Consider the following 288,358-nt stretch of genomic DNA (forward strand, 5'->3'; position numbering starts at 1 on the left):
GTTTCACATCCTGGTTCTTTGTTTTGTTTAAATGGAGTCTGGCCAAGGCCTCAAATAGAAATACTTGAAGAAATGAGGCTTTCCTTACTCTGAATGAAATGCAAGCATGGCCCCATCTAAAAGCTCCTGCCATCACTGAGCTCCCAAAGCTCAACACTCCCAGCCATGTGTCTTTGGTTAAGACACGATACTTCTGTCCAGGTAGGTACCCCCTGCCTGTGACCCTGCAGTTTGGTTTGGTGCCACCCACTCAATACTCACTCTTTCCTGATCCACATCTAGAGAAGGTGTTTTCTAATGCAAATCCAGAAGCAGTGATTTATTTGGAACAAGCTAGTGAATCCTGGCAAGGCTTTCCCTGTCTGACTACAGCCTAATATCATCTTGGTCTAATTACTTCTTTAAGAGTTTCTCAACAAAAAAAAAAACCCATCAAAAAACATCTTAATTGAAAAATTCTCCAAGAGCATCTTCCAGATCTGTTCCCATTTGTTCTTCTTCCCACCAGAAATTATCAACACATTTGTACATTTTCTAAAGAAAGTAATGAGAGCAGCTGTTGATTGCTGGTGCTGGCTGCAGAGACACGAGCAGTGGGGGCTGCTGAATGTTGCACATCAGCCTCACAACTTCTACTGTTCTGCAGCTTTCTGAAACAGACATTTCCATTCTTGGCTCTGCTCAGAAAGGAGGCTGTCTCCACATCGTGGGATGCTTTCGTGGCAGCTGCTAAGGCTGGGGGATATTTGAGGGGAGAAGAGGGAGGAAAGGTGGAGATGCAATTAAGCAACTGCTAGGGATATGGAGCTTTGGCAGGGAACTGTAAGGAGTGGCTGGAAGCAGTTGCATTTTACCTATAACACAGTTGGTAATGAGAAAAGGTTCTGCTCCATCATCACCTCCCCAAAAGGCAAGATGCTCAATCCACCAGAAGTGCCACCAGCACGGGCAATGTTCTAGCAGTGGGAGAGCATCAGACTGAAGTTGCCAAGTGCACACCTGCCACCCTGTAATAAATGTCTTCTAACCCCAAGTTCTGTCTAGATTTCCACTTGCCCATAATGAGCTGGCTTTAGCATAAGTTGCCAAAAATAGTTCACCATATAAAGACAACAGCTGAAATAATCCCAGGACTGTTCATGTGTCTACAGGCAGAAATTGAATGCCAAAGTGTAAGCATGAGGCCATTAGCATGATGTAGATGGGGCAGGCAAGCAAATATAGTGTCCTGTGGCTGCTCAGAGACAGGGCTGCAAAACTGCTCAAGGAGCAGTGTCTCCTACCTCTGCTTCAGGCAAGAAAAATCACATCCAGCAGCATTCCCTTAAAGGCTTGCTGATGGTGGAGTACCTCTGGGCCTGAGCTTCAAACAGCCAAATAGAGAAAGGGCTCTAAGAGAACCATCTGAAGTTGTGCAAAAGATCCAGCTCCTCTTTCTCAACATCACAGGTTCAGCTTCTGTCCTCCTGAAGCCATCAGGCTGGATCCTGAAGGTCCTGCTTCCCTGGAGATGCCAGACAAACACCCTCCAAGGGTACGAACAGGCCTCACGTGGCTGCTTTCCACACACCAATGTTTACCACATCATAGAGAAGCTGTTTTCTGCAGGGCTGAATTGCCCCCCCCAAATCCTACTGCTAACCCCTGTCACTCTGGGGGTGTCCTGCAGGCAGGGACACCTCCCCATAGCTAGTGGTGAGGCAGGCGAGGCCTGGCCACCATATCAACTGTGAGTATGGCCACGAGCACAAAGCAGAGCCCTCAGAGGCATCTCGGTCCTGAGGAGGGAATGACCATGTTCCAGCTTGAAGAGTATTTTACAGAAAGCATTAAAATCTCCTGAAGTGAAGGGTTTCGAAAGCAGGGGCTGAGAGCCCCCAGTGTGAGCAGTACCACTGGAACAAGGGTAATCACTGCATGTTGTACGAAAGAACCCTCTCAAGTGATTGCTGTTTGCAGAGGCTGATTAAATAGGAATTAAACTCATCTGCATGTTCAGCAAGATATGTGAATCAAACAGCAAGAGCACTCTGGCCATTGGCTGCATGGAGCCTTTGGGGAGCTCAGCCTATGGCCTGGCATGTCCACACACACAGGCTGGGCTGTTCTGCACCTTCCAGGCCAGCACCAGCACCCTTGGCTTTTGCATGTTACTGAAAGAACATGGTTCACTTACATAGAGATCATTCCAAATAGAGCATGAACAAGCAATTTATTAGCCTCAAGTTGTTAATGGGGGAAGAATGCAGTTCCCTGTGTTGCCACTGCCATGTAACCAGTTACTGGTGTTTGTCTTAATTTGGTTTGATCTCTTAATTTGATGCTGAGAGGATTGGAACATCTCTCTGAGGAGGAAAGGCTGCAGGACCTGGGGCTGTTTAGGCTGGAGAAGAAAGGGCTGAGGGGGGGATCTCATTAACACCTCTAAGTACTTAAAGCTGGCTGGTGGGAGGATGAGGTGACACTTTTTTCTATGGTGGCAGGACAAGGGATAAATTGAAACACAAAAAGTTCCACTTAAACACAAGGAGAAACTCCTTTGGTGCTGAGCTGAGGGAGCCCTGGCCCAGGCTGCCCAGGGAGGGTGTGGAGGCTCCTTCTCAGGAGGTTTCCAAACCCACCTGGACACGTTCCTGTGCCCCCTGAGCAAGGGAAACCTGCTTTAGCAGGGGCTGGGTCTGGATGAGCTCTGCAGGGCCCTTCCAATCCCCTGCATTCAGGGATTCTGTGATTCTCTAAGTGCCTCACCATCTTGTGCACCTGGGGGAGGGAAGGGGAGAGGAGAAGAGAGTTTCAGTTGCAGGAGACCTACAACAAGTGTCTAATCCAACTGCCTGACCACCTCAGGGATGACCAAAGCTTAAAACCTGTTATTAAAGCCAATTCTCAAATGCCTCTTAAGCACTGACATGTGTGGGGCATCAACCACCTCTCCAGGAAGCTGTTCCAGTGTTTGACTATACTCTCAGTAAAGAAATATTATTGCACTTAGTGCCCTGTGAGCCTTTAAGTAACCAAACCAGAACTGATGAAGGGGCCAATTCTGCAGTGCCAAGCATCCTGGCTAGGATTAAAAAGAGATTTCTTAGGAGAGGGAGAGCACCTTATCTCTAAATCTGAATTTCCATCCAGAGACACTGGGACTGGTGCAATCTCCAGCTGGGGAGCAGCATGGACCTCCCTGGTACAGAAGAGATGGGACTGAGCATCCTGCACATGGGAAGTGTTTGGGAAGCCTGTGGATTTTTCCTACTGCCATCAAGCTGAGTCTGTTGACCCTGGGCTGAAGGCAAATGAAAGCAAGGGAGAATAGTTTTTGTGACTGATATGGTCAGAAATGGCAATCATCCACCCCAAAACAGGTCATTTTTTCCCTCCTGTTTCTAAGAAAGCCTTTCTGCATTCAAGAAGCAGCATCAAGGCTTTGAGAACAGATGGATCAAGGAAGATGCTTGAAGAAGCTAATGACCAAAGCTATAAGATCTGAGGGAGAGGGGATGTTCCTTCTTACCATGTTGTGTTAGCTCCTGCTGTGCTGGCACCAATTTTAGTGTCTTCTCTCAGTTCAAACCAGAGAGAACTGAAAAAGCCTGAAAAATACTGAAAATGGGAATGGCTTCTTATGGTGAAAGAAAGCTCCAAGTACCAGGAAACAGGCTCCAGATTAGGACCTGTCCACACAGTCCTGCCAAAATTAAACAAGAGCACACACTTGAATCCTGAAGACCTTCAACCACCTACTTTGAATATTTGTTATTTCTTAAACTCAGTTTCAGAGAGCATTTTTAACATCAATTACCTACTGTCCTTTTCATTTGGAAACTGACCACAACAGTCACTGCCTCTTGGACAAACCAAACCAGCAAGTACTTTAAAATATTTGTCCCCTATAAAGAGGGAAAGCAAGCATTGATTCAGGGGGCAGAAGGGAAGAAATAACTTGAGGGATAACAGTATGCCAAAACTGTAGAAAGATGTGGAGTTGCTGATCATGTAATAGAATCACAGCACAGAATGGTGGGGGTTGGAAGGGACCTTTAGAGCTCATCCAGTCCAACTCCGCTGCAGAAGCAGCTCCCACTTAGATGAGGTCACACAGGAATGTGTCCAGGTAGGTCTTGAAGCTCTCCAAGGAAGGAGCCTGCACACCTCCCTGGGCAGCCTGGGCCAGGGCTCCCTCACCTCAGCATTGAAAGAGTTTTTGCTTATGTTTAAATGGAACTTTCTCTGTGTTCCAGCTTCTTCCCATCACCCCTTGTCCTGTCACTGGGTACAACAGAAAGAAGTGCTGCCCTAACCTCCTGACACCCACCATTTAGACATTTGTAACTATTAATGAGCTCCCCCCTCAGTCTCCTCCAGACTGAACAGCCCCAGGTCCCACAGCCTTTCTTCATAAGGAAGATGCTCCATCCCCTCAGCATCTTGGTGTCCCTGCACTGGTCTCTCTCCAGCAGTTCCCTGTCCCTCTGGAGCTGAGGAGCCCAGAACTGGCCACAGGACTCCAGATGAGGCCCCAGCAGGGCAGAGCAGAGGGGCAGCAGAACCTCCCTTGATCTGCTGCCCATACTCTTGATGTCCCCAGAATCAAGGGATAACACTGTGCCAAAACTGAAGATGGTGCACGTGGATTGCTGATGCTGGTCTGGGTAACAGGCTCAAAGAAAGTGATAGGTAGCACATTAGAGATGCTGTGAATAACTGTTATTTTGAGAGAAGGCAGTTGCTTCTAGGAATGCAGGGCAGGGGCTGCTGCCACGTGCCAGGCGGGAAGCTGGAGCTCACATCCCAGCTGCAACCGCTGCCGTGTTCTTAACCCAATCAAAGGGGGAATAAAAAGACTCCTTTATGGAGAAGCTGGCAAAGTTAAAACCCTTTCTGGCTTTCAAGAAACCCAGAGCAACCTCCAGCAGCTTAGGTAAACACAGTGCTTGTTTAACAGACTTGCTGAACTCCTCACCCGGCCCGGCCGCGAGGCCTGCGCCAGCGAGGCCTGCACCAGCGCACAGGCTGGCAGCAATGCCAAGGCCACACTCCCCAAGAGGGATTAACAGTTAACTCTTTCTAAATGTGCTTTATGACATATTGATGTGCCTTTGCAGTGAGCTATAAAGACATCTCCTACATGGTGTGCAGTGGGAGCTCGGTGATGTTTGTCTGCTTCCCCCTTTGGCTAGGTTTGGCTCTGAACACCCGCACTGAAGTTGTTAGTGACTGCCCCAGGCTGAGCTGAGCAGAGAGCAGCAGGTAGAACTAACAACCAGTGTTAATGAAAAGCAATGAAGCATTCTTACAAGGCAAACTGTTATCCCTTTACAGCTCACAGTCTCCTCACTCTGACACACAAGATGATGATCAACAGATGTGGAAGCATCAGCTAGGGGCAGCTCCACCAAGCTGTCTCTCCAGCTCGTCCTTTTACAGCCCCAGCCATCTGATTTATATATTCACAGGCAGCTTTTTTAATACTTTTGGGACACCTTATCTCATTGGCTAAACAAATCCACTTCTGCCTGCATCATTTCTAAGTGTGAAACAATGTGTTATTAAAGTTATTGCGACCCTGGTGATACCAAAACCATTCCAGTCACAGCGACCTCGTTAGTGGAAATCCTTTGTATTGAAACAGGCCAGCTTTGTAAAGGCCTGACTGCATGACAATGAAGTCTTGGGCTAACAGCATCCTCCTGGCCTTCCAAACATGCTCCAGTCCAAGACATGACCTCAGCACAAGGCTTTATTGCCTGCTGCAGGAACAATGCTGCTTTCTGTATCCCAGGGAAGTAGTTCACTCCTCTGGTATGCAGAGGTAGGGTTCAGGAGCAGAGCTTGTGGCTCACACCTCTGCACTAATCCAAACCAGGAGCCTCTGCAGAGCAACTGGAAAAACATAACTGAAGTAGTAATCTGCTTTCTTGCTGTCTCTCTGAACAGGATGAGGAATTATTTTCATTGGCATTGTATTGGATCTGACTGGGGTGGAGCTGATTTCCCATAGCAGCCCTCATTAGTGCTGTGCTTTGTATTGCTAGCTAGAAACATGCTGATAACACACTAGTGTCTGCCCAATCTTTACCCCCACACCTACACCAGGAAGCTGGAGGTGGACAAGATCCTGGGAGCAGACACAGCCAGAACAGCTCACCCAAACTTACCAAAGAGATAGGACATGAGGAAACGGGCCCCAGTTGCCCCAGGGGAGGTTGAGATTGGAGCTGAGGCAGAACTGTTTCCCTGAGAGGGGTGTCAGCCCCTGTGCCAGGCTGCCCAGGGAGCTGGGGGAGTGCCCAGCCCTGGAGGGATCCCAAAGCCGTGGGGCTGAGGGCCAGGGGTTAGTGCTGGGCTGGGCAGGGTGAGGGGAGGGCTGGGACTCCAGGAGCTTCAAGGGCTTTTCCAACCAAAAGGATTCTATGATCCCCTGATTTATCCCTCCTGCAGCACAAAACATCTTTGTCTCTGGGTGTTTATCTTCACCACTCTCAGCTGGGTTATGCCATAGAGGTTCAGTGGTTATTAGGGAAGGCCACAGGGACAGGGCAGATGCAGGCAATTTTAGTAAGCAGTTTAATGAGCCGTTCATCCAAATGGTGCCCTAGATTCCACTGAGCCACAGCTGCTCATCCAGGAAGACAAGCTCAGGTGTAGGCATTTAAGCTGTAGACATCCACATTGAAGCACCTGAACCATGTCCTTCTTTAGCCATGATGTAAAAATGACAGGCAAACTCTTACGTGTTCTCCTCAGCCTCTGTGAATCCCTGAGTGTCCTAAAGCCCCAAAAGGAACTCTCCTGTTTAAAAAAAGCTCAATTTTCTCTTCTCCCCACTTAACCTTACCCCTCCAGCCAGTTGGAGCTGACTTTAATAGTGAACATGAGACAGAGATTGGACCAAGAGCAACCTGAAGTCTCTATTTTGGGGGAGGAGATCCCCATTTATGTTCCATTATATGCAAACACTTCATTTTTCAGACCCTGATCCATAACCTGACGAGACACTATTGACCCAGGTTCCTATTTTCACAAAGCTTTCACTGAAGTCAGAGGTGACCTAAGCAGCAGAGAGAGCAAATGTGGTCACTCTGAAGACAGATTCTCAGTTGTCTCTTTCCTTTGTAAGAGTAAATGAGTACAAACAGCACAGTCTACATCTCTTCTGGAGAAAGACACAAGCACATTCTTTGCACTTGGTTTGGTTTACCTCTTGCTCTCTGCATATGGAAGAGCAACCTTAATGAATGCAAGCTTATTATGAAATTAGAGCACCAATATAATTAAAGCATTGATTAAAAAGCCAATAAAACAACCAGCTAAACCTCTTTTGAAAGAGGAGCAATATGAATCCTACTTGATTAAATATTCCAGTTCAGTCAATATTTAACCATTCAATTGTATTAATTTCTCCATCGAGCTGGGAATGAGCATCTCTTGGGACCTAATTATGTTAAGTTTTGCTTCCCTTGTTGTTCCCTGGAGTTGGTGTGTTTGTTTGTTTGGTTTGATGTTTCCTAAACTTCTGACAGAGCAGCATTTCCATCCCAGGGAGTCAGACTCCATGAAGATAATTTATGGATAATGGAGGGTTCTGGTAATTGTGTTTATCTTTGGAGATGAAGAAATCCATCACATCTATGAAAAGAAGTCATCTCTCCTTCAGAAAACCTCCATAATGAGCTCGTTAATGAACTTAGCAGCTAGCTCAAATCAATAGCCCTACCCCAAATTTACTGAAGACATTTTCTTTCCTCCTTTCTACATTCATCTAGAGAAATGTTGCCACACACCCAGAGCAACCTCCAGCTCCTCAATGACAGACAAGGAAGCCACATCATCAGAGTCACCTCTAGTGCAGGAAGGAAGCACTAGAGAAGGAAGCTCAGAGATGTCAACCCATATCAGCCATCCCCATCTCCTCCCTCTTGGAGATGAGCAAAGCCCCCCATCATCAAAGCAAGCCCAGCTGTGGAGCTCCTCAGCCCCATATGCCATGCCCATCTCTATCTACTCCTTGCAACTGCTCTCCACACCTGGGGCCTCCTGATCAGCCCAAGCTGCTCCCAGGCCCAGAGCCAGATGCCCCAGTTGCCTCCTGACTTCTCCTTCACCCCCTGAGGACACTATTGCAGTCATCTCACATATGACTCTTTCCAGCTCTTGCACAGGCCTCTCCATGGGTTCCCCTCTGTGATTCTGGTCTTGAAGTTGTCAAGATCTTTCTCAATGCTTTCCAGTGCTCACTGAGCACCTGCCTGCAAGATAGATGGACACTTTGGGAAGAAACAAGGTTGTGTTCCAGGTTCTTTGCAGACTGTTTTCTCTGAAGAAGTAACAGGACTGTGTTTGCTTGTTCCTTTTCCCTCTGATATTTGCCAGATCTTTTTCCTGAGGGGAACTATGAAGTAAGCCCCAAAGAAGAGCAGATTAAAGAGAAGAAAAGGAGCAGGTTTTCTAGCACACCTTTGCATTTGATAACTTGATTGAGTCTGCAGCAATGCCTGATCTCTCCCAAGCATGCAGCTTGCTCTTTGCATGCTCACAGGCCAGGCTACCCTTCCCAAAGCAAAGCTGCCCTTGCATGCAAACACGAGTGGTTTTCAGCAGGAAGGTGTCTTGTGATCCTCTGGGGCAATCAGAGAGCAGCTGGGGATCAGACACCACACAAATGTAGTCTTGTCCATCCTCTGTGCCTGACATGGCACAGCTCAGAGCAGAGATTTTACCATTCCTGGCTTCAAATAACACCAGGGTGAAGTGGGAAGAAAAGCTGGTTTGATCTACTAAGTGCAACTCCTCTAGCTCGAGAAAGGCTGGTGCACTCCAATTTTCCTGTCAGGAGGCAAAAACCATTAGTCAGCCTCCAGCAGGAGGGTTGGGTTGGTTTTGTTTTGCTTTGTTTTGTAACCTCCAGGCTCACCACAGAGCAGACACAAAGCAAGCTCTCAGCTGGATGAAGAAAACCTCAAACTCTTGCCATGTTTTGCTCACATAGGAGCCCATTGATGTCACCACTGCTGTCAGGAAGGATGCTGAAGCAGTTTAAACATGCAAATGAAAGCCCAAGTGAGCTTTGAGTACAGCAGACATGCTGTACTGTGTCATTTGTAGCATGGAAGAAGTGAGGTGCTTATAAAGGGTATTGCATGGCAGATTCCAGTCCTAGGCAGAGTTTAAACACCAAACAGCCCACGACCCAAAAAGGGAAGCTTATGCAGGGATTATCAACGTGACTGTCTCCACCAAGTGATGTCTCAGACACTGAAAGCAACTTCTGAAAATGAGGGGGAAAAAAACCACAACAGTTTGTGACATCTAGTGGCAAAAGCAGATGTGAACACAAGCACTGGAACCGCACGGACCAGGCTCGAGTGCCAGGCAGGGGACTCAGGCTATTTTCAGCAGCAAGGTCCCTGTACTTATCTCTGCACTTCCTGACAATAATCTCTGTGCCAAGTGTAAACTCTTTTCTTTGCAGGTCTATCAAAAGGCAAGGTGCTCCATGCAATGGATGAGTGCTTTCAATTGCAGCACCAGCTCTGCTGCCCGTGGGAACACAGCCCTTGGCGTGGGCAGACAGCACACTGACAATACCAGACAGCTCCAGCTCAAGCCCTGAGAGCTGGCAGCTTTGATTGGAAACCTTGTGGCTGGTTTCTCAGAAGTGATGACTGTATCCTGTGCTGGTTCAGAAAATGTCCATGCCAGTGGAAGGAAAAAGCTATTGAAACTGCACCTGGGATCCCTGAAGGGAGCAGGTACCAGTCACTGCTCTGAGGATGGGAGCACACCAGTGACACTCCAGAGCACACACACAGAGTCACTAGTGTAGCTTTGCTTCTATTGCAGCACTAAGAGATGGCACCTGTGTGCAAAACCATCTCCTTCATGTCCTTTATATCCACCTTGCCAGTTACTAGTGTTTCTTCTAGACATCTTTGTGTGAAGGGGATCATAGCAAGTCGCTGCTTTGGGATGCAGGACACACACAGGTTTGTCAGGTCAGTGCTGCCCTCCCTCATGAAGAGCTGCCTCAGGCCTGCAGGAGACCACAGCTGAAAGAAGCCCTTCTCTATAGCAAAGCATCTGCCACAGCATCACTCCCTGCCACCAGAAGGAATTCAGGAACACAGCACTCTCAGTGCACCTTCCTCCAGAAAGCTAGTGCAGAGCTGATCTTTTGTTTAGTAACCACCAGCAAAGCTGAGGCTCTCAACTCTTCTCTGCACCAAGGGCTCCTGGTGCCTGCAGGCCAGCTGAGCACCACTGCCCACAGCCCTCAGCTCTGCTCTGGTCCCAGCACCCACCAGGGATGTGCAGAAGCCTGGAGGGTCTGGGAATGACAACACCTGCTCAGCATCACCTCCAGTCCATGGCAGCTGACTTTCCAGCTTGGACATGGGTTCAGTTTGGTCTTCCTGTGATGTACACTGAAGATCAGCAAGTGGAAGAAGCATGAGGGCTGGTGCTAGTGCTCAGAGTAGGTGAATCAAGGTCCCTTGAACCCAAGGGAAAACCTTGGGAGGGGAGAAAAAGTTAGATATGCCTTTGGAAGGGGGAAAGCAAACACTGCAATGTATGCTTACCAACTGCACAGCTTGATAGTGCTGCTGAAATGCACACTGCTCTGCTAATATCCCCATCCAAATAACACCCCACTGAACTAAGATTTGTCCACAGTGAATTAGTGAGGATTGATTTAGAGGAATACTAATGTTTACATAGATTAAGCTGTGTCCCTGGCTGCCTTTTAAAGCAATTCTTTACACTAGAAAAAGTCCCAATTAGAAAGGTCTGAACCATTTACCTTTTTACTGCCAGAAACCCTTTGTCTGAAGAGCTGCCACACTCTAAGATCAGTAAAAACCTTCCACTTTCTACTTTAGGCTCACAACAACATCTTTTTAAGCCCAGGAGACTGTCCAGACACCAGAGACAGGACAAGGTGACTGATCCAGGGCACTTGGCATAGAGGGATGACAAGGCAATGGATACTAATGCTGCTCCCTGGGACCTCACTGATATCTAAAGCTATTGCAAGGGACTGAGCTGCATAAAAGAAGGCAAATCAGATAAAAAGCAGGTTCTTCTGTGTTCCTGCCACTTCTGGAGAAGGAGACCAAGCTCTCTCACCATAGGATGCCCTGGGAGACAAGGCAGCACTATTTGGCAGCACAGCTTTTTGGTTTGTATTGCAAGTCCTTCAGCAGAGATGGTGGCAAACAACTTTTGGTTATCCCTTAGAATCACAGAATAGAATCATTCTGGTTGGAAAAGGCCTTTTGAGATCATCAGGTCCAACCACTCTGCATCAAGAAGTAATCAGAGAAATCAGTGCATGAGCTCAGAGAGACCATGCAGAGGCAGTCACAGAGTGCTTGTTGGAGATGGGCTCTCCTGCCTGTGCTTTTCAGTGAGAAATGCCTTCTCTGTTGCACATGGTGGGGACAGAAGTCACAAATCACAGAATGGAAGAGGTTAGAAGCCTTGAAAGCCAGTGTATTTATCCAGAAGGAGAAAGGGGAAGTGAAAGAGTGGGACAAAGTACCCCTGTGCCCTGCCCATAGATTGGGTGAGATTACTAATGAATTCTGAGGGGAAAAGCCCAAGGTATGGGAGTGATAATGCCACCTACAGATACCAGCTGAACCTCATCACCAACAATGTAGTCATACCATAAGCTGGCAGTACTCAGCACAACCAAATCATGGTCCTCATCACTCTCCCCAAGCTAATAAACAGCCCTGCAGGGAACACACAGAGCAGGTAAGAGTTTGCACAGCACCAGCACACAAACAGCTGAGCCAGCATTGTGAGCAGCTGCCTCCTTTCACTAATACAACAAACCTGTGTAACCAATCTGCTCCAGCACACTCTGCTCAGATCTCACACACTTGGAGCCCCATGTTGAGGGCCAGAAAGTTCTGTGGTGGTTTAAACCCAGCTGACAATAACCAAACCATACAGCTGCTCACTCCTCCCCACCTGGGCACACGCAGCCCCCACAGTGACCCCACTGCCCTCACATCAGCCTTCCCTGCCTCCAGCCCTTCTGCAGCCTCCACAACATCACATTGCAGGAGGCATTGAGCTGCCTTCAAACCAACCTCCAAAGCACAATTACTTGCTTCTGTCTTTGCTGCCCACTCCCACACCATCTGTGGGGAAGGGGAGAGGGTGCTGCAAGGGCACAGGGACCCCTTCTGGCAGCCTGTGCTGAGTGATGTGTGCTGCAGCCTGCCTGGCAGTAGGGTTTGGCCCTAAATCTCCTGTTGTAACCATAGCAGCCCTGTAGCTGACCTGTGTTCAGCTCTGCACTGAGATGTATTTCAAGAGAGCTTTGTTTACTGGGAGGCACAGATGAGCCTGCACCACTCCTAAAGCCTCAGAGCATCATGGCTCGTGCTTCCTCGACTAACAACCCCTCCTCACACTCCCCACCAAATGCTGACTGGAGGGTATTTAGCCTTGTCAGAGTGCTGCATGATAGGAATATGTTCCCCTTAGCTGGGGAAAGGGGAGAAAGGCTGAAATTTAGACACCTGATTGCAGCCACTCGCTGAGAGCACAACTGAGGAGGCAGCGACCTCCCCCCAGCCTCCAGCCCTTCAGTCTGCGTCCCTTGGGTGAAAACTTGTCCCTTCCCTTGCTCCCAGACTGTCCTGGGAGCAGCTCAGCTCTCCAACCAGCTCCCACGCCTGCTGGAGTTGGAAATCCAAGCATCCAAACCCATCAGGCAGAGTTGTGTTGGAAGCATCAGGCCTGGGAGAAGGAGCATCCCGGCTGGATGCTCCCTGCATTTTTGGCCTCGGGATCCTGAGGACCTCGTGTGGTGGAGAGTGAAAATGCATTTATTTGAGAAGAGTAAGAAAAGGAGTGAATGAATGGTCCAGGCTGCAGAGCTTCTTTAGAGAAGCTTTACAAACAGAAAACAGAGGAGGCAAGATGCTCCCAGGCAGGAGCAACTCAACAAACAGCTGTGTGCAGCAAGGTCCCTGCAGCCTTTGTAGGGATGCAGGGAGTGACTCCTGGGTTTACAGCACAAACTACACAGCCCTGAAACTAGGGACCTGCAGTGATGCCAAGCCAGTTGTCTCCATCCTCAGATGTCCTCATGAAGCCCCCTGGGAACTGGACTTTCATTATCAGTCTCTCCCTTGCAGGACCCTGCCTCTCTTTATGCACAGTCAGGCTTCATTCTCTGCTCCCTGTTGATGTTTCAGCTGGCTTTGCTGGCTGTTTAATTTGACACTTTTAGTAGGGAAAAAATCATCAGAGGAAGATCTGAGCTGCTGGGTGTAGAGAGCAAGGGCTGTCCCCACGTGCAGTCCCTCACATCAGCGCTCCTACAGCTGCAGCTCTCGGGGCTGAAGGCCTGTGCTGGGGATGAGATCAGGACTGAGACCTCAGATAAGGCACATCACTGCTGTGTTCACCACAGGCACCCAGGGGAGAATCTGCTACGATGACCTGTAGCTCATCATTGGGCTACCTGTTTTAAGACTATGCTGGTCAAAGTGTAGGGAAACCAAAGAAGGGACAAGTAGCTCAAGAAAGATTGTCCCTCTCCAAAATGCCTGTGGCTGGCTAAGGAAAGATGGGTGATTTAGGCTCTTTGAAGGCTTTGATGTCCCCTCCAGGCAGACTTTCTGCCTGGAAAGACACCATCAGCCCCCAGATGATGATCATCAGCCCCCTCCCACCCAACCTTGCTGTCTACAAGATATGTCAGTAGAGGAGATCCACCCAAAGGTGAAGGGAGCTGGGAAGCCTGTGAGGAAGACAGGCCATTTGCTGTGCTGATCTGCAGGGCATTTGTTCTTACTGTGAAAAAACACCTTGTAACTCTCAAAGGCTTTTTTTCTCCTCAAAGGATGCAGCTGGGAGCCCTCAGGTTGGCTGCTTCACATGCACAACCTCCTGCAACAGCCCACACTGTCACAAGCAGCTCACACCAGAGGCCCAGCACAGAGCATGAGCACAGGGCAGCGCTGCTGAAGGCAAAGCCACCTCGACACCAGCCCATGCAAGACCCTCTCCCTCCTCTAAGCAGCATTAAGACCCCTCCCTGACAGGTCAAAGCTTTCTAAGGTGAAGCTACAATTGCACAGCCCTTCAGCTAACAATAGCACAACCACCCATCTCTCTCTTGTCTCCAATAATGGACCTGCTGCTGATTGACAGCCGTGCTTCAACCAGCAGCCCTGGGCTTTGCTTGGGGGCACAGAGCAGAGCCCAGCTGTAGGAGATGCCATCCTTCAGCCCACCCCCACCAGCGCACAGGGCCCTGGCATGAGCCTGCTGCCTTCTCTGCACAGCAAATGCATAGTTCCTGGGATTTGTTCTAATGCCCAGGGACATTGTCTGGGCTTCTGGGTGTTTTAGAGATGGAGAGTTTGTTGTGGCCCCAGAACTGACCCCTGTGGGACCCCACTGCCCACAGCCTGTGCATGGGACAGCCCCCACCTGCCTCTCTTTTTGCCCCTATCCTGGGCTGCTCACATCCATCCCCCTGTGCTCTCTGAGCCTGCAGAGCTGCTGTGTTTGCAGGCACAAGGTGGCACTGGGGGAGCAGCTTTCCTCTGCTGGCACCGAATGCTCGCTGCTGCCGCTCGCTGTTAAACCTTCTGCTGCAAACACCGACTCTGAGCTGCACCCTCCCTGGGGGTGAGAGTTGGCTCTGTGAGCCCTGGGGCGTTCAGAGGCCGCAGGAGCACAGAATCCAGCATGGTAGGGGCTGGAAGGGACCTTTAGAGATCACCCAGTGCAACCCCCTGCAGAAGCAGCTCCCACCTAGATCAGGTCACACAGGAACATGTCCAGGTGGGTTTGCAAACCTCCTGAGAGGAGCCTGCACACCCTCCCTGGGCAGCCTGGGCCAGGGCTCCCTCACTGAAACACTGAAGGAGTTTTTCCTTATGTTTAAATGGAACTTTCTCTGTGTTCCAGTTTCTTCCCATCACCCCTTGTCCTGTCACTGGGTACAAGAGAAACAAGTGCTGCCCCAACCTCCTGACACCCACCATTTAGACATTTGTAACTATTAATGAGATCCCCCCTCAGCCTTCTCTTCTCCAGGCTGAACAGCCCCAGGTCCCACAGCCTTTCCTCAGAAGGAAGATGCTCCATCCCCTGACCATCTTGGTGTCCCTGCTCTGGCCTCTCTCCAGCACTTCCCTGTCCCTCTGGAGCTGGGGAGCCCAGAACTGGCCACAGGACTCCAGGTGAGGCCTCAGCAGGGCAGAGCAGAGGGGCAGCAGAACCTCCCTTGACCTGCTGCCCACACTCTGCTTGATGCCCCCAAGCTGCCCTTGGCCTTGCCCACGAGGGCACGTTGCTGGCTCATGCTTAGTGTATTACCAACTGTCACTGGCCACCACAGAACAAACACTGTCCTTTAGGGATTGATCAGCATTGATAAGGGCCTTTCTCAGCCTTCTCCAGCCTAAACAGCCCCAGGTTGTGCAGCCTTTCCTCAGCAAAAAGACATTCCATCCTCCTGATCATTCTGGCAGCCCTGTGAAGAGTGCAGCAGAAACATGAAGCACCTGAAACCTCTCTCTGTGATATCTGGAGAGCCCTGTGGCTCAAGGAGATGGCAGAGCAAGAGAGAGGAACCTCAAGCTGGCAATGATGAAGCCCTTTGCCTGCTCTGTGCCCCTTGGGGTGGGCACACTGCCCACAGCCTCAAAGCACAAACAGCTCTGCTCTGTGCTAGGACTGTGCCCCAGTGCTCCTGCCTGTCTCCATCCTTCCCCTCAGGTGCTGCAGCCAAACCTTGCACTGTGCAGCTCCCAGCAAGGGGACACTGCTCAGGGACACTGTTAACAAACACCTGGAGCACGTTGCAAACAGCCAAGCTGAAAAATAACAGCCCTGAAACGTTAAACACTGCATGGAGGAGCAAATACCTCCCAGGTAGCTTTTCCAGGCCAATGGTTCCAACAATCTTTCTGTGTGTTTATACACAAACCACAACAATTAAAGCAAAGCCCAACACAAGTGCAGGCACTCCTCACCACATCAAAACCAAGTGGAAAACTCTCCTTGGAAAACAATCCCACCCTTTCAGTGCTGCTGAGCTCTGCAGGATCTCACCAGAGTCCAGCCTTTGAATGAGACACATTAAAGGATGCAATTGCACTGCTTAAAGCTCCAGGTATCCAGGGAAAACACCATGTCCCTGCACCACAGGATGGGATGGAGGGGGGAAGAGCTTTGTGCTGCAGGGCCCTTGGCATGGCTGGCTTCTTGCAAGGAACAGCATTAGCATTATTGACTGGCTTGTGTGTCTCATTGCAGGTTAATAGCAACATTGCAGTGAAATGGATGAGCTTATTACCCCTCATGACTTCACACACAACGCTGCAGCGTGGGGGAAATGGCTCATTACAAGATGAAAAGCAGCCTGCTGGATGTGAAGGTTTTAAAGGGCTCTGGTTCAAAGGACTGAGTTAAAAAATACATGTTTTACCTGCCACCTCATTCCAGGAAGGATCCAAATACTACAGGGCCTTCATTTTGTATGCAATCAAATATTAAGGAACACTTTAACTGGCATTTTTCACTCCCCACCTTGCAGCTCCAGCTGGTAAATAATTCATGCAGGACTAAGGGTGAAATCCCCCCTCCTCTGGCTGCAACAGGCAGACACCTTCACATCCCTTTGCCTGCAGTGAGGGGAAATTGGTGCTAACCAGGATCAGCCAGGGCTGGGAGCAACGTTTCCAGCTGCATTTCCAGCTCCCAGGCTCTGGTTCCCAGGCCCTGGCAGCCCCCAGCCCTTGGGCTCACTCCTTGCACAGCAGCAGCTTTTGCTAGATGTGCCTCAGAAAAACCCTGTTTCTGCCATTGTCAGTGATGACTTGCCTCCCAGCAGTCAAGAGATAGCAGCTGATTAATATCAAATCTCTGGGAGCTGTTAGATATCCATCAAAGGCCTGAAGAGTGTGTCTTTTGCCTATTGAAACAGTTTAACCACTGATGGGATTATAATTATCTTGCTATCAACTGCAACAAAGCAGCTCAGCAGGACCTGTTACACTTAAACAGAGGAGGTCAACTAAATTATCCCAGTGGGAAAGGAAATGTTGAGGCTGTGACCTTGCTCCAGAGATTGCCTGTAATTAATTGGGCTTATTATTTATCTTGGGGCCAAGCCAGGGCAGTAGGTCAGGCACTCAGCAGCTGGATGGGCCCTTGCTGTTGCCTCCCACATGGGATCTGGGATATGTGAAGCCTCTCTGCACCAAGCATGGAGTGATTCCTGGCTCCAGCAGTCATGGATGAGCAAAAGCAAACAGCTGGGTTTGGGCTGAGAGGTATGAAAGAGCCACAGTTTGCTCTTCTCTGGCCCAAGGGAAACAAGACACAGGGGATAGGAGCAGAAGTTAAAAACCCATCCAGCTTCCCAGGCCAGGTAGAAAGGTTCAGGCTCACCACTCAAGCAGGAAAATTCTGCCTAGGCATATGAAAACCACCCCTGACAGCAAGGGGAGTGATGCCTGAGGAAACACTGATGAAGCAGCAGTGGCGATTCAGGACCAGATGGGATGAACATCTGCCAGGTAGGGCCATGGGTACAGCTGCCCTGGGGGACAGAGAGGATGCTCAGTGCCTCCCAGTGTGCTGGGCCTGGGGGTGCCCCTTGTGCTGGGGCATTGGTGCCAGGCACAGCAGGGCTGGCCCTTCCTGGGACTTTGTGCTGCCTCGGGCACCTTGCTCAGAGTTAAAGTCAGGCCCATCCTGGAGAAGCAGCCCCAGGATCTGTCCATTGCTCATCTCAATGAATCTAATCTCCCTAACCTCCCACCTCTCTTTCTTGAGTCTTCCTTTGTGCTCACAGCTCCTGGGTTTTCCCCTCAGTGCCATGTGCTTATGGTCCCACCACTGACCCCACCATAGGGCACTCACACAGGAGGCTCTGGGCACTTCTACTCTCATTCAGCTCACCTAGAGTTGCAAAAGGACTAATGGAGTGTTTGTGGTTTACTCTTTACTAGCAAACAAGACATTCTTGGCCTACAGCAACCCAGGTCCCTGAGACACACATCCCCCCATCGACCCTAATCCCTTTCCCCCTTCCCAGGAAGGAATGATCTGGGCCCTCTCAGTGGAGGACCACAGGCTCACTCCATCACCTTGGAGAGACATTTTCCCCACACAGCATGGGGTTTCTGCTGCTTGAAAGTGGGATCTCCCCATCACCTGCACCTTTTCCCAGCAGGGAGGTCTCAGAGCCTGAGGAACCAAGGCTTTAGCCATGCAACCAGCACCACTCAGCCTGTGGCACAGCAGTGCAGTGCTGGCAGGGGCAGGATGGGTACCAGCTGCTGTTACAAGCTGTGCTGATGTCTATTTATTAGCCATGAAAGAAAAGAGGATTTGGATTATAGGCACTATGATTAAAATTTAAAGAAAGAAGCAACTGGATTGGTTTCCAACCCAAAGAGGAAAGTGGCAGAGGGGGAATCTAAACAGCAAAATGGTGATGTACAAAGAACAAAACAACTAGGAGAGAGAACAAGAATATGGGGAAAACAAAGCAAGAGGAAAAAAAGGAGAGAGATGAAACAGGAAAGAATGAAAAAGTCAGAACTGGAAATAAGAAATCAAAAGAAACAGCAAAGGAAAGAGAGCAAACAAAATACATGGAGAATAAAGGAATGAGAGAGGACAGAGATGGAGCAAACTCATGCAGAGAACAAAAGGGAATGTGAGGCAGCTCCAGATACAGAAACTAAGACAAGACAGCACTAAAGACAAGGGGAAGTGGAACAAAAATAGCACTAAAGCAGGAAACATGAAGAGAGTGAAGGCAACACTGGGATGAGACTGGAGTGGAGGGGCAGAGCGGGGCAGAGGACAGTGTGGGAGGGCAGTGCTGGGGCAGACACGGCTCCTGTGGCATGAGGAAGGGGCCTGGGGAGGGTGGGCAGAGGGAGCAGGTCAGGGCAGAGCCCCAGGGCTGGTGCTGGAAGGGTCAGTTCCACATCACCTGCATCCCCACTGAGCCTCCCCAGCCTCAGGCAACAGTGCCCAGCTCTGCCCAGAGAAACTCCTCCAAAGGTGTAACTGCTCCTCAGGTGCCCTGAGTCACTGCAAAGGTGCCAGTGGCAAAGGGCAGCACTCCATTCCCTCATAACCCATCCCTCCCTCCCACAGCCAGAGCTGTCTTGTCCCTTGCTCCACTCCAGGAGTCCTGCTGGGCAGTAGGCACAGGGCAGAGCGAGCTCAAACCCAGGGTCCAGCTGGCTCCAGGACCTGCTGCTGGCCAAAGCTGAGGCCAGCACTCAAGCTGGTGGCACCTCTGGGGCAAGAGATTTGAAGAAATCAGAGTTAAAACCACTGCACAGCTGCTGAGAGAGAGAGGAGTGAGAAAAACGTGCAAGAAACAGCCCTGCAGACACTGAGGTCAGTGAAGGAGCAGGGGAAGGAGGTGCCCTGGGTCCCATCACACCAGCAGAGACCAGGCTGGGGCTGACACTGCAGCCCATGGACACTGGCCATGAAGGGGGCTGTGGAAGGCCCATGGAGGACCCAGACTGGAGCAGTCTGTGGACTCCACAATGGCACAGAGCAAAGGTGTCAGGAAGGACTGACACAAAGTGTTACAGACCAGTGTCACCCCTTTCCCCAGCCCCCTGCAGCACCTGGGAGTGCAGAGGGGCAGCAGGAAGAGTTAGGAATGACAGAATGAAGCCTGAAACATGAGGCTGTTGGACAGAAGCTGGGTTTAGTCTTGTTTTTTGTTCCTCACCATCCCACTCCACTTTTACTGGTGTTACACATTATTTTTCCCCCAAGTCAGGTCTCTTTGGCCCCTGATGGTGACTGGTGCACAACCCTTGATGATGGGTGGGCAGCCAGCATTCAGCCAAGCTTGGGTCCACCTCCACCTCCCCTCCTGAGCTCAGCACCTCTCTGCTCCATCCACCACACTGCAGAGCTGGGTCCTTTCCCAGGATGAGGCTTCCAGGACATTCTCAGCCCTCAGGAGCAGTGCTGGAAATAACCCAGACTCTGCTGGGGGAGCTTGCAAAGCTGAAAGGGTCCTCATGGTGGCTGTTGTGCTCTCGGAGTGCCAGGAGCTGCCACTGGTCTAGTGCTGGGTGCCAGCTCTGTGCTATCAGCACAGCAAATCACCTCCTTCTCCCCTCTGCTGTTATTTTCCTCCTGGCTGTGATTTCTGAAGAGCACAATAAGAAATTAGTTCCTGCATGGGTTCTTGCCTAACTATGAAACACTTGCCTATAACAATAAAAGCCTGAATTATAATAGCCAGGAAAGACATTTGCAGAGCTATTACCCATCACATCTCAGAGCCACCAGATGGGAATAAAACAAGAAGCTCCTCCCCTGGAAAGCTCTCTGGGTTATACAGCCCTTCTCCTTGTTATTTGCCTTCTGCCAGAGGAACATCACAAGACACAGAGGATCAGGATGGCTGGTTTAGGCAGTGACTCCTGCATGCCTTTAAATGTTTGGGAGACCCTGCAGCTGATGTCCAGGGTATTGTTTCTCCAGCATTGCCTTGAGCACAAGCTGCGTGTGGCTTAGCTCAGCTCCAAACATGACCCGATGCACTTGGGCCAAATTCTCACCTGAGGCTTGCACACAAGGAACTCAAACTCTCAGTCCTGTAAATTGGAACTAAGTCTTTTCCTTTTCCTGCTACAAATCCCTACCTCAGCCCACAGGAGAGCCCTGCCCAGGGTGAGGGGCCACAGACAGCACCAGCGGAGATGTCAGCAGGGATTTACCACAGAAACCCTCCTGGGCTGTGGCACTGGAGCCACTCACTCTTGATAAGGTATCTTGGGTAACTGGTGACTGCTAAGCTGGGATTTCAAGCTTGTCACCTCTGCTCTGTGACTCCAAGGTATGAGCAGGATGCTGTCACTCGGCTCCTGGCAGCTGAGACCCCTGTCCCACACGTGCTGACTTCACTGGTAACCTGAAGGAGCTGAGCAGCTTCACTGTCTCCAGCATGTCCTGTGGCTCCTGCCTGTGGGAAGATTGAAAGACATTCATGATTTGGGGAATTTCTTTGGTTTAAAGACCCCCTCCCAACACACAGGACCAGCCTACCTACATCACCTTGGCTTTCAGTGAAAACACAGAGGGCTCAGCCCCTCACCTTCCAACCTAGGCTGGAAGGGTTTATGTCCTTCAAGTTATTCTGATGCCCAGCTTTGGTTCAGCAGTGACAGGGAAGGGCCCTTAATACTTCATCCCAATGTCCTTGGAAGTGCAGCTTGAGATTCCTAATGGTCACAGGTGCTTCTCCTGCTCCCCAGCCCAATGCAGGATGGTTTCTCAGCTGCAAAGACAAGCTGCAGAGATTTCAAATGCCTCAGCTCCCTCTGCATAGTGAAGTGCTGAAATCTGTATCAATTAGCAGTGGATGAGTGCCCAAACTGCTCAGTGATCAGTCACAGAGGGTTTTTCTATCAGGAGTGAAACTTCAGGCTTGGAAATGCCAACAGTTTGACTTCATTTGTGGGCTTAGAGGGAATGTTCTGAAAGTTCATCTCTCTGCCATGAGCAGCACAAAGGTCCTGCTAAGGACATGGGCAGAGAAGGAGCTCACTGCTGACTCCAGGCTGCTGGGACACACATCAGATCACACCATTTTCTAACTCAGGCTTGGAAAGTCTTGAGTGTGTAAAATACACATGAGGAGGGCACAAGACTTTATCCCATGTGACCCTTCAAGAGAGCTGTGGCTGCAAATGGGACACTCCACAATGGAGCTCTACTTAGCAGGCTCTGCCCAAACAAGCCTAAGGGTGAAGGCTACACCAGCCTGGTCTGATCATGGAATCATAGAATGGTAGAGGTTGGAAGAGGCCTTTAGAGATCATCCAGTCCAACCACCCTGCAGAAGCAGCTTCACCTAGATCAGGTCACACAGGAACGTGTCCAGGTGGGTCTTGAAGCCCTCCAAGGAAGGAGCCTCCACACCCTCCCTGGGCAGCCTGGGCCAGGGCTCCCTCACTGAAACACTGAAAGAGTTTTTTCTGATGCCAACAGCTTGTGTGTCCTCAGCTCAGCTCAGCTCAGCCAGGAGAGCTGCTGCTCCATTGTTAGAGCTGTGTGCTCACACGTCCCTCCTGCATGGAATACACCTGCCCATACCTCACTGTCCTTCCAGGGACACCACACCACTGGCCCATCTGCCTGCCAGGAGACTGTGGATGTCCCACAGTGGAGGTCAGGAGTTCCCCAAGCCTCAGGTGGCACTCAGAAACGCCCACCTGGCTTCAGGAAGGCTTTTGTGGGTGATGCCTTTTCATCATGTAACATCTTTCTTCTGCTTCTGGGCTGGAACTGCTTTGTGCTGGTGAGTGGCAGCTGGAGGGGATGGATGAAACAGGAGGTTAATCTGCATTGGCCATCTCTCTCAATTTCTCCTTCATTTCCATCCCTTTTTAAAATGGAAGTTCCATTAAAACAGCAGCACTTTTCTATTAACTAAGGACCAGAGAAGAATGACTGCCTCTGTATCTCATCAGCACTGAATCTGTTTAAAATCACTCAAGAGGCAAGGCTCAAACCATATATTTAATAAGAACCACTTTGATATCACTTTTTAGAGCAATTAACATATTATTAGAGATAAACACAAGGTGCAACATTTAGACTCAGATTTCTAAGACAGGTTTCTAGGGTTTGGGAGGGTGCAGACCTGGGGCTGTCACCTCAGCAATCATCTGCCTGTCACCAACCAACATCAGAACAGAGCTTCAGCTACATGGACACAGCACATTCAATTCTCACTTTTAATCCTGGTTTTAGTCATGCTGCTCCTTTCCACTCACTCAAAAGCACTCTGTGCACACCAGTGAGAACGAGTAAGCCACCTCCATGGGCTCTGGGAGCAAAGTGTTCCTTTCCACCATTCCCCTTCTGTTTGGATATTCAGGCATTTGTTTTCCTTATGGAGCAGGAAGGAAAGGCCCCTCTGAACCTGAAAGGATCAAAGAGCCCCTCACCAAGAGGTTCCTTGTGCCCAGGTCATCTTGTCAGCGATGCTGCCAGGCCCATCCTTCTGCAGGCAGCTGGAGATGCTCAGCACTGCGCCCCACATCCATGGCAAAGCCAGGGGAGGGCCTGGAGTCACCCTGGTGACAATTCCCTGTGTTAAATGCAGCAAGTCCCTCCTGCCTGGGGAGCTGAAGCACGTCCTGCTGCTTCCAGTAGCTGAGGTGTAGCCACTCGTTCACTCCTGCTGCTGGTGACAGGGCCAGAGACCTCCAGCAGCTGAGGCAGATGGAAGGCTGAGGGTGGTGACACCTTCTACCACCATGATTAAGTGTGACAAAGCCCATCCATTGGCACCTTGAGCACTGGCAGGACTAGAACTGAACTGGGAACCATGAACTACAGGACAGGCAACATCCAAGGGCTTTTTGGTTGTTCATCTTGAAGCATGCAGGCTTTTGCCAACACTAGTAAACATGTGGCTTCCACTGAGGACTGACAGCAAACTGACTGCTCAGCTCTAAGGGCATTGTACCATTTTCACCATTAGCTGTGGAGTCTCACATCCCCCCAGCCTTTCCTGGAGTCCACTCCATCAGCAGATTGCAGCAGCCAATGCAAAGGGGTGACACATCATGCACCTAAAGACATTGTGACCATATTGGTTTGGTAAGTGCTAGAATTTATTACACAAGAGGTGATGCAACAGCGAAGGAGAGAGCAAACTTCTGCATTGACTGCCTCACTTTGCAATTCAGGACAACCAAGAGGCTTTACTTCATCAAGCAAGGGAACAATATCAAGAGACAACCCCAATGGGTGAGGAAGTCTTGTCAAGCCTAAACGAACCATCAGTCCTATGTGGTGCTCGTTGCTGCAGAAGGAACAAGGAGATACAGCTGCTTCTGTTCAATAAATTACTAAGACATCAGTTAGAAACCTGCTGCATGGCACTGGCAATCAGACTCATTAAACATCCAGGTAGCTTCATCCTGATGCAAATGGAAGACAGGCATGAGTGCTCTGCAGCAAACAACTCTGTGCACATCCCATCTTTGGGAAACATATTTACATGTACATGTCATATATTCATATATTTTAGTGCACCCTAGCCAGAGGGCAACCAGAAAGAGTATCATTCTGTGAGAAGGACAGGAGATGGGCTGGTTTCTCCTCTCCACTGAGCAAAGCCTGTGTCCACCCATTAGTCTGGCACCCTTGCAAAGCAACTTTGCAAGACTGCATTTCCCTTTTGCAGGTAACCAGCCATCAGGGCTCCAAAGCAATGGTCTCCCACGATGGCTGGGTAGATCTGGGAGCCAACAATACTGTGGGCCACAAAAAAAAGCAGGTGAGATCACCCCACCATATTAACAGGCCTTTCAAGGTCAAGGAATATCAGCCAAACTGCCATTTGTTGGTCTCTTGCCCTCCCTCTCCTTTCCTTACCTCCCTGTAGCTCACAAAGGTCTGCAGGGACATGCTCTGCTTGGGGTGGACCTTGACCACAGCCACACACTGACCAGGGAAGGTGTGCTCGAGCCTCGGGAGAACACCCCTACAAAGTTAGGGAGAGCACCACTATTGCTGCCTTTGTTCAGAGCAAGGATGCCCTAAAACAAACCCTACAGCCCCCAGGAAGGGCAGCCCTGGCAGAGCAGGACTCTCAAGTGTTACCTGCTCACACCATCCTGTACAAGAGCAACAAAAGGGTAAAGGTGAGTCTCCAAGGAGACAGGCCAGGGAGGGCAAGGTAGATCTGCAGCACCCCCAAAGCCTTACTCACCATGAGCCAGTCTGACTGACACCCAAAAGGGCAGACAACCACCCAACCAGGCAGGCAACCAAGGTCTGTTCCAAGGGGAACCCATCTGGGGTCTCCCTGGGAGGGGCTGGTGCTGCATGGGGCTGGCTTAGCCAAGAGCAGCACGAGAGGGGACAATGGGAAATGGGGGGTTTCTTCAACAGGATTTTATCTGATGACACCTTTCATTAAGGGTTGGAAAGAACCATGAGAGTAAGTGGGATGAGCTTTGTCCCTCTCAGACTCAAGGGGCTGCTGGATGCAGGGCCAAGAAAGGGAAAAGAGAGAGAGCACCTAGTAAAACACTACATCTTTCAAACTCAGCTCATCTGGGGCTTGGTGACCTTTTCCTCTCACAAGCACACAAGTCTTTATGTACCAGGCAGCTATATCCAGGGTCTCTCACCTCTGATGGGGGTACAAACCTACCTGGCCCCTTGGGAGAGCTTGGAGTCATCTGGGAAAGCAACAATTCCCTGTCAGTAAAATGCTCACAAGGCTGCAGGAGCTTATTACAGTCATTCCAGCAGGAATAAGTGGTACCTTTTAGAGTGCTTGCCAGAAGCAAATAGCAGTTCTGACCCAATTTGACACAGTTGGAATCAGCTGCTGGAGACTAATGTACAATAAAAATTAAAGAGCCACACAAATGCCCATTTACCCCATGGCCTCTCCTAATAACATGAATAAAGCTCTGTTTTGATATTTTGTCCTTTCCAAAGGAGTCCAGTCGGATCAGTCCATGTCAGCCACGTTTCCAGTCCAACTCCTTTGACTCTTCCACCCTTTACTTGATGAAGTTTTTAATTGTCCACCTCTGTCCTGTGCAGCTGCGAAGGATCAGGTCAATGCCAGCCAGGCCCTTGTTCTCCACTTCCAAGCATCTCCCCGTGCCCTTGTTGAGGATGGCACCGTTCTAAGATGAAAGGATATGGAGAAAACATTACAAACAATGAAGAGGAGGGGTGAAGTGAGGCAGGACTGTGCTGCCTGGGAGTGCAGCTGGGTCCCTGTGTGCCTCTGGAAAGTGCACAGCACGCTGCTGGGCAACAATGCAAGGCAAACAGAACAGGTCTTCAAATCATCAATGAGAACTGAATGAGCAACTTTGAGCACTGCTAGCATGGCCCTCTAACATGTCAGCAACCAAATGCCATCTGTAATCTTTACATGGTGTAGCTGCACCCCTGCAACCAAATGCCATTTGTAATCTTTACATGGTGTAGCTGCACCCCTGCAACCAAATGCCATCTGTAATCTTTACATAGTGTAGCTGCACCCCTGCAACCAAATGCCACCTGTAATCTTTACATAGTGTAGCTGCACCCCTGCAACCAAATGCCATCTGTAATCTTTACATGGTGTAGCTGCACCCTTGCAACCAAATGCCATCTGTAATCTTTACATGGTGTAGCTGCACCCCTGCAACCAAATGCCATCTGTAATCTTTACATGGTGTAGCTGCACCCCTGCAACCAAATGCCATCTGTAATCTTTACATGGTGTAGCTGCACCCTTGCAACCAAATGCCATCTGTAATCTTTACATGGTGTAGCTGCACCCCTGCAACCAAATGCCATCTGTAATCTTTACATGGTGTAGCTGCACCCTTGCAACCAAATGCCATCTGTAATCTTTACATGGTGTAGCTGCACCCCTGCAACCAAATGCCATCTGTAATCTTTACATGGTGTAGCTGCACCCCTGCAACCAAATGCCATCTGTAATCTTTACATGGTGTAGCTGCACCCCTGCAACCAAATGCCATCTGTAATCTTTACATGGTGTAGCTGCACCCCTGCAACCAAATGCCATCTGTAATCTTTACATGCTGTAGCTGCACCCCTGCAACCAAATGCCATCTGTAATCTTTACATGCTGTAGCTGCACCCCTGCCTTAGGGAGGTGTGGCACTTCTGTGCAATGGGTATTACTGACACTGTGCTTTGGGACACAAGTACCATGTTTTCCTGTGTTTCACTACAGGTGAAACAAAGAAATCTGGAAGTTTTCAGGGCAGGTCACATACACCTGAGGGTATCAAACACTTCTACTGGAAATTGTCCTAAAATACTGTCCCTGATCACAGAATCACACACAGAGTCTTGGAATGGTGGGGTTGGAAGGGCCCTGCAGAGCTCATCCAGCCCAAAGCAGCTCCACTTCGATCAGGGGGCACAGGAATGTGTCCAGGAGGGTTTGGAAACCTCCTGAGAAGGAGCCTCCACACCCTCCCTGGGCAGCCTGGGCCAGGGCTCCCTCACCTCAGCACTGAAAGAGTTTTCCCTTATGTTTCAATGGAACTGTTTGTGTTCCAGCTTCTTCCCATCACCCCTTGTCCTGTCACTGGATACAACAGCAAAAAGTGCTGCCCCAACCTCCTGACACCCACCATTAGATATTGGTAACTATTAATGAGCTCCCCCCTCAGTCTTCTCTTCTCCAGACTGAACAGCCCCAGGTCCCACAGCCTTTAATCATAAGGAAGATGCTCCAGTCCCCTCAGCATCTTGGTGTCCCTGCACTGGCCTCTCTCCAGCAGTTCCCTGTCCCTCTGGAGCTGGGGAGCCCAGGACAGGACATTTTGTCTTTGTCCAACTGTCCCACAGCCAAGGCAATGCCCAGGGGGTGGGGAGCAGAGCAGCAGCATCCCTGGCAAAGCTCTAACAGACCTGGATGAAACTCCAGCGCTTATGGAGGCTGCTCTTGACCTTCTCACAGTCGAGGAGCTGAGGGAAGCGGCTCTTCACGTTGTCCACCAGGCAGCGGGTGTCAGGCAGCAGAGTCGTGGTCCCCAGCGCACCCAGGTGAAGGAATCCCTCCTTGGTGTAGCGAGCAAGCTGCCACAGGGAAGGAGAGGAGGAACACCATCAGTATCTTTGGAGCATCATTACAAAGCAAGAGAGGAAAGGAAAGCTTGCAGAGGCTGAGGAAAGAAGCTGAGGGTGGTGCAGGGAAAACAGGGGGCAAAAACAAAGGTCTTCAGCCTTTATTTCTTGTCATTTGGGGGTTTTTGCTGGGACACAGGGAAGGGATAAGAATAACTCTGAGCCCTAAAGCCATCACAGGGCAGATCCCTCCAGCCTCCTTTGGGCCTGAACACTCTGCAGGCTGATGGATGATGTGCCCTGGTTTGCAGCTGGAGCTGGCTGGTCATGCTGGCCCAACCTGTGGCTTGTGGCATGCTTGGTGAGCCAGCTCTGCCCTGGCTGGTGTAGGATGCTGCTGAGGTGTCTGGCACTCCAGCAACTCCAACAGCAGCCAGGCAGCAACATCAGCCAAATGGGGCTGGTTGGCCCCATTCCCCAGGGATGCAAAGTCCAAACCTGCCCTGTGGTTCAGCACTGAAGCAAAGGCTGAGGATGGCAGCTGACCCAAACAACACCCCCTGCATCCCACTGCCCAGAGCTCCCACAGACTCCTCTCTGCTGCCAAGGAGATGCAAGCTGGGAGCATGGGGCAGTGCCCATGGCTTTTGGGAATGGGGAGGCTGCCTCCACCACACACAAAGGGCTCCTCCATTTAAGGAATCCCACCAAAATATTTCCCTAAATGTATTTAAATTGAGGGCTGCAGAGAGATGAATGACAGTGGCCTTTTGTCATTCAAGGGAAAGATATACACAGCTGCTTATTTAAATTATGAATCAATCCATTATCTAGCAGGCAAATAAGGAGTATTCAACACATTAATTAACTGAGCAGATCTGTGACCCAGATGCTTAAAGAGACAGTAAATCACACTGGGAGTTTGGGTTATCTCAGTTAGAATAATTAAACACTGAAAATCAAGTACAAACAATGTAACAGGGTCTGACTCCAGTCAGTAGCCACAGACAAAGCCATGGTGCTGGAAGCCAGTGCTGCCTTCCCTCTGTGCTGCTTGTGCAGGGTGGCAGTGCTGGATCCTCTGCCCAGGGACTGGTGCCTGGTGTGCTTTGCTCCCAGCTGCTGCTGGAGTGACACTTGCAGCCAACATGTTGTGTATCAAAGCAGGACTTCATATCTCACCAAGGTCCATCTGCCAATGGTATCACCCCCAGAGGTGGATTCAGCTGTGAGAGGGATGTAGAGGGTACATGTGTGCATGGAGGGCTGCCCACACCATACAGCAACACTGTCCTGGGGCAAAGCACAGCACTGCAGGGCAGCATCTGCTCCTCAGCCCCCTACTTTCTTCTGCAAGCTGGTGCAGAAGAGTACACACCTCTTTAGCTTTACAGTAATTCCCCCTCCAGAGCACTGTGCTGGCACAGCAGAGATGGAAAGGAGACCTTAAAGCCATAACCATCACCCCCTTCTCCTCCCACTCATTTGCAGCCCATCCCAGGATGGGGACTCCCTCCAGCACCAAGCACAGCTCACACTGTGCCAGGCTCCCAGCAAGGGGGCTGCCCTGCACACGAGGCTGGAGCAACCTGGGACTCCCTGGGCATCTCCAGCCCAGCTGAAGGCTCAGACTCACATTATTTACTCCAGCAGTTTGGTGAAGCCTCGAGCGAGACGGTGCCCTCAGCCTGACGGTGTGTTTTCAACCACACATCTCATCTGAATTAGTCTTTGGGCACCAACACAGAGAATGAGGCCACTTGTCTTACAAAAAAGAAAAAAGATAGCTCAAGAAAAAGACAAAACCCCACAAACCCTCTCCATGCCAGATGGAAGAACTCGTTCAGAGGTCCCAAACCGACAGTACAAGCTACTCTCCTTCTCCTGCTTCTGCAATGTTTCCTACCATGTGCATAATTAGTGTGCTAGACACTCTTTTTTTTTGATGATGTTTGGCAGCTTGTCTTCAGACAGTTGGCCTAATGCCCACAAGGCAACATGATTTCTGCTCTTACATGTTATCGCCTAATGTGGTGGGGAAAATAAGTAGAGCAAAAATCAAACCTTTCCCCAGGAAGGGAGGAGGGGAGGGACTGCAGGGAGAGAGCAAACGAGCTGAAAAACACACATGGTGTTATGAAAAATGCATTAAGTGCATCTATTAGATGTGTCATCTCCTGTGTGTAAGAGCCAGATAAATAAAGCCCCCAACAGCCAGCACTGCCCAAAGCCTGGGCTGCTCCACCCAGCACAGCAACAGGCTGGGGCAGGACTGGGGAGTGCTGGTGGGCAAGCAAGGATGTGGGCAGTGTGGTTGAGAGAGGTTCTGCTCCCCCTCTGCTCTGCCCTGCTGAGGCCTCATCTGGAGCCCTGTGTCTAGTTCTGGGCTCCCCAGCTCAAGAGGGACAGGGAACTGCTGGAGAGAGGCCAGGGCAGGGACCCCAGGGTGACTGGAGCATCATCCTTGTGAGGAAAGGCTGTGGGACCTGGGGCTGTTCAGGCTGGAGAAGAGAAGGCTGAGAGGGATCCTTCTCAATGCTTATCAGTCACTTAAGAGTAGGTGTCAAGAGGATGGGGCCAGTCTTTCTTCTGTGGTGCCCAGTGGCAGGACAAGGGGTAACAGGCACAAGCTGCAACACAGCAAGTTCCACTGCAACAGGAGGAGAAACTCCTTTGGTGTTGAGGTGAGGGAGCCCTGCAACAGGCTGTCCACAGCCTCTTACCTCTTTACCTTCCCAGGTAAAACAGCATCTTGCAAAGTCCCCCACCTCCAGGTAGCACTCTGGGGGCTGCTTTGCCCTAGGGGGACCCTGGAGGGACCCTGGCAGAGCAGAGGGGCCCACAGCCAGTGCATTACTCAGGCTGAGCTCCCATCCTCACACTGGCACCACCAATACATCATCTCTGATTATTGTTTCTGGCTGGCTGCATCTCAGGGATGGGAGAAAGTTAATTAGACGTCTTAGCACGGGGGAAATAAAAGCCTTGATGACCTTCATTGACTCTATTGAAAAAGAATTTAGGGTTGTTTAGCTTCCTTTCTGCATTAAGCAGATCATCAATTAGCAGCCATAAGCAAAGAGTACAGTTATTTTCTTTTGGACACAATTTAATCTGATGTGCTATTCTGTCACCCTTGGTACTGCCATGTCCCAGATGATCCCAGTATTGATGGGTTTGTCCTCAAGTTCTGATGTTTAAATGGGCAAAACATATTTTATCCTATAATTAAATGAAATGCTCTGCTGGGTGAACATTATCTTAAGTTTTACAGTATTATAGTGCTTTCTATCACCTTAATATATCACCATAGTCCTGTCACTCCAATGAGGTATTACTTCATTATTAGTGTAATACATCATTACAGCAAGGTGTTTGCATGATGTATTGCTTCAAAGATGAAGCCATCAGGAGGATGAGCAGGCTCAATATAATTACAGGGTAAAGGAATACTCTGTCATGAAATCAGGTAATGATTTGACCTGGAAGTGAATGAAAGCAGGGAGAATGGAAAACAAGAGAAAGAAACTAAAGCCTTCCCTCAGTGACAGATGCTACAACAGAGGGGCTGTGAGCAAAAGCCAAGATCTCATCTGCATTTGGTGCTAGATACAGGATCCACTGGGCATAGCTGCATCCCTTGGAAAGCTACACACTGAGCTTCAGCTGATCTGCATCAGCAGAGAGAGCAGAAAGTCAAGATGCAATACAGGCTGTCCTGCCTTGAACAGGACAAGAGAGCTCCTGTCTGGCCTCAGCCTCCTCTTCTCCAGGCTCAACACCCCCATTCCCTCAGCCACTCCCCAGCCCCTTGTGCTCCAGCCCCTTCCCCAGCTCTGTGCCCGGCTCTGGCCACGCTGCAGCCCCTCAGTGTCCCTGTGGCAGTGAGTGAGGGGCCCAGCACTGACACAGCCCTGGAGCTGCAGCCTCCCCAGGGCCCAGCACAGGGGACAATCCCTGCCCTGCTCCTGCTGCCACCCCACTGCTGAGCCCAGCCAGGCTGCCCTTGGCCTTCTTGCCCCCCTGGGCACGCTGCTGGCTGCTGTTCAGCCGCTGGCACCAACCCCCCCAGGCCCTTTCCCTGCAGCAGTTTCCAGCCCCTCTGCCCCAGCCTGGAGCTGCCTGGCCTTGGGGTGCCCCAGGGGCAGGATCTGGCCCTTGCCCTTGTAGAACCTCATCCCCTTGCCCTCATCCCGTGGCTCCAGCCTGCCAGGGCCCTCTGCAGAGCCTTGCTGCCCCCTAGCAGATCTACACACCCACCCAGTTTCATGTTACCAGCCAATTTACTGAGGGTGCCTTTGATTCCCTCACCCAGATCATTGATAAGAGATGTTGAACAGAACAGGCCCCAGCACTGAGCCCTGGGGAACACACTGGTGCCAAGGGGATTAAACTCCATTCCCCAGCGCTGTCTGGGCCTGGCCATCCAGCCAGGGCATTGCTGGATGCCAGGAGGGAGCCCACAGCTCACCCTTGCTTGCTGCAGCCCAGGAACATGCTCCTTCAGTGTGAAATGCACTTCAGTGAGTACAGCTAGGCCACAGCATCAACAAGGGAAGCAGAGATTTTGGGAGACTACATGAACACTGAGCACAGGCCCCACTGTGTGTGCTTTCAGATGCTGAGAAAAACCCAACAGGAATCACAACTCCTCGTGCTTTAAATATTTATATGTATAAAACAAGTGAGCTATTTGGACAAAGTGTTTACATTCCTTCTAATGATATTCCCAGCAATAAATTACAACATGCAGCCCATTAATTAAACAGGAGCAGCAGATTTCCTTGGTGCAGCACACGTACTTCTGCGACAGGCTCATTTCAAAGCTGCTGCACTCACTGATAGCTACTTTTAAAAAAGCACTTTCAAGGACTTCAACTAATTGCTTGTATTACAAAACAAAAGAACTGCCAAGAACTGGCTTTCAGTTGGAGAGGGAAGGGACAATGTGGAGGTGGAAGATGGGGATAAGCTTGTGTGAGAGGCGAGCTGAAGGGAGCCAGCAGCACGGCCACGTTTCACTCGAGAACGTCAGGGAGGGAAAAAGAGAACCTTGGTAAGTTTAATCACAAAAACAGCTGAGGAAAAAATAAATAACCTGCCTTTGGCCATTCATCTTAAAGCCCAGGGTTAGCAGACAATGTCAGGATCATTCAGTTTCTCGTACTACAATGCACTTAGAGGTTTAAGTTTCCATCCAGAAAGTCCAAAAGGCAGTTTGTGCCATTTCAGGAGAAAAACCCCTGTGTGCATTTAAGCAACAGCTGAGTTATATTTAGCAGTGACCCCATCAGCCACAGCTGACTGATTTTTGTTTAAAGGCAAGGATAAACTGAAGTGAGAGCTGTCTCTACCCCAAAGGACTCCTGTAGCTGGTTCCCAGGCTGAGGTGGCTCCTGAAGTTTGCAGTTCAGGCTGAGATGAGCTTTGAGACTACTTAGTCCTGGTAAGCCTAGAAAGTCCAGTTAGTGGGGAAGTAGGGAAATTATCCCTGAAGCTGCAGACCCTGAAAGTGCAGCTTAGTCTGCTGTTGGTGTAACAGACACCAGCAGTGACAGTAGTAGTGTTTTACCCTGTTTTGTTCCAACTCCATGACGAGGGAACCAACAGCATTGCCCTGCTGCTTTCTTCTAAGCATGGTAAGAGCTAAAACTCCAGAGGAGGCTGAAGTAGTTCATCATCTCTAACTTCCAGTATTGGATACATCCACTAACCCTCTAAAAAGACATGAGATCTAGAGTGAGTCTTGGTGGGGTGACTTTTTAATCTGGAATACGCTTAAAATTAGGATGAGAAGCCTTTGGCTTGCTCCAGAACTTTTCAAGAGGGATAAAGAGTGCTAGAGAATGAATGCCATGGTAAAACCCAGCCAGGCTGAAAAGGCTCATTGCCATCCTCTTAAAAAGCACTGTTTGTTTTCTTTACCCAGTTGGTATGTTTTTACTCAGGTGGATGAATGAGAAAGGAAACATCTTCAAATGCTCTGCTCATTGGCTGCTTGCTTTCAGCATTACTTACCCTTGGCAGGAAGGGTTTTTTCAGATTATACTTTTACTTGCAGCTCTGGCATGATTATGGTGATCCAGAAAATAGATGCTCTAAGAGGAGCTGGGAAAGGGCTCTGTTATATCTCAGAATGGTTTCAGCTGGAAGAGATCTTTAAGCTCATGGAGTGCAGCCTGTGTCCCAGCCCTGTCACCCACCAGCCCATTGCCCTCAGTGCAACACCCATCCAGCTCTGAAACCCCCCCAGGGACTCCAGCAGCTCCCTGGGCAGCCGTTCCAATGCCTGACAGCCCTGGCAGCAAAGAAATCCCTCCTTAGACCCAGGTTGAACCTCCCCTGGTGCAACCTTGAGGCTGTTTCCTTTTGCTCTATTGCTTGTTACTGGGGAGAACAGACCGACCCCTGCCTCACTGCAGCTTCTTTGAGGTAGTTGTAGAGAGCAATAAGGTCTCCCCTGAGTCTTCTTTTCTCCAGGCTAAACAGCCCCAGATCCCTCAGCTATTCCTCATATGAGACTTGCTTCAAATCCTTTCCTAGCTTGGTAGCCCACCTCTGGATCCTCTCCAGTACCTCAATATATCTGAGGTATTCTTAACAAGAACCTGGGTCTTATATATCTGAAAGATAAGCCAACAGACAAGTTGCACATCCAGCCTCTGCCCTCTGTCCATCCAGCCTCTGCTAGGTACTACTGCTCCCAGCAGAAGCCCTCACCTGTGGTCCCCAGCCGTGGCACGGGTACAGTATTGCTGTGTGGTTCTCCTGTGGGCCCTGGTCAAGGCAGACATCTTTTGCCTTGTTGTTTCGAAGCTGTAAGAAATAACAAAATGCAGTTATATGGCCCTGTGTCTTTGGAGATAAGCAATAAACTGATGTGCAGCAATGCCTCTGGCCTCTCTCGCTACAGGAGGGATCCACGGTGCTATATCACCAGGCACAATCAGGCAGAGAAAGGTTTAGAGTGCTGTATGTTTTCTTTAAACACAGGGCCTAATGATGCCTGCTTTTATATAATAATCACCATTCCAAGGAGCCAACTTCCTTGAACACAGTTTTCTTTGTATTTGGTCATGTGTGGTGGTAACAAACATATTTTTAGCCTGCTGTCAGCACGTTGCCAGGAGCCTGAAATCGATGCAGAATCACTTGGATTTCATCAAAACCTCAACATGCTCAACAAGACAGGGAAAAAGAGGAGTCCAGCTAGCACCAGAAACCCCTCTGAATCACAGCAGCGATGCAGGAGGAGACACAGTGATGGCAAACCAGCCATCAAGCACTGAGGGACACACTTCGGAGGGAGCATGGAAGCGCTGAGTTCATGCTACAAAGCCAACTGAACCCCAGACACTGGGCCTGCTAAAGCAGAGCTCTGCCCTCTCTCCAGGCTCCCCAGGCAGAGCAGCTGCAATGATGCCTTTGAAAGCACTACTTTTTGAAAGGTTTTAGCCTGAAGGCATTAAGTAACTTTTCATAACAGATCTTTCTCCAAACGAATGCCCATGTGGGCTGCTCAGGCTGTGCTTCCAGAAGCCTTCTCCAACTGCCACTGCTCCATGAGATCTCTTGTAACAGAGCATTTATTATTAGTTCCCATAAATGCCTGTTATTATATTCCCAGTACAGGATAAAGCCAGCAGAGATTGAATTAAGTCTCCTTACTTTATCTCGTCCTTAAGCTGTTGTGACAACACACTGTATCCTACAGAGACCTGGTAAGGAATTAGACTGAGTTTAAGTCAAATGGGTTTATAAGACAACCATGTATTAAAAATATACATAGAGCTACTTAATCCCCAGAGCCAATGGGTAATGGAGACAACTTTCTGTCAGCTCCATAAAGGAAGCATTAAAATATTTGACTGCATATGGTCTCTGACATCAGCAATAAATCCCCAAACAGGGTTTAAGAAGAGACTGTGAGCAGATTGACACAACTTCCTATAATTATACACAAGCAGTAGGTTTGTACTCACATTCCTCTCCTTTGAGGAGGGTTCTCAGCAGAGACTCACCAGCTGTAACTGTTACCAGCCTGATGTAAGGGATTGCTCAGCCTTACTCACCTCACCATACGCCACGGTGTTGTTGTATCTTCTCATCTCTGGATAAACATGGTCCAGGTACCACTGGAAATTTTTACATTTCAGGCTCTTTCTTAAAGCTTTTCTCTCAGAAACATCCCCAATGTCAATACCTGGATTCTGAAATATAAAGACACAGCACGTGAGTGAGTTACTCTCACCTGAGAATAAAACTGAGCGTACTTCGCTGGTACAGTGAATGTATTTCACTTCCAAACCACCTGGAAGCTGCCAACAGCTGAGCAATTCCCTGCAGAGGCCATGCCAGGGAATTGTGGCACGTGTGTCCAAGGCTGAATCACCCTCACAGAAGGCAGAAGGATGAGTTGAGTTTCAGAGCCACGGGGAGAAGGAGACGCTCCTCTCGTGGGTTTGGAAGGCATCCTCACGGTGGCCACCAGACTGATGCTGGACATGTTTTGGTTCATTTAGGAAAGAGAATCCAGATGGAAAAGGTTTTGAAGGAAACAGGAGAAGTGCAGCATAAACAGAGGTGAATCTTTTCACTGATTGCCCTGGGCTTTGGATCCATCTGAGAAAGACTGAATCTGTCAATGGGCACAACAACAAAGGATTTTTAAAGGATCTCACCTCCCTTCTAGCTACTGATGTCCAGGACCTCCAGGAGAGCTTAACAGCAAATGTACATTGTGGTTTAAAAGACAGTTGTGTGCTCAATCCTGGAAATGCAAATCCCTGACTGTGCACTGAACACTACAACATCCCCCTTACACACCAAGGCTGTGTGACCCTACTGAGAGCAGCACAGGGAACAGCACAGCTAAAAGGTGTAAAATAAGGGGAGGAAAGAAAAGAAGAAGGTTTAAGATTCATATATAATAGAGGCAGATAGCTAGGAGTAATGGGTAAAAACTACAGAAGTTGAGGCTGAACCTCTGAAAAGCCTCTAGACAATTTGGACAATTACACAGTGAAACAGTCTCCCTGGAGACACAGAAGAACCCCACTGCTCGAGCTGATTTAAGAGCAGACAGATCTACAATATGTGTCCCTGGAGGAATAATGTTAGAGGAGCCAGGAGCAGGGCCTGAAGAGTTACCCCTCTTAAACCTTTTATTCCACTACAGAGTGTGGGGAACTAATGCAGCAGCCAGGTGAGGGAAAACAAAGGTACACCACAGCCTCTTTTACTCCTTCCTATAGGTGTCTGGGTTTCTGCTCTATTTTAGCTCCTGCTCTTGTCTTTTGCAGTGATCACTAAATACAGCAGGGAAAGCAATTTTCCATTACAATGCTTGTAATGATCTTCTAATGAATTATTCACTCTGCTTCGGAGGAGACACCATTTTAATGTGCCAGTGGTAACTCAGAGGTAAAAATAAAGATGATTCAGTGTAGACAGGTAGGACAGGCTGAAATCTAAGTGGGTGAGACGGGATGCAGAGCAAAATGAGACCACAAACCAGTCAGCACCTGGAATATTCAGCACATGGGGTTTGGATTGGCTTTGCATATAGTGGTGATGCAAAGTAACTTGATGTATATCCATAACCCCCTGCACAATGTCAACTGCCAGACAAGGCTTCTCTGAAATGAAACACTGACTTTACCACTAAGACTGACATAAAAATCTCCAATTGGTTTTTGATTACTTCAGATCTATTTCATAGAATCCCAGCATGGTGGGGGCTGGAAGGGCCCTGCAGAGCTCATCCAGCCCAACCCCCTGCTAAAGCAGGTTCCCCTGGCTCAGGGGGCACAGGAATGTGTCCAGCTGGGGTTGGAAACCTCCTGAGAAGGAGCCTCCACCCTCCCTGGGCAGCTTGGGCCAGGGCTCCCTCACCTCAGCACCAAAGGAGTTTCTCCTCCTGTTTCAGTGGAACCTCCAGTGTTCCAGCCTGTGCCTGTCACCCCTTGTCCTGTCACTGGCACCACAGAACAAAGGCTGGTCCAATCCTCTCAACACCCACCCTTTAGGTATTTCTCAGCACTGGTAAGGTCACCCCTCAGCCTTCTCTTCTCCAGACTGAACAGCCCCAGGTCCCGCAGCCCTTCCTCATAAGGAAGATGCTCCAGTCCCCTGATCATCTTGGTAGCCCTGTGCTGGCCTCTCTCCAGCAGTTCCCTGTCCCTCTGGAGCTGGGGAGCCCAGAACTGGCCACAGGACTCACATTACAATAAAGGTTTAATCTTTAGAAGTGCAAAGGCTGATGTGAGCGGTGGCAACTCCTCCAAAGTCTGCAGGTTCTGCAGCATCTCCACCAAAGCCGAGGAAGCTCTGCTGACTTCCAGAGCTGAGGATGCAACCCAGGCTCTCCTTCCCCTAAGAGCACTAGATGTTCTACAATTGGAGTTTTTAACCCAATGAAGTGAAGCCTTGGGCCAGGGTGCAGCAGCTGTACCTCCAGAGGCAGGTTCCATGCGATGTAGACGTGCCACTTGTAGTCGTCCATCCAGACCTCGGCCACCCGCAGCGCGTTGCGCTTGGTGTAGAACCCGATGTTGTTGTTGTAGGGCTTCTTCTTGCGCTCGATGTGAGCCACCCTGGAGCAGGGCAGCACCTCCATGCTGCCACCACACAGCCACACCTGCAACACAACCACACACCTCCCTCAGCAAAGGGCTCTGCCCAAGGGCCACGGGGAGAGGAAGAGACAGAAGCGGGGGGTTTAAGGCAAAAGCACAGAGCATCACGTCATCTAGTTGGCAAGTGGAAACCCACAGCCAGGTTTGGTCTTTGCCCAATGGTGAGACACATGAGCAGAGACAGGAGCACTCCCCACAGCTACCTGACAGGATGTTGTAGTGAGGTGGGAGTCGGTCTCTGCTCCCCACTAATGAATGAATGGACAAGAGGAAACGGCCTCAAGCTGCCCCAGGGGAGGTTGAGATTGGAGCTGAGGCAGAACTGTTGTCAGCCCCTGTGCCAGGCTGCCCAGGGAGCTGGGGGAGTGCCCAGCCCTGGAGGGATCCCAAAGCTGTGGAGCTGAGGTGCTGAGGGCCAGGGGTTAGTGCTGGGCTGGGCAGGGTGAGGGGAGGGATGGGACTGCAGCAGCTTCAAGGGCTTTTCCAACCAAAATGATTCTATGACTTCTAATTTAACTTGTGCCCAGAGCAAAGCACGTGTCAGCTTTCGAGAGCTCATGTCTGTATGCAGCACGTGGCACCAGAGCTCTGCAGGATTGGGTGCTGAGTTTACAGTGATGTTGCTACTAAACAAAAAAAGCATTAGTGCCTGGAACAGTTGAAACAATTGCACAATCTCCTCCTGCAGAAGGGATGACTCAGTGAAACATATGGCAGGGACAGATTTCTCCCACTTGAAAACATTTGTTCATTATTTTCCTTACACATGATGTTTAAAACCCCTTTAAATCACAGTTTGCAAGTTAATACAATCTTTAGAGATCATCTTTTTATCACATGGAAAGGCAATTCACAGAAAGACTTGCCATACCTCGGTTCTTCCCTCCCTGTTTGTCTTCACCAAGAAGTTCTCTCTCTTAAATTAAAGCCACACCTCCAGGACAGCAGGCACTGGGCACTCATTACAAACACATATGCCAAACAGGCCTAATCATCCCAGCTTTGCCTATTTTGCAATCTGCTCTGCATTATCATTTTGCACAGTTGTTCTAACACCCATTGTTTCTGGGATCTCTTCCAGGCTCACCACCTTTTATCCCATCTGCCACCCCTCAGTGTTACTGACCCTTCTCCCAGCACCACGAGGAGCCTCCTGGGCTGCACCAGCAGCTCAGTTTCACCTGGAAACAGCAGCTCTGCCCCCTACAACGTGGGCACGAGCACTCCCCAGCCCCAGGGACAGGAGCAAGGGGCAGCAGGGCAGGGAGATGTCTTCCCTTGGGGTAATCCTGCTGTTCACACTGCTCTCGCTTGGATTGCTGCAGAATATAGGAGCCCACATCAGAAAAACAGAGCCCCATGTTATTAGCTGGGACATAAAGGTGTAGCAAAAAGATGCCACTGTTCTCCTGTTCTGCTGTTTGACCTTTCTGAACACTTTGAAATACAATTTCATGGCTGTAGAGTGAATTCAGAGCTGATCTCTGAGACAAGGGGTGTGCCCATCCCTTCTATCCAGCCACAGACACGCTTGTCTCTGGCCAGAAAAGGTCTGATTAAAGTTTTCAACAAGCCACGTGCTGGCAAAGCAAGTGAACAAGGTAGTTCTGAACAAGAAAAATCATCATTAAAGGAATATCCCCAAGGCAACAGTTTGACAGAAACTGCCTGTGTTTATCTCCTGCTCAGCTCTTTGGTTCCTCAATGTCTCACTGAACTAGGAGCATCAAGCTCTGTCCTTGGGTGCTCCCAAAGCTGCTGGGTTCAACTCCAATGCTGAACAGGACTGGAAGCTCCCCAGCACGCCCTGTGTCTGTAGTTTTGGGGAGATGTTAGCTTTTGTCCTGATTGGACATCAGAATAACTATCTAAAAAATGTAAAAGTTGGGGCAGAATGAACCTGTCATTTTGCAGCAAGCTTGTCTCCAGCAGGAAAGGTGCACAGTTGTCCTTCATGCTTTAGTTGATTCCTATGGCTTTATGCTAGACAGCTTTCCTAGGTTTCTGGAACATCCATACAAACTACCTTTAAATGCAGGGAGTGTAATAACCTGAGACAGTGTTGGGCACTGTACAAGGGGCACTGGTTGCAGTCATATCCACAAGCCAGTTCCAGAGAGATCAATACAAACTTAGTTCAAAAAGAGCACTTATGCAAGGAAAGACTGTCATTCTGCTTCCTAAAAAAAACCCCTCAATTATCAATTAAAAAATCTGTTTCTACAAGTCATTTATAAACATTGCTGCTGGTAACAACAGGAGCAGAGAGACCTAGAACATGGGAAATGGCCAGGTCACACCAGGCACCGCTGTGCTCAGTGTACAGAGGAGTAAAGCATGGCCTAGGAAGATGCTGCTTCTTCCCATGTGACCTGGAAAGGACTTTTTGTTCCTGCTGACATCCAAAAAGGCATGTGAACAGGTCCACAGTTGACAATGCCTGGCTGCAATCCAAGGGACACCATCTATGGCCTACAAGCTCAGTGTGATGCTTTATCCTTTCAATACCCATGACTGTGGAGTGATGAACAGCCCAGAGAAATGCCCAAGACTTCGTTCTCTTGTTGCCACTGTGAGATGAGGTGTGAGACGCCCCAAGCAAAAGGGCTCAGCAGCCTCCATCCTCCCAGCAAGGCTGGAAGCCATCACCTCGATGATGCCTTGACGTCCCAACCTGCTGCAACTTCACCCTGTGGCACTCAGACCCCAAGGGCAGAAGGTTCTTTGAGAACCTTCATCTATGTCCCTCCTGAGCAACCATTTGTCCTACCAAAGACCTTTAACAAATAGATGACCTTCCTATTATGTATATTTTTCATGTTCATAGCAAATAAACCTACAACCCCTTCAGATACTCTCAGTACAGCATTAATAGATCAATCAGACCATCAGCCTGTTTCTGCCAAGAGCTTTCTCTTAGCAGATAGGTAATTAAGGACCAGCACAACATTAAGACCAGCCAGAAAAATAAGGTACTGGCAAATTAATTCATGCTCACCCTATTTAACAGAGGAGATTGTTTGATATTGCTTCCTACAAAGGATGAAATCATCACCACTTTATCAAATATGCATGTATGGCATGGAAAAGCATGTTTAAAGACTCAAGATAGAGTGTGTAACACAGCACATTAAATATGATGAGCAAGGCTCAAGTTTTCCCTTGTTTTCTGACATTCAAATTTCAACACAACTATTAGCTTGCCATTCATCCACCCGTAAAGAGGCACAGAACTAAAAATAGAAGCTTTCCCCTCCAGTAAATGACAGTGACTCAATAACTTCTCCATCAGGCTACACACAGGAGTAATCAAACATGCAGAGAGATGCTTGGATTTATAAATAACGAGTTAACACTCAATTCCAGTGAAGAAATCCCAGAGAAACAAACAGCAAGAAACCCACCACCCTGAGATTTGTGATGTGCTTTTCAGAAAGCTGGTGGGCAATACTCTGAGCAATTGTCTCCCAAGCAGAATGTGACTATGCTAAGGATCAGCATGGAAAGGCAAAGCTTCCTCTCCAGTAGTGAAATGGCAGAGTTCAGCTGAAACTGCATCAAGCATCTCCATTCAACAAGCTTTTGCACGGGTGGGAGGCAAAGCTGGGTTTGCACGAGACCTCATGGCCGTGCTGCAATGGTGGGGGTGACCCAACTTGGTTCTCTAATGACCCTTCAGAATCATGAAGTGCAAAAGCATCTCTGAAACAGCTGGCATGTCAGTGCCCTGCTCTGGGGATAACCCAAAATGGGGAGCACATCTGGAATGATGCAATACAGCAGGAGAGTTTTAAGGGATGCCCAGGCACCTGTCTGGTGGATGTGTAACTTCCAACCAAGACATCAGCATCAGCCTTTGGGTCTCCATTCACAAAGTCAAAGCTGTTTTTACACTCTATACATCCTCATTCCCAGGACATGTCCTTCATTCAGAGAGGACATGAGCCAGCACAGTGCTTGGGAGCATCCTGGACAGCAATGGTGTGAGATGGGACTGTAAGGGAGCCCAAGGAGGAGGTACCCTGGCCTTGCCCAGGGAGTGCACACCCCCTGCAGCCACTGCACTCTTGGTAAGGGAGGGAGAGTGGATGGCTGCTCACAAAGCACAGCATACTGATGGGCCTTTGTGCATGTAATAGAGACAGCAAGAAATTGCCAGTTTCACTTGAGTGGCTCATTGCAGAAGCTGCAGAAACAATTTTCCAAGTGTTAATGCAGTTAAGAACAATTACTGTCCATGATTCCCTTTGCCCTCAAAAATATACTGCAGCTATCAGTTTGCTTTGCTCCTGTCTGCCAGAGCCAGCAATGAATCCCAAGGAGTGTTATTTAAACAAAAGGGCTTTTGGCAATCTGCCTAATGTCAAAGGAGCCAGCCAGGAACAAAAAGGTGACCCAGAGGAGGGTTCTGGAAGCCCAGCCTGTGCTACACCAGGCTCAAGGCATCGAGTGGGGCTGGAAATACGTGTTGGAGGAGATTGCCAAGCTCATGCCTGGAGGCTGCTGGTGCTGTTAGTGCTTTGCAGGTCTGGTTTGCTTGGAGAGAGCAACTCAGAAGATGAGTCTGGATGTCTCTCCTGTTTTTTTGCCAGGACAGAGTTAGTTTTCCTCCCAATAGCTGCTACAGGGCTTCATTTTGGGCTTATGCTGAAGAGACTGTTGATAGCAGGGGGATGTTTTGGGTGTTGCTGAGCAGTGCTGCACAACATTGAGGCTGTTTCTGCTCTTCACCCTATCCTAATAGTGAGTGGGCTTGGAGAGGAGGCCAGTGTGTGCACCAGAGCTGGGAAGGAACATTGCTAGGACAGCTGATCCCAACTAGCCCAAGGGCTATTCCATAGCACAGGCCATCATGCCCAGTACAGACACTGGGGGGGTTGGTGGGGAGGGGCAGATGGCTGCTGGGGCATCGCTCAGCAGGTGGGGAGCAATGGCACTGGCATCACTGGTCTTTGCTTGGGTTTTGTCTCTCTCAATTACTATTACCATTCTTCATTTTTCTTACTGTTCTTCTATTTTAGTTTAGCTGTTTTCCTCCTCCTTATCTCAGCCCACAAGTTCTGATTTTCCCTTCTGGTTCCCCTGCCCATCCCACAGGAGCTGTGTGTGAGGCAGAGCAGCTGGGGGTTCCTTGGCTGGGCTGGAACCATGACAGAGCTGCTCAGGCCAAGCAGCAGGATGCTGCTGAGCATGGGAGGCTGCTGCCTTCTCCCATCCATCCTCTATAGCAGGTCAGAGCTGTGTCCTTCTCTGTATGCTGTCCCCCAACGCTCGCCCCACGGAGTGAGCGCCCTCAGGCTCCCTCCCCAGGGTGTGGGTGCAGCACCCACTGTGCAGGGAAGGACACACACAGAAAGGCACAGCCACAGTGCTGGTGAGACAACTGGTGAGAACATGAACTTTAAACCCAGAGGTTTAATGCATATAGATTAAGAAAACCTTGTCCCCCTCCCCAGCCTTCTGCCAGCAGGCCTTGCTGTGCCACAGTGCCCACTGGCAGGGACGCAGAAGATGAAATGATTAACTCCAGGAGACTGTTTTCAGGGGGCTGCTCCCCCTTGCATGTGAGAACACCTCCCACATCCCACTGCTCTGCACACAGCTGGGAGCTGCACAAGGAACATGGGCTCACCATCTGCTTTTGCACAAGTAAACCAACATCAGAAGAGAGAAGGACTTCTGTGAGATCTGAGGACCAACTGGGGCTGGTCCCTCAGCCCTTGGGGCCAGGGGAGTACCCAGTGGCCAGCAGAACACCTCTTCTCTTAACCATCAGCATCTCCAGATGAGAAACCACTGGTGCCCTTGGGCTGCTGCCTTGCTGTGCTCCCTCCTCATCCCTGGGATATCATGAATAATGCTAATACAATACAAGAAGGGACAGTGACTACTTTGGGTCCTGAATGCAACGTTCTAGCTGGAGTGCACTGTGACATCTATGATGAGCACTGACAGCTCCTATTAAAGGATCCAAACTTTAGCTGCTTCTAACTTTGCTGAATTTTAACTATTGAGACTGAAATATATCCCAGAACAGCTCGAGCCTGCCTGCAGTTAATGCAAAGAGACATCATGTCTAAGGGTGTCAGGATGAGTCTGCGAGGTAAACTTTTAATCTCTGAATGTATTGTGACAGAAGGAAACAAGGGAGAAAAAAACCCCTGCTCCTAACTTTCATTACACAAACCCCAAGCTTTTTTTAAGCTGATAACTTTATTTCTAAGGTGATTAGCAAAACCATGTCTTAATTAGCACTGGATTTCCCATTTAACAGCTTTGCCTTATCTTTGCCCCCCCCTCCTTTCTTTTAAAAGAGACTCCTTAAGTTAAGGGAAAACCACAATTACCCAGGGCAGCTAAAAAACATCCAGAATGTATCACAACAATGACCTAAATAATACAATTGAGGAACAGAAAAAAAAGGCAAAGCAGCAAATCATTTCTCCACATGCTTCCCAGAGCTCTGAGAGATGCTATCTCTCCAAATTATTCCCTTTGTCAGAAGAAACACCACTCACAGACACAATTCCACCTACGTAGCTGAAGCGGTTTCTATCCTTTCTGTTCCCACTCTGGTGATGCTCCATCCCACATCCCCACATGACACCCCTGGAGGATATCCCCAGGGCCAAGCTCACGCTGCCCCATCCTGCTGCCTGAGGTACCAGTGCAGCAAAGGGCTCAGGAAGGGGGTCAAGCCACACAAACCTCTGTAAGCCCCCATGGTGGCTGCTCTCCAGTGGCTGTGGGTGTGCTAGGATGACAGGGGCAAGACTCCAGCAGGCAATGCCAACACTGGGGCAATGTCAATGCCATATGGGGCAATGCCACGTGGGGTAGGGCAGCCAAAGCCAATCCCTCACCCCACAGACAGAGGAGTCAGAGATCCCCACAGCAAGAGCTTCTGCAAGGACACCGCTTCTCAAACACATGGCATTTCTGGAGCAAACACCCCTTATGCTTAAAATCCCTCTGGAAGAGAGAGATGCTGCAGCACCTGTCTGTTACTTAGACATCCTCAGCATGGAGCAAAGCTGTTGGCCTTTCTTCCTCTAGAAAGCCTTAGGGTTTGCTGCTTACAAGCTGTGAGTACAAGCAGCAGCGTGGCCCCAAGCAGCCACTCACTCCCCTCCCCTGCTGTGGGATAGGGAGGGGAATCAGAAACCAAAGTTGGAAGAACAAATGCAATAACTAAATGAGACTAAAAGATGGTAACAGCAAGGAGAAAAACTGCCTGGAGGGATCCCAAAGCCGTGGAGCTGAGGTGCTGAGGGCCGTGGGTTAGTGGTGGGCTGGGCAGGGTGAGAGGAGAGCTGGGACTCCAGGAGCTTCAAAGGCTTTTCCAACCAAAACCATTCTATGACTCTATTGTTATACTGATATATATGTTACATCCTGTATCATCACTGAAGTGCTGGTTCAAGCCATTGTGAATGTCACTGTCTCATGTAAGAACCACAGCAGGAACTTCAGGAGAAACGTTCTGCTGAATCCCATCAGGTGAGCTACGAAGCCACATACACAGGGGGGAAAAAAGAAGGGAAATCATCTCTCTTTAGGAACTTTTTACTTCCACCACAGTGGAAAACAGAATTCACAATCTCTGCAGGTGGATAGGCACAAACACTGCTTGAAGAGGACTGCTCTTTAATTTGGATATGTGGGGTTTCACACAGCACATCAAGGAAGGACCAGTGGTGTGGGAATTTATACAAAGCAGTGCATGTACCACCTTTGAGGCCATTCTGACATAGATCCAGCAAAGGTACAGTGCTGTATCTATAGCCAAAACCAAAGACAGACCAGCCAGATAGTGAAGTGCTTCTGAGCATTAGCAGGGACAAAGAAGAAGGCAACACCACACAGGATCACAGAATGGTAGGGGTTGGAAAGGACCTCTAAAAGTCATCTAGTCCAACCCTCCTGCACCAACAGACCCCACAGAGACCACTGTTGAAAATCTCAACACAACGTCATTCTCAATAGCTAACAAACTATCTTGGAAACCTCTATGAAGAGGCAAGAGAGACTCAGCATCCTGCAGCTGAAGTGGGAAAAGGAATTTCCTTGGTAAACCTGCAGATTTCTCTGTCTCAAGGCCACAGAAAAACCTTTCTGAGAGGCCCAGGCCCAAGGAGCCAGATCATGTGTGGTATCCATATGCCATCTCCTCAAAGCACAACTTTTGAATGGACCACGTCCTAACCTGACCATCTCAGCATCTAAACAGCCCCAGGTCCTGCAGCCTTTCCTCATAAGGAAGATGTTCCAGTCCCCTGATTATCTTGGTGTCCCTGCACTGGACTCTCTCCAGCAGTTCCCTGTCCCTCTTGAACTGGAGAGCCCAGAACTGGCCACGGGACTCCAGATGAGGCCTCAGCAGGGCAGAGGAGAGGGGGAGCAGAACCTCCCTCAACCTGCTGCCCATGCTCTTCTTGATGCATTCTACTGGCTTCTTGCCCATGAGGGCACGTTGCTGGCTCATGGTTAATTTATTGTCAGTCAGCACTGCCAGGTCTCTCTCCTGGAGCTGCTCTCCAGCAGGTCAATCCCCAGCCTGTCCTGGTGCAGGGGGTTGTTCCTTCCCAGATGCAGGACTCTGCACTTGTCCTTGTTGAACCTCATGAGGTTTCTCTCTGCCCAACTGTCAGCTGGTCAAGATCCCAATGAATGGCAGCACAGCCTCTGGTCAATCAGCCAGTGCTCCCAGTTTGGTGCCAGCAGGGAACTTGCTGAGGGTCCCTCTGTCCCCTCATCCAGGTGGTTGATGAAGATGTTGCACAAGACTGGCCCCAGAACCCATCCCTGTGGAACTCCACCGGCCACAGGCCTCACACTCCATTCTGTGCCATTGATCCCCACCCTCTGGGCTCTGTCATTCAGCCAGCTCTCCAACCACCTCACTGTCCACTCATCCCACACTGCCTGAGCTTTTCAATGAGGATGTTGCAATGACACCACTTTGGACAGTTTCCTATCTATCTCATGCCAAATCAATAACAGAAATGTCCACATTTGTCCAGCATCCAAATGCCTCACCTTTCCTGCTGAGACAACTAAATTCATTGCTTTTATAACAGCCACTTCAAAATGCCAAATAAGAGTGGAACTCAGGTGCACAACTCACTCCACAAATCCTAACCTACAGCAATACTGGGTAATAGCCATGGCTTTCACCCTCTTAACTCGGCAAGGAACATAAATACTTTAACATCTGACATATTGGAGAGGTGAGAATAAAGCAAGCTCCACGTCAATGCAAAGCACTGATTTCTCTGTGCTGCCACAGTTCAAAGGGAATGATACATACACACTGCAATTGTGTTTGCTCAAACTGGAGGCTTTGCCAATGAAAAATTTATGCTGTGCTTCTCCAACAAATGCAACACAACCTGTTCTAAATAGTGCATCCTTCCTGGCTACAATAGGTATTGATTTGGCTTTTATCAGCAGATAAGATACATAAGAATGGGCTTGGTGGGAACCTACATTCAAAAGGCTCTGATCACAAAGCACAGCACAGGGAGGATTTGCTGTACTGACAAGTGTCTGCATCCTCTTGGCTTGGAAAAACTGCTGAAAAGCAGCACTTGGCTTCTCAGTGCGTCAGGACTGGTATTTGAATTGCTGCAGAATTAAATGACAGCAAGCAGAGCAAATGGAGCTTCCTCATTTCACCACTTTCTAAAGTTATATAAAGAAAATAAAACCAGGAAGGAGGAACTGGCTATTTTTAAATGCATGTCTCACAGATGCCTGGTGAAACTGGAGAGAGGCTCTCACACCTGAACTCCTAGTCTTGGCTGGAGCTGGAGCCAAAAATCTCTATCAGCAGCTCCCATATGGCTAAGACACGTATTCCTGCAGAGCACAGAGCTCCACTTACACGCTGAAGTGGATTGCAACTATCATGGTACAAATCTGAGTCTCTCCTAATAAGTCTAGTACTAAAACTTCTCAGTGCTTTGATGTTATCTGATCAGTCTTGGCAGCACGACAAGGACCTGATTATGTTGTAATAGTATAATGCAAAGACTATTACAGACTCATAAAAGACAACTGCCTTAAACACAGCATCAACAATACCTGCAAGCCCTTTCAGAGGGAGAGGAACATGCTGGGCTTTATATGCTCATAGTACAGAAACTACCTGCAGGATCTGCCCCTCAGCTGCTTGGAGGTTGCTCTTTTTTAATGCATTTATTTCCTTGCCAGCAATGTACCAAAAGCATCTTGATCTCAGTTTCCCATTACCATTTCTGTCAAGGCTGTCAAAATAAAAGTCACATAAATAGTGCCACAGAATTGTCATCTATTTTTCATACAAAACTGCCTCGAGAGACAATCCTCCACAGAAGGTGCTTTGGACTAACAGGATTCCCTGTGGGGAGCAGCAGGAGCAGGGGGAAAGGTGCCATGGATCGTTTGAACCATAACAGGCACTTCTGAAACAGAATTATTTATGCAGAGAGAGGCAGGCGCGTGATGGAGCAGCTCCTGAGCTGACAGCACCCCAGCTCCACAGAGCTGCTTCCAGCCCTCTTAACTCCAGCACATCACAACTGCAGCTTCTGTGATCTGTAATTATAGATATCCTCTCATCAGCTGCTGATAGGGAGGGTGCTGGGAGGGAGTTGAGCTCCTCTGTAGATGTTCATAGATGGATATGACTGAATGTGACCCAGCCTGTCCTCGTTGCAGAACAGTGCTCCAGCAACTCATCAAAAAGAGCAGCTAATGAGTATAAACTAGAGCATGCAAATATAGGAGGAGGAGATGTATGCAGTGTCTGTGTGTCTGTTCCTTGGTGTGCCTATGTGTACGTACACATGTGAGGGATTTGATGCCTTGTCAGTGCTCCAAGCCAGGCTGGCAATGTTTTTTAAGCTCTTCACTGGTTTTGCCAGTCTTTCTCATTCATTAGGCTTGGGAAGGATTCTGAATGACAGTATTGAAATGAACTGTTGGGTTTATCTAAGGCTCTCTACCTTAGTTTTAGATCTTGTTCTTAGGATGGGCTTGAAGGGGCCCTGTCCATCCCCAGTGATGGAGCCTGCTCTGCCACCCAGCTGCCACTGAGGCAGAGGGATGTGCCTGAACCACAGCTACGTTTCCTCTGAGAAATGCTCTGTTCTGGATTTTCCTGCTGTATTTGGGTTGACTGTGAGTTAGGAGGAAAGGCTGTGAACTGATGTCCAGAAGAATCAGAGGGACAGTGTAAAACCTGTTTTCATGGTCCTGCCAAAACCAAGAGTGATGCTGCATTGCCACAGACACCTGACTGTCACTTCAGTGGTGACCTGCGGGCAGCTCGGGCAGGGCAAGTGAAACCTGGAACCTTGTTGGCATCTGGAGCTTGTTGTAGAGGGGAAAAAGTATCTGCTCATTTTACTGAGGCCAGATCCTCATCTGTGGGCTGTTGCATGCTCCTACCCAACACACTCCCCCTCCCAGCACCAAGTCTGGACTGAGTGTGCAAGATTGAAATGTTAAACTCAGGTCCAAACCAGATGGTGAGAGACCAGGGCAGCTCTGTCTGCTCTTCACTCTGCCATCTGCTTATTTTCTCTGGCAGTGTTGAAATCCCCTCTTCAGTGGAGCCATCTCCTACACTGAAATAATGAATACTTTGCAACTCAAAGCAAGTAGGAAAGTTTAAAGCCTCAGCACTCACTGTAGCTCTCTGGAGCTATCATCAGCAAACCCACTGATCACTGATTGTCACAGCCAGTCTTCACCCTCTGCTACAGCACAATGTCAGCATTCTGGTAAATGTGCAGGTAAAGCACTGTGCAAGGGCTCTCTAAGACTAATAACCTACTACACCTCAATATGGTGGGGATCATCATCTGATGAACACCACCTCTTCAAATCTGGCCAGCTCCTGAAACATTTCCCATCAGGACAGAAGAGCTGCTGAGCTGGACCTGCGATTTTCAGTTTGGAAGCTCTGTCTCTGAGGGCACCATTTAGGGTGCCAGCTGTGGCACAGCTGCTTGAGCTATCCAGGAAACACTCCAAGGTCACTGAATTACCTTGGTGGCCATCCATCTGGACTCTCTTTCATCTTCAAAAGTTTCCAGAGCAAGCTGCCAGAACTCATACTGGCTGTTAGATGTTAGTTTAATGAAGACCATAGGATTTTCTTGATGTAGACATATGTTAGGTTCATGGCCACTGACTTCAGAGGACTTGAATTTGCTCACAGCAGCCAGAAGCTCAACCCTTCAACTAGTGCACAAAACCATAGGCAAGGAGACCAAGGATGCAGTGAATGGGGGCAGATTTGGAAGGGATGGAAGCAAAAATGTGTCTGATGCAAAATGGGGTTTTTCCTCCTCTTATGCACAGCACTGTTCAAAAACAGAGCTGCATTCTTATTAATAACAGTATTAACATTGCTCCTGGACATTCTGACCTTGAGTAAAGCCTTGTTTGGATTTTACATCCAGCTGTAAAACAACTCCCCCTGCCATTCCCAGAGCCAGGGTTTCAGGTGTTCTCTAACTAGCAACAGCATTAGCTGTGAGTCACACTCAGAAAGGATTCCTCTGCTTTTGGATAGATCTGCACACCCAGGTGTGCATTACAAGGACTTTGTTTTGGTGGCATGAAACAGGCAAATACATCTTGCTTAACCCACACTCTTCCCTATCTACCGTGAACTTCCATGTCTGGATTATCTTTAATAATTAAAGAGTCATGAGGTATCTTAAGGAAATGCTCCAGGTCTGCTGGCAAAGCTGGCTGCATGAGCCCTCCCTAAACCCAACACAACCAAAACCAACAAAGGCAGAACAAACTCACTATTGCACTGTTTAGGGGGACCCAACACACAGGTACAACAGCACCTTTGGTTTCAGCTCCATTGGCAGATCTGAGATGCATCCAGAAAAGCAGCAGTAGCCCTTCCCCAGCACAGACACATCCACCTCTGCCTACCACCAGCCAGGCATCAGTCCTGCTCCTGTATCCCACTGGCTGGGTGTGTGGCTGTGAGCACCTAGGGCTGTGGTCCCCTCTCCTACATACACCTTACAGCAAGCTCTGGTTCTGTAACTATTTGGATTTCAAACTATCCATACTAATGTGAAAAGGAAAACATGCCTCCTCTCTGCTCAACTCCCACAGCCAGGATGCACAAGTGCATCCAGCACTGGGTCCTCAAGAGGTTGTAGAGCTTTTGTTCTCTATCTTTGACTGTGCAAGTTCCTGGGAAAGCTGAGCTGACTGCAGCTGGGCCAGCTTTGAGCTGGAAGTAAGACTGCAGCCCTTCAAAAAGTCCCTTCCAGCCTGAACTGTTCTGCAATTCCTGTGCAGAGGCACTTAAGACAGATGTTTGGAGGTCAGAGTGACAGCAAACAATTCACAAGGCCAGACTGTTCTCAGTTGTTTTGGTTTGAGCAACTGAGAAAGATGTGTCCTCCTGATGTAACTGCCTCTGAACTAATTTCTTCTGCCACATTTACTGCCATGTATATGAAGTATTTCCCAAGCCATTTATCTACTTACAATCAACTCATGTTGTTACAAAGAAATAAGTGTGTGGTGGCTACCCAGCCACATTCCAAATTCTGCCTCATCTAAAGAAGAGATTAAGCTTGCTTTGGAGCCCACTTCAAGCTTTACTCCTGCCTCTCCCAAGCACTCACAGACACTCACACATCTCAAGCTTTCATTAAATTGAGATTAAAAGGACTTTTCTCCACAGACAAAACCATCAAATGGAAAATGTCTCATTTCAGCTTTTGCCTCCAACTATGAGGTTTGCCATTCAAGGGCACAACAGCACTAATAACTTTTCTGCTGAAGCAGCTACTTCGATTTGATTCCTTTCAAATGCCTGACAGAGGCTACAAAACCCAGAGCAGCAGCACAGGACACGTTTTCCTGAAGAGCTCTAATGCACAAGTGCACTATGTTTTGCTCTGCATCAGCAACACAAAGGACATTGACTTGCAGAAACAGACTCTATAACTCAAAAGAGTTATAAAGAAGGTATGTTTGTTCGGCACAGGGCACACGGGGATCGCTCCACCACAAACATGAGCATCCCACTGGCAACTTGCTTGACTTATATTTGTTACAAAATCATATGATGACATTATCAGCCTAGACAATGACACAACCTGTCCCCGATTTGGCATGTAAATTAGGTCTTTCCTTCCTTTCATGCCCCTCACAGAACTGGTTTTTGCCCTCAAGGAAGTTGGAGGACCCCGGAGGTATTGTGTGAGGAGACAAACACGACCTTTTTACAGCTTGCGTGTGAATTTTGTCTGAAAAATAAGCTTTATACTACTGCAATAAGTTGGTATAAGGTTTATTAGTACATGTTAGTATAAAGCTCTACGTCACATGAGTGTGAGTTGCCCCACTCTGTTCTTTCACCTTGCAGGTATTTGCTGTGAATTTGGCATCTGAAGGCCTGGCTGTGTCTGAAAGCAGAGATGAGTCAAAAGCATTTCTTCACCAATTTAGAATGCAGTGATTTCAATGAAATTCTGACAAAGAGAAATCTAGCATTTGAGGATAATGGATTGTCGTGGTTTAGGCCCATCAGGGAACAAAAGACCACGATTAGCCTCAAGTACCAAAGAGGCTGAGGATTGCCAAGGGCAGGGAGAGCTTAATTGCTGCTGAAGGTTCAGGACCAAAGAGAGCAGGCTGCTGGGCTTGGGGAAGGAAACAGAGAATAATTTAATGCAACACCAACTAAAACATAACCTTAAACCCACAAATAACCAAAATAAAACAACACAGAGTGGTACAACAATGAAGAGTTCAACCAGCCCTTTAAGAACACCTTCTTGCCACACCTCCCCTCTTTGCGGGCTCAGAGCCCTGATCCGGGGGTTTTTACCTCCTCCCCCCCCCGAACGGTTTAGGGGGCAGGGAGTGGGGGTTTCAGTCTATTCCCACACCCATCCTCCCTGCAGGTCCCTGGGGTCCCTCACACACACACAGCCCTGCCCGGGCTGCTCCCACGCGCCCTGAGCCCAAAGGCCGCAGCTCCTCTCTGCCTCTCGTGTGGGGCTGCTCTGGGCGCGCAGGCTCCAGCACGGCCTGGGCCATGGCCCCTCCTCACACAGTCTCTGCCCGTCCGGGCTCACTCACGGAGCTGCTGGGAACTCTCAGCCCTGCCATGGGTCTCCATGGGCTGCAGGGGCACGGCTGCATTCTCACCACGGCTTGCAGAGGGGTCTCTGCTCTGGTGCTCCTCCTTCCTCCTTCTCTGGCTGAAGGGTTGGAGTGGTCGCCTCCATCTTGTATCACTCCTACACCTCCTGCCAGCACTTCATATTCCCGTCCCTAAATAGTGTTGGCAGAGGCACCAGATTGGCCCAGCCAGGCTGGAGGTGGCTGTGAACCCAGGAGCCAGGGGAGAGGCCACAAACTCTTTACTGAGTCTTCACTGCAGCCCCCTCCCCCTGTTACCAAGCAAAAGCTGCTCCTTGCTAAACCAGGACATGGATCAAGGCTCATGTAGAGCTCCTCGGAACGCAGCACGTCTCTGCTTTGGGCTTCATTAAGTTCAAAATTCCTAATAAATGATAATAAAAAAAGGCAGCTGTGAATGGAACAAGATTTCAGATTCAGTCAAACAAAACAGCCTCATCAACCAGAGCATTTTTTAACTTCAGTTTTGGAAACTTTTCAGGTTTTTCTGAGACGCGTTTCAAAACTCGAAGGGAAAGAATGAGTTTTGGAAAGCAGAATGTATAAAAGGAACAACACAGAAGAAAAGAGACAACGAGCAGTAGGGTGTCTTGAGGTCATGACGACATTGTGACTCACTTCTCATTTGTTTGTTTAGGTTTCAACATCAATTGTTATTAGTGTCTAATTCATCAGCATTCCTGGATCTGGTATTTCAAATGACAAATATAGCAATTCCCTGTAAACACATGAAACCACAAGAGATGAGGGGAAAAAAAGCATAAAAATCAGAAGATCCCACCTTGATTGCTTCCAGATTCCTATCACCAAATCTTTCTCAACCACCTGCTGGAAAAAATTGCCTTTGTGCAGCCTGGGAGGCTGAGCAGGGGATGCCCTTCCCGTGTCCCTCTGCTCCAGCAGGGTCATGCAGGAGAAGGGCTGCTCCAATGCTGTTCATGCTTCTGCAAGTCATACCAGTATGGTAAGGGTTTTATTTTATTGTATCTGTAAGTCACTTGGTGGTACTTTACCTGCTCTCTGCACTGGGGAGGCTGCAGCTCCAGGGCTGTTTCCAGTGCTGGGCCCCTCACTCACTGCCACAGGGACACTGAGGGGCTGCAGCGTGGCCAGAGCCGGGCACAGAGCTGGGGAAGGGGCTGGAGCACAAGGGGCTGGGCAGGGGCTGAGGGAATGGGGGTGTTGAGCCTGGAGAAGAGGAGCCTGAGGGGACACAGCAGCACTCTCTGACACTCCCTGCCAGGAGGCTGCAGGGAGCTGGGGGTCTCCTCTCATGTAACAAGAGGAAAGGGGCTGGAGTTGTCCCCGGGGAGGTTGAGATTGGAGCTGAGGCAGAACTGTTTCCTTGAGAGGGGTGTCAGCCCCTGTGCCAGGCTGCCCAGGGAGCTGGGGGAGTGCCCAGCCCTGGAGGGATCCCAAAGCCATGGAGCTGAGGTGCTGAGGGCCGTGGGTGAGTGGTGGGCTGGGCAGGGTGAGGGGAGGGCTGAGACTGCAGGAGCTTAAAGGGCTTTTCCAACCAAAACCTTTCTATGAAACTCCTTCTAAAATGAAGCCTCAGCCATGTTTTGGCTCCACTTCAAATCCCACTTGTAAAACGTGAGCCAGGTCCCTGAAGGAAAATGGAAACCCTTCCATGCACTGTGACAGGCTTCGGAGCAGCCCGACCGCAGCCCCAGGCACAGCACAGCGGGTGCTGGGGAGCTGCCAAGGCCATCCCTGCCTACCAGGGCTCAGATTGCAACCAGAACACTCTGGAAAAAAGAAATGTAATTTAAAAGATGGGTTCAGGTGAAAAAGAATCTGCCCCTTTGAGGCTCTGGGTCTGAGAAGAGTCTCTCAGCTCTGCTTCGTTAATTTAACTAGGAGCTGCTCATTGATCTTTCCTGTGCTTAACCTAGTACACTGTTAAGCACAGTTATGCACGGCATGCTGGAGGCAGAGGAAAAGCCTGCTTGCATGCTTCCACCTTCCTCACTGCCATGGACAGCCCAGACAGGGAAAGGTTGGGGTTCTCCTCCTGCCTTTTTGGCACTTCTGTGTCTTTTTAGCTATGTATTGTAGCAAATGGTCCCCTGTATTTTTGAATATGCAGTTTCCTGCTGAAAGCACCGTGATGGAGGAGCTGTACATCTACTGCCATCACTACCTGACCCAGCTCAGAGTTGACAAGGCTGCCTAAGCCTTCAGCAGTGCTGGTGAAAGAAAGGATCAGGCTTGGTGTCACCAAACCCAACCCACAGCAGAGAGGCACGTTAGAGGCACACACATACAATGATAACGTGTATCAGTGTACTAGTGATAATGGGGCTTTGTATATGCTCACAAAGCATATAATAACTTACCTTGTTCTCATTTGCTATGTTCTGTCTGTCATGGTTTGGGTGCTTTTAAATGTCTTTAGAGCTATTTAGAATTACTCATCCTTCTGTGGCATGAAATGAGAATCTAAACTTAAACTGCTGCTACAGAGCTTGTCGCTGACTGTTTCCATCTCGGTATAATTACTTTTGAGACAGATAGAGACCAGAGAGAGATGACTCAGCTTTCCCAGAGACCATCACTCTCTCTAGTTCTGCAATACCCTCTTGCTGAAGGTGTTTGGGGCTGCCTATAACCCCAGCCTTGCCCCAGGCTTTCTGCCAGCCAGGAATCCAATCCCAGCCTGGCTTTAGGGAGGATGAGGCTGGCACAGAGGTCCCCAGCAGAAACCCCATGGAGGAGCCACAGCCCAGTCAGAGTGGGCTTGCTAGGTACCAAGATTTCCATTTCCATGACAAATACTACAATTGGCAAGTTCCTTTTCATCCTCACCCATCCCAGATAAGGACATAAGAGCAGAACAGAAACACACACCCTAATGTTGTGGAGCTTCTCAGGTCTGACCTGCTACTGCACCCATTTACTGGGAGCACTGGGAAAATACACACACAATGTTTAGTTATGGATGCTCCCCACCAAGCCCATACAACCATGCCAATCATTAACCCCTCAGCCAGCAGTGTGGAAAGTCAGTCTAGCACCAGCTGCTTCTTATTTCTCTTGAGCTCAGTTCACACAGGAGAGAGACAGGATTTAATTTCATCTACATTGAGATCATATATTACTGGGTCACACACGTGCTGCACAAAGCACAGCCGCGGCCTTGATGCTGCCAATGGCATCTTGTGATGATGGCAGAGGGACTTGGTTTTAGTCCCAGATCTGTAAAACCTCTTAAAATGATCTAATAACAGCTGTTAAGAAAATGTACAGTTTAAAGGTAGCAATTAATTTATGTGTTGTCAGGGGTTGCACCCCACACTATCTGTGGATCAACAATTAAGTGGTATTTAACTCCTTCCAGAAGGCAGCAACAATTACTTGGGACAATGGTATTGTAGTTGCTGTTTTTCTTGAAAGTGCTTTGCTTTGACCCAAACCTATTGTTGTATTTCATTTCACACTGGCAGCATTTCCCCTTTTTTTTTGCATTTTCTAAGTGAAAACCAAAGCCCAAGGTTTCCACACACCAAAAAAGGAAAAGCAGGCTGAAAACCATTCTGTTTCTGCTCTTCCCTTCCTGCTTCCTGCTTGAAAAGCTTCTGATGAGTCAAATACTTTCATCACCACTTCACAGCATTCTTATCTTTCTTTTGGCATCTGCAAGAATAACACTGTTGGTCTTCCCAAGGTAGAAGATGAGGATGCAGTGGAGGTTTGCATCCTGTGCAGCCACAGCACAGCCTGCCTGAGGCAGCAGAGGACTGAGGGACGGGACGTCTCCACACAGGAGCTGCAAAGCCCCACAGCTGTGGAGCAGAGGCACATCTTGCTCCATCACAGCAGCTGTAGGAGCACTAACTGTTGCCACAACTTTCATCTACTACTGTACTTTAGTCAACAGCCTGAACTGGGAGCCTCAACCCTGCAGTCACAGCTGTGTCAAGTCTGAAGCAGCCATTGAACCAACCAGGCTGCACATGGTGTCCCCACTGCTGGCAGATCCTGAAACTCAAGGCCAGTCTATGCTACTCATATGTGCCTCCAGTTTTTGTCCTGTTTTGTACTCAGGTAAAGCAGGAAAAAGATTTTAGCAGGGAGAATACCATTCCCCTCACAGGTTTATAATAGCAAGATCTCTAACCCAAGCTTAACACCTATGTTTCTCCCAAATCCATGCAGAAAGAGAAGCTCCACCACAAAGAGCTGTACCCACTGAGGCTGGGGTGGGATGAATCCTCCCTCAAAAGGCACATGTCTCCCTCTCATCTGCAGAGACAGCCCAGATGTGAGGCCAGGCACAGAAAGACAGGTGAGATGGATCTTATACAGCTCATCCACACATAAGAGTATTTAGGAAGAGCTTTGGTTGGAGGTGGTACCCCCATGCTCTTGGCTCTCTGGAGATCAGTGCACTGCCAGTTGTGTCTGGTTGGAGCAGCACATTTTACACTTGTCAATGTCCATCAAAGTCAACAAAAAATTCCTACCAACCTCACCAGGAATTGAATAAGGCCTGAACTATTAAGTCACCGGAAGGAAGCTCCAGTTGTTATTAGGTCCTTATTAAGCAGAAGAAAAAGACTAGTTTAACAACAACAAAAAAAGAGGTGTTATGGGTTTGTTTGGAGCCACTTCTGGTACTAGGGAAGGGGCTGCAATGGGGCTCCTGTAAGAAGCTGCCAACTGGGCCGAAGCCAACACCACACAGTGCCAGGCTGCCCAGGGAGGTGGGGGAGACTCCATCCCTAGAGCTATTGCAAAGCTGTGGAGCTGAGGGCTGTGGGTTAGTGGTGGGCTTGGCAGGGTGAGGGGAGGGCTGGGACTCCATCAGCTTAAAGGTCTTTTTCAACCATAAATGATTCTATGGTTCTGTGACTTGCATCCACAGGAGCATCTAGATCTTCCCATGAGCTGGTCAGGATAATTAGGACTAATTATCTAATTTTTAGCACGCTCTGTTTCAGTGCCACAAACCCACTCACAGTGTCACTGTGCCACAGAAAACTTCTGCTTGCCTAAGAGTGAGAAACAGAGCTGCAAAGGCTGTTTGGCACACACAGCCCGAGGGCTGTTGCATACATATAATGATACATACAGTAACTCCAGGAACAAAACCACACACTGCACAAACACAGTCACCATGAGATTCCCACTACCATCATCACTGCTGGCCAAATGATTACAGCTTTCTGAGCTCTTCTATGCAGTAAAATCCAATCAAATCTATAAACCAGCAGGCAACATGCAAGCTACCACTGGAAGGAAACATCTCTGAGAAGTGAAGCAGTGACTCAAATGCTAGAACTGGTAGGAAATGGGATAATCAGAGGATTAAGACTTGGAGTTTGTTATTCTGGTTTTTAAAAGCATGAACTGTTAATCCATGACTCATGTTACTGGGTAGTTTCCCTCAGGTATCACCCCGCTGAAGTCCCCTTGCTGAGGTCTGCAGCAGAGAAGGGCAAATTCAGGGGCAGGCTGGGCACTTCTGAGCCTCTCTTGTGACAGGAGCTCACCAAAGCAAAGGAGCTGGAGCAAATTGTGTCTGGCAGCCTCTGCCTGGCCTCGTGATTTCACTCTGAGTCTTTACTGGCTTCAAACCATGGTAAAAGGCATATTCAAAATGAAAGACACATTCTTAGAGGGTTCTTCTGCTGCCATCTGCAAATCATTAGTTCTCCATCACAAAAATAATTAAGTCCACATGGCTGTAAGAAGGGGGAGAAAGCCCTCAGCTCCTTCCAGCAGGATTCTTTACCAACCCCTCAAAAAGGAGGAGAAAAGACCAGTGTCCAGCAAGTGTCCACGTATCCTTTCCATGGGGTACGCTCCAGAGGGGAAAGGGGAGCAAATACCTCCTGTACCCTGCTGCAGAAACAGTCTGCACCAACACAACCCACACAACACCCACCCAAAGCACCAGTTGCTGACACACAGCCCCAGTCACACCTGGAGAGCAGCCAGAAAGGCTTCAGGTCTAAAGCCAACTCCTAAGATTAACACATACCACTGCAAGAGGCAGCAATGTGGCAAAACTGTGCCCCTGCCAGTAACCCCATCCCATGCCTGGCAAGGCATTGGCTGCACTAACAAGGAACAACGGGGCTGCTCCACAGACAAAACAAAGCAGCAAGAAATCATCTGGGAGGATGTCTGACCTACAGGCACAGCTTACAGACTGCAGCGCTTGGGGCTGGCGTGACAACCCGCCTCTGGCTTCACTCAGTCCTGGGAATGAGGAGAAGCTTGGCCCAAAGCAAGCACCTCTTTGGTGCCTATCTCATATCATCTTCTAGACAGGATTTTTTTTTCCTTTCCAATGTGAGTCACAAGACTGGAACAAGTGAGATTGTAAGATTAAACAAGTTATCAGCTCTCCATCACTGGAAACATAAAACTCATTTTTCTCTCCAATGGCAATTAACAGGGAGCAAAAAGAGATAAAACCAGAGCCAGCTGCTTGCCATCTCTGCTTAATCTTCAGATAACTATTCCCTTACACCTCCTGGACTGGCTGCTCTGCACCCTCTGCTCAGTGCTCCCTGCAGATGAGGCTGCCTCAAGAAGGAGGATAAGGACATAAAGGAAACAAAGAAGATAAAGAGATAGTGGAAATGCTTGGCATGCTAAAAAAGGCGAAGCCCTACAAAGCCATTGCTTGGAATCAACACGGGAACAGAGATGAAACGGAAGAGATTAACTTCTGTTGTTCCAGTTTATGAGGGCACCACACACAGCCAGCCTTCACAGGGCTTCTTGCTGAAAATCTTGCAGAATTAGTTTTGGCTAAAGCAAATGGGGGATTTGAAGATCAAATCTCAGTGCTAGTGAACGCTCGTTTGCTGGTGTGTTGCCACGTTGTTCTGAAGTCTATTGTTGCAACTCCATCCAGCTGAGCTGGGCAGTGTTGTCTGTCTGCCTTGCCTGAGGTACCTTCAGGGAACATGAAAGCTGCTGCTGAGCAGGGATGTACCATGGATGGGACACAGCCAAGGCAGTGACTGAGCCCACTTTCCCCTCCAGTTCCATGTGTTTGCTCTCAGAAAGCTCAGCACAAAAAACTCCAATCTGTCTTGTGACATATGTCATGACATTTACATTCTTCAAGCCCTCAGGCATCTTTCCCAGTTGCCACAACCTTTCCAAGATAATCAAGTGGTCTCACAACGATACCAGACAGCTCCCTCAGCACTTAGGGGTGCATCCCTCAGGCCCCATGGACTTGTGTACTTCCAGTTCATATGTTCCCTACCAAATATGATCCTTCTGGTCTCAGGAGTCTGGTGTTTTTCAGGGCCAGCTTGACCAAGCTGAAGATCTCAACCTTTTCCAAGCTCCCTGCCTCACTTTTCAGCAGACCCACATTTTCCCTAGTCATCCTCACTGCAGATACAGCTACACAAGTTTCTGTTGTCATCCTCCACATCCTTCACCAGATTCAACTGCAGGTAGGCTTTGTCTTTCCCAGTCCCTTCAGCACACACTTGGATAGTACCTGTGTTCTGGGTGACCCCACTCTGCTTTCACTCATGGCAATATTTCTGGCTTAATACTTGAGCTCTGAGCTCCTTGCTCACACATATGGGCCTCCTGCCACCTCTGTTTGACTTCCTGCATGTTACAATGAACCATGGGCAGATGATCCTTGAAAATCCACTCATCTGACTAGACCTCTCTTTAATTTTCTTCTTTTTTTATAATGAGAGGTCAATATAAAACAACTCAGAATATGTTCCAGAATTCTTGGATCTGAGCTAAGAAATCTCAGCAAGCTCTACCAAAGCTACACTTAGATACCACCCTGATAAAAATATTATAGATAAGGCATCACAAGAGCATGATTTTGGCTTTGTTTTTCTCGAGTATAAAAGTGCTGGAAGCAATTTTCCTCTCTTTTATCCAAACCTGAAACATATTATTGAGCTCTCTAGATTCCATTAAAGCATCAAAGCTGTGTTCCACACCATGGTTCTTTTTAAAGACAAAAAAAATGAGTGTACTAAGAAAGAAGTCCAAACTCCAAAGCCTGCTTTCAGTTTGAACTGTCAAAATATTTTCCATATGCAGTGCAGGTACACACTTCAGACTGCCACTCATTCCAAATATCATCCCTGGGAAGGAGAATTTTCTTTTCTTACTTGCTAACTTTTTTTTTTAATCCATTTTGTGGACACACTTCATTCTAATTGTCTATAAAAGGCAAGAAAACAAGATGTGGTTTCCAGTAGGACACCCACGTAACACATGTGAGAGACTACACAGCAGACACATCAACCAGGAGTGCTGCTTTGACAGAAGCAAGCAGCAGAATTTGGATAAACACACACATCATTATGGATATGGGTTCTCAGCAGTGCTCCAGGTATTAAGACCATTTAAAATATTGGCTAGTATACCTTTTGAGACAAAAAAAACACCCCAAATTTGCTGTAATGAGGTTAAGCAGTTACCGAGAGTGTTTCCTGCACAAGAGCTTCTGTGAACACCTCCATCCCAGCTGCCACCTTTCCCTTCTTCTTGGCTGGTCCCCTGCCATTTCACCCCAAACACCATCAGATGAACAGACTAAACCAACTAGAAGGGATGTTTTTGATAAGCCAGCCAAACTTTTGTGACTTGTTGGCAATTTCATACCCTTCATGCTATCTCCTGCCTTTCAGATGAAGGCTTTGAGTGAGACTCAGACCACTTGTGACCTGTTCCATCTCTTTGAAAAGTTTTTATATGAAAAAGCATGTTGAGACATGACATCTCAGACCCTCTGAAATCCATCTGAAGCCAAGAAACCCAAGCTCAGCTCACTGGGACAAAGTTTCAGGGTTACTACAGCTGCTTCACATCGGAGAGGCCTGCGCTGCTTATTGAAGCCTCGTCATCAGCATCGCATTTCATCACTCAGAGCTGGCAGCTTCCAGGATGGAAGGTACCACATGACTTTGAAAATAAGTATTCCCCCTTGCCCTCAAAGGTACTCTAGATGAGTTAAAAGCTATTATCTGAAACATGATCAGGACAGCCATGCTGCTGCCAGTGCCACAGGGACAGTGGGACTCACGACAGTCGCCTGCCCAAAACAAAACACTGCATTGTGCTCTTTAAACAAATGCCCTGTATCCAATTCCTTTAGGCCTCTTTTGCAAATGAAGCTGCTTAATTAGTCCATGATGAGTTGTTGCATATATTAATAGGAAGCCCATGAAAAAGCACTGTATGGCTGCCTGGCTCAGCACAGGGCATCCCACAGCTGCTGTGCACACTGACTGGGGCGTGTGGGCCCTGCAAATTAACATTGATCAGAAAATCTGATCTTCATGGGCTTGATTTTTTTATCTTGCTTCTCATTCATAGAATCATAGAATGGTAGGGGTTGGAAGGGACCTTTAGAGATCATCTAGTCCAACCCCCCTGCAGAAGCAGGTCAACGTAGATCAGGTCGCACAGGAACGTGTCCAGGTGGATCTTGAAGACCTGCCAAGGAAGGAGCCTCCACATCATCCCTGGGCAGCCTGGGTCAGGGCTCCCTCACTCTCACAGTGAAAACACTGTGTAACAGCTTCCCAGTCCCTGACAGCCTCTTGACCACCACAGCATTTCAAGCTTATTTTGTCTTATTTCCTTTCACATCAGTCTGATAAGTGCATGACTATTCAAAAGTAGATCACAAACAGGCCAAAATACCCCTAAATGTGCTGCACACACAGTCATGTTGGTGAGGTACCAAAGCTACACAGCCATCAGCTCTGATGGCCCACAATGGCTTTTGGGGCAGTCCTGGCTATGGCTGAGCACTTCAAAAAACCCTCATTCTCAACTGACCTGAAAGATCAGAGTCATGAAAGTAAATCCAAGGTCCCCCTGAAAGAGATGCTGCTCATACTGCACATACAACACACCCAGGAGCTTATTGCCTAAGACAGCACTCACAGCCCCTTGGCAGTAGATAGCCCAGGTAGTGCCACTGACAGGGCTGAGGCAGGAGATGTGCACAGCCCTGATCACCCCATGGCAGCCCTGAGGGCCCATGAACATGCTCTTGATGTCCCTTTGCTGTTGCAGGTGCCACCAAAGACTCAAGTGAGGGTCATTCTCAGGAAGTATGACTTACAGAGGAGCAAAGGAAGAATTAAGGGCTTGGCAGCCAGGAGCAGCATTTAGCTTGGCAAAAAGGCAATCCACACCCATGGTGGCCTTCAGCCAAGATCATGGTCTGGGCAGCTCACTGGATCCTCCACACTGACAGCAACACTAATGCTAACAAGCCTGTAGGAATTACACAGTGTTAGAATAACCTCACACATCCTCAACTGATAGAGCCTGTGTCCAGAGCCAGGCAACAGAGCTGGGGAAGGGGCTGGAGCACAAGGGTGATGAGGAGGGGCTGGGGGAATGGGGGTGTTGAGCCTGGAGAAGAGGAGGATGGGGGGAGACAGGAGCACTCTCTGACACTCCCTGACTGGAGCCTGCAGGGAGCTGGGGTCGGTCTCTGCTCCCCAGTAACAAATGACAGGACAAGAGGAAAGGGCCTCAGATGGCACCACAGGATATTGAGATTGGAGCTGAGGCAGAACTGTTTCCCTGAGAGGGGTGTCAGCCCCTGTGCCAGGCTGCCCAGGGAGCTGGGGGAGTGCCCAGCCCTGGAGGGATCCCAAAGCCGTGGAGCTGAGACGCTGAGGGCCCTGGGTTAGTGCTGGGCTGGGCAGGGTGAGGGGAGGGCTGGGACTGCAGGAGCTTGAAGGGCTTTTCCAACTCAAACTTTTGTATGATTCTGTAAGATGTTCAGGACAATGTGGGCTTTTTATTCTTTGAGTTACTGGCAATGAGCTGGAAGCTGGTTTGCCGAGCACTTTCCCCAGCTATACTCTCTGCTGCTCACATGCTGCACACAAAGGCACGGTAAAAAGTTTCTCACTCCCAATTTACAGATGGGAAACCAAAGTACAGAACAGTTGCATTACTGAAAATGGCAGAAGGAATCTGAACCAAAACTCAAGTGAAATAGGTGAAATGTTACATTTAATGCAGAGATTAAACAAAGATGGGAGTAATTAGGGGTAAAAGAGGGAAAAAATGATGTTTTCTGCTTATTTATAGCCCTTGTCTGTGCTGCAGGAGCTTGTGTGCCTGCTCACACCCAGGAGGCTGTACAGAACTGAAGCCACACAGCCAAATTCCCCACAAAAAGGCTCACAAGGGACATAGACATGGATGTTTTTTTCTTTTTTTTCCCTGATCTGGAGCCTCACATTGGCATCCCCTGGCTGGGATGTTAAACTGTCTGGACTATCATCAGGAAGGAGGAAAGCCTCCAGTTCCAATGCATCCTCTGAATATATTACAGCTGTGAAGAGGAAGAAAACAGAAACAATAAGCCATGCTGGCTCAGTGTTTCTGGCTTCAGACTCCCAAATCTCCACATTTTCAGCTGGTGCAAGACTTGGTCCAAGGAATCACTCATCTTCAAAGCAATGCACAGTATTTATTTCGTCCTTGTACTGATCACTAACACTGCTCCAGTTTCCCTCTCCCCCAAACAAAGCAGCCTCGACTTCTATAACGTTAAGCTCTAACATCTAATCCCATATTACAACTCTAAGTGCAGTGGTGGCAGCCAGGAGAGTGGATGCTGGGCAGAACCAGGGCTGTGAGGAGCAGACTGAGAGTCACTGGTGCAGGGATGCTCAGTTGTGCATTGATACAATCAGGCTCTGCATTCGCAGCAGCCCGGAAGGTTTCTTACACACAGGAATTCAATTAAAGACCTGAAAGGCAGCCTCTTGTACCACTTTCCCTGGACAGGCACATCAATTTCTGCCCACAATAAACTAGGGTGAAAAAAACCCAAAATGAAACCTGAGAGCAACCCTCATTCTCTATTGACTAGAATTCATACTTTGCTTTCAGATAAAGGCCACTGCAGATCTACCACCTTTGTCCAAAGAGGTCTGGGTAAGTGTCACAAGGAGGAAATGCTGAAGCTGGTATTCAAAACCAGGGAAAACTTCAAAGTGACAAGAGAGAGAAATGAAAAAGACTGTGGGGATGCTGAGTGATGGGAGGTTACACAACTGCTGAGAGGGAATGGGATTATTTAAACAGCCTTGAAGACAAATACTCTTCCTTGTGATGGGCTGCATCTTGACTTTATTTCCTTGCTTTTTAAAAAACAGAAAACATTTCTTCAGCTATTTAAATTCACTTTCTTGTTCTATTCTTCAAGCACTCCCCTTCTCAAATCATTTTGACTTCAATACAGGCTTTGGAAACACTGATAAAAGTGAGAGGTCTGTGGTATTCGCTACTGCAGTGCTGCTGCTGTGACAAACCCTCTTCTTTCCTCTCTTTTAACTGCCTGTACTTAAAACTTACTAAGTGTGGTACTAACAGAAAAGGTAAAGCAAGAGACAGGGCTCATTGATGCTTCTTGTTACTTCACTTATGAGACATCACCAGAGCAAGGTTGGACTAGATGATCTTTCAAGGTGCCTTCCAACCCTTAAGATTCCGTGATACTGATCAAATGTCCTTTTAGATACCTGGTGGCTTTTTAAAATGATGAATGTTGATTAAAGATTTAATAAAACTGATTTCATTTAGTCTTTCCAGAAAGTTTTTCTGTTTGTTGAGCCCCTCCTTCCTGTTTTCAATATTTGCTGATAGGTGAGTGTCCCAAAGAGCCCTGAAGCAAACTCCATCCCAGGGATGATGTGTCCTGCAGAATAGGCAGCTTCTGGTGATACTGAAGAATTCAACATTTTAAATTGTTTGAATTCAAAGGAGCAACAACTATGCTCGTGAAAAAAACATTCACAAAGGTAGCTATTGAAAAATTCATTTCCCTCTTGGGATTGTAACATCAGAATGATATTATCTTTACTTTTTGGTATCATTTTGCAATCATCTCACGCACTGAAGTGGTTTACTGAAAAGTAAACATGAGAGAGTGTGCTCTGGACATGAAGGTGTCTTAGTATTAGCCACAGGAATACTCCTATAGCTTAGAATGAAAGAGAAAAGCAGAAAGTAGAATACAAGAAAGTAGAGTTTCACTGTAAGGCAACACTGCAATGTTCGCTTTGAAAGTTGTCTGCGGTGACTTCCACGACCATGTACGAACCATAAATACAAATCCATTAAACCGACACAATTCAACTGGAAACCAGATTCTGAAGCATCCACAGTTTAAAGCTCATCCTTTAAACACATAAAATCTGCTACCACGTGGATCTTCATTCAGATGTATGAAACTGCATGAAAATACAGATGTTGAAATGGGTATTTGCAGCAAACACCAGCTCAGACCACAATTCTTTCTCACCCTACTGCTGCAGGAACCACTGCTGAGACCTTGGCAGACCCCAGTATCTTAAAATTATATATATGATATAAAACACAGATGTGCACAGCCTCCCTGCTCCTGTCAGGCTTCACAGAGATTTCAACATCTTCCTGTGCCTTCAACATAACAAGGAATAATTTAGTCTTTCTTGTTGGCCTCTTTGCAGTGAAAAAGCAGCACTGAAAGTTTTACTTGAAGAAGCTGCATCAGGGGTAGAATATTTTTGTCACAGTGATGTGATGAAACACATGCTGAAATGGGTGTCATCTATCCAACAACTTTCCTTTTTGAACAGCCATCCCAAGGTTTCTCTTGAGCAATTAAAGAGATCATGAGATGTTGAGGGCACTCTTAGAAGATGACAAAAGCATGGGCAAGTCCTTAGAGTGTCAATTTGTTAAAAATCCACACTAATATCATGTCTAAGCAAAATTCAACCAAAAAAACCCAAAACACCACAATACATTCCCTTCCTGTCATCCTGGAACCAGTCATAATAAAAAAATACTCCATTCAGATGTGGTTTCACCCAACATGGTGAAACCCTTAAGACATGTTGGCTTGAGGAGGACAACGTCAGTCTGGGGCTACAGCACTGACCTAGCTTTTATTTACTAAGGAACAAAATCTGAAGACTGTGGGCTCTGTCCTGCTCTGTGACACACTGGTGAAAAGAAGCAAGAAGATGAGGATGGGGAATGAAGCACTTTGTTCCTCTGAACATCCAACTCCATTCCTGCAGCCCCATCTGAGGGGTGAGGGGCAGATATGGTTTTAAGGACATTACTCTATCAGGACTTGAATCACTAAAATCTGAGCTGTGTGATCTAAACTACCATCCTTGGTCACACTTCAAGGGTGTCAGCACCCTCCTGCAATTGTAGAGATAATGAAAACTCAGGGGAATAAGGAAAGTCAAGTTGGTCATGACTGGGAGTCCCACATGTCCTCTCTCCACCCAGTGTCCCTATGAGCAGCTCAGCCAGGACATTAACTGGTGGCTTTCCAGATGGCTCAGACCTTAGCAGGACTGTGTTGGGCTGTAGGACTTGTATGCAATGTCAAACCCAATGATTTACACCAGATACGAGAGCAGTGAGCTGGCTGCATCACAGAATCACAGAAGCTTAAGGGCTGGAAGGGATCCTGAAAGCTCATCCAGTGCAACTCCCCTGCCAGAGCAGCACCACCTGGAGCAGGGCACACAGGAGCTCATCCAGGTGGGTTGGAACGTCTCCAGAGAAGGAGACTCCACAGCCCATCTGGGCAGCCCCTGCCAGTGCTCCCTCACCTCAACAGGGAAGAAATTCTTCCTTGTGTTTCTTTGCAACTTCTTCTGTTCCAGCTTGTGCCCATTGCCCCTTGTCCTACCACTAGTCATCACTGAGCACAGCCTGGCTCCATCCTCCTCACACCCACCCTTTATGGATTTGTAACCATGAATGAGCTCACCCATCAGCCTCCTCCAAGCTGAAGAGCCCCAGCTCACTCAGCCCTTCATCACAAGGGAGATGCTCCACTCCATCATCTTTGTAGCCCTGTGCTGAACTCTCTCAAGCAGCTTCCATCTCTTCTGTGGCAGCTTGCATCCATCCAAGAACCCACATTTAGGCCAGATCTTTTCTCTTTGCTGACCACTCTCTGTACCAGCTCAGTTGCTCAATAGGATGTGCTCGCTTTGCTGGCAAAAAATAAGCCTAAGAGTCAATGGGAGTTCAGATCCATAACAACAAAATGATGGGAAAAGCTTACTTCTTGGCTGCTGGATGGTAAGAGATAAATCTGTGAGCTAGCTCAGCGTAAGAAAGCAGTATTTTCCCCCACTATTTTAAACTTCATGAGGACAGTGAGGTGTAATCACACTGCACAAACATCTTGGCTCTTTGCATGGATTATTTCACATGAGGACAAAAAGTTGCTTCAATGGAAGTTTTAAAGGGAAACTAACTTGGAAAATCTGGGCACTAGCAGCCAGTTAATGACACCTTTTGTTTTTGCTGGGCAAGGTGCCCGGAATGCCTACAACTCCCTTTATTTTCCCTGATCAAGCAAGGCAGCCATTCAAGTGCCCCAAAAGCTCAACTGCAGGGGTTGGGAAGTGATTAATACTACACCAGCTGACCCACTGCAGTCCTTAATGTGTTTTCCAAGATAAAATTAGAAAATACTTCATCTTCCCTTTAATTTGCATGATATTCACCTGCATTTTCAACACATTCCTGTGCTCCCAACAGAATAACTAGGCTAAAGACTGGATGGGAAATTAAGTTCCATTTCCCAGACCATGTATTATATTTTAATTAATTCCAATAAGTGCTAATAGCTATTAGCACAGTGCCAAGTTAGGACCTTGTGTGCATGTGTGTGTGTATATATATATGTGAAATCCCATGAAAGCTGTTTCTGCAAGGGTATATTTGCACAGGACTAGTTTTCCAAGTCCCTGGTTTCATTTGGGATTTGGGGACAGGACTTTCATCTTGGTTGGCTGATTGCAAAGCCAGTCCCACCTCAGCTGAAGGCAAAGTGTGGCAGAGGGTCTCCCATTTACTGCTTCTTGAGAAGAAAAGGGAACAGTCAGGATTCACACACTTCCACATGCAGGAGATGTTTGCAGTAAGTGTTCAAAAGCCTTTGCTCCCACAAATCCCAGCTCAGTCTGGTCCTGGTGCCTACAGAAGCAAGGTGACACCTTCAGTGATGAAGACAGACCTTGGTCCATAACAGTAACTTATTAGCCACTTGCATCCAAATAATCCATCTCCACATGGCTGTTTGGGGCTGTTATGCAGAAGGAGGGTATCTCATTAAGCTTAGAGCTGATGGAAACTGTTTGACACTTGGAAAGGAAAAGGTAGATGGATCAGGCCCCCAACTCTGTTGGTGGTGTGAAGCAGGGAAGGACCTCTGAGAAATCCCAGTGTCCCCTGAGCTACGGAACCACCACACAACCTTCAAACAAAACAGAGTTTAAGGTGCTATAAAAATTCTGCACTATGTTTTCTTTTGAGGCAAGCAATCATTATCAGCAGTTTTGCATCACCCAAGAGGCCTCGTGAAAGCAACATTTCCACATGGAGAAAGATTCAGTGGTCCCTTCCCACTGCAGCCAACTGAGTGAAACACACACAGCTTGCCCAGGAACAGGCCTGCAGTCCAGCAGGCACAGAACTGGGCTCTTCTGCTTTTTAAGTAGGAAAACCAGTCTCTTTTCTAAAAATGGTTTCCATTTCATAGTCAGGAAAATACTATTGCAAGTGTCCTCTCTCCTCACTGAAACTATTTCACACGATTCCTGCCGTATCTGGTTTTCTCTCAGGAATTTTACATCTGGCTTTGCCAAGCAACTGTTGCAATTGAGACAAGGGATGTGAACTAAAACAGGGATAAGAATTTTCAGTGTGTTTCTTCTGACTGCTGAAAAGCTTCATTAAGGCCCAGACTGTCCTTTTGGACAGGGGTATACGATTTCTGCTTCCAGCGCTTTCCTCCTGAATTCAGCCCAAAGACAGAAATACACACAGAAACTAAGAGCTTTATGTTCTTTTTTAATCAAGCCTTAAATAATTAGGCCTTTCTCTGCATGGTACAATCTATATTTGTGCAAGACAAGTGGGAAAGCACATGAAATCCAGTGATTTGTAACTGGAGTCTAAGAAAAAACAGATCTTTTCTGTGAGGTTTTAGGTTTTCACTGGGGAGGCAGCAGGGGAAAAAGTTCCAGGGAATTTCTAAGCATGATCTTTCTTTAAATCCTTTCCAAAGAACCAGGAAATAATCAAGTCTGGGCAAAGTTTTGATAAACAGCTTTCCTGTGTGCAAATACTATATTTTGTGATGATGTTGGCCAGTGGCTGTTTGGGGCACTTCACTGCTATGAGGATACAAAACCCCTTCTAGCAGGATCTGCCTAGAAAGCTTCACCCAATGCCCACTACCTGCAATACCCTGAAGCCGTCCACCCCTTTTACTCCAAATTCCTGGTACAATACCTTCAGGGACACTGAGGATTTGGTTCATCCTGATGATGAGACTTTCCCTGATCCCCAGATTATGAGCATTTCTGTAACAGCAGGCTGATGGAGCTTCACCTGGAGGAGACGACTCTGATGTCTCCTGTTTCCAAAAAGACATCTCTCTTTAGTACTTGTGCTTGCTAGTGTTGTTATCATGGCATTTTTTTAGCCTCTGGTATTTCCTTTCCTAGCTGTGTCAGGAGTAGTTGCACACTCTTCCCTACCAGGGGAAAGATCAGTTTCTTCACTCTTAAACTTGCAGGATGGCATTGCTCTCATTCCAACCTTTCAGAGGAAAACACGACCCCCTTTGAGAAGTTTCCTTTAGCTCTCTAATTTCCCAGTATGCTAATTCCTAGTTTTCATAATCACTTGCTGCATCTGCTTGCCTGTGCAGCACTTGCCACTTAAAAGGATTTCACATGTATCAGAACACGCTTAACTCTGGCAAAGCACTTGATCTGGAGCAACGTGTGGTGCCCCAAATTGCATCAAGCCAGACTGCATTAGCTCTCAGGGGCTTAGGCTGAGTATATTGTAAATATGTAGCTTTAAACTTATTCACTTCTGATCTCAAATCAGAAGAAGAAGAATAAAATAATCCACTAAAGATGGGAGCTCGGGAAGATGCAGTGACTAAGAGCATCCTTTGTTTTGAGGCTAAGCTGGCTCTGAACCAGAGCTCTCCTACTAGAGATGGAGAAAGCAGTTAATTTGTTCTGCTACTAAAAAACAGATTAAAGTACAAGGCTAAAGCACAGTAAATAACATCATGTTCCTTCTGAAAGCCAATCAAATGATTGTATAAAACAAACAGAAACATTTTATAATTCAAATGGAGAAGGAAAGGAGGCTGAATTTGCACAAGGCAGATCAGGCACAGGGGTTTTTTTCAGAGTATTTTTCTCTCCAGGAGAAAAGCAGCAGCAACCTGTCTTCCATTCAGGAAACACTCAGCATGCTGGCAAGTAATCCATCATTTCAAGCCCTTTTTCCCTTCAAGTAATTATTTAGAGTTCACAGTGTATTAATTTAACGATAGATCTCCTCTACGTAGTATACTAAAAGCTCACATTTAATCACAAATCAGCCTCACGCACCACCTCTCCCTCCTTTGCTTGATTTGCCTGATGAAGGACAAGGGTCGTTTATTCACATACACAGGCAGCACAAGTTCCCCAGAGCCCAGTAACTCATCTTGAATGACATGGTGGCCAGTTCAGGGCTGGGCCAACAACTCACACGGAGCAATTTACCCACTTGAGACAACAATTTCAACCACCTTCTCTGCTTCTGAAGTGCCAAAAGACTTTGATGTTTTGTAAGTGCATAAAACACAGCTGTAGGATGAGGACATCAATAAAAACATCTTGCAAGGCTAGAGGATCCAGCTGTAACTCTAACTGGCACTGTGCAAAGACTACACCATGTCCCAACAAAGGTAGAGAAGCTAGTGCTGTTCCTGAGAGACTGTGGGGGACAGCAGAGCTGGTTCCAGCTCATACTCACGCTGTCCATGTGGCAAACAAGCAGAGGGTATTACAGGAACCTCATCAGTTGCTGTAATGCAACTGATAATAACAACTGATGTCACACACAGAGAGAAGCTAGAGAGTGATCAGGGGATACAGCTATGAACGGCAGGGTCTATCAGCATGTATTAATCCTCCACATCCCTTTCACAAAAGGATGGCTCTGTAACAAATGACCCCCTCCTCTTCCCTCCCAGACTAATGCAAATCCAAATCTGCCACTTTGCATTTCATTCGAATCACAAGAGACACTTCAGGAGGCAACAAATTGAAGTGATTCTTGTCCTATATATTTTCCCAACAATAATTTGCTTTACTTTATGCAAAGATGTCATGAATATGTATTCCAATAGCAGCACACATAAATCAGCACTGGGGTGAATACACAACATGCAGCTCCTCAATTAGAAACCTGCCTTCCCTGGGGATTAAGCAGACTGTAGAAAAAATTCAGGAGCCACTTTGTCCATGGCTGCAGTATGTTTAAGCAATGGCTTACCCCAGGATACACACTCTCTGTGCACAGGCTGCAGCTGCCTGTCTTGGTGCCCAGTTTCCTGCACTCCCTTCTCAGCCCTGTTCTATCATGTGCAATGTTTGCTGGACCACTCAGTCCTGGATACTCAGTCTGTGATATATCAGCTATGCTAATCCTTTGAAACAGTCTGGCATTGCTCTCCATGACATCTGGCTCAACCACAGGATGTGGTGCAGAGGTACCAAGTCTCCCGTTTTCCTTTAGGCTTTCCCAGGTTGGAGCAATGCCAAGGAGGGAGGGGATTTTTTCAAGGCACTTTTATACCAACAAGCAATATTCATTAATGCAGCATATTTCATCCAGAGACCAGACAGAAATGGTGACATGATGCTGGTGCAAGCCAAGGTCACACAAGGAGGATTTGGTGCTGTGGTTATTTGCAGTGACCCACACTAGCTAACCTTCTGTGCTGGAGATTGAGCAAAACCCTGCCTGAGGACTCAGCCTGGCTGATACGGGACTCACACACAGCCTCTGGAAATGAAAATTGCTTCTGACTGACACGTGTGGCTCTTCCCCTGAGATAACCCTCTCTGCCTGCATGGGGAAGCTCAGTGGCCTTTTTTTTTTTTCTTGCAGAAATAATTATAGTTTTATCTTCTGCTCTGAGGACAGTTGTCCAGGCTGTGCTCCTGCCCTCCTCCTGCTGCTCTGGCTGCTCTCCTCAGGGCGCTCTGGGAAGAGCCACATTGGGCTGCTCAGAGCTGAGATGCACCTTCACCTTCACAGAATCATAGAATTGTTTCAGCTGGAACCAAGACCTTTAAGTTGAGTCCAACCCCTCCCCTCACACTGCCAAGCCCACCACTGCCCATGGCCCCCAGCACCTCAGCTATGGGGACTCCGCCATCCTCCTGGACAGCCACTCAAACACTGTGCTGCGGTCCCAGGGGCTGACATGGGGCACTGCATTCAAATCCTCTCTGCAAAATAATCTAAGGGTGCCTGAAGATCTTCACTAGCTTCTGGTCAAAAGCACAGAACCTGGGTGCTCCAGGAGCATAGTGAGTCTGGAGCAGAGGAGCTGTGTGTGCCAGGGGTGCTCCCGGACATCAGCAGCATCACACTTCTGCACAGCCCAGGTCCTGTGAGACCTCAGCAAGTGCTCAGCCTGACCTCATCCCCTTATCATATCCAGATCACAGGTTTGGAAAAGACTGCAAATCTCCTAAGGAAAATCTGACCTAAGTGCCAAGTGTTCTTACTCTCATCATCAATCCCAGAGTCAAAAGGAAAGTTCAGTTCCACCGGGACTGATGCTTTGACTCGGTTGTCATCCAGGAGCATTACAGGAGCAGCAGTAATTATCAGCACAGAAAACTGGTGAAATGCTGAGGGAAATACATTGTTAAATACTCTATTAAAACATCCTCAACCAGGGGGATTATTTTCTGCACCGTGAGTGGGCAGGATCACACATCTTCCAAAGACCTTGAGAGCAAGGCCGATGTCACAGGACTCAACATATTGGAAGCATTTAAGGCCAGGACAACTCTCATGAGAATGAGCCAACTGGATCATAAAGGAAATCCACATGCCTGTCATCTCATTCTGCTGTCTGTCAAAGGCATCTAGAGAGGAGAACAGCAAAGCAACATGAAGATGCTGCTGTTGGATGCAAGTCCCTGCCTGTGACCCTCAAAAGACTTCTTGAACGGTGTGAGGACTTGCATTTCCATGCCTAGGAATTCAGCATGCTTATCATCACTTTTTCATCACCTCATCAAACAGGGCCTCAGCAATAAACTTGGGTTCTACGGTGCCTTAAATTCAGCAACACTCTGCCTTGAGGACGTGCCAATAAACAGCAATGATTCCACAGATGCAGATATCACAGGCACTGCCACATCCCATTTCAACAGAAAATTTCCACCTGCTGTGATGATAACTGAGAGAAACAGAAAAGTGTCTGAATAAAGACTGTCTTTTTACATTTGCAAAACTCCTGAAGCCAGGTGGGTTTACTAGGTTTCATGTTTTCACATTTCCCCTTGGCTAACACCAAGGAGATGCCATTTCTCTGCCTACAGGGAACTGGTTGTGTATCAGCTCAAAAAAGCATGAGAGCAGAAAAATGGGCATTTTATAGTAACTTTAGTTATTACCTGCTGCCCTGCACATGTTTATGGGGAAATAAGTTAGCTCACTTCTTAAAGCTATGATGATGCCACTTCCAGCACATCACTATAACTTAAACAGTATTTCTTCTGCAACGTGCAGCAGCCACAAGGCAAGACGCCCTGAAATAGGTTTTGTATGTGTATGCTGCTGTGGTCTTTTAATAGCATTGCCTTCCAAACAAACTGATACAGGAAAGAAAAAGCAGATAGTGACAGGGTGGGAATGAGACTTTTCCAGGAAAGTCCTCCCTGTGCAGAGCCCTGCATGGGGCTATCCCAAAACACTCGCTGCCAGATCAGGGCAGCCGGTTACCTGAAACTGGTGATGGGACGCTGGCATGGCACAGGATGGTCCTGCACTGGGTGGGCATTAGGAAGTCAAACTTATACTTGAGATGACAAACAAGGAAGAAGCAGCAATTCATTTTCTTAGGCATGAAGTGCCTGGCCCTTATACAGGGTGTTAGTAAGTCTTTAAGATAAGTGGATTGAGTGTCACGTTGTTGGCTGGAAGGCAGGAACCGGTTCACATTGATAGCTCAGGCTCACGGTGTCATGTTTGCTGCCTTCAGACTTTTCATGTTAAGGCCGTTGAGACCTGTCTTGCCTTGACCCAGCCCCAGGACTGTTAGATATCAGCTGTTTCACCACACTTCAAGCATCCTCAACATGCTTCCTTTTCCTTTTTTTAAAGCAACATTTCAATCACTCTTAGAAGACAAATATCTTTCTGAAGGTGGGGACAATTTCTCAAAGCTGCTCTCCCTGACAGTGTGAATATCTCCTGCAGTGATTTTATTTTTCCACCTAAGCTCCACTGATGCATTGATTCTGTTCATCTTCTAACTGTTCCTATGAAAAAGCAAATTTTGGCAATAACAGCAGCGCCTGAAAATGCATCTGAGATATCTACTCTGTCAGCTGAACCTCCACAACTCACCGATGCCAGCCTGCATGTCCCTGCTACCTGTACATCAGCTTTCAGATTAGCACACATTTTATGGCCCATCTAAACCTCCCTGAAGTGGTTTAAAATGAAAGCCCTGACGCATCAGCCCTTGCTGCAGAGCAAGAATGCCAAATGCAGTATCCGAACAGAAGGAAACAGATACAATCTTTGAGCACCTCTACTAGTGATGTGCAAGGAAGGGTCAAACAAGGAGCAACAGCAGGGAAAAAAATCAAATAGAGAAAGCTGTGATATCTGCCAATGTTGACTTTTAACTGTCTGAGAGTGGCTGGCAAGCACAGCACTGATGAGGAGGATGAAGTCAGGCACACTAATCTGATTAACAGGTGATTAAAGGACAGGGATTGAGAGAGGAAGGGAGTAAAGGGTTAACAATGACCACTCTCCTAACAGCAGAAGAGAGGGAACTGTGGGCTTTGATGATGAAATGAATGTGGTTTTGACAGATCTGGGTCTGCTGTGCTTAACCTCTCCTGCCAGGAGATTTTGAGCTGATTTGCTCTGTCAGAAGAAATCCTTCCCGCTGCCGAGCGCTTCCCCACATATTATCATTTGGCTCACGGCAGAGCACAGAAACAACTTGGAAATCACTTGCTGTAAACTTGTGTGTATCTTCTGTGCTTTATGGCTTTCCTAGAGTTGTCCTATAAACATACACGAGTCGTGAAGCAAGGCCACACAAACAGAGGTGAAATAAGGACTGTAAAGATGCATCTCAGCCATCCCAAAATGCAGGCAGCCAGCCTAAGGCATTTATCCAAACTCCCACTGCAGGAGTTAAAATTAACAGAATGAATCACTCCAAGTGCCCAACTCCTTCTTCTCATTATTAAGGACACATACTCCCCTCCAGGATTTTTCATGGAGAGATGGAAGAGGAGATCCTTCTATGAGGAAGCCCAGAGCTGTGGCAGCACGAGCAGCAGCACCAGAGAGCCACAACCAGCTATATCTGAGGTGGCATCACTTTGGCATGCACAGTAAAAGGAGATGGAAATGGGTGGGATGGAAAAGACTCTGATAAACTGAGCAGACATAACATTCAGGAGTCCTCTCCTTGCCTTCAGCCAAATTCAGGCCTAGGTTTTTGAGAGGGAAGTAAAGCTGGACATGGTTGACAGCCAGAGCCAAGAAGAGGAGAAACATGTAGTGCTGCTGCCCCAGAGCTTGCTGCCAGTCTTAGGCAGAAATGGGGAAGGTATTTAGAGCCAGAGGCCATCTCTCAAGATGTAATAGCCCCCAGTGGACTTCTCATCCATTAATTAATCTAGAAACTTGCTCAACAAGTGAAAGTTTAGCAGTAGCCAAGTGTCCATACACACTGTGGACAAGTGTGCTTTTTGGTTTGCCCAAGTGAGTTAAAGTGCCTTGATACTCCCTTTGGTATGTGTCCCAAAGAAAAGGACCAAGAAAACACAACTCTCCATTTGCTTGCCCTGTGTCACTTCTGATTTTGCAGCTTTCCCACATCCTCCTCCCTTGTCTATCCAGGCTCCAGGGGACCCTCTCTGCTGAGCACTTCCCCATGCAGGAGTCCTTTTGTACCCTCCATTACTCCCACTGTCCTCCTCTGAACTGCTTCCAACTCAAAATCACTTCTGAGACTGAGGTCTCAAAGCTACAGAGGATAGTCAGGGTACAGCCAGTCACAGCAATGGCCTCACTTTTCTCCTCAGCTCCTTTCCTGGTAAAACCCCACGTTTTTATTGCCACTGACACAGAGATGACATTACCAGGAGCTGCCCATAAAGAGCCACTGTAACACCAAGCCCCAGGAAGAGGACAGTTTCATAAAGGATGGACATGGGCACATATGACCCTACATCAAACATGGGTCAACCACAACAACACTTCCAACTTTTCAAGTACCAAGTGCATCTGAAGCAATGCTAACACAGAAACTGACCTGTAGGCCTGTGTACTTCTGACAGCCACAGATACATCCAGGTGATTATCAAAAGCATTTGTACAACGAGCTTTTCATGCTCTGACATGATCAGATATTCTTTACAGCCTGTTCTATTTACATGATACACATTTGCCAAGAGCTAAATGCTTTCAGTGAGAATAAACTACTACAAGACGCTCATTTAGAATCAAGTTTCCCTTTTTTTTCCTTTACAAAGATGCTTTGCAGTAATGAAAGCAGCCCAAAATGCCCCAGGACTTACTCTTAACTGGAATTGAAATGTGGAAATCCAGAGGAACAAAAAAATCTCATTTGCACTTCTTGAGATGTGCTCTTAAGCCAGAAAAAGTCAGCAGAAGCAATATCATTCCCTCAGTGCCATGCCCAGAGATTTTCAGCCTTGGGCCAGGTCTCCTGTAGCTATAACATGATATTGCTCTTCTCCCTCCATAAACCTCCATGAATTTACACCAGCAGAATAAGCATCAAGTGAACATAAGCTCTACCAGATGTAACTATTCCCTTACCTACAGTTCAAACAGTGTACCTAAGGTGTGTGTATCCATGTGAGGAGCACGTACTAGGTGCTACTTCAAATGTTGCTATAAAACAAAGAGGTTTATGAGTACCTGTTGCTTAGTGAATCATCGATTTCTTTGTGGAAGCTGCATGCTAGAAGTCAGATCAACTTCAGGAGAAAAAGGAAGAGAGATACAACATTATAAGATAAAAAAAGAGGTTTCTTGTACATTACCATTACAGTTCCTCCTTCAGATGCTTCAATGTCTAAAGAAATTTAAAGCTTTCTCTGTGTTTTCCTCCCTTCTCTATAGTGGTGATTGCCTTGAGATATACACACCAGTTACAGCAACATAACCAAAAATGATTACATGCTATAGGTAGTTTATTATGCATTCAGCTTTTTAGGACTTGGGATTGTAGCTGCATTGCAGAAGTCTGGTCACTAAAGCTGAGAGAACTTCTGCAAAGACAGCAAAACTACCTTCCATTTCATATCACATCTTCAAAAGCACTGGATCTATGTCCCTCTTAAACATTACTGGTCTTCTAAATCTGATGCAAATAAACACACAACAAGAGCAAAGCAAATCCATTAAACACACAGAGAGCTACACCATGAATGAGGCCTTTCCCCAGACCACACGAAATCAAGGCAGCCCAGCACATGCTTCCCCAGGGTACAGAGTTTTTAGGCAGAGAGTTCTCAATTTTAGTGTTCAGAAAGATCACAGAATCACAGAATCTCAAAGGCTGGAGGGGAACTTGAAAGAGCATCCATTCCAACCCCGCTGCCAGAGCAGGAAGAGTGTTGTTGAGGGGTGATCCCATGTCTAGGTGTCCCTTGCAACACAGGAACACACAGTTTGAATACAACAGGTATTTTAGAACTGAGGCACCTTCCAGCTGAAATACAGCCAAGCTCCCTGGCCTGAAGTGCAAATCTCTACCAAGAGCAGCAGCTTTTGGAGGTGTGGGAGACGTGAATGTGATGGGTGCACCCACTCCATCTTCCACCCCAGCGATACGTGTTTTGTCAGAAGCATTTCCCACTCAACTGAGTTGGGGACTTGCCCACACAGTTCACATGGGACATCCCCTAACCTTCCTCCAGAGCAGGTGGCTCCTGTCCCCTCCAGTCATTGCAGGGCCACTTCTCCACGTTACCAGGTCATTAAACCAACCACACACCAGAACAGCAAAACCTGTTCCACAAAGAGGCTTCAAAACACACTAAGCCCACACCTGCCTCTGGTCCCTCACGTCACTTGGGCAAACCAAAAAGCACACTTTGCTCACCAGAAATCCTCCTCCACGAGCTCCTCCTTGCACTGGGGACCACAGTCAACACTGCATGCAGTCTGAGTTACTGTTAAGCTTACACATCAGTAGAAGAAATGTATTTAATGGCAGTTTCAGCTGAGGTGACCATCCTGTTCTTGTTCTTGCACGTTCTCTTTGTATCATATCAACGATAATCCCTGAACAACTGTTTGCTCCTGTAATATAATCTGAGTAGACAGTATCCCTCTTGTAAAAATGAGACAAAAGACATGACAAGACACTTTTCTGTGTATTTGACAAAAGCAGCAGATGATGTAAATGAACAGTTTTGAAAGGCTTTTAAAATGGTTCACTTGGCTGATTTTTGACTGTCAGCAAAAATTAGCATTAAGATGCCCTGCTTAAAAAGGACTGTGTGCTGCTCCTGCAGCTCATACAAATCTGAGTCACTGAGACCTCTGAGGCAGTGATCAAACACATTTGTTATCTTAATAATTTATAAGCCTCCATGGCCTCAGAAGTTCATGGAGATGCATCTTCAGGTGACACAGGGGCCCTGCAAGGAGAGATGGGGGTTCAGCAAACCCTTGGCCAAGAGGACAAGTCCATGTAAAGCTGATCTGCTCAGAAAGAGAGGCTATTCATGCTTGCTATTGAAGTAAAGCAGTAGGGAAGCAATGCAGCCACTGTGCCAGGATGGTGTGGGATGGATGATGGAGTGGGTAGGCAAGGGGTGACCTATCACCACGGCATGGCAATGGACCCCATACTGACAGCAGCTCCTCCCAGAGAACTCAGCAGAAATGCAAGAAAAGTACCAAGGACTCTGTGGCTGTGGTGAGCAAGGGCTGGAAATGTGGCTGCAACCCTCTGACAATGTAGGCAGCAAGAGCTGTGAAAGGGACTGCAATGGACAATGTGTCTGGTCATACTTTAGGGTGCTCTGACAAAATGTGAGGGTCTCTTCAGGACTCATGGCCACACACTGGCCCTTGCCTGGGTAGGGCTGCAGGGGGGCCTTGGTGGGAACAGAAGGGCTTGGGGGCTGGCACATAGCTCAGGGCAAGAGCTGGCTGGAAGAGCAGAAAGATGCATTTTTTTCCAGTTCTGGGTTTTTCAGATTGTGTTGAATGAGGACATCTGTGCTGGCCAATAAAGCAGGAGACAGAGAGGAACCTCTGGGGCAGCCAGCATGTGTCATCTCCTGACTCACTGCCTCTGAGCACCCATTGGAACAAGCACAGATAAGGAGAAAATAAAGCTTGCCAAAATCAGAGTTCACCAGGATGGTGAGATGTTACAGGATCTGGAGCTGGCTGAGCAGAAACCAAAGCTGTAGGAATGGTTATTTTTCATGTTCACAGCCAAAGCCCACACAAATCCAACAAGGAACACGAGCTCTTTGCAGACCCACACCATATTCCAAGTACAAATGGCCAAAGCTAAAACTCTGAAAACAGATGCAATTCTGTACATTTCTATGGTTTTAAACCTAAAATCTCAAGGAGAGAGGAAACATTTTACTTCTGGATGCAGACTTTCTTTGTACCTCTACAGCTGCAAAGCAAACCAAATTAGAGCAAACAGAGGGGCAAAGCTAAGCCTCAGGTGTGGGTTTAGATTTACTCTCCTGGAGTTCATGGCTGCTTGGAGGATACTGGGAAGAGAGGGAGGTGTCCTGTTAGCACAGAGGACCCAAGCAAAATCACAGAGAGATGTTTCAACCTGGGGGTTTGGACCAATTCTCTCCATCCAGAGCTCCAGGTACAAAACAGGCAGGCACAGGGGGCACAGAGAGTGCTTGGGGTTAACACAGACACATCTGTGCCATAGGAGCCCATAAGCAAAAGGAGAATGTGGACAGTCACCTGCCCTTGGTGGGTGGATCAACATCTCTGGGTGGAAAATATCATATAGTAAGGAGTGTTGTTACCCCTCACAATGTCTTTGCCAGCAATGTTAATGCTAAATATGTAATGCTTCTCCAACATTAAAGGCTACAGCACCTACCCACAGCCTTGGCTCATCATTTAATATCCAGCTTAGCCCCTTCCATCTGGAAAGCAAACAAAATGCATCCTCAGAAGCAATTACAACAACACTGATATGCCCTTGGCACAATCAATACTTGAATGACGCCAGAGCAACAAATAAGATAAAAGAGATACTGGAAGGAGGCTGCTGAGCTGAACAGGTCAGCAACGAGGCTACTTATTACCTGCCTTCTCCTGCAGAGAGGTGCCCACCTCCTGTGGTCTGGCAGATGTGCAGGACAGAGGTGTGCAAAATGCTGAGCAAACACCAGAAGTATTTAAGAGTGGACACACCAGGGGCATTCCCAGTGCTTCTGCCCAGGAGAGAGGCAGCTGGGAGGTGCTGCCTGACCTGGTGGCCTGGACACTGGGCCCCAGGGAGCGGGGACGGGTCATAACGTGGAGGATCATCTTCCTCTGAGAGCCCAAGTCTCTTGTTACCTATTGCTATGGCTATTGCTGTCACCCTGTGCCTTGGAAAAGCAGAGCACAGACTGAACACTGCTATTTTACATACTACATTAGATGTATTTAGTCCAAATGTGAGTTAATATCTAATTGTCTCTCTCCATTTAACTCTGTTGCTTTGACAGAATGAAGTACTTCCTACAAAAATAAACTTGGCTCCTCTGTGCCTGAGGCAGATCTAGACAGTTATCTCCTCTAAGGGATTACATATGAATTCCTCATTATAAGCTGTATTATTTGCAGCAGTTTCTGCAGCATTAGGAAATTCTGACTCCCTCTCTCAGTTCTAGCACTGAGCTTCAAGGCACAGATGTGATATTAAGGAACTGCACTGAGCACAAAGCAGTATGTCTTAATAAATTAAAAATGCCCCCCAAAAAAAGGTGATCTTGGCTTGATTGATGCCACTTCATTTGCATATGCCCACTAGCAGTACTTTGGTTAATTAATACATATTTTGTGTCTGTAGATGAATATGAAACAATGGGTTTGTTATTGAAGCTTTTAGGTATAAATTAACTGCTCAGCTGACTTCCTGGTGTATTCTCCCAGTATCTCCTGTGCAAATAAGACATCATAACTCTCTAGAAGGTGGTGACATATGGCAAAATCCAAGAGGGATGCACTTGTATTTTAAAGTTAGATGAGTTAATTAGCTCATAAAATGGAAGAACTGTTTGGAGGGGGCAAGTGGGGAAGGGTGAGAAACAACATCTTCTTCGAGTGAAAAACTGTCTTTTGCAAATATTAACCCTTATAGCTCAAATTTCAGCTCCTGAGAACTCAATCTAGAAATGCACTTAAGAAGCACTTAGATTTAAGCAAGTGCCAGAGAGCCACAGAAATTAAGAGACCGTCCAGGTGCTTGACAGTTAAGTGCTCTGCTGGATGGCAGCCTGGGCACTCAAAGGTGGAATTTCATTTCCTTCTCTCATCTGCCTCACCAGCTTCCTGCAGGAGCTGCTTCCAACCAGCTCAGGGACAGACAGGATGCTGAAAATACTGCTCAAATCCTGAGTGCAGAAAAGCCCCTAAGGCATGTGTTAGTCCCAGAGTATCTAATACCTTAATGACCGAGTTTTTAGGCAAAGCAAGGAAGTTTTGGTCAACAACTTGAACTCTTGACAGAATTTGAGGATGGGATTTGGCTGTCAGCTTAATGCCAGCATGAGGAGGCTGCTGAGGAGGCAGCTCACAGAGTGGAGGTCAAGCTGCCACATTTTCCCTTGGTGTGGGACTCCTGAAGTCAGGGGGATGAATGAGAGTTGTGTGCAGTGTTACTGGGGTTAACTACCTGTTGTGTGCTACAGCAGAAGTGCATCACAGCCATTAGATCATCTATGAGGCAATATTCTTGCTATGAATAATAAATGCACCACAGGGAAGCCAGAAAGTTCACTGCTGTGATAGCATTCACTTTACAGGGAGCTCTGACTGTGAATGCTGTTCAAAATGAGGCCCATAGAGCACCACCTCTGCAGTCTCCACTGAGTATCACAAGGACACACCACACTGAAGGGTAAATACACTGGGAGACAGAAATCATGTCTGATTATTTCCACTGTTATTCTCAATGATGCACAGGGCAAGTCTCTAGTGATGTCACATCAAGGGACAGGCATTCAGGGCCAGGATCTTGTTATCCAGAAAAGGAAAGAGGAGATTTTCCAGAGTGGCTGAAGGAGATGGACAAATTATCAGTTCCCACTGAATTTTGTTGGGAATTGTCTCCTGTCACACTCAAATCTGCCAGTACTGAAAAAGCCATGACAGGAGTAAGCCAGGTCATCTGAGAAGACAACTGAGTAAGCTGATACTGCTCACCACTGTCATTAATGTTGGCAGAGCCCAAAGGTGCCAACAACTTTTCTAAACACACAAGATGATGCAAGACCTACCCCAATCAAGCTTCATGTACACAAAAGCTATCAGAGTATGGAAAACCAGGCAAAGTGAGCTAAATAGGGATTTGTTTAGATCAATGTAAGCCATGGGCTGGACACAGCATGATCTGCCAGGTGCAGGGATTTTCCAGAGCCTTCTGCAAAGCTTCAGAGCCGGGCATGACTGTGTGCCAAAGCGTTAAAATCCCTATTAAGTGGTTTACATCTGCTTTGTTCTCACTGCACGCTGGAGCTTGTGACAGCACAAAGGCAAATCATGCCCAGTAACACTGAAAAGCAAAATGTCAGGAGGCAGGTGATTGGCACACGAACACACTGGACTGAATTTCTTGGAGGAATGGGTGAGTGTAACATGGCACTATCCATCAAACCTGGCCGTGTGCTGAAATAAAGTGCTACAAAGCAATCCCAAGGAGTAGGACACTGGTCTAAAAAGGATTTGGATATTCAGGAAGAGGAGATGCAGGGTCCTCCAGCAAGACCAGGAGGCAGGAGAGAAAGGCCATCTGTATTGTGGGAGCAGGGCTGGCCTCACGACAGTGTGGAGCAATTACTGTCATGGTATCTTTGTGCTGACTTGGCAGAGCCAAGACGAAGCTATGCAGGGAAATGCAGTCAGTCTGTTTCCTGCCATCACCATGAGGCTGTCAGCTGCTTTTAACTGTGTTCTGTGAAGAGTTCAGCTGAACACGAAATACTCCTTGAACAGCTCTCTGAGCCCAGGTTGCAATTGCAGGGGAGGCTCTTGGAAACAGTGGGTTTTTTATTTGTACAAATGAACAGGTTTGACCTGAAAGTCCTTGAGACAGGATGAGTGCAAAGCCTTACAGACACACTGAACACACTAAAAACTGGTTGGGAATTTCTAACTACAAGGGTTTTGGTTGGAAAAATCACAGGGCTGTAACAGCACTGATTGCATTTTCACCAGGAACAATCCTCAAGCCTAAGAGAAATCTGTAGGCAGTGCAGAGAGCATAATCCTTAAAAACCCCACTCTCCATGATTTCAAGAGGACTGTTCCTAGGTCTGAGGCTCCTGCCCCTGTCACCAGAGGCTGACAGGAGTGACAAAATCAACTTTGTGGCTCTGGATGAGGTAAGGAAGAGATCTGTGTGTCCCACAGCTCCAGCAAATGCACCACAAGTTAGTTTTCTCATAAGAAAGGACAGATGATAAGACAAAAAAAGAAATAACCTTGCCTTTGCAGTCATGAGGAACAGGGAACCTTCTGAAAGCTTTATGAACATAATGGGATGAAAACCCTCTCATTCCTCATTTCAGTTTATTATCAGCCTCATTTACTGGTGTGTAATTTCACGTCAATTTTTCTCTTGGCATTTCCAAAGTGTTCTGTTTTAAGAAGACAAAGTTGAGTTAGGCTTGGAGCTGGTTTTTCATGAAGGCATAAGCCTGGTTTTTGTTTTATACAGTAATTTATATCCCAGACATTGTAGGCACGTGCATGGAGTAACTGCTGCCGCTCACCTTGTACAGTGAAGAATGGAAGGAGAATGCATGTTCCAGAGAATTATGGTTTCAGGCATCCAGACATGTGTTAAAGGACAGTTGTTCTCCAGAGAGTGATGCTGTAAAACCAGCTTTCAGGAGGCCTAACTTTGCAGCAATTCCTGACTGAACTGCAGCTGCAGCACTGCTCCAGCTCACATCTTACCCCCACATTAACAAGTGCTCAACGCTGGAAATATGACCAGAGCCTCAGTAACGTGGGGACAGGAAGGGGTGTCCCAGGGCTGCTTCCACTCAGCAGGGCCCAGAGGGCTAATAAAGAAGGAAACTAATGTGCTTTGCAGTGCAGAGGCAAATATGTCAGTCGAAACAATATGTGAATCCTTCTGCAGCTGCTCATGCCCATTGCTGCTGTTTAAGGGGCTTCAGTCACTTGTTTCCCTGCAACAATGGAGGGGAGAGCCCATACACGGCTGTGCTCGGCCTGCTGGCGTCACCCCTGCCATATCCTCTGCCTCCCACACACACCAGTCTCACCAGCCCATGTCAGTGTGATCCAAACCCTGTAGCAGTGGAAATGCAAATTCACATTTCCACAAGACTCAGTGGAAAGAGCAACATGGGATGGGCCTGTTCAGCAGGAGGAGCAGAGTCAGACCAAGATGAGCACTGCAGACTCTCCTCAGGGTTTAGGCCTTGTTTCTATAATCCATTGGTGAACAGCATAAATAAAGCAAACTTTGCCATGTTTCTATGAACCTGTATGGCCACTTGCCCTTGCTCTCCACAGCCCCTTTAGCTATAGAGACACTCTGTTGCTCTCTATATCTGGCTTTCCCCACCCGGGCCCTGAGCCCAGGATGACCTTCCAACCTTCCTGTTAACCCATCACAGATATCTCACCACCACTTGCCAGAGGGACCTGTTATATGAAAAATCAGTAAAAATCTGACACCTGCCAGAGTTTCCAGTGAAGATAGAGCACAACTGAGTCCTAAAATGGATTTCTTCATCCACCACTGCAACACACAGCCTGTTGCACAGGAAGAGTTATGTTTCCCAGCAAAGATGATCAGTGTCTTCTCGGCATAAAAATCAACTGTCAGTAAAAACACTAGAATCATCTGGGGTGAAAATAGCAGCCCCTTCCCCCCCAGTCTGTCCCCATCTGTCAGCAGGTAACAGGCAGGGATGACAAATCACTTTCTATCAGGAGGAACGAGAGAGGGGGGAATGTCTGCTGTCACTTGCCCTCGAGGGGGGACAGCCAGGACCTGCTGCAGGGGGAGGGCAGAGCTGCTTCTGGCTCCTGATGCAGAGCTTACAGACTGCTTAGAAATTACCCAAACACAGCTCCATTTCCATGGAGGTGGCTCTGATGAAAAGCATTTTACCAGTTTGGAAAACTACACCGTAGCCTCTTATACAGTTATTTTCAAGCACCTACAGTAAATACTGAGCTGACAACTAAAATGCCAAACATAGGATCTGAATTCATACTTGTACTGATTCCTGCTCTTAAAATAACTGCAGGCAGTGATTGGGTATTGTTGAGTGGTGGAAATATTTCAGCAGTCACTCTGAAGAGCAAAATCAGCTTCTCTAACAGAGATACAGGTACAAATAAACAGACTGTGGCTGTGCACCAAGGCAATGTATTACCAGTGTATCACTTCTTCTAAAGCTGTAGTTCTAAGACCTTTTTCAAGGTCAGTCCTACTCTGCCTCTTATTTTGTTCCAAGCTAACTTGATTTTTATTTGGAAACAGCCTTAAGCCCCAACTTCTAAGTGGATTTTGGTGCCTGACTGATAAAATACTTCTGAAAAGCTGGTCTTGAGCTTATACTGTTATTAAGTATAGGTTGTGGGGCTTTTTGTTTTGTCGTTGGGGCTGGGGGGGGAGTGAGTTTGGTTTTGTGCTTTTTAAAAATGTTTTCTAAACAGCAGGAGTGTCTGAGGTGTTGGCAAGCCATAGGCAGCCCTGTGACAGCCTGCATCAATACTGTGGGGCTTTTTGTGCCTGGAGATAGAGGAGGGAGGTATGATCCACCCCACGCAGCTTCATCCTGCAGATCAGGATGGGCTACTTCTAACTCCTGTTTCTGTTACATAAAACTTGCCCAGGATTCAGTGGTTCCCCTGTGCCTTTTACCACAGTTTAGCCCCCGACTTTTCAAACTGGGTCTTGCTCTAACTCCAGAGAGCCTAGAGTTTCATCTCCTTCCTCTCCTGTCAACAGCCCCACTTGAGCATCCCCCATCACCAGCACTGACTTCTGCACTATCTGCATTTGAACAACTTTGTTCCTCGGTATAAATTCTCAAAAATGCCAAAAGAGTGGACATTTGAACAGTACAGAATCACAGAATTGTTTTGGCTAGAAAAGCCCTTTAAGCTCATGCAGTCCCAGCCCTCCTCTCACCCTGCCAAGCCCACCACTAACCCTCAGCACCTCGGCCCCACGGCTTTGGGATCCCTCCAGGGCTGGGCACTCCCCCAGCTCCCTGGGCAGCCTGGCACAGGGGCTGACACCCCTCTCAGGGAAAAAGTTCTGCCTCAGCTCCAATCTCAACCTCTCCTGGGGGAACTTGAGGCCATTTCTTCTTGTCCTACATACTCCTACATCATATACACAGTCATACTCCCCAGATAACCAATTCACATCTGGTAATTCTACCCCAAAGCCTTCAAAACCACTCAAAGGCATGTTCTCTCCTTCCTTATCACCACACAGCCCCACACCTTCTGTAACCAACCACAAGATAAAGCCTAGGAGACAAACCCTATCTGTGCTCCTCAAAGTCCTTCGCTCAGAAGTTCAGGCTGCTTCAACTCCCACATTTCCCAAACAACCCCTTTATTTCATGACTAATTCAGACTCAGCAAAGCTAGGTGGAGATGGAGAAAAACCCAAGAAACCCGACTCAACCCTGAGCACTGCATCTCAGCACATCCCCACACAACTAATAAAGCCTTATGAATAAATTACATGCTTTTCAGCTTCCTCTTTTTCAAAGTGGTAAAAAAGAAATGCAACAAGGCATGGTGGCACATCTCCCAGATCCCAGAGCTCCCTGCAGCCCACACGCCTCACGCAGCAGACGCGACGGTCACGGGGGGAACGCTGATGGACAGGGTGGGTAAAAAGGGATTTCAGGTGCTGCCTACCCTCAGCTCTCTCTGCCTGCTCACAGACTTTAATATATTAATCAGAAGAAGGGAGAGGGAGGCAGGGAGAGACATTTGAAGACGATCAAACAAAAAGCCCAGGCAAAACAACCCATCAGATGACAGCAGTAACACACATCGCGGAGTCAAAACGTGACACCTGATATTCGCTGTCTGCGCATTTGTTTGACATTAGAAAAGTAAATTCCACCCTAACCAGGGATATTTTTACATTCTGATGACAGGCACTAACTATTTAGGTATTCATGCAAGTAGAAACCAACCCAAACACTCATACAGCAGTGGTATTTCTGCACTCTCCTTTCAGCTCATGTCTGTCGCTCTCCCTCTCAGAGAAAGGAAAAACGTCACAGGGAGCCAGGGCCTGTGGGATCAGGGCCTGCTCCCAGCTGGGCTGGCCTATCAAGCCTGGGCTATCTTATTTGTATACTTATTTTACAAAAAGAGAGGAAAAAAAATATCCAAAGATCTTCCTCCTGACACACAGCCCACCCAGCACCCCATGGGGAGCATTTTCTGCCTCCCACAGGGCTGGATACAGGCTGCCCGTCCTCACCTCAGCCCCAACAAAGCCATGGATGCCAAAAGAACTGCAAGCTCCAAGTATCCTATTTTCTCATTAACAAAAAGGTATAGCCATATTTTTATGGAAAACATATGCAGGAAGAGGAGGATTTGATTCTCTGAATGCAGAAAGAGCCAAGCTCTCCTGTGGAATTAAAACATACCATTTGATGGCTTTTCCTTTCTGGTTTTCCTTTTGCCCGACCCTCTGAACACTTCAGCATATGAATAATTGTAGTAACATCAACAAAATGGGTTCCTTCATGGGTGAAACCATTGGTTTAATGGTTCCTACCATTAAAATGCTATTTAATCTATTTTAGGGGTTCCTGAAAGAATTAAGGTACACGGGCATGATACACTCCGAGACAAGATCAATGGCACTGCCAGTGCAATGAGGTTATTTCTCTGCCTCAGTGGCTGCAGGATAACAGTGAGATTATTAAAGAAATCACCACTATCAACAATATGTTCACTGCCCTCCTTGTTCCTATTTGATTTTCAAAGCTCCATCTTCCCAGCCCTTACAGCTATGCACATGAGTGTAACTCTGCCTGCTCCATGCACCCAACTGCTGGCTTGGCAGCACCAGAAAGGTGGCTTGTTGAATATAGGTGACAGATCTAGGGAAAAAAAATCCAGGACATTAAGAGGACATGCTGTGCTTTTCCTCTGGAAATAGTTTAAAAAGATCCAACCCATACTTAGGTAATTTAACATTCACTGTATAAAGTAGCTGAAATCAGTCATTAAACCTCGAAGGGACCCCTGAATTGTGCTTTTCTTAATGGATTCAATAATCGATTCTTCCTACACAAATAAGGTGTAGGTTGGATCAGCTAATAAGCATTCTCAGTTAATTGCTTTCTTCAAGTGACAATTTGTACAAATGATACCATCAAAGTAGTAATAATATCCTTATTGATTAAATTAATCACTAAGAGACAACTCACATAAGTTTAATTAGCAATGCATGACAGAAGCACAAAATACCCTGAAAACAACCTTGTAACCCAACCCAGACTTTGAAATCATGGCCTCAGTCATGAGATAGACTTTGGTATCTTCATTCACATAGACACCTGCAATTTTATGGAGCATCTTTGGTCTGTCACTAACCATGAAACTACATGAAACCCTCCCTGCAGAGAAAAAGCGAGATATGCAGCAAGAGCAGTTTTCCCACTTTAGTCACACAGCCACTAAAAGACAGGGCTAGTCTTAGAATAAAAGACTTCAGCAGAAAGAGCAGAGATGGTCAGAGAAGTCATGGAGCTCGTGGGGACCCACAGCAGCATCATCACATTCAAGCCATGGAAACTGGACACCAGGTTTATAAAATCAGGGCAGAAATTTGTTCAGTACAGCAAAGAATTGGTGCATAGCTTGTTCAGAGAGAGCAGTTTATTCCTTCTGGGACCAAAAGCAGGAGCTGGGCCTGGGAAAGTGGCCAGGCTATGACCCAGAGCAGCCCAGGATGAAGAGTGGGGCTTTGGAGCGATCCTTGCTTCCCCTGTTCCTACAGCAGACCAAGAGCAGGTACAGACAAGGCACTCGTGCCAGCTCCAGCAGCTTCACCACATCTCCAAAGCACCCACTGGGCACAAGGGTGAGACTTCCACAAACAGGCTGCTGAGGGCAGTTATTAACACAGCAACAGAGGAATGTTTGGTCCTTGTGGCTGTCAGAGAATCATTATGGTTGGAAAAGACCTCTAAGCTCATTGAGTCCAATTCCTCACCTCACCCTGCCAAGCACATCACTAACCCATGGCCCTCAGCACCTCAGCTATGTGTATTTTAAATATCTCCAGGGATTGTGGCTCCCCCACCTCCCTGGGCAGCCTGTTCCAATGCTTAATAACCCACTTGGTAAAAAACTCTTCCTCAACTCCAATCTCAACCTCCCCTGGGGCAACTTGAGCTCTTGTCCTGTCACTCATTACTACAGAGACCGACCCCACCTCACTGCAGCCTCCTGTCAGGGAGTTGCAGAGAATGATCATGTCTCTCCTCAGCCTCTCCTTCTTTAGGCTAAACAACTCCAGCTCTCTCAGCTGCCCCTCATAAGACCTGTTTGTTCTCCAGACCCCTCAGCAGCTTTGTTGCCCGCTTCTGGTCACATTCCAGCATGCAGTAAGGAAGACGACAGACCTGGATGTACTATAATTTGATTGCACTGCACTCTTGAGGGTGGGGCAGGAGGGAAAAGAGCACATGGAAAACCACTCAGTTGAAATATTAGTTTGAATTGCGTTGCTTAGCAAACACTTCTCTGCTTTCTGCCAAAAAAAAAGGGGGAATTAGACTCAGTTCTGCCTCGGATAGTGAAGCAGTGGACATCAGGGACAAAAGGAGTGAATAAGCACAACCTTCTGGAAACACTCCAGCATGATAAAGGAAAGTACAGTAATTCAGACAACAGCATGTTCCCCTTGTCACGGCCAAAGCTACCCCCAAGCAGAACAGGAACTTGCCTGGGGCAGCAACATGCTGAACAGCTTTATTACCATGATCTGAGCAATCTGAGGATGTTTCCCAGCACGTACAGGACTGCAGCGAGCCCAGAGCCACCTCTGGGAATGTCAGTAGCAGGGGGTTATTTTGTTAAGCTTTCTCATTTGGCTAACTGAATTCAGCAAGTGAAGGAAACGTATGGCCCATGTACTCACCACACACATGCACAGCACAGCATGTTTCAGAACATTTGAGGTCTATGGACAAGACTCTAGTACAGGATTTGGCCTTGACCCTTTATTCCATTTTGATATTCAGATGACTTGCATTTAATTTTCCCATACTGCAGTCAGCTGGTGCTTTTGCCTGAAACACTGTAGTCTTTTTCATGGCCTACTTGTAGCCTCCATGGCCTTATGGCCTCAGTTTTGTTTCCTGAGCTTTTTTGATAACATAAAGATGTAACACTTTAAAAAATAGCACACATTTCTCAGAAAGAACGCAGAATTCCATCAAAAAGAATGTATGATGTATTCGTTTTCTGTCTTCATTGGAATGTTTTCCACTATTTCTCTATCTATTTTCATCCAAGAATCATCAAAACAAACAAGGAACCACCAAATTTACTTTTCCAACTACAGGCAATCGCTAACCAAGCAAAACACTCACAAAAAACCCTAATCATTCTGTGTTTAAAATGATCTCACTAATAGATTCCTGCATGACTGGCACTGTGATACAGCTGCTACCGACCACAGGTAACAAAGGGCTGGCAACCTTTGTACATCAGGACTGTTAGATACAGCCATCTGAGACCTGACACCTGCTTGAATACATAACCCCCTCCTTCTACACACATACGACGAGCTGGGAGTGAGATATTTATACCTGAAATCTCACTACAAAGTGGTACTCAACCTGCATCCAGGTCACTGAGACACTGGCACAGAGACTGATTTTTGGAGCTCAGGAATCTTTGAACATCTACTTTCTACATATTCTTACAAGGTGAATTTATTAAATCTTTTGTCCCTTGAAACCAACAATGATTATAAAACCTTGACCAAACCACACAGCTTACACGTGTGCAAATGGCTCAGGAAAGTCACTTGGGGAAGAGGGTGAATATTTTTTCTCCAGAATAAGTTTATCAGACAGGTGAAAAAGAGGAGGACATAAGCTCATCACTTGTCTCTAAGACATCCACCTTACTTTTCCAGTTAAGAAGCCAATCTTCCATGAAATCCCCCAAAACCCCAGCAGATGGGTTGAGTTACTAATTGTGAGAAGACTGGTTCCACAATGATATTATTAACAAAACCCACAAACAATGATAGCCATGAGAGAAGCCTGGTTTAGAGCAGCATCTCTCTAGACCCAAGAAGAGAGCTGCATGATGATGTGCAATAATTACTTCATATGGAGAAGAGCTATGTGGCATATTTAAAGCCTTTAATTTCTTTTCCCTTGTTTAAGTGAGATTATTGCTCCCTGTAGCCAATAACAATAGATTTCTGAAGTTTCTTCTGATTTACCAGCAAAGCAAATATCCTCTGGTAAATCTATGAACTGAACAATGATTTTTCATTTTTACAACAGCACAGCCAATTCAATTTTCCAGTTATAAGTCTCAAACCTCTCCCTACCAGCTTGTTAATGTACAAGTGCTGCGCTCTCAAACATGCCTGGAAGAATCTCCACAGACTCTGTCATCTCAAGTTGCTTCTGAACATTGAATTCACTGCTTATGAATCACTTTGCTGTATGTAAACACTTGAATCACTAAGCTACATCTAATATTGTACATAGTAATCAAGTGATGTTGTCACAGTGGATTCTGTTAACGACGAACTTCTGCGTGGATGCACCGAGGCAGCCTTAAAAAGATGGCTTTAGTGATTCACTTTTAAAAGCAGGCTTTGTCTGTTTGTGAACTTATTTGCAGATGCTAAATGACTGTAAAGCATTCAAGGCCCTGTGTCTTGAGATACTCAAGCAGCCCCCAAAAGACCATTCACACGACAAAAACGGCACTGTATTTTTCCTGGTACTTAAATACCCATAACTTAAAGCAGCAGCATGATAATGGGACCAGGACGTGTTTTTGTTGGCATGCTGTAGCACTTCAGTGGCTTTTTGCATGAGGTAAGTCAGATAAGAATTCAAGGAAAAAAAACCCCTACACTCACCTTTGGAAGCAAGTTATTCCCCACCCCACCTCCCTTTAAACTTTTCCCCTGAAACATTCATAGAGTCATAGAATAGTAGGGTTGGAAGGGACCTTTAGAGGTCATCCAGTCCAACCCCCTGCAGAAGCAGCTTCACCTAGATCAGGTCACACAGGAATGTGTCCAGATGGGTCTTGAAGCTCTCCAAGGAAGGAGCCTCCACACCATCCCTGGGCAGCTTGGGCCAGGGCTCCCTCACTGAAACAGTAAAACAATCTTTTCTTATGTTTAAATGGAACTTTCTATGTTCCAGCTTCATCCCATCACCCCTTGTCCTGTTGCTAGATACCAGTACCCCTTTGTGCTAACTTACTGAAGCGTTACTTTGGGTTCCTGACACACTGCTAGGTACAATTTTTCTCATAAACATGTCACATACCTTGATGCCAAGCTCTATGTTCTCCCCTCCATACACATCCATCCCAGGATCCAGAAGCCCAATCTCTCCAAAGAATTTTCTGTGCACAACGAAGGAGCAGCCGATCATGGCCGGCGTCCTGCACGAAGAGACAAACAACAGAATGCACAATTACTGCCATTTTCCAGATGTTAATGGACCCTGAGCTAATTCCTGCAAAGCTCCTGTTGGTTGCAGATTGCTTCCTGCAGCCAGAGACCTTGCAGCAAGAATTGTGTGTTGTGAAGACGTTATTTTACTACTGCAGTGAAGTTCTCCAAAATCCAAGTTTGTTTCACTGTGTACAGGCTGGAGAAAGAGTTCTCCTGGGATTAAATTACTGCAAAGCTTTCAGGTCTTGTTGCAAACATCCTGGTGTGACTATGGGCAAGGGCACAACTTGTTTGGCTTTCCATTCCCTGGGAGTAAAGGAAATGTAATAATGGTGTTTCCTTTCTCTTACTTTCTTCTAGCATCTCCAGTAGCAGATTAGACTGCAGGACAGACACCAGTTTTCATGGCACCCTGTGAGATGGGATTGCTGATTTGGATCTTTACATCACACAGGAATCATCACCAGCCAGTGACAACAAGCTAAATTGCAAATTTACAGAAGCAAATCCTTTACAAACTCAAGACAACTGTTGGCAGAAACATCTGCTGTATCATTTGCCCAGTTCCACCAACATCAACGGGGCTCTGAGTTAATCAAGTTGTCATGTTCATCCTGCCACAGCTCGTGTTCTCCAGCTAACAATGCTGCTTGGCTCCACCTCTGCAAGAGCAGTCAGGCACAGTGGCCAGTCAGGGAAAATAATAAGACATAAATGAGAGCAGTAGTAGCAATACTGACATCAACAGAATAGCAGTAAGACTGAGGAAAAACTCTGTGTCAAGGGTTAATATATAATAAGGATGCAATTTCAAGGACATAATAGATGGTTGTGTTTACTAACGACCCTGCCTGCCACATGCACATGCACCATCCCTCCCTCATTATCTTGCAAAACACTGCACCAGATCTCCATCTGATATAGCTGCCCTGAGATGAAGATGCTGTCCTGTTTTGAGCAAGCTGAGATCACGTTTGGGGGTACTTTTAGAGTGGTTAAACACTTGTGACTCTCTCCATAAAATTGCACTTTGCCACAGAGCATGGCACTAAACAAACCCTTATCATCATGCTCTTGCTGCTTGGGGACATCCTGATCTGTTGCAGTTATGGTATGTGGAAAGTTTACACCTTGGGATACTTTCTGTACTAAAACAGAAATATAAAAACAGTTCTCTCCTTTAAGTTGCTTTCATTTGAATCCATGCTGTAAAGAAATCAACCAAGGAGCCACTTACAGAGATCAGCAGGGAGAAGACAATGAATTTTACAGCTAAGCCACATCACAGTACTGCCAGAGTCTGCTCTTTTGGGGAGCTGTGTGTCCCTCCCCACTCACCCTGAACTCAAAGCTTTGAGCAGGGGGAAACTCCTCCTCAGTCTCTTCTCCAGACTAAACAGCTCCAGTTCCTGCAGCCTTTTTCCTCATAAGGAAGATGCTCCAGTCCCCTGATCATCTTGGTGTCCCTGCACTGGCCTCTCTCCAGCAGTTCCCTGTCCCTCTGGAGCTGAGGAGCCCAGAACTGACACAGATGAGGCCTCAGCAGGGCAGAGTAGAGGGGGAGCAGAACCTCCTTTGACCTGCTACCCACATTCTTCTTAATGCTCCCCAGGATGCCACTGGCTTCTTGCCCACGAGGGCAAGTTGCTGGCTTATATTTAGTTTAATATCAACCAGCACTCCCAGGTCTCTCTCTGCAAAGCTGCTCTCCAGCAGGTCAGCCCCAGCCTGTGCTGCTGCATGGGGTTGTTCCTCCCCAGATGCAGGACACTGCACTTGTCCTTGTGACATGAGGTTACTCATGAGGTTCCTCTCTGCCCAACTCTCAGCCTGTCCAGATCTCACTGAATGGCAGCACAGCCTCTGGGGAATTAGCCATGCTGTGGAGCATGTTTAAAGAAAGCATCCTTGAATATAACCAGGCAATCTTACAGAGAGCAAGAATCAGGACCACATCAGCTTTCCCATCCACAGCACACAAAATGCTCACATCTGCCAGAGGAACATCTGTGGGTTCCCCACACACCCCAGGCAGCTGCAGGGCTCACTAATCCCCAGGGACCCACAATTCAGCTCCTGCCAAATTAATCTCTGTGAAATCCTTGAGCTCCCTAGATGAAAGGTTCTAGCCACTTCATTATTATTATTTATAGACATTTTAATACATTTAATAGAGTTGTAGAGCAGCTGAACGCTGCTGCCATATGAAATTAGTTACAATTGGGCTTTTTCAATGGATTTCTTCCCTGACAGTAAGCTCAGCCTTCCTTCCAATAAGCAGCACAGTGCTTCATGGTTTGCTGCCACTCTGGTACTTATGATTTCCAATCTATTGCTTTATTTGTAGCAACTCGACTGCCATGAGCAGAAACAATTCTTTCTGAAATGATAACTGTGTTACAGATACCAAATCTAGATCACCTCTTGCAATTCAACAGAAGGGGAAGTTGCTCTGGTTTTACATGGAGCCTGAACAATCCTCTGTTCATCCCCTCCATTGGGAATAGGTGTGTTGGAGCATGGGAACCTTTGACTTCTCCAGCCAAAACCTGTTAGGTCTGTTAAAGGCGCTCAGAGAACAATCAAAGCTAGAAAAAAACAATCAAGGTGAAAGCTTCAGACAACTGAAAGTGCATTTCTGAGCCAATAATGTGGATCATTGAGAACTCACTGCCAGATGAAGAAAGTTTTCTGAGCTGGAAGCCTCCCAACAGCCACGCACAGGAGCTGTACCCCAGGAAAGCGTTTCTCATTGTTATTTTGCAACATGACTTCACTTTCTAGACCAAAGAATAGCCAATCCTTCCCAAACTGCTCATGGAAACAGCCTGATTGAGACTATGTGGCTTCACCTTCACAGTTCCTCTTCCTCTCCATGGAGCATGCAAAGCAGAGCATGCACAGCAGAGCTCCCAAGCACATCTGAGCTCCCTCCAGCAATACAAATTAAGCACTGCATTCTTCTTTGTAACAATGCCTCCATAGTAAATAAATGAGGAATCAAGCAGGGCTCAACAATTTAAATAAAAACACCATTTGATTTCGTAGTAAATCCTTCAAAAAGGTGGACGTTTACAATAACAGATAGCCCATCCACAATGGAATAATGGCCTGCAGACAAAGAGCTGATAAAGCCTCTTGTTCCTCTGCCCCTTAATTAAAAGCATTAACACAGTTTGTTTTTAAAAATCACACAGCTCAGCTCAGCTGAATGCATTTTTATTTGTCCCCATAGCGATTCTGTCTCTAATGGGAAAGGAAAAGGGGAATTTGGCAGGAAAGGATGAACAGAGATGTCTACCAGAATTACTGGGTTTGTATCCAGAGATCCACAGTGTTACTTCCTTGCCACTGTTTTGGTTGGCTCCTCTATGCAGTAAGTAACAAAAGGTCAAGAAGAGCAGCTTCTGTGAAACATCCTCAGCGTGAATTTCTAAATAAAGATGAAGCAGATACAGGGAAAAACGTTTATCCCAGTCTATTAAGTTACTTGAATGGTCTTCCTTTCTTTAGAGCTCAGTTATCATCTAATGATTAAAAAGTCTCAAGAAGATTGCTTCTTCAATTCAAGGAAATTAATTTTCCTACACAATTGGATTTTGCTTCCAATTTTATACCAAAGCTCAAGTGATAAAATATGCAGAAAAAAAAGAGATTGAAAAAATCATTAGTGGTCACAGCACTGAGTGCAAGAAGGCTGAGAAGACACTTCAGGAACTGCTGGAGTGTCCAGTTTCCATTAATCAGCTGTTGTTTCTAATCAGCTTCAATCATGGAGCTGCTCATAGAATCATAGAATGGTAGGGCTTGGAGGGAACCTGGAAAGCTCATCCAGTGCAACCCCCTGCCAGAGCAGCACCACCTAGAGCAGGGCACACAGGGACTCATCCAGCTGGGTTGGAATGTCCCCAGAGAAGGAGCCTCCACAGCCCATCTGGGCAGCCCCTGCCAGTGCTCCCTCACCTCAACAGGGAACAAATTCTTCCTTGTGTTGCTTTGGAACCTCTTCTGTTGCAGCTTGTGCCCATTGCCCCTTGTCCTATCATTGGCCATCACTGAGCACAGCCTGGCTCCAGCCTCCTGTCACCCACCCTTCATGGATTTGTAACCATGACTGAGCTCACCCATCAGTCTCCTCCAAGCTGAAGAGCCCCAGCTCCCTCAGCCTTTCATCACCTTCAACAACACGATCCCGCTGCTTGAGGAGTCATGGTACTGCCTTTAGCCACATTTGAGCAGTCCTTTGGCCCTCTTCCAAACCTGTTATTCCTTATCTAACATGCCAAATTCAACATCTTCTTTTCTATTTTGAGATTTCAGACTTGTGCAAAACATGTGCCATTTCCAGAGCCTGCTGCCTGTCTGCACCTCCACGTTTCAGGTGGGGGTCACTGGCAGGAGCCAGGGTGGCAGGAGCAAACACTGGGAGATGCTGAGCCCTGTGGCTTAAATCTGTCTGTATTTGTACATACCAAAACACTGGATTTTCCTTTGACCATAGAAAAAATTAAAGATCTCAAAGTGCAAAGAGAAACAACTCAGTGCTATCACAGAATCACTATAGTTGGAAAAGCCCTTTAAAAGCTCCTGCAGTCCCAGCCCTGCCCTCACCCTGCCCAGCCCAGCACTACCCCACGGCCCTCAGCACCCCAGCTCCAGGGCTTTGGGATCCCTCCAGGGCTGGGCACTCCCCCAGCTCCCTGGGCAGCCTGGCACAGGGGCTGACACCCCTCTCAGGGAAACAGTTCTACCTCAGCTCCAATCTCAACCTCCCCTGGGGCAACTTGAGGCCATTTTCTTGATTACCTTTTCCAACCAAAATGATTCCATGATTCTATGGGGCAGTGTTTGCTTTAGAAGCAAACTTCAGCTCATGAAGACCTCTGCAGCAACTGAGGAGAGTGTGAGCAGCAGGGCAGCCAGGAGGCAGCCAACGGCCACACACGAGCACAAGGGCAAGGTGCTGATTGCAAAAGTCCAAAGACTGATGTCACTCACAAAGCCCATCTCCAGAGGAGAAACAGATATTGCTTCTGCCTCCTACAGCAGGATATCTACATGCAGATGTGAAGCCAGGCAGGAGCCACGCTCTCAGCTTCCCTTCACTGCCTGCAAAATGGCTTGGGCAGATAAAAGCTGGATGTCTTTCAGGAGAAGGTAATAAAATTTCTATGAAGGAACAGCATTTTAGCCCACAGCAGCATACCTCACTTAGTATTATCCCCAGGATGGCATCTGCAATAGTTGTTTCTTGAATAATTCTAGCTTTCCTGCCCCAGTGACCTTGGTTAATTGTCTGTTTCAAATGGGTTTATTTTCCCGCTGTTGCAAAGCACCACAGACTCTGCGAAACAAATTAGAAATGGGAGATACCACATAAAAGAGATGCTAGATTGAATGCCTTTTCTGAATTTACTGGAGATTAATATGACTGAAACTTTTAATGGCAAAGAAGCTGTGAAAATGATGTCTTTTTTTAAATACCTATTATGTCTACCCATGGCTGTGACCTTGCTCAAGATTGATTTGACTTTGTTGCTGTTGTGGGCCTGCTTCCATTTCCATGTCAAGAAAGGGCTCACTTTGGGACCTCAAGCAAAACATTTACCTTCTTTACTCTTCTGTTTCCTCATCTATTAGATGAGTTTAATATGTAGATGCTATTCAGAAAAGGCATTTATTAATCAGTTTAGTGGCTTCCACATTGGAGCTGCTGAATTAACACTGGGTATCCGTATGTATGTCTGATGCTGCCCCTGATTTAAGTCATCTGTGGTGAGGAGAACACGGGTAGTTAATAACCTTCTACACACAGTTTGCTGTTTCTGGCCTTGCTTTAAGCCACCAGCACCAACAAAAGCTGTGTGCACACCCTTATGGTGCCCACAGTGTGCTAAGATACAGCCTAAAGCAAATTCCTATTTACACGTCCAAGATTCGGGACTGTAACTCGACTGTAAAATTCCCCCTCCAGGGTAAGAACTGCTGCTGAGGTCATTGCCTAAAGGCATTTTCCTTCCTTGTATCTCCTACAGAATCCAGGGATGTCCCAGCTCTAGAAATCACTGTATGTCTCAGCACCTACCTCCATTTCCTCATCACTTCCAGCAGGAGCTTTTGTACAGATGTGTGCTGCCAAAGCCTGTCAAAATACGCCTGTGCAGGCACTAATCATCCCCACCTCTATGTATTTTGTCAGCTGAAGAAAAACCCCAGCCCCAAAGATCCCCATTACATGGATCAGGGCTTACCCCACTCCCACAGCTGCTTGGAAGCAGAAGACATTCAGGCCATGTGCCACGATACTCATCTCTCATGGTCATCTCGTTGGGACCTCTGCAGAAGACACAACCCTTAGGGAACCCTTACAGACCAACAGCCTTGCTTAGGGTTAGGGGAATTTGCAGAAGGTGTTTTGGGCTGTTGCCCATCATTCACATGAGCACTGGCAGTAGTGCAAGGTGCTAACTCTGAGGGCTCTGAGGGGCAGCAGTGCTGCATCGCAGCCCCAAAGAGCTCACCTTGGAGAAAGCAGATTTGATAATTTCCCCTTAAACGGGACTCAGTCTCTGCTCAGGAATGGTTCTGAGGAAACAGTTGCAACAACAGCATTCTCTCTTGGGATATCCTTAAAAGATGCTCTTTGGTTTACCTTATTTAATGGCAGTTGCAGAGCTATTCCTGGAGGCAGTGCAGAGATGGGCACTTGAGGAAACCCAATCTTTCACACTGGGCATGAACCCTTTGCCTCCCTAGAGCACAAGGGAAAGAGGCTCCTTGCCACAAGTCACTGTAGCACAGCTGCACGTTTGCAAACATCAGCACCCCAGGGGGTTGTCCCTTAATGGTGTGTCATTTATTCACAAAGGCAGAATTGGAGGAAATAACAGCAATCTCTCATAGTGATTTATTAAGGACAGCCCTACAGGAGAGGCAACACAGAGTCTCAGGTTTGGAGGCTGAGGAAAACCAGCATGATTTTCATATATGCACTGGCTCAGTGGAAACCACTGAGAAATGCTTAACAAAGACAGCAAGCAAAATACATTCCCTCTCTGGAAACCCATTACACATTGAGAAAGAATACAAAAGGGAGCAAAGATTAGCATGCATGAAGAGTCAGAAAGGCTCAGTATTTAGTTAACCTGGTTTTACTTCTCCTATATGACTGCTTCCCTAAAGGTCTTAGAGTAGATCTGGAAATGTCTGTAACATTTCACTTGCACTGAAATTATCCATCCAGAGCACATCTTGTAATCAAACCCAGCAGCTAAGCCACAAAGCTTTGGCTCCACTAGGAAAAGAGATGTTTTCTTGTATCTTGTTAGCTAAAACATGTTAACCTACAAGAGATAAAATTCTAGCAAAACAAGGTAGTTTGCAATTTTCACCTGAGCCAGAAGGTGAGAGTAAATGGAGTGTCTTGCCCAGGCTGTGTCACCAGGCCTGGCACAGGGAAGCTGCTGGTACTTAACAGGGTAGGTGAGGAGAGCACACACCTTTAAAGATTAATCAACAGCAGGTCATGGTCTCTTCCTACTATCAACTACCACTTACTGCCTCGATGCGAGTGGCAATCACCCTCCTGAACAGCTTATTCAGGGCTTTTCAATCCCACAGGAACCTTTCATTAAAACGGTAGTATTTGCCTGTGAAAATCAGACCTCTTTATTCCATGTTAGAGATGCAGAGCTCCCCAGGGCAATGGCAGGGACTGGGTTCCAAGTTTTGCCAGAAGTCATTTACAGCCTTATTTCAGCTAATTGGCAGTGACTGAAATCCACCTCACTGGCAGCACTGAGCAGAGCAGGAGGTGCTTTCTCCTTTATCCTCAGATTTACAGGCAGCCAACACCTTTAAACCATTTCCTCAAGAAGACAATGCTTTTATATAGTCCTACTTTTAAGGATCTGCACTTGCACCACTTCAAAAATGCCAGTGACAGCGAGCAGGCAAATGCTGGGATTTCCCCTCTAGGAAGGTGAAAGGCTTCTCATAATTTATTTCCTCTAATGAGTGATTTTTGTGGCACTTCTGACCTCTGATTTGTAACAGAATGTTTGGTGCAGGACACAGAAAGACACACAAAGACCAAATGTTTATCCTTAGAAATACCTAGGATGGAGACCAGAGTTTGGGTGTCAAAGACTGCAGGTGCTCACTTAATCAGATATCCAATGCTAATCCCACTGGGAGCATCTGACTCCTTACAGACAAAGCAGGTATCACTCACAGAAACCCTGCAGCGGGCACACTTGGGTTCCTCCCCACCAGGGCTCTGCCTGTTGTGGCCCCCAGCCCCAGGGCTCAGCTCTGTGGGGCTGCTCACACTCACCCAAGGGCTGCTCCAAATTGCTTCTGCAGGAATTGCTTCATCAGGGATATGACCCTCCATTTGCTATGAGTAATAAATGCAATGTTACTGTAACTTCCATCTCCCTCTGCTGTTGCTAGACTGCTAATTAAACCCTAATTACTTTTAGATGTAATATGTATAACTAACAGGCACTTCACAGGAACATGTTATTTACTTTTTCTTTTTTTAAAGTGAATATATTCTTCCAAGGGCAGCAAGGTGACTGACTTTCAGTCATGTTCTTCCTCTCCACCCAGCATAAAAACCACAGCAAAGAAATTTCACAGGTAAATAAAACTTCTCTTGGCCTCAGATACAACTCTCAGCCCAACACAGCAACAAGCTGTGCTGGAGCTGAAGGATCAGGATTCACCCTCCCTGACCCCTCACTCTGGTCCAAGCTGACAAAGACTCCTCAGCACCCAAAATGAGACTTGGGTGCTGTGTTATGTCCTAGAACTGGAAAAAAACAGTGTCCTCATTCTATTTGCTGTGTACCCACGTCTTTGTGAGCACTCCCCATGGGCTCTGCTCTCTGCTGCTCTTCATGTGATAAGGACTGAGCTCAGTGCAGACACATGAGCCACAACTGCCTTCCTCCAAAACCCCAGCTGGAGAAGGCTGTGCCACCACCCCATCTATTACACAGAGCACATGTCCACTTAGACACAGCTCTGCAGACCAGTCCAAGTGGTGTCTGGGTCCCATCCCAGCTGCATGGCTCCATCCTTTCCTGGATGAATACACATGGCATTAAGGAAGATATTCATGATTAAACTCCAAAAGCATTTCTCCAATTCAGCACTTGCATCAAAATGATCTCTAAAGGTCCCTTCCAACCCCTAACATTCTATTATTCCATGATTCTAAGCTTGCTTCAAGAGCCTATCAAATGCAAAGTGAAACAACCTGCAGTATTCCAGATAAATGGACTTCTTAAAGGTGTTGATATGAAGATGGGCTCTGAGGGGCATGCATGTGAGCACCACTCTACAACAAACCTGCTCTGTTATGGCTAAAATGGCACTTTTATACTCTGAACACTCAAGCCAAACCCAGAAATCAAGAAACAAACCTCTCCTGGAGAATCATTCCCTGTAACAAAGACACTGCAAGCCAAAACCACACATCTGAGTTCAAACACACAACTGAAGCTGTGGGCTGTCATAAAGTGCAGTTTAAAAATCTACCCTTGACAGGTAGAAACAGAGCACAGCTCCCTGGCAGCTCAGCTGGCCCCTAAGAAACAACAGGAATGAAAGCAGAGGAAGATGAGTGCCATCATGATGCCCAGCTGTGCTTGTGAATGCAGTCACACAGCACCTCTTCCTTGAAAGGGTCATTTTGCACAGCCACTTTCAAACCCACAGTGGAACCACAACTCCCCAACTGCTCCTCATTACCTTCAAACACTCTGAAGTACCTCCTCAACCTCAATGCCTCCTGAACACTAAATTCAAGGCACTATCAGAAATACCCCTTGGGTGATGACTGAGCTCGTCAGTAGTTTCACACAGATCTGAGGAGTTGCTTCCTGATCCATCACTGTAATGGGTGTTGAAGTTAAAGATTCAGGAGGCTCAAGTTCCTGGGAATTTTGTGGGTATTTCTGCCAACAGAATTTAGGGGCAGCTTGTTTACTTTCACAATAGCTGGTGCTAAGAATAGGGACGTGAGTAATGGTTATTGACAGATGGAGCAGTTTCACTTTGTGGGTAAATGAGAGTGCACTGAAATAGCCCTGTAAGCACCTTGAGGAAGCTGAGTAATGCATTTACTTTGACAACTACTATATAGGATCCCATTTGTAGGGAGGGCAGCTCTCAGGTTTATCTTACCCTTCACACATCCACAGTGCAGAAGCACAATCCCTGAGAAATGTAACAGATACATTTTGTGCCTCCAGTGTTTAATAGTAAATGTCACTCTCATTTCTCAGGGTTTGGGGTTTATTTTATTTTAAAGACCCAGCAAAGCAGATAGAAAAATGAATATGGGAAGAGCTGAATGGAAATGTAAACACAAGCTTGGTAAAGATGGTTGCTAGGTAAGGAAACTCTGAGGTGGAAAGGACGTTTTGGATTCACCTCCATCTGTCCTAGAGCAGATTTACCCAACCACAAATCAGCTGTCCCAATATTTGCAAAGGGATTTAACCAAACTGCCTGTTTCAGGGTCAGACAACTTAGAGCCAACCACTTCAAAAGCAGAAATCCCATCCCATGGAAATTTATCACACCAAAAGACCTATGAAAACATTAAGGCTTGGAGTGTTTCCTCCCACAGATGCACACAGGCTGGAAAGACGAGTCCCTGTGTGCCCTGCTCTAGGTGGTGCTGCTCTGGCAGGGGGTTGCACTGGATGAGCTTTCCAGGTCCCTTCCAGCCCTTAAGATTCTGTGATGCAAGAGCTCTTTGAAAAGGTGGCATGAAGCAATACTGATCACAGTGCAAGCAATGAAATGGCTGTAGATGATCTGTTGACTTCAAGCTCTGACCAACTGACAAGGCTCAAAGCCTGAGCACAACAGGCTGTGACTGGCTTCTGCTCAACATGAACCCATTCAGAGGGCTGTGGGGTTTGTAATATATAATTTTGTTGCATTTGGGGTTTCTTGGTTGTTTGGTGGTTTGTATGGTATTTTTTAAACCCCCAGAAAACAGATGAATTGATTTTCTAAATGGAGAACTTGGACTCAAGGCCCTCTTGAAGTTGTTGCAAAACTCTCAGCCAGCTCCTTGCCAGTAAGAGTTCACCTTCAGTGCTTGGAGGGGAGGGAAAGGTGTTTGAATGAGAAGTTGCTCACCTAAGCAGCCAGTGTCCATCACCAGCCAGCCTGTGTGTATGGCACCTGGTAATGAGGCAACTGCACAGGCTGGGGTGAATGGGCCTTAGCCATGTGTAAAGGCAGCATCAGCCCAGGAAGAATTGTACCTGATGCACAGCCAGGATTTCACTTGTACATTTAATAGGAGCTTGTCTGAAGTTAGCATTCAGGGAGCAAAAGAAGTGTGGCAAATAGGTCCTTTTTCCCTTTCAAATTGTCATCCCAAAGACCAGAATGTCATTCACTGACTAAGCACAGTCACACTGGAGAAGTCAGCACAAACATTCATTTTGCCTTGTTTGCAGGTGCTTTCTAGCAACTCACAACCAACTTGGCAACAAGGTTCCAGGACTGAAAGGGCAAATGCTGGTTCCTGCTGCTCAGCTTGGCATGGGCACGGGCTCCAGGAGGCCAAGGGGGCTGCCTGTCACCCACCATGGTGCAGGTTGTGTGGAGAGCTGTTGGAGATGGTTGGGTCTTTCAGCTCTGCAACACAGTTCTGTAGTTTGATGCATAAAAATGTAGCTGGGAGTAGAGAGGGAGCTGCTCCAATTTCCTAAAGAAAGGTGGCATTTCTACCCAGAGAATCCCAAGTGCTTTGCCATTCTCATTTTGTTAATGAAGCATCTGTCCCTGCTATAATATGTTTGTGGCCAAAGGGCTTACTCTTCTATTTGTGCTTTGCCTAAAAGTTAAGCAACAGCAGGTTCCTTGGAGGGAAGGATCTGCAGTTTGTCCTGGCAGACCTCCAATACACTGCAGGCTTTAAACAAATCAAGACTTTGTGATCGAATCCATGGTCTGGAAGACACTGAAGGCAGTGGATGTCAGTGTCTGAACTAGCAAAGAAGCTGGATTAGTGAGCAATCCTTTATCAGCAGATCATCTGTGGAGCCCTGCAAAGACAAAGACTTTTGAAGCAAACCAAGAGCTGCAATGAGTTCATCCTGTCAGGATTTGCTTCGTGCTTTCTAATCCAAACTGCTTTCTGATTCCTGGACAAATGAGTATTAATTTAAATTGCAATTTTAAAGGGTCTTTGCAGAGGCTTTTTGCTTGTGCAAAATTAGCAGTGGGAAGAAAAGACAAAAGATGAAGGCATGGGCTAGGAATCACTGCCAGTTTTACTACATGGAGTAACAATTATGCTCTCTTTCTACAAAGCACCAGATGCCAAGAGCCCAAACAGTCTAAGGACAGATCACAGAATAGCCAAGGAAGCAAGCAAAGCCATAACCTCTTGGTTGCCAGCACCAGGGGTAGAAGGAAGTTGCTTTTTAACAGTAGACTGCAACACTGAGGAGTCAATTGGAAATGGGGAGCAAACAGCACAAACAAACTCTTCTGCTGTGGGGTGAACCTGTACATAACCCACACAAGTGCTGTGAGCAAAAGGCTCATGATCTGCACGTGAAACACATCTGAACACTTCAGCATTAATATTATGCTGAAAAACCTCTTTATTGAGGTCCCACTTTACCATCCTTTAATTGAGAGGTGAGGATCTGACATTTTAACAGCTGAGATGGAGGATGGCATGCTCTCACTGAAGAATTCACTCTGAATTAAGAAAACCACTTTAACCCAGGATTGATGGCTTTTAGATACATTTCAGAGATTTTTTTGCCTGGCAATTCTCAACAAGCAGAAGCATCCTGCCATCCAAAATGCAGCACAGCACACAGGCTTTCACAAAGTGCTGCTTTATGCCTGCAGATGTGGAGCATGAACAGGGGAAGTAGGGCACAGCAAAAGACACTGTGGGAACAGCATGTCTTGCTGACAGGATCTCCAAAAATGGGAGAAAAATAACATCAAATCTTTGCTCTCATAATATCCATCCATTCATCCATCCATCACCACTTAGAAATATTGGTTGTCAAATTGTGGTCTTCACCTTGCAAATAGTCCCTACTTTAAGAACATGTTTTCAATTATAAGATGACTAAGTGAAAGAAGCTCCAAATAAGCCTTTTCCATCAGATCAGTGCTCACTCCTGACCTTCACATAGGCTCCAACTCAGCAGATGTTCTTGGCATTGACCACGAGAAACTCCAACGGCTTCAGATCCCCAACGTCACACATTTCACTCTCACCCTGATCCAGTTCATTGGAATTAATACTGATGAAGCTGCTTCCATTCACATGAAGGTTTGTGAAACCCCCTCCACCCTCCACCAGTTTAAGGAGAAAAGGCAAATCTACACACAGAGCTTCACTTATGCAAAACTCCTCACAACACCATGAGATTCCTGGAGTGTGAGAGAGCATCCTCTGCAACCCTGTCACCTGGGTAACAAGAAAAGGAAAGAAAGTGCTGAAAGAGGACTATGATAGCAGAGCATATGCTATCAGAGAGATACAACCATGGCAGGAGAAGGTCTGAGCTGCCTACAGAGCCAAATCAAAGCCAGTTACACAGGCTGATCTGGGTTCTTAGATATGGTTAAAGCCAAAAGCTTATTTTACTCTCCTCTTGGCTCTTCTCTGTACTTGAAAATACAGTGAAGAAGGAGGCAGGTGACTGGTGCCATGCTGCAACTGTCACAATCTTTGCCTCAATTATTCTCCTGCACAAAAACCCCATCTGTGTCCACAGGACATGATGGTCCTGCCCTTGAGAGGCTGCACCAGCTCAGGCCAGTGCATTTGTGATGGGGATCTGGAGTGTTCCCCAGGTCTTGTGCTGGCTGCAAAGAGTCACAAGGCAGACAGAAGGCTTCAAGTAATCTTGGGAAAAGCAAATTTTCCCCCAAAAAGTCAAATCACCAAAGCACACACGTGCTGCTCTGTGCAAGCAGATGTTCCCATCACTGGCTCTCCCAGGGGGTTTGCTGGAATCAGAGAGCTGCAGATGGGTGAGACACTTCTCCCACACTCACAGAAGCTTCCTCAAAGTTTTTTATACAACTAGTTTAGCAAGAAAGGCTCATCTGGCCAATGCAGCTGGTGAAAACTTCCTGTGCATTGCCCACAGCAAGTTAGTCCCATCACACTTGAACAGGTATGCAGGAAAACAGCACAGACACACCCAGGATTTGATTCCACATCTCACCTTCCAGAACTGAGTAAAACATTCAGCTCTCAATTTAGACACAAAGAATTGTTGCTCTTTTGCCTACATGAGTGCCCTGAGTGCCTTCAGAGTTGCTTTTGAACCACACTGAGATTCAGATGCAAGAGCCAGAACTCTGCAGTATTAGCCTGGGATTTAGAGCATCTGTGTGGTTGTTTTTCCTCCCCATTAATTTAATTTGACAGAAAAGAGCAGAAAGGCTTCTGGCTCCCATGTGGGCAAAGTGGATAAACAGCAGGAATTTTAAGGCAAGCTGAAAGGAAACAGAAAAGAAAGAGGTTGGTGCCCTGGCTAAGAGCCTTTTGTGCTTCCTTTTCCCCCCACCCCATTCCCCATGCCCTGCATGTTATAATGAGGCTATTTTATGCTTACCACTTGCCTGTTCCAATTTAGCCTTTGCATTTAATTTGGATCATTTTGTTTGGAAAAAAAAGTAACAGACAGTGCACTTCAATGAAGATCTCTCCAAGGATGCAGGAGGAGAGGCACTGCCTCCCCAACATCCACAGGGTTTGGATTTGAGAGCAGCAAATCCTAATCCTGCTGCTCCAGAAAGACCTGAAAGAGTAATTCCTTAATGGGAAAAACTTTGTGTAGCTCTGCAGTCACAGCTGCATGTATTTCTTAGCATCACAACTGCTCTTACAGAGGAGATCTTAAAACCTTGCTTGGTTTTGTTATTCTCCTGCATACTTTTTGGTGTGGGCAGACAGGCTGGATCTGCCACAAGCTGTAGCAGCCAACAAGGTAGAGCATCTTACACTGCACCTTCTCTTGGGCAGAGTCAGGTCTGTTTAAGCAGCAATTGCTGACATGGCTGATTTACACCCTGTGCAGCAGCAATGGGTTCAACCCGAACCTCTCTGACCTCTCAGCAGGTTGTTCCAAACCACAACGTTCCTTTAGTTCTTTGCAGATGTCTCAGCCAAACTGAAATGCATCCAGACTTGAAGGAGGCTTGGGGTCTTAATGTCAGTCCTGGGTTTGGAAGCTCACTGCTTCCAAGTGGGGAAGGGACTCAGTGACTGTCTCAGCCAACTGAAGCAGCGAGTAGGAGTTGCAGCTTGGGTACATGCAAAGGAAAACAGGCAAGTCAAGCTCTTCCTTCTGTAAAGCACACTCCATAGTGGAGCTTCCACAACAACAAATATCACCAGGCTGAAATCTTACTCCTTCCCTCCTCAATAAATGGAAAATGTTGTCTCAACGGGAGAAAGAGTTTTGCAAGCAGCTGCAGTAACAAGGGCTTTAGCTACAATCTTCAGGGTTTTGACAGAGTAGCCTGGTGCAAAGCTAAGCCCTCTGTGTCTGCCCCACCTCTTCTAGCAACTGCAGCCTTTAATTAAAGCAGAAACACATGACACTAATTCATGCTCTCAGTTATGCAACCCCACCAAACATCCACACAACCAACTGAACAACTCTGGGCTGAGCCTCATCACAGTGAGATGCAAGTGTGGCCAATCAGCTATATCAGGAACACACTAATTAAACACCAGCTGCTTCACAACTTTCTATAGATGTCACCCACCCACTTCAACAACATAAACAATCATTGAGACACTGCTATGAGAGAGAGACAGCAAATGGTCTGGGGCTGAAAGAGGATGATGCCAATGCAAACCTCTTTGTAAGGGACTAACCACACAAACAGAGCCATGCACATAGCCCCCAGTGCCTGAGGTTACACTGTGCTCTCTGGTGGCTTTATGTGAAGGCAGAATGTGGAGTTACACTACCAAACCCTCAAGCAGCTGTGTATTGAGCTTGGTTTTATTGTACCCACTGCAGTACAACCACTGTGACTGTGACTCCTTGCCTGTTACTGTGCTATTGCACTACCTCTCCAACTCCCCACCACCTGGTAGCAAACACCACCTGAAGTCAACAGCAAGAGGCAAGTACCAGGTGGACTTCACAGCCAGAGATGGACAATCATTTTCACCTCAACCAAAATTTAATGCAAACAAATACAGTTCAACCAAAAGACTCAACTTCTTCAGCTTTTCAATTAAAGAAGGGCCACCCACAGCCTCCTGATTGGTTTTCTCACACATGAGAACTCTGATTTTAGGTTAGATTAACCACTCAAAATCCACAAAGTGAAGTTTTTGTTTCACCTGACAGCATGATCTTTACTCAGCTGCACTCACACGAAGGCATGGGCAGGTCCTTCCCATCAGGTGGCAGAAACAAAAATCTCTGACAAACAAAAGTCACTGAGAACTTAACACCAGGCTTAGAAAATGATGCAGGCTTCAAAACTACCATTTCCTGAGCTGCCAGCAGCAGTTATCCTGCCCTCAGCAATCTACACAGCCAGGGAAAGCCAAACTGCACTTTTGCAAAGCAGGAAACCTGTCCCGAGCCTCCTGTGTCACCCACAGCAAGGGTTCCCTGCTAGAGCCTCTCTCACACCCATCATCCAATGGCTTAGCACCAATTAAAAATAAAGCAAGGCTGGGACTGCCTTTGGGTTGCATTCTCCCCTGACTCAGAGGGTAAGTTCACTATGGGAATGAGCTGCACAGAGCCTCCAGTAACTCTGTACCTCTCTCTCCTGTAGACAGAACTTTAAAAGGACCAGCGTGGACTTGATTATAGAATGGTTTTGGTTGGCAAAGCCCTTTAAGCTCCTGGAGTCCCAGCCCTCCCCTCACCCTGCCAAGCCCAGCACTAACCCCATGGCCCTCAGCACCTCACCTCCACAGTTTTGGGATCCTTCCAGGAATAGGGACTCCCCCACCTGCTGTGCAGCCTGGCACAGGGGCTGACAACCTTGGTGCAAGTTGAGCCCATTTACTCTTGTCCCGTCATTCACTCATGGGGAGAACAGATTGACCCCCAGCTCCCTGCAGGCTCCTGTCAGGGAGTGTCAGAGAGTGCTCCTGTCTGCCCTCAGCCTCCTCTTCTCCAGGCTCAGCACCCCCATTCCCTCAGCCCCTCCCCAGCACCCTTGTGCTCCAGCCCCTTCCCCAGCTCCGTGCCCAGCTCAGTGGCAGCCCCTCAATGTCTTTCTTGGAGTGAGGAGCCCAAAACTGCACAAACCAACATGCTGTTGGTGGAGCTCAGAGGATGGGGACTGCAAGCCATCTTCACAGGAGCTATTGAGGAGCTGGTCTCAGCTTTACACATGTCCTGCTAACACCCAACCCCTTGCAGCCACTCAGCCCAGATGTGGCCACGCTGGGGATTCGGCTCTCACAGCACAGGCAAAGACCCAGCTACAGCAATGTGCACATCAGGCCAACCCTCAGACCTGCAGTAAATGGCTTCAGGTAAAACAAATGATGAAGCAAAGCCTCCAGAAAAGTTTCATTTTGTACTTTGAGTATCCTTCTTTTAAAAAGATCTTAATGTCATGCAGCAATGCCTGTGAGCTCCACACAGATCCCAGGCTGCAGGACAACTACACACAGTCCAAAGTTTAAAAAGAAGAGATTTTCATACATATAAACATGGAACACATTCCTACAGTAATAAGGGAAACAAAGAGTCATATCAGAGTTCTTTCCATCAGCCAAAGAGGAGAATTTATAACACCTTTACAAGTAAAACTTACATGGGATACACCTGATGGTTTCACATGGAAGGAATGACACTGGTGCTTTCACAAAACAACATTCTGCAGAACACCAGTGCACTCCCTTCACTTCACTGTTTAACTTCTCTGCACTGCATCTCCTGTGCCCAGGAAAGGCATTTAAGATTACTTGGAATTTTTTATGGAACATGAGAGCTGCCAGCAACTTCCATCACCTCAGTTCTGTACTCCTGAGCAACAAAGAAAGGAGGAAAAAATAGCAGGTCAAGTGCAATACTGCAAAGTGACCTGGAAGATTAAAAGGCTCAGTAGGGAACAGTTTATCTGGCATTTCTTACAGAGAAGGTGTGGAACCTACCACAGGGAATTACAGAGAGAAAAGGTTATTGGAAATGTAAGTGATGCTGGAGATGCACTGCCACAGAGCACAGGGAAAAGCTCAATACTCAGGGTTTCTGAGGGTAGGTCCACTGGCACACTTTCAATGCCCAGGTCCAGGCACAAAAGGATGCCAAGTCCATTGTCATTCATCACACAAGGCACAAGGAAACAGGGTACCTTGGGCTTACCTCACTCCTTCCCAGTACCCCATCAGCTGCTCACAGAGGCTGGACACTAAGCTGCAAGGGGCTTCCATTACATTAAATATAGTTATTCTTATAAAACTTCATGATTAAATTATTTCTTTATCTATATTTAAATGTAAGGTTTCACACAGTATCCTCAATGCCCCAACAATCAATACTTTCAACATTATGGCAGGCCATAAAAAGCCAGAAGCAGCATATTTCCCAACAGTTTTCTTGCAAAGGACCCTGCCTTCCCTCTCCATGAAAGGCAACATTTCAGCAAAAACCTGGCATCAAAACTCTGACTTGTGACATTTCCAAGCAGCACAAGAGCTCTGGGCTGCTCCATGCACGACTGAACTGAGCAGAAAGCACGTTTCAGATGAACCAGCAATCTGCACAAGGAATTTCAGCAACACTCATGAGACTAATCCCACAGAGTAATGCTGTCCCAGTCACACATCCCTTCTGCTTTCCTTCGATACCATTTCCATCACATGAGCATCAGCACTGCAGCAACAGCTCCACTCTGCCAATGAATAGCTATGTGTGATCAGGACCTTGAGAATAGAGGCAACACTTTCAAGAGGATTCAGTGTTGCTGAAAGCCCCCAACTCAAGCAGGCTGGACCCTGCCTCACCTATGCACAGGCAACACATTCACACCACCTTTGGCAAACACAGTCCCCTCCCATTTCCCTGGGCATCACAGAATCACACACAGACAATCCAGACCCCTGTCCCCAGATGAACAGAAAACATTGTTCCATGAATGGGCAGCTGCCAACATGACTGTATAAAGCTGCTCACTCCAGACACTTGACCTAAAAATCACATCTGCCTTCTTAACAAATCCATACAGTACACTGCACTTGTGTGACCACAGATCTCATGCCTGCCACATTGTGCTTGAAACAGATGCTTGACAAAACTCCAGGGATATAAATAGGGCAATCATTTACTAAGGCCATATGTTGGAAGCATGTTAAGATGGACTTGCTTAGCTGAAGAGCCTTCAAAAAACAGTAATGACAGTAATAGGACTTGAACAGATCTCAGATCTAATATTCTTTGGAGCTTTTTGGTTTGGGGCATTGTTCACAAGAAACTGAAATGACCTTTAAATAGCTTTCCTTTGCCCTGTCTGACAAACCTCTCTGGTATTGATGGCCAGCTACAAGGGCTGATTGAGCAGGTCACAGGCCCCTGTGGAGAATGGAGCTTGGCTCAGCAGCCACGGCAGCAGCCAGAACACACTCCTCGTGTGATGCTGCATTGCAGCACAGACACCTGCACTGCCAAGTGCTCTCAGAGTACTTGAAGACCCTGCAAATACAACAGCACACATCTCTGGCTGCCCATCCCAAAATGTCTTGCTTGCTTAACACCAAGGTGATTTCTCCAGCAACCACTCCAGGAGCAGGTTTGCTCCATTCAGAAGGACCTAGATGGGAAGAAGATGAGCTTCAGGATATTCAGTAAGGACAAATGCCAAGTCCTGCAGCAGGAGCAGATGAAGCCTTGGCAGGAAGGCAGGCTGGGGGCAGTGGAGCTGAGGACAGGGGTGTCCCTGGGGACAGCAGGCTGAGCTCCAGCCAGCACACCCCAACAGCAGCCAGCAGGCTGCAGCAACACCCAGCACACAAGGGGACTGCTCCCCTTCACTTGGCACTTTTTAGGCCACATCTGAAGATCATCCAGTGCTGAGTTCCAGAGGGTATGAGAAAGAAAAGCTCAGGGAGGAATGAGTTCAGCTGAGGGCTCTAACATGGTTGGAACGGGGCAGCTCAGCCTGGGGAGGAGAAAGCTTTGGGGGAACACACCTGCTAATTGTCTCACATACCTGCAAGGCATTTACCAAGACAATAGAGCCAGGATGTTTCACTGCCTCTCCCAAAGCCAGATGTTCCACATTACCATGACTAAATACACAGCTCTTCAAAGAGCTCCATCCAGATACAGCTCCCCAATGCAACAGGACACGTTACAGACAGATCTCTTGGTTATTTCCTGGGTAGAAACCCCTTCCCTTTCAGTAGCCTTCATATTTTGATGTTTCTAATTTCACTGTCATATTTTCTGGAACATTAAATATTTCCTGGCTTTGGTTTTTAATATGCAGGAAATTATGCAGGCCATATGTGAGGGGGAGCAGAACATGCTGACTGCACAAGTGGGTGGAAGAGTCCAGGGGGAACAGCAGTAGAAGGAAGGGAAGACATTGCATGAAATATTAGTGTTTCAAAGCTGCTGAGATTGTGGTAGCCAGGTTTGAAACACACCCTTGGCTCCATCACTCCAGTCCCCACCAGCAAAGGAGAGAGAGTGCAAAGCCTGATGCCCAAATATGAAACATATGGTGAGTAACTCAGAGCTCATCCATTTTTCTGATGAACTCTCAGGAAGGAGAGAAATATGCCTGTAACTGTCTGATAATTATTACTGAATAAAAAGACAAATCCTGCAACGTGCTGATCATCATCAGTCTTTGAAAGACAGATTCACAGAGCTGAATCTCCTGGGCAATGAGGATGCTCAGGGTCTCTTTTCCATCAGCATCCCAGCTCGACTCCTGGGAGAGTTTAGTTCTCCCTGTTCTTGTCAAGCTGTGTTTTCAACTTCACTGCCTCACTCACTTCCCCCTCTCTTGTTTCACAGAGTCACTGAATCATTTTGTTTGGAAAAGATTCTCAAACTCCTGGAGTCCCAGCCCTCCCCTAACCCAGGGCCCTCAGCACCTTTGGGATCCCTCCAGGGCTGGGCACTCCCCCAGCCCCCTGGGCAGCCTGGCACAGGGGCTGACACCCCTCTCAGGGAAAAAAGCTCCTCCCAATCTCCAATCTCAACCTTCTCTTGTGCAACGTGAGGCTGTTCCTCTTATCCTAAATATTCAGAGGCTTAATATTCAGCAGCACTCAGAAAAGTCTGTGATGTTGGATGAGAACATATTCATCTCTGTAAGAAAACCAAGGGATATGCCTTAAAGTTTAGGGGCAGGAGTAGTTGTCTATAGAGAAGCTCATTTTCCATAATGTTCTATCTACAGTGACTGACAGTTTACAACAGTTCACAAAGTTTTGGCTCAATATGAATGGTAATTGCATCCTAAAACCTCAACTGCTTCACAGAAGCAAATCACTTAACAGTGCTCAGAGAACCAAAGTTCCATTTTCAAAGGTGTCTTGGATGCCTCTTTGATTTGGAGCTGATCCTGCTCTTTTCTCTTACTGCTATGAGAAATGAGGAAAACAGTTCTGCAGTCCCACTGGCTTTCCTAATTCAGGAGAGCTGCAGTGTTAACAGTGAGGTGTTACCACTATAAAGTGACTTAGCTGGTCAGCTGTTCATTCCCAGCAATGCAGGAGGCTTTTTCAGTGAAACACCTGGAGAGGTTATCAGTAGCAACCTGAATCTTCAGGTTTCTTCCCTGTTGCTTGTGCATTTGGGACTGAGCCCTCATAGAAGACATTCAGTAGCCACCCTGACCAGCTCTGCAGCCAGGCAATAAGACCACCATGTGCTGAAGAGCTCCCACTGGTGACAGCAAGGCCACCCAGGCCTCCCTTGTCCAGAGACATCCTTCAACACATCCTCCTCATGTTCATCCCACTCTCACAAGCCCTTCCAAAGCCACTTTCAACTCCCAAAGACGTGTTCAATCATTCCATAGCCACGGCAACCTAGGGGCAACCAACCCTTTGTCTTTTAGCCATTATGGCATACACCACCACAACCCTCCTGTCAGTAACTGTACATTTCTTCCAGAGCCTTCCCAAAGGCAGAGGTTTTCTGGAAGAGAGGGCTGGTGTTTTCCTTCTTTCTGAAGCCATTTGTGGCCATCCCAGTAGGCTCTGAATTGGATTGGAATTGCTACAAACTCACCACACTTCGCCTCAAATCTCTCTGCTCCACAACTTGCCTCCCTTGATGTCCCAGGGCAACAAGGTGTGAAACCCCAGCTTCCCTGGATGCATCTACAAGTGCTTTGCAGCTTATTGCTACCAGATGAGAAAATTGCCCCATCCATTACCTTTGCAGCTTCTCTTTTACCAGCAGTGTAGAGTTTAGCCCTGCAAAACCAGGTCTGTGTCTCCCTGGAGCTGACTCACAACATGACAGCCCCAGGGCTCTGGCTCTGGAGTGACAGAGATGTCCTTCAAACTGTCAGGAAACAATTCTCATGAATTATACGCACAGAGGGGCTTGGCAGCTCGGAATTCATCACCCTGCTGCTGTCAGCACTCTGACATGAGAAGCAGCATCGTGCCATGGCATCATGTGGGTGCTTATCTGCCAAGTCACACCAGCACTACAGCTCTGCCCAGGGGACTGCCACCATTTACTTGCAACACTGAGGCAATTCTGGACTCTGCAGCACGTCCATCACTCCTCAGGACTGATGCAGGATTTAGAATGTTAAAGGTGATGGTCTCAGATGTGGTAGGAAGATGCAGCTTTATCATGGGACAGCATATAATACAATGCACTTTTCTCAGCAAGATCATTTGTTTTCTGCTTTGTACTGTGCAAAACAGAGTGCACAGACCACCTTACAAAAGAGCTTAGCTTAAAAGAGACAGGTATAGTAAAGACATGTGCAGAGAGAAGACATGAATTAGTGGTTTGCCCTCAGGGTGCAGGCCTGTGGCTCTATTCCTGTCCTCCTTACAGCTTGATGTGTGGCCTTGGGTGAGCCATTCACACTTCCTAAGCTCCATCCCACCTGTAAACACCTTTTTCTCACACTATTCAGAATCCAAGGCCTTTGCAACATTGAGTGCTTCTGCTCTGTATTTGATTCACGTCTATTAGATCCTTAATCTTGTCTGAGAACTCTATGGGAAGCACTGCAATACAGAGAAGAAACACTCACCATAGTGCCAACAGGTCAAGAAAGGAACAACCAGGGCATGTATTACACATGAAAGTGAATGCTGAATGTCCCTCCTTCCTCCCAGTGTAAAAAAAAAGAGAAAGGAGGAGGAGATGGGTCTTATTGACCAAAATAAGATTCAGTCAGTCAAGCTGATGACAAAGTCTTGCAATTCCCACTGGTAAATTCCACTGTGACCATTTATACAGCTGATGTGATGCTTTTAGGAACCATCTGCTGCTGCCTTCCCTTTGCTGGTAGATGTAGTTAATGTTTGCCGTTGTTAAACTTTATCATTTGCAGGCAGTTGCACATTTTCATAAATTAATTGTAGCTTGGATGACTCATGCTGCTGTCAGCAGGATGCTCCTTCTTCCAGACAGAAAAGGTAGCCCAGACAACCCTGTTGCATCCTTCTGCCTTCTTCCTGTCCCACCTTGCTCCCCATTACCTCTAACAGGCAGCAAATGGGTTTTGACATCTGCTGGTTACACCTGATAAGGCAGACCCTGCAGTGGAAAACCCCAGATCTAACACACAAAGATTGTTTCCAGTGGGTAACACTTTGCATGAACTCTGGAAGCAGCAAGTAATCAGCATTCCTTTGCCTTTTTTCTTCCCACCCAGAACCAGGCAAACAAAAAAATTCTCCTTCATAAACTGCAGTACAGAAGCCAAGCAGGACATTGAATGGGCCACTGTGTTTCTATGCAGGGAGGATTCCCCTTTTCCTTAATGTTGGATGCTGGTGAGAGAAAACCTGTCAGAGCAGAAAGAGTCTTTAGAGATTTTAAATCTATTTCCTAGGATTTCAGAACTCAACATTTCACGTCTACAAGGGATAAAAGAGCTCATGGGAGCTCTGCAGTCCACCTTCCCACTCCTGGGCCCTATCCTCTTAGAAAGATTTCTGTAAGGCAACCACAGTGGCCAAATGCAGGTGGTGTCACAGTTCTGAACACAAACTCTCAATTGCTCATTATCAACACAATCTCTTAGCAGTCCCAAGGGCTGCCACGTTCCTTGACTGCCCCTTCTATGTGCAACAGCATACAGTGGGGCAATGCAGAATCCTTCACCTTCATCACCTGGGCAGAAGAGAGAACTGAATGACCATTCCATTTTCAGGCTGCAGAATGAAGATGATGACCATCCTGTTGAGTTACTAGAAAGCTGAAATATTCATTCTGCAGGGGTAGTTAATCAGCTGTTCAGTAATGCATGTTCATCAGGCATTAAGCTGGGCATAGAGAAGACCTTTGGGATTAGTTTTTGAAGATAATCTGGAGTATAAGACTACAACACTCTCCCCCATGTTTTGCAGGGAACAAAGGCAGATCTGTTAAGAGTCCAGATTGTAAGGTGGAAGTGTAGGGAAGGGGAAAGGCTGAAGAGGAGAGAAAAGGGTTTAACAAAGAGACAAGGGGACAGAGGAAACTCTAGAGGTTTTGTTGTCCTGACACAGGCCATAAGTCAGGGTTCAGACAGCAATTCTCCCTTTCCATTTAACTTAATTTTCTGATGAATTCCAAGGGAAGCTCTGCCCTACCTGCCAGCCCCTCAGCATGGGCACACACCTTCTCCACCATGAATCTGAACCTGCACAGTCTTGGACTTACTCCAGATTGTCTCTCTGCTTAAAAAACCAGGGCAAGCAATCCCCTGCACCTCCAGGTAACACCAAGGCAACGCAGGAGTTTCATACAGCACCTCACAAGCTGCCTGTGCACGCCTAGGCTTCTTTTTAGTCTCTATTTTTAACTCATTTAAAGAGAAGTACAAGGCTGCAGGAAGAGCTGCTGCACACAAGGTGTGCCTCCATCATTTACCACAGGGACACATGTGTCTGCTCCGTCCCAGCCCTGAGCTCAGCTCACACACCTCACTGCTCACCCTGGAGCTGGTAAGCCTGTGCACAGCCCCACTTCACTCACTGGGCAGCTTTTATGGTTGGCTCTAAGTAGAACACCATCAAACTTTCCTCTGCTCACCATCTCAACTAAACCAGTGGGCAGCCAAACCCTGCCACAGTGTATCACCAGCCAAGGGGTAAAGGCAAACCAAAAGGCTAAGCAGACTGACACTACTCCTTGTCCTCAGAGGCCAAGTGTGCAGCTCCTCACAGTCATATCCTGAGCTCTCTTTCATTCTAAGCCACAAATCACAAAAGGTTGTCTGGGGGTAAATAAATAAATAAAGGAAATGAAGGTTATTTTCTGTTTGCTTGTACACAGCAAGAAAGATAATGCAGGTTTGCTTTGGAATAAAAATGCCACTAGTTATTTATCCAGGTGAAGAATTAGGCATACTGCATTAGCCAGCAAAGCTCGATGAAAAAGTAAATCCTTAGATGGAGTGCACAGGGGAGAAAAAGATTAATTGATTTGTGACTACAAGGAGGTTTATTCAGAACCATATTTATCACTACAGTGTTTCTGAATTCAGTAGAAACTCTACTCAATTTTCTTCTGCAGCCTTTCTTTGCTGTTAAAGGAAATACATCACCAAGGAAAGAGAAATGACACTTAATTTTAAGGAGCATCACCTACTTTAGAAAATGCACAAGGCTTGGAGGCACAGCGCTGGGATGTGTGCCCACTGCTCACACCCAGGTGGGATCTGGCACCAGTCCTCAGCTGACAAAAACAAGGGCATCCTCCTGCACTGGAGGAACCCAAGGTTTGCATTTGGATTGTACTCACTTTTCACCTCAAGGTGCTGATGTTGACAAGTTGCTTGGAGCAGATGATAGGTCAGGGAGTGAGGACACGTATCTTTCCAGTTCCAGAGCGTGAGCACCCATGGTCTACTCCCAGCTGGCTCTACAGCCTGCAACTCAATGGCAGAGTTTGGCCACGTCTAAAATGCACTGCCTGGGGCTGTGCATGACATGGGGGCTCATGCAGATGAGAATTTACTCATATTTTCATAAACTAGACCAATCCACCCCCTGCCTGAGGTTTGCACACATCTGCAAGTGCCGCTGCCTTCCACACCAAGGGAAGGACCTGCCAGCTCCTTCATTTCTCTGTTTAGAAACTGCTCTGCAGAACAAACAAGCTCTTTAGGAAACTTCCAGCAGGTGCAACCTCTGTGCATGCTCTGAAAGTCACTTTGCTAACAGAGGTGAAGCCCAACCATGACAGGGCTGTTACACCCATGCCGCCCGAAACAGCGATAACCGACCCACCACAGGGCCCCAGGCAGGTCCTGAGCTGTTAAACCTTCGTGGATTCTGGCAGCAAATCCTCTGCTTCTCCTGCCATTCCCAAAATGCACATTCAAATATGCATCTGCTGATATTTACCCACTAAGGCAAATGGGACTGTGTTAAAATACAGAGAGCTTTCAATGCCATAACGACAGGTTAATCTTTTATTTATTGTTCGCTTCTTATTCCAGAGCCCTGAATTACACCATAATTATTTGAAGAGAGGCTATAAAGACCCAAGCTGTTTGTCTAGCAGCCTCATTTATTTTTGCATGGCAAAGAAATTATTCCCCCCAAATCAGAAAAATAAGAAAAATACCCTTGAGTGCTTCATCCAATTTTAAAGGAAGCGATGTGTTAGTTCACACAACAGTGAGCAATTTAATTCCCAATTAAAGGATTAGATCAAACAATAACTCTGGACCATTTGGCATCTTGCAAGCAACTTGGAAAGGAACAGGCACATTTTTGCAACTGTAGGAAACTCTTTTCTGACACAAACCTACCACAGACAACTGAGGTTTCCCCTCACAGGATGAAAGGGAACAGAGAGTGAGGAAAGAAAAGGGAAGGAACTGGGCTGCCAAAGACCTGGAATGCTCAAAGTGAAGTGTCCTGAGCAGAAGCAGTTTCCCAAGAGGGAGGGAAGGTTTGTCTGAGGCCATCACGAGCTGCCCAGAGGGAATCAGCCCTGGAAAGCAGGAGGAGGGAGGAGAATGGATCAGGCAGTGTGTGAAAGCTGCATAGCTCCCTTACAGATGGACTTTCAGCTTCCTTCTCCCAACAAAGTCCTTACAACTTGCCACGTTTGCCTATGAAGCCATCCCCGCACAGTCCCAGCCGTGTCTTGCTGCAAAACGTTTACAGACGTTTTCCCCTTAATTCCCACTCTTCTCCTCTTCTTCTGGAAAATGAGCCATGACACCAGGCACTTGCAACACGCTGCAACTATGACACTGGGTGTATTTCCATGGCAACTCTCCCCCCTCCCCAACTCTCCCCAAGTTATAGATATGCATTCCCGGCAGAGTTGGGCTGCAGGCACAGATCGTTACATTTCCTCTGAAGGAGTGTGTACCTGAGTTGACTTTATTTCAGGAAACTGCATAAGGAATTACATTTCCCTCCCTATTTCCTTCTCTCCTGTCCCTGTGTCACTCCTTGCAGTGCCATTACGTGCTGGCATTTTGCATCAGTACGTAACGATCCAATATCGGGTAATGTTAAGATGCAGAAACCACTCAAAACACCAGACAGCAATTTTCTGCTCAGTTTCCCAGTTTAACCTGAATTGATACTACATTGTAAATTTGGATGAGGTTCAGGGACTATTCTAATCATAACAGCATCTTGGGCAGCTGCAGTCACTTGCATCCTGCCTTTTTGATACTGGCCTTGATAGTGCAATTAAGAGGCAAAAGAGAGAACTTCTTTTCCCAGATTTGTCCTAATGAACACTAAGAGGCCCTGATGTTAAACCTCTTCCTTTGATCAGCCTGCTGCTTCCAGCTCAACCTAGCCCTCAACTCTAATGAATTTCATTATCTTTTATAAATACCCAGTTGAAATGTACATGTTTCACATCCTCTTCCAAGAGTAAAGCACTGTGATGATAAGCACACGAGGCAGGATGCTACACTCGCTGTCTCTGCAGCCCCTGCCGTGACAATTCTTCAGCTTACAAGTTGAAAAGTGGGTTTTCCTCTGCTCCTGACCACTAGCACTGCAAATCTCCTATGGAGAAGATTTCCTCTGGTCTTTTCTGTTCCAGAAGCCACTGAAAGAGACACTCAGCAAGCCACCTGTGATGGCACCAGCCCAGCACGAGTTGGGGTATTTACCTGCTGCCTTAGGAATGACATTAAGGCACAGAAAGGTGACCATGGGAAGTTTTGTCCTGCTGTCACAGAATCACAAGGGTTGGAAGGGACCTGGAAAGCTCATCCAGTGCAACCCCCCTGCCAGAGCAGGATCACCTGGAGTAGGGCACACAGGAACTCATCCAGCTGGGTTGGAATGTCTCCAGAGAAGGAGCCTCCACAGCCCATCTGGGCAGCCCCTGCCAGTGCTCCCTCACCTCAACAAGGAAGAAATGCACTGTTCCCCCCTAAGGTACCCCCCTTATCCATGGCAGCTCTGTACAGCACATGCTGAGCCCACAGGGACTGATGGCAGAGCTGCTCCAAGGAGAAATCCTTCTTCCACAAACATCAGTAGAGATCCACCCAAAGAGCAGCAGACAGCTGTGGTTAGCTAGTAAAATACCTTCCCTTCACTCCCTGTTACCCTTTCCCTCCCCAAAAACCTGGGCATGAGCTCAGAAAACAGCATTGTGCTATAGTGAAAACCCATGTTCCCATGTGCTGAGCATGGACACAGCCCTGCTGCTTACAGGGGGCTGGACTGGAACCTGAGGCATTTACACCAACAACTCCCGTGGTGTGTGATAAACATCCAAACACTGGGGAGAAACTTCCTAAAGGAAAGCTGGAAGAATTGTTCCCTGTTGGAAAGCCACTGGCAGGAGCTGCCTTATGTGCAGCTTCATGGCCAAGTGAAAGAAGCAAGCAGATGCTGCCTTCATCTGAACTCAACTGGTGGCAACACTGCATCCTTACCAACCCACTCTATTTGATACCTGTAGATAGCTGTTTCTGCATTTTTAGCCAAGGCTAAAAAACCCCAAACCACCACATGTGGGTAGAGGAGCTCCATCTGCAGAAATGGAGCCTCATCAAGACAAAGACAGGATGAGATGAAAACAAAATAAAAGCAGGATTTGCTAGCCTAAGATATGTTGCTTCTTTGATGCTATCAGAGATGCATCTTACACTTTTCCTCAGAGATGGTTCTCTGTGTTCACAGAAGATGTTCAATGACAGACATCCCCTTTGGAAAACATCTAAGTTGAAGGTGATGTATTAAAACAAAAGCCACAACTATTTTGTCACAAATCTTATGTGCTCAAGTGAGACAACACGTGGCTATGCCATGACTGGGACCATTGCCCACGTAGACATGATGCTGTTGTACAATTATTTATCAGATATGAGGTAATCTGAGAATCTGAAACATCAATGTCCCCAGCACAAGCACAGCCAAGTGCCAAACCTCAACCAGCACAAGAGACCAGGTCTAGATTTTAAGCAGCCACCTCCCACCACACACCCCATATCACCAATTCCTTGGGGTGGCCAAGAAGCAGAACTCTTGTTTCAAAAGATGAGAAAACAGAAAGCTTTCAGTATTTGGGGTTTTCTCTGTACTGGATGCAATAGGATTTTTTTTCCCTTGAGGAAGGGGGAAAGATGACCCAAGGACAACACTGAACCAGAGCAAACATGTTGAATAGGTTGTTGTTCAGGATATTCTGCCAGGACATCAAAAAGGGAAAGGAGCAACTGAACCCAGAACAAGCCCTGTGCATCCTCACCACAGCATCAGAGTTGCTGCTTTTTTCTTTCAACCCCTTCTCCTGTTTATCTGACAGATGATACAAATTGGAAGAGCTCTAACCAAAAGGCCTGGAAGTATATCCCAAAATGAACACTGCCCTGGGACTACACAAGCTCTGGTTTCCCATGTTTCAGCTCTGAACTGAACCTTGCTGCCAGTTACATGGTTTCACACAGCTCAGACCAAACCCAGAAGCCTTAGGTAGGTTTGGCTGCCACTGCTACAGTGCCACTGGAATGTCACTGTTGAAAAAAAAGCAAAAAGAAGGAATTTAACCCAAAGTTTACCAGAGGAGACCCCTCAGGTGCTACTGCTTGAGTGGTGGGTAAGAGGATCACCAGCTCCTTCCTGGGCCACCAAACCTGGGCTTCCAACTTCAACTCCCTTTTTGTTTCATCTCTGTAGTTCGACTTTAAATAATAACCTTTTCTTTTTCTTTACAATAAACTGCTCCAGTGCAGTGTTTGCTCAAGCACAGGAAATTAAACTGTGTTCTAGAACTAATTTAAGTGTCCTGCTGGCCACAGCACCCATGGGATGCTCCTCCCTGAGCACACACACACTCGGGAAGCATCTGCACGTGCCTGAGCTGAGTTTTGCTGAACAGTGTTTGAAAGAGCTGAGGAGTTTTTAACTTCTTTTTTTTCACAGAATCACAGACTGGTGGGGGTTGGAAGGGACCTTTAGACATCATCCACAGTCCAACCCCCCTGCCAAAGCAGCTCCACCTAGATCAGGTCACATAGGAACATGTGTAGGTGGGTTTGGAAACCTCCTGAGAGGAGCCTGCACACCCTCCCTGGGCAGCCTGGGCCAGGGCTCCCTCACCTCAGCATTGAAAGAGTTTTTCCTTATGTCTAAATGGAACTTTCTCTGTGTTCCAGCTTCTTTCCATCACCCCTTGTCCTGTCACTGGAAACAACAGCAAAAAGTGCTGCCCCAACCTCCTGATGCCCACCATTCAGATATTTGTAACTATTGATGAGATCCCCCAAATGAAATACTTCACCAACACACAGCTGGGGCAGGCAGGGGAGCTACCAGTAGATATTGCATCCCTGGAGAATCTTATTAATTTCATTTCTTGACACTGAGGGTGCAAATCAGCCCAGTCTCTTTTGGTTAGCACTGGTTATGTTGTTCTTGCTTTCTCTGAGAAATTTCACTCGAGAAAAAGAATTCCCAACAAGCTTTAATTTGGATCAATTCATATTCAATCCAATGAGGTCATACATGTCTAATTATCATCAGCCTTATTACAGATGGAAAATCAACTTGCTCTGATGTGGCTATGCTAATTATCATCTCATTTGTTTAGCAATGGCATCTAGACAATTGATACAGATTAGGGCAAACAAACAGCAAAATGACCTGTGCAGTTACAAACAGTGCCCAGGATTCAGCAAAGTACTTTGCCATGTATCACATGTAGCACCATTTAAACATTCCTATTTTAGCCCTTCAAGTTCAGAATATGCTTGAGTATTTTGCCACATTGCACTTTCAGTAGAAGAGGAACAGCAGGAAGAAAAAATCATCATGTTCATTGAACTGATGGGAATGGAGGGGCAGAGTAATTAAAGGTGAGCCTCTGAAAGGGACAAAATGTGAAGCTGTTAGAAACACCAGCTCAAGTCTCTTGGTTTAGACTGTGAGGGATAAAACATACACTGAGCAGATTTGTATAAATCACCCCCCAACCCCAGTAAATCATCAGGCACCTCCATTCCTTTGCCAGTTTGTCCCTTAAGGCTGTTAGGTGCCAGGTTGCCTGTTAGAGGTGGCAAATTTCCCTCCTAATGACGTTGTCAATTGAAGGCTCTTTAAAAAAGTGAGACAAGGGACAGATTGAGGAATAAACCAAAATCAATCCAAAAACTGCCAATAGACTGAAAAAGCTTCCTTTTCTTCTTTTGCTTTACAGAGAGGATAAGTAAACTTGATGTTAATCTCTGCTCCAAGCAAGCTTAATTGCATCCAAATAAATCGTGGCATCTAGAAGTACAGTTATAGCACATTAGTGCAATGATGCATGTGACCCAAAATAAGAACACGAGGGCCAGGAGACTGCTCTTCAAAGCAGCTGGGTGTACATATCTTTGAAATGGTTATTAAGTTCATTTAAGTACCAAATTAAGCAAAGAGTGGGAGGAAAGACTGATGAAACTATAATCTGATCTCCTGATCCAAGTTTAACCTTGGCTTGGCAGCACTGTCTGGGTTTTATACTTATTTTTAATTTAGTAATGCCCTGATGATTTATTTCTATATTAAAGTCTCTTTCACAAAAGCACAAAAAAGAAACTACTGCATAAAAAGAAAATGGTCCCTCGCAGTTACAAATGAACCCATTTTACTAGGCACGCAGGAATTTCTTGTCTAAGCGAGCCATAAATCAGTGAGAGAAGGATTGCTCACTGGAAAAACAGCACTCACACCACACTGTCTTTCTGCAAGGCTGTTCCTTGCTAAAATAGAAAATGTGCCTCTATTGTACAGCCCTGGTAAATAGTAGGTCTGCAAAACAACCTGTTTACATCAAGATTTCCCTCAACTGTAAGTATTTTACTGCATGGAGCGTTCAGAGCCCCTTCTCATCGCTGCTTCACTGTCCTGGGTGTGAAGAGGTGATCATCCTGGTGCCACAGCCTAGGAAAAACTTTAATCCTTTACTATCCTTGTCCTCATGAACATCCAGAGTGATTTTCCTTGGCAGTAAGTACAAGTCTCCATCTCCAAATCAGCTGGAACGATCCACCATGGAGAGCAGCACGTCAGCCATCTGCTTCCCCCATCTCCTCATTTCTGTTCCAAAAGTAACTGTAATCTCTCCTCTTCTTCCATTTCCCACTTTATTTTTAGAGCACCCTTCAGTCAGAGCTCAGTTCCCCCTCAGTAAGTGATATTGCATATTGTGTGCTTCTCTCTCCTTACAATCACACGTTCCTCCAGCAGAAATACTGGAAGGGAATCATTGCATTTGCTGACCAGGGGACAGAGAGCTTTACAGTGCCAAGGACACACAACATCATGTAAGCTGGACAGACCTAGATCCTGAAATTCACACAGAGTAAGGTGAAATACCTTCATCAAACCTTGTCATTGAAAAGAAGATTTAGGTCTTGATTTTTCTCTCAGTGGCAGTGAGCAAACTCATGGCCGCCCACATACAGTGCAGATGCCCATGGGTGAAGGGGAAAGACAAACCCAGTGCTTGTGCAGTTTGTTTCTTCTCTGTGTGTTCAACCTGCCTCTCAGATGATACCCACAGAGCTGTCAACTGAAGCAAAAAGATAAGCCCAAACACTGGGTTGATGCATCACTCGTTAGGGAGTGTTCACGTCCCTTTTCCAAAAAAAGAAGGAAACTCAATGAGACACCTCAAGTCATCAAGAAAGTTGCAGCTACACTGAGAATCACAGAATCTCAAGGGTTGCAAGGGACTTGGAAAGCTCATCCAGTGCAACCCCCCTGCCAAAGCAGCACCACCTAGAGTAGGTCACACAGGGACTCATCCAGCTGGGTTTGGAATGTCTCCAGAGAAGGAGCCTTCACAGCCCATCTGGGCAGCCCCTGCCAGTGCTCCCTCACCTCAACAGGGAACAAATTCTTCCTTGTGTTTCTTTGGAACCTCTTCTGTTCCAGCTTACACCCATTGCCCCTTGTCCTGTCATTGGTCATCACTGAGCACGGCCTGGCTCCAGCCTCCTCACACCCACCCTTTATGCATTTGTAAACATTAATGATGTCGCCCCCCAGTCTTCTCCAAGCTGCAGAGCCCCAGCTCCCTCAGCCTTTCATCACAAGGGAGATGCTCTACTCCCTTTATCATCTTGGTGACCCTCCTCTCTCCAGCAACTCCCTGTGCATCTGGAACTGAGGGGCCCAGAACTGGACACAATATTCCAGATGTGGTCTCACCAGGGCAGAGCAGAGGGGCAGCAGAATCTCTCTCCACCTACTGCCCACAGCCCTTCTGATCCACTCCAGGATGCCATTGGCCTTCTTGTCCATGAGGGCACATTGCTGGCTCATGCTCATCCTGCTGTCACCAGGACCCTCAGGTCCCTTTCCCCTACACTGCTCTCTAAGAGTTCATTCCCTAACCTATACAGGAGAACTATTCTCAGACACGTCACACTCCATTTTAAATCAAATTAACACCCACTTTTCAAGCTGATGTAATTACCACTGTAATGGCAGCAGTCATTCTTATGACCAAGAGTTTGCTCTTGCTGTGAAATGCAAAGAGCTGCAGATAAGAGCAGCATTTAATGCACCCATTTTGCTGCATTAATTGTTCTGTCTGAAAAGCTTTGTATCAGAAATGTGCCTCATTTTCTCTTCCAGTGTGTGCAGTGCACTGAGTACCAGGGAACTGCCCAATTCCCTCTAAACTTGGAGAAAAACATTAACAGTCCATATCCTCAAGCTCTTTCTTGGTGCCAGCCTTTGCATCTGCCTCTGTGCTGACCACAAACATTCTCGACGTGTTCAATGGTTCAACTCCAGTCCCACTCAGGACTGGCAGCAGTTTCAGGGTCCTCAGTGGCAGCTCTCTGGAGCCAGCACTTCTCCAGCTCTTGGTTTTCTGCCTGCACAAGTTTTGTGCTGTGAGGATTTCACGGTCCTGCTTCCTGGCACCCTGCCTCACCAGACTTCCTACACCTAAAGGGAAATCTCCCTCATTGTCACAGCAAAATAAACTCCCATTTTCTTTACCCTAAAAAAAAAAGCCAGAAACACAAACCCATGTGGTCATTAAATCCCACATGGAAGCTGTGTATGTGCAGAGTCTCTGCCCAGCTCTGGGATACCTGTCAGATGCTCTTTTTCCCCGGGGCTTGACAAGAACCTGCCAACCAGGGAGTGTGTGAAGGCAATTATGAGGGGCACATTTGTGAAAATGATTGATGGCTTTTCTAATTGCAAAGAAAAATACAGCAGTGGTGGGCACAGAACGCACTGTTGCCTTTGCAGGCATCAACCTAATGCTTAGCAGAGGAAAGAGCTCTTTCAAAACACCTCCAAGCAGGGATTTGAGAAGAATTTACAGATCTGCAAACCTGAGCCTCCCTCTCTCTGGAGGGAAATGAATCCCTGCAGAAGCTGATCTGGATGCAGGGTGCCAGCACTGAAGAGCCCACTCCTCTGTGCCCCATCTGTGCTGAGTCAGGATGCCCACATTGGTCTAACTCTCCCATTCAGACAGACCAGTTTGATGCAAATACAACACCTGGACCCTGTAAAGCCCCTGGCAGCTGTTCTCTTCAATACTTCATGGCATCTTTTTTTTTTCCCCCTCCCAAACTACTTTTTACCCACAGAGAGAGACAGAAAAGAGAAGGAAGGAGAAGGACATGCTATGCTGGTGTTTGAGCAGCAATGCTGTGCTGCAGGCTGAGTTAATAGACACACTACATCAGACTATTACTACTGGCTCCATGCTTGGAAATGTAAAGATAGGACAAAAGAAGGGAGAGGACAAGCTGCAGGGCAGGCTGAAGGGCTGCTCCTCCCAGCATAGGCAAGCCTGGTGTCAAGCTCAGCTGCCAGCCCCCCTTACAGACAGATGCCTTCTTTGCTTCAACGTGGCTGGCTTGAAGCAGCTCCCTCTCCCCTCAAAGAGGTGAGTTTGCACAGGCAAACATCAGGGCAAAGCGAGTGCTAGTCAGATCAAGCTAAGAACAACCTCAACCTGACTGCTCATTAGCAAGTACCTGCTCATCTCCTAAGGAGCAGAACAGCTACAAGGCAACTGGGATCTGAGAAAGGTGCTCATTAAACACTACAGTGCCCAGCACAGAAAAAACAGGCTCATCTGTCATGCCGAGGCTGAGACTCATCTCCCAGCCTCCCATTTCCCTGGAACAGTCTTTTTTTCTGCACAGATCCTCTTGGGACTGGAATCACAGACGGTTTCTGATTTGGGGACCTCAAAAATCTTAACGAGCTGTGAGGAATCCTCCCCACCTCATACTCCCTCTGAGCTCATGGTGGGGAAGGGGGAACAAGTGATGATCCAGCACCTCACCAAATCCTTTAGGATCAGCACAGCTGCTGCTTTTCCAAAAAGCTCCTACAAATCCTGTTGGGCAGCAGGGCCTCACAAGCCAGTGCTTCTGCAGGGGAAGCCTCTCCATCCTCTCCCATGCAATGAAGCTGGTGAAGGGTCTAGAAAGGAGCAGGTGAGGGGGCTGTTGTACAAGTGCTGTTGAAGTGATCCCTCAGCCTTGCCTCTTCTCTCTTCTCTTCTCTTCTCTTCTCTTCTCTTCTCTTCTCTTCTCTTCTCTTCTCTTCTCTTCTCTTCTCTTCTCTTCTCTTCTCTTCTCTTCTCTTCTCTTCTCTTCTCTTCTCTTCTCTTCTCTTCTCTTCTCTTCTCTTCTCTTCTCTTGCCCCAGGTCCCACAGACTTTCCTCCTCACACACATGCTCCATCCCCTGATCATCTTGGTGTCCCTGCACTGGCCTCTCTCCAGCAGTTCCCTGTCCCTCTGGAGCTGGGGAGCCCAGAACTGGACACAAATGCCTCACCAGGGCAGAGTAGAGGGGGAGCAGAATCTCCCTCAACCTGCTGCCCACACTCTTGATGCCCCCAGGCTACCATTGGCCTCCTTGCCCACGAGGGCACGTGAGGAGGGGTGGCTATGGCTGGTCAGGCCAGGCACTGGCCCTGCCACAGATGGCTGCAGCCTCCTGCTCTGTACCTGCCAAGCGCGGGCCTACAGACAGGCCTCAAGATGGGCTCTGCCCATTAACCACGTGCTGTGCCAGCCTGCTGCTCACACCCCTGTGTTTTACAAGCACCCTGAAGAGATTTAAGCTGGAGAAGATTTCAGTTTGACTCTCCAACGCAGCAGCCAGCGGTGCTCTGGGCAGGGAGAGAGCAGGGCAGTTTATAAAAGCCTGCCGTGCTCCCGAGCAGAGGCGAGCTGGGGGCTCCTGGGCATCAACCACTTAACTGCTTCAGCCGATGGATTTGATAATAAGGATCTATTCTTCCTGTAATTTAAACTATGCCTATTTATGCACCACTGACTGAAAAGGACAGTGAATTAAAGTGCACACGAAAGAAAATCATAGCCCTCAGCACTCGCTTTCAAACACTCTTTTAAGTCTGTTTGATGAAGGGCTGCTGGATTTTGTCACTGAGCGCAATCGGCTCGATTATCACTTCTTTGGTTTAAATACCCACCTCCAAAAGTCATTAAATACTTGCTTCTTAATGAGAATAGATTGGTTTTGGCCAATAAATCACTTAAATGTCTTCTGTTGAAGAAAAAAATAAATTGAAAGGGCCAAATCCCCCCAATTCCTTTCTGCATATTTCCCCCTTGGTTTGGGATTTAGAGAGAAAAGACATTTGTATAATCCATCAACAGCAGCCTTCTCCTAGGAGAAGTGTGAACAGACCACAGAAAAGGCTCCACTTGGCTTTGACTTGCAAAACCACTTCACAGACTACTTTGAGACAATTCAGTCAGAGGGATTTGGGCTCCGTATATTGGTGTTGTCCCAGATTGTTTTGTTTTTATTCATAAGATTATTTTGGTGAAAACAGGCTGACTGAAGCTTAATTTTACTAGCAATTGTTAAATAATTCAATACCCATCTTTTCTGTCTCTTTAATGCCTCTGAAAAATCAAAACCCTTCACAAATTAAAGGCCAAATCCTGTTTACTCTTTCCTTTCCTAAGCAACTTTGACATCAATAAAGGCTGTTTTTGTAACTTGGGCTCAGATTAAAAGTTCTGTCAGTGTATTGCTTTTTTTTTTTTAATCAGGAGTGTGTTTTTTTTCTTTTTTAATCAAAATACTTCTCTTATGTAAAGCTTCAAAAATACAAAGGCAAATGCTTCCAGCACAGCCAGCTTGCTTCCTTTATAGAAATGGTTTACATCAACATTTTATACTAAAGAACTCCAACTCCTTTCAGGAAGGAGGATTATATCTGCACCAATCTGGCCTGAGGGCTCAGAACTCAAAGAATGGGTTCTTCTCCATCCCAGGGCAAACTCAGCCTTCTTTGGGGCAGCTATGTAATACTGCACCCAAATCTCACTGCACACTCCAAAAAAGTCTACATAAAAAGTACACAAACGCTGCCTTTTCAAGGTCATTTGGCCAAACCAAGTGCATGAGCCCATTTGGGTTTCTCTGCTGTGTCTGTACCATGACACACTGCTGTCTGTGATGACAACATTAGCCACAATGTTCAGAAGCTGCAGAAACACTGACCCTTTGCTCCAGAAGCTTTTCTTCTAGTTTACAGAAGAAAGTTCAATCACATGGCTTGTAAGGGCCACTCCCAAAATCTGGTGTTTGGTGGGAACCCTACTGTGTTTCAGTGAGGTTTGGATCAACCCCAGCTTGTGGACAGAGTCAATATTTGCAATCCCAAAGACAGTCTTACAAAACTACAGGTCTGAAGCAAGATGCAGCATTAACACCCATGGAGAGAGCTGCTCATCACATGGGCTCCTGCTAAACCTGCTACATATGCTTAAACCTCAGGTGCACCCTCAGCAGTGGCTTTATATCTTCCAAGCAGTGACATAAATCTGTTCATCTTGTAAAATCTGACACTGTTACAAATTATTAGACACCTTTCTTTTATGCTTTGCACTAAATTATGTAACACTAAAAATGACCGGACGAAGAATTCATCATAAAAAGGCATGACACCAGCAATCTGAGCCTCCCAAAGTCCACAGCTCACAGCAGGTTCCTCACACCACAGGGAATCTCTGAAGTTTAAAAGCTTAAAATTAGCATACTATTGAGTGAAAGTCACTTTGTACAGTGAGTTGAGGCTCACTACTCCCCAATAACTTTAAAATGAAGATCTAGAAAGTCAATTAAATGTAGGGGTTTTTTAATCCACGGCCTCAAATCAGCACCAAAAAAGCCTGATGACTAAAAGGAAAACTGGAAAAAAAATGAAAAGGTTCTTGTCAAAGTACTTTTGAAGCTGGTAAAGCAACTGTAGTTTCATCTGGAGATGGATGACAAAGTTATTGGGGTCATGATTCTGACCTAAATCTTTCATCTCCTAGATTCTGAGCCCAAACAAGAGAGTCCCAAATGAAACACTGATGAAAAAAACCAAATCCCTTCACTTCTTTTTTAGTTAGCTTGTTTTCAAGCTTTCAGAGACCCTTGTTCTGATCCATGCCAGCCATGAGTGACCAGACCTTAAGAGCCACATACTTGGAAGCACAAGTTTCCAGCAACCACACTAAGGATGGTTGGGGTTTGATTTATTCAGATGTTTATATAAGCTTGTAGAAGCTCATTCCAGCAGCACCAACAGAACCTTGCCTAGGGGCAAATGTCTGTATTGTTCCCATGCTGGACTGAGGTTTGGCCCAACATACTTTGAGGCCAGTGGGATTTCTGCTTTGAGGCTGACAGCAGGATGCTGGCCCCTGGACATGCAACTGCAGGCAACAAATGGCTTGGAGGAGAATCAGACTTCAAGGGAGAGAATGGATTTGGGTGGGAACCACAGAGCTTTGCTCTCTTTGAGATGCCTAAGAAAAGGGGCTTTAGAAACTGAGACAGATCACCAATAGCATTATTTTATCTGTTTCATTTAAATTTTCTATGAAGCCATTAAATAACTCCCTAAGTGCTCTGCAGCTGTTGTGACATTCACACACATCCCATCCCTCTAAGCAAACACCTGCACATTGAATCTTCTCAGACATCCCAGGTGAGGTTTCCAGCCACACGGTATCCTCATCACCCCACGCCTGGCTCCTGTGGAAATCAGCTTTCCCCCTGACTTCCACAGCAGCTAGGCCAGAAGAGTGAGAGCATTTTACAGCTGCCTTCATACAGGAAACCTACAGTTTGTAGCAGTTAAAGTCAGGAAGAACTAATGTAAAAACATACTCAGCACTTTGCACAAACTGTTTTCGAGGGAGTTTGAGATTTTTCAAAGCAATACAACAGAAACTCAGGAAAGAATCCTTGACATCATGCCATTTCCTCACATATCACTCATGTTTAACAGTCTGCAACATCTCTGAGTTGCCTTCTGATGAACTGCCACGCTGAGCACTTGCATGTTGGTGAAACTACGTTACCTGAGTTTCAGCAAGGCCTGTCAGAACCTTTGTACTGAGGTCTTGATGTCCTGCTGTAACACACTAATCCCTGCTAAGGTGGGGATGTGCTACAGGAGAACCACAAAGATCCACTTGCATCATTTTACATGGCTGTAGAAGTGATTTCCCCAGAGCTTTTACCCCTATGGCTATTTCAAGGTTTGTGTATACCCTGTGTGGGCAAAAGCTTCAGACTGTAACAGTTGCCTGGAAGAAGTCTCAGTGGTTAGACTAAAAGAGGAAAGGACACACTATTTATTTCATTAAAATAAAGAGAACACCAAGTTTTCATGCTTTTGGAAGTGATGATGGAAGCAAAAAGGGAAAAACAATAGCTTGTGGGTTCTGGAATTAAACATACATGGAAATATAGACAACAATGGTATCACCACAAATCCTTCTGACCTTACTTCAAAGGAAATGCACAGCTACCAGAGTGGTGATCCCAACGTTTGCAGTCTATGACTGAGGGAACAGTTTATACCAAACACAAGTATTTTGTTAAGCAGCAGATATTAGGCACCTTCTCTCCACTCAGGTGTCATATTCAATAACCTAAAACTCTTCTGCTTTTTCCATCTCAACCTCTGCATCATTTACGCCACAGGGATGAGAGTTTCTTCTTTCATAAGTACATTGCAAAAGGAAATTCATTAGCATTTGTGAGGCTGAGACAGCAGGTAATTGGGTGGGTTAATTCAAATTATTTTCACCTTTAAAAAACCCCAAACTTCACAGCCTTTCTGTTCTTTTACAATCCATAACTCTCAAAACCGATTTCCTCCTCACAGTGATCTTAATTCTAATTAAATGAGCTTTTGTCTTCCAACACCAGTAAAGATTAAGTACCACATAAAACAGCTGCAGCAAAGCCCCATCCAAAGTCCAATTTAACCTGCTAGCTGGCTCCCAGCTGGCATCCCACACACTGTGTGCTTGGAAAGAGGCTTCTTTGTCATCTCTAAAGCCACCCAAGGACTTCTCCTTCAGCCCCAACACATTACAAGGGGTTGCTAATTAATGGAGCTTTTCAGCAGCGCTTTTGCCTCTTGAACTCAACCAATCCCCCCAGTCAAGCACAGAAAATACAAAGAGGAAGTCCAAAAATGCATTGTATTCCAATTAATCTGCCTTTTGGGAACAGTGGGGTCACAGCACTGTTGACAGACTGACCAATCAGGCAGCAAAGACCTAAGTTCCTTTTCTCTCAGGTGGGATATGTGAACTGCTGCCAGTAGAAATGCATGATGACCCCAATTTCCATGCTCAGTTAAGTGTCCCTTGTCCTCAAGGCTGCTTAATATGCACTGTCTGCTGACTTCTCTTCATGAAGAGAAACAGATGCAAGAGTGCATGGAATTGTTTTCCTGAATCAGGCCCCTGGAGCCATCAATATATCACATATGTAACTATAAATCATGAGACTTGTAACAAGACTTGTAACTGAAGCACAATCAGCAAATCTAGCCATAAATCTTCCAGGTATCAGCAATTTCTCCAAAGCTGCTTTTTGACAAAACCTGATGCAGAATGAACTAAATAAGTCAGGCAGAAGAAACTATTGGTGTTGAAGTTCACAGTCTACTGATGCTGCAACACTGGATAGGATCCAGACCCCAAGAAGCCTCAAAAAACCTCACACTCTGCCAGGTGGGCAATGACTCTGGAGACTGTGAGCAGGCAGATCCCACCCTGAGACACCCCAAATCCAGATCAAGTCACAGCACTTCCAGAAACCTTTCTGGGGCTTCCTGCAGAGTATGGAAAGCACCAGCTTTCCTCCATCTCTTGTTGATGCACAGGTTTCCTGGACTCAGCAAACTCTGATCAATGTATATGATTAATAACAAAGAACTAGACAAAATGTGTCAACATCTCCTACACCCAAGTATGACCAGATATGTAATGGAAGCATGTATTCATTTATACACACACATATGGGCATCATTTGGACTAGGAAATCACATGTCTGCAGGAGCTCGTGCTGATGAAGACCTGGATCTATATGATGACCATTTCAAAAGTCACTTACTGTCTGTCTCCTCTGTGAGAAGTAATTTAGACATGATACACTATGCTGTAATCACAATTCTGTCTTCTGGGCAGAGGCAGGCAGAGGCAGTCAGTCAGCCCGGCAAGTCTGGCTGTGAAATGTGTGCACAGCTGAGAGCTGAGATGGAGGGCATCTTTATGGATCAGGATTTTAAAAGTTAATAGGAAAAATATAAAAGAATATGTATTACAGGACACAGGTATTACACCAGAATCCCCCCTAAGCACTAAGAGACTACTCCTTGTAAGGAAACTATCGGATAGAGCAAGGAGCCTGGAGTCACTTTGAGACTGGGCCATATTTTAGATGGGTTTCATGCCATCAGCTCTCATTGCCTGGATAATTGTATCTTGTGAATTATCCATGAGAGAAAACTGCCTCCAAACATATTCACACAGCTGCCTGTCTCCAGCCTCTGCTGTGAGGGTTTGGTAGGGGCTGACACAGCAGTGCACCCGCACACAGGAGCAGCCCTGGCAGGCTGGGAGCCTCTCCTGGAGCTGCCACAAACCCCAGGCACCCAGAGAATAAACACCAAAAGCAATGGAGTAAACTGCCTTAACTTCACTCCCACTCTTATCCTAAACAGTCTCTAAAAACCTAATGTACCTCTGTATACTATTATTTCAGGCTTTTCTCTAATCCCATGCATAATTACATGGAGCAGTGCACTGGTATTTCTTGCATGCAAACACTGCCATAAAGTGCAGAGTCTTCAGAGCATTATATGACAAAAAAATAGCTGTAGGCATTTATTTCTGGTCTGTATATGTTTACACAACATAATGCAATGAGACAGTATTTTTCATTAGCTTTTTGTTGTGGACACTACCCATTTGTCTTTCTCATAATCCTTCCCCCAGTGCATGTTAACAGTGTTATTTTAGCAAGTTGTTTAATAATTTAACATCACTGGGAGGCTCCTGGCTTTGTTACAGGAGCCCCTTCTCAGAGCAAGCTTTGGAGGCAGAGCCCTTCCATCCCATCTCCCTTTTAACCCCAGAGCTCCGATTCCCACACACCTCAAGCAGCAATGTCCACAATACAGATGCCTTTAACAAAGCCCAGGTGGGTGATGCACAACATGCACCCTTGTTGCTGCCAGTCCAGTGTCTCTGTAAGCCTCCTCTGATCTCTTGTTCATTTGTGGTGCAACCCAGCAGTGCTCAAGAGCTGAGCAGGCAGGTCCTTGGGATGACAAGGCTGCAGATGCCATGGGGCTCACAGGGCATCACCTGCTCCCAGGTTCTCTCCAAAAAGGGTTTCAAGTGGTGCAGAAAGGTTGCAGGAACCTCTCTTGCACCTCCCAGCTCCTCATCAGCAGTAACTTTTTGCAATCTGCTTAACTCAGCATCCTGTCCACACTTTAGCAATGTCCCCCAGAACAACCCAATACAATGTTCTGCCCACCAGAAGAGAGCTCCCACAGCAAACCTTTCACTCCTAGAGCAGTAGATCAGAGGCACATTAAACCTCCAGGCAGCACTGGTTCAAAGCTTAGCAGTACCTGCTGGCTTTTAGCACTGAACCTAGTAAAAAAGGAGTTTTTGGAGATCTGGAGACATCTGAAGTGCCCAATATATGTGTGATCCCATCTACACCCCTGGCTTTGGTGGCCACTTTTGTCAAGTGGCTCATATCCTGAGGCAAAACTACATCCTAAAAAACCAATATCCTCCTTGCATTAGGTACTGACCTCCCCACTTTAGCTCTTCATAGCCATCCAATCCTTCAGCTACCCATTAGGTAACAACCTCCTCATATCACCTCTTCACAGGCATCCAATCCTTGAGCTCCCCATAGCTCTCCTCCTCTTCCTCAGTCAGTCCCTCCTTTTCCCCATCTCTTTCTCATCTCCCCTGTCATCAAACACCAACTGCCATGTAGAAGCCCGTTACATCTGTGTCTGGCACAGTCTGCTCTCCTTAAACCACTCCCCTCAGCACACTGAAACTGAAATGAAAACCATGTTCTTGTAAGTCAATGGAACAGGAGGTCATGTCACCTATTTAAGTGTCACATGTGGGGAGGGCAGTTCCCTCCATGCACCATGTCTGACAGTTTCTGTCCTGGGCTGGTGTCACAGTCACAGGGGACATCATATGCCTGAAGCCTGACTGCTTCTCCCAACTACAGCAGTTTAGTTTGCTAAAAGAGGCTGCAGTTCCCTGCAACACTTTGGCTTTTACATCCACTGGCTGAGAAAGGCTCATCCCAACAGACAGTCCCCTTCTGTCATCCTCCAGAGACACTGCTTTGGGGGCTGGTGTCACGCTGCAGAGGGAGGGTCAGCTCCACACTGCTCCTGCCTCACCTCCAAAGGCTCTGAGTTCCTCAGCCTCACCTTCTGTATACCACAGCCTTTCAGCTTCTCCTTTAACAAGTCCAGCAGCTGGCATTTGGTTAAAACAACTCCCCAAAGACTTGATTCCAGGCAGAATAACCTGTCAGTTCCTCCAGTGATGGCTGAACATGCTTTCTGGAAGAAGAGAGCCCAAAGAATCAAAAAAAGGTCTCTGAGTAAATGAGAACAGATCTCATTTCAGTTTCCAGGGATTTTATCAGTGACCAAAGCAGATATTCTGGTTCAGGATTCAGATCAGGTATGGATTTGCACATATGCATCTGTTACAGGCCTCAGGACAAGCCTTCTCCATATTAACCAACTTAGAACGTTATCTTATATCCTCTTCAGCTGACCAGAAAACCACTCAGAGCATCTCTTCTGATTTTTGGGAGCTGTCCAGGGAAAAAAATCACTGAGCAGCCCTAGTCTCCCAAGCACAACAAAGCATCCCCTTGCCCTCCTGCTTGTTTTGTCCTGACAGGCTTGTCCCACACCTGAGGTCTGGAGGGGTTGGGACAGCATTTCTGAGCTGCTGACCCCGTAAGCTGAGGTGTTAGAGCAACTTTGGGGACATTTTTAGGAAGTTTGTCCTGAGAGGAGATGTGCTTTTTATTTAAGAAAACACAGTACTGTATTTCCTGACTTCACATTCAGTTCATTACACAGGAATAATCACCCCATTATTTATGATTTGCAAAAACTTAATGCTGTGATTAAGGTAAAGTGACTCTGTCATATGCAGTTAAACATATGAGTCTACAAGTCTACACAGTTCCTGTGCTTCCTCAGTGGTTTTCATATAGACATCATGGAATCATAGGGGTTGGAAGGGACCTTTAGAGATACTCAGTCCAACCCTCCTGCCAAAGCAGCTCCATCTAGATCAGGTCACACAAGAACATGTCCAGGGGGGGTTGGAAACCTCTCGAGAAAGAGCCTCCACATCGTCCCTGGGCAGCCTGGGCCAGGGCTCCCTCAGCTCAGCACCAAAGGAGTTTCTCCTTATGACTAAATGGAACTGTTTGTGTTTCAGCTTCTTCCCATCACCCCTTGTCCTGTCACTGGGTACAACAGAAAAAAGTGTTACCCCAACCTCCTGACACCCACTATTCAGATATTTGTAACTATTAATAAGATCTCCCCTCAGTTTCCTCTTCTCCAGGCTGAACAGCCCCAGGTCCCACAGCCTTTCCTCATAAGGAAGATGCTCCAGTCCCCTCAGCATCTTGGTGTCCCTGCACTGGCCTCTCTCCAGCAGTTCCCTGTCCCTCTGGAGCTGGGGAGCCCAGAACTGGCCACAGGGCTCCAGATGAGGCCTCACCAGGGCAGAGCAGAGGGGCAGCAGAACCTCCCTCGACCTGCTGCCCACACTCAATGCCTATTTTTTTGCATATCGTTACCAAATAACCCCCCTTTCCAAATGCCTACAGCCTAGCAAAACCCTTCTTGCCTTGTGTTCCAGCCTCTCTGAGCTGGCTTGTGTTATGACACTACACTCAACTCCTCTCAGCTGCCTTCCTCACCCTGTGTTTCCCCCTTCTGCCTTGTCCCAGCTCGCTGGCGGAGGCCGAGCGACGCGGTGCCTGTGCCGTACCTGATGGGCAGGGAGGGGTCTCCAGCATCCCACCAGTCCTTGGGGGGGCTGATGTACATGCACCACAGCTCCCAGCTGTACCCATGGGCTGAGTTCTCGTAGCGCTGCACCTCGAAGTTGTCCTGCTTGATGTTGTCTATGGAGGGAAGGATGACCCTCCTCCTGTTCTCCTGAATCCGCGAAAGCACCGGCTCAGCCCTGAGGGGAAACAACCAACAGGAACACAAGGTTAATTCCTCCCACAGTTTGCAGATGGACACTGCAGCTTTTGTACAGCTCATGCACTTCAGTGAGAGTAGGAGCAAAGGTGCTTTTGTTCAGGAAACAGTAGGGAATAATGTGCACTGCTCTCTGCTCTGATTCACAAGTGGCTGCAGAGCAAAGCCCAGTCTGAGAGCCTGGAGACTGCTGCCCTGCTCTGGCAGAGGCTGTAGGCAACCCTAGGGGAAACACACCAGCCTGTGTCTCACCCTTCCACCCACTCAAGCCTTCTCAGCACAGAAACTGCAGGCAGAGGCGAAGAACTCACGCTGCCAAGCTCAGGAGGTTCTCTCAGAAAGGCTCACCAGGCTCTCACAAGGGAGATGCTGCAAGATGCTCCAGCGCTTCCACTTAATGGCTTTCCCACCCAGACCCATCCCGTGCATGGAGCTGCTGTGGAAGCACAGGGGACAGCCACCACACACAGAGCTCAGGCAGCTGCAGCACTGCAGGTTTGGGGAGTTTTAGTGCTCTCCTACACAAATTCATGGACCAGCTGAAGTCACCTGCACATGCAAAGGGCTATTTCCACACACTAAGGCATTAAGCTGTGGATATGAGCTCAAGGCTCTGAAACTTATCTTCTCCTGCAGAGCTTGTATACCATGATTTCTCTGGTGTGCTGGTTTCAAAAGCATTATGAAGAAATAATCCTATATTCTCAACTCTTTTAAACATCTCTGTGTTTTTAAACTGAGCTTTCCTGAACTCTTTACTAAGGTAGCAATGAAATCAGACAATGCATTAGCCAAGCACTGGTTCTGCATCGTGGGCTGACTGTACAGCCAAGAGGGGCTCAGATGCTCCATGGCCATCTGGAGACTCTTTCCATACAAGAACTAGGGGATCACCAAAAGAAATAGGCACAAGATGGACAACAAGAAGTGAGCTCTTCCCACAGTGGGTAGCTAAGGTGTGAAGCACCTTTGCCCAAGGATGCTGGGAGTGCTTGAAGTTTACATGGGCTCAAGAAACAACAGGAAAACACTCATGAGGAATGCAGTAGGGGTTGCTAAAAACATAGAAGCTGTGCCTGCCTCACACCTGCAGACTGTTGGACTTTAGTAGTATACTCTGAAGGAATATTTTATGTGCTAGCCCTACTCATATATGCTTTCTTAGGCTTCTGGCTATGACCAGTGGCATAACAGGAGGCCTGTGGCTTGTGGCATCACAGCTGCTCTCACACACTTCTGTTCCACCTGGGCAGTTCTCCTGTGTAAGCTCTGATGTGCTTCTGCAGGGCAGCTGCACACAGATTCCAATGCTGCCATGCACAGGAGCACATCCTGCAGGAAAACACAATCCACAGGCTGGGAAGCCTGGCTCACAAACAGCCCTCCTGCAAAGCAAGGCCAGGAAGGATGTGTTCTGTTGAACCATGCTTTGACTGTCCAAATTTCCCCCAAATAATAAAGGTCTTTGGGCAGAGCAGGGTAAATTCTTGGAATCAGGATAATCTGAAGGGCCTTATTTATTCTGGGACACAGTTCAAGGGGTCTAGAGCTGCTAAATTCACTCCTGGCTCATTCATGTATGTTGAGAGCAGTGAGTGTACTCAACCTCACCTCTGCAGTCCAAGAGCCACTGATCAACCAGGGCTCAGTCTGTAACTGGCACTCCTGGTGCCTCCTGCCACAGCAGCAGGTACCCAACTCCAGAGCTGCAGAGCAGCTCCCTGTTTATCCCTAGGAAAGCTGTTTCAGGAGCTCAGTAAACAGGAGTTTCCTCTGTATATCAATAAAATCAGGTATGAGGAAGTTTAGCTGGGCATACAGGTATCAACATAAGAAAAAGTTCTTAAAGACACCTTTCAGCTGCATTCTCTTAAAGAACTCAATAACTGTTTGCAGCTGCTAAAGCACTTTTCTGGTGGATGTTACTCTGCTCAAATTAGACACATTAGCTTCTACCTCCACTTTCTAAACACGGAATGTTTACTTCTACACTTGGTTAGATAAAATAAAATACAACAAATAAATCCCTCTCAGGCTTCTCTCATGATGGAGACTCCAACTTAAGCCACTTGAACTCACAGATTTTGAGTCTCTCTGGAAAAAAAATCCTTATGAAATGCCATTTGCTGCTTCTGCACCTCTGCACTTATCCCTAGCTGCAGGAGAAACAAATCAATCTAAACCATCTAAGCCTTTCCCAGTGGGATCCAGCTGCGAAGGGCCGGGAAGGGGGAAACACTTTTGCTTTCTATCCCTTGCTGCCTGGGCTTTTTTAAACTTACAGAAATTACTTAAGGCCAGGGGAATGGCAAATCGACCTGAAAAATAGAAACAGGGTCAGGGGGAGTGTGCACACATTAGAGGGAATAGAAAAGGATTGCAGAAAACAATTAGAAGAGTATGTCCAGCAGGTCGAGGGAGGTTCTGCTGCCCCTCTGCTGTGCCCTGCTGAGGCCTCATCTGGAGTCCTGTGGCCACTTCTGGGCTCCCCAGCTCCAGAGGGAAAGGGAACTGCTGGAGAGAGGCCAGTGCAGGGCACCAAGATGCTGAGGGGACTGGAGCATCTTCCTTATGAGGAAAGGCTGTGGGACCTGGGGCTGTTCAGTCTGGAGAAGACTGAGGGGGGATCTCATTAATAGCTACAAGTATTTGGAAGGTGGATGCCAAAGGGATAGGGCAGCACATTTTTCTGTTTTATCCAGTGACAGGACAAGGTGTAATGGACAAAAACTGGAACAGAAAAAGTTCCATTTAAATATAAGGGAGAACTCTATCAGTGCTGAGGTGAGGGAGCCTGGCCCAGGCTGCCCAGGGAGGGTGTGGAGGCTCCTTCATTGGAGGGCTTCGAGATCCATCTGGACACGTTCCTGTGTGACCTGATCTAGGTGGGAACTGGTTCTGCAGGGGGTTGGACTGGATGAGCTCTAAAGGTCCCTTCCAACTCCCACCATTCTATGACTCTATAAAACAAGGATAGGGACAGGTTTTCCTTGCACCCTCCCATCATAACTCCTCAGTGGCCATTCAATACAGATGATGGATGGGATGAGATGGGACTTGTTTGCACAGCTGTCCTTACCCAACGCTGGCCTGTTCCCTGTGGAATGCATGGCACACACTCTGCCACTTACCAGCCAGCAGTGAACTCCACATGAGCATCAAAAAACCCCGTGATCTGGGCAGTGGCAGCTTTCCAGCCTTCGATGCGAGCGCGGATCAGACCTTCCCTCTTCTGGTTGCGCACCACCTTCACCAGGCCTGGGTACCGCTTATTGACGTACTCCTCCAGAGGGGCCTTCAGTTCCTCTAGAGAAGAAGGGCCAGAGAACCCATTGAAAAGCTGCAACAGTTTCCACCTAAAATAAACCCACTTGGTTGATGCATACAAGCATAACTCCCTGGAGACAAGCGTCTCTGAACACTGCTGGGAGGAACGTAATCATTTTGGGTCAATTGATGCTGATTTGCACAAGACAGCTGCTGGTGGATTGACCACTGCCATTATAAAAGAGATTCAGCGTTGCCAGATCATTGCTGTTGGATGACCAAGGGCCCAAAGGCCATCTTTCTTGGCAAAGAGCAGCAGAAGGCCAGCTAGACTGCCTTGCAACATCTAGAGATCACCCCAATGAAAGACAAGAATAGCAAGAAGTCACCTGTGGATGCCAAACACCAGTTCTCCGAATTTAAGATGGAGATTTGAGCTGAGTGGATTGCTAGAAAGGCTGCAAAACTCATCTGAAGTAAGGTAAAGAACATCAAAACTATGTATGAGCTTCACTATTCTTTTTACTCAGTCTCACTACCACAGTCTTGGCATTTGCTCTATGTTTTCCAAGCTTTGTCCACTAGAAAAGTTGACAATTCCCCTGCTTTTATGACAGGAAGAAAGAGATTTTGGCTTTGTTCAGAAGATCCTTGTTCCATGTATCTCCTGTTCATTAGAAACTGCAGACCACTTAATTATGTTGTCTAAGCCCACATATGTGCTACAGCTGAGAACATAATGGATCTGTCAGCCTGCAGTCATTACCAGCATTAAAGTTTGAGTTGCAAATATTGAGTATAAAAGACACAGAGTTCTTTGAACACTGAGGCATATGAAAGGTTACAACAAGGGGTCAGAACTAGTATGTTTTTCTCAACAATCTGGAAAAGCGCTAGTGCCCTGCCAGACATCTCAGTCCTTTTACTTCCTGGCACAGCAGTTAAATGCAGGAAGAGCTACTGATGAGAAGTGCTCTGTGAAAACTAAGCAAAACTATTGTGTGCCAATATGGACTCTTAACCTCATGAAAGAGCTCCTGAGAATGTCTCTCATCAATATGAGGCTCCAGGACAGCACAAAATTAAGATATGGTCCATGACCCCAAGTTATTGCCTACTGCCCTTCACACATACTCACTCTCCAGAAAGAGAGAGAAAACCCAGAAGTCACCATTAATATATTCCACAAGGTACAACACCAAAGATATATGAGCACACATGGGTTTCTACATGAAGGAAACGTGGCAACAGAGAGCAAAAGGATAAACAGCAAGTCCCATCTGCTGGGCTTAGCCCAAGAAACCATCAAAGGAAAAGGGATTCTCTCTTCTCGTCCCTTCCCTGCCTTCTTCCCAGCACACAAACCATGCTTGCTTCAGACTGCCTTTCTGGGATGCTTCCCAGCATATATCAATTTCCCAAAAGTCTCATTTCTCTTTTTATGCTGAAGTGGGAATAAAAGAATAAAGCAAATGAGCCCCTTCCTCAACTCAAAGCATCTGCTTCACATACATCCATAACTCAGCAACTTCCATTTCATGCTGAGCCACTCAGAGGGAAAAAAACCCAGTATTTTATGGAGACAACAACTCTCCCAAATGGTTTTAAGGAGACAGAGACACAGATTTTTTGACAGATGAAACCCCACAAGCACAGCACCAGCATCTCATGTGTTTTACCTGCTGGATCTCAGCAGGTGAGCCATTAAAGCTGCAGACCACTACTGCATTACAGGCTAGACTGAACAACTGGAACCACTCTCAAATTGGAGTTTTAATCTCAGGTGAAGGAAAACAGAAGAAATCTTCAAGGGGATTGTCTGAGTAGCCTAAAGGAGAATACAGCTCTAGTGAAACAGGGAAGTATCATAACATCCTGCCACAAAGGCAGCCAAGGGTGAAGCCTGAGGGACTCTTACGGTCACCAGGCTGCATAACAGGCAGCTCCACAGAAACTCACCAGGGAGCCACAGCCACATCTTCCTCCTTTCTGAAAGATGCTGGATGCCAACAGGTGAAGAACTGACCTGCTGCGAGCACAAAGGCCACTACAGCACACACATGAACCTGTGAAAGAGCATGAGGTGACCATAGAGAGAGCACTGAGAAGATGCTTAGGGTCAGTGTCATTCTATCCCACCACCCCATTCATTAACAGAGGCCAGAGTGTCCCTGTCCCACTGCAACACGTGCTACAAGCATCCCTAATGAGCTGCTACCCAGTGGTGAAACACTCCAGAGAGACAAAAGCACTAACCAGACATGGAAAATGTGGCTAAGGGGTGTCTGTACAGCCTGCACAGGTTTGGGGTTTGCTCCTTCCCTCCCAGGCTGGCTCAGCTCACAGCACACATCTTCTGGCTCAGAATTCACTGTTCTTATGTGCCTGTGCAAGCCCCAATGCAGAGGATGGCTGCACATCTGTGCTGGCCTTTGCCAGCCTCCTGCCCTTCTGAGCTGGTCTGCAGTTCTGTGGGAGGAGGGCATGGTGCAGGGAGGCTGTTGAGTCCTGTTTTGGTATTATGAGATACACACCTGGCAGTCAGCTGGGCATCCAGCCAGCGGGCACAGGGATGGGGTGGCTTTTGCATTTCATTTCTCAGTGCATTCAGAACTGCAGGTGTGGAAAATCCACTATTAGAGAACAGAAGTGAAATGCTAATCTCCAGGAACACCCTCCAAAACTCATGTTCAAGTACCAAGCAGGCCTTGGAGCAGGTCTCCCCTTACCAACGAGCAGAACTGATGTAGCTGTGTGGAAAAGCCCCTGCACCGACACAGCTGCACTGTGAGAGCTGCCCCCGTCCCACAGTGCAGCTCCTGCAGGACCAAACATGCTCAGTTCCCTCCATGTGAACTCTAGTGGGCTGGCAATCATAACTCACTCACAAATCTAATCTTAATCTAAGTCAGTTGAAGTCATTCCTACTTTACCCTGTGTTTTCCTTCACTCAGCAGTCGCTCCAGCGAGTGCCCAAGGGAAAACAACCCACAGCAGCTCTGACGTGCCTTGGCAGAACCTGTGGCTCTGGGCTGAGGATGCAGAGAGAGCTGTTGAGTTAAGGTCAGTAGCACCAAAGCTTTTCATCTGTCATATTGATTTAAGAAACATTTCATCCCCAACTGTTGTATCTTTGCAGCATGTCTCAGAGCTGTAACAGGAAGGTTGGGAGGTCTGTAGTAGTATGAGGAATTAAATGACTTCCACTAATGGACAACAGCAGATCCCCTCGCTGAAGGGAGTCAGTTTTCACACAAACTGCCATCCTGGCCTCTGGATCTGCTATTTTCAGGACTTTATGCAAACTACAGCAGAGGAGAAGGCACTCAAGGTTCAGATAACTTGCAGCCATTCTCCTCACCTCTGCCTTGCAGAGGGTCACAGCAGGGCTTTCAGCCCTCCAGCTCATTGCTGAACATGGGAATATCCACTAGATATTGAGCTGATGACAATTCCAGCATGATAATCAGCCCAGAGCTCACAACTTGAAACTCTGGATGCAAAGTAACAAGAAGGAAAGCCAGAAGCTAAGACAGGAGCAAGGCAGTGCCTCTCCAGCTCACTCTCACCCTTCCTAATCAAAGGACCAGTACCTAGTTCATGCACTCACAAGGTATTTGAGTGGGTGGCCACCCAACCAGTAACCTGATTCAAACTAAACACTGCAATAGAGTCTAGAGACCTCTTCCTCTTCTGTGCCCTGTGGCACTCTCACCCCCACTCACACATCCTTTGGGGAAGCTTATGAGGCTGTCCCACACTGCTCCTAGGTCATGTTTACTAAGGATGCAATCAATATCTGCACATGGAGGTATTTGTACACATTTGGTCTTTGCCATTGCATGAGCTACTTCCAGGGAAGATTTGCAGAGAGAAATTCTACTGAAAATGCCAGCAGGTTCAATTTCAATCCTGCCTTTTGTTCTCCATCTGTCTGTATTGATCTTCACTGAAGGGCAGGTCCGAGGAACTAGAATCCAATAGACCTGTTGCTCTATTAAAAAAGCAATCTGCCAGCTGCAATGGCTTATGCTATCTATTGCAAAGTCTTTTGTCATCCACATGAGCTTTCTAGGAAATAGGCCTGACAGAGAAATTGAACCACCTGATGCCACTGAAAGTAACCATGTCAGACACACAAGCCCAGAAGCAACCACAGGACCATCCAGTGCTCTGTGCTGCACACCACAAATCCTGCCCCAGTCTCCCCAGAACTAAAGGTGGGAACTGCCTGTTGCCACACAAAGAAAGGAGCAAAGACCAAGAGCACCAGAGGAGCACAAGGAAACACCAACAGCAGAAAACTTACACAGCAATGCCCAGGTGGTCCTAGGGAGTGGACTGCACCTCCTCTACACCCCTAAAGAAAACATAGTTGTGTTTGCCAGGCTGAGCTGGGTGGGAAAAATCTACAGAGCCCAAGGTTGTTATCAGAAACACCAAAGGCTGGAGGGCACAGGAGCTGGGAGTGCTCCAGTGCCATGGCAGACACCAGCCCTCCCTCGTCTCACGCTCTCACCAAAACCATCACAGGCTGCATTTCTGCAGCATGAACTCACAGAAACTCCCTCAACAGGCAATAAATGAATATGAGAACTTTATCAGTGTCAACTCAAGAGCCAGGTGAGTCTCCAAAGCTTCTTGCCTGAAAATACTGAAGATGAAACTGTGGAGAGGTGAGCAGGTGGGTGAATCAGTCCTCACACAGGGTTACAGGCAAAGGTCAAAGCACATTCAGCTGTGAACCTCTGCATCATTTGGCTCAGTGAGAGCCAGAGACAAACCAAGCAGGTTTGCTGCTCTCCTCCACACCCTGGCAGGACACAAAAGCCCCAGGGCCTGAACACCACTGGGCCAGCACCAGGTCAGCTGCTATTAACCATCTTTAGTTTGAGCCACTGGAATAAACAGGCACTCGGGTGGGACCAGCTCCTGGGAAAAGCTGAGATGTGACTCAGCTCCTTGCAATTCTGTTAAAACCTTCCTCTGAAGACACACACCAAATGCAAGTGAGCCAGCTCCTGGGAGAGCGTGTAGGAGCTGCCTCTGCTGCTTCTGAAACGAGCAGCAAAACAAGAAAGCACCCAGGGAGTCACAGCTAAGATGTAAGAGCGAGGTAAATGACAACCCCTGGCGTGTCTCCCTCAGCGTAGCCAGCTCCTTTAAGCAGTCTTTTATCCAAAGGTTTTCTTCTCTACTGAGAGGTTTGCTTTTCAATGAGATATTATCCCAGATTAAAAACACTAAGAGACAGACAGAAGGAAAAAAAGAGCAGGTGATGATTAAGCAACAGACTCAGACAAAGTGTGCAGCTGCAAGATAATGTAACATCTCAGAGGCACATGGCTGCATCCCTCCAACAAGCCAGGAAACCTGCTATCAGTCAGAAACACAACCTGCACACTGCCTTTGTAATTACACCCCTGCAACAAACACAAACAAAAGCAGCCTCCAAAGAAGTCTTTATGAAGTATAATGTGCAGCTCAAGGGAGAAGGGGGTTCAAACTACAACTCCCCAAGCTTTTTCCTTCAAGCAGGGATTTCGTCTTTCCCTTCATTACAAGACATTGGTATCTCTTATCTATTTACAGCTCAGATATACAGAATGACTGACAGTGTTCATTAACTTTTAATCTCTCTTTGCATACTTCTCTGGTGTGCAGTGGTGTTGTACACACCACATTACAACAAAGCTGAGAGCAAAGTGTCTAATGAGTCTTCAGAGGCAGTTTGTTCCAGTCTGAAAGCCACAGAGCACCAGCAGGTTTTGGTTGTGTCTCTGTAGGCAGGTTGCCCACCTGAAGGGCAAACAACAGCCAGTGTGGGTGGAGCATGAAGGTCTTACCTCCATCCCCAGGAATCATTTTTGGAACTTGAAGTTGACTTGGAAATCTCAGAGGTCTTCTAATACTTGGTTTGGGAACATACCTTGTTCTCCAGTTACCCACACCAGCTGCATTTCCTCTTCATGGTTGTGCAGAGAGCTCCCTGGCCAAACCTCCACAGAGCCCCACAGTGTGCAGCCAGAGACTTCCACAAGCCTTCAGCATCCTTCCCAGAGGCTGCTTCTGGTAACCCACCAGTGTACAACACAGCTCCTGGTTTTGAGCCATTGCTTTCTGAAGCCCAACATTCATTCAAGTGTATAAAACTGAGCTTTGCCCAGGCTACAGCAACAAGCCCCACACCCACAGAAATTGTCCCTCCAACACACAGAGCTGCTCACAAAGAGGCAAAAGAATTCTTTCTCTTGTTCAGTCACAACTACCAGTTGCACCCATGCAGCCCCATCCTCTACTCAGCACCAGCATTTGATCCTCCAGGGTTCAGTCACAACTACCAGTTGCACCCATGCAGCCCCATCCTCTACTCAGCACCAGCACTTGATCCTCCAGGGTTCAGTCACAGCTACCAGTTGCACCCATGCAGCCCCATCCTCTACTGAGCACCAGCACTTGATCCTCCAGGGTTCAGTCACAGCTACCAGTTGCACCCATGCAGCCCCATCCTCTACTGAGCACCAGCACTTGATCCTCCAGGGTTCAGTCACAGCTACCAGTTGCACCCATGCAGCCTCATCCTCTACTCAGCACCAGCACTTGATCCTCCAGGGTTCATCTCTAAATCTTAGAGCTCGTGACAAACTATTTTCCTGTAATCATTTTCCTGCAGAGACCAAATCTATATATTACAACAACTTTGTCTGTAATATCCAAAGCATCAACTACACGATGTTGCTACCGCTGCTGACAATTATTTCCTACCATTAGTGGGAACTTATACAACGTTGTTATTGCCATTAATAATTCTTGGCTGTCACTGAAGCTCCTTGACGATGCAGAGTGTGAATGAGTGGGGCCCAGAGAGATGTTCTGCTTTGTATCATTCCAGTTACATGAGAAAACTCGATTATTGCACGCTTGGGAGGAGCTCTCCATAAACATCTGCCAAGCTGCCTCATTATCTTCCTTAAAAATCTCATTTGCCATGATGCCTACCAAGACTCAACAGCAGAGTACTGACATTACTAACTAACCATCCCAGCTAATGGCATCACCTTGTTCCCTGCCTCCACTCTCCTTCTACATCACACATCCAAATCCACCTTGGTGTTCAGGTGTTGTACAACCCTGACCCATCATTAGGGAAGCTGGATGGGTACATTCTTGATGGCATCAATGCAGCCTCTTGGTGAGATGCAGAGCACAGGTTCCTATGTGTGCAAAGACGGATCTTCCCACCTCCTGCACATCATTTATGAATTTGACCCTCAATCTAAGGTCATCTCCCTTCATCTTTCCCCCTGGCTAGGTGGTTGCCACAGGACACTCTAACACAAACCAGGGAGCTTGGTCACAGAATCTTAAGCGTTGGAAGGGACCTGGGAAGCTCATCCAGTGCAACCCCCCTGCCAGAGCAGCACCACCTAGAGCAGGGCACACAGGGACTCATCCAGCTGGGTTGGAATGTCCCTAAAGAAGGAGCCTCCACAGCCCATCTGGGCAGCCCCTGCCAGTGCTCCCTCACCTCAACAGGGAAGAAGCTTTTCCTTGTGTTTCTTTGGAACCTCTTCTGTTCCAGCTTACACCCATTGCCCCTTGTCCTGTCACTGAGAACAGCCTGGCTCCATCCTCCTGACAGGTAGGTTTCATCCTTGGTCAGGCACAGAGAAAATCCAAGAGCTAGAAATGCTTGACCACACTACAAGGTCTGGCTATCCATCTCACCTCCCTGTCAACACTCTCCCACCATCCAGCCCCCTCCTGTCCCACCAGCACCACATGGGGCCTTGTGATCTCAGTGGTGCACAGATTCCATTCTGCATCCCCACTGCCAGCTACAGTCTCAGCTTACTGCAAGGAGGGGAGGATGCTTTTTTAAAGGACTCATTTCATTGTCCTGTGCCTTTCAATAGTGTCTCCAGAGTACTTGACTCAATATAAGCCTCAGTGCTGAGTACTGAGTGGAAGCTGTTTGGAAACACCTTTTTGTGCATGGCAATGGGTAGAGAAGCTCAGTAATTATTACCAATAGGTTCTCTTTTTAAAAAGGTGTTATTCTGTTCACCCCACTGCTATGGTAAAATCTGGAGAAGCAGCATCTCATCTTGGTATTTCAAACCTTCTTAGTGCTGGCCAATGCCAAATACTGCAGGAACAGTTCACCTGCACTTCCATCTCTCCAACCAAACAGCTCCAGCCCTGAAATCCCACAGTTTCACTGGTGCACATCATCCTAGCTTTAGCACTAGAGCTGCTGTGATTTCCATCAGCTGAGGAGCTGCCCTCCTGTTTCTTTTACTGGTAATTATAATTCATCAGCTTTCTGTGGTGCTCATTACTGTGGTATTTGAGTGCCTATTTTTACAGGCTTGAATAGCTTGCTGTATGCCATCTCGTCTCACTGCAGACAGACAAGCAACCTCTTGGGCTCTCTCTGGAAATGAGCTCTCCAAGCCCTGCACCCTCCCTGTTCTTCCCTTCTGATCACAGCATCCATAGCACATCTAACATTTTTAAAACACTATTAAAAGCCTGCAGTACAAGTGACAAAGGCAGTACTCAAAGTAACTTAACTGTTGGCTGTCCATGAAGATTTTAACTGCCTTGATAACATTGTCCAACTGTATATTGGGGAAAAAAAATCATCTTCGAAGAATCCAACTCTGAAAACACTTTCACACCAAAACACCTCAGGTAGCTTTGTGTTATCAAAAGCCAGGAGGAAGGGATTGAATCAAATGACACACGTGTGTGATGTGGGAAACCTAACAGTCCCCTCCACTTTTTGTCATGTCCTGACTTGAGCAGGTTGGGTGTGTTTTCTTTACTTATCCTCTTGTATCAAAAACACAAGAGGAAGGAAGGCCTCTATAGGGTCCCAGCCATTCAGAGAGCCTGGGATATTATTTTACAGATAAGGAAACTGAGGCACACAGAGAAAATGTGTCATTTGTCAGCACTGCAGGGGGCCACAGCAAAATTGCTCCCTAGGCTCCAGGCTCTTGTCCCTCAGAGCTCCATACTTAGAGGTGCACGAAATAACACCTCTGTTAGTATTAGAAACAAGGATACACCTGAAACCAGAACTTCTGAATGCCACTGTGAAGACAAAGCAAGATGGCTTTTGCCTTTATATGAGCCTTTCAGCTTTCAGCTACACTTTCAACCCATCAGTCACCTCAGATTTTAGCTCTGTTTTGATCCTGCTCCTTTCTCCCTACAGAAGCTGGAAGGAAGCAGTGTGCCAGGCAGCACACCCACCTCCTCACACCACGTGCCTCCCAGCAGTGTCCCCACTCCCAGGGAAGCACAACTCCTTCATGCAAGGAACCCCCTTCCCTGCTGGTGTCGTGGGGATCCCGCTGCCGCTGACCTTCATCGCTGTTGTCGTCCACGAGGATGATCTCCTTGAGCAGGTGAGCTGGCGTGTGGTTGACAGCGCTGTGCACAGACCGCAGGATAACGGACAGAGCTTCGTTCACGAAGATGAAGATGATGGAGATCTGTGGGAGGTCTTTGCCGTATTTCAGCTCTTTGCACCTGCAGCACCAAGGGCAGAGAGAGACAGGAGGTCAAGCAGAGCAGTGCGAGTCGGGCACGCGTTCAGCAGGCTGCGGGACGGTGTGTGACAGCTCGCAGCTCTGCACAGCCACATGTCAGGGCTGCCTGTGCCTTGTTCCAGCAGTGCTGGCTGGGAAGAGATAGCAGCAGAGAGCATCCTCTGAGAGCACCAAGGGCAGGGTGCAAACCCAGGGGGCACTTCGCCAGGGTTGTGTTTGTGCATCTGTACACAAAGGGCTGTGGGCACTAACAAAAAGCAGCCTCCAGAAGAGAGAAAACGGCTTTGCCATTTAAAGTGAAACTCTACATCCCTACCCTGCTTTAATAGGTGCTCAGAAATGAGCCTTGATCTTAAACAGCACTTGTGAATTTTCTTCCCATTTGCTTTGGAAGAAAATGAACACAAACCACCCCTTGGTTTAATAGTCTTAGTAAATGTTTTAGCTCTCTTTGCAGATCCTTCTGAATACATTCCTGTCTCTGAAGCACCCCAGCACAGCACTGCCATGAGCTGGTGTCTTTGTACTTCAGGTTATAGGTTAAGTTAGGTTAAAACAGTCAGGTTAGGTTAAAAATGAAAACCTGTGATCATCTCTGTGGGTTTCAGGAGCAATCATTGAATAGTTTTGTGGATGGGTATGTGCTCAGACACATTTCTGTGCATCAGGGTGGGACAGAACCGAAGGCCCACCAGCTCCTACCAGGCCCAGGTCACCTACCAGCCAGCTCCATCCCTGGCAAACAAGTTCCCATCATATCAACACATCAGACCTTGAAATCAAGTCCACCCTGGAGCAGAACCGGGGTGGCTCCAAGTAGAAGAGACTGTCCAGGTTATTGACAACTCCCCAAAGAGCTCGCTTGTGTCCCAGTGAGATACAGATGTTGTTTCAATGCCACACTTTACCCTGACCAGAAACCTAATCTTAACATTAATACTTGTGTCTTTAACTTCTTCAAACAATTGACTCAAACTCTCCAGCTCTCCCCACAATCAATATGTGAGAAGGAAGAAGAAGAAAAGGAGCCTCCCGCTCCCTCTCAGCATTCATGACAGATTAGACATGCAACATTAGCAGCCTTCACAGAATTACAATGAGCATTTACCAAGTAAATCCTGCCCAGACAAGCAAAGAAAGACCAAAGGCAGGGATGACATCCCTGTGCTGCTTCAAGCTCATTGACTCCCCAACAATGACTCTGTATTTAATTGTACTGAGTGTTTCTTAGGCAACAGCAGGCATCCTTCAGACTCCAAAATGAGACTTGGGAGACAAAGATTTTCACAGAAATACAGGTTTTTTATGAATCTTCTTTAGTTAAACAAGTATGCTGGGGAAAAAAAAATGTTGTGTTTCTTAACTGTTGCCTACCCTGAAGCAAGCCAAGCCCTCTATTAAAAGGAACACAGCAAATGCTGAAAAGGATCTTCTAAAGGGAAGATCTCTCTTTAAAATGAGCAAGCAGTCGTGATGGTGTGAAGTGACAATTGACCCTGAAATCCTGCCACAAAAGTCAAACTAAACTGACTCTGAGATTAAAAACCTGGTTTTGGTATCTGTCGATACCTGCTAAGCTGAATGGAAGGTGGTCACAGGAGAAAGAGTGTTTCCTTTTAATCATTGCACACCTCTGGGCAGCCTTCTCCAGAGGCACACTTCGGGAGGGATAAAGAGCTCAGTTTGTGATCAAAGAGGTTTGGAGGAAAATCCAAAGTGAACCCTCAGAGGTTCATCTCCTGCTCATTCGCATTCGCCCTGCGCTGCTCTTATCATGGTTCTCCTTCCCTATTGCTGAGGACATGTGAACAAAGATACAGGCAGAAAAGATAAGTCCAGGGAAGGAGTGGGCATGTCAAACACTGCCATTGTTCGTATACACAAAGCTGCAATTCTCCAGGGGCAGGCAGGAGGGAGGCAAAAGCTTTGCATAAACACCCTGCTCTCCAGAGCCTTTGGTTGCAACCCCAGAGGCAGGGAAGGCAGCCATTTAAAACCAAATTAACATCAGGTTTGCCAGCCTCCCTCACTCAGGCTCTCTGCAGTTGGCAACAAGCAGCAGTTGGGTCGAGCCATGCTCTCTGCCCACAGCCACGTGCCTCTGGGCTTCAGTCCCAGCACAGCAGTTCATTACTGACAGCCTGATGTGCCAGCAAACACTCGAGCATGTGTGCAGGACAACATACAGGACCCCAGGCTCTCAAGGGCCAGGGAGGGGGAAAAGGGGGGAGGGAAATGCTGGAGCTCCAACATAACTAGAAGAGCCAGTGGAGAACTTGTTTGAAAGAGCAGAGTGATGAGAACACGAGATGGGAGGTGGTGGGGTTTTTGTTGTTTGGTGGTTTAGCTTTTTTCTTGTGTTTTAAATATAAAAAGGACAGATCTGGATAGATCTGAGCTCATGTAGAGGCAGAGCACAGAGTTTTGCCCATTTTACTCCTCAAACCATTTGAGACAGCAGCTGGGGGAGGATTCAGTGTGTGGCAGTGGGTCAGGAGGCCAGGAGCCCGCTGGCTGCTGCAGCAGTGGGCAGGAGAGGCTGCTGTCTGCCCCCAGCTCTGTCCTCCATCCCCACAAGCAAACCTTAAGGGGCTGTGTGTTTTGAGTAAGGTAGGAAGCCACATGATGTGAAATTTCTGCTGCCTTCAGTGTTTCAACCCAGAGGAGAAGCACAGGAAAGCCAGCAGCAAGTCCAGGTCCCTGCAGTGACAAGAGGCTTGGGGACAAGTCCCAGGCACCACACAGGCTTACCAAACCACCCCCAAGACACATCTTCCCCTCTGCCCACACTTACTGCCCTCAGGTGAGAAAGTATTTGCCTGCTTGCCAGACAACACCTTCAAAATTCAGATCCCAGACCAAAATACTTCGAAATTGAGGCTATGAGTCTCAGTAATTCTCCAAAAGGAGATGCTCAGGGCCAGAACAGGATTCTAGCACAGCTGCAGTCCTCAGCCCAGGCTGTGGGCTTGGGCTCCTCTGGGATTACCAATTAATGAGATAAATGGGATTTTCAAGAAGGTTCTCAGGGGAGCTCAAGGACAAGCAGCACGTGAGAAACAAGAAGGAATAAACCTGTTACTCTGAGATTTCTGCCAAGTTTTTCTAGAACCTGACTTAACAGCAAAGCAACTCCATTTCTTATGTGGGCTGGAAAACCCTCTCAGCTCCTCACACCTTCTAGGAAGAGAACCTCAAGTTTTACTTCTAACACTCTATTCACACCTTATCTGGTGTGTCCATAAGCAAATCTTTGTGCAGGGAGCTGCATTTCCAAGGAAACTCTCCAAATACCTGCAAACTTTTAGATTTAAGTGAAATACAATGGAGACACCACAATACATTCTTGTTGGCATCAGTGACTAGCTACTTGTCAGGTTAAAGACCTCATTTTCAATCTCAATTTGACCCCTTTTTTTTCCCCATCATTACCAAAAAGCTGTTTCAGAAACGTTTCCCCCAACCCCTGTGCATCGAGTGCTCATCAGCCAAGTGCACATCTGCACGTGGAGCCCAGGCAGAGCTGCACAAGAGCCCCTGAGCCCCTGCACAAAGGGCAGTATCTAGCCTTCTACAACCGAAAATACTCCTGACTGGAGAAAACTGAAGCAGACTGCCATTGATGCCTCACAATCCCCTCTTTGCTAGATGAGAAACACTTGACTGATCCAGCACAGAACACTCCTTCCTTGCCAACACCTGTGAACTAATTAGTGCAGGTTACACCACGACATTCTCCCCTATAAATTCTGTTCTCTTTGCTTAAATGTAGGCTGGCACCTGCTTGCAGGTTTTATATCAAAATATCATGAATCAATAGCAACAAGAAACAGATCCTTGTGAGTTTTGTCTCTCATTTAGATCAATGGTGTATCAAGGTAAGAGGCATTTTATGTCCCATTAAATCGTGCTTGACCCATTAAATCAGGCTCACAAAACTCCCTCTAAGTTTTGAGAGGCTGAGGAAAACCTCCTAATGTGTGGCATTGGGTTTAATTTGAAGACCTTGCTGAGCTCTCATTGAGAATCACAGAATCTCAAGGGCTGGAAGGGACCTCAAAAGCTCATCCAGTCCAACTCCACTGCCAGAGCAGGACCACCTAGAGTAGGTCACCCAGGAACTTGTCCACGTGGGTTTGAATGTCTCTGGAGAAGGAGACTCCACAGCCCATCTGGGGAGAAGAAGGAGAGAAAGGGGGTTTACTCCATCCTTAGCCCAAGGCTCAGACACGTCTTTTATCACTTCACAAACAGACTAAGGGGCCAACCACAAACACAAGCCCTGCCTGGCATGACCATGGACCAACTCCCAGTGTCCTTCCCACTCACCTCACAAGGGAACCAGGGAGGCAGACTGGTCATGGCACTACTAGACTGCAGACAGCCACCCCTCTCAGGTCCAAGAACTTTGTTCTACATGAAGCCCAAGTCTGCAATCAGCACAATGTGCAAGGAAACACATAAAATATATTTATGGAGGACATCCTTTACTGTGAATCCTTTGCAGTTACTGCTTTATGTAAGAAGCCACTCAGATACAAGCAAAGGATGAGAAAGGGAGATGGGGGAAGGGGAAATACAGCTGAGTTTATGCTGAACAGCTTGGCGTACATCAGGCCCTATTAATCAAGTCAGACAATTTCAAAACACACACACACAAAAACCCCTCAAGTTTTGCTCCTGAGTGTGTTTGTCTGCTACAGGAGCCTGCCTTTGAAATTTGTTTTATGCTCACCACACAGCTGTAAATCTGCTCTTCAGTGCAGCAAGTGAGATTAGGATGTTTATTGGCTGTCTCAGCAACACAAAAGGGATATCATATCATTTACTGTTTCATGATCCCACAGCAGAAGAATAACCTGAGAGGCCACAAAACAGCAAGTAACATTTAAAAACCACTTTTTCCTGTTCAGTGATGTAACATGATCCACTCTATTACTCAATTAACACACATCAACTGTCTTGTATTGCCATCAACCCTCCAGAATCACACTGCCCAGGCAACTGGGAGCCAAACTCAGATGATTTCTGCAGCTTCGCTACCCCAACACAACTCAGCCTTCAGCTCCAGATAGATCAAGCCATGCTTGCACAGAGCTGATGGTGACTGCATAGACTCTGTATGGTGCATCTCCTCCAGTGGATGATGGGTTCTGTCTGGTAGCACCTTTCACCAAAAACCCATTTAATGAAAGAGACAAGAATTCTTTCCAAGTCCACCATCACAGATAGCATGACCATTATCTCACAGTCCAGAAAAAATGAGCAACAACACTCAAACATTAGTCCAGAAGAGCAGCTGGACAGACCAACTTGCAACTTGCTTTGCCCCCCACTTCACAAAGCAGAAATACTGCTCATACTGAGAGATCCAGATGCAGCATCAGAGGTTACATTCATCCCTGGCTCTAGAAATCTTCAAGACTGTCACCTTTTCCTCATCTGTTTCTTTTGTACTGCCTCCTTCTCCTCCATTCCAACATAAATATGCCTACCAAAGTTTTAAGTGGAGATTAAATACCATTAATCAGGAAGTCTAGCTGTCCTCACTTCCAGCCAGGAGGCACAACTCCATAAATCTGAAAAGCCAGCTTTGCTCAGATGTGCCCTGGTTTTCAAACATGTCCAATGATTTAAAGGCAATACTTGGATCTGGATAAAACACAAGCTTCAAAGAGCTGTCTGAAGATGATCCCCTACTAACCTGATTTTCCTAATGAAGGATTTCTAAGGAATCATTCCTAATGCCTGTTTTCCAGCCTGGAGCTCCCTGGAGCCATATCCCCAACTGAGGGATCGGGGTGCAAGAAGGCTGTGTGTCGGAGTCCAGAGAGACACACCGTGGGAGGAGCATCAGGTAGTGAAGAGGTACTAGAAAAGAACTGCCAAAAGAAAAGTATCTGCTTCTGCAGGCTCAGAACACTGACAACGTTTTTAAACCACAGTTTTCAGCAAGGTAGGGAAAAATCTATCCTCACACCCACTGTGCCTTGAAACGCTCTGGTAAAAGCCTCACCATCTGTTTTGAGATGTTATTTTTGCGTTGGAGAGAACCATACACACAACATTTTGCCACATGCTGTTCTCCTCCAGGCTGCTGCTACTTCAGCACTACCTGAGGCACAGCTTGGAGCACAAGCAGAGGTTCTGCTTGCAGATTTGGCCCCTTGCCCTTTGGTTTGCAAATGAAAGCCTCAAAGCCATTCTCATAGCCCCCACCAGCACAAAAACCTGCTGCAAAGGTTACTTCCATCTCTACACTCAGCTTGGTTCCTTGCTGTCTGGGATGCCAACAGCAAGTGAAGCCTAACAGAAAAGTCAAGAAATGCCAATGAAACTTGAAACCTTGTCATAAAAAGGAATACTCACAAGAAGTAACATGCAGGGGTCCTGGGCAAGACCATGGTGTGCCTAAGCCAGAGGGAAGCTGCCACACCAAAGCCTGGGAACAACCACCTTCCCCCAAGATGCACTTCTAATTTTAAACCCACATCTAATCAGTAACTGCAGAATGACAAAGATCAAGGGAAAGCCAAAGGCAGTGCAGCTGTATCTGGAAGAGGGTCTTACAATATAATAAGAGGGAGAACAGTCCCCCATCAGTTGCCTGCCCTTAGTTTAAAGCCCTTTCCAAATAAGCTGTAGCTGAAGTCCTCAACCTGTCACAAAGTTCAGAGCTTGTCTGACAGGCATGCAATGCTTTGGTAGGAGCAGATCAGGTATTGTGGCTCCAGCACAGACCATCAGTAATGCAGGTCGTCACTCGCCTTGTCAGGGGAACTTTCCTCCATCAGCAGCAAGAGAAGAGGTCTTGAGGGGCTCCTTAGAAACCACTGCCAGCTGCCATGGCAGATCCCAGGCTCCTCTGCCAGCCACAGACACAGAGCAGGACTCAGCTCTGACCTCCAAGCTTGGGCAGTTCACTATGGGCAACAGCATCAGTGCTCCCTTTGCTCAACTGGTCCAGGACTGAGGATGCTGTTTTTGACAGATGCACGTGCAGGAAGGCAGCAAAGGCAAATCAGCTACTGCAGGCCAGGCTCAGGTACCATCACTGCAAACAGCAGAGGAAAACACCTCTGAGCCTCTGTCACAGCAACAGCAGAGCTCTTCCTGGCAGAGACAGCAGGCAGGCAGAGTTCAGAGAGCTACAAATTGTTCACTTCCTAAGGTATACTGATGTACTTAATAGAATGGATTTTCCTTTAAGCAAGGACAAGGAGCCCAGTACCTTGTGAAACAGGCTCTGGTGGTTAGGAAGAGGAGTTAATGCCTGGGTTAGGTTGGGATGATGGTGAATCAAGAGCTTCATGCTGTGGACAGCGTGAACTGGGTAACTCTTTAACCTTGAAGAGGGACTTGAGACTGATAAGGAGAGAACCTCCTGCCTCAAAAAGGGCTAAAGGCTGGATGGCTGCCAAATTAGCACAAAGTCAGCAAAAATCTGCAGTGACTGAGGGGAATGTAAAGCTAACAAGGGGAGATCCCCACCACTGACTCAGTCCAAGACCAAAAGATGCCTGTAGGGAGCATGTGTGCTAGCTTACACAGCCAGTGAGGCCCACTCAAATGTAACTAACCAACAGTGGAAGGAATGGCAATTACTAACCAATGGGTGTAAATCTAAGCAGGGTTTTGCTAATCAAAGAACAGGATAAATATGTGAAAGTTCTTTTGCATGGTGTGCTGGCTTTGGGGATTCCCACCTAGCACCATCTGTGCACAAACAGGGGATCAGTAAATACCTGGGCTCTGTGTGTAAGAGGGGCTCACTGCACACCAGGCACCCAGCCCACCTGGGAGACAACATCACCACTTCCAAGACAGGCAACAGACTGCACAGGTACCTTCTCCACACACAGAACATCCTTAATTGGAAATAAAGCATCTCTGTTTAGTGCTCCACAAAGCACACGAGACTTTTACCAATTCCTTACATTGAATAACCAAGATGAGCTAGCAAAGCTTTGTATATGCTGTACACAGCAGGAAAGGGCACTAGCATGCTGAAAATCCCCAAAACACAGAGACCCACTCTACAACAGCACTAGGTAAGAGCAAGTCCTACTCATTTTGAACATCAGTGTGAGGTAACTGCTGTTATGAGGAAGGGCAGATCCTATTTGGAGACTTACATGTGCTACCACACACTTCCATCAGTGAAGAACCATCACTACTTGACAGCTGAAGAGGTGATGAAGAGTAATGCACCAACTTCCTGAAAATGAATTATTGGCAGACTAGGAACTTAGAAGTCTACCAGAACACCCAGATATCACATTAGAGTAAGATTTTCTTAGTTTCTCCCTGCTGATATTCAGCCCTCCCTGGCCTACCCATTGCTTTGAGTCCTTCTTCCAGCATGAAGCTGCTCAGACTCAATTTACCAAGGACAGTGGATAGTGTCCATGGTATAAGCAGGGTGTCCAGGCTCTACTCTGCTTTGGATGGATGTCAAGTCTGAAAAATACACATAGGAGAAAAGATCAACAAATTAACAGGCATTGGAACAATTTAATTGGTCTGACCAGTGCCTGGCACAGGGAAGGATTAGGCAGCACCACAGAGGATAGTTTTTGGAAGCACATAGTAATGTATTGCACTCTTTGGGAACACACTGATGGCCACATGTGGGCATTGGATCCACTGCTTCTGCTGCCACGTGGCAGGTGGTGTCAGGAGCAGAAGCTGTCAGCCTTGATGGGTTCTCAAGGCTGATGCATGGCCAACGTCTCTACTCAATACTGACAGTGTCATGAGCTTTGACACTACACCCTTACTCACCTTTGCAGAAATGCTCTTTTAGTGCCATTCAAGACACAGCTCTCCCACACTGCATGAAGGTGACATCCCTTCTACATGTCCTTTTGAAATGCCAACAGAAGGAACTGCCAGGTAGAAGGATGAACACCCATGGTTTGCAGAATGCCCCAGGTCTTTCAGGCTCTATGCTGCTCCCACAGGCTGCACCTATAGCTCCTGATGGGAGTCCTACTGGACCCCTTTCCATCTTTTTTGTGTGATGAGCCTTAATAAACACTCATGAATTGGGCAGACAGAATCAGTTAGGCACGTGCCAGCTGCACAGTGGCACAAAATGGACAGATGAATCCAGATGTGTCTGTGGAAGATAAGAGGGTAGGCAAAGAAACTGGTGTTCTGGCTATGGAGATCACACTTGTTTATAGAAGTTCCTGAAGATGGGTTTGTAAAGATTTCTTCCTCTCCTAGATGTTAGAGTGCCTACATTCTGCCTACCACCACTTTTTACTTTGAATTCTGAGCACCCAGTAGTTCCCCAGTCTGTCTCCTGTACAGTTATTAATCATTTCTTTGCTGCCCATCACACAAAATAAATCCAGCTAACGTGCTTATCGAGAGCTTATCCCTTCCTGACATTTCATTCTCGTTAAAGGCTTGAGAGTTTGCATATTTAAATAGGCAAATATTCTTTTGATTAGTAGAATAAATGATTCTCCTTACTTACTGTCCTTAAAAACACTGTTAGCATCATGAAAATACTCAGCTTTGTTGACACAGCTTTGACAGGACTGTGTACATTTTCCTAGGCAATGTGGTTCAGCAGCAGGGACAGAGTTCAACTGAACAAGCTCAGACATTTTTAGAGACCTTTGCTACAATGCTATATGGAACTGCAACATGAAAGCTAAAGGTGCATAAGAGAACTTGGTCAGAATTTCTGCACCTTAAGTGGAATTCTCCCTAAAATTACAATCACACAGATTACTGATTCAATGAGCTCTTATACAGACAAACTGGAGCAAACATCTTGCAACTGCAAGAATTATCAACACACCTCTCAGTGCTCAGGAAGCTCTGACTCTTTGGTTCCCCAAAGTGCACCTTCAGAGCACTCCCTCTCAATACAACACACCAACAGTTTCACCCCATTACAGAGACAGAGCATCAGGAAGGACTCTTGGTGAGCAGGGTGCCAAGAGCAGGTTAACACGCTGTGGTTTCTAATCCCACAGCCAGCCTGTGGGTACCTACCACCAGACACACTTCTGAGGACAGCACAGCTAACGATGGCCATTGCATCTCCTTCTTGCACAGAGCCCCTTGGTGCTTTCCCAGCTCCTCAGCAGTCCCACAGTGACAAAATACACCCTGATATAAGGTAGGGCAAGACACAGAGCAGTGCCTTTGCCCTGGGTGACTATGTTTCATGGAGGCAAACATGCCTCCCTCAGGGCCACATTGGGATACTGTGGACATTTACAGCACTGCTGGGGACTCTCAGCTTGTCAAGTCTTCAGGAGAAGGAGGTTGCTCTCCCTTTAACCAAGGCATCAGTGATTTAAGCACCACATGTTGTTCAAAGTTAACATTATCATTGCTCCAAATGAGGGAAATGGGAAATTAAGTGTTCAACTCCAAGGTGACAGGAGGTGAGCAGGGCTCAGGAACAAACCCCACAGGTCCTGCTGTAATGTCTCTGGCCTATCTGCCATCTGACATGGAGAAAATTAGGGAGTATTTTTTTTGTCTGTCTCTTCCAAACAGAGATGAGCATTGAAAAACAGTGAAATAGGCATGGACTGAAGGCAGAGGCTTTGAAAATGAATGTCTAGAGCATCTGACAAAGATGAGCATCATCATATCAAAGTGAGAAGCATCCTGACTCCCTCGGTGGTGCAGACCCTGAGCTCTCAGGCTGTGATGCAAGGTCTGCTCTCAACTTGATCACCAAAGTGCTGAGCAGACCCTGTGTTTCCACCCAGGTGGGACTGTCACCGTTGTCAAGCAGAGAAACACTGCTTCTACTCCACAGGGGCAACCAAATCCTCAGCAATTACAAGCCTGTAAGTGCTCTGAGATCACGGGTTGAAAGGCAGTAACGTGAAATTACAAATTAGCAGTGTATGTTTTGACATCCTCTGTTAGGGGGGTTGCTACTCACCTAGCAATCATGTAGACACAACACTGGATGTGGCTAATTAAGAGACATCTGGTTTAACATAGAAGTCAAAGCTGCCTTCGAGGTCAATGAAGAGACACTGACACTGCCAAAGGACAATTCATTCCACTCTCTGTCCGAGGTGTAAATGTATTGCTGTCTGGTATAACAGACTGATGCAGCTGGGTTTTTTGGATAGGTGGAAACATCTTTTTTCTCCCTTGATCACAGGCAGACCTAGAGTGAACATTCAAATGGGCACATCCAGTGAAGTGATCCCTTGCCCACTCATCGCTGCCTCCCAGGCTGGTGTCTGCAGGGTGACAAACACATCAGCAAGCTTTCCCAACAAATTCCCAGCTCCACTCAGGTAGGTTGGTATAAAACTGTAAGCCTGACCTGCCAGGTTGAAAATGAACTCCTCTGTGCATAGCCTTACAGCAGGAGCACCTTACTAGAATAGATCTCATGGGAGCTCCAGATTTTGACATCCCCAGTACATAGTTAAGGCAATGAAGAAGAAAAGTGGCCAGTGCTTGGTGCTGCCTGGAACACAGGGTGGAACAATGCCATTGCTGGAACAGCCAGTATAAAAATGATGAACTTCAAATGTACAATGGGTTTTTAGAGATAGCTCTTCTCTTTTTGGAATAACAGATCCACTCTGCTGACAGGTTTACGAACTGGGAAGATGAAGAGGTTTTTAAACCTTTTCTGTTAGGTACAGAAATCCCTGTGTAAATTTACTTAACCCCTGTCAGAATGATCAGCCTTAGACAAGGGATGTCCCTCAGGCCTGCCTGGGAAATTCCTGCATGGTGGAAGTCATACAAGAAGAGCTCTACAATCCCCCCCCAGAGCTGGCATCCCCCCCACACAACACAAGCTGCTCACTGAGGTCACAATAACACACCCCTTAGATACCTACTGCTTCTGAGGGACAAAAATAGACCAAAACCAAGTTACAAGTAACATCAAAAGGGTCAAAAACCAGAGGCTGAGGCTGATTTTGATTTGCATTTCTACTCACATTCAAATTTCAGGTACTAGTTAACTGAATGCAATTCACTATCTATAAATATTGGTGTCCCCTTAATGGTAGGGGACACCAGCTATGGAGAGGTTAATAAACTTGAAGATCACACAGACAGGCAGTGATAGCACAAGCAGTGACTGGCCACACTCTTTGTACCCCAGTTTTTCATGCAACAGCTTTTTTTGTTGTGCAATAAATGCAAAAGGCCAAACATTCACAAGTTTCCCTTTATTCTACAGATGAAGATCCATACCACTGCTGCTGTCCTATGGTTAAATTTGCTCCTGTATGACTTTTCTACTGTTAAGGGTTAAATCCTCCACCTCTGCCAATGCAAAATACAAGAGAGAAAACTGGAAGACCAATCTAACCAACTCACAGCCTGAGCATCACAAAGAACAGTCACCCAGTTTATCCCAGTAACACATACCTACAAGGCAGGATAGGGAGGGATCCAACCCAAAAGAGCCAGTCAAACATGAGCTGAATTGCTACAGGGTTAAAAAATACCCCTCCCTCCAAAAAAAAAAAGCCAACAAACCAACAACAAAACCCTAAAGACTCTCTTGTAATTGTCAGCCCTGAGCTGGAGACGCCTCTGGGCTGGGAATCACACCTGGCTTGTCACCCTGTTCAATGCTTTATCTGCAGAGATCCCAAGGACAGCAGACACACTGCTATGCTGAACAGGCACTTTACAAACTACTTGACTATTACTTAAATGCAGAGAACATGATTTCAAGCTATAGATTTGTTTGTTGCCACAACAGAGACACTAACAGGAGTAATGGAAAGGCTGGCACACTTGATGCCAACTCCTTTCTCACCCTGCCACACCACCAAGAGCCCCTAAAGGAGACAGATTTATCCTGGAGCTTCAGGTTTTAAGTACAGACTGCTTTCTTAGATGAATTTTCAGGCAGCAATGGCCATGATATACTTGATGTGAGTACTAACACAACATGAACAGCAAACTTGTACAGAAATGGATATAGTGACACATGGTCTACACCTTCCCAATACAATACATGTGCTTACCTACACACACCAGAGGTTTGGATGTACACCTGAACACCAGACAGCAGCAAAACTCCCTCTCCTCCTCACCTTACAAATACCATCTGACTTGTTCCCATTTCTCACAAGACCAAACACAAAACCTACTGCAAAATCTTCCTCCACCTGCACAGCCAAACTTAACACATTAATACATATGCAAGACTTGGCTTTTCTGCCTGAAGCCATTAGCTATTCCCACATCTCCCCCTGGCCCTGCACACACTTTGCTTTGCCATTGAAAACCAATATGTACTTTGTATTGATGCAGCTGAAAACTCTTAGGTAAGTTTTTCTGTATCACTGGTGCACTGATTGGATTGAATGATTTACTCATGATTGGGCTGCAAACCACCGTGGCAGAAAGATGTTATCAATCCTGTTACAATCTCCTGCTGCCTACACACACTTAGTGTGTTGCACATGCACACAGGCAGGTCCAAGCTTGCTCAAATCTCCTTAATCCAGCCACCTGCACTGCTCCTCAGCAGTTACTGACGTGTCTGATACAGCTTTCTGTCTCTACATCTCTGTAGGAAAGGAAAAACCTTCAATATCCTTCTCCAACAGTGACAAGCAATTCTACAAACTAAAGCTATTGATTTCAAACAAACTTCATTCATGTTCTTCTCGCAAAACTAAACCTTCACCAGGAAATGAATTGATCCTCATTTGGCTTTTGTAAAGATTTTGAACAAGCTTCAAAGAAAGCAGGTGTTCAGACTGCTGTTCACATTGCCACTGCCTCATCACACGCCACTCACTGATTGCTTCCTTGAGTTTGTGTTTTGCTGATGCAGTTGCACATGTCTTCTTGCAAAGGGATTATCAATATTAAATCAATTGTGTCTACCCTATGAAGTATACAGAAAAGCAAACCATTCTGCATTACCCAAGTATCTTAAAAGACCTCACAGAGTCTGGTGCAGTTTGTTCATTCAGAACACAGGATTCTCAAACTATTTCTGAACATTAAAGCTCTCAAACTCTCCATATTCCCCCAGGAAGCTGGTTTTGAAAGCATCTAAGTTGTTCCCAGTATGCTTTATAGTTTTTCCTTCTCTGGAGGTCTTCAAAACCCACCTGGACATGTTGCTGTGTGGCCTGATCTTGGTGGGACCTGCTTTGGCTGGATGATCTGTAAAGGTCCCTTCCAAGACCCACCATCCTGTGATTCTATGATTTAGAATTAAGGTATAAAAAAATCTGCATTACAGTTTAAATGGTTAGAGATACACCAGCATTTCTGAGTGCACGTTACTGACTCAGCAAGTTCTAACAGGAAATTGTCTCTTAAGTTGTAAAAACAGAATGTGCAGAAGAGGATTTATTTTTGTGAGAGGCTCTTGTAATAAAGTTATTAGGTTCAGACAGAACTAAGGGACATAAAAGCCAGAGCAATTACAAGTGTCACATCCACTTACCTGTCCTTTTCCCCATGTACATGAGCTATTCCACACAGATGAAGAAAAAAAAGAGTCATTGGGAGATCCTCGGTCTGGGATTTATTGAACAGCCAGGATTTGGGGACAGCAAGGAGGGGAAGGAAAATTCAGTGATGAGCTCTAAAATTACATCAAAGGATTCATGCTTTGTGGTTGACCCTCCTTTGAAACAAGCTACTGACTGCAGGACAAGCTCATCCCTCGTCCAGGTCACCTGCCCTTTGGCCCTTCTCAGAGAGATGCACACATTCAGCCCAAGGCAACAACTCAACAGCCAAGCAAGCCAACACACCAGGCTGCTGGGGATGCTGGAAAACTAAATAAATGACTTCAGGTCTGATGCTGCCAGACACCAGTGTTTGAGTCAGATTTCTGCCTAGTTTGGCTGTGAATATGCAACCTATTTAAAAGCTCTTGTGGCAATAGGAAAGCTCTCTGCAATACACAGGACCAGATCAGTAGCACAAACACACAAGCTTTGATTTCTTTGGAAGTTAACTTAAAAGTGTATCCAAAGCTTAATTTGGTTCATTTATTTTCCTAAGTATAGTTTAGTCAGGAGCATTTATGATAACACAGGTATTTTGCAGCACTGCAGTTCAGAAGAGCACAAAAGCAAGTTGTTAAATTACACTAATCCCATCCTCTGCCAAAGCCTGCATTTAATACTTATGTTTACATTAGCAAATGTTTTATAGCACACTTCACAGATAGAAGTCTTCCCTGAAGCATCATGTTCCAAACTTCTAAGAATAGGGAATAATTTTGTAGTCATGAAGGGGAAATTGACAATTAGTGGAATCTATTGCATTAAAAAAAAGCAGGTACCGTGTATATAAATCCACAGTCACAGCGTTTCAACATTACCCTTTGCAGCATAATGACAGCAAGAGCATCTCCTAACAGCCACTAAACAAACTCTAGAGTCACTTTCCCAAAAGCACTTTCTTACTGACTGAGTTTAAAGAAGGTATTGGGACTTCTAAGCACCAAAGGCTTTTGACACACTTCTGACTCCACACACAGCATGCACAGCTTTCAGAGTACACTTCAATGACCCCTACTTCAAAAGAAGAAAAGAGAAGAAAAGGAAAGCTGTCCTGTGTCCCTGTCTAAATCCAGAACAGAAACAAACAATGAAATGCTAAACTCTTCGGTAGGAAGTCAGACACTGTGAGTTGTGGGGTGATTTTTCACAGCCCTCAGTGGAGCCAAGGCCACCTGCCTGCTTGTACGTGCAAGGCTCACCCTGCCCTGCTCTGTGCCATGGAGCTGGCTCCCTCAGAGCCGTCACAGTAAAAGAATAACCAACAAATATCAAGCACAGCTGGAAAAGTGTGTCTTTAGAGACTTCACTCACCCTGTTTTCAAGAAGAAGAATCACTACAGGTCCAATAACAATCTCTCCATGCACACACATATCGGTGTGCACTGAGGAATAAAGATCAATACCAGTATTTATTCAATGGCACGCTGGTTTGTTTTAGTACTGGGAAAGCAACAGAGCAATAAAGCAGCTTCTTCCTCCTGTGCAAATCATCTAAAAGCCACCAAAAGTTTCAGCATCGTCCCTGGAGAGGCAGAAGTGCATGTGGCTCCCATGGCACCAGTGCCTGCACTAACACCACGGCAGCTCTGGCTCTTCACGTGGCAAAGACCTCCCTGATGCCACAAAAATAAAACCAAAAAAGGTTTCAGGTCTGAAGCTGAGTTTGTAACCATCTTCCCACTCCCATGATCTTCAGAGCAGAGAGGGGACAGATTTGGCACAGCCTTAGGAGTGCCTTTGCAGAGCACCAGGAACAGTGCAGCCTGGCAGAGTAAAACTGCCTATGGCCACACTGAGACTGGACAGCTCGGATAGAAGATACACAGCAACCTGCCTCTGAGCTGCAAATCCTACCCTAGGCTTGGGAGCCCTTGCTCCGAGGCACAGTTCCTTTATGCCAGAGCTTTGACACTGATACTCACTGCTTGATTTCTTCACTTGCTCTCCCAGCAAATTTTCAGATGGCATTTCTCCAAGCACTGGAAAAATATTACTTTTCCCTTCTTATGGCTGAAGCCATAAAAAGCCAAGGGCAAAAGTGTTTGTCACACAACCCTGGATCACACCCACACTACCTAGTAGCAGAGAAGACACACAACAAGTTCTGACTTTTTCCCAGAGATGAAAGTATCTTTTAATAGACTCCCACATGCTATTCAAACACCATTTCACATCTGAAACAGTCACGTGGTTTCTTTCTTCTTACAGTGTCATGATTCCTCACTAGCTTTTCCTTCAGTTATTTGATGAAGAAAATTCACTACATCTTACCTCTTTCCTTGCTGTAGTATTTCCTTGTTTGTATGTAGGATTGCAAACCCCAAACAAACCTCTTTGTAAATGGTAAAATAATGTATTGTGCATGCAAGAGAGAAAGAGCTCTTTTGACTTCCTTTGTTTGCAATAAACAGCAATGACTACAAATAAGCAGTCGTGAAACTCTATTTCCCAGCAAATACCACCAGCATAATTCAAGTAGTTTGTTTTTGTCTTCTTAAAGTACTGTCCTCCTCCTCAGACTCATTTCATCAAGCCTGGCTAAACACCCAAGGGCAGGACATGACTAAGTAACTGGCATAACACCACAAATGTGCAACTCCAGGAATGTTTCAGCTACTAAAAAAACAGAGGAAAGCCACCAATAAAGAACTCTCTCACTTGCTGCAATAATATTTGCAGATCTCAGTCATGTCTACCAAAAAGAACACATTTGGAGGGAGGGACAGGGAGAAGACAAAATAAGCGTTTTGCTTCAAGCTAAGCTTGATGAAGGTCTTATGCCTTCTATTTTGGGGAAGAAATTAGACACCAAGATGAATTCATTCCATGCCAGATGTATAAAGCAGCAGACAGAGGAGCCTTCTGCCCAAGTCACAATATGTGCTAAGGAAGTGTTTCAGTTCAGTAAGTTGATACAAGAGCATCTGAGACAAAGGCACCTGCAAAGCCAAGTCTTTTTAGTTATTTCTACAGTGGAAGAGATTTTTTGTTCTTCACAATGAAATATATAAATATGATAGCACACAAAACCTCCCTGAGCCTCATGAGAGCCAAGCACAGGGCACAGGCACAAAACTGCCAGTCTTGGAGTCTGCAGGGGGAGCCCCTGAGCATAGATACAGCATCCAGCAAGGGATGACAATGTCTTGGGTTCAGCACAGGAGAGATGTGAGAGCAGCAGTGGTCTCACAGGCAGGAGACTGAATCACAGGTCTCCAAGACCCATCCTCTTGGACACTCCTGATGTATCTAAGTCACATCCACATTCATGACCTTCCAAAGAGGTATTCAGTTCTGATTATAAGACCAAAACTCAATTCTCTGGCCCTGCAACATCCCAGTAACCCAAGTGGAGGCCAAAACCCAAAGGCAGCCCCAAGGCACGGGGTAAGAGGCTCCCCATGGGTGGGAAGAGAACCCAAAGGCAGCAGTGCCTCTTGCTACAGCCTGCTCCCTCCACCCCAAATTGTCTTCTGGCACCCAGTATGTACATACTGAGAGCCCCCACAAAGCACACACAGACCACTAGAAATGAAAGTAGGATCAAGAATGCACTTAGCTCCTGTAAGTTAAGTAAGTTGTCAAAGAACAATACAAGCTCTCCTCTAAAACCCTGTCTTTTCTACTATGTCTCAAAGACTTTCAACTTGCTGCTACGTAGAAGAATCTGGTAATAAAAGCAGCTGAAGCCAGATGGTGCTAAAAAGCCCAATTGCTCCCAGGCTCCCCAGGAAGGCAGCTACAGAAATAAACGGGTGATTCAGCCACTTGAGACACTTGAGTGTAATGACTCTGACTCAACCCCCAAACACACCACTGGGAAAAATTAAAATCAAGGCAGTGATATGTAAGTGTTTAATCTTTGGCAATGGCTTCCCAGTGATGGTATAGCTCTACCCAGGACACTGCTCTGAGGCCCTGCGGTCCAGGCTAGTAAATGCAAACCATTTACCAGATGCATGCTGCAGAAAACAAAAGCACATCAAGCTCACACACCACCAAAGTCTTCCCATGCTTTGCCTGACACATGTGTAGGCCAAGGCAGGCAGGATGAAAGAGCAGGGTCTCCTGGCCTCACAACACCTGAAAATTAAGCTGTGGAAGTTGCTTAGCACTTGCACCGATTTTCCTCTTCACTTCAGTATCTTGAAGCTTGCCTGCATGAGAACAGCTGCTGAGAATCTCTCAGCAGCAGGAATATGTCATCATCACCCAATGATTCAATAGTTCTAACAATTGTGGGTATTATTTTTCTTAACTCTACTCCTTAATCCTATAAGGCCATAAACCACGACTGAATCAGAGCTTAGCAGGATTCCAGAAAGGAGCAGACTTTTAAAAAGATAATGAGAACTCCACATTTCTATTAGATAGGATTAAAAAGAGAGAAGAGAGGAGACAGAATGTACCAGATGGGCAGATTATTTCATAGTTTTCCTTAATATTATTTCTTCAACCTGAAGCATCTGGTAATTCCACTGCTGAAGATTAGATACTTGGGAAGATGGACAGGCAGGCTGATGCAACACAGCCATTTGTATTTTCCCACTCCATGTAAGAGTGGTTCCCATTAAATCATTCATCACAGAATAATACAGAGGTGTAGAAAATCTAGTACCAGGAAATATTAGCAGCCCCTAGGATCCCACATAAACATGCTTCGCTTCCAAGAAAGAAAACAACATGCCTTCTGAAACTCCCCCATCCTTCAGAGGCACGATGAAAATGCTGTGAATTGATCAACAGTAACACTCTCAGATCAGCCTTGTCCTTCACAGCTCTTGCAGATTGCAAAAATCTCTCCAGCTCCTATTTTTGGAGGTTGGTGTGGAAGTGCTGTGGTCTGCAGGCAGCACCTGGGATACTTCCAATTGAGAAGCAGTAATTGTTTTCCAGAACATGCAGGAATCTCATCTTAAAGGCCAAAAACCTAATCAAGCAAGATACAAATGTGTTGCCTATGTCTGTCTTGTTATGCCACCATTCTGCAGCAAAACATGAAATAAGGGACATGGTGGCCCCTTCCACCAAAATTCTAGCACTCCCTTGTTTTAGCCAAAGGAGCAGCTCTCTCAGTCATCCAAAATGTAATGCCATGATGTGATTCACTCTAAAAGCACACTGCAATGCACACCCAACACAACCTCTCCTACTCAGCAGAAGGCTGGGATCTGAAACATTGATATTACTAAGCTCAAGACTAAGGTCCTGCAGGCATAGCTCCCTTGTGCTACCAGTGCCACACACGTTACTTCATGTACCCACAGTCAGCAGCATTCTTCTGGGAATTGGCCCAGGGCAAAGCCCAGTGCTGCTCAATTGGTGAACAGAAGGATAGGCTTTCTACCTTCCAATCTAGGTGAGAAGCCTCTGCTCTTAAGAAAATAACTCAAATTAACTGTATTTTATAACCAAAACGAATATGATAATCCAAATTGACAAAGTGAGACATCACAATGCCACAAATCAAGACAAGCAAGGCACTCTGCCCCTGCTCATGGCCCTGGGAAAGGCCTTACCTTCTCCCAAGCACCATCCTGGATCTCAGGGACTGCTTTCTCCAGGGAAACTCACCTCTCCCCGTTCTGCTGCCTCTGGGCAGGGACTCAAACGGCTATCAGCTGGGACCTGTGATGCTGCCTCACTGCCAGCACCTGCCAATTGCTCTGAACAGTGACACCTGCATCTCTGAATCCTTAATGATGCTGACCACAAGGCACAAGGAGTCTAAATACAGAAATACCACCACACAAGCCAAACTTCCCCCAAACTCCTCTCATTTCCCTTCACTTTGGTCAAAGTTACAAGGAGTGGGCAGGAAAAAGACTAAAGGTCTGATTCAGCATACTTCAGGACCACAAGAGAGTGACACTTGACCACAACAATCTTTTCCTTTATAGAAAGAGAAGATTAAAAGGAAAGAACACACGAGGACAGTCCAAGCCCATTGGCATTCCAGACACTGAGCCTTTACTTGAGCTAAACAGGGCTTCATTATTATATTTAAAACTAATAATGCTTTGTAACGCTGATCAGCTGGAGGGTTTTCAACAGTTTTTCTCCACTAATGCTGCAATTTCAAAACCATTTAGGCTAATTTCCTTTGACTTGAATCTATTTTAATCAGAGACCGGGATACTTGACTTAAATGGTTTATATTCTTCATAAAATCAGACATCAAATGGCATGTACAAAATAGCAAAAGGGTCTTGAAGTCAGAAGTAGAAAAAGATGAAACTTTTCAAATCCTTCACCAGATTCAAGCCTGTTTCATAACCAGACCAACTTCTCTCATTCAACTCATCTCTAAGAAACAACAACAAAAAAGCAATAATGAAAATATCCTCCTGAAGTTCTCACATGGATAAGAGACACTAAGTTATAAGCTGTGCTCAGTACCCACAAATTCTCTACAAAGTATTATCCCAGCTCCAAAACAATGCATTTTTAATAAATTGCTGTGTCTGCTCTGTCCTCTCCACCACCCTCCCATGAAACAACGGATAGTGGCACTGAGAAAGAATGCAATGCAAACCTAAAAATGTCAGAATTAATGCTTTTCTGCCCTCCAAGAACTGAAAAACACATTACTTCTCAAATTAATTTGCACAAAGTAATGCTGGCTCTGCTAGAAGTCAGAGCTCTGGATGAGAAATGAAAATAAGAAGCTCAGACTCAGGTAACTGCCAGAGAAGGTCTCACTTCAAGGATTTGTCATTGTAGTGGGATTTGCATATCATATAGCCAAAGATGCAATTTGTACCTGCAATTCATTTTGTCCAGATGAACCTGACCAGCAGAATTGGAGGCTGGGCCTTCAGTCTTTTGAAAACTCATACAAATATTTCTGATGGCAGTGGCTGACAGCCTTGGAAACCGAGTAGCTGCTTGAAATTCATGCAGGAAGGAACAAAAGCCCTCCATGCTCTCACATTCTCGACAATTTGCCAGTACACTGGAGACATGTAACTGCATCCCCTTGCAGCATGATGTTCCATGGTTTGGGGATGCCAAGCAATGGCTTTGTCACTACCCTAATGACACAAGCAATGGACATGTATCTTTCAGAACCCAAATCTCTCTCAGCTCATATTTTTATCAGGGATTTCACTCCAGGTCTGGACAAATTGACCCTTCCCTGTTTTGAGGAACACTCTGCTAGTCATACAGTCTGTGCAGAGGTGTCACTGCTCAGAAGCTGTAACTCTTTCCAACTGATATTTTAAGCCTTTTCTCATGTCCTTCACCTGCCACGACAGTGGCAAAGGGTTAAAACACTTGCAGCAACCTCTCTGGGCTGCTTAAAGAGCATCATGAGACCCCTGAGCAGCGCTGGGAAGGGGGCAAGGGCAGCTGCAGGATCGGCAGCTACATGAAGGAGCTGACACAGGAGGGGAAAAGGGAGAGTCTTTACACATGTTTAGAGGGTTATAAACAAACACCAAAGGCCAACAGGTCAATGAACAGCCTTTGGCTTACAAAAGCAGATGTGAGCTTCTGATCACATTACTACCACCCAAAATAATGCATCACTTTAGGAAAACAGAGAGAGAAAACTGAGAAGAAATCAGCTTTTTTTCCCCCCTGATAAATCACCTTTATGAACTATCTCAGCTTCAACTAAACTACATCAGTTGCTCAGTACTGAGCATGGCCCTGTGAACGATAAGGAGAGAAAAGCAAACAATATCACATGAGAATATGAAAGCAATCATCACTCCTGGCTCTTGGCTGATAAACACCTGCACTCCTTCACAGAGCAACTGCTACTTACTTGGTTGGACGATAATCTGGTATGGAACGATCCAGTGAAATTTTCTCACTGAGGTAGGAGTTGTAGCCATACTTCTCATGTGGTCCCTTTGCTTTCTCCTCCTCCTCAGGGGACAGGGTGGCTGGAAGCCCACCTTTACCACGTCCACCATAGCCTTCGATGAGACCAAGCGACTTGGATAGACCTTGAGAGAAGGAAAAAAGTCACCATCAGTGTTAGAATTCATCACTGTTATTGCCAAGCTATCAAAAGAACACAAATAACCTGAAAAATTCAGGGTATTTTGTTTTCTGTTTCGGAAAATATTTCACATTCAAGTGCTTCAGCCCACTGCTGGAACAAGAATGACTCAGGTCTTGAAACTCTCCATGGCTTGGGCACACTATTCCTGATTGCTCTGCCACCAGCATCCAACTGGTAATCTGTCCCAGGGATCTGTGCATTTATTTAGTTGTTAGGAAGGTTATTTAGACCTCCTTCCCACTCTCAGAGAGGTAATTACATATAAGGTTAGATGTCCCCTGGAGAAGGATAGGTTGAACACAGAGTAAGAATAAAATAAGGTTGGTTAACTGCCAACAGAATGAATTTTTGCTCAGTATGAACAGTGAACAGCATACAAATGTTGTGGATTTAAAGACAATTTCCCCTTTAAGCTTTCTCATTTTTTTTAAAGAATAGCATTCCCAGACCTTTATCAAGTGGAATTATTTATTTGTATCTGCATAGCTGAAGGAAACAGGCAAAGTTCAAAACAAGCTGCACAAAAAGAGCGACATTGATGATTTGATGGTGACTGTGGGAAGCCAAGTGCAGGCTCATGTTATTATCTATTATATAAGAAACCTGGAAGTTTAATATTTTTCATTAGCAGAGACTTATATTTTCTTCCAGAAACAACAACAACAACAAAGGAGGGATACTTTTGGGTTAGCTTTTGTTGGTTTTGTGGGGTTTTTTTAATAAAGACACCAGGGTGTATTCCCCTTAGGTTTAATGGCAGAGCTCTGATTCTGAGAGCAGAACAGACTGTCCTCACCACTGATGCTTTGGAAGGGACAACAACCTTGAGGTTATGCAAAGGCTTCACGATGAGTATGGTCCAACTCCCAAAAACACTCTGTCTTCCCATTTACAGGACACAGATTTAAACACGTTTTCCCTCCAGAAGCAGTATTGTGAGGCAGTAGGAAAGTTACCTGTGACTGTAAATCACAGCTTGAAGAACTTGAATAGAAATTATTATCATTATTGTTGTTGTTATTGCTTTGTTGTTGTTATTGTTATTATTCCTTCTGACAAGGAACCTCTAAAAGTGGCCTCCCTGCTAGGGAGCTGCTGAGAGTTGATGGAGTCTCTCTGACCACACTGGGCTTGATTAGATTTTATCTGAGGACAATAATAACAAATCAGCTGCATGGAGCAGCTGGCTGTGACGTGGAGATGGATTAAATATCCAACCTGCCTTTTTCCATCCCTAAGCTCAGCAACAGCCAGAGGAGCAAGTCAAGAAAGCTGAGTAAGGTTTAGCTTTCTGCCTTCACAAACTTCCTAACCCCAAATGGCTGGAGGGACAAAGTTCAACTTGTTTACAAAGAGAAAAGAATTTCATTTCAGACACAGACTTCAATAGAATTAAACCAGTATTTTAAAACAGAAATTCTCATGGAAAGACAATTCTTTTCAAAATGTCTATTTATATATCAAAATCAGATCTTCCTACCCAGGAACAGTGCACCTGCAGATGCAAAGAGTTCCATGAGGTACCCTAGATAATGCTTCTTGTTACACCAGAAAGACAAACCAGCTTCTTCAGTTTACCAACTTCAGTTACCAACTGAGGGTTTTACAACTCTAACGGCCACATTCTAATTTTAATTCCTTCTTCTTTGCCTTCCCCATGAAAATCCATAAGAAATTCTATCAATGCTAGTTGCCCTTGGCCAGAAAGACTGTAGCACAGAGCTATGAAGTCCTTCCATGGCATCTAGCACGTTCATACTTCAACTGGAGGTACACTCAGGATGTACCAGTTGCCTTTTGCTTTTCTTCATTTGTTTTAACACCTTTCTTAATTCCCCAATGTTTTTGCTATTGGTGCTTTGAATCCAAACATCTATAAAAAAGGCTGAGGAGCACCGAGAACTTTCTGAGCTGGGTTAGTGCTGCAGAGGCTCTGTGGACAGAGCACCTTTAGCACTGGGCAGTGGCATGTGCAGTTCCCACTCAACAGGGTATCAGAGCCACTAACATCACAGCACCTTGCTCTGTTTAAAGCAGGTTTAAAACCCCACAAACAAAGGTTATTATCAACAGGTTATAATTGTTTAACTGAGACACCCAAGGCAGCATTTCTCCCAGAACTCTGCACTCATAGTCAACAGGGAAAGACTGTCCTACTCTGATTAAATTACAGTATTTTCCACAAGCTGAGTCTGTTGCCCAGGACAGGAATTGCTGAGTGATCTCTCCCTGTCCTTATCTTGACCTGTGAACCTTTGGCTGTATTTTCTCTCCCCTGTCCTGCTGAGGAGGGGAGTGATACAACAGCTTTGCTGGGCACCTGGAATCCACACAGTGTCAATCACCACAACCACTGCCAAAAAGTCTCTCCTGAAGCCTGCTCAGTTGCTAGAGAATTGTGCCAGCTCATGAGATGGAAATGGACTGTATCAGAGATGTTGAGTGTCGATCAGAGCTCTGAATAGTTGTGAGCTTCACTCATCCTTAAGCCACATTCACCCAACAAGTACCTTAGAAATGAAACTAGCTTTTTGCCCCCCTCTGAATATCCTAAAACATCTGAACTTCAGGACAAAAGGAGTATATTGCTCTTATATTACAGGAATAGAAGGGAAAAAAGACACCACTTAGAGCTGCTAAGATCTGAGCCACTCCTGCTGGAACGGCCAGACATCGGATCCCCTGGGGACTGACAAAGCATTGGTTTCCTTCAAGATGATATAAAAATTTAATCTCTACAGGAAAATTATTGCTAGACTGAGTACAGTTATAGTAAATATATTATTCTCTCCTTAAACTGGCAGCACATTTCATAAGGAGACGGGAGTTCTCTAGGACACTGAAAATCTCTGGTAAAGTACAATATGATGAGACACAGAGTCTTCATTTCTAAAGCACCCAGCCAAACAGGGTCCCCAGGCAGCAGGCTTTGGAAAGGCTTTTTGCTGCATGTCAGCCTGGATGGAGGAAAATGTTAACCCTACCAACACAAACCTTAGCCAAGGAAACTTGTTTCAGTAAGGCAGCTAGGGAAGAGGATCTGAAACTGAAAGGCGTTTCTGAGGAACTGGAATCCTCACTCTTAACAACAAGGGTGGAGGAAAGAAGAGGAGGAAATAACATAAAGATTTCTAGAGAAGCAGATTTTTAGTTGCATCCTTCCATATTTGTTTATGTCATTCTGCTGCAGCAGTCACAGGGTACCTATAGCTCAGACTGAAAGGTTCCTAGAGGAAAGAGGAACACGAAGCCCCATCTTCCAAGAAGAATAATTAATACTGAAATGGTACTGAAAAATAAGGCAAGCACAGAGAGAAAATTCAGTGTCTTCAAAAAGTACAGCTCTTATCAAGCTAAGCATCATGGATCTTCCAGCCCACATAGCTCTCTCTTAGGGACAAGAGCTTCTGGCCTCACTTCAGCCAGAAATCTGAAGGCTAACAAGAAATTTCTGACTCAGGGAAAAAGAAAAGCAGAAACCATGAGGTAAACAGCCTGATACGTGCCGTGTGTTGCTCTGCAGATATCGCCTCTGCGTGACCTCTCAGTGAAGATGGGAAGAGAGGACACAACAGTTTAGCTTTCAGGGGATTTTATGAGAAATTGGAATGGATACCAATAGGCAAAATGTCATAGGTAATGATAGAAATTATGGGAAAGTGCTGAAGTTTTTAGTGCTGTCCTGCTGATTGCTGCAAATACAGACTATTAAAGGGAGGACTCATTAACGATAAGGGTAATTGGCAGCCTAATAGGCACCGTTTTTCCTTTGTAGCTTTGGTGGAACTTGAGACCTGGGATTTTCTCTTTTGTCCCTGCAGCAGTTCTGATACATTTTTTACCCAGTCCTTGCTCAGACCTTTTATTAGGCTAAATAACACAAGGCTACACCTATGCAACATGCACTGCTAACAGTGGGAATTGCTTAGGGAGCATCATCCAACTGGCTGTGTCAGCTTCTTTTGTGCTCACTGCCTCCCCAAAGCATCCTTCTACTCTTGCAAAGGAAACCAGAAGTACCAGTGAAGGGATTGGTAAAAAACAACCAAAAAGATTCAATACAAATGTTTTAAATGACCATAAATACTGGAGTCCAGTGGAAAAGTCAGTATTGCCCTGATCCCTTTACAACCTCATTCAGCATCCATGCTAGGTATGTTTTTTCCCAGGACTACATTTCAAAAGCCAATATCTGCCCAAAATGAGATGCTGCAGCAAGCTTCTGACAACCACCCCCTCCTAAAGCACCAATGCTAACACCTTCCATTTAATAGTGCTCTTACAGTGAGCACAACTGAACCTCTCCTTCAGCTGCAAGGATCTGACAGAGCTGCTTGGTGTCCTTTGCCATGCAAATGATTTGTTGGTTTACCACAGAGATAAACATGAATGTGATTGACTGGCAAAAAGTGGTTTCAAGAAAATTTCAAACCTCTGGCTTCATGCTGAATGACAAATACAAAGTCAAAGAAAGCAGCAGAGGGATGCTGCTGGGTCCATGCTAGGCAAGCAGGGATCTCAACACAACAAACTCATTAGTGCATATTTTACCTTAACCCAACATATTTCACTTCTAAAAATGCTCCTGTGCAGGTAAAATTCAGTAATTCTTACTAATTGTGTGAGAATTGTTGCCATTTTCCCCACAGCCCAGTCATGCAAGCAACAAAACAGGGTGTCCAGGATGGGCACAGCTCCTCATTATTAAATAGATCTAAAGACAGATGAGATGAACATCCAAATGAAGAAGGACTGAAACACAATTGTGGAAACAGTCAGACATTTCCATCATTATGGAAACAGTCAGACAATACCAAGGTTTCTTCCCACCTGGTACATGATGAAGAGGATGGGAGAAGAGAGCACAGCCAGCCCAGGGGGTTTGAAGTCTCGTTGGAAATGCTTTAACATAAATACACATTCACACACATAGATATGTATATATGTACATACAGACACATATTCAAAATTGAAGTTTTCTTATCTATATGGAAATGGAAACATGAGGAAATTACCTTCAGAGCCAGAGGGAGGATCAGCACCCAGTGCAAGGAGAATATAGTCATCAGGAGAATTTCAAAGCCAGTCTCGCCCCGTTTAGGCCATTACACTACTGAGCACTGGCTCCAGATGATAATTTCACCATCAAGATGCACCTCAGGCACAAAATGACAGAAATCCTTCAACTGGTTGAGGCTGTTTAGTTCAGAGGAATGACTCAGTGGATTCTAAAACCCGAGTCTAGGAGAAGAGGTCAGACATAGATCTATGCTGCCTGAAAGGCTGAAGACAGTACCATCTACCATACTGCTTCACATTTTAAAAATGACTTGTTGAAGACAAGGCAGGACTTAGCAACAGAGCTGTAGTCAGAAAATCATAGCCTAGGAAAAGCTCTTTGCAGCTCAGCAGGGAAATCAGGCAGTGCTTCGATGGGAGTCTCACACATTGATACCTTGTTCAGGTACAAGAGACAAGACTGAAGCTGATTTATATCCCAGAGAAATGCAAAGCATTCCTGGCAATTCCATTAGAGCAATGCTCATCCCAAGTGTGTACTGACATACCCACCCCAGGAGATGCCCTGCTGCTGGGAGCTCTCCCTTTCACAACAGAAACTGCTTACAGTTGTTAAAGGTTGGTCTCAAGATGCCCAGTTACACCCTGCTGCCCTCAGCCTGCTTTGCACATGGCTTCTGGGCTCTTCCCACCTTCGGCTCCTGCCTCACTGCACACAGTGTTCAGCAGCTGGTGCCTGGCCGAAGCACCAGCTGTGGGAAAAGGGACTCCTGTGACAGGCAGGCAGTTCATAGTGCTTTTGGGGATGAAATATGCTGTAGTAAGCCACATCATTACATCAGCAGGTGCAAGATACATGTGTTCTAAGAAAGGATATATATTTTGCAGGCCAGGCATTGATATATTTGAAGCAGTTGCCAAGCAATGGAGTGACATATGCAGCACCAGCAGCTGACTTGCAATTCCAGATAACAGACTCGGATCTCTGAGGGAGGATGGATGAAGTGTATTTGCAGAAAAGGTACAGGATGCATTGTAGCAATCTCACTTGTACGTTATGACACAAATTTATGTCCCTGGCTGACACATGGAACCATCATATTCTGGAAATATCTGTGTTATTTACTGGAGGGAAGACGAGGGGAAAGGCAAGAAGTAGTAGATCACAATGTATAGCACAAAAGAAAATCAGAGTCAAAATCATCATTTAGTGAGACAGTCAACCCCAGGCACACTGCATCCACGTTCAAGATGTTGAAGAACTCCTGAGAGCTCACTTGATTAAGCCCTGCCTAAGGCCTGCTTTCAAGGATTTAGTCATACCGGGATACACACACAATCATTCCCCTCCAACACACAGCAACGTGTTTCCATTAAGTGTTTAGAACAGTCTAAAGCAATCTTCTCACTGATAGTTTAACAGGCATAAACCATCATAAAGAACTGCCACACTCTGGTGGCAATCAGAAAGGAAAGAACATGCTTGGGGAGGGAAGGGGAAAAGCTACCCCAACATGACCAGACAAGGAATGAGACCTAATAGGAGAGAGATGCCCAGCATAGCAGAGCAAGTCTGCCCCAGCACAGCATCCTGCCACATGCAGCTTGGTGTCACATCAACACAACTAGATTTGTGTAGCTTAAAACCACTTCTTTGGTAAGGCACTCTGGCATCAGCAACATGGATTCAATTTATTTCGAGGACCCTTTATCTCCACCATTAATCACACAAGTGGCTGCAGCAAAATGCTCCACAGGCTTCCACCTCCAGGCCTGTTTTGTCTTTTCCTTGAATCACAGAATGGTGGGGGTTAGAAGGGACCTTTAGAGATCATCCACTGCAATGGCCCTGCCAAAGCAGCTCCATCTAGATCAGGTCACACAGGAACGTGTCCAGTGGGGTTGGAAACCTCCTGAGCAGGAGCCTCCACACCCTCCCTGGGCAGCCTGGGCCAGGGCTCCCTCACCTCACAGTAAAACAGTTTTCCCCACCCTTAAGGGCAGACTCGGGCCACATTAGCAGGGCTGGTTGCCCCCCTATCAGCTATGAACCTGGGAGTTACCTGCTGAGCCTCCAGGACAAGAGGGGGACTCCAGGCACACAACTGCTACCATGAGATGATCTGTGAGAGGTGAACACTCTGTACAGGAGCAAAACATCACAGGTGCTCTTCACATTGACAGCCATGAGGTTAAACAGCAACACTAAAAGCTTTGTCCAGCAATACCTCTGCTATGAGTTAATGTAGAGCTATCTAAAAACTGATGAAGTATCATAAGAAGAGTCTGTATTAATAGCCTGCCAGTACAATCCAACATCAACCATGGCAGGACTTCACCTTAAAAATCTGATACTGCTCCAGCAATGTCACAGATCCCTTCAGGGTGTGTCACCATTCCAAGGAACAAGGTCACTGTTCTGGGCACCTAATGGAGTCCTGATGCAGCAAACACTTCCATGCCAGGGCTGCACCTGATGGACTCTGCCAAAGCACCCACACTGGTCTCATATTCACTGCCTGACGTGCTCACCTGAGAGCCTGGGACACACGAGCTTGGATGAGACAGGCCCTGGGGATAAAGCAATGCTGCATATTTATGCTGGTCAGCCATGAATGAGCCCGTTTGGGTGAGGAATTAAGCAATTGTCTGCAGCTTTATTTTTAGAAGGTAGATTGCAATTCAAGCAAGTACAAATTATTTTGCTTTCCTAGCTGAGCTGCCTGAAAATCAGTCTGGCAGGACACAGGCCTATGTGCTGTGAGAAGATAGCTCAGAGAAGACAGCAGGAGCAGCACAGAGAGTAAGAGCAGCTCTTGTGTCCAGAGAAGTTAGAGATGAGCCATCACTGCAAGTGTTCAGGGTCAGCTTGGATATGGCTTTGAGCAACCATTGGAACTAGACTATCTTTAAAGGTCATTTCCAAATCAAACCATGACCCTGTACCAAGGTCTCATCTGAGACCCTATCCAAGCATCAGAAAGCACAAAGGATAATAAGGCTGTATTGCTCATTATATATTGCTCAATTCCACACAGGCAGTCTAAGAAGCTCCCAAACTCTTTTGCCCTCAGCAGCAAAACATCACCCCTCTCATTTTTGCTGATGCAGTAATTTGTGGGGCCATTCTACAAACTATTCCTCTCTAGGTAGTCACTCCTACCAGCTCGTGCCAGAAACCCAGGGTCAGAGAAACCTTTAGACTCTGCAATGCTGCTTTTATGCTCCAATGTAAAATGGAACTTCTTTGGGTAATGCAGTCCATTCCCACTGCCATCACAACCCTTCTGCATCCAAGCAAAGCTCCTGCTTGGAAGCACTAAGAGATGCTGAGCTTCAGTGCCAGCACAGGACCATGCAGCCAAAGCTGGGGAAACAAGGATTTCTTAAATCCATCTTGCCCCCAGAGAAACTGGGACCAGAGTTACACCTGCAGTGGGACAGAGCTACAGCCAGGAACCACAGCAGAGCCACAGGAACAAGGATGGAAACAGCAAGAGAAGAGAATCCACCAAAATAGAAGTCAAGATTTTTTTTTAAACTCATCCAAAGGTTAAAAATAATATTTTGCACTTTTATTTTCACCAGGAAATCTGTTATTTCCAGATCGTGTTTCTATAACAAGCTGTTAGTGTTTGTGGTTTCTTTTAATGCATGTTCTTGTGTTCCTTTTGGTAAAACATTTCCTCTCTCCATAGCCTGCTGGAAAGGGGGAAACACATTGCCATTTGGTATGAAAGAATACCACACTGCAGACACCAAGCACAAGGCTGGCTGCTCCACGTTGGGTTTTATGGTTACATAGCAGGTTACACGTTCAGCACACAAAGTGTGTCAGCCCCATGTCCAAGGGATCTCCTCCATACAGCCCCTGAGAGCCAGGGAATGGCAAAGGGAAGAGAACAGGAGACAGTCACCAAACTGCTGGCCAGGCTATAAAACCCACACAGAGGCTGGCGAGGACAACCAAGGAGCTCCCTCCTCCTTTCCTAGTGCCTGCTCCTGAGGACTGGGGAAAGGAGGCAAGTATGGGTGGTAGTTTTAACCCATGGGCCCAAGCAGAGTACCACATCACCGAGACAGCATGCCAAAAGTTGGGAATCAGTGGATAACATAAGGTTTGTGGGACTGTACCCTGAGAATTACCACTTCTCAGAGGGATCCTCAGCACGCTTCCAGCTTTTTCTGCAGGGGCCCTTTGATCTGTATTATCACTCCCAGGGGTGCTGCTAAACCTGCTCATTAAGCTGTTCCCTAAAGACCAACAGATTAGATAAGGGATGACATTGCCCACAATGGGCTTTCCCAAAAGAAGAACAAACATCTTGAAGCCCACATGTAATGACTATATTAACATAACTGAAGAATGAGAGACTCTTACAGCAGGTGTGTGCATGCTTCCTCCTGATAATTGCATTTTACTGAGCTGTGAACTTACTACTTACATTTTAAGGTCAAGAAAGTCTGTTTTACAGGGTTTTGCTTAATGCACTTCATTTCTTTTATAATACATCTGGCTGTGCTCAGTGCTGTTCTTACTCAGCAACGGAGCCCGTTTGTTGTTGGTTTACTGGTGTGCCTTCGCTGCTCTCAGACATGCAGGACACCCCAGAGAGTGCTTTTGCTCTTCAAATCTCTTCCCATCTGTCTGTGCTTTGCAAATAGGTCATAGGGGTGACACATCATGACTTGCAACGTCTAAGCACAGACACAGAAGTGCTAATTTGGTCATCAGAGAGAAATGTTCTCCACTGCTCCTACACATCCACATTCTGTAAACACACTATTAATGGCTCCAAGGTGTTTTATGTAATATATGTATTACTGTAATGAACACAGGAGCACGACAGATAGCTCTTAGATAAAAGCCTGGAATTGCTCTAGTATGGCTTGGTCTGTAAATGGTGAAGGCAGCTTTGTTTAAGTGCTTTACTACCCAACCCGAGTTAATGAACTTGGTAAAACTATTCAAGTGCTGAAGCAAAGCATAAGCTAAAATGCTTTGCCAGACAGGAGTCTCAAAAGGAAGGAGAACTGGAGCTTGCACACTACCATCAATGCAAATTTATGAATGGTTATGCTGTACAGCATCCAGAACAATTCCTGAGAGGCCAGAGATCTGTGACTATTTAACTTTGTGTTTCTACAGAGAGTTTCTGATGATAGGCACTAAGTGCTTTAAAAACATAATTAGTGCTCAAAGCACTCCTGAGAGAGAGCTAAATATATGACTTGGATATTAAGCCACCTGAAGCAGGACCGTCCTCGTTGCTCTCGTAAAACACTTGGTACTACAGGGTACACGGTACAAGAGGGTCTCAGTCCCGCTGTGTTTGGTGTTTCGAGAGAACAAAAGAGAAAATATACCTCACTCCTCAGATTTCCAGTCAACAGTGAAGCTGCAGTGGACATGGAGCTGCCAAATCCTGAGCCCCATCCCTTCACTGCTCAAGCAGGTCCTGGAAATGGAGCGGAAAAGGTGTCCTAAAAAGATGCTCTTTCTCAGCAAAGGAAGGTGTTGCTTACAGTCCTTAAAACAAGAACAAAGCCAATGCTTATAGCAGGAAAACCAGACCTCACTGCAAGCTCAAGGCAGCAGAATAAAGCTGAGGACCTGAGTTCACCTTCCTCTGGCAGGACACAGACACACTTTCCCCTGACTCACACGAGGACTGAAGGGGATTGTTTCTTTTCCCTCACTCTTTCCCAAAGACATCACTCCAGGATCTGCCACTTTTTTTCCTCCTGCCTGCCATGACAAAGCCTCCCACACACCTCAAGTTTGCATTCTCCTTGGGGAAATTACTTATTTATGAGCAAGCACAGCTCCTGCTTCAGATGCAGGGCAAGAGAAAAAACAAAAGCATTACATTCATTTCTCCATGTTTACTTATTAAGGATATACCACCTTTTGACAACAACTGAGAGCAACTTGGATCTACAATTCAAAGAGAATAAGAAATACTGAGTAGGAAGCAAGGAAAGGAGGGGAGAACAAGAGCTCTGCTCACCCAACACTTCTTTTGGGTTTAAATTTGGAGTTTACAGTACACACTCTCAAAGTGCAATGTGGAAGACTGAAGTACTGCAAGCATCTGCTTTTCAGTGCTGCTTTTCCAGTGTAAAGTTTCCCATCACACACAAGTTGTCATCGCTGCTTCCACTTTACTGGGGCTCTGTGTGATAACCCACTGCTCATGGTCCTCTCCTTGCATCTCCACAGTCAACTGACTTTCCCAACCACAGCCCCAGATCCCCATCCACAAGCCCTACCCTCTGCACCACCCAGCCCTCTTTTTCTCCTTTCCTCTACTTTCTGTAGCACGACCCACTCCTCATCTCAGGCATTTCACTCCTGCATGTGTTCAAGGTCCTCAGAAATATCTCCAGTGACACAGTGGGCTGAAGCACCTCCTTTCTATCAGAGAAGGGAATACTGGGGTTTGTTGCTATTACAGCATCTAATGGCTGATAGCACTCATAAAATCCCTCTCTTCATTAAAATTGACACCTCTCCCTGGAATCTGCCACACCAGTTTCCCAGCAGATAACCCCAGGTACCAAAACCCTTTTCCTCTGTGTAACCAAGCTAACTGTAATGCCAGGCTGCTCTGGATTTATTCCTCTGCATAGATTTACTCAGCTTTCAAATTACTGATGTAACTGTATCACCCTCAAAAACACAGACCCCTGAACTACCAAGCTGGACACGTTCAGAAGCTAGTGCTGATTTGGCATCAACTCATAATTCAGGTACACTCTTGGACTTGAAACAAAGACTGTAGAACTTCTAAATCTGAAATGTGGAGTTTATCTGCCTAAGGCTGTGAGAGCTTTCCCTGGAGCAAGCACAGAAGGAACGTGTGAAGCAGCTGTGCTGCCAGCGCCTCGCTGTGCTCCACAGGATCTTAAAGAGAGCCATTAGATTAATCCCCATGAATAAAAGTAAGTTATATGCCTCACAAACCAAAGTCCTGATCCCTGGGTGGAAGGGCACAGGGCTTGCATCCTGCCTGACAGTACCTGAAGGCTCTGCACTATCGGCAATTACTCTCCATACCTTCTACTACAGATTAAAACATGTACCTGAACTACTGAACCTGAAGTTGCTAATGGCTTCATAGCAGTCTGACTTCATGGGAGTCCTTCACCTTATTTCAATAAGTCCTTAAGATGGATTCCTTTTTTATCTAAAGCTGGCCAATTTGCTGCAGGTCACTACCATTTGGAGATGAAGACTTACTGTATCTCATTTCACACAGAGGAAAAGTTTTCTCTGTGCCACATCACCCCTGTTACGTACTTGTACCTGCCATCACTTCTTGAAGGTACAAACCTAATTTTGTTACCTGGCAGATAAGTAGCAGTTTGAGCATGCAGATGCTTAAAAATCTGTGCTGGAGGATGGAGAAAGGGGAATAAGCCATGCAAAAATAGAGCACTAAAAAAAACCCGCAGGCATCTTTGTGCTGCTCAAGGTTTCAGTTACAGATTGGAAGTAGTTATGGGGTTGGCAAGAAAGGTAGTTTGAAGTCCTAGAAAACACCTTCCTAAAAACAACAATTAAAAAATCACTTTAAAAAGGTCAGATTCCTGAGAGGATACCTTTAGAGGGACAGTATCATGTCCTTCAGGCCAAATTATTTGTCATACATTAAATACATGTGTTCCTGTAAGAAATGTGCTCATTTCAACTAGACCAACCTCAAAACCCAACCATCCCAGGGCTGAGTCTTTTGCAAGAAAGAAAGAGGCACAAGTGCTACACCCCACACCCTCCAAAGAAGCCTCACCTTCCTATCTGCCAACACATGCAGATTCCTTGCAATCTCCAAGAGAAACCTTTGCATGATGTTCAATGCCAGCTCACTTCTCAGCTCGGGAGGCAGCAGACACCAGAAGGCACTTCGGGTAAAAAAGGGATAAATGGGCAGTTTTTGTTACACTGATGTCCCAGCATGGCTATTTTTCTGCTCCTGTATAGTAGAGAGAAGAGATAAATCCTCAGGATGGGACTGACAGGAAAAAAGGGCAATGCATGTTTACTAATTTCTCCAAAGGTCTCAGGGCAAAGTCTCCAATTTTTGCCCAGATTTATTACAGTAATTAGTCATTAACTGTAAGGTCTGCAAAGCACTGTGTCATTTCAGTGGTTATTTGTACAGAGCCTAACTCAAAGAGATCTTGATATATGACTGGGTTTCCTAAACCTACCTAAGTATAAATAACTAATGACAACAACAATAAATGCAATACATTTAGGGTGACTGAAGAACTCCAGGAAGATGATGTTGATCAGTACAACTTCATCACCCTCAGTACGTGTGAACCTGGACTGAGGACTCTGTCAGCCAGTGTCAAACAAAAAGAGATGGTAACCACAAACTAAACTGAATTTGACACTAGTAAACTGCATGGGATTGGATTATTGCATTGATTAGACTGAACAGTTTTACCAAATCTGCTTTTATCCCTTGCAGTGTCAAATCCCCCATCTCCAGCCAACACTGGCTGCCACTCCACTGGATTATTTCTAAACAATTGCCTATGCTTTATAAAATGAACATCCTTCCTCTCTCAAGGCTAGAGAGAAGAGCTACATCTCATTTGGGAAAGAAAAATCCCATCCACTGACTACTACTGGGCTACACAATGTAGGATGGGAAGGAAAGGCAAGTGCATCACAAATTACCAGCAGGAAGGTGAGGAAGCACTGACAGGGGCTGCCCAGATGGGCTGTGGAGGCTCCTTCTCTGGGGACATCCCAACCCAGCTGGATGAGTTCCTGTGTGCCCTGCTCTAGGTGGTGCTGCTCTGGCAGGAGGGTTGCACTGGATGAGCTTCCCAGGTCCCTTCCAGCCCTTGAGATTCTGTGACTCTGTGATCTGAGGAGCAGCTTGTACCTGTTTCTTGGCACCACCATCACAGATGCTCATGTAACCTACCAGGATAAGGAATGGACTTTGTGTTTGCAATTACAAGTTTCTTTTATTCTTCAAACTTAAAACCTATAAAATCCAACATTTCCAAGCATCATTTACCTCTTGCCTTACAGGGAGGTCCTAAGGCAATGGAACTCTAAGTATCTTCCAGAGCCATAGCTGTGTGTGGGCTGCAGCAGCAGGGGGACACAGCAGCCCCTTGGGACTCTTGGTGTCTTGTGCCAAGCAGCAGACTGCACAGGATTGTCTCTCCACAAAGCAGCAAGATAAATGCTTCCCATATGAACTCAGAAATAAATAGAGGGCAATCACAGACCTCACTCCATAATCCCCCACATGTTCCATGCCTGTAATTGTCTGCAGAACATAACTTATTCTTTATGTCAAAAAAAAATAAGGACTAAAGCCCTGCTGTGCAGATTTGTGGCATTTGTTAAGGCTGGCTTTGGGAACTCTGCATCAGTCTATGTGTTAACCAAATGAAATAATAAACAGCTGCAAATCATTACACATACATGAGATCTAATGCTATGATATCCCAGACTTAGTAAAGTCCTAGGTCCTAGTCCCTGCTATTAGTAACAGCAGAAATTCTGAGGTTCTGGTAAAAGTTTTCAAGTAATCCAAATTAAAAGCCACAAAAGAAAATCAGTCACTTCTCTTGTAAAGCTGGACCCCATCTTCAGACTAATGTAGTCACTGCTGCCTGAAAACAAGCCCATCATGTTCATTCACATGTGCAGGGGGTTTGTGTGGGCAGGTTTTGGTAGCAGGGGGCTACAGGGAGTAGCTTCTATAAAAAGGCTGCTGGAAGCTTCCCCTGTGTCCGATAGTGCCAGTGAGCTCTGGGATGGACACATGGCTGGCCATTGACACGTTGGAGAAGGGGAAGAAGTTGCTGCTCAGGTGCTAAAAACTACAGCACAAGAGTGAGAATCTCTTGTGAGAATCTCAAGTGAGAGAAAGGAACATCTCTGCGGACACCAAGGTCAGTGCAGGAGGTGCTCCAGACCCTGAGCAGAGGTTCCCTGCAGCCCATGGTGATGCCCTGCCCCTGCAGCCATGGAGGCCACAGGGGAGCAGAGACCCACCTGAAGCCAGGGAAGACCCCACTCCAGAGGAGGAAGATGCCTGAGGGAGGCTGTAACCCCATGGGAAGCCCACTAGCTCCATAAAGCCCATTTCACCTTCCTTCCAGTACACCACAGCAGACAACAACAGGCAGTTCCAATATCCTATTGACAAAGAAGGGAAATAAATCCCTAATGACACTGAGCTCAGGTTGAGGTAGAAAATCTGTTATTTGAATGCAGCCAGCTGGGCTGATACCAGATTCCTGGAAGAGCCCAAAGCTCTTTAGCCATCACAGAGGATCAGGACCACAGATTAAAACTCCCTCAAAGTTCAATCACCAGCAGCAGCATCAGACTCTGGTGTGTGCTGCCAACTCCAGGGCTCTGGCACCACTGGAATCCCTGCAGCACCCTCTTGATGTCTCCCAACCAGGCAATACCTGGGCTTAGTCCTACTGAGCTGATAAACTAGTCATGTCAGCTAACCAAAACACTAATAGAAGGAGAAAAGAGAACAGCAGCAGCAGAACAGTAAATGAAGACAGATGAGTTTGTATTAGCATGCAGCTACTGAACTGCGGTGTTATCTAACACATTAGAGCTGTCTGCAGCTGTCTGAGAAGGAAGACAGTCTAATCGCCCCTTTATTTCCATCAGGGCTGCACAGAACTCAGGAGCAGACTGCTCTGGATCCCACCCAACAGCCCAGGAGCTGCAGGTTTCATTCAGCCTTCTCAAGTGCTGAGCCTCAAGTCTTGCACTGTAGTGGACTGAGGTTATTTTTAATCCCCCATCATTTGAGATAAAGGTAGAGAAAGAATCACCTTCTGCACCCACAACAAGGTTAGAGGCAAGTAATCCAATTTTCTAGTCATTTCTGCACATTGTATTATTGCTACAGAAATGCAGAGGGGTTGGTTAAATCACTTTCAAGCCAGAGACTCACTAAGTCTGCTTATGGCTAAAAACTAGTCCACAGGCACACACAGACTAAAGACAGTCCAGGGCAAGTCTGTGACCATCCAGCTGCTGCCACTCATGGAAACACTGGGATTATCTGAGCACTGCCACTCCCCAGTGTCAGCCCAGCAGGTCAGTAACACCCAGCTTACACCCACCTAACATGACATCAGTCACACCCCAAGAAGTCCAATTTAAGGTACACATTTTCAGTTCCCCAACTGCTGCAGAAAGAGTGCTTCCAGGAACCAAACAAACATGAAAGCCTCTGAGGTAACAGTGAAGTACTGAAGGCAGCCAGACGAGGAGTGAGCCACAGAGATAAAAAGACAAGTGGAGAAAACACAGTTGTCTTGCATCTTTCTGTGCATCTGACTCAGGAACGTTTCCAAGGGTTAAGCCACTGCAAAAGAAAGGCTGTTCTTTAACCCTGAGGTGGCACCATTAAGTGGCAGGAGGATGAGTTGCTACAGCCTGGTGTTACTGCAGCAATACCACCTCTGCTTTCCCTTGCAACGCCAGACCAGTGACGGTGCAGAAATGCCAGCGCTGGGACTCAGCCATTTGATCCAGAACAAATAAAGGCAGGCAAAGGCAAGAATAGTGTTATTAATTCCCCTTTGCATTTAATGTTGGATTCTGCATCATTTGCTGGCAAAGGAGCAGACAAGCACACAGGGCTTGTGCTGCATGGCCAGGGTGGATGCTGACAAGAGCTCTCCAAGCTGAAGCTCAACATGTGCCTTCCAGAGCTCACTGGCTTTTTTTGTATTCTAATGTTACCTCGACAATAAATGTAGTTGCAGACCTCTTGATTTTGTCTTTTGAGGCCAGAATATTTCAGATCTTAAAACAAAAGCATCAATAGGTAAGAGCAAGGTAAGAACAGCCTCTGCTTTAGAATCCATATAACTAAATGATACTTCTATGGAATCAGAAGGGAAGAGTTCATGGGGGAATTTTCCCCTGGAAAAGCTGCTGTTTTTTATAATATCTCAATGTGTCTGTGCACCCCTTGATGAAATCAGACCACACAATTCATCAAGCTAGTGGAATGCCAGCATATTAGCATAATTACAAAAGGAAACACCAATACTATCAGAGCCCTGCCTTTGAAAGGCAGTAAGCCACGATTAGGAAAGGTGAAGAATGTGCAGAGATTAAAGAAAAGACACTCCAGAAACGAGGAGCCATGTGTGCTGGAGCAGATCCAAGCAGCATCACTACAGCCCCAGTTCTCTCCCATGTCATTGCCCCATCAGACTGCTGAAGCGCATCATGACCTGTTGCACTCTCCAGCCTCATTCACAGCACAAGCTGCACGTTTCAAAACCAATGTACATCAGCAACTTTGTCATCCTGGGAGCTCTTAACTCGTTTCACTCCATCTTATGCCGGTGCATGATGCTCACATGTGCCACAGCAAACTGTAGAAGCTCAAGTCCTCGAAGCAACTGATTTTCCTTCCCACTGAGGCAGCACAAATGTGTTTTGTTACCTTGAATGGAGCTCAACTGCAAATAGCAAAAAGCCTGGCCTCACTGAATCATGCTGCATCTAAAATACAGCTCCCCAGAACTAGCTGGTGGCTATAGGGGTTGACAAAAAGAGTCAAATTCTCTGATGTGTCTCCTCTGACTAACCCTTTCTTTTACAGAATGGGTATTTCCAGCTGTGATGCAGAAAGACATAACAAAAGTTTTCCATCCTCTGTCTGAATGAGAGCTCTATTTCAGGCCTCTGAAACACAATTTACATACCCTGTGAGATTTTCCAGACAAGCACCTATAGATAAGGGTTTAAGGGTGTTTAGATTCCAATTTCCACTGATTTCCTTACATGTTAAATCACATTTGGAACTATAAGTGACTTGTGAGAGTCTGAACCAAATGACTTGCCTGAGGTTACAGGAGGCATCTGCAAAGAGACAGAATCTCAGTTTGTCCATCAGCAAACTTAATCAGTAATAATCTTTCCTCCTGGTATGTATCAGGGACCTTGGGGTTAGAAAAGGAAGGAGATGCTTTAGACAGATCTGTGTCCTCACTCCCAGCAGGGTCGTGGCTGCTCCTGCAGTGCCTGAGCCTCACAGCCCTGGGTGCATTTACCACCCCTGTAATGAATAAGGGCAGGGATCTCCTCTCAGCACAGCATCTTCCTCACCAGGCTGCACAACCAGTTTCACTGCAATGGCACAGCCATGGCACCAGCACTGTTTTGGCTGCTGCTCACCCAGCACCTCCCCAGTGTATGAGTGTATGCATCAAGTCACCTGTCCCAGGCTCTAGCACTGCAGGGACCACAAGGCAGATCTGAGATCAGGCTCTGGGGTTCTAAGTCCAATCCCTCCTTTTCTCCCCATGACACCTGACCAGCAACAACCTAAAAGGCCTGTCTGAAAATTGCCCTCAACTGACAAACCCAGCCAACTCTGATGCACAAAGCCCATCACACCCTGCCCTGGGGAGATCATCAGTACTGCTGGCCACTTGTACTGACCTAGGAGCTGAACTCAGCATAAAGCTTTGTGACACACCCTTGATTTTCTAACAAACATTTGGGTTTGGGAGGACAAATATTGGCAAACACCCCAAACTACAGTTAATCAGAGCTGAAGGGACAGTGAGTGCTTTTGGCAGCCTAATCTGTATGTGATCAGTGTCGTTAACCCAGGGCTATTGACAAACTAAAGATGCTTAAGTGGATCTGGGTCTTAAAACACTTCTATGGGCCAATGAAAACAAAATAAACAGTAGGGCAGATCTGTAAAAGCAAGAGAGGATGCCTGATGTTTGGCTAAAAGACAGCCCCGTGGCATTGGTACCTGCTGCCATTTGTACCTGGAACAAGACACCCACTCTTTTAAGTAAGGACTGACAACTTCTTCATGGGAGAACACAATCCAGCCCAGCTTTGCTTAATACTCACACCAAGTTTACTTGGACACATGACAGTGTCTGGCATCGAAGGAAACTATCTGTGCTTACCATCCTTGCAAATCAAGCCAAGTTTCTAATTGCTGGCATGGAAATACCTGCAACTTTGTGATATATGGTGTCATAGTACCTTCTAGTCTGGAAATAGATCATCCACTTAATGTATATACCAGAGAGATGAATGTTAGAGGGGTTTAATAGCACCCTTGATAATAGGACCTGTAATGGATTTTTAAAGTGAATTTAAGTCTGAGGGAAGGCACTGCACTGATGCTCTTAGAAACCTAAATCCTGACTAGCACCATCCCAGGAGCCATTTTCAGTGTGGATGCAAGCACTTTAAAGAGAGTCATGTAAGGCATGACTAGGGGGGCAAAGCAAAGGCATAGGTGGGCTAGTACATGCTTACACATACAAAACACTCACTTGGGTGGAAGTGCTTTGTGGCATCTGCACTGCTTCTGGTTTTGACCAGAGAAAAGAGAGAGGAGAGGGGAGGAAACTCAGGAGCAGTGAGACTCTGAGGCATGGGGTAAATTCTTTGAGGTTGGTAGTCTCAAAGGAGACAAAGCTCTCAGAGAGGCTAGAGGAGACCAACCAGAAACAAAGATAAAGACTCAAACTGTAATGGAGTCAAATGAACGAACAAGTACTAATTTAAGAAGGCAGAGAGCAAATGAAAACAATGTGGCCTTTAACAAGGAATCACAGGTGAGATGGAAAAAATAAAGGCACCTTCCCCAGGGACTGCTGCTCACACATTGTCTTTTTGCTTCTGTGTTCTGTACAGACCACCCTGTTTCTGTCACATCACTGCAGATATAACATGGTGCAGAAGTAGGTATGAATATGCTTAAATAAATCAGGGCAAAAAACCTGAAGAATACATGCTGCCTCAGGTACTTCTGACATGCATCTTCACAGCACAGAGGAGACCCAACAGCTCATGACTGGTGCAGCTGGACTCATCAAATCTCTCCTCTCAGAGCGATGGATGCCACAGCAAACGCTGACCATCATGGGTTATCCCCTCAGGGGTTATCCCTGGCTTTGGCAGGAGATGGGTTGTTAGAGGCCATCAGCATTTCCACTAAAACTTACACCTTCAAGTTGAAAATATGAGTTTGCTCCAGGGTGAAACTTGACATACAAGCTTCTGCCTTGAAGCAACTCTTTTAGGATGTGTTAAGATCCTCCTGTGGTAGAAAAGAGCAACACAAAAAAAATATCTGAGACTATTATTATTAATTATAATGACTACAAACTTTATTCTTGGTACAGTAAAATGGCCTTGCTTTCCAGGGGAAAAAAAGGATGCCTCAGGCACAGAGGCCAAAGTTTTTAGTACTAGATACCTAAAGTTAGGCTCTTCAAGCTCTGTCTTGAGATGAAAGAAGAGTTTTCCAAAGACCCTGATGAAAGTTAAACGCTTTCATTTTTGCAAAGGTCACCAGAATTGCAATCCTGCAGAAACTTATGTAGCTTTATCTCAACCACTGCTGAGCAGCTCTACTGAAGAACTGAATTTAAGTACATGCAACTGTTTAAGTCTAACTTCTGTAAAGGCCTAAATCTTACTGATTTCTGATAAAATTTGGCTTTCAGTCTGCACAGATGCTTTTGATTCCTCTTGAAGTCATCTAACACCATGCCCCTGAAAACCTTCTCCTTACACAGAAAGCGGGATTTGGGAACATTTGCTTTGGAAAATGTATCTGAAAGACTGACATGACTTCTTACTCTGTCATGAGTTACATCTTACTCCTTATCAGCTGAGCTTTCAAGATCTTTGGGGTTTTTAATAGGAACCTAAGTGAAGATTAAAAGGCACATAATGAAGAAAGACTGGGCAATGTGAGGATGTGAGGATAAGGAGGTGAAAGTGATTTTTCTCTGCAATGACTTTAACATAAATATTTTGTGTATGTTAATGTAATTATGTTAATGCAAACAGTGTAACATTAGCATCAACAACAGCACAACAAATCAGGAGGTGGGACGTGCCAGGCGTCCTGACACCACTAACCTGCTGAGCCACAGAATGCTGGCTACAGGCTTTGCTGCTGCTCAGTCACAGCACACACAGATCCACTCTCCAGGCACACAGAGTCCTGAATGAACCCTGGGCATCAACGTGCATGTCATCTGTGCCCATACACAAGCCACTATTCAGCATTTCCAAACTTCAGACAGCCCAGACAGGATTGAAATGCTGAGTGCAACACCCTAATCCAGCCACAGTCCCATCTGGGGAAACCAGTGACAGGCACAAGCCTTGCTCTGTGCACGTCCTCTGCTCCCCAAGCCCTAAACAATGCACAAGTGTTAATGTAGTTCCTTATTCCAAAGCTTTACCCCAAATTCAGCTCCAGAGAGGAGCTGGCATCCCCATCACGATGCTTTCCTCACACAAGGGTCCCCCCTTCAGTTAGGGCTGGCTACCAACACATAGCCCTGGTTGGAGATCTCCAGGAGGAGATAATCATAAAACAAAAGCTGAGAAGGCTCACAGGGCACAGGGAACCAGGCAAAAGATGCCCATGGCTGAAACATTGGAGAGAGCATTTGCCTGGCAAGCCAGGAATCAAAGTGCAGAGATATAACACAATAGTCATCATTCAGCACCATCTTCTCCTGCAGGTTTGAAAAATCCTCCCCTCCACAGGATAAAGATGTGATGCCATTAAGCAGAGAAGAAGGGTAGAGAGAGCTGTGTAAACTCCTGGGAGAAGTTAGTATGCAAGTTAATAGGACCAGCTGAAGCCTTTCAGCAGCCACTCTGCCTGTCTGTCCCAATGCACACACTGTAACCGAATGCTCAACTGACAGCCAGACTGACAGCAACCACTTGCCTCCTCCTCTCCATCCCAACAAGGAAGGAACATAGCTCAAATGCTATGTATGCTCCATGATAAGCAGATTTCCCTCCTGAAAAGAAAGACAAAACCCATTCCTAAATGCTTCAAAATGTTCTGGGCATTTAGTATAAAGATAGTCAAGCTTCAGCTGCTGGCAGAGGATGCTACAAATCATGATCGAGACTCACCCGTGGGATTGCTGGCTTATCTAACTACCACACTGCCTATAACATCTCGCTTAACCACTGTCATTAACCATCCACTTTTGTGTGGCTCTGCATTCGTTCACAAGTTGTTAAATGGAAAAGAAACCCATTGATCTCCAGGATTTACAATTATGGCACAAGACACGGCTGGGTTTATTAGGTGAATCAAGCCTGCACACACACACGAAAAAATGAGCCTGTGTGAGCTACACTTATGAAAGACATCAATTTCTTCAGGAAGCTTGCACAGCTACAGACCATGCAATAATTCCTCTGTGCATTATTTAAAGAGGGCTTCAAGCCTCCAGCACGGTTTGCCCTGATGGAGAGGTCCTACCCAGCATCACAAAATGGGGTTTGTTGAACCATTCTGCAGACCTCAGGAGAGCATGTACCCTCAAAATCCAGACAGAGAGGCTCTCACTCACACTCGTGCACTGCAGGTTTCCAGACATGGTGGTTTCAACCATAAGCTTATTACATTTCTCTACAAATATAACCATCTCACCACAGTTAAGTTCTGTGGTTGTATTTTTTAAGCAGACTATTAATTTTACTATTACTATTGCTGAAAAACCCTTCTCTTGAGTTTTATGTGAAAGGACAAGGAAATGTGCCACTGATTTTGAGGGCAATTTGATCAGAGTCTATCAGGAAAAATAAATAACATGGGGTTTAATGAGCTCTATATTAAAAAATCCCAACCATGCACATTCAGCTTTGTTGCCTTTGGATAGTCATAGAGACTTTGCAAAGTCTGGCATTCATGAGGTACAAAATACAAATGGCCAAAAAGACACTAAATGTCCAAGTAATTTGCATGTTATTAATGATTACATGTACACAAGATCTAGTCAGGCTCAGAAACGCCACCCTCGGTACAGCAGCCCACAGTCCACCAACCCATGAGTGCACAGGCCTCCATGTGGCAGATACCTTCCCATCTCACAGCATGGTGGGGGTTGGAAGGGACCTTTAGAGATCATCTAGTTAACACCCCTGCCAAAGCAACTCCACCTAGATCAGGTCACACAGGAACGCGTCCAGGTGGGTTTGGAAACCTCCTGAGAAGGAGCCTCCACACCCTCCCTGGGCAGCCTGGGCCAGGGCTCCCTCACTGAAACACTGAAACAGTTTTTCCTTATGTTTAAATGGAGCTTTCTCTGTGTTTCAGCTTCTTCCCATCACCCCTTGTCCTGTCACTGGGTACAACAGAAAAAAGTGCTGCCCCAACCTCCTGACACCCACCAGTGAGATAACTGAAACTATTAATGAGATTTCCCCTCAGCCTTCTCTTCTCCAGACTGAACAGCCCCAGGTCCCACAGCCTTTCCTCATAAGATCCTCCTTCAGCTGGTCACTGCAGTACATATACAATACAATACATATACAATATACATATACAATACAATACACAAGCCTGCTACAGAGTGTACTGAGGAGCACAAACCGGGACCTGTGGGGACAGCACTCTCGAAAATGCTCTTTCAACAGCCAGTTCCAAGTGACTGCTGTGCTGGTAAAAGCTCTGCAAGAGTTATTTCTCTCCAGAAACACAGAGGACAACTTAAGAACTTTCAAATTGGGTTTCACTCAATAGTAGCAGAACAGGGGTTCAAGTTCAGAAAATAGCAGCTGGAAGATAAGTTTCAACGTTGAAAGGCAGAGAAACGTCAAGGCTGAAAGGGCAGCACAAAATAAGAGCACCATGCAGAAAGAGAAGTGACCTCCAGATGAACACACACAGGCACACACACTCCCAATGTTTGTAAGATATAATACCAATCTCACAACTCTGCAGAACAGTCCCTGGTAAGAGATAAGCTGGCAGGAGGAGCCACGTTAAACTGTTTTCAGAGTGTGCTGGAAGCCCCCAGATGAATGCCTGAGTTTCTTTTCTCATCAGAAACTCAATTTTCAAATCACAGTTCTACAACAGAACAACCTTAAAAGGACTGGCAGGTACCCTGGCCACAGGTCTCATGTGAACAGATGTGTTCTGCAGTCTCTGAAGAAGCTCTTCCAGCTGCCCAAGCATGCCTGAAATGTACAGCAAAGCAAAAAGGGCCACATCAATGCTACAACTAACAAAAATTACTTTTCCTCCTCCTTTCCCCACTCCCTAGCCTAGATTTATTCATTCCTGGCAGAGGCTTACTGAGGCTGACAGTTAAGGAGTTGATGGCACGGAACACCATCATTTTTCCCCACACACACAACAAATGCAGCAGGAACCACCGCCAAAAACAGCAGGTGAGGTGTTTGCATGACTGCAAGAGGTCAGCCATACCCATCTTATCCATATCTAACATTTTGATAGAGGAAAGCAATGTTTAGAGGATTTCTGATACATCACAGTGGAGTAGCAGTTAGCACTCTCAGTCTCAAATCAAACATGCCACAGCAATAGCAACTGAGGACCACAGCCAGTGATGCAGGGGATGCATAACAGCAACTGGAGGGGTGATGAGCACCCAGTGCTGGAGATGTTGCAGTCATTGCCGCTGCAAGATGCAACCCCTCACACCATCTGCAACCTGGGGAGCAGGTTTGAAGTACCTCAAGGGTTAACATTACCTATCTGTCAAGTAAGAAGTCTGAAGAAGGCAAAAGGTTTATTATAAATAGAATCACAGAATCGTTTTGGTTGGAAAAGCCCTTTAAGCTCCTGGAGTCCCAGCCCTTCCCTCACCCTGCCCAGCCCAGCACTAACCCACGGCCCTCAGCACCTCAGCTCCAGGGCTTTGGGATCCCTCCAGGGCTGGGCACTCCCCCAGCTCCCTGGGCAGCCTGGCACAGGGGCTCACACCCCTCTCAGGGAAACAGTTCTGCCTCAGCTCCAACCTCAACCTCCCCTGAGGCAACTTGAGCCCATTTCCTCTTGTCCTGTCATTCATGGCTGGGGAGCAGAGACCAACCTCCAGCTCCCTGCAGCCTCCTGTCAGGGAGTGTCAGAGTGCTCCTGTTTGCCCTCAGCCTCCTCCAGGCTCAACACCCCCATTCCCTCAGCCCCTCCCCAGCCCCTTGTGCTCCAGCCCCTTCCCCAGCTCAGTGCCCGGCTCTGGCCACGCTGCAGCCCCTCAGTGTCCCTGTGGTAGTGAGTGAGGGGCCCAGCACTGACACAGCCCTGGAGCTGCAGCCTCCCCAGGGCCCAGCACAGGGGACAATCCCTGCCCTGCTCCTGCTGCCACCCCACTACTGATCCCAGCCAGGCTGCCCTTGGCCTTCTTGCCCCCCTGGGCACGCTGCTGGCTCCTGTTCAGCCGCTGGCACCAAGCCCCCAGGCCCTTTCCCTGCAGCAGTTTCCAGCCCCTCTGCCCCAGCCTGGGCTTGGGGTGCCCCAAGGGCAGGACCTGACCCTTGCCCTTGTTGAATCTCATCCCATTCCTCCAGCCTGCCCATGGCCCTGTGAAGAGCCTTCCTGCCCTCAAGCAGATCAACACTCAGCTTTGTGTCATCAGCAAACTTCCTCATGGTGCACTCCATCCCCTCATCCAGATCACTGATAAAGATGTCACACAAAACTGGTCCTAACTCTTGAGTTCTGGGAATACTACAAGAGAAAGAATTAACCACTTAAATCAGCAAACAGAGGTACAGTTTGCAGTGAACTGACAACTCATCTAGCCTTGGCTAAATAGATGATGTATTTTTGGCAAGTTCCAGGCACTCTCCCAGGAACACTGATGCAGCTTCTTGGTATGAATCCAAGGGAGTTATCTCTCAGTCATTCTGCCTTGTTGTTAAAGATAGGAAGAAAAATGTTGTTTGTGAGTAATTCCAAATTGTTCTCCAACTGAGTTATCTGCAAGGATCTTACAGAGATTCACACTGAACTACACAATCTCCTTTTCCAGGAAAAGAGGCAGGGTTATTTGAGAAAATGCATGTAGTCCTCTATTTTTACCCCCAAGAAACTACCCTGCAAGAAGTTGTGCATGCCTGTTGGCTGTCACTCTTCACTGTAACAAATACATGCTACAGAACTGACCACTACAACTTTTTGCAGGCTTTTTGTGTTGTTTCCTACAGTTTTCCTAAATGTGCCATTGAAATGTTAAACATGAAAATAAATGACACTTAAACATTTCCTAAATCTGACATTTAACATTTTGAAGTTTTCACAAGACCTCCTCTGCATTTTTTGCCCAACTTCCATTAGTTTAGTTCTAGTAACCATCTTCCTTCCCATGCTCCCTCCTGTATGTACAGAACATGCAGGCTCAGTATCTCCACTACTCCTCTCTTTTCTCAAAGCCCCAGAATCTTTCTTGAACAACAGAGAAATGCTGTGGATAAAGTCTGCAAAGCAGTAATAGTACAGATGGAAACTAATTCTGAGCTAAGTAATATACCATCATCTTATGGACATGTAGGTTCAAGCCAGCAAGCACTGAACTGGAGGCTGTGCCTTAACAAGCCCTTTGGCAGCAGTGGTTGATTTTCCATGTGCAGCCATCAAGTCAGCACGAGCCACAAGCCATGAGCTTCTCACCCGCGCCCAAATGCTGCTCTGAGCTGCAGGCTGGCTGCAGGGAAAGCACATGCTGTGCTGGGGGAGTTGAGGGAGGAGGGTTGGGGGCCAGAGGAAGGACAGCTGTGTGTCAGTATGCAGACTTAACCTCAGCCTGAGGCTTTAGCCACACATGGCAATAAAAACATCAGGAAACTGCAAAACTTTCCAAGACTCACTTGGGCATTAGTTCCATGTAACACCTTCCAGTTTCAGTTCATCCAGCTCAGCTGTCTGGGGAAAACAGAAAGGTGGGACATCTACACAAAGAAGTTTTATATAAGGGCTTTCATATATAAGGATCAGGGGCTCTGAAGGAACAAGAAACTTCCTCCCAAGCTAACAAGCATCTGTCCTTGACTACAAGCTCCAAGGGAAACAGTCTCATGCTGTGCATGCAGCGTGCTCTCCCCATTTGGCATGGACATCTCTCTCCACGATGATCACGACTTGTGAACGCACCAGGAAAAAATGTCAGTGAAACGTGGTGGAAGATGCTGCTTTACCAGAGGAAGAACCACGAGTCACGTTGGATACCTCAGAGATTTTTCTGGCTGCATCTGAGCTGAACGTGTTACAGCACTGGCTGTGTCTGCACACCCCGAGCAGAGATTTCTCATTTCATACATCATTTACTCCTGCAGCGATTCCACAAAGTCACAACATGTCCTTAATACACAGAAGAGGAGAAATCCATTCTTCTCATGATAATGGTTAAGGCTGAAGATATTGAGCATAGATTTCTCTGTGCAGCAATGCCATTTGCTACAAGGTAATTGTATGTCCTTAATAGAGAAATACAAGGCAAACACAGGGAAGCATCAACTCCTTGCAATCAGAGGACGATGGTTACAACAGGAGGTTTCCCCACAGCTCTTAACAAGTTATTTATGTGCAAAGCTCCAGCTCTAAGTGGAGCATAATTCTCACTGGAAGCTACCGACAGTGTTTCTAGGGAAGAGCACGTGCCCGTGGGTGGCCCAAAGACAGGAGCATTAAGTATCCCAACCCTTTTACATAACTTGGGGTACAAACACCAGTTAAAAACAATCAATAAAAATATGATGACACTTGCTGGCAAGTTCAGCTTTGGCTTAAAAAGTCCTCCTGCCTGGATCCAGATGTCTTCTACTTTACTTCTGCCATCCCACTGCTCCTCTCCCCTCTCCCTGCCACCCCTACAGACAGTTACAGCCCCCCAATACTGCAGGACAGGTGTTCTTGACCATTTGGTAAGATTTATGCTGTATTATAGATGGGTGCTAAAGCACAACTCTAACATTCACTGGAAAAGAGGAGTAAAATATGCTTTTTAAAACCAATTTTATATATATCTATATATATATACCTATCTCACAGGAGAGAGCAAGATAACCAGCAAGAAAATGAAGAAGACATGAAGAGGGAAGAAAACAGATTTGAAGTGTAATACTGCTAAGTCAAGGTTGCATTGGTGTTGGTCATTAGTCAGTGAGTCAGAGGAGCTTAGGAAGGTGAACATCTCACCCAGAAAAGCCACCAGTCGAAATTTAACATAGATCAATAAAACTTCAATTGTCCAATGTGTCCCTCACATCCACCTTGGAATAAAATCAGAGGTTACAAGGAGTTTCCTATCCTAGAAGGCAGCACTACCCTGAGAGTAAACTGGTTACTCTGGTTCAGATCTCACTGGGGATACCCTGGTCAGAGCCAGTAGGAAGATAACCACACAAATTACTTCAGGGCTGTGGCAAAAAAGTTCATTGACTTGCATTAGAAATCTATTTCTGTCTTCTAGAAAAAGTCAACATTTCTGGAGGGTGCAACAGGGGCATGGGGGGAAGAACACCAAATTTAATCTAGATGCTTAACATTCCACCCCAAATCTATTTGGCAGAGTTTGGCAATGGAAGTATACTTTAAAATGTTACCCAATGAGAAGGGTCTGGCAGTAGGACTGAGCATGTTCAAGTGCAAAATTAAATGAAAGGCTCAAGGGAAAAATGATTCAAAACCTATTACTATGAGATTTGCCATGCCTCTGCTTTCTTTCCCAAAACACTGATTTACTGGAGATTAGCTAAGATGGGAAAGGACACACCAAAAGAATACTGAAGCTAATATATGTATTTTATGTAATTTATAGAAGATTGCTTTGTCTGGTGTCCTGAGGGCCAAGAGAAGAGCCAGCAGCCTGGAATCCCTCTGTGCTGCTTTAGCAAACAAACAAGACCCCAATTAACACCACTAGAAACACAGCTCAACAAAAATCCTGTGTCCTGCCTTGTGCACACTCTGCCTAAACATAGACATAGAGAGCAATCTTGGGGCTTTTCTCCCTCTCAGAAATGATTAGAAAATGATTGATGCTTATCAACAGGTCAGTTATCCTCAGCCACTATTAGGTGCTCTTGGACATCTCTTTCTCCCCTGGACCTGCTTTCACACACCAAACTAGTAGTCAGCGAGCAGGGCTCTGGGGGTCTTCCTGGTGGCTGCATAGGAAAGAGACATCTATGTCTGGGTGTGCTCCATCTGCTGTAATCTCAACCTAAATATTCTGAAGTATTTTAAGGCAAAATCTCCCATGTTTGCCACAAAGGATAATCCCTCAGTTGAGCTCCTAGAAACAGTTCCTCCTAATGTGCAACTCCTTTGCACACATACTCAGTGTTTCTTTTGCAACTGCCCCCAGACTGGAGATTACAGGAAAGGGCAAACATGAAGGTTCTGGCAAGGCAAGTGTGAGCAGCTGATCCAACACAGGCAGCATGGCAAGGACCAGGAGCCACGCAAAGCCCCTCCGACAAACCAGCCATCTGCAGAGGCTTGGAACAAGCAGCCTCATGTGTGCAGTGCTAAACACTGCCCTGTGACAGGGCTTCCAACAAACACTCATTACAAATTCATGGCTGCAGCTGACCCCCATTAGGAAGTGGTTTATTAAATTAAAACATCAATCCCAGAAATAGATATTTGCTCAATGGACGTAAACAATTTGGGGACCTCATGCTGCAAGCAGTAAAATAGAATCAAACCGTGGCAAAGCCCAAGAAAAATTAAGCCATAAAGAGAAAGCAGTGGGAGGAACACAGAGAGCTCTTCCCAAAGGGAAGGTGCTTATCATAGGCTTGGTACAGATCTGCTTATCACAGGCTTGGTAGAGATCAAAAGCTCTCAGGTATGCCACATCCAGACAAGAAATAAGTCAGCAAGGGAAGGTGATTATCAAGCCATACTTGGACAACAGTTACTAAGGAGATCTGAAAACACAAAAAGCCTGATTTTACAGATCCTAAGTGTAGATTTTTCTGCATTTGCTTCTGCACAGAACTGGCTCCATCATTTATCATTATGAACTGTCAGGTTTCTTTTAAGCAAGGAGATTGCATTCGTTCCAGGATGTTCAAATGAGAGTCAAATCCCGCCTAAGCTGTCCCACTGCTCTTGTCTTCCCCTTATCAGCAGTGCTGTGGGGCAAACCAGCTTCTGCAAACCCTGCAGGCTGTCATCAACAGCAACAAAAGAAATCAAAGCAAAAAAACCCCAAAAAACAAACAAAAAGAAAATCAAACCACAACCAAAAAGAAACCCCCAACACACTCTTTATCACTTCACCTCCAAACCCAGAGGTTTTGGACACTGCTGTACTCCAGATGTTCCATTTCATATCCACTTTGAGTTTTTAACCCTTCAGGAAGGCTCAAGTGCAATGAGCTGAACATTTGCCCCTTTACTTGCACGCTGGAACAGAGAGGCACTGAATTGGTGTCAGTCCTCTCTGCTGCTCTGAGATGTGTTGGAAACACCAGCCCCAGTGTCTCTTTGGAAAGGGACTTGAGCAAGGTCCCACCAAGCTGCACTACACACAGTTCAGATCATTTTAAAGGCAGAAACATGATGCAAGAATTTCTTTTCGAAGTCCAAACCTGCACCTCTGTCTTGTCCCTGAGAGAGATGTTCTCTCCAATCCCTGTTTACTGCAGACAGCAGTGCTTAAAAACCATCCTCCTCCCCCTTCCAGAGGTTCAATGATGTGCCTTGCCCAGCAGTCACAGCTTCACTTCATAGGATGTTCAGAGGCATCCCAGCAGACACTCACTAACCCTTGTGAAGTGGCTGCCTCCATCCTTATTCCACACCAAGATCAGATCTCCTATTGTCTTTATTTACCCGTTTCATGGCTTCAGAAAGTTGCTACATCCCTTTAACACGTACAGAGGAATCCAGTAGGTGCTCTGGCAGGCAGGCAGAGGCAGCAGCCCCACAGGCAGGAGCCTGTGGTTTCAGTGCCCTTCAGCACAAAGGAATCACAGGAGCTTCACAGGAGCAAGAGAGAAGAAATCATAATGCTCAGTAATGCAGAACCCTCATATGCAGTGGCACAAGTTATCAAACCACATGTATTAGAAAAAATAACTACTTAATTACAAGAAAATATGATTTTCCAGGGCTTTTACAGGGTCTGGCACTATTGCAGCTCCACTCTACACCAGACACACTGGCTGCTGTGCCAATGAATGCAGAGCACGCTCTGTTTGCACACAAGGGCCCATCTGTTCCATCTCTCACAACTGGATCCAAGAGCTCCACTGCTTTTATTTGCATTGCCATACCCATGGGAATGCCTTTATCCTACACCATGGACAAGCATGTCTGCAGAAGGACACTGTCCTTATCACTGCTCGACTATTTCTGTGCTCTCTCTCTCTGGAGCTGAACTCTGCCAGCTACCAAACACCGAGGACAGGAACTCTGGGGTATTCATCATCAGGCTTCAGCCTGGTTTGGCCACTGCCATGCACTCCACATGGAGCAGCTGATAACACACATGCTTTAGATTTCAAACTATAAGGTTTAATCCTTGTATTTTATACCTCACCACGGATCAGAATAACTGAATTAAAAGATGATGAGAAGCAGAGACTCTGTTGATCCAAAGCAAATGTTACCATGTGTGGAGCCTTACTCCTCATCTAGATGTGTACCAAGGACTAAACCACGTCCCTCAGACATCTCACCACTGCCTCAGCTTTCAGCTTTGAAATGAACCCAACTCACAGTGTCCTGTAACATCCTCACTACCTTTGATGCAGACTAATGTTCTGGGCACTGCAAGAGATGGTAACAGCCAGTTCAGGACTCAAAAGACCTTGGAAAATGGCCTGTCAGCCACCTGAAGCCATTATCCATAACAACCTGCCTTCAGCTAATGGCAAGAGGCTGCAGTACTGAAACCTAAGATTTCACCTGCCAGTTATCTGGAGACAGCTATATAACAAAGAATAAAACAGCCTTGATTTTGGATTCCCTTATCTTCCACTTTGTACCAATCCCTGAGTCCAGTTTTCAGGACAGCCTTTCCCAGAGTCAATCCTGATGGGAGCCAGAGTCAATTTGTGCCTCTCCCCTCTCAAGAGGCTTTCTGGTGAGTATAAAACAGCCTGGTTTGGTAACTGCTTTTATCTGGGCCAATACCCTGCATTTCACCACCTCTCCTTTATGGCCGTGACAGTGAACCTGAGCAAGTGTTTGGCCTCTTTCCTGGAGCAGAGCAGTGTAACAGTCTTTGACTGCACAGTTTCCATGTGGTGTGAGCACATGGCATCCCCCCAGGGACAACACAGGCACTGCAGAGCCCCACTGCAGGGCAGCAGGACTCACCCCTCTGCCCACTGTATTTTCCTGCTGGCTCTGATAGCACTGTGAGGCTAAGGCCAGATCCACAAGCAGACAAAATCTACAACATGGGACCAGCAAATACTATCTCTGCATCCTCAACGCTGCAGCATTCCTGCTACAGCTCAGGCTGGGACTGGCTCCTGCCTCACTGAGGCAGAGCAAAGGATCACAGAATCTCAAGGGTTGGAAGGGACCTGGGAAGCTCATCCAGTGCAACCCCCTGCCAGAGCAGCACCACCTAGAGCAGGGCACACAGGGACTCATCCAGGTGGGTTGGAATGTCCCCAGAGAAGGAGATTCCACAGCCCATCTGGGCAGCCCCTGCCAGTGCTCCCTCACCTCAACAGGGGAGAAATTCTTCCTTGTGTTTCTTTGGAACCTCTTCTGTTCCAGCTTGTCCCCGTTGCCCCTTCTCCTGTCATTGGCCATCACTGAGCACAGCCTGGCTCCATCCTCCTCACACCCACCCTTGATGGATTTATAAACAATAATGAGGTCACTCCTCAGTCTCCTCTTCTCCAAGCTGAGCAGCGCCAGCTCCCTCAGCCTTTCATCACAAGGAAGATGCTCCACTCCTTCAAAATGGATGCATCTCAGGGTTCAGCTCCCCTGCAGCAGGGCTCAGGACAACAGCCTATGCCTGAACATCACCACCCCAAGGCCGTAAATCGTCCAGGTTCAAAGCAGACTCAGGGAGCTGACAGCACAGGCACCAGCTCTATGGGGACAGAGACTGATGCTGAGTCCAGCCCTGAAATTTCAGTCATGTAAATCCAATTCTCACCCTCTACTTCACAGCCCCAGCTGGCTACACAGGGCTATGCAGGAATGAATTGGTATTTCTGAACTACTTAATTCTTTAAGTGTTCTGCAAAAATAATATTGGTATTAAAACTTAACTGTTTTACTGTTCAATCAAAGGGCAAATCAGCTCAGAAAGCATTGCCTTGTTAGCTAACAGAATTAAAGTGTTTCAAAAGAAATCCTTCTGAAAGGAACCATTAAATTCCTGCCATAGACACAACTTGTGTTACTGACACAGAATTACACTGTGAAATACATGTCACATTCTGGGTTGGTCTGTTTGTACTCTGCAGCACTTGCACACAGGAACCCAAAGGGCATTGTACCAACACACACATTAAAGAGAACTGCTATGAAAAAAAACAGTAAAATCAAGGTGTTGAGTGGTTTCTGACATGAACAAGACAGTATGTAGTGCAGGACTTGAAAAGACTGAGTTGCAAGAGGAATAGCTGCAGAGCAGAGACTGGGACGAGTGCAAACTTGCCAAATTCTGCCCACCAAGAGCTCCAAACTTCCACAGCATGTCACAGAGAGAGGGGAAGATCCATCTGCAACCACACCTACAAGAAGACAGACACATCCCTGGGGAGGTGGGGGGATACCATCAGCTCCTAAGAACCCCATACATCCTGATAACAAAATTCACGGTCTAAAGTTGCACAAGTGGCTCAAACAGCCCATGTCATTTCAGGCTCAGCTTTAGGCACCTTCCTTCTATTTTCTGAGAACAGAGACTCTATGGATCCTGTTAAGGGGCTCAAAGATTTGGGAGACTGAAAAGGGATCTTACAGTCTTGCCTTTGTCAGCACCAAGACACTGCAGGAAGGAGAGTGGGAAGACCATGGCTTCTAAGCATTAGAGCCATTCAGTTCAGGGTGTGGGAAACCCTCCACCTGAGGCCTGGACCACTTTAAACATTAATGGTAGAAATTACCCATTAAGGGGTGTCTTTGACTTTACTGCTAATATTGATGCCATTTTGCCAACACCTGTCCCTGCTTATTTTGGCCCTTGCTTTCACACCCTGAATGCTGGGTGCAGCTCTAGTCACCTCCAGTTGAAAACAAACAAGAGTATAAAAAAATCTAGCAATACAAAGCAATAGCATAGCAAAGATACTAAAAATGCCTTTTATAGAGAAGAAATTAAATAAACTAGGCTTCTTCACCCTGGAAAGAAGGCAGATGAGCTCACAGGATAGAAGAGAACTCTGCAATGATGAATGATAAAAAGAAAAAACGAGGCAGAGTTAGTCCTTGCACCTTCCCAGAACTTGGGAGCACCCAAGCAGTTACCAGGTAGCAAGCTTACAACTTGGTGAGAGACAAAAGAAAGGCTTCTGTGGTGGTTTGACCAAAAGAAGGCACATCACTACAAGGGCTGCTGTGGAAAATCACTACTACCCCAGACCCAATACAGCCTCCCATGGCCCTTCCCTGGTAGTGCTGGGGGAAGCAGTCCTTTGGCTCAGTCAAGTTTGGGAGTTCCACTGTCACACAAACACAGGAGTGCCAAGGGGCACAAGCCCTTGCTGGCCCCTGCACATGCCATTCTGTGGCTTCTCCACTCTCCCAGTGATGCCATGACCACTTCTGCTGGGCCATGTTGCCCAGCTGAGGTGCACACGGCTGCGTTAGTGCTTCCCAGACAACCTCAATGTTCTTTGCAAAGTGTTTCCACTGGAATAAAGTGTTTGATTCAAGTGTTTCCACAAATGCTTTTCCCCATTTCATGTAGTTCCCAGGCCTGCAGAGGGACCATGAAGCCACTCAGTCTGTGCACAGTGCACAGGGGAAAGGCACCAGGTGATGTTTCAGGCAGCTGAGCAGCCATTCTGCCCATCACACTCTCAGCTTGACTTGACATTAATTCCTACCTGCAGTAGGTCAATAAACTTCTATTTTATGTCTTACTTAAAACATACAAAACTTTTAAAACAGGCCACAAGACTTTTCAGTCTTGAAGAAGGGAAGTTAAAAGGAGTTGAGTTTTAACTCAAAGAAAAAGAAATGCTATTAAAAACGCAACAGGGGATGATAATGGCACAGAACAAAGCTGTTGGGGAGCACTGATGCCCAGAGATGGCTGTGAGCAGTCTTTTCTCACCTACTCATCAGGTTTTAACTTTTAACTTAGTTCACAGATCCTGCCAAATTCCCAACAGGCTTCACAAACTCAACATATGGCTCCAGTGAAACGCAACTACCCACGGGGCAGGGAAGTTTTCATCTTGTTCCACCCAGGTATTGGGAGAAATAAAGATTTCAGGCAAAGACAAGGAGATACATATTGTTCTTAGAAAATATTTATTGCTATGCAAGGTGAGCAAATAAAACTCTATCTCTACACAAACTTGTTAAGATGATCAGCTCAGACAAGAATTGTCTCAGTCCTAGGTTCAGACTCATCCACCCCTACCAAGGCATCATAATACAGAGTATCTATCAACTTCTGAGCATGTGAAAGCTCAGATTATCACACTTTCTTGCAAGATGAGCTACACCCAGCTCAGGTCCTGGATATATAAATTATTTTGCAGGTGATGCAGATCAAGTGAAGATCCAAACACAGCTTGCAGACAATAAACCAGCACCAGCGGGCACAGCCAGATTCAGTAACCAAGTGAGTATTGGTTCTCTGAGCGAGCTATAAAACCCCTGCAACTGACAAAAGAGCTTTTACAGTTTAAATTCATGTGTTTCAAAGTCTGGTGTGACCCATGGTCACTCTGATCTGACTTCATACCAGAGGAAATGACCATGCTGGAGACAAGGCAACAAGCCCTAACCGTGCATACTCCAGCCCCACAGACAGTGTTGGCCTTGCAGACACTGATGTTGTTTTGCAGAGTTAGATCCTCTACTAAGTCCTGAATCAGTTGTGTATTAGTGCTGAGGGAGCTCTTTTTAAACAAAAAAAGACCACAATCTACATATCCACCCAGCCAGTGTTTATTTGATGGATGGCACATACATACATATGACTCCCTTCATCTCCTGGCTACCAAATTCAGCAACTGTCTAAACAAGCAAATGCACCTCAGCTGCTCCAGCCCAGCTACTGGGCATCTCCAGATCTGCTGTGCTGTTTGGCACCACTCCACGAGGATGTTCCTGAACATCCCGTGCTCCTCAATGTGATTCTCAGAGAGCCCCAAAGCAAGGCACGCTGCTCCTTCTCGTTTAAGTGAAGCAATAAAGCAGATTTCCTACAAATGTTAAACTGCCATTAACATTCCCCCAAAGCCCTCTCTGAGTCTCGTCATCTACCCAACGCCTCTGCGCTGAGCTGCACGGCTCGAGCCCGGCTGCAATGCCAACACAAGCCCTTTTAATACAAAGGTGACTTGTGAAGGACAAACATGACATTACCTCAGCTCCTAGTTCTTGAACTCTGTCTGGTGAGTGTCAGGATCGGCCTTAGCCAGGACAGCACTGATGCAGGTGCTTTAAAATTATATAAATAAATAAAGAGCCCATTCTCAACTCTGCTCCCTCTCCCCCTCCCTTTAAGTAGGTCACTCTGCCTGCTATGGAAATCAGCTTGTCTTCAAAGCAGGTTTGCTCATCTACTTATCTTCTTAATATTAGAAATGTGCAAAGCACTGTATGGGCAAAGACTAATTTCAGACTAATTTGATTTATTCCTGGCACAGGTATAAATATGAAACTGCATTTACTTGTCATAAACCCTGAAACACACAAAAAAAGGAACAAAAGCTCACAAGCTTTTTGCTGCACAGTTAGTTCTGAATTTGGTACACAGCTACAAATTCAATTCCCAACAGGTAACACAATGCAAATGGAATACAAAGGGTCTTCGTGACCTACCAAGGTGGTGGGGGAAACTATCTCTTGAATTAGACTGTAAAAGCTCAAGGGCCTAAAGTGAGAGAAGCCCAAGCCCAAGCTTCAGCCTGAAAATTCCACCCTACCTTGTTATTTCTTGAACCTAACATGCAGCCTCCCAACTGCTACTGCCAATTAATCAAGCACTAACCCTGATTCTAACCCTGCTGAAAGCCCTGAAACCAAGGCAGTGTGCACCTGTAATGATGAAAGCCAGTTCCCTGGGCTGCCCTCAACCCGCTCGTATGAAGGTATACAGGCAGAATCCACTCCTTGGAAACATTTAGCTCAGACAGGCTTCAGGGTTTTAAACACTATCTGTGGTCTGAGTTGTCCCTACACAGACAGAAAATGTCCATGTCAGTTGAACCAGGCAGCTGGTTCTAATCCAGCCTAGGTCATTGAAGCCAGAAGGGACGGTGTCTGTGCCTGGCAGCACTGAGTGAGTGGCCACGCTGCAGAAAATGCAGCTACAGGCATGAAAAGAAGTTCCAGTGCTCACAAAAGGGAAACATTTGAAAAGGTTTTATCTAATAACATCCAAAAACTGAGTCAAAGAAACCGAATCACAAGAATTCTATTATTACTTGAATGCCCCTATCAGCAATTTTGGGTTTGGGTTTCAATAAAATAATGAAATCATCATTTAAAAACTGAAGTACAAAAGAATTTTGGAAGAGTGGAAAAGCATTTGCCTTATGGCTTCTGAAGATAATGGCCTGGTACAAGACCCTGACACAGCACGTTCAGCAAAGTTCTCCTAACTCACAATTGTGCAGCTTCAGCCTGTTCTTTTGCTCCGCTGATCCAGTCAGAAGACTCCTAGATCAGCCTTTTTTCCCTCCAACTTCTTGAGTTTCAATTCTTCAGGGTTTAAGCCAAGGCTCAGCACAGAGGTGTGACAAATGCAAAGGAAGGAGCAAAGGAAAAAGGGGAAAATATTGTCTTTTTTTTAAAACAAACCCAAACTTCTGGAGGAAAGAGACAGCAGAGGCTGTAGGTCTGATGCAGCTTCTAACAGCATCAGCATTTTACCTTCTAGACAGCAGAAGGGGAGCCTATGGCTAAGCAGCAAGAAACAAGGTCAGTAAATACATAACCCCATGAGGTTTGTGCAAGAGGAGCTGTTGCTGGCTGTCAGCGTTCAGCACCGCCAGCACATCATACCCCTGGCACCACAGTCTCTCCTTCCACATCAGAAGGAATTATTTCACAGTATGCAAAGTGAAAGGATTGTATTCAAAGCTTTCCCCTGCCTTCAAGAGTTCTTAAGGATTTAAGGATTTGGTTCCAGGCTTGAGCACTGCCCACTGCACCTAACCCTAAAGCACTGCCCGCACTCTGTGACAGGCTCATAAGCCATGTCTGCTGACAAGACACACCTGCCAAACCTGAGGTGTAATAAAACATAACTGCAATAGGCCTAGAGGTTTCTACATTTGGAAAGATCATTATTAATATTCATATGTATCATTTTATTGTAGGAAGAAATATAGACAACAGCACCATGCCTTAAGCTCAAGCATCAACTGGGATTTTTGGCAGCACATGCTGGAGAAGACAGTAGCAGCTGTCAAGTCACAGCTGGAGCTGCCTCTGGTGAAGGTGATTGAGAAAATAGGACTAAGAAAAAAGAAAAAACCCCAACAGGTAAAATCCAAGGTAAAATGAAATGCAAGGAAGACAGACAACTGAGTCAACAGGCTGCCTTGCTTGCAGAGCATCTAAATTGTTGTGAGTTGCAGAACAATTTCCCTTTTTCTTCAAGGACAGTCTCTGCTTCCAAACTTACACTTCAGGAGTTCTTTTTTTCATTACCACTTTTTTTGCATCCTTGGCTCTCTGTTTTGCAGGGAGGGCCATCAGACTAAAGGTCACTAGTTCACACGGTCCCATCACAGTGGCCCTTGGAGCAACAAAATGGACTTGGAAAAAAACCACTCCCCCTTTTTCTTCCCCACAAGCCACTTGGGGAGCTTGCAAAGATGCCATCTTTCAAAAGCCACATCCCCCCTATTATAGATTTGTAAGAAAATCCTAAGGATGAAAACAAAACACCCCAAATAGAGCAGGAGCTCCCAAAACAAAAAGTCCCCCGCACCAACTGCCCCTGGGTGTGCCCTTGCTGACCCAGCGTGAGTTTACTCCATAAACCAATGCTCACTGAAAATATACGTGTTCTCCAGCACTGCTGCTCCTCTGCCAAATCTATTTCTGCTTCCACTGGGGATCTGTATATCAAAAAACCTTCTAATGAAGAACAGTATGAGGTGAGCGCTTAATGCAAACCTGCAAAAAGCACCAATACTCCTCAATTCTCAGACATAAAAAGTCACCAGCAGTTTGCTTGAAACTAGGACAGCTGCAGCATTTAAAATACCTACTACAAATGAGAACTACTTATGCACATCATAATTAGTAAATGGCAAATATTAGGAGTTATGGGAAAAGAGATCATTAAAGGAGATTTTAATAGCCCAGCATTTCCTACATTCAGATGTGAAAATCTAGTCAGCATACACTTGGAGCATTAAGCCTACATTAAGAAACAAACTGCTTCATTTCTGGAGTTGTAAAAACAAAGGTTAAATATCTGCTTCAGCACATAACCCATAATTTTTCCACAGTGACTGTATTGTTTTGCTTTACACAGCTAATAATACCTGCCCTGGCTTTATACCCACACATCTTCTGAATGCTCGACAAGGCTAACGCATCGCCAAACCAGCAAAACCTCCCAAGAACCACACTTGGCACGAAGGTTTCTGAAGAGCCCTGTCTTTTCAGTTATCCTTCATTTATACAAAACATCAAGTTGAAAAGAATTTCATTTTTCTTTGCAATCAGCCATTTTTCCACTACAAAACCACTGAGCAACTGTGCTGCATTCAAACGTTCCTGGAACAAGACAGAGACGTTCCCTGGACCCCCACTCCCTGAAGCCACTGCTCCCTATTTGGGCAGCTTGTTCCATGACTCCTGTCACCACCAATTCTCATGCTCCCACCCATGTCAGCCTCCTCATCTCCCATCTTCTCTGCTCCTGTGCTTTCTCAGTCCCATTTTTCTGGAGCTGTCAGTTCAGTCCCTTCACTCCTTTTCCCTTTGTACCCACTTTTGTCTCTCCATGAGAACAATGGTAATGTTCTTCTCACACAAAGACATTCTGGACCAGTTTGCTGCTATTAAAGGTAAACATGATCTTGACATTATCTGATCATCTCAGCCTAACTGGAAAAGTTATAAGCAAATGAAAGCAGCTTCTCATGCTGAAAAAGGCTGGATAGCCTCAGAATCAGATGCTACCAGAGGCGTTCAACTTTGGAATGAATTGTTTTCTTTGGCTATCCAATGCCAGTGATTGTAACTGGAGCTGGGTATTTCTGGATATGCACATCCAATAACTGGAGCTGGGCATCCATGGGAATTCCAGTGTTTTCCAAACAGTTGCACAAGGAGAGAAAGTACACTGGATGCCTCAAACTGGGAGGTGATGTTGAAGTTTTATTCCTGTCCATCCACTGCCTCTTTCTTCATTGTAGCCTGGCAGCTGGTTCTAATTTGCAAGGTCTGATGCTGTTCTACAGGATCAAACAGACAGCATCAGTAGGGAGGAAAATTTGTGGAAGGAACATAGCATTAATTAGTATTTGGAAGTTGAGCAACTTCCTAAGAAATGGCTGATAAAAGTGTAAAATCCCATTTTACTAACTCCTTTTATGTCTGTGCAGAACAGCTATTAAAATCCTCCAGAAAGTCACTTATTGATTCAGTGCTTGATCCAAAGACAACTGAAGTCAATACGACCTGACCCCAGTAACACCTTCCATGTAAGACACCGTAAAAGCCGGTAACTCGCTTCAGACACTCCCGACGGGCAGGTTTCTAAGTGAAAGCTGTCTGTGTGCCCATAAATCATCTGCATGAACCCACTGCCACGCTGTCCTTTAATACCACAAGCAGAAACCAAACAGGGCCACATTTGAACACCTCCCCTTCACATCAGAGAAAGCGGCTCACCCATCCCTGACCCATTGAGTTAATTATTCATTTCCTTCTCCAGATTCTGTAGTTTTGTTTCCAACCTCCACCTGCAGAGCTTAAAAACCAGCTCTGTCTTTGGCCATTGCATATGGTCAATCAAACCAACCTTATCCAAAGAGCACCTGCCCCATCACCAGCATCTGCTCCTCCAGACTGAGATTTCTGGTCTCCCTGCCTTCCCATAAGCCAAGTCCTACTGCCTGTCCCTTTATGAATTGGTGCATGGTGGATATTTACCTCATCTTGAACCCAATGTTGAAGCTGTTCCCCATAACACAGAGGTACATAAAACTTCTGGAGGCAGAAACCTTGATGAAGTGCAGAGAGAGGAGCTGCTACCTGCTCCCTTCACAGCCCTCAAAGTCCAGAGACCCTTCAGCTGCAGGACTCAGCTCAGTGTGTTGCTCGTGGATCAAGCCCCATCCCCACCTTCTGCTCTCACTGTTGCTGCAGCCCTCTCCAGCTTTACCTGCACATCTTCCTGCTCTTTTTACATCCCCTTCAACCCAGTCAATGTATAATTAATACAGATTTAAACCAATATGAGTTTCAAATCCAATAGTCACAGGGAATTAACATTACATCTAATTTTCCCCTCATCTTCTGCCTCATTCTGTTGCACAATTTATCTCCCTAAATGCCAAGAGGTTTGGGAATGCCCCATTTCTCATTGGTTTATAGCACCAAATATATGGGATCAGCCAGGGCCACTGGGCAGGGTCATAATGTGAGTGGTAATCACTTAATTAAAGCTGCATTCTAGTCATTTGTTATGGTAAGGAATAAGAAGAGAAACAATCTTCTGTCCTTTCCCTTCTGTTTGAATCTCTTTAACGCCAGTTCCAAGTATCTTCAAATCAACCAAAATACATCTGCAACTTCTTCCTTGTTCTTATACCGCTTCCCATGTATAAACCTCTTCATCTCTTTCTGTCTTCAAGACATTCACTGATACTTAAGGGAACCTGAACCTCTAACTCGTGTATCTTCTCTAACACTATTCTAAGTAGTTTGTCTGAGATCACATCAAGCTTTGGAGGAAAAGCTGAGCCCTGATCCTTTCCTACTGAATGCCTGATGCCCTTCATGGTGGCACCAGTCCCTCCTGATTACACAAACAGCAACTGCAAGGAAACACAAACATCACATTATGCTGTTGGAGATACACTTAGCAAAGGGCAAAGCATAACATGGCCCCAGCCTTGACTGCAGGTTTAGACAAGTCTAATGGTTATTAGTTACTATCTCGTCAATGCAAATACGAAAAACTGAAGTAAAATCTAGCAGAAGAGGGGGTTTAATGTTCCAGCCTATTTAAAGCATCCAGGGCACTTAACTAAAGGTGGTACACACTAAAAACACATGAAGGTCAATAAGAATTATTTTAAACCCAATAATGGAATATAAGCAGCCTTTAAAATATCAATAAATAGGATTTCACTTTTTTTCCCCCTCTGCTTTTCTTTGTGTTTTTAAGAGTATGATCAAGTAATTGTTTTGGAAGAATCTGTAGTAATTTGGCAGAATGAGTGCTCTCATGATTTAATTTAAAGGATTTAATTTTATGATTGAATTTAAAGTGTAATACAGGCAAACACCCAGAAAGAAATTCTAATTATTTCATTTTTAAATTAACCTTCTTGCTTCATCTTTATGCTCTGAGAACATGCACAACCACGGTGGGCTGTTACACTGCCCCAAATCCTCTGCAAGCAAATGAAGATTAAAACAGTGGTTAAATAAATTCTGACAAGCATCAGGTAGGAGACTCTGCCTGACTCTCTCATGCTCTCTGCAGCTTGAGGAAACACTCAGAATAACTCAGCTGAGGCACTGCTAGCATCTGTTAATCCCCTGTTGATTTTTCTCCCGTAATGGTTTTCTGCTCTCTCTATCTCAGCAGCCCTTGACACACCAAGGAAAAGCTTTTGGATTTCAATTGTCCACAAACACAAAAAAGGCCCTACTGTTAGTAGAGGAGATGGGAGAGGAGAAAATCTGGTACCCCTTTCGGGTGCTGTGGAATGGATTCAGGAGACTAAGGATGCTCAAGGGCCCAAAGCACAGCTCTCCTGCCCTTCCACTCAGAGCTTTTCCCTGCCAGACCTCAGAGTAGTGCCAGTGCTGGGCAACTACCCATCGAACCACAGGAAGGAAAACAAGATGCTTCCACTTGCACATAAGCTGAAGGTACCCAAAGGAAGCGGGACCAAGGATTCCCCTTCCTTCCTCAGCATCAAACGCTGACACATCACAGTTGGTTTTACTGTGCTAGAATTAAGTAACCAGGTGCAGCAAGGCATGCCAGCTGTGCTGTAAGAAGTAGTGATTTACTATGTACGCCACAGCCCCAGCTTTTAAGCGCTCTTCCATTTCCCCTACCAGCGGGAGGAGCAGTGTCCTCACACAACACCCCACATCCCACAACCCAGGAAGTTACAAAACAAAATCAATTTACCCAGAATGATCATATTACAGATCCTGTGAAGCTGTAGGTGTTTCTGTTCCAAGACTGAACACGTGCTGTAACACTGCAGATAGCCTTTAGCATCGCTGCCTGTGGGTATCGGGGCGAACCCCTGGGAGGGCAGTGCCATAGGAACGGGCTCTCGTTGCACAGCGAGAGGCACACGAGCACAGATCATCAGGTTTTTCAAAAGGGAAAGGCAAACTGTGGTTTTTAGCCAACTCACTCCCGGTTTTAGGGAACTGTCCTTTTTCAAGTAACTTTGCATCAAAGCCCTCGGACTGCACAGTGTGTAACCCTCCGTGCCAGGCTCAGCACAGCACCCTCCCTGCACACAACACCTTACCGAGGGCTCATTGCATCATTACCACATCATTTGTAGCTAACCATCAGTGAATGTCAGAATGGGGGTCCACAGCTATTAGATTTATAGGCAGAACTAGCTACACTTGTAGCAATAAGATATAAAGCATTTGACAGTTTCTTGAAGAAATCTGACCATGGGGATTGGGGAGTGGAAAATACAGCTGCTGGTACTCCCAGAGCGTTCAGGGAAAGTAATGCTGAACCGCTAGGATACAGTGCTGGGGGTGAATCACTGCTGTCGACTCACGGCGGGGTCAATACCACGTGTATTCAGTTTGAACAACCCTTTGCAGACTTTGATGAGGACATCTGATAAATCAAAGTGAATTTTAAGATCTCCCTTGTAAAGTTTCAACCTGCAGGATGTTCTCACCGACCCCGGGATCTGGGTGTATCTGTAGGAGCTGGGAGCTGGCAGCCTGCCGGTAACATCTGGACCAGATTGTTTGGTTTTAGATAAAGATTAGTGGCATAAATCACAAAATGAGTAAAATCTTTTTAATTACCTGAGAAGGCTCATTTCTATTTCCTTTTGTGCTGCGCCTTATTAATGAGCTGATTTACTCACAAGGCCACAGCATTTCCGCATTAGAAACACACATGCTTTTGGCCAGGAGAGAAGTAATGGGGGAAGACAGTGACCAAGAGCAGAGCAGAAGGACTCCCCGGAACACAAGTGCATTGACGGGATGTGCCTAAAGCCAGCTTCATCCGTCTGTCCTCCCTGATGAGAACAGGAGACCTCCAGGACAGCCAGCATGGGCTCTGCTGTGGCATCCGAGAGGCCTCGGGGTGGCCAAGATGCCGCGCGAGCCTGGCAGATGCGACACTCCACCAAGGGCTGAGTTGTGCCCTTCTGGAGTGGCAGCTGGAAGCCAGGCAGGATGCCTTCAGGCACTGAAATGTCACTAGATGCCCCTGTCTTGCCAAATGCATCCAATTCCAAATGTCTCTTAGTGGAGACACAATAGTACACAGCACTGATCCAGACTGAGGCTTGGAAATAATACTATAATTCACATCGTTACATCACCTTTTTTTTTCTAGTTTCCTTAGAAAAATATTCCTCAGAGCTGCATGACTAATTTGGCACTGTACATCCAGTGCACCTTTGTCAATTTTACCATCGAGGTAAGATTCTGTTTCTCCATTGAGGCAGATCTGAATTAATATGCAAGAATAAGAGACCAACATTGTGACTATTTTCTAGTCACTGCTGTTGCATCTCATGAATCCTGCCTTGTCTCTGCATGATAAATGTGTTAGTGGCTTATTACTCATTCATTGCCAATGACAGTGAATATTCGGATGATGATGCCAAACAACTATTGAAAACAAGAATTATCTATCAGTTCCTAGTCAGACGGGTTGTAAAACTAAATGTCACGTTAACATCTAAGCTTCCAGATGCTTCCTAAACAACTGAAGCCTCATCTTTTAACTCTCTTATTTCCCTAAGAAGTATTTCTTTCACTCATTCTTTGATCAGTATCAGACCCAATTTCCATGAACCTGATAAGAATAATTTACAGACAGTAGCTCTCAGGTGTCTCCAGCCTCCAGAGACCACTCTCCAGCAGGTAGGAAGTTTAAGCTGAGAACTTCTAAAAGCATTTACTGAATCTGGATAATCTGCATTATTCCTACTGGGGAATATGTCAACCAGACCTGTTAGGTATATAATCAGTGCTAAAGCTGCAGTTCTCACCGAGTAGCTGTATAAGGCTATATGATAGAGTTAGATTCCGCTTCAGAAATGTCGTGGTAGTGGCACAGACAAGAGAAACAGCATCTCAGATGCTGTGTGATAACCAGCAGTTAATGCAGTAGTCACATCCCCACAGCATATCACTTCATCTCCACATTATCATTTCTTATGTCAAAGGATTTCGTGTAGCGAGGCTGTGCTCTCATAAAGAGCTGTTTTATGGCGTTCACATGATTAACATTTGGGCCATTCTGCCTACAAACACCATCTCCCTATTTACATATTTACACCCAGTTATACAGTTTATATATAACATATAGTTTATTTACTTATTAACATTCAGTTGTTTGTCTTAATCAGAGAATTTCTTCACATTCTACTTATTAGAATCTTAATGTCACGAGTCTGTGGGTGTAGCCCTATTCCATACCACTAAAAGGCTGATAGAACTGCTTTTAATCTGCCTTATTTACATATATAATTTTTATACTCAGTAGTTAGCTAAGTTTGTAATGTACTTTGAGGATGATAAGTGTTACAGAAGATAAGCATTATCATACCCTTGTGGGAAGTAAATCCACATATCTCTAAAGCGTTTTAAGTTAATTAAGTGCCACTTTACAAGGGGGATAGCAAGGCCGTGCAAAAGGCTGCACTTCAGTATCGGCCCCAGTGTCCATATGCAACCCTCACAAAGTTAATTTGCTAATTTGATAGGCAGATGAGAGCACAATCTGTATGCAGAGAAGCTGCTGGCATGCATTTGTTCATATCTTAGCATGTGTGAATAATTCCATGTGCAACAGCACAGATGCAAGCTTGTTTAAAAAATGAACGCAGGCTTATTTAACCCAGCAAGGAATTTAATGTTCCTCTTCAACTCCTATAATCGGGTGAAGCAGCAGTTTACTCACTCTGCACTATATCAGCATGAAGAGAAAAACCCTCTCTGCTCACCCGTCTTCTGGACAGTCTCAGTGGTTCTTCATCACTGGCCTCTCATTTATAACAATTTGAAAACAGCTTTTCTTTTCCCTGATCTTACACATTTGTTGTGAGTTTACAACACAACATTCAAAAGAAGAGCTGCAGATGAGTCAGCAGTGAAACCCTTTCACAGGGTTTGCCATCTTACTCATATTTAGCTTGAGGTGAAGAGTTTTTGTACTTCTTTTCACACTACTCAAAGACATCACACCATTCCTATCATGATGGTTTCCAAGCACCTGAATGTTTACTAGATTCAGCTCTTGTGCATCAACCAAAAAGCACTACAGAGAGGGTTTACAGCCTCCATGCTCCTTAGAGGCTTTAGTCCGAACACTGCTAACTCACACAAGTAGATGTGCAGAGGCTATGGCTGGGCAGAAGGTTCTCTTTGTAAACACAGAGCCAAACTGAGCAGTTCATTTGTGTGAATCTCCATAAAGTTGGAGATAATCTGGAACACAATTTTTGCTTATGTAAATGTCAGCACACAAAAAATTAGGTTTGGATCAAAAAGACAAGTTGTAGTTAATACCCAAAGTAAAATGCACACATTACTTCCCGACCTTCATTAGCCTTCTCTGAACAAGAACATTCCATCCATAAAATTGCTTACAGAAATCAAAATTCCTCTGGATTCTCAGTCAGTGCATGCACGTCCAAAACCCTCCACTGCAAGACACCCTTGGTCTTCTCTGTGACCCATTCAACTAGGGACCAGCAACACCGAAGCAAAAAGGTAAACCCACAAGACTTGTGCAATGAACTAAGGAGAAATAATAAACTTCTAGAAAGAACAAAGCACACATACAGTTCTCAATGAGTTTTAGGTCAAAAGAAGACCAAATAGACAGATTTGGACAACCCTGAGTCTTCTTTATGAATTACAATGAGAAAATTAAGCAAGGCCACCATATGCTCTGATGACTCCACAACCCCCTTCAGCATCCCCAAGGCACAGCTGCAACCACCATCTGAAACAAACACCTCACTGACACTATGTAGACTGCAACCCCAACCAGCAGTGGCTGGAAAATACCACAGGACCAGGCTGCTGCATCACCAGCAAAGCAAGGAATCACTGTAGGAATCAAGGCTGGGCCATGTTTGGGACAGCTCTGCACAGAGAGGAGTACGAAGGAGCTGGGTGTTACCTCCAGAATGGCACTGCAGAGAACTGGTATTTGAAAGGAATTAGTGTGCAAAATTGTTCCTTTACCAGGCCCAAGGCAGTGTTGTTTAGCTTGTTCTCATGGCCAAGATTTACAGAAATAAGTAAATACACATACATAAAACTCGAGAGTTGCCATACCATAGAGAGCTGTTATTTCCAATCTGCTTTACACTACACGACTCAAAAGCAAAAACACAGCAATGCAATGATCAGATTGCTCATTTGATCTTTAGAGAATGGAGCTGTTTAAGAGATTCTGTTTTTTAAAGATGGCTTCAACTCCCACTGAAATCCAGCCAAGTCCTATAAAGCAGGAAAAATATCCATAGCTGACTGCACCCAAACTGTGTTTTGGTTTCTCTCTTTGGCCAAATGCTTCCCACTGCTCCCTATGGGGTGGGCTTTCCACATGCTCTGCTTTAGGATCCCATATCCTAACGAGCTGTACGTGCTAAACCACAGGTCAGATTTCAAACAAAATGAGACCTTACAAAACAGAAAGAGAATTCTCTCGGTGGATGCATTTTGCAGGGAGCTTGTCTAAGAGCATATGGTGGGTTTTGTGAGGCACTTCTCACCAGCATACAGCTTCCCTACCCTAAGAGCAAAAAAAAGATAACCTAAAAGATAAGTGAGCTCGTATTTACATAGCTCAAGCAGGCATTGGATATGAGCTTTAGGCATTCTTCAAGTGCCCAGAACAAGCAGCAGTTTGGGCACAGAAAGCTCCTGCTGGCGAGCGGGTCCAGCTGCCTCCAGTCCCACAGACTGCCTCAGCACACTTCACTCTCTCAGTGCTGGGGGAGTCCACCTGCCTCCCCACATCTTGTACTAAACCCATGTCTTGCTGAAGCACAACACAGACATCACTCAGAGAACAGAGCACGTTGTACTTTTCTAAAATCGCATGTACCAAATATATACTTGACCCACAGTTACATAACTGCTATGCCAGAGCTATTTTTTTAGCTAGGCTCATCAGCGCTGCTATAAATCACCCCAGTATGCAGAGGCCAGACAAAATGTCACATTTACGTGCTCAGCGTCCTGCCTGTCCTAAGAAACATTTGTGGTGTGGGCAACGTATCTATTACCTCTCTGCCTCCCTGATCTCTAGCTGCATGAGTGCTCCTGGGCACCAGGCAGACTCCTGCGCTCCACTGTAACCGTACCACAAGCACCCACAGCAGCCTACGGATGAGCCAGCGTGCTCAGAGCCATCCTTGGGCTCGTGGCCCTCTTATATGCACCAGCAGGCTCCAAAAGCAACTCCCAGAGCACATCTGAGCAGAGTCCCACATTGAGCACCACAGAAGAAGGGTACTAACATATTTCAGCTCTCCCTCTGTATTTGTGGGGATGGTAGGGAGCATCATGATTGCTTGTCCAATAGCAAGGTCCTAGGCTGAGGTCTCCTTCTCTGGAATGACAGCTATTAATCCTTTTTAAATAAGTGTCTAAATCTTCCTGGAAGAAGCAATCAGTTTCACACACTGATTCAAAGTAACATCCACCTTTCTACCTTATTCCTTGCTCTTCTTTTGTTTCACCTTGTTACCCAACAGTGCTGCTTCAAAACCTCATGGTGCCAGGCACTTCTCTAGGCAGGACAGGTTTTGTATGCGAGTGGATGAAGCAGCAACGTAAAGAACACTTTCCTTCTCAGCTGAGAACTTCTCATTTTGTACAGTGCCTTCCCTGAGACACAGACACCGAAAGGTACCACTGCATTCCTGCACCTGCCTCACAGCCTCGGTGCAGGAGCACCATCAGCAACAGCTCCGGTTCAATGCAGAGACACAGCGTGCAGCAGCTCTCAGTTCAGCACGGCACAGAATCACACATCAGCCTCATACTCAAAACTCAGCGAGGGAATCACACTGACATTGCCAAAAACATTAACTCTGCTGATCCTGATAAACAAAAACTTGCAGTCATTAAAGCTACAGAGATTGGAAGCAATAAACAGGACTCTTGATTGAGATTACATTCCCAGTTGTGAATCCAGGGGGAACAATTGTAAAGAAATTAGCTTGCGCAGCCAGTGCTTTAATTTGATACCTCACCTACTATTCCTACATCTTTACAACATGCCTCACTATCCCGCACGGCATCTTTAAAACTACTCCGTTCAGAACTACTGAACCTGGTGAGATCTTAATGGAAATCCCTTCACTATGCCATAAAGAGAAACATTACTTGAGATTTTAATTAGCAGCTGTCAATGCTGAGCCATAGGAAATACTGAATAGTTTGCTTAACTTTATCAGAGAAAGTGCATTTTGCTTTCTGACCTTCTGCACTCCAGAGATGAAACATACTTTAGCCATTTTAAAAACTCCCTTCAAAAAAAGGGACTCTGTAGTAGTAAAAGCCATCCCCTCGATCAATACATCGCCTGCTGCTCCAACCTGTACTCGCCCACTGAATGTTCTCATTCGATGCAGAAATCAAGACACTCTTAAATCCCGACCAGGACTTTAACCCTGAAAGGCTGCATTATGTTATTAGGATTTCCTCCCATCCTGAGCAAGGTACTGTGAGCTTTAAACAGAAATGGCAATCACATACTGAATCAATTTAGTCCGTTGAGACTCTGTTTGCACGATGATACAGGGAAAAGCACAGTCCTACCGCACAAACTTCAGGCCAGCCTCGGCCACTCTTTGCCTCCATTCACCCCCCGCCACCGTACCCAAAAGGCATTCAGGGCATGGGAACTACTCCTACCGTTGAGCTGCCGGTAGACTATGTCTTCGAGGAGGGAGAGTCTCTTCAGCACCGCGTCCTGGATGGAGCTGATGCCGTGGGCTGTCCAGTTGGCCACCTCTGCCCTGGGGTGGATGTCGTGGAAGGAGTCCCCGCTCTTGGCCGTGATGGGTCTGCACTTGGCAAGGAAGAGGACGAAGCCGGCCACCGCGATCAAGTTTAACACCAGCAGGACTTTGACTCTCCTCAAAGAAGCCATCAAACTTCCCGAGGGGCCCCGTCAGCCGCCGCGCTGCCCGCAGGGGCTAAGGGAGCGGGCCGGCAGCCGCCCGCCGCTGCGCGCACATCCCACGCTGCCGCTCGCCGCGGGGGCTGCGCGCCCCGGCCAAGCCCCGGACACGCCGCGGCGAGGGGCTGCGGGTGCTGGCGAAGAGACGCGCCGCTCGCCCAGCCGGGCTACGGCCCCGTACAGCAGACGCCGCCACCGGAGCCGTCCTCCCCGCTCCGCCCGCCGCCGCGCTCCCGCCGCCGCAACTTCATGCCCCGCGCGGAGCGGCCGCGGGGCCGGCGAGCGAGCGCTGCGGGGCCGCGAGTGCTGCGGGGCCGGGAGCCCTGCGGCGCCGCCGCACCTGCCGCCGCCGGCCGCGCGGGGGGGCGCGGGGCCGCTCCTGCGCTGCGCGGACGGGGCAAGCCCCGCCGGCCACCGCCCCGCCCCGCCCGGAGCCGCCGCTGCACCGCGGCGGGGCGGGGGGGGGAAGCGGGGGGCGGCGCGGAACAGGCGCGGGGCTCCCGCCCCTCTCGGCGCACGGGGAGGGGAGAAGAGGAGAGGAGGGACAGCGGCGGCGGCTCGCCCGCCCCGCCCCGGGCGCGCAGGGCCGGCGGGATGCGGCAGCCGCCGCTCCGCGCACCGCCCGCGCCTGCGGAGAGCGGCCGCGCCGTGTACCGGCTGCCGGGAAATCCCGGGCTGGAGGCGCGAGCGGGGCCGGGGCCGCCCCCTGACCCGCCTGGTCGGGGCCGAGCAGCCGCGTGGGCGGCGGGGCCGGGCTGGGGCTGCCCGCACCCTCCCACCCCCGGGCGCGCAGCGGGGCCGGGCTGGGGCTGCCCGCACCCTCCCACCCCCGGCCGGGCAGCGGGGCCGGGCTGGGGCTGCCCGCACCCTCCCACCCCCGGCCGGGCAGCGGGGCCGGCGCGGTGCGGGGCCGGTTGTGCCGCGCCATGGGCGCAGGAGGGGCGGCCAGGGCTCGCACCGCTTCGCCAGGCAGCGACACGGGGAGGTAACGCGCTCCCCTTTCAGCCTCGCTCCAGGCCAGTGCCCGGGCCTGGCACCAACTTCGGTCCACGATCCTCTATCCCTTGGAGACATGTCTTTGCCTTCCCAGGCATTCGATTAGAAATTAAGCAAACGAGCCTACTCCTACGTCTCCCCAAATAATCCGTCTCAGAGCAAGGCCCTGGCTTTAGTGCTGCCAGCTTGGCCCGTTAGCAAGGATCTCCTTTACCTGAAACATTACAAGGAGGTAGTTAAACACCAGAAACCATAATTCAAATGCAGCGTTTTCATGCCAAAATGCTGAGCATCCTCATCTGAGAGGACAGCGAGGACTGACTGTAGGAAACCTTTCTCTTCAGAGCGTTACCCCTGAGTTAACCCAGCTTTGCACAAAGGCAACGTGAACACAGGTCAGACATTCAAACAACGTTGAGTCATTGTATCCTACAAGGCGACTTTGCAAGACAGAAGAATATCCCCTCTCACCTTCAAGCCATCATTTAAAACAGGGAAAAAAGCCCCAAAATCAATGCCATGGTAACAAAACTAAAATTGCCTTAAAGGATTTGGAGTTTTAGTTTAGTACCAGCTGCACGTGACGTCTTTTGTGGTTTCTACAGTCTACATTCAGACCCCTGGCCCTGCTACAAATGTGAAGAGAGACACATAGCTCACAGTCAGTCCATCACCCACACACAGGTTCATTGTTCTGCTAAGAGGGTATAAAGAGGTGAAGGATTTCGGTGACATAAAGCTAAAACTACCTCACAAATGCCTGAAAGCCATGGCAGATTTTTGCTGGCACTGAGGGGAGGTGTGTCATGGTACCTGGAGGTTTGGGGGTTCTCCTGGGGTGTTCTGGCAAATTTGTTTCCAGAGCTGTCAGCTGAGATTTCTTTTTTCTCTAGCAATAAAACCCACTTCTGATTTAAAAAACAAACCCAAACAACCAAAAACCAACACAACTTCAGAGTCCTTTACCAAAAAGGGAAGCTACATGGCCTCAGACTATAAGGAGAAGAAATATTTGTGCAAACAGAAAAGGGACTCACTGCTTATTTTACAGCAGTCTGAGATAGAGAGGACCCGCTCCTGCCAGCCCTTCATTATGCAGTGCTCTCACTGAAGTCAGGTCGCTGCATCACACTGAAACAGCCAGATCTATTTTAATTATAAAACACTGGTTGGGAGAAGCTAAACCGAAAGAGTTTGGCACATAGCTGTGACCCTGGTGCAAAGAGAAACCAGAGAAAGAAATCTTAACGTCTGTAAAAAAAACTAAAGGAGACTGCAGGAGCTCAAAGCAGCTCCTTGGTGAAAGGCAAGGAGAGGGTTTTTCCTCCTTCCCCCCAGGAAAGAGCAGAACTAAGCAGTGAGGGATGGAGCTGCAGCTCACCTTCAGGTGACCCGGTGCTGCTGGGTGTATTGATGGGACAACAGTGCTGGGAGGGTGTGTGGGCCCAATGAGGACAAAACTAACACCTCCAAAAACACGTAGGGGACAAAAAGGGTACTAACACAAGCACTAAAATAAAGAATACACATGTGTTCACAGCTCACCATACAGCCCCCTCTCCTAGGCAAGGCAGTTAACTTCAAAACCCTTCCCAGGTGCTTGTTGTTGCTGCTGGTTTTGCTCCTGTATGACAAAACACTCCAGACATTGAAGCTCTGCTAGCTGACACCAAATGGCCATCACCTGGGAAGTTCAACACAGCTGCAAAACATCTCCATTACAAAGGTTTTCTACCACTGGCCTCTTGGGGAGGAGGAGGAATCAGAGGTGGCCTCTCTTATAAACAACTACACACACCCCCCATTCCTGAACTGATCTGCAATATTGCATGTGCCACAGGGCTTCTTTCACTGTGCCATTCTTAGCAGCCTCAGCCCTTTTCCCTTTGTTTCACCCAGAGGAAGTTATTTCAGGTTTGCTCAGTCATCCCACAATCACTTCTGACCCAATGATCAAAAGAATTAGCACCAATCATTAATTGCTGCCTTCCATGTCCTGTGAAACAATCACTGTCATGCTCTGAGTGAGGCTTGCCCAGCTCTACCATGGTTCCAGATAGCCCAAAGCTACCTGCATCAAGAGTTGCAATATTATCTACTAATAGATGCTTTATACTTCCCCTGAAGTCACACAGGAGAAAGCAGCATACCTCACATAACAACAAGGAACAGAAATGCACTGAAGGTAGACACCAACCAGAGAAGGCTGGAGCATCTTCCTTCTGAGGAAAGGCTGTGGGACCTGGGGCTGTTCAGCCTGGAGGAGACTGAGGGGGGATCTCATTAATAGTTACAAACATCTAAATGGTGGGTGTCAGGAGGTTGGGGCAGCAGTTTTTTCTGTTGTACCCAGTGACAGGACACGGGGTGATGGAAAGAAGCTGGAACACAAAAAGTTCCACTTAAACATAAGGAAAAACTCCTTTGATGCTGAGGTGAGGGAGCCCTGGCCCAGGCTGCCCAGGGAGGGTGTGGAGGCTCCTTCTCAGGAGGTTTCCAAACCTCCCTGGACACGTTCCTGTGTGACCTGATCTAGGTGGAGCTGCTTTGGCAGGGGGGTTGGACTGGATGTTCTCTAAAGGTCCCTTCCAACCCTACCATTCCATGACTCTGTGATAAGGTTAGACCAGAAAAGGTTGTGCCACACAAAAGCACGGGAAGCCTTGAGAACAGCCTCCTATGCACAATACAACCCAAATTTCACTTGAGCTTTGCATCACTGCACGACTGAGCAACATTTAAATAACAAACACAAAATGAGAGTTTGCTGTGAAAATGTGAGAAAGTTTGTTAGGGCTCCACTCCCTGAACAAGAATGAGAAATAATGAGGGGTTTATGTCTGTCTTTCTTTTTTTTTCCCCCTAATTTTTTCCATTTTCATCACATTCCTACCAAAAAAAGCATGAAACATTGTTGCTAAGTAGAGAAGAAGAACTGAAGGGTATTTATCAGTATTGGGGAGAGAAGATCACTTTGCATGTCTAATAGAAAAAGTCTATTTTTGCCCAACACAGTAGAGTTCCTCCAGCCACACAGAGGCACTTTTCAAGTGCTAGCCAAAATAATTACTTCTTTCCTTCTGTGGGGGAAAAAAATATTCCACTAAATCATGAATATTCAATGGATTGATTAATAGTATAGTAATTCTTTAGCTAAAAATCTCTGCTCCTTAAAATACAGCAGTGGCTGCCAGTTAAAAGAATTAAAAATACAAAAATAGCTTGATTTCCAGAAGTTACCTCATCCTGATCACTTGAGAAGTAGATGATGGTAGCATGAAACCATAACACACCTGGGGCAGAATCTCTGCATACTCTAGGAGGAGTAAACCAGTCAGGAAAAAAAAATATGGTTTCTTGCTACTTACTGGAGCCACTGCCAGAGTTGTGCATTCTCCAGAGCATGCAGCAAAGGTGCCTCCCTCCAGCTCTGGTCAGTCCTCTCCCTCCTGCACCCAGGGCTGACAGTGAGTGAAGGGGTTGCTGTGGGGGTTACCTGCACCCTCCTGGAGAAGTCTAAACATCTACATTTCCAGCCTTGTAAACATCAGTGGGAGAAAGCACATGGGGGGGGGGGGGGCTTAGATAAATTTGCTTGAATTGGATAAATTAGCCTTCCTGTGAATTCAAATCCCTGTATGAAAACCATGATGTGCAAGAGGGAATAAAATCCCCCAAACTCCACCACACCACAAAGGTTCCATTTAAATCCACGAGCTTCTTGCTTGAAATCTTAAGGATCTGGCTAGAATATTGTTAGTGCAATTAACACTTATTAACTAATTAATGTTAGTTTCTTCTTCTCAGCTGTGGCCAATCTTTTGGTTTAGTCTCAGGCTCACGAGTTTTTCTGATTATTCAGCTCTAATTTTGTTTCTTTGCTGCCCAAAACTACCTCAGAGAAAGCCCCCCTCCATCAGCTGAGGTGAATTGATGCCCCCCTATTGCCCATGGGCTCCATGTTTTTCACACTGGTGTTTTCTCCCTGCCACAATCTGCTCCCCTGTGTGCAGGAGGCACAGAGTGTGTGCCTGCCTGCTGGCAATGGTTTGGGAAGAGCAGTTGCAACATGACCTGCAGCACGAGCCCTCGGTGCATGCAGAGCTCAGTGGTGCTGGCGTGGCCACGGTCACCTGCATCAGTGAATGTGTCTGCACCCTCAGGTTATTGCCCACATGAGCCCCAATCTTGTGAAACCAGCCAGTGCTTACAAAAAAAAGATGACTCTTTTTTTCCAGAAGCTAATATTAAAATGTTGATGGCACACTGCTCTCTCTGGATTCCTTTCTGACAGTAATTTAGGCGAGTATTTAACATCAAGGAATGAACCCTTCACCTCCAGCTTTAAAATTTTCCACCACTATGAGAAGAGCTGCACAGAAGTAACTTTCATCAGCTTTATCTTCAAAGTTTGGGAGCGTATTTAGTGCTACATGACAATAACTCTATTCATATTTCATGAATTTTTAAGTTCAGGCTGTGAGCATGGACAGCTCATCACTGACATATCAGGGAAGTGCTGGGAAAAAACAAGCAACTTATTGTACTTGGAGCTTATGAGATTGCTTTTTGGTTCCCTCAAGGATATTAAAAAGAGATCTTTGCAATGGTTATCAATAAGTGTCTTTCAGGATCAGCATTTATAAAGCTTCCAGAATAGCTTCAACTTTTCACTAAGTTCAGAAATGAAAGAATTCACAGAAAAACCACAGCTTGAAGCTCAACTCCTTCAGTTTTGCTGCTTTGAACTTTGGTATCCAGCTTGATGAACCTAACTCTTAGATCATTTTCTGGTTTAGAAAAGTTTCAGCTTCTTTCTTGAAAAACAGGGCAAGAGAAGAGCAAGTTCCTAGAAAAACTGACAAATATTTTTAATATTGACTGCCTGTGTGACCAGAGAAAGAACCCTCCACTGTATTAGGAGTACAGAAGGTACCTATATAGCCCCTATTATTTCAACACCTAATCAACTCACAGTCCTTCAGAACATCTCAGCTGAGCCAGGGAATACTGTTGTTTCTTCATGTTATGTGTGCAAACAAAAAGATACCTAAAGATCTTTGAAAAGGCAGGTTTTAAATTCCCAAGGAGATGACAAAAAAACCGACCCTGCCAAGCTCAAACCAAGAGCCTTTAGTACAAGAGCTCAGTTTGCCAACAGCCTCTCCAGTTCAAGGCTAACACACTCAGCTGATGCTGTCCTCAGCAGCACTGCAGTATGTCCATGCCAGAGAAAGCAGGGAAAATCCATAAAGATCCCCAAAGCCAATCTGCAGTGTATCCCTGTTCCTATTAACATTTCACCTGACTGCCAGATCTGGTAGCAAAACGAAGATGTAGACAAGAAGTCAGCTTGCTTGGATATACTGAAATCTTCCAAGAGTTAGCTTACTCCCCTAAAAACCTGATCTTGTTTCCTTTAGCAGTCTGACCTCTGTTGCAGCAGAAGAGATCATATAAATGGAAAATCCCCTCTCTGCTGTTCATTAAGCCTGGCTCTTCCCAGATGCTACAGCTCATGCTGAAGAATAATTTACTAACCTACACCTTTTATCAATATTCAGCCACAGGTACCAATGGAAAGCTGGCACCTGCTTTTTTTTCCCCCTCATCTATGAGAGCTCTCCATGCATTGATGTCAAAAATACAAAGAATGTTGTCTTAAAGAAAGAGAAGACCAAAAAAAATACTGTTTTATAAGACAGTGAGAGTTGGGCAGAGAAACCTCCTGAGGTTCAACAAGGACAAGTGCAGAGTCCTGCACATGGAGAGGAACATCACCATGCACCAGCACAGGCTGGGGATTGACCTGCTGGAGAGCAGCTCCAGGAGAGGCACCTGGGAGTGAGTTCTGGTTGATAATAAACTAAGCATGAGCCAGCAATGTGCCCTGGTGGCCAAGAAGCCAATGGCATCCTGGGAGCATCAAGAAGAGTGTGTCCAGCAGGTCAAGGGAGGTTCTGCTCCCTCTCTGCTCTGCCCTGCTGAGGCCTCATCTGGAGTCCTGTGGCCAGTTCTGGGCTCCCCAGCTCCAGAGGGACAGGGAGCTGCTGGAGAGAGGCCAGTGCAGGGACACCAAGATGCTGAGGGGACTGGAACACCTTTCACATGAGGAAAGGCTGTGGGACCTGGGGCTGTTTAGTCTGGAGAAGAGGAGACTGAGGGGGGAGCTCATTAATGCTTACAAGTATTTGAAAGTTGGATGTCAAAGGGATGTGGCAGCACCTTTTTCTGTAGTGTCCAGTGACAGGACAAAGTGTAATGGACAAAAGCTGGAACACAAAAAGTTCCATTTAAACATAAGGAGAAACTCCTTTGGTCCTGAGGTGAGGGAGCCCTGGCCCAGGCTGCCCAGGGAGGGTGTGGAGGCTCCTTCTCAGGAGGTTTCCAACCCCACCTGGACACTTTCCTGTGCCCCCTGAGTGAGGGGAACCTGCTTTAGCAGGGGGTTGGACTGGATGAGCTCTGCAGGGCCCTTCCAACCCCCACCATGCTGTGATTCTGTGAGCATGAATACTTGCTTACTTATGTCCTTTCATGTAATTCTTTCTTTTACATCATTCTCTAGCACTGGATTTGTGCTTCAACTCTGTTCCAGTCACGCTTGGGCAGCTCTTATCCTGCTGTGATTACGAAGGGGGGGCTGACCACCTGGAAGTAATACATACGTAAAACTTCACAATTTAAACCTCCCAATAAAGAGGCACCACAGATTGCAACAACTGCTTAATGAATGCCAGCCTGTGTACTGCACCAGGGTCATTAAATTCCATAGATAGATACAAACAACATTCTTGTTACAGAACTTTAAAATCGCTTCTCAGAAAAACACCACAAGGTTTGCATCCCAGCAAAAAACATACTTCAAAGTAGTTCTAATATTTAGGTCAAGAAACAGACTTATATATGTTTACACTGTGAATGAAATAACTGGGTTTCCCTGCCAGGCACAGCCTTTTGTTTTATTCTAGGAATCTGTATATCAGCTGTTTTACCAGTTCCCAAAACAGACTGTGTGCACGTCTCAGCGACAGCTCATAGACAAATATAAAGTGGTTTATGTCCTGACAGAGCTCAATGAAAGGTACAGAGGGGAGGGAAAAAGCAATCAAAACCAAACCCCAATGGTTTCATTCCAGATTTGCCCTGGAGTTGTTGGGCATTCTTGGGCTGAGTGCTGAGAGCTGAGTTTTCAGGGTAGTCATGGATCAAGTATCCAGACACTCAGCTGAGGGCTACAGCTTGAGAAGAGCTCCACTCTGTATGTAAGTCCCAGTGTGCTGGGCTGTTGGGAACAGCTGATGCCTATGTGCAAAAGGACACTTTTGGTAGATCTGCCCTCCTGCACAAATACTGCACAAACTCACCTTCTCTGCTGCTACCTGCCTATTTTTCAGCAGCCCTAAGGCAGACATTGAAATCCTCAGCTCGACGGTAGTGCTGAAATATTTCCCATCACCAGCTGTGGGCGGTTATCTGCGAGGTGGGCAAAATCCTGCCTCCTCCTCTTGTTTAACATCTAGGTGAAGCTGCTGTAGGAGATCTGGGACAATACAAATTAGAGTTTTCACTGTATTGTGCCTTCTTCTCAGGCTGCACAATGCAAGAACATGAGAGGAGGATGGCTACAGCCCAGTCTGCTCCACTCACTGGATGTCACAGCTGCAAAGGAAGGCAGATCCCATGGCAGAGCAAAGCCTGTAACTTGCTCCATCAAATGAAAACTGGTGCCCAAAATGGGCTGCAAATTTTCTCCCCAGGTATAAAAGGAGATTGAAGCCATCTCCTGGCATCAAACACAGCCCACTCATGTCCCACAGAAGCACCATTCCAGCCACTGCCAGATGCAAACATCTCCACAAGTAGCTCCAGCCTCATAAAACTGTTGATATGTCACAAGTACAAACTGCCTGTTTTCATACAGTCTAAGTAGTTATTGAGTTACCCTGAAGGGATTGTTTTTAGCTTTGAACATTGCTGCTTTCATTTCAGAAGAATGACCAGAAAGATTTTCTGTTTTCTTTCCAACAATAGCATTTACTGTGGGTGAAGGATATGACATCTTTAAGGGAGCAGAGAGAGAGAGAGAGAAAGAATGATGTGCTAGGCCCTGCCTCTGAAATGCATCCCCTCAAGGAACATACATCCACATGTAGAGCTGAAGATCTTGCAGAGAAGAGTATTAAAAGAGGGGGAAAGTAGCCTCAACAGGGCCCAGTACAAGGGCACAATCAGTGCTCTGGTCCTGCTGCCACACCAGTGCTGATCCCAGCCAGGATGCCCTTGTCCTTCTTGCCCACCTGGGCACGCTGCTGGCTCCTGTTCAGCTGCTGGCACCAACCCCCCCAGGCCCTTTCCCTCCAGCAGCTTTCTAGCCTCTCTGCCCCAGCCTGGAGCTGCCTGGGCTTAGGGTGGCCAAAGGGCAGGATCTGGCCCTTAAAGCCTTGTATAAGACCTACATACCTCCAGTAAACCAGTGCTGCAACTCCTAAAGCTTAAAGCTTCCTCTTTCACCAAACCTCCTGCAGTCATTCCTCCTCACTCCTTGCAACACTGCACTTCAAAGACCAGTGGAACATGAGATGAGACACTGCAGTGCTTTGTTTTCTTCTCTCCTTAACAGCTTTTTTATCATTTTAAAACAAAATGCACTCATGAAAGCTTGTAAAATTCCTCATAAAGTTTACTGTGCCACAGGATTATAGAATACCTCTTCGAACTATGGATAAACAGCTAATCTTGGATCTGTCACCAGAAAACACTAATATATTTCAAAAAGCTATTAGCCCTTAAACCAAAAGCAACACAGAATTTGATTTGGGGCAACAGCCTATAAAACACTGAAATTGTTTGGCAACTCTTCATTGAAAGCAGGTGGAAGAAGCAGTAAGAGCCTTGGCATTTATTTTATTCTGCTATTTAAGACCTATTTTACATAGTTTCCAAAATGTGTGCATGAAAACTAACATTAAGTAAGGGATACTTGAAAAAAACTGTTGGACAATTGATTTACCACACACTTTCAGAGCAGAGCACTATTCGTTATGTTACATGAGAAGGCAGGGAAAGACAGTAAATATTACATATAAAAAATAAGGAACTATAAATAGTCTTTGTATTTTTTTATGGCATCATATCTTTAAGGAGCTTTAGAGCCATCAGCACTGACCATAACCTCTGGAGGAGAAATACTCATTTTGTGGATGGAAACACTAAAGCACAACTATTAATCCTAAATGCCTGGGTTATTTCTGAAGGGCTTTGAGGAATGGCTGGGAGAACGTGGGATGGTGGGGCAGGCAGGAGAGAGTATTTAGGGAATGAAAGGGGGAAATACAATCTGAGATTCTTATGTGTAAAGCCAAAGCCTGTACATGTTTCATACCTTGCTTCTTTCCTTGTCCTTCCTTTCATACCTTCTTTCTTGTCCTTTTCTCTTGCCAGTGGATGCAGGTCATGAAACAGAAAAGAGAAGGAAGGGGAATTTTTCAGGAAAGAAGACATGAAAAGACAGATAGAAAAATGCTTCAGGTGAGGAGTGCTGGAGTTACCTTCTCACACAGCACAGAGACTGGTCAAATATTTTGAGTGAGGTGATCTTTAAGCTCCTGAAAGCCTCAGAGAAATGGAGAACATGAGCAGGATGTGAGTTTCTAGCTTGTGGCTGTGTGCTCAAGTCTCTTCTTAGAAACAGCAAATCTTGAGATGGCTGATGAAATCAAGCAGCACAGTCAGGACCATGGACCAGCAGCAATGCCATTCCAGCAGGGGTTCATTTGTGTCCTGGACAGTGTATTAGCATTTTCTGCACAGAGTAATTACTGCAGAGAGGCTAATACTCATAGGAAAGATTTTTTGGGGGGTATTTCTCTGGGAAATAAACTACTACATGCAACAATATTTTAGTTTTCTTCTAAAAGATACACTTAGAGTCTTTTAAAGAGGAAAGCTATCAGAATAATTAACCAGAGCATTGCTGCTTCTGTGTTCCTGCATCTGCAAATGTCAGGGCACACAGCTTGGCAGCATAGCAATGTCCCTGTGTTCTTCACATGAGGCTTTGGCATTTGCTTTCTAGCTGCCAAGCAGAGAAGGACCTGGGAGTGTTGATAGACAGTGGCTGAACATGAGCCAGCAGTGTGCCCAGGTGGCCAAGAAGGCCAAGGGCATCCTGGCTTGTATCAGGAACAGAGTAGGGAGGTGATCATTCCTCTGTATTCAGCTTTGATGAAGCTGCACTTCGAATACTGTGTCCAATTTTGGGCCCCTCTCTATGAGAAGGACATGGAAGTGCTGGAGAGGATCCAGAGGTGGGAAAGGAAAGGATTTGGAGCATGTCTTGTCTGAGGAATGGCTGAGGGATCTGGGGCTGTTTAGCCTGGAGAAAAGGTGGCTCAGGAGAGATCTTATTGCTCTCTACAACTACCTCAAAGAAGCTGCAGTGAGGCAGGGGTCGGTCTGTTCTCCCCAGTAACAAGCAACAGAGCAAAAGGAAACAGCCTCAAGGTTGCACCGGGGGAGGTTCAGGCTGGATGTGAGGAGGAATTTCTTTGCTGCCAGGGCTGTCAGGCATTGGAACAGCTGCCCAGGGAGGTGCTGGAGTCACCGTCCCTGGAGGGGTTTCAGAGCTGGGTGGGTGTTGCACTGAGGGCAATGGGCTGGTGGTTGATAGGGCTGGGACACAGGCTGCACTCCATGAGCTTAAAGGTCTCTTCCAGCTGAAACCATTCTGTGATTCTATAATTAGACACACAGATCTACAAGGAAGCACTGGATTATAAAATTCTCAAAAGCAGGTTTCAGTAATAAAGAAATTATGCCTTCAGCATCCCTTCATTCAGCAGAGTGCAAGCAGTACAGAGCTGACTCATTCCATGGTGCTTTCACCATCAGTATAAAAAACACTTTAAACAGAAAGTGCTTGAGGTAGAGAAGAGACAGTTCTGGAAAGAAAGGTTATTATGACCCAGAGGGGTCACAGTAAATAAGCAGGAACAAGATCCACAGGCGTGAGAGATGGAACACATCACAACAGCAGCTTTGCAAACTGCTTTGCTGTCTCTGGGAAATATCCTCTCATTTCCAGAATTCACATTGAAAAGCCACAAGGTTTGGCTATTCAGAAATGCTGTTCACTACTACTCCAGGGTAAGTTCATACCAATAAGACAGAACAACTAATACAGGGTGTTTCTTTTACATTTTCAGTATTCATTGTTTTGATGTTCAGAAGCACAAAGATAGAAGAAGGATTATTTGACAGAACTTTGGCCATCTCCACCTCTGATGCTGTAAGCTCAGCTGGATATGGAGAAAGGCACATGCAGGCTGGGAATGAGCCTTAGGAAAGCAAGATGCACAAGGTACAGCTCTTGAGCAAACCTCTGCCTGACTACCCCTGCTCTGTGGTAACTCAGTGGGAGAAGCCTGCTTTCAAACTGAGCATTTGCAGTCTTGAACAGAAAAACTCCATGGATGGATTTCATGGTTTTTTTCTGCCTCTACAAAATTGCATCAATTGTTAAATGACATTTAACAAAACAAACAAATAGAAGAGCTGCTCACTCAGTTTAGTTACCAAGCTGCCTGTAGTGGTTCACTAGAGATGAAGCAGGAATCACAGACAGGTTCACAACTGTTTGATAGGTTCCACTCAATAGGCTAACCAGTGCACAGAGCACACCAGCTATCACTGTCAGGATTAACTGAGAGGTGCTACATTCCAATTATTTAGCAGGCTGGCTGGAGTACCTCTTGAGATAAATGAAATTAAGGACTTCACGTCTTAAGCTTGCCAGTTCCAGCTACCAGTCTGAAGGCCTGGCCTCCAGAGCCCCGTGGCCTTTGGAGTAGGACATCCACACACTGTAAAATTACTTTATTGACACTCCTGATGCTGGAGCACACCTGATTCCAAGTACATGGGCAGTCCTATTGAAATCAATGATGCCCCATGTTTAGACAAAACATGCTAATGCAGTAAGTGCTGGGAGAACTGGGATCCCAAGTATTATGGGTTTTGGAATAAAGCTTTTGATGGGAGGAGGGAAGAAAAGCTACTCAGAGCAATTCAGTGAATAAGAAAACAATATTTCTGAATTCAGTTCTGGAATTTGTGAATTGCTTGAAGGATACATTTTATTTCTCCTGTGTAGATAATCTCAGTACTGCAACAGGAACCTTTCTTGGGGAAATGGCCAGTATCATGCCTACATGCAACTCAAACCCATTTAAGCCCTATAGGTTTAAAATTTCACTGCAGTAACTGACTGAACTGAATCACATGAATAATCAGTAGGTGAGTCTTGTGTTTGAGTTGTCTTGCTGTTTATCTAGTTCCATTCTGCCTAATGAGATCATTTGTGATGAACAGCTACAAGGTCACCACATTAATTTGGACTATAATTCCATCAGGGAACAAGAAATTTTTACGTACTACATGTCATGAGCAAACAAAGGGTTAATTTTAACTAACATAATGCTTAATAAACAGTTATTCAAATGCCATGAACTCTAACGACTTGTTAGATTTTTGTTATAAAAGTGACATTTCTCTAGCTTGTGTTACCTAATCATACTCAAACTATTCTTGGCTATAACTTATCAATTATCCAAGAACCCTTGACAACTAGGCTTCATGCAAAAAACCATTCATAATGCAAAAGAGCTTCTTCAAAGTTTCTGAGCACTCGCAGCCAGTACAGAAAGTTTCTGTACCTACAGTATAGGTGCCCTACACCTATATGCAGAAAGGATAAAGTATTTCTAGGTATAGTTCATTGTGCTGCTGAATGAAAGAATACCTGAACGTCTCTTTTCTGCTGCAGGGAATCTGGAAAGGATTTGCTCTACAACTCTGCCTTGGGTGGGTGTCAATAAGCACACCGCGCGGCCGCTCACCGCTCCCACCTCGGCAGGATGGGGAGGAGAATCGGGAGGAAAAGGTAACGCTCTGTGGGGTGAGATAAGGCCGATTTAACGGACTGGCAGAGGGAAGAAACAGCATTTACAACAGCGGCGAGATAACGCGCTCAGCCCCGACCGGCCACGCCCCCGGCAAGTTAACCCCATCCCCGCCAAAGCCGGGACAGCGCCATCACTGATGGGTTTTGAGCTGTGTTAGCCAGGAGGAAGGCTTGTAGGGAAAGCTTTCAGCTTTTCTTGTAGGTTGTTGTGGTTTAACCCCAGCTGGCAACTAAACCTCACCACGCAGCAACTTGCTCATTGCCCCTCACTGGGAGGGGGAGAGTTGAAATCATAGAATCACAGAATGGCAGAGTTGGAAGGGACCTTTAGAGATCATCCAGTCCAACCCCCCTGCAAAGCAGGTCCACCTACATCAGGTCACACATGAACATGTTCAGGTGGGTCTTGAAGACCTCCAAGGAAGGAGCCTCCACAACTTCCCCTGGGCAGCCTGGGCCAGGGCTCCCTCACCTCACAGTAAAAGGGAAAAAGTGAGACAATTCATGGGCTGAGATAAAGACAAAAGCTGTGCACACAAGCGAAGCACAAAGCAAAACAAGGAATTCATTCAGCACGTCCCATGGGCAGACAGGTGTCCAACCATCTCCAGCACAGCAGGGCTCCATCACACGTGATGGGGACTCTGGAAGACAAGCTCCATCACTCTGAACATCCTCCCTCTCCCTCCAGCTTTATACACTGACATGATGTTGTACAGTTTGGGACATCCCTTGGGTCAGTTGGGGAGGGCTGTCCCAGCTGTGTCCCCTTCCAACTCTATGGCTCCTCAGCCTCCTTGCTGGTGGGATGGGGTGAGAGGCAGAAAAGGCCTTGACTCTGTGTAAGCACTGCTCAGTAGAAGTGTAAACATCCCTGTGTTATCAACACTGTTTTCAGCACAAATCCCAAACATAGTGCCATAGAAGCTACTATGAAAACTACCCCAGCCAATCACTGGGGCAAAGAAGCCTACTGATGTGGTATTTCTCTTGAAAAAAGAGCTTTTGCTGCTCCTTTAAAGAGCTGATAGTGCCTGGAACAACATTATATCTATATTTATGTGTATATATAAGTATTCTGCTTAGAAAGAACATCTAGGTCATGTCTTCCATACTGATCTAACTTCCATCTGCATCATCAAGGGCACTTTCACAGAAGCGAGAGCTGCATTAGGGATCTCATCTGCTACTGCTGCTTATTCCCCTAACTGAAGTTCAACTATCAGTAGTGCATTGGGTTTCAGCAGACGGGTTTTGTTAGCAGGGGAGGCTAAAGGGGGGGTTCTGGGAGAAGCTAACAGAAGCTTCCTCATATCTGATATCAGATGGCTCCAAGACAGACCTGCTGCAGGGCAAGCCTGAGCCAACTGGTGAAGGTGGCAGCCCCTCTGGGATAACACATGTGAGAAAGGAGGAAAAAAGACTGCAGCCAAAGAGAGGAGTCAGAATGTGAGAGGAACATCTCTGCAGACACCAAGGTCAGTGCAGAAGGAGGGCAGCAGGTGCTGCAAGCCCTGAGCAGAAGCCTGAGGTGCAGCCCATGGTGAGGCCCTGCCCCTGCAGCCACAGAGGCCACGTGTGATGAACTGACCCCATTCCCCAGACCCTGCACCAGGAGGCAGAGAATTCGAGAGTGAAGTTAAGCCCAGGAAGGAGAGAGTGATGGGGTGAAGGTGTTTGAAGATTTGGTTTTATCTTTCATTATCCTACCCTGATTTGATTGGTAATAAACTATTTCCCCCAAGTTGAGCCTGTTGCCCATGACAGTAACTGCTGAGTGATCTCTCCCTGTCCTTATCTTGACCCATGAGCCTTGTGATATTTTCTCCCACCCTGCCCAGCTGAGGAGGGGAGAGACAGAGCAGCTCTGGTGGGCACCTGGAATGCACACAGGCTTAGCCCACCACAGTAGACATATATTTTTCTTTCTCCCAGCGAGCAAACAACAGTATTGACTTGCCCAGGGGAGAAGAGTTGAATTTCAAGGGAAAGTAAGAACACCTAAGCAAAGACAAACAAAGAAAAGATTTCATGAGGTGTCAGTAATAAAATGACAGCTCAACCAAAGAGATATTTTCCCATATGCTTCCCATATGGTTCTTAAATGAAAATCTTACTGGGCTTTGCAATTGCTGGCATATCTGGGGATAAAGGCTTGTTCAAAGGGAGTACTGCAGGCTAGGAAATGTAACATCACTCCCCTTCAATATAAACCATGGCTACAAAATACAACACTTTTATGGCATATTAGACATAAGACACCTGGGTACACAGTGAAAGCCACCGTTCTCCACTACTCACTTGGATTTTTGTTATGGACTATTATTTGACATCTTTATTTATACTAGGTAGCACTTTACCTAGTAAAGCCTATTTATATCCCTGAAACAGACCACGGAGTAACCTTTAACATGTCACAGACAAGAGCAGCAAAGCCCAGTCCTCTGTAAGTATATTAAATGCAACAGATCTCTAGTGTTTTCCTTATAATTACAGGGGTTCACAACTGTCAGTTTTATCCCTCTTCCAAATCCTGGATCCACATGACTCAATGAGTATTTTTAAAGAGCATGCCACACTTTTCAGTCAGCAAGAGGCCTGTGTTTTGTAGCTGCAGCTCGACTCAGTACCTCAAGGTCCTATGCCTGCTGCAGCAGGTTCACACACTCTGATATCATGTGGTCTCCTGTTGCATACCAGTATTTATAGCATCTCAAAACTAGAGGCAAACAACAAGAGGAAAAAAACTGGCCTGCACACAAAATGTATTGAAGGGAGGTTGATGGAAAAGCCTTTAGGAGGAACAGGAGATGGATACTCTAGAATATACAACCAGCATTTAAGATAACATTGGCACTGTTCTGACTGTTGCACCCTATAGCAATGTCCCCACCAAAAACCCCAATGATTTTTGCATTCAAATGTTAATAACCACTCCAGCAGCTACAGAATGTCCCAGGCCCACAGAGGTCACAGGCAAAACTTCTACCAATCCAGGGAAGGTGGACAGTGATCCCTACAATTCTACATGACAAGCCCATACCCAGAGACCCACCCACATTCACCAGCCTGTGAAAAAATCCAGGGTATATTGACATTATCCAAAATTATATGCATTTTATAGTGGTTTTAGGTTTCACTTTTTTACATAGGTCAAGAACAACCCAACTTTGAGCGGACAGCAATTAGAATAACCAACAAACATCAAATCCCTGCTCTGCTGCAAATGGCATAGCCCTGATCTAAAGGAGAGGATGCTTGAGTGTAGTAACATGTCACAGCTCTTCAGAGCATATAGCAACTGATACCAAGGGGAAAGGGAAGATCTTTAGTACCTGCTTGTCTACTGCTCCTCAGGTAAATCCATATCTTTTAAGGTCTAAGCACATGGAAAGCAGATTTTGGTGGTCATTTATGAAGAGCCACAAGTGAACACCTGTGAATGCATCATCCCAATTACTTCCAGGGAAGAAAGTGTGAGGCAGGAGCGACACCTGAGGCTGTGTGACCAATAGCACTGCAGTCAACCCATCCCCTGCCCTGCCAGGAAACTCACAGCTCAGCACAAGTCCCATCAAGGGCAGCATTATTCAGACACTTGTCTTTGATCTGCTCCATTCGTGTATGTACTTGTCCAGTGCATATTAACTTGTCCAAGGTGGCTGAGTATTTTCTCTCTGTTTTAATGTGACACTTTGCTTGCCTCGTGCTCTCTGTGGCTTTACATCAACTCACGTAATACAGACATCCAAAACACTGACACCACCAACATCCAACACTGCTGTGCCTTCCTCTGTACAGCAACCTTGCTCAGCTGCCCTTGTGATCCCCAGTGGAGCATCCAGCTTTTAGAATCATTTAAATAGCCACAGAGCACTTCACAGCATGGGAAGGGACCTCCTTCTGGCTCATCAGGTTTAATTACCCATTAAACGGTCTCATATTGGCACTTTTATTAAGGGATCATGCCCACAACATTAATGAATATGACAAGACAAAGTGGGTATCAGACCTTCATTTCTAAACAATGTGCTGAGGTCTCCCAAGCATCCCATAGTGAAAGGAAGAGTCCAGACCCACAACACTGCCTCCAGATCTTCCTTTCTCCTCCTCACCAAACCCAGCCATCAAACCTGAGAAATTTTACTTGTCTCAGTTGCAGATACTCCACAGGGACAAGGCATTTTTTTGAGTAACCAAATCCCAAAGCATTTTCTGGGTGGGGGTTTTTTTCCCTGTTTGTTTTTCAATTGCGAGGTCCTTTCTTATATATACATTAAATAAAATGTTTCTTATTGACAGGTTATGGGAATTACTGGGCAAAGGCAAACACTACATCTATGAGAACAAAAGATATTGTATAAATATATAGGGTGAAAATGCTCAGACTGCACAAAGTGCTGTCCAGGAAAGTTTAAGTCTTATTGTATTATTTACTCCTCCTAAAAATGCAAGGCATAGAAAGAGGCTTTCTCTTCTCCCCTACCTACATTTACCAATAAGTGAACTATTGAATGTCTCTTCAAGGAGATTCTGGGCTGGTTTACCTGCTGTGGTGGAACAGGTGAGCACAGCAGAGCCCCTTGCAGCACAACAACCTGAGACATTGAAGGTTTTGAAGCCAATGTGAGGGACAGAGGAGCAGGAGGGCTGGAGGGACATGGTGCCCAACACTGGCAGAGCATGCAGTTAGCACTGAGATATTGGATGCAGGCAATAGGCTGGATTAGCCTGGCAGCCACCACCTGTATGAATGTCTGCAATACTGTATCTGCATCCAATTAGAAAAGGAACAAAGCTCAAAGAGCCAACCCTGCATCAAAGCTATGGCAGGGACTTCTTTAGCCTTATGGTAGCAGTGATGGCACCAAAGCACGGGGCATATGTTTGTTGGGTTTATTGTTCCTCCCGAATCACACTCATATTTGCACCACAGTTTCTCACAGATTCATATATCCTCATTTTTTTTTAATGTCTCAACACTGGGATTTTGCAGCAGCTCTTCAGATTATCAGCAGTCACCTTCAGATTACTCTAAATAAGCTTTTTGCTCCTCAGTTCAAAGAAAAATGAGGTGAACAGAGGAACCTAACACAGCAATGCCAGAAGCAACTTAGCAGTGACCTACTTCTTTGTGAGAAAGAAGCTGAAATGCAGGCAATGATGTCCCAAAGACCACTGTGCCAGGTGACATCTCGTGCACCAACAGACCAATCTACCTCTGGGTTTTAGGAAGGCTGTTGTTGCACTGTAATGTCAAAGAGAATTCATGCATGAAGTAATCTGAGCCTGTCCACGGCATGCAGAGCGCTGCACGTTTTTCCTTTGTCAAGGAAAACAAAACTGTGGAATCAATTTCTCTGAGCCAAACATCTCACATGACAAATACAGAGCTACATTAAAATATCTGGCAGCTTGACTCTCCTCCAACTCAACACAAGAATTCAAATCATCTGGGACATTCAAGCTAAAAGCTAGAGCAAAAGATGTGCAATTACAAAGGCTAGTTTGAGGTGAGAGAGAAATGGATATATTCCTATTTGCTTTCTCAAAGTTACACCATGACTAACATACTCCAGAAAATACAGCACAGAATTTACATTAGGAAGATGTTTGGGTTTTTTTCCTGCAAATATACTAACAATAGCCACCATCAGAATGTTACCATTCTGCTTAGCTGTAGCCCTACAAAAACAAATCACACATATTCCCTTTTGTGACATGTAAGTTTTCAGTATCAAAGCAATAGTCTTTTAGAAGATAAGAATGTTTTAGACATCACAGCTTGATAATATTTGGAGTTTTTTCTTGTGATGGCATCTGTGTATTTAAAAACTGGCAACACACCACAGTTCCTGAGGGAGCTAAACTTATTTCCTCAACTAATCTCCTTACTGAGAGAGCAGTGGAGATCTTAGCAAATATGCTGAGCTATAAAAGCTTTTATCCCTGGGACAAAGCACACCAAACTGATGTGCAACATTCACTAGACAGAGTTGAGAGAAGCATGATCAGTCCTGCTGTCTCTGACAATAAGGATATTCCAAGAATTTCAAGCCTTAATGCAAAGCCCCATCCAGCTGTATGTGAAATCTATCCCAAATCTGTGGGATACAAAAACACAGTCTCCTGCTCCTCACCAGAAGCATTCTGTACGTGCAGATAACCTGCCCAGAGCACCACTGCTGTCATTTGCAGAACGCTTTTCCTAGAGGTCAGACATCAAACCACCTCTACTCAACTTTAGTTTTATACTCATCACTGGAATAACATAACAAAGAGGAAATTCCTTAATCCCAGCAGGGGCAAGCTCTGAGCAAAGCATGCAAATATAAAGCAGAAGGAAAAATCTGTCCTCAGTCCAGGCTAATTGACTCATGTAAGGCAATGTGTATCAGGCAACAGCAAATGTGAATTCCAGAAATCTCAGGCTGAATCTCTGCATCCTCTGCTCAGTTCAATCTCTTATTAAAGGGAAACTCAGATAAATAAGAGATTTGGCAGCAGGCTTTTCATCTAAAGTTCAAAAGCCCACAGTTACTTCTCCAGATCTAACTGAGAGGCTATTTTGAGCAGGAAGTGTGTATTGCTGGGTTATAAACCCTGAGCATGACTTCATGTGGACATGAAGGAGCCTGAGTGCTGCAACACTGGTTGTAATTAGCAGCACTGGAATATGCTGAAAACGCCATCATTACCCTTCCGTGTCTGTTGCTGTTCTGTCCTGTGACATGATCCCTGAGGAGTTCCTAAATTGAGCAGAGTACAGCCCCAAATTCAGATTTGTGCTTGGAATGAGAGCCCCAGAGACAAAACCCCACCTAAGGCTGGAAACTGCTGCCAGAAAGCTCAGCTCTGCTGGGTCAGAGCTAACGTCACACCAAAAGGCCAAGTCTGTCATGTCTTTTGGAGCTTTGGTTTAGGAGAGACATCCAGTTACATTATAAGAATTGTCTGTCAAGTGCAGGGGGCTTTGCTGGAGGACTCCAAACCTTGCATGTGGCCACTTTCTGCTGACTGAGGTCACACCAAGAGCCAAAACAAAACCCCCAAAACCACCTTGGAAAAGTGAGACTAGCATGGAAGAACAAAATCAAAAGGCTGTGAACTGCAGTTCTGGACTCTGCTCAGACCTTCCCACCTGCATCTCCTATCCTATGTCTGGCACCTTTCTCCAGGGACATGATCCTGTATGTCACAAATGGTCTCTGGGTGTCCACAAATCCCCCAGTTGAGCTGCAGCTGGGTTTTGCTCCTTGCTCCAGTTGAGACCTTTTTCATGAGGATTCTCTAATCAGAGTTCCTCAGAAGCAGTTGTCACCTCCATACACCACTCATTGCCTCAAAGATGCCTTTGTGCAGAGATGAGTGCTGCTCAGATGTGCTTGTATGCAGCCCCTTTACCTAAATCACAATCTCTTTCTGGAGCCTGTCCTTCAGCCAAGCAAAGCAGATGTCCCTCCAAAGCTCTGGGTGCCTCTCTGATGCTCCTTACCCAAGCACCACACTCCTGATCAAAGACCTTTCATAGTTCAGTAGTCCCAGTTCGGGCTGGGATGTGTCAGACCCAGTACCCAACATGGAGACATGTCTTGATGTCCTGGGAGCCCTCTGTGCCCTAAGTAGCTCTGTCCTGAGCAAAAGAGCATCTCTGATCAACACAGTGTCAAGATATAGTCACGTAAAATCACACAGAAAGACAGTATTTATCAAATCCTTCATTCCTTATACAATTGTTAAAGACTAATTGCTCTTAAAATTCACCCAGTTTATATTTTTAACCTCTGTTTTCACCCAGTTTTCCTTTGGATGGATATATTTCCATACTCTGCAGATGGATATACTTCCATCACTGCAGAGCTGCTGCTTGCTGTTAAACACATGCTGCTATTTATGTCTGCAAGAGAACTGACCTCTAGATGTCGGTGTGCTTTGCTCTTAAAGCATTTATTCCCTTTTGAATGGAAGTCACCAAATTAAGGCAAGCTACGTTCTTCCCCCATTTTCAGAGCATATCAGAACACAACATAAAACAAAGTACGTTTAAACACCTTTTCCAAATCAAGCAAAAAACCATCCATCTTAATAGCAGCCCAAACTGATAGCTCATCCTACACACCATGAACACAGCAGATGGAAAAAAGCTGTTTAATCTTCTTTAGAGCACTTTAGGTAAAAAGCTGTGGCTTTCAAATATGTCCAAAGAAGGTCAGAAAACTAAAATGCCTTGAAACAGTTTTGCTCAAGGGCCAATGGGATCTGAAGTGACCTCTATAATTTCTCGAGTTCCCAAACATCATCATTACCAAGCCCTCTTTCCCTTTTTGATGTTTTCAACTATGCAGAAGGTGGGTGTTGCCTTCAGCATATCTGAAGCATTTTAAGCATTTTTGATTTATTCTGCTTGAAAGGTTACTAGACCTGAGGCTGAAGCTAATGACTGGAGATCCATTGTAGACTTACTATAACCACTTTTTCAACCCCATCATGAGGGCAGCTTTACAATTTCTCCTGGATGTTAAAAGAAACCAAAACCCAAACCACTGCAACCCCTCAAAGTGCACAGTTATTTTATAAAAGTTACTAGTCATTGAAAGCTTCCTCATGCTTCACACAGGGATAATGCATCTTCACACTGATTCATTCCCATGGACAATGCCAGCACCTGCACCAAAACCTCAAGAAGCTGATCCATTTTGTAAGTGTTGGCACATGGCAGAGCCTATAAATTACAGTTGTTATTTTAACAGGTCTGCCATATCTCCTAGTAAGATGCATGGCTTTCAGTATTTATTACCAACATCCTGAATAAGACTAGACCATTTGCTATAAGCATGCACACATAGCCATTATTTTTAGTTTTATAGCACAGACACATTCTTTAGTGCAATTTAGTACATCTCTGCCACAAAAAAAAAGGAGAGTAAAAAAACCCTGTATTTATTCCTGCACTTCAAGTTCAAAACCACTTCAAAACCAAGACAGTTTTTGACAGCATGGAGGGTTTACCCCCTGTCTAATCCTCTCTGATATTACTGTTGCTCACCTTCACCTGAGAGAGACACTAGAAAAATATTTTGCATAAGAGGTGAAACAAAGTAGTAGAGGATTTGACTCAGGTGTAGAATATAACACCATGAACATCATGCCTGGAAAACAGGACAAAGTCAGAGATAATGGAATGCTCCTGCAAAAATGAATTGCATACACAGAATAAGGGCCTAACACAGTCAAGGCTGCAAGAAGATTTATCATCTCTGATAGGCCCTGGACAAGACCTTGAAACACAGCTCAGGAGGAGGTTGTGTTTGTTGTTAATCTTTTCTGCAGTGATATACTGTCATGAGATTCACTTTCCAGCAGAGACCAGCCAGACAGGAGAGAAGGGTCACAGCCCTCTGTGCCTCCAGTGCATCCTCAGGGTGAGGCAGGAGATGCCAGTGTGGCATGTGCTTCCATCAGGAAAATGTACCAACTCATCCCTTCTGGTTTCCTTCTCAGAAACAACATGGTCAGTTGCAGTCTTTCCCTGCAGTCAGCTCTCCTCTGAATTTGGCTGCAGCTCTTCTGCAGTTTTAACCCTCACAACGCTCATCTTTGTTCATGTAACAAAGCCTGTGGTGTGCCACGGCTGCTTCATTTGCCCACAGCTCTGCTCTGACTCCAGATGTGCACACTAAAGAGTTACCAGCAACTGGAGATGCCTTGGTAGCAGTCAAGCTACAAGCAAGGCTGTAGTTCTTCACTACAGAGTGGCAGACAGTGCTTGGGAGGCAAACACTGTCTTTAATTACAAATTCATTAGCCCATATTAACTACAGCCAGGGGGCATTATTATTAGCACATGCATTTTTTTCAGTCAGACCTTAATTACTTCTCTGTGTCACTCAAGCCAACAAAGCATCAATGCCATGCACTCAGAGACCTCACAATTCATTGTTTTTAACGTTAAAGGGGGAATCATACCAATACTGGAGGACATGACAGCTTACTCAAGTCAACTTAAATATTCTTACTGGGACCAGGCCAGCTAAGTTTTCTGGAAAAAATGTTTTCCCTACAGCAGTTCAATAGAACAGTAACACAGGTGCTGTTGTTGCTGTCAGCTCCTAGAAAGAATATTTATGGAAACATGGAAGAAGTTGTCTTTCAGGACTTGCCCTCTCTTCACCTGGCTTCTCCTTGTGATCTGTCAGCACCTAGCTAAATAAATTCTAGAGAGATGCATAGAGATCTGTTGCAATAATTAACAATTAATCAAAGAAACAGGGTAAAGTCTATTAAATATAGACCCACTCCAAAGCCAAGGCAGGTTAATAATGGTCCAATTTTCAGCTTCTCTTTATGCTAGTCACTTTGCAGCTTTAACATGCAGGAAATTCCTCTCCACATCTTTACAATAAAACAAATAATCAAGTCAACCCTTTAGTCTGGCACTTGCTCCAGCTTCCAAAATACACAAAACAGCTCTGGGGTTGCAGGTCTGTGCTCATCAGGCAATATCATGTATCCAGAATAGCTCACCTCAACTAAGGGAACACAAAACGCTTCAGGCTGAACAAGGCAGTCACACATCTGTAGCTGTAAGGGATCATTAGTCAAAGCATGACAATTTTTACCTTTATTTATATTAAAGAGCATCCTAATAGCACTCAGGTGATGGCACAGTTAAGAGGGTTTTGAGCAACAGAGCCCTCACCATGCCTGAGGCCCTAAAGAGGTTATTCTTGTAACACTGTCCCATCTGCTTTGATGTAGGTTTGCAATGGTATGGAGAGCAGATTTTAAAGATTTTATAAATGTAATGAATGATGGGCTTTATAATGTCCTGGAGTTGAAGTATCCATGACAACTCTTTGCTGTGCCAAGGGCTTTTAGTTAGACACTGGGAAAGTCACTTTAAGGTTGGTTTTTGCAAGATGCAGCAAGGTCCTGGTGGGATTTTTCTCTTAATCCCTAAAGACTTCACAGCCTCCAGATGTAATGGGAGACAATAACCACAGCTGTGGGGTTCCTCAGCTCCAGCTGGTCCCAAGAGTAATTAGAGCTTAAGGACAATCTACCTAGAAAATGTTCCCAGTTAGTGTATACAACTGGCTGCTGTGAAGGAAGTCCAAATAACCTACTTGGTTTAAAAATCAAAGAGTACCAAAAAACCCACCGAAATAATCCCACTCAACTCATTTTCCTTTGTAACAGCTAAAGGAGCTGAAGCAGCCCAGAGCCCCAGGGGACATAAAAACTTTGATTGTCCCAGGCATGGCATATCTCACCTAAGCCCACCAATACACATACTCCCAAGACCTCTTAGAAACCCTTATTTTTCTGGCCAAGTGCTGTGAATCGAGGGATGTGGAATATCTCTTATTTTTTATCCATCCTTTCCCTAAAGAATGACTCTTTGTCTCATTAGATGATGAGCATGTTGGAGCACATTTGAATGCACTTGCCTTGAAGACACTGGGTGCCACGACCATAGGTCAGATCGTAACTGTACAACTTCAATCCATTACTAAGTCTGTTTTCCAGAGTGATCTCATAGCACAAGCCTCTGCCCCAGCCAACCACAGCTGCAGTCGCTGCTTGTTACTTTCAAAGAATGAATAGAAGGGGCCTTTTCCCCTCTCAATTCCCAGTGGTGAACATTAAAGCATAGCACACAGCCTGATTCTTTTTCCATGATTAACTGATGTTTTGAACAGGCACAATTGATTTGACTACATTATTCATGAGCTTTTGCCTTTTTAATTGAAAAAATAAACTCTTCTGGGTTTTAAGGTTGGCAGCTGTCTTGAGGGCTCAGTGCTATCCTGGTTGGCACCACATCCCCAGTCTCCAAGTCTCTAACTCATCATTTAAGTGTTTACTAAATTGGACAGCTGGAAGTCCCATTGAAGCCTGTGGATCCAAGTACTCTCACCCTTACACACTGCTCAGGTGACCCAAGTCTGGAGTGAAGTATTCAATGCATTGGAGATCCAAGTTGTATTAAAAGGCTCCTGACAGCTACATGTCCCACTGGCCTGATCCTCTCTCTATGATATGCACACAAAAAAGGCCACCCAGCTCTGAAGAGGGAGCTGCTGAGAGTGTAACATGTCCTGCTGTACACCAGGTCTGCTCACCAGACAGACAGTAGAGCTTCTTCCACTCCACCTGGGGAGATGCTGCCTGAAATGATTCTGGTGAGGAAGCTGAAACGTGGCAAAGCCTACACCAGAATTAGGACAGCAGGGCTCCTGCAAGGTAAGAACCATCACATAAGGAAACACAGGACTTCCTTTGACTGCAGGTACCCAGTCAAACCCAGGGGTTAGCAGGAATAAAAGCCCTGGGGGACCAAACTGACCAAGCTCTTCTCATTTGTTTTGTGCCATGGATAAGAGGCTAATTAGCCAGCCAGCAACACAACCCTACTGCCATTACACAGGAATCTTAACAAGAGCAGCAAAGCAGCATCAGCAACTCTTCCCATGTGACTTGCTCATAGGACAGCTCTCTGGATAATTTACAGACCCATTTATGCTGATTTTGTCAGTAAAGTTACACACCAAAAGCAACCAGCCAAAAAATCCCAACCAAGACCAAAACCACCCAACAAACAAGTTTCCCAAATGCTTAGCTGTTGCCACTATTTGCATTCCTGAGGTTCTGTGCAGTTCAGCCACAGCTCTGAATGACAAGAAACCATTATGAAAATGTGGCTCACAGCTAGATGGTGCAAGAAAAAAACCTGTATTCTAATTTGATTAGCATTTATATTATGTTTATATTTATTAACATTGATTTGTAATCTAGTTTGATTAGCATTTATATACAGAGCTCTCAATATTTTGGACAACACATTGCAAAATAAAAGCTGATGTGCATTTCCATTGCTTAAAAAAACCCACTGTATGCTTGGCCATGTTGTGGAAAGTTCTGTCTACTGAATAAGAGGCTTCCCACACTTCTTCAAGTTATGAATTAGTGAAATCCAGAAACAAAAATCTTTTTAAAACTGAAATCCTTCTATGAAGTTGAAGATTATCTTGGAATATAGGTTTTAACTAATAAGCTCTTAGAGCCCAACTGATTTCTTTTAAAATCAACATTATAATTTGAAGTTGTTCTGACTTAAGGGAATTTTGAAACTGAGATCCAAGTAGTTTAAATCTGAAGTAAGGAGGCAAGGAAAATGATAACAGAAATTAAGAGAATTAAACGGAGTCAATTGAATGCCTCCATGCTCAAACTAATGCAAGACCTGTATTCAACAAATGTGAAGGTAAATCAGACATTTTCCTTTGTGTACACTCCTTAAAACTGTAGGTAATTGATTTCATGCACTGTGCATCTTTATTAGGTAACATCATGTTAATAGAATAAAGGACTGCTGTAGTGGCTTCACTAAAATACCATATGAGCGACATAAGTGATCTTTCTTCCTGACAATATTGAACTTATACTAAATACTGAAGATAGCAATATAGGTCTACTGGGATCTATTTCTGTAGAGGATTTTAGACACTGAGAAACATAATATAAAGACAGGTCACATAAACCTGATATCACATGCCTGATGACATGGAATTAACTGAAAGGAGGTGGTTGAAAGAGGGAGGAAGAGAGATATAGCAGCAAAAGCCCATTGGATGGCTGAAAGGAAATCTTACTCCCCACTTTGCAGTCCTTTTGGTTTGCATTTTGAAGCTGAGATGCCTTAGAAAGATGCCTTCTATTAAGTGTGCCGAGCAACAAGTGATTGTTAGCCCTAGTCTGTAGCAGAACTGAGACACCTGAGCACAGGGTTCCTCCTGCAATGTAGTTTTGGGACTTCTCACACACCTCTGACAGCTGCAGCACTGTGGAGCAAGTGAGTCAGGCCTAACACACAATCAGAGCTATCCAATATGCAATTTGAAGTCCATCTTCTATCACAAAAGTACATTTCTGTAATCCATGATGAAATTACAAGCTGTACTATTTTTTACATAAATCTCAGGACTGGCAGCTTCCAGCTTTTCCCTTCCATGAGGTCTGTGCACTAGACTGCTCAACTACCTTGTTCCCTATTGCACACCTCCATGACACCTCAACTTTAAAATATCAGAGAGCCAGACATGTTATCAGTACTTAATCTAGTCATGAATGTCTGAGTCACTCATCATCTCCTCCTGCCTTACCATAAAGGATTACCTGCTAGAGGTTGTTATTCCTTGACTATTCAATTTAGTTTTAAGACATGCTATCGGTCACATGTCCCTCTGAGGAACTGTGTACACAGCCTGAAGCATATCGCTGTCAGGAACATTCTTCTTTGCATTTATTTCATACCTTCTGAGTTTCACCTTGCTTCTGTCTTGAGTAATTCCTCTTCATATTTTTTGTTCTTCAAATATTTATAGTGTATTATGTTCCAATCTCACCCTCTGTCACCTTTAGCACCTTCTAGCCATTTTCCTTATTAATCAAATCCTTCAGGCTCCTGTTAATTTCTTAGCTACCCACTCTGTGACCACCTTCTCAATATAACAGCTTCATAGTGATAAAGTAATCAGAATGTAATTCTGGGAGAGATGCACCTATGTAAATACTTTATAGAGAAGCACTGCCAGTGGATCAAGTAGCATTCATTTAGGGAGTGTGTTCAGTTCTGACACTTAGATATGCATCTCCTCACCAAGCACAGGGGGGTGGGCATAGTACTTGCAAACTGAGTTAAACTGTCTGCCTCTGTGGCCAGAGTGGTAAGGGAGTGGCTATCTGAGGAGCTGAACAATGCAACCAGCCACCACAGTTTTCATTCAAAGGCATCAACACTGTGTGATTAACACTTCTATGGATGGGGGTTTTCTTCACCTCTAAGGTGACACACACACTTTACCCATGGCAGCTCCTGGAGACTTCAGTGTTGGAGAAAAGAGGAAAGATGGGTCAACAGGGAAGAAGGATAAAGTGTCAATCATCCTGCCTGTTCTGTGCCCTGCAGTTCTGCAGATGGAAGGGCACCTGGAATTCACAGTAACAACCAACGCAATCCTGCTCCACTCTCTCTAGGAGTGGATTTATGCCCCTAGGCTGAGAGACTCCCTCACACATTCCCTCTGCAATTCAGCTTTCAGCACCTTGTTTACATTTCCAGTGACTCCATCCAGAATGTTTCATATTTCAAATGCAATAACCAGGAATTCTGCATGCACAGTAAAATCCAAATGTACTCAACAGATTATGAGTGTTGAACAAGATGGATGAAGGAGACACTGAGTATGGAAAGCAAAAATCCAGACAGTAATGGAAGGGAAAAATAACACTAAACTCAAATTGAGGTAATTTTAATGTATGCTAAGCAGGGTCAATTGAATGCTTTTATGTTCAAACTAATACAAAGGCTATATATCCACTAACTTTATGAGCAAGTTCAATTTCATATACGTGCATTTCTTAACTGTATAGGTGACATTAAAGTGCCTTGCTTCAAGAAATACCTTTTCAAAAGAGATAATTCTCAGTCTTACTGTAATAACAGTTTTCCTCCAGCTTGCACTATTTTCAACAGACAGCTCTTGCCCTTCAGTAAGATCAATCACACTAAGAACAAGACTAGAAGAGTAAGAGCACTGTTTACAAGCTCTCAGGTAGATGAGGTCTGAAGTACTCTTCTGGACCAAGCCTGCACCACAGTATCCTCAAAATCAATGCCAACTGTTTGTTATTTCACTGTCTGAATCAGTTTACTCTCCACCTTTATTTGTTTTCCTCCTTAATGTCACTGTGTATGTGTAGTTCTCTTTGCACTATGCACAGTTAACATTTTAGGACAGGAGAAAAGCACAGTGCAGGACTAAGAAAGTATTATACACAGAAGTGCACCAAGTTCTCCTCTCAATCCAAAGATCCTGGAGGCATTTCAGTTTCTAGTTCTCACAAGCTGAAATTCTGCATTCTCGTTCATGTACTTTCTTAAGCTGCTTTAAAAAAAAGCCTATCACATGCACCAAAATACTCTCCCTTTCACATACTCATCCCACAACGTCTGGAATGCAGCTTTCTCCAGAAGAGACAGGAAGAGCTGCTGAGACTTATTTTACCATATGAATTCATTCGAAACATTCTTGCTAGATGATGAAGAAAACAGTTTTTGCACTTGGAAAGTAAGGGTAAATTGGAGATGGTTGCAAAGAGTAGGAGTGTGAAAAATCACTGCTCCTGACAACATTCAGCAATGTCCTCAGGGGTTTTGGAAAGCAGATTTGGCAACAAGAGCAACATTGAAAGGACTATCACTCAATAGCTGACTGAAATAAATGTTGGTTTCTGCTAATATGAGCCAGCTGGGTTTATTCTTGTCAAGAATATCATGCATGGTTGGCCCACAGTATATTACATAGGGGTAATGATTCAAACCAGAGATCTTAGAAGCCAGCCCATGCCATCTGTAACACCAAGCATCATATACAAGGTTTGCTCTTCAGAGGTTTAATTACCATGAAAAGTCAGTTTTCAAACAAAATACTGGTGTTGAAACTTCTCTAGTTAGTTTTCCTTATGTGAACACGTAGATTTGCTTTGTGATATCAAGCAAAAGAGAAAGTTCTCCCCAAAAATCCATCTTCTCCCCTCTATTGAGAAGCAAGTATCATGGCCCTCAATTTAAGTATGTCTCCATATTCATTATGATTTCAATTATTTAAGACCATATCTGATATGGTAAAAAAAGAGAGATTCTGAGAGGAAAAAAACCCAAATTGTCCTTGCTACTGTTTAGTAATTTCAAGACCACAAGAACATGCTAGCATTGGTAAAAGTGATCAAATGCATCAAATGGTTGTATAGCTGAGCAGCAGTGTAGTTTGGGCAAGGGTGCTACAAGCACTTCAGTGCCATGGGCAAGCCTGGAGGATCCCAGCCCTCATTGCTTTTGTAGCTTTGGCTGAACTTGCTCAAGTGAAACAGCTGAACTGGTGGTCCTACACACATCCTATTTGGTCTTGCCTCTTTAGTGCATCTGCTCACTGCATCCTATCTCTTCATGCATTTCCAGCCCATCTGTACTAAAGGCCTCTATTTCTTCCTTCCAGAGATGTGTCAATTTCTTCCACTGAATTACAAGATCTGCTTTCTCTTCCTGACTGGTATTCCTTCTACAAAAGGAATTCAACCTTGACCTCCTCCCAATATCCTTGCAATACTTGCAAAGAATAAATTGAAGCTGAAAGGCCCATTTCAACTGAAAATACCCCCATGTCTCCCTACCCACCCTTTTCCACATCCATGATCTGGCTATCATCTTTAATTTGACCTTGCAGAAAACAGCTCATTGCAAATGCTTTCTGAACATCATCTCAGAATAACACCATAGAGACAGACTAATAAGGTTGAAACTCTGGTCAAACCACCAACCAACATCCTCACTATATCTGTTTCCCAGCCTTGGCAAGGGCTTGTGTACCCTGTTACAATGCTACTACAAAGTCAGACCTGAGGAGTTATTTGGTAGACACCTATGATTGTGCCCACTGACTGACATGGGAGATTTAACTGAAAACACACAAAGTAGAATAAATTCCCAGAGCAGAGATTCCCTTCAACTAATCAACACCCTGGAAATTCAGGCTCTCACACTGAAGGTAGAAGAGAAGCAAAATGTTCAACATATCAAATTACAAGTTCTTCCTCTCAAAAGTACTTGAGTATTTTAAATTGTTATTTCTGATGAAGAAAGATTTTTTTCATATTATTCTTTTACAATGTTTTTAGTATGGAAAAGTGGCTTCTCTTCCAATCCTTGTTTTAAGCCCTGAAGTGCTAGCCTTCTATTTACTGCATGAAAATTATTAGTGTATTTTTTAAACTGTGGAAGAGGATAAAAAAAAAGAGCTAGTAGTACCTAAGAAACTTCTAAAATAAACACAGAAGTAGCCTACAGTCACAGACATGATGTACTCTGCAACATTATTTCCACCTTCATTCCACGTACCAGATTTCATTTATCATTGTAGTTTCTTTTCCTTCTGGAAGAAGCAACTAAGTGTAGCTTTGTGTACATTTATATAGAACGAGCTGCACAAAGCCAGAGAAATAGAAATAGGAAAAAGGAGTACAAAGAGAAGTATGACTAGGAGAAATAAGATCAGCAGGTTTGATATTAGAAGGGCAGGAAATATAAAAGCAGAGAAAAAAAAATGATATTCCTGACACTCTTTTCCAGATTAAGTATATCTGGTACATCTGACTCTGGTTGTCAACTGGAATAAGAAGCTATAAAAAGAAACCAGATATGACATACATTTGTGTTATTGCACATACCTAAGGTAAGGTTTTATCTGCTTCTTGGATAAAGACAGAATACCTACTTCTTCACACTTACTGTGAGCGTTTTGAGTCACCTAAACCCACTGATCACATCAGAACTTGGTTGTGGGATTCAGAAATCGTTTACTTACACATAAGTTGTTTGATCCCAGAGATGAGAAAAGCTAATCAGCCTGTAGTCATTGCAACATTATCTCATGGATTGAAATCACTTGTTTTTTAGCTACCTCCTAACTGTCATATTCAAAAAAACCCAGCCCATGGTTCAGACATGCAGGAGTACAATGGCAGCTACAAGGGTTAGCTTACAGACCTCCTGAATAAATTTAGGACCCATAACAGGAAATAATCCAAAACCAATGGATTCAGGATATTAAAAAAAGAAATCTAGATTTTTATTTTCCACTCCACACCACTGCAAACCAATAACACAACAACAATCACTGACCAGGCTCGCTCGCTTTCCCAGGGCAATCAGGACAGCTGCAAGAAAGCCTCAGTCTACAAAACCTGCTGTCTTCACCCTTTTGCCCAGTCCAAAAAATAAAAAGAGCTAATTAGCTCAAAAGCTCCAGTCCCCATGTCCTCCCTTGCATGCCCTGCCACCACGCTGAGATGTGAGCGAGGAGGCAAAGCAGGAGGAACACCAGACACTGAATGGCCTGGGATCCTGGGAGCAGCCTGGGGCTCACAGCAGCATAGGCCAACCCAGTGCAGTGCCATACCCACTCTGTCAGTCAGGACCCCCCTTTCCTGGGCTTGGCAAAGACCCTGACACCAATGTTTCACCAGGCTGACAACCCAGCACTCAAGTTCAATTTCTAGTACAGCTACCAGCTGACCACAAGCTAATGGGGAAAATTTATAGCAATTCCTTTATAAGTACTTTTAGATTCAGAGAGAGATAAAAGCTAAGGAATTATTATCACTAGAAGAGATGGATGATCTTTGAATTGCTCTGCTTTTTGCCTGAGTCTGTGTCCTTAGAAGATTTCCCATATGCTAGAAGAAAGTCTCATCACTCCCAGGAGCAGCGTCGGCTCAGCACAGACCCAGTTTGCCTACATCGTTTTCTGTGTCTTACCCTCCTCTTTAGTTATTCAAACTCATTGCTAACACACTCCAGCCTTATCCCAGCAAATTTATTTAAGCAACTGTCCTACATGTTCCATTTTTAGCAAATGTTCTATTTTCCCAGTGAAGGCACTGCCACAGAACAGGAGTCTACAAAGATGCCAGACAGGCTTTGATATCTTCAGTTGCTTTAGAAGAACAGTGAAAATTATGGTTCTTAGTTGTAGCCACCTTTAAGGATGTGATTGTAAAGGTAAACAAGTTATGTCAACCAACAAACAGAATGGTAATTACATATTCTCATCCTCAGGTCTTCTAAGGTTCTCTTCTCCCCAGCAGAAATCCCTTCTTTAGTTGTATCACACCCAACAAAAACAGAGAATGGGACATACAATAAGAGACTTGCTTAAAAGTTACTAAGTAAATGAAATGATGAAGCAAGGCCCACCAAAGGTAGGAAAAGGACAACACATTAGGTAACAGAAGTAACATTTGTGCAGTTTGAATTGTCACATTGCTGCAGCAAGAGTGAAGAACATTTGAAAAGGCAATGATACTGAAAGGGTCTGTTGCCATCTGCTTCACATGTATGGCAGATAAAGAGTGAGGTTTTCTCAGGAGTTTTGATCAGGGTTTCAAAGTTGGTACGTACAAAATGTGTTTTATGGTGCTTTATCCTCCCCAGTCTTAGCTGGAAAGGTCTCTCTCCCCAAAGACATCTAGTATTTTATATGAACTTGGTCTTAACATGCCTCAACCTGGATGAAGAAAGGAGCTCTTCAGGTCTAGGAAGCCAGAGTTACTTTATGCACACACACCACCTCATCATGCTGTATGTACCGTACAAAGAGCTGGACAGACACTTGTCTCGACTGCCTGTTCTCAAGCACAAATGAACTCTTGCATATATGGGTAGCAGTGGCATCTGCAAGGCCTTAAAAAGAGAAATCCAAGAAGAGATTTATATTATCAGTGGCTCGTTGCTGGCAGCAGCCATGATTTTGGTGTGCTCAGAGAGACTAGAGCAACTTTGTGCCAAAAAACACAGCTGTAATGGGAAAATCAGATATCCCTATGTGCATCAAGTAAATGTCATACCCAGGCATAATGCCAACATTGATTTTTAAGTGCCACTAATGACTATTTCACTAAGTAGTTAATTAGGGAACCACAGGAAGAACAACACTTGACTTGGCCCTAGCCAGCACAGAGGCTCCAGTTCTTCATGCCTGTTCATACAGGTCAACTTTGGCCTATGAATCCCTGTGGACCCTGTTCAAGGTCCATTCTGGATCAACAGAAAAATTAGAGACTCTTTTTTTTTTCAATTCAGAACAACCTGAACTAAGTTCAGAAAGACCCATACACCTCAGAAGTGCTGTCAGAAGGAGCAAGATTCTTGCAGATGGCAGAAAAGCACATAAAGACACTACACTGAGGCTTCAAGAAGGTGAAGTTTTATCCCAAATAGAAAGCACCAACTGCTACTCTGGCAGGCTGACTGTAGAGGTAGTACAAAACAGGCCAAAAAACTTTGAGGAACAGCTTGCAAAACTTGTAATAACTAATAAAAAACATCCTTTATCAAAAACACCTCAGGTAGTAGCTTGCTGGAGTCTGCAGGGCCAGTGGATGATCAAGATAGAAATGGAGCTTTTACAGAAGATAAGGCCACAATAATGAAAAAAAAAAATCTTTTCAAGTGGAAAGTTTCAGTGCTAGAAGTCTTTTTTCCTCACAAGGCAGTGGGAGCTAGTGGCCTTGGAAGACCCACTTGAATCTGAATTGCCAGTGGAAGAGGTTTCAGCAAAGGTAGAAAGCAGTAAGAGTGCCAAATCATGAGCAGAGGGCAGTATTCAATCAAAACTTTTACATTATTTCAAGGAATAAAACTGAACTTGTATCTTTTATACTGTTCATTTCATATCTGATTTTGACCCTATGTTTAATCTTGCAAGGGAGTTTTTAAGTTGACCTTTCTGGAAGGGCACAAACACAACCTCCAAATTAGTGTTCACGAGGAAACGCCTCTAAAAATGTTCTGCTGGGTGCACTAAGAAACGTATGAAAGGAAAAAGGTGGGAGATTTTTGCCATGTAACTTCCAAAGGTGGCCAGTACACAATTGTTGTAGTACTGGGAGTTTCAAAGCAGGCTAAAGAAGTCAGGTATGCAAATCCCTCCAAAAACATTAATTGTGTATCTGATCACTCCTTCACAGGCACTTCTGAAAGTCTTATATTCATCACAATTGGAGCAGTTAATCACTTCCAACACTACTGATTTCTGTGACAAAACTGAAGAAGATAGATAGGGTTTCTCTCTCCTAGTCTCATTCATTCAAATTTTGGCACTTCCTAATATAGTTTGGGTAAATCATCTAGTAGAACACTTCTCTCCTGTAGTGGTTTTGTCTGGGCGAGGTTTTGGTAGCAGAGGTTGCTTCTTTAAAGAAAGAGCTGCCAGCAGCTTCCCCTACAGCTGACAGGGCCAATGCCAGTCAATTCTAAGATGGAGCTGCCACTGACCTACGCCTGGCCAATTAGTGACTGAGGTATCACCTCTGTACATAACCTATTGGAGAAGGGGAAGAAGTTGGTGTGCAGTTGCTAATCTGCAGCAGCAACAGAGAGCGAGAATGTGAAAACATCTCCACAGACACCAAAGTCAGTGGAGAAGGAGGGGAGGAGGGTGCTTAGGCCCTGGAAGAAAAATTCCCCTGTGCCCTGTCGTGCAGCCCATGGGAGGGACCCCACAGTGCAGCAGTGAGAAGTGTGAGGAGGCCTCCCCTGAGAAGCAGCAGCAGCAAAGTCCATTTGTAATGAACTGACCACAAGCCCCATCCCCTGCGCCACTGCAGGGGGAGGAGGCAAGAGTCCCAGGAAGAAGGAGAGGTGGGAGGATGTATTTTAAGATTCAGTTTTATTTCTCATCTCCCTGTTCTGATGGTTCATTAATAAATCAAACCATTTCTCCCTAAGTTGAGTCCATTTTTCCCATGTCACTAATTGCTGAGCCATCTCCCTGCCCTTATCTTGACTCACAAACCTCTCATTACCTTTCTCTTCCCTCTGTCCAGTTTAGGAGGGGAAGTGATCGGAGTTGGTGGGCACCTGGCAGCCAGCCAGTGCTAAACCATCACGTTCCCTGGCCAAGTAAAGACTAGATTTAGTGACTTGGTTTAGGATGGAGATTTGACTGGTGCTGTGTACAAGTTTGGCTGGAGTTCTCTCACTCGTATCTCTGATCAATACCTTTGATCTCAGCAGAATAATGCAGATTGGATGTCAGCTCCTTTGCTCTAATTTTGTTCCTGCATTCTTCAATTGCAGCCAAATCCTGTGCCTGACTTGTGCTTTTACAACCACTCAACAAGTTACCATTAAAACAGCAAAAAGTTATAGCTGCTACTGCCAATGTAATATAAATTAACCACATTATCTCAGAGTGTATTATAAACAGCAACACACCGTGGCAGTCAGAAGATATTAATAAGAAGATATTTAATTATCTCACTCAGAGCTGTGAATAAATACACATCTGTGATTACCACTGCACCAGCTGACCTGAAAACAGCCTGTTCCTTTGAACACACCACCACGGGGAAGCTGTGAGAGGTGAAGGCAGAGAGGAACCAAGTCACTACAAGGATCTAGGCTGCAGTTGCATACACTCTTTCTCATTTTGTACTAAGCCAGCCTCAAAGCTCATATGATACAAGTGATTTTACTATCTCTTATATTTCGGTACCAGTGTTCCTCACAAGACTGGACATTTGAAGGAGCAAATATGAATGCTGGCAAGTAGCCTTCTGTGATATAACTACCCTGAGCTACCCAGGACTTGAAGCAAAGCTTTGAAATGGTACAGGTGAAAGTGAGAAATATTCATCTTCACCTTCTGAACTGAGAGGCTGGCAAACAGAGCAGAATGGGCATGCTTCTCAAGCATGCACAAGGACTCCACTCAGAATTAGAATTCATTCCACAGTAAAATACATAAAAGCAAAGTTACTTCAATGAAATACTTTCAGATCTCTAAAAGATTGGAAGGCAGTTTAAATTCTCATGATGCAAACGCACTTGAACTCAGTCCTTTCTGTTAAGACTCTGATGCATTTGCTTTTTTGCATTTCCCACTGGACATGCCACTACAATTTTCCCTTGATGTCTGCCATTTCTGAAAGCCCAGAGGAAATGATAAGAATAGCCTAATACAGATGAAAAATGAAGCCATCAATAGGCACTAAAATGGAAAATTACATACATGTATATTACATTAACGACACAGAAATACATCTTCCAGGAGACTTTTCAGTAATTGTTGCAAAAATAAATCACACTCAGAAAGTGCTTATTAATGTCATGGGAAATCATGTTGCTTTTAATGCAATTTTTATAGCTGGCTTACTAGTTTTTTTGGAGTATGCTGTAATTAGTAGCCTCTGTAACAATTTAGGTTAAAAAAAAATAAAAATCAGAGGCTATGTAGGTCAACACCAACATTGTTTATGATTTTAAACAGGAAATGAAATCCTAAGGGATTCTAAAGGCTGCTTTCCCAACAACTGCAGATTCCCAGCTATGCAAACTCTTAATTACAGGTTGAAGTCAGAACTGGAGATGTTAATTAATAATTCAGTTAGGTATTTGGAGGGGGGGGAACTCAAGACAGGCTCAACAGTTTCTGAATGCATTTTGAGCAATTCTTAAGTTGGTGTTTTATGTAGATGATGTTTTGATGATACCACAAGAAGTGACAAAGTAGAAGTAAAGCACAAGAAGATGGAGGTTAAATATGGATGGCTATCCCTGTTATTTTTTCATAGAGGCATAAAATCTGTCTGTTTATCCTAAGGTTCATATCCTCAGTTATTGTAACTTAAGAGTAAGCCACTGTTCATCCGTGAAGCCAAGGAGTCACTCTTCCCTCATTAGCAAACATACACAGGTGCATCCTGCTTTTTCTATCCATGCCTTATTTGCATGGCCAGGACTTATAAACAGGAGTTTTGCCCCAAGATGATTCTCAAAGACAGACAATGAATGCAACAGCTTTTATTAGCACTATGTTCAGCTGCCTTTGGTCAAAAATACAACTGCCTATTTTGTACTTTTAGCCATAGCCAAAAGGGACTGAAGTATTAAACGTGTGAATGCTGTTCACTAATGAAGTAATAGATTTTTAAGTTTCCATACAGGTATATTATGCTGCAGTCAGATATAAATCCATCATTATGAATAATATTAAGCTCTATTCACTGGATATTCTCAAACAGGATATCCTAAGCTCTCAAGCTTCCCCTAATCTATATATCCTCTTAAGAAGGAGATTAATTTCTATGCTCTTTCATAAGCAAGTCACAGAGTCAATGTAACCAACATTATCCAAACATATCCAAAGAATCTCTCATTTTTAACTCAGGAAGCATCCTCTCAAGAGGCCAAAGGATCCCTTATGGATATGAAAAAATATTCAGTTTCTTTAGCTATGCTTCCTAAAATATTTCTCCATATAGACTGAAGAAGTTGATGTATTATAAGAAGTTACTACACACACTGTGGATGCAGGTCACTGAAATTTCTCCCTGGGGATTAAAGAAAAAGCCAAGTTGCTGTGAATGAACTTCTTACTCTTCAAAAGCATACAAATGGCAGAAAATTGCTTCTGCTGTGTCTCTGTATACTGTTGACACATTTCAGTAGATTATTGGAGACCCTGGGGGGTCATTACAGCTCCTCTATGCCTGAAATCAGAAGGAAGCAACTGCTGGTAACGGCACAGTCATTCAAAGCTTTCTCTCCCTTACAGCCTAACATGACCACAGATGTCATTATAGAACATGGTGTTTCTTAGCATATATTTGTCTTCTCTCTACTCCCCTGCATGTGAGGATCTGAGTTTATGAGAAGCTCTAACAGGAAGCACATGAGAATCCTCTCATATCCCTCAAAGGGTCATTTGTGAAGGTGCTGCTCAGTAAGAGAGCTGCTGCAGCAGCCAGATCTACGTTCAAGTTGGCTGCCTGGCCTTATCTGCTTTCTGAACTCCACAGTCTCCACATGTTTGTTCTACAGCTCTTACCACAGCGCTGCCAACAACTGTATCAAAAGCAAACAGGCAGATAAAGGCCATTTCCAAGAGACCTGACCGCATATCGCAGTAACGCGACACGCAACAACCTTCTGGGGGGCTGGAGAAACAAAGACAGCCACTGGTACAAGTGAGATGAATTCTCTGCAATCTAGAAGTAGATAAAAGAATACAGATGTTACCCTCATTATTTAATTTACTACTGGGAAGTGTTCAGATGTTACTGTAGTACAGACTCCTATTCAGAAATGAACGAATACTCTCTCCCTCGTATTGTTCGCAGCCTTTACGTTTTCTTTGTTCTGTTCATTCCTGAGCAGATGTTGGAGCTGGAGGCTTTCAGCCTGTTGCTCAGTTTTAACCAATATATATGATATGCTTCAGCATGGACTTCTAAAACCAGAAGCCTCTCTAATCCAGAAGAGAAAGCCCTCTTTGATGTCTAACAGAAAAATGTCGTACTTACTCTTCCAACTAACAAGGCTTCTCGTTTCGAAAGGAAAATGGAGTCAGCAATATACTCTCTAGCATTTTTCCAATATTCATTCATGAATATTTAAACAACATTTTTAGGCTTGGAGGTATTTTCTGGTTTCCCACATTTGGAAAGTTTCTGGCGTGAAATAATTTTCTAATGTAGCATTAAAGCATTGTATCAGCAATGAATTCATACCAATTGGTCATTACATTCCCTGTATTGTCATGATGAATTCAGTTTGTCAAGAGAGATTAAACGCTCGAATCCTATTAAACATCTCATATGAGGAGCAGCTGAGAAATCTGGGGCTGTTTAGCTTGGAGAAAAGAAGGGTCAGGGGAGACGTTATTGCTCTCTACAACTACCTGAAAGGAAGCTGTAGCAAGGCAGAGGCTGGTCTGTTTGCCCTAGTAATGAGCAATAGAACAGGAGGGAATGGCTTTAAGTTGCAGCAGGGGAGGTTCAGGCTGGATGTGAGGAGGAATTTCTTTGCTGCCAGGGCTGTCAGGCATTGGAACAGCTGCCCAGGGAGATGCTGGAGTCACCATCCCTGAAGGGGTTTCAGAGCTGGGTGGATGTTGCACTGAGGGAAATGGGCTGGTAGGTGATAGGGCTGGGACACAGGCTGCACTCCATGAGCTTCAAGGTCTCTTCCAGCTGAAAAGATTCTATGAAACTTATCACACTCTTGTTTTAATTTCAGAACACACCTTGCTGGAATGCAGATTGTACCAAGTCCAAGGCTAAATGAAAAGGCAGATGTACTCTCCTGCAAGCACTCATTAGTCCCACTGTGCAACATGCGGGGTTCAGAGTTTGGGTATTCAATGTCTAACCAAAGGAGATAAGCCATATAGGCTCTTGGTGCAGCCCTACACATTTCCTAGCTAGCAAAGCTACCACTAGTAAGACAGGAATAACTCTGTGGGTTGCTTCACACAGGTCTGCCCCAGCACAGCCTCTCCCCAGCATTTTCAAAAGGCTCCAGGCAATCAAGTATCAAGGTGGAAACCCAACACAGCCATTGAACAAAGAAAGGTAGGGGAAAGGGCTACATTCAGCAGCAGCATTTCAGAGCTGGTATGGCCACAGCACTGGGGCTGAACTTAGAGAAGAAGTGAATGGAAGGTAAAGCTCAAGGGCAGTACCTGTTTGCAGCTTCTCACTCTTCCTTTCCTTTAAATGTAGCATCAGAAGATGAGGATTAAAGCTATCAGCACAGCTTTCCCAGCTGGCATCTCCTTCTACACAATTGCCCCCAGAGCAACGTGCTCTCTGTATAAACTAGTGTGTAAATCAGATGTGGGCACACTTCTATTTTCTCTACATCACCCACATTGCAAAGATTCTGGTACACCCACGTTCTTTCTGGGTCACCTAAAGAACCACAAGTTCAGGATTTTTCAGTTTGTTGGCCTGAAAACCACTCTGATGTTACTGTAGGTGCCACTGATCAGGAATCATGCAGGTGCCATAAGGGTCATTTACTTCCCTTTTTGGGGAACAATTTTGAAAGGGAGAAATTGATGCAGATATGAGGTTTATGAAGTTTTTGCACTAGAAAATGACGTTTTTTCAATTGATGTTTACTAACAAAACCTGAGTGAAAATGCCTGTCCCTGATTAGTGGAACAAAACCTGAAAACCATAAGAATTGGGTTGGAAGAGTGAAATAGAAGAAGTCCAGAAAGCAAAGATTTCTGAAATGAAGGGGAAATGGCAAAATCTGACATCCCCAACAAGGTAGAACTTCATGAAACAGTACTTTCAGAATCACCCCCTATACTACCCTCTTGCTATATCACTCAGGACTCCTTTCTTGACAAACAGGTACAACATGAGGCTTTTTATAACCAGGCATGCAAACAACTCTCCAACTTCAAATCCCTCAGCCCTGCTTTCATATTACACTGCATTCTTACCACTGCTGTAACACAAGGAGATAAGGAAAGTGAAGTACTGCCCTGAACCTTTGTGCAACAAGTAGTGGCTATTTCTTTGCCTATATATATAAATTTACAGCCATTACAGAACAATAGCTTTCCTCATTCCTGAGAGTGCTTGGAAACATTTGGCCTCTTTTAAAGCCAGGTCATTTTCTTTGAGCAAGCAACAACAGAATTAACACCAGCTTTTCCAAATAGTAAAAAAAAATATAATTGTTTCCTAGGGATCTTACAAGGCTCTGAAGGGTGAAGAGAAGGCAATGCTCACTGTTCCAGCAACTAAGCATTTTCATTTGCTGGCTAGTTTCCTTGCTTACAGCCATGCAAGGAAATAGTATGACCTGCCATCTGCATTATTACCCTCCACAAATTGCACAAGTTAATTGACAAAGACCTCACCAGTTCTTGAAATTATTCTAGCTCAGAACTTCAACTTACTAGTAGTTTCTTTTGAAGTAAAGTTAGAAGAGTGAACACAAGTTTTACACTGCTAACAGTAATACAATAAAGACTCTGTTTTGACATTATGACAAACACCTTGTACCTTAAAACAAAATACAAGTCAATGTAAAGAGTTGTAGGGCAACACTGCAGCAGAAGGTGCCTGGAACTCTGCTGCTGCAGAGGAGTATCACATTGGAGGAGCTGCGGAGTAGCTTCAGCCCCAGGGAAGGACTCACATCAGAGGTTCATTAAGGACTGTATCCTGTGGGAGGAACCCACTTTGGAGCAGGGGAAGAATGCAAGGAGTCTTCTGAAGAGAAAGAAATGTCAGAGACTTTTTGTGATGGACCAACAGAACCCCCATTCCCTGTCCCCTGCACTGCTGAGGGGGAGGAAATGAAGATGGGGGAGTAGAAGCTGAGCCTGACAAGATCTTTGTGCTGGTTGTAGTTTTCTCATCATACTGTGATGGTTTTGTTCTCTACCTGTCCTGTTTCTAGTTGGTAGTGGTTACTTGTCTGATTCCCTAAGTTGAGCAGTCAAGTCTGTTTTGCCCAGAACCATCACTGGCAGTGAGCTCTCCCTGCCCTTGTCTCCATCCACAAGCCCTTGGGGATCTTTTCTCCTCCCATCTCACTGGGGCTTCTGGTGGGGGTGGTGAGCAAGAGGCTGTGTGGGGCTTTGTTGCAGGCTGGGCCTGAACCACACTTAGGAAAACAAGGATAAATGCTTGCCAGAAGGTTTAGCAATTGACTGTTGTTCTGCAGCTGAAAACTAAAGCCTCTCTCCTCCAGAAATTTAGTTATAAGATTAAGTTGGCTTAAGGAATTTAGTTTGGAGAGTAAGTGTGGCCAACAGGACCAGGGCAGGGATTATGCCCCTCTACTGGGCACTGCTGAGGCTGCACCTTGAGTGCTGTGTTCAGTGTTGGTCCCCTCACTGCAAGAGGTACATTAAGGTGCTGGAGCATGTCCAAAGTTTGGCAACAAAGCTAAGGGGGAAGTCTGGAGCAGCTGAGGGAACTAGGGGTGTTTAGCCTGGAGAAAAGGAGACTGAGGGGAAACATGATCACTCTCTACAACTACATGAAATAAGGTTGTGGCATGTGAGGCTTGGTCTCTTCTCCCAGGTAACAAGCAACAGGACAATAGGAAAAGGCCTCAAGGTGTTCCAGGGGATTTTAGAGTAGATATAGGCAATAATTTCATCACCAAAAGGGTTGAGCACTGGCACAGGCTGCCCAGGAAAGTGACAGTCACCCATCCTGGAATTATTTAAAAGCCCTGTAGCTGTGGCTCTGAGGGACATGGGTTAGTGATGGACAAGGGTTAGTGATGGACATGACAGTGCTAGGTATAACACTTCAACTTGATCTTAAAGGTCTTTTCAAACCTAAATAATGTTATGATTCTGTTCTATGATTTCCCTTAACTTCATTGTGACTACACATGTACTGAGAGTGAAGTACTTGTACAATCTAGGCTTCCCACCAGCAAATTAATTCTTTAGCCTCTGTAAGGTGCTGTTGCTGCACTGCTGCCACTTTCTCTGAACAAGGAGTAAGTACATTTGTACATCCAGAATGGACAGTACATATACTGAATTTGTTTTGTAATCTTAAGGTCATTAAACCAGATTTTATTTTAAAATTTGGCAACAGACTATCCACACACTGCCCTGTGACTGACCTCTCATACCTCCATCCTGGCCTAGTTTAAAACAATTGTCCCTATGCATAGAGTAGAAAGGAAGAACAAAACCAAATGCTAATAAGCAATCATCCACCAGTAAAGCCCCAGGTTGCTTCACTGAATCTGAATTGTGTTCCCTCACAAAGGCCAGTTATAGAGCATTGACTGCTTCCCATGACTGCACAGGAGCAGGTGTTCCCCTTCACAACCTGAATTGGAGCTCTCATCATCTAAGGGATGGGAAGGAATGAAATTATGTGTTAGTCAGTTCTGTGCTGTACTCCTGACTTAGACTGATTAACACAAAATTCAATTTCATGCTAATCATCCTGAGGCCCTGCTACATGTTGCAGAAACAGGTCCCACTGTGCCCCCAGTGCTGCAAAAGCCACCTTCTTTCAAAAATTATTGTGTTATTCACTGCAAGATCCTCCTCTTCCTCCCTGGCAGTCTCATTCTCACCTCCCCTGCTGTGCTCAGACATAGGAACTCTGACCTACTTGCAACCAGGGGAGAAAGTAAGTCCTCCCACTACAAGAGACATTGTACAAAGGATGGATAAATCACCATCAGGAAGAGTCCATCTTTCTTTCATAGGTAGAGGCAGACTAGTTGAATGCCTAAATTCTGGAAAGGCATAATCTAGGGACATCCTCCTTGGCAACAAGCACAGGAGAGGCAGGCACTGGGAAATCCTCCTCAGCTAACTTAAAGCTTGGAAGAAACAGTGATTTTGGGGTTGTTTTTTATTTGGGCAGTGGTGGATACCTGGGTTTATCTCACAAGCAGCATTGCATCAGCTGAGTGTCTGCACCACACTGCAAGAAATCAAGTCTCTTCACTGTATATATGGGAGAGAAGGGACAATGTATGGGGAAGAAGAGATCTGAAGTTCAGCAGAGCTGAAGCAGGATGCCTATAATAGTTTAGAAAAGCAAGCACAGCATCCTCAAAGACTGATTGGTGGGAAGTTTAAAGATGGAGAGCAAGTATACTTTTAGGCCTGGGTGGAGGGAGGAAAGAAGGGAGCAGGGTGATACAGCACATAGCAGGTTGTGGCTGCTGTGCACCAGCCAAGAAAAACCTGCTCCTTTGCAGCTGGTTTGCAAACCTCTGCCTGGGCATCTCTGAGGAGCAGAAGCTGCCCCCACTGTATCATCTGAGTAGTCCTCTGAGAGGATTGTAGACAAAGTATAGGACTCCTATATGACTGGCAGTCAGTTCTCACTCAGCAAGCTTTTACATTTTGAGACTTCAGCCTATACCAAGGAAAACCTGGAATAACTCTACAGCTTTTGGCAAGTTGTCTTTACCTAGAGGTGCTTTTAATTATGAGCCTTACAGATCATTCACAGCCTTCCTCTGGAAAAAAATAACAAACCATGTGAAAACTCTCAGGCATTCTAAAAATTAAGAGCATGATTCATTTGAACATGGTAATAAACAAGAGGATTTGCTTCAAAGACAGCTGGTAAAAGGAGAACACTCCCAGGAGGTCCCAGTGGCTGCTTTGTGTTGTGCCACCAGGCTTCACACCAAAAGGCCTAATCAGCATAAGAATCTTTAAAATCCTATTTGTCATACTGCACCAATAGTCATCCCCTCCTCTCCTTTTGCTCTACCTGCTCCTGTCTAGCCAGGTGAATAGTGAAGAATGTTTCTTCAAATGATTTATTCAAGAAAGATCACAAAATTAATCAGATAATGTCCTGAATTATTTATTTGCCAAATTTCACTGCTCACATTGCAAGAAAGAAGCTGAGCTCCTGCGAACGCTACACACAAACACGTGCTTACAAAACTGCTCTGCCCAGTCGTAATCGGACTATTATTTAGCAATCCCTGGGCCCAAATAGCTTGTACTGCCCAGAGAAAGGCCTGTGCAAGAGACAAAATAGAGGTTTGCTCTCCAGCATAAAAATTGGAAAAAAATACATATATTTATCTTAAAGGTCGGTTGAGTCAGTGAGTAGTTGCCTAGCAACACTTCCTAGCAACACCACTGCAGGAAAGCCACAGCAGCACTCTCCTACAAGTCAATTAGAAATGGTAATTTGTATGGGAAGATCCCAGTATCTCTCCCAATTAGAAACAACAATTGTTTCTTCTTTGCCATTCTTGTTTATTAGAAGCTTTGTAAATTTGTCCCTTGCTCCATTTTGCTCTGTCCTCCTTCACTGCTCCGTCCCAGCTAACGAAACTTTACACCGGCAGCAAGTCAATGTTGACAGCATTAGGAGCAACACCTAAAAATGTAATACCATCCATTCATCTTAATTTCCAAATCAATAATCAGTTTCTTCTCCTGCAAAAGTAGCTCAAGAGACACTTTCAAAGGCAGAGTCCTACAGCAAGCTGGAATTCTGCTACTAAAAGTTACGCTGTACTTCCCAAAGTTCCCGCAGATGTAGCTGGGTAACTTCTCTCCATGGCCTGAAGCGTAACAGAACTGGGGGATGTGGTATTGCATCAGGAAACTGCTGCACTTTTCTGTGTCATAAAGTCTGTGAACAACAGCAAGGGATGAGAACAGTTGTTCTTTTTAAAAAAAAAGTAATCAAAGTGCTTGGTAATTTGATGTCATTTAATGCAATGTGTTCTGAAATGAGATTTGAAACGTAAAAAGCCAGGCAAATCCTGGAGATGGGAATGATCACCTATTTAAAGCCTTTCATACTTGAATCTGTCAATCTCAGCAATGAAATTAAATGAAGAGAAAGAGGAAAGAAGAAAGTGATCCTGTGTGGGCTGGTGACTGATCGAAGTTTAACCAGTCTCATTTACTGATCTCTCCAATACACAGTCATGACAAAAAAAATAGATTTCCTGCTGTCAAATGACCATAATTTTATAGTTGTTTATTCTCTCCAGAGCCAAAAAGCTATCTCCTCTTTAATTGCTTGTAAAACCTATTACATGCTTTTAGTAGTTTTCTTCCTACTCCCTCCCTTCTTTATATAAATTGCCAGAAGTTTGAGGGAGACATCTCAAAGTTTGAGGGAGATAAGCTTCAACACAAGGTTTACTTACAGACCTCACCCATAACCTACTCACTGCAAATCCACCAAAACTTAAAGACTTAGAGAAGTCCTTTCAGAGTTTTAGATCCTGAAAAGGTGTTCTCAGCACTGCTCTCCAAAAGCGTTATGGGTTTGTGTGGAGCCACTTCTGGTACAGGGAAGGGGCTGCAATGGGGCTCTGGTAAGAAGTGGCTCAAAACTCTCTCCAGCTCTAAGTCAGAGCCAACTCTGGGGCTGAGCCCATCAGGTGCCTCCGTGATCACCTTTTAAGAAGCAGCAGCTGGAAGAGGAGGTTTGTTCCTTCTGGGAAGTGGTGGAAGGAGTTGTATGAGGGAGAAACAACCACATGGACCTCAAAGTCCATGAGGGAAGATGAGTTGAGCTGGAGCAGAGACCCTCCTGCATCCTGGCAGGGGGGTGGTAGGGTGGGAGCTGTCCCTCTGCAACCTGTGGAGGTAGATAGTGAAGCTGAGATTTGTTGGTAGCTTGTGAAGAACCTCATGCCCAGGGGGGATGGAGTGGGAAGGGATGGGGAAAGGAGATGTTAAAGTGTTGATTGCATTTTTCTCATCATCATGCTCTGGTTTTGGGTTTTGTCCTGTTTCTAGTTGGTAGCAGACTAAACTGTTCGTATTTCTTCCCCTAAGTTGAGCAGCTGAGTCTGTTTTGCCCAGAACCATCACTATCAGTGAGCCCTCCCTGCCCTTGTCTCCATCCACCAGCCCTTGGGGATCTTTTCTCCTCCCATCTCCCTGGGGCCTCCACTATCATATGGAAGGTGGGGGTGGGGGGAATGTGTGAGTGAGTGGGGCTTTATTGTTGGATGTGCTTGAACCATGACAAAAACAGTACTTCTGACCTTCACATGGGCTGGAATGCCCTTGCTACCAAAGCATCGGTCAATGCAAGCACTACACTGCCACTGCTAAAAACCTTCTTCAGGAAAGGGAAAATAAGCTGATCACTGGGGCCAGCAGGTATTGTGAAGAAGATGCATTAGGCCATTGTTACTTTTCAACGTCACAAGTCCTAGAACACCAGCCAGGGTGAGAATAAGCTTGCCTCATCTGTCCCTCTGCCTTGGACAGGGTCAGCTGTGATCCACACCATTCCCAAAAGGTGTTTACCCAAGGTGACCTTAGCAGCTATCAGTGACAAAGATGCTGCTATCTCCAAAGACAAACCATTTCAGTGCCTCATTGACTTGGCCATCAATAGCAAAGCTTTGCCATATCTGAAGTCCTTCGACTTCAGTCAAGACTCTCAAAAAAAAAAGAAAACAACAAAAGGAATTCTTGCAAAAGAATTCACATGGCCCACAGGACATCTGCCTACACTTGGTTTCTCTTCAGAAGGGAATCTCTGCTTTTCCCAACTTCTAAATCCCAATGCATGTGTGCAGTTGCAACTTGGCCGTATGACATAGGCTGGGCTCCTGCTCAGAGCTATTTTCTGGCCATCCACCTACAAAAGATACCCTCGGTTATCAGCATTTCCAACAAGATATGGTTGCTTTGCAGTGGCTAACACAGCTGGGAAAACATATCAGGAAAACATATCATGTCTGCAAGTATCTGACATTACAATTTTAGCCAGCATCAACTTTATAGACACTATTAAGGGAAAGCTTATTAGTCTGTGAAGCCTATGTGGTGAATCTGAAGCCCTCTGGCTGACCACAGCTAGCTACTTATTTCATAAAGCCCACAGCAAAATTACTCAATAGTAACATAAGGGGTAAACCCACAACTGTGTGTTTTTAATGTGTAGCTTGTCAAAGTTATTTGAAAGGTCTATATAGCCTCTAGCAAGGAAAAGGTTCCTCATGCTTGCCTGAGAGCAGTATATTTGGTAATAAGGCAGTATAATCAAAAAGCAGACCTTCCTCTATAGCAAACACGTTGTGACGCTCTGATTTATGTGACAGTATCCTGCGTCAACCAGAGCTGGGAGATGGATCTGCCTACACCTTTCCTTTAAAGAGAACACAGTAAAAATAACAAAAGAGCACTGAATCTCCAGAGCCAGCTTAGGAGAAAACAAAGCAAAGCTGCTTAAATACTGCAACAGCGAGGTAAGGATAAACCAAGGGGCTTCTCTCTTCTTAATGTCATCTTCCCAGCCTCTCCAGGAGTCAGTGCTCCCTGCTCTGAAGCTGGGCTATGGGTTTGCTCTCCCTTCCTCTCACTGTCGTTCACTGCTGCTCATGGGGTACTTGCCATGCCCCTGGGTCTCTCCCAGCTGAGCACTGCAACTCTCCATGAAGGAGGCTGCATCTGGAATATTGTGTCCAGTTCTGGGTCCCTCAGTTCAAGGACAGGGAGCTGCTGGAGAGAGTTCAGCACAGGGACACAGAGAAGATGGAGTGGAGCATCTCCCTTGTGATGAAAGGCTGAGGGAGCTGGGGCTCTGGAGCTTGGAGGAGCCTGAGGGGTGAGCTCATTAATAGTTAACAAATCCATAAAGGGTGAGTGTCAGAAGGATAGAGCCAGGCTGTTCTCAGTGATGGTCAATGATAGGACAAGGGGCAATGGGGACAAGCTGGAACAGAAGAGATTCCAAAGAAACACAAGGAAAAGCTTCTTCCCTGTTGAGGTGAGGGAGCACTGGCAGGGGCTGCCCAGATGGGCTGTGGAGTCTCCTTCTCTGGAGGCATTCAAATCCACCTGGATGAGTTCTTGTGTGCCCTACTCTAGGTGGTGCTGCTCTGGCAGGGGGCTGCACTGGATGAGCTTTCCAGGTCCCTTCCAGCCCTTGAGATTCTGTGAAGCAGCCCTCTTGCATATGACCAACCCAGGGATGAATGGAGGCAGAAGGGTACTGTACCACAAGTGAACAAGTAACCTAAATCCTCCCAGCCAGAACCATGGACGCTCCCTGGACACGGATCCAACTTCACAGAAGTTAAATGTAGTTAAGAGGTTAGAAGTTGTTCTTCTAATGCCACAATGTGGGATTATGTAAATTGTGTTAAGAGCAAAGGGAGTGATTTATAGCCTGTTACCAAAACTGCAGTACTGAAACTGTGTTTGCTCATCCCTCAAAAGGCCAGAGAAGACTTGTACAAAAGAAATGAGAAGGTAAGACTTAAAAGGCAATTTTAGAATTTAAATGAGAAAGTAGTGATTATGCCTTCAGCTCTTCACAACAGATAGAAAGGCTTTGTTAGGCTGGAACTACCCCAATTCAACTAGCAGAAAAAAACAGAAAGAAAAGAGAAGCAGACCAAACAACTTCTCTGCATTAAAAACATTCTCATGCCAGCAGTCCAGAGATCCAAGGCCCCTTCCCCCACAGGAATGGGAGGGCAAGTAAATAGGTCACCAGAGAGACCCAGTTAATCCAGAAAAATTTCAAAGCATCCAGAAAGGATCCTGTTGAGTATTACACAGGCAAGATGAAAGACATTACAGCCTGTGCATCCCAAATTCCTTTATGTGCTTCAGACACACTCAGCCACGGCAAGCACCAACTGCTCCTCTTGTCAGCAGTCGGCTGCTCCCCACCAACCCTGCTGCAGTCCTAGGCACTTGGAAACTCAGCTAAATCCATGCTTGACACAGATGGACTGCAGTCAGAAGACAGGACAGATGGAAAAACACAAGGAGAGAGCCAGAGAATGGCTCCCCTAGACCACAGCCCAATAAGTGCAGTGGGCTCCCTCTCAGCATCCCCTGCCTTCACCAGGACCACTTACAGGTTCCCAAAGGCCCCCAGGAGAAAACACTCAATTCTGTATTGCTTTTTTGTAGCTAAGCAAGAAGAATCTTCCCTCTTCTCAAAGTATAGGAAAAAAGTGTAGAATAAAATGTAAGTTCAAAGTCTGCCTTTGTTACAAAGAGAAAAAAATGCATGTGAAGAATATTGTGGGACAATTATAAAATAAGCACAAGTCACTGACAGAATGTGACAGCCTCTGGGCAAAACTCACAAGGTTTCCTGAGTACCACATCCATTCTTCTTTTAAGTTCTGCTTTTATTGAGAAACTCAAGAGGGTTTTTTTTGTGGAATACCAATAGCCACAGTTTGCAATTGAAATTAAGACACACTGCAGCAGAAACCACACTGACAATCTTTTTGTAAGTCAGAGGGTAGAGACAGGATGCAAGCTGCTAAATGACAAGAAGCATAGCTGTGGCAAAAACAACCCCAACATTTTCTTTGCCACTATGAAAAGGAGCTTTGTCTCATAGATAGCCTACAATTTCTCACCAGAGCTTCCCAAAGCTCTTGCATTCAACAAAAGTCCACTGGTCATTAGACACACACAGAGTCACTGGTCAAATCTTTACTGACAAGAGAAGCTTAGTACCATCACCTTCACAGAGAATCAAAGGGTAAGGGAAGAGGGAGAGAGAAGAAGAAAACAATATCCTAAACCTTTGTTTTTAAATTATTATGGACTGCTCAAAGCAAAGTGTTGGATTCATCCATTAGACTTGCAATTAAACCTGAGAATGCAAAGGGAGGGGTTAGAATCTGTGCTTCCTATGGATCAAAATACTTCAGTTTTAAGAGGACTGCACACTTAAGTCCTCTCTTGCCAAAGGAACTGCAAGTTCTTTGCAGAAAACAGTCTCACACAACAGAACATATGTAAAGATGTAACACAGAATCATAAAAGAAACTTATTTTCCTTAGGAAATTGCCTGTTCACCAGCAGGTGTTTTCAGGAGAAGATATCTCTGTGTCTTCCTCTAGAGAAAAGAAACAGTTTAGAACTGGAGAGGGGGAAATCTGAATGTACCTACAACTGATTCTTTGAATCTTCAGTAGCTTCACACCAACTGAATGCAATCAATTGCCTGTGTTCCCAAGTTACATAAGGGCTTTTTTTGTGAGACCAGTGGCCCACAGTCTGTCTCACTTTCCCTCTCCATTCTTTGTAAAGCATACAAAAATAAAAGCTTGAAGTGGAGACCTCCCAGGTTCTGGTGCAGCAGACCTTCCATTTCCTCTGACTCCTGTCTGTAGGAGTCACAAGCTTGAATGAGAACACTATATATGCAGGATTTGGGTAGATTCCCATGCCAGGGGAACACATGGGAGTTTGGGCTGTCACTCCCCATTCTTCCAGGGAGGTGAGGAGGAGAAAAATCTTCTGCTGCTCAGACTCAGCATCTGCCAACTTGCACTTTTTTTCCCCCCAGAGAAACAAGAACAAGAGGAAGAAGTTTTGCAGAGAATTTTTGCCTCCTCTGATTGCAGCCTTTATTACCTGTCAGGGTTCAGTACGCTTCAGTCGTCATCTCCCAGAAATGACTCATGAGCAGAAGGTAAGGGTGAGGCAAGTTGAAGCCCCCCTCTCTGAAATTTCACAATGTTGAAATGCAAAATCATCCATAGGAATACAGATCATCTGTAACAGTAGCAAAGATCTAAAGTGCTTGGGGAGCCTGAAGCAGCGGGCACAGCTACCTAAAGATGAAAAGCATTTGGGACGTAACAAGACAGCATACTGATGACTGCCTAAACAGAACTGCTGCTTGAAAAGGCACAGGGAGATCAGACTTACAAATAGCAAATCTCAGGGTGTCCAGGTATACCTGACACCAGAACCATCCAGGTTTCAAGCTACATAGAATGGTTGGGGCAAAAAGTCAAGTCTGTTCACATACCTTCATAGTGCAAAGAACCACCTTTGTGGAAGGGCTTCACGTGGCAATTGCACTGTTCCACACCAGTTTGCAATGGGAGATGGAGAGAAGAGCCATGCTCCACTGCTCAGAGCATGCTGCACCACCAGTGATACCAGATTACACCAGCACCCACTCCTGAGTGGAAAGCTTAGTAACTACTTCTGCTGACAATGTCCTTCTCCACCCCATACCCCCACAGAAGCCACAAAAAAAGCCTCTTTGCAGCCTTATCACCTCTCAGGATTCAGCCCCTTCCTATTGAAGGCAGCAGGACTGCTCAGGCAGAGGCTCTTGGATATGGGTAAGGATTTTGCTAACAGTTATGCAAAGCTTTTCATAGGCATTGAATCACCCAAGTTATTTGCCTGAGAGACAAGAGAAATGGCCTGTTGAGCTGCAATGCACGGGCAAATGCTCTTGAGCAATGAAAAAGAAAAGCAGAGGTAGGTGTGTGGCTATATGCCAGATGAATATTTGTCACAAGAAGCCATTTCCATCTGCCCTACTTTGGATGTGGTAAATATGCTGAAGGGAACTGCAAACCTTCAGGCACCGTTGCAAAAGTGCTTGTGTACTTCAGCACTGTAACAACAGAAACTTCATTTAAGATCACAGGGCACCTTATCTGTAGCTCTTGCTATTGTGCAATGTGGTATCCATATGCAGAGAAAATGAGAGTACTAGTGAGTGTAATGAACATATTTCTTTCCTAAACTATCTCCCTGGAACACCTGGAGAGTGGCTTAAAGCACAGGTCAAGAAGTCTGAGTGGATATTGCACTGAGGGGATGATACCCAGAAGGCTCCAAGAATGAGAAATGCCAACTACTGTGATTACCAGAAACTGATCTTAACACAGATACCAGGATAAGGAGAAAAGGATGGTCACAGTCTTCAAAGGACAGTCATTTTGATTGGCTAGCAGAAACAGTTCAATTATGGCACATGGCCTTCCCACGTGCTACAGTTACACTTTCAGCTATGCTCACAGGTATTTCTCAAAGCTAGTTTCCATTGGAGTGGAATTTACTGACTCCCCTCTACACATACTGCAAGTCAGGTGTGGCACTGGACAGGGACACCTGGGTCATGCTGCAAGGGTATGGAACTAGATCTTGAAGGTCTCTTCTCTAAACTATTCAATGATCTTCTAATTAAAATGGTTTAAGAGTATAAAATTATACACTTGCATGCACAGCTTAAATAGTTCTTTTGGTGTTGGCCTTGATGGAAGGTCTGGATCCAGTGGCAATTACTTTATAAATTAGAGCACTCACGTAGTCCAGACACAAAATAATCCTTTGTGTTCACAGACTAATAATCCATATCTCAAAAACAGGGAGGGAAGGGCCTGGGCACATGCCTGGCACACATGTAGAGAGCACATATGTGGAGATATATGCTAAGCACACAGCAAACACTAAGCACCTCTGCGCCATTGCAGGGAAAGCAGATGAAGTACCAGAACACCCAACCCAGTATGCTTAGCTTTGTTGAAGAGAAAGAGTCACAAACAGTTGCTATTTCTTGCCAAGACATCCAGAAAATCGGTAGATCTTTGAAAAACAAAAGGCAGCCCATGCTGTTAATTGTCCCTCTACCACCCTTCTGGCTGCAGGAGCTCCACAATAGCCACCTGCTTCCCAAACAACCCAAGAAGGAAAAAGTAGACCAATTTATTCAAAGAAACAGACCATCCAGCAAGTGATAATACAGATATTTAACTCTGGCACTTGATCTTCAGTGATTTTATGCAGGTTATCCCTAACCTACCATGCCTGCACCAAAACAAATGCTTGTTTCACACTGCATTGCTCTCTTCCTACAGACCCTTCACCACATTGCTCCCTCGCTGCCTCCCCACTGACAGACCTTGCAATACTTGGCACATACAGACTTTTTTTACAGTCTTTGAAGTTCAGGATTTTGCTAATTCCTTTCTATGCTTTATTTCTTCTAAGAATTCCTTTGTGAAGTCTGCTCAGTCTTGGGGAGCAATGTTGCACTGGTGTGTGCCTTCTGCACCCAGGAGCTCAAGCATGGAATGGGAGAATGACTGAACACATATAAAGTCACACTAGAGCAGAAATGAGCTGGGAATAGTGCTCACATGAGAGATGGTGAACAGATTCCTGGTCTAAGAATAGCTGTCCATTCAGAGAGATGGGAATTGCTTTCTCCAGTCTGGTTCAATGAGTTACTACAGCCATTCTCATGCAATTAAATAGACGCTTTAGACCAACAGATTTTCTGTCAGGAGCTTCAACAGTTAAATGGAGCTGGAGGCTGCCATTCATACCAGCACAGGGCCACAGCCAGGCTGGCTTTCACTGTGCTCTATTATCCCTAGAGTCTACATTTTCCTTCATCTTCATGGAACTCAACCAATTTGCCTACCCATTTCACCATCATGCTGTACTTCAAAGCAAAATCTAGGATGTTACCATCTCTAAATGCTTGCTGCCTTGCCACCATCTCCTGGGGCTCCTTCCCCTATTCCTGTTATAACAGCTACAGTTTTAAAGCAAGGAGATATTTTATGCATTTTCTGTAGAGCAGTATCTGCTCTAGTACATAGGAGTCTTCTAGAGTAAAGCCAATGTTTTCTGCAGACAGGTGGCAAGACCTCAGGAAGGAGTCAGGCCAGCTTGTGATCCAGTTCAATCCAACGTGAAAATGGCATCTATCCCTCATGGATCTTGTAACAAAGCTTCCAATCCCTAAATTACAGACCACATTCTGATTCCCTCTCTTTAAATTATTAGGCCAGGATAGGTACAAGTTTCTGCTGCAAGGGACAGACTCTAAGATTCTCAAAGCTGAATATTCTATTCATTTGAATTGGGACTAGTTGAGTTAAATTGATTTTTTGTTAATATGTTTATCCTCTGTAGGGACTTTTTTCCCCCCCAAATGCTGATTTGCTGAAACTGTGTCTATCCAATACTCATTACTGAAATGCATGGAAAGCTGCCAAAAGAAGCAATGCCTTCTGGACTAAACAAGGGATTTATTACTGAGAAACCACAGCACAGAGTAAAAATCCATCACAAACTTATTGATTTAAACTGATTGTAAGTAATCACATACAATTTATATTAAGTGAAACATACTGCCATCTAATTTAGAGTAAGTGAATTGAATGCTACTACTCTGAATTCTGTTTAAAAGCAAACTCTAATTGATATCCAAATAGAAATAATTGAAGCTTTCAGAAAACATGAACAAAATATTCTGTTATTTCTGTTTATTATGTATTGATAGGTCATTTTAATGTATTTCTAAATAGTTAGGCAGTAATTATAGTATTATATTCACCAGAGAATTGTATGTAAAAGGCTGAAGGCAAGTTAAACAGAATTGGACAAGTACTGTGCCTCCTACAGTGGGGCAAAAAGAACGTCATGTGCAGGATGCATTTGTAATGACTTCAACTTGCTCTTAATACAGAAGCCTCCAATTTTGCCCACTTTCACTGAAAATATGAAGAAATTAAGTCATGCATTTTACTAACACGTGCTCTCTCACCTCCACAGGAAGCATCTTCAGACGAAGGTTGTATTGCACAGCACAAGTTATCACTGCAACACCACATCCTCCCTCCAAGATCCCATTCAAGGAATTGTGCTCGTCAGTCTCCACTGACACGTCACACAGTCGGATGCCAGTCCTTAGCGGTATCACTCAGCCCTACAGCCAGCTTTGTTTCTCAACTAATGTTTGAAACTATTTGCTATTCTTTTGAAGTGTGAGTGTGGAAACACTGCAGGGAATAATAAGAATCCTAAAAAAAGCCACAGCTTTTTCAGAATGACCTCTCAACTCAGAAATTTGGCTACTGATATTTAAGGATGTAAGAACACTGCTTTTATTAATAACAATACTGACTTATAGCAGCACAGAGTGTGTCATCACTTTCAGTATTCAATTGGCTTCATAGCTTTGAAGACCAGAAGTCCACCTCAAACCTTTCCTCATGCAAATTCCTTCTCAGGTCACATTTAGTTAGACTGAGGTATAATTTCTCAACAAGAGCACTTATACACCAGATCACAACACGACCAGCTTACAAGGTTCACCAAAAAACATGTCCTTCCCACTGCAGGCTGGGTTCAGACAGCTCCTCATCAGCTGCCTATTTGCAAGAAGGTATGTTTCAAGCCTCACATGAAGTTACAAGCATTAATAAGGCATTCAGATGGCTTTCTGGCAACTTGAAAATGTTAAAGTAATGCTTTAACACATTACAATCATGAGTTTGAACCTAATCCTGCAATGAGCTGCATGTAAGTGGAACAGTTGTCCATAACTAGCCTCATTAGAATGCAATTAAGTCCATTTACAAAGTGCATTGTAGGGCTGGGTCCTTAGGAATTTGTTATGTTGCTGAAGCTTATTACATTGCTGGATATCTTCAACAAGGCAACAGCTCTGCATCCAAATCATAATTTACTCCTATTTGCCTGATTAGTAATAGCAACCTGTTAGCTGACATTTTTGCACAACTAGACACTTCCTTTTAGAGAAACTTTTCCCATTTTTATCATAATCTGGCTCTTAACACTAATGATGTGATTAAGCACCACAAAAGGCTCTCTGCTTTTCCACTGCTCTGAGATGAAATAACACACAACTGTCGTGGGCAATGCCAAGTTATACCACACCCCTCAGGTACTTGCCAAACGTGACTTAAATTCTAGAGAAGCTACTAGGAGAGTAAAATCTAATTTGCAAGCTCAGTTTTGTTTTTTTTAAAAAGCCATCCACTGCTAAGCAATGCTGTTTAGCAAAGACTGTTTTCTGCCTAGTGATGTGAATGTTGTCAGGCCATAACAAGTCCACTTGCAAACCACTCAGAGACACTTGATGGTATTTCCACCCAAAAGTACACTCACTGGATGCAGGTAGCTCAGCTGGTTTGATGCACTTGCTTACTTTGTATTTACTCCACAGAACAGAAGAATGGTACAGTATAGAATATATCAAGTTGGAAGGGACCCACAAGGGCCAGAGTCCAACTCCCTGTTCCTCTCAGGACAACCTAAAACCAAACCATATAATGAAGAGTGTAGGGACCAACCACCCTCTCAGTGAAGAGCCCAACCTGAAGCTCCCTCAGTACAGCTTCACTGCATTTCCTCATATCCTGCTGCTGGTCACCAGGGAGAGATCAGCACATCCCTCTCTGCTGCTCCCCACGAGGAAGGTGTAGCCTGTGACCAGGTCCTCTCTCAGCCTTCTCCTCTCCAAGCTGATCAAACCAAGGGACCTGAGCTGTTCCTTTTAAGTTTTGTCCAAAGTTAGTTTATACTCTCATTTCATAAGCCTTTCACTGCTGTCTGGGATAGAGTCCCAAACTGAAAACCAACTGATTGCAGTTCCTGAGCTTGCTGCAGCCCAGGGCTGGGCCTCCCAAAAACTGCATGCTACCAGCTACTGCACTGTTCCTTTCGAGAAGCGTGAGGAATTAGCAAGTAATCCTTTTCTGAGGGGTAACTTCTTTATGAATAAATAAGTAAAACTTTAGTCAGAGGTAAATTGATATAGAGGAAGGAAGCAGAAACCCCCCTTCTTTTGTCAAGGAATGGCTAAGGTTAAGCAGATACAACTAGCAATTTCTCTGCTGTGTTTTTCCCTCCCTACTCATTCTCAACAGTCTAGCTATTTCCACCCAGCCTCTGAAGTACATTACTAGAAAAAGCAGCAGACAAACTAGGAAAAAAACAAATGAGAAAGGTTCAGTGGATTAAATGCAGGACAACTCAGGCACAATTCTCTGTGCATTTCACTATTTCCTGTTCAATTTGAGAACTGTCTTTGGGCATCAAAAGCTGCTCCCAGCAGGATCGTTTCTGAGCAGAGCTGAGTCGTGGTCAATGAGAAACAAGGGCCACACAGGTCTTTTCAAGGCAGAGTGGCAGCAATAGTACATCCTCCTCCACTGTAATCTAACTGATGTCAGAGCCAGAGCTCCTCAGAAAACTTAAATTAAAAAAGATATCCTAAAAATAAGATTTCTTGTTTTGATTAACCCATTTCCTCAGACTTGGATCACTGTAGGGCACACCACAGAAAACATGAGATTTCCTGAGACAAAACGGTTTCACCTCCTGTTACATTTGTATCTCCACACAAATACCACAATACGGCTAGTGCTAATAACCTATGTTCCCCCAGCATGCAAAAATAAAGGCTCACAGTCCCTTTGCTTCAATTTTAAAAGGCTGTTCTGGTAAAAGCTATTTGCTATTTGTGTTGCACGGCTCTAGTTTGACACACTGCTTTTCAGTATTAAAGTAACTTCCCTGATAATGATTTCAACAATCCAGACAGCACCAGAGGATGACAGCAGCACTGACACCATGCAAAAGAATAAGGGACATGGAATGAGATGCTGCAAAATGAGGTTTAGACATGCTTAAGCAATTGAAGCAGCAGGTAGTATTTCCTTTCTTGCCAGTTCAAAAGGAGACAGTTTTACTAAAGGACAAGCTATCCTACACACTGCAAACCCATCATTCCCAACAGCTCTAACAGAGGCCATTGCTCTCCTGTCCAATGAGGCATGTTGCCCCATATGGCAATGAAGATACCAGAAAAAAAACCATAATGAATTCAGAAACACAGTGTTTACAGTGATTCTAGTTGAAACCCAGATTTTATCCAAGCATTAAGGGTGTCTTCTTCTGTGGTGATAGACTGGAGGGCATCTCCCTCCACTCCACCTTTCTCAAGTCTGTCCTAAGACCCATCCTCTTCCAAACATGCTATCCTTTAAAATACTTGCACTAGGATTCAAAAAGGCCAGTTCTCGCACCACCCTGCTCAACCTTCTTCAACCCCACCCCAAGTCATGCACAGCTCCTCAAATCTGGATCCTTCTTCTGCAACAGGGCTTCTCTGCCCTCACTGCTTTGGCATCTCCTGTCCCCTAAGCTCCAGCCCTCTACATGCAAAAGGACTTTGCCAATCCCTAACTCCAGGCTGCGTGGAAATCCTCTGCAACCACTCCCAAAATCCCACTGGCAAACCTGAGACATCCAGATTCCAGCTCCTCAGCCTTGCCAAAGAGGGGTGAAACTACCCCCAAATGTATACATACCACCTCTGATGGCATGGACTGAACGAAGGAGAGTCAGGAAGCAGGACTCAGCTGCTGCCATGAGCCTTCCCAGCCCTGTCCCACTGCTCTCCTTCCTTTCTGTTCCTAACTACACTGTGGCTGGGTCAAGCATTCCACATGGCTTCCAGGGAAGTGAGACCCTGGAGAAAGCTGGGTGGTAGGAAGTGAATCTGGAAAATGTTTTAGAGGAGGAAAAGTAACAGTGACTGCTAAAAGTTGCTTACAACTTACATGAAAGTTGGAGAGAAGTTCGAAGATGTGTTGCAGACAGGAGGAGTTACTTTCACCCAAGAAACTTTTCTAACACCAGAAAGCATCACAAAGGCTTCCTTTCTCAAAACTGCAACAGAACAGACTTATGGCAGCACCTCAGAGCCCTGATCAGATATCCATCTACTTGATGCAAAGTAAAAGAAACAAAACACTAAGCTTTGGCATTAGCTGCATGGATGCCAAAGGGCACAAACAGCAGCAAGCCCTCTCCAACCAAAACTTGCTACCCTACTGGGACTGGCTTTGAACAGGTCACAGCTTACAACTGCAGAGGTTCGTCCAAGACAAGCTTTGGAAGACCAAGATTAAAAACCCCAATGCACAACTGTGTCTATAAAGATTACATGCCTCCAATATCTTCCCCTACAGGAGACACAACACAGTCAAGTCTGAGACAGCCAAGCACAGAGCCCAGTTTGGTTTTATTTCTTTAAATAACCACCTTGACACAGTCTGCAGAGAGATCTGGAGCCCCTGACTCCCCAAAAACAGCAAAATGCCACAAAAAGTTTGCTGTTCTGGGTGGTGGGTTTAGCCTCAGGAGGATTTCTTTAAGGAATGAATGAAAATTTAAGTCAAATAGCACAAAAAAAAGATTCCCCACACAATCACATCTTCTTTGGTATCCCTGTGAGAACATCCACACACACCTTGTGATTACAGCCTGTTACTGGCTGATGGTTGTCCTCTCCTTGCTGATGCTACAGCTTTGGATCTCGCAACAGCAAAATGTTGATATTGAACGTGAAAGAGAAATTCATCTGTGTGATGAAAGCAGTGAGCTGGCACAGGAGCTGTCAAACCAAGGAAGTGTTTTACAACTGCCATGGTATAATGAAAATATTCTTTAAAACTGACAACTGCAGAGCATCACACAAAATTAAGCTGCCTGTACCTGGAGACAGCGTGTGTGAGCACATCAGCCTCTGCTATGGACTCTACAGCCAGACTGAGCAGGTACAAGCCCTATTTCCAATCTGGGGCAGACTGCCATCCAGCCCAGCACACCACTGCAGGCTTGCATAAACATGCACAATGAACATATATTTTCAGGAATGAAAATAAACCTTAAAACTCTGTAGCATTGGTATGTTCTTGAACTTGCACCTCTGACTGTCAAACAAAAGACTTTCTTTGCAGAGAGGATCAACAGAGGTTCTGTTTTGCCACAATTCCTGGAAAGCAGCTGATAATTTCAGTGAGTCAGAGTTTGCCTCATTGCAAACATTTCTTGACTCCAGGAAAGTTTAAGATTTATATGCTGTAGACACTTATGCAGAGATTTTCACAGGTCACCAGAGAATCTGGATGTTGAGCTCATGCCAGAAGTTTCAACAGTGAAGAGTGAGCACAGGCAAGCAAATATTTGAGGTATTGAACCTCCCCCCACAAGGTAGCAAAATTGAACACCCCAGTGAGTAACAATTTGTAAAAGACAAGCCTCAGATTTGGCGAGGTCATTTGTGTCAGCATCAACAGCTATTAAGAGATGTGGGGAGCATCTTCCTTTGCCTTAGCTTTCAGTGCTTATGAAGTCACAGCAAGGCACATTGAGCCTGCAGGGCAGAGCATAATTAGCTTCAGAACTTTTAATCACTGTTGTGGTTTTATACCAAGCCTAAGTGCACAGGCTGAGGAGGAGGGGTGTTTAGTAAAGGCTGTTTTGTGGCCAGAGAAAATAAGAGATCATGGTTGAGAGTGGAAGA

General features: G+C 45.9%; 1 protein-coding gene across 1 annotated transcript; it reads right to left on the reverse strand.

Annotated features, from left to right (window-relative positions):
* Positions 1-22,544: 22,544 nt before the first annotated feature.
* GALNT17 (polypeptide N-acetylgalactosaminyltransferase 17) lies at positions 22,545-226,714 on the reverse strand. Its single transcript, XM_062012568.1, has 11 exons — positions 226,350-226,714; positions 175,804-175,987; positions 153,336-153,502; positions 143,824-143,998; positions 140,475-140,672; positions 94,325-94,442; positions 38,063-38,248; positions 35,682-35,819; positions 34,330-34,425; positions 27,454-27,621; positions 22,545-25,697 (listed from the first exon to the last, which is right to left on the reverse strand). Exons 1-11 carry the CDS (start codon positions 226,585-226,587, stop codon positions 25,569-25,571), a joined length of 1,797 nt encoding a protein of 598 aa, XP_061868552.1. The 5' UTR covers positions 226,588-226,714; the 3' UTR covers positions 22,545-25,568.
* Positions 226,715-288,358: the final 61,644 nt, after the last annotated feature.

This window comes from Colius striatus, chromosome 20 (assembly GCF_028858725.1).
Source record: "Colius striatus isolate bColStr4 chromosome 20, bColStr4.1.hap1, whole genome shotgun sequence".
Lineage (NCBI taxonomy): Eukaryota > Metazoa > Chordata > Aves > Coliiformes > Coliidae > Colius > Colius striatus.

Coding starts and splice junctions, on each gene's coding strand:
- GALNT17 (XM_062012568.1), bottom strand. CDS start 226,587: ATGGCTTCTTTGAGGAGAGTCAAAGTCCTGCTGGTGTTAAACTTGATC. Junction 140,673..143,823: donor GTGGAGTTCACTGCTGGCTG/GTAAGTGGCAGA, acceptor GTTTCCCCTCAG/GGCTGAGCCGGTGCTTTCGC. Junction 35,820..38,062: donor CATGGAACCTGCCTCTGGAG/GTACAGCTGCTG, acceptor TTTATATTTCAG/AATCCAGGTATTGACATTGG.